The following is a 287500-nucleotide window of genomic DNA, read 5'->3' on the forward strand; positions in this document are numbered from 1 at the left end:
TTCCTAACATGTAAGATGAGAGTGATCAGCCTCACTCATCCCAGAGTGGCATGACGTGAGCAGTAATCCCAAAATCATTTCGTTTCGTTTCGTTTTTAAAGGCTCCAACATGCTTGCATGTGTCGGCCTTGGTCACCTGATGGCGGCTCTCCATGCTGCACGATCCATTGCAGCCTCCCTGTTCAGTCCCTTAACCCTAAGGTCACACTTAATGACCTCGTCCCATGTCTTTCTCGGTCTACCCCTCATAACCTCACCCCCAATTTTAACACTTCTCACCTTCCTCACCCAGTTATCATCCCCCATCCTCTCCACATGTACAAACCACCTCAATCTACCTCTCCTTATCACAACACCAGTACACTCCAGTCCCATCCTACCTCTCAACCCTTCCATTGTAAACCCAGCCCCTCCAGGCCTTGGACGCAGGGATGCACTGCACATCCACCTAATCATTGTCATTTCTGTATGTCTGAGCCGGCGAATATCTTCCTCCTTCACTGCCCAGGTCTCACTGCCATACAGCATTACACTGAAGATACCCAAAATGCACTTTGGATATAAACCTGCTTGGGCTCAATCCAATTAGAGGACCTTGATTACCCACTAAACCACCAGGTGCCATAATTTGGTTTTGTGGTTACCACCCAGCATAGTAAATGGTATGTTAAAAAAAAAAAAAAAAAAAAAAAAAAATCAGGACTGCATGGAAGTACTCCTCTTGAAATATAGTATTGTATAGTTTAGATAGTATGGTTATGCCATAGTAAGGAGACCATAATTGTTTTTCCAGGATTGCATGGGAGACACCAGGTCAGGTTGTGTTGGATTAGATGTTGTGAGGTTATGAATGAATAAAGATAAAACATAAAGGTGGATTAGGCTAGCCCCTGCATGTTCTTTCCAAATGAAATTGATCATTTAGTAGATAATGTTTAAGTTTTTTAGGATAAGGTAAGATTAGTATTATGAAGAATTATTGAATATGAAACAGGTAGCTACAGGAAGGTTACATTAGCCCTGTCCATCTGAGTGCTCTCCTGGCTTGAGTGAAATCATATAGCAATTAACAGATAAATACAGTATTGTACAAAAGATGTCCTGATACATATGTTCATTGCATTGATATTCAATATTTTTATTGTGCTTCTCCTTCAGGATTCAATTTGGGGACTTAATTTTCAGAGTAGTTAAAAGGAAAAAATTTCAGTGGCATGTGTAATGAAACTACTCAGCAGTATATAATCACTGAAAAGGCAGAAAAAGTCAACCATCTTGGCAAAGCTAAGCTTCAATAAGCTGAGTATGTAACAGTCATGATAGTGGGCTGATATGTGTCACAGTATTCATGTTGCTGTTGTTGTGGCCGTAGGCTTGTCTGAACGTGAATCCGGAGGACTGCAGGCCGAAATATCCCTACGCCTACACTCTGCCATCCTCTGTATCAGGGATAGAGATGTGAGGGGGGGGGGTGTAACTGGGTAGCAGAGCTGTTGGTGAAGAAATATCCATACTTAATGGCATTTGTGGATGTTGTTAGGTAGTACTTGATGCTTTGTTAAGGTAGGTGGGGACACTTACCATCCACTCGCTTCATGTAGTGCTGCTCACGGGTGCCTGTCTTTTCCTTTCTTCCTTCCTTCTTTCCTTCCCTCTTCTGACTTTCTTTCCATCATTCTTTCCTCTTCCTTCTGTCTATGGGTGACTCTACACTGAGTGACAAGCCAAATGGTTTCCTTTAGGCCAGGAAACCATTTACTACGCTGGGTGATAACCATAAAAGCAAATTACGGCACCTGGTGGGTAATTAAGGCACTCCAATTGGATTGAGCCAATGCAGGTTTATATCTAAGGGGTGGTTGGGGTTTATTGCTGACATAATGCTACCCAGGGATGGGTGAAGCTGGTCACTCTCATCTTAAATGTCAAGGCCAACTTGCCTAGCCCCGAGCTCCTATGCTCCTCATTGGGCAACACTGTATTAGATGGTGAATGAACGAACTTGATGCTCTGCACCAGTCCTCAGGAGCACACTTTCTTTGTGATGGCTGAGGCCACATTATTGTTTTGTAGTATTCCATATGCAGGACTAGAGTGTCCATGAAATCTACAAATGCAGGAAACTTGATTCAAGCATTGGTTTACTTGATTGTTGAGGTTATTTTTCCTTTGTGCCATTGGTTTCTCATTGCTTGAGTACAGCAGCCCTTTAGAGATTAATAGAGATTGTGTCAAGCACTCTTCTGTATGACAGATTTTTATTAATTGAATAAAATCATAGGATGAAAGTCAGAAAATATTAATCATGGATGTTTTCCTCAGGGAGTTAAATACGGTATGATATGACATTAACCCGTGGATTGCGAGCCACAGCTCAGGCTGGGTAGTGTCGCATTGCGAGCCACAGCTCAGGCTGTGCTGGCTGTGCATCACCGTAAACAACTTGACCCCTGCGCAAAGACAGAGAGAGAGAGAGAGATTTTTTTTTCTTTTCACCAGATGATGTCCTGGATGTTTATCTTCAAGTTTATAATAAAAAAAAAAAAAATTTTTTTTTTTTTTTTTTTTTTTTTTTTTTTCATTCTTTCACTCCTCCCGTATGTAAACTTACGCATGGCCCTACGCAAAGACGGAGAGAGAGAGATTTTTTTTCTTTTCACCAGATGATGCCCTGGATGTTTATCTTCAAGTTTATAATTAACAAAACCTAAAAAAAAAATTCCTGTGTTTTTTGCACACCGTGGGGGGGATAAAAAAAGGTAATTGCACAATCCTCGGGTTAAGGAAGGTTGTGGTGTAATATTGTCTCAGATGTACTGGTATTTGAAAAGTTGATGTAAATGACTTGCGTTGGATAGAGTCTTATTCAGTTTACATAAAATGCTGTACGGGTCCAACAACACTTACAACTTCATTCGTTTTCCATACTAGGTATAATATTGTATAGGTCCAGCAACACTTACAGTTTAATTCGTTTTCTTCATTAGGTACGAAAGGGCGGAGGGTCATGGGTAGATGTCGACCCTATTCCTGACACTATTGTGGTCAATGTTGGCGACCTCCTACAGGTTTGGACAGCAGGAAAATTGGTTGCCACAGTAAGTTTTTGTGTTGAGAGCTCTTGATACAAAGTTTCTCTGTGTAGTCTAGAGTCTAGAATGATGACCAGTGGAAGTTGCAGTTGAATCTGATGGCTGTTTTTCCATAAAACTAGGGCATTACTTACCTGAGTTTCCATGCTTATATCTGTACTTTGCTGTTTTAAGGTATATTTCCATACTTTAAAAAAAATTCTTGTAATTGTGAATGTTGAATATGGTTCACCTTCATGCCAGAAATGCTTACCTTCAGGAGCACCGGGTGATCATCCCAGAGGAGGAGATTCAGCGACGGACTCCCCGCCAGTCCATTGTCTTTTTCATCCACCCTGATACCAACACGATCATCACACCTCTTGATGGCTCCACTTCCCACAAGCCTATCACAGCCCATGAATACCTTATCAGTAGACTCAACAACACCTACCACTGATGAGAACAAATTTAAGTACACTATATTATGCTACTGTATGTGACATGTGGCATGTAGGTATGTGACATGTAGGTTAACCTCTTCTACTGCTCACAACTCTTCCATATATATGGTGTCATGGCTAGCTATCCGCAATGCCCTGATTTGTTCCATAAATATATTTAGTAGTAGAGCATACTGATCAGCCCTGTGGAATGCTCACAGCAATTTTGTAAAGGCATTCTTTAATGTGGTACATAGGCTAATCACAAGGAAAGTTCATAGCTATTCCATAAGTGACAGGCAGAAATTGATGGTTTGCTTACACCAGTACCCTCTCTTTTAATATTTTCAGTACAGTAATGTTTTTTATCGTATATTACATTTATTATTGCTGCAGTCACGTGATGTATTCAGCTCCAAACAGCCTATCTATAGTGAAGGGATTAATGAAGGTTGTATACTGATCACTCCACTTCAAAAATTGTATCCCAAGCTGAATAAAATCATCCTCATGGATGTGCAGTGCATCCTTGAGTGTGAGGCATGGTGGGGGGGGGGGCTAGGTTTACAATGGAAGAGTTCAGAGGAAGGATGATGGGACTGGAGTGGATTATGTTGTGATGAGAAGAGGTAGATTGAGACAGTTTGGGCATGTGGAGAGGATTGGGGATGACAACTGGGTGCAGAAAGTGAACATTGGAGGTAGGGTCACAATAGGCATACCAAAAAAGACCTGGGACGAGGTCATAGAATGTGACCTCAGGGATAAGGGACTAAATATGGAGGGTGCCAGAGATCAAGCATCATTGAGAGCCACCATTAGGTAACTAAGGCTGATGCGTGCAAGCATGTTGGAGCCTTCATAAGCGAAATAAAATGATCTAATCCCAGTTTACCGCATATAACCAGGAGTGTAGGGGCCCAGGGCTAGGCTGCTTAGTCCTGACATTTAAGGCAAGGGTGACCAGCCTCACTTGCCGCTTGACATCCTTGGGCTGAACAGGTTTAAAATAATCCATGTGAGATTCAGATACAGGAACTTTTTTATTTATTTATTTATTTTTTTTCATGCAGGGAAGGATGAACCAAAGGCTAGAAGCCTGCAAGATTCTTTCTTCCAAGAGAAGATAAAAAAAAAAAAATCTTGTGGCATATTTTCAAATTCATTCTTGTCAGTATCAGAATGATATGGAGAGCGCTTTTGTAGTGAAAGGTGTTAATGAAGGCCAAAGCTAAGGCTACGGCCACACTGGGAGTGAGATGGCTAGAGCAAGACGTTTTGTAGCATAGTAACTGGTTGACGTGGCCACACTGCCGACAAGCTAATGCTGGCAACAGTGCGAGCCAGACCAATGGAAGGCAGGAACTGTTGACAGTTGACTATTCTCGCGTGAGTCGGTTGTCAGAAATGGATATAGAAACGTTAATATCTGAGGTTTCTCTGACCCCCTGCCTTTGGAATGCCTCCAGTAAGAGGCACAGTGACAGAACACACATTGCACTGCAGTGGAAAAGGATTGCAGAAAAACTAGGAGTTTCTGGTGATTTTGTATTGGTAAATAAGCTATTTTCCATTTCCGTTACGATGACACACACACACACACACACACACACACACACACACACACACACACACACACACACACACACACACACACACACACACACACACACACACACACACACACACACACACACACACACACACACACACACACACACACACACACACACACACACACACACACACACACACACACACACACACACACACACACACACACACACACACACACACACACACACACACACACACACACACACACACACACACACACACACACAGCATCAGAAGTTTGTTATTTATGGAAGGGACAGTGAGGTATGTACTACAGTTATGTATGTATGTAGGACGTAATGCTCCTAAAATTTGCCAGCGATATCATGGAGGACAGTACCACTGAGAGAGAGAGAGAGAGAGAATGATAAAAAAAATTCTACATACGTACAGCACTGGGATGATTAGGCTAATGTTACATAATTTTGCTAGGGTACTGACTCTTCATCAGACCAGAAGTACTCTGTGAAGGCCTCTCTCACAGTGCTAGCTACTGTATTCTTTTGTAGCTTTTTTCTGTTGAACTTGATAATTGAACAATGTTAGGGTTTTCTTCCCTAGTCTGGTGTGCTGATGCATTGATGCCCTCTTGTGTAGAATGCATATAGCTTTCTTTTCTCTAACACAAAGTCGGTATTTCAGCATACTATTTTCTAGTAGTGCAGACTTTTGTAAGTATGCCATGTCTTCAGACTTTGTTGCCAGAGATGCATCATGCAGAGAATCGGTGAGTCTTTTAACCCATGGCCTGACAAGAGGTTGCTATGGCAACTCCCGCTCATCGCGACAGCTAACTCGTGGCAACTTGCTCGCAATGCAGTCACACGACCACTCCATCTCGCCCTCTCCTGTCCTCACAAGCCCCATCTCACTCCCAGTGTGGCTATAGCCTAACTCCTTCAGTTTGAGTAGTCTCCCTTAAGCTGAGGAAAACCTTGTGAGTAAAAATTTTAAAAAATTAAGTAATCAAATTGAAGGTGTTGAGTCCCTTGACCAGAGAAGTAATATAAGTCAGAATACAGTATTGGAACATTATTTTACTGACAACATTTTTAGCTTAGCCATTTCATTTACCCTTTGTATTACATGTACTGTATGTAATTTTATCAGTATCTCAGTGCTGTACAGTAATGCTATATAATGCATGGCAGGGAGTAGGCTGTAGCCCCAGCTGATCAGGGTGGTATTCCCAAGGGGAATGGGAATGCTGGTGATAGAGAGAGCTTGTGTTCCCATTTCACTAGTTACTGGACCGTCCCGCTTTGCTGACCTTTTCAATGTGGCACTTAATGGAAAGTAGACCTGCATACTCTTCCAAACACTTTCCCCCATATACCTTATGCACTACTTTACATATCACACAACGTATCCCACTACGTACAAGAGTTGATGCCACCAAGGGCATGCGGCCAGAAAACTTTGCCCTGGTTACCTACTGGCGGATATACTGTACATGTATTGTGGGGAGGCATGACGAGGGCTATGCCAGCATAGATTTTGGTGCTGGGACGGGATGGGATGGAGTTCAACCTGTGCTAGAGAGTACAGGGCATTGCATTTCCCAGGCTGCTGGCTTCTGCCCAATAGAGAGGGGCCTGAACTTGGGAGTAGTGCCCCAGGAGGCTACCCTGTCAATGGATGAATAATGATGGGACAGTTACAGTGCCAAGGCACGCCTGAAGGGTGTCCATATAGTTGTCTTGGCAGGGTGCCTCAGCCACTGCTTTCAGCACCTTGGCAAGACCACATTTGTTGTTTTTGCACATTGTACCCCTACCAAATAGTGCTGGTGGTTGTTTGCTAGACTCATGTTTAAGGTGATTCTCCATATCTGATCGGTTCTTTGTCACACATAGCATTCACCATCATTAGAGTACTTTCTTATCAATGACTCTAGTTCTGAGATGGATAACTGATGTTCATTACTCTTATCTGTGTGCTCACAGAGTGTCAGGAACGCATGTAGTTTTCTGGTGTCGACTGACCCTGAAGGCCTCCCCCCTTGGTTTCTTCTGAAGCCCTTGCTCATCATGAAAATGGATTTGACAATCATGGTGGTACTTGACCTCAGCTGTCACAAGATCACCAACATTTTAAATGCGTATATATACAGACTTCCCAGCTATCAGCTCGCTCCATCGCCATTGCTGCAACAGATGATAATAGTTCAGTTGTTCCTGCTTCATGAGTCGCGTCATGTTGGTCCTTTAGTTGTTTGGCGATCTTACTATAGTCCACATATTTCCTACAGTACAGTCTTGTTTTATATTAAAGATACTGGCCTGCGAACGGCAAATGATTTTCTTATGCACTTATCTCTCCAATTCTGATTCTCTTTTTCTCTTTTTTTTTTATGTATGATGGCATAATGTAATGTTCTTTGTACCATTTATGAGCTGGAACTGGCAACACTAGATAATAGCTTTTCATCAAGAGTATCCCTCTCATCAACACCATTGCTCACCATGGTCGGTAGGCATCTTTCTGTGACAGTATTTCGGTCAGTGGTGATTGGCTTGTCACAAAAATCACTATCACACTGTTCTTGTGCTGCCTTCTCGTTCCATTCACACTCTTCCATCGAACCTACAAAATAAAAACATCTGATGAAGTATATGATGTCATAACAAAATTATCAATACAGATTTCCGATTTTTTGCGTTTCTCGCACGTTTTCAGCGTATACCAGTGACGTAGAATTCATAGAATAATAATAGAAATGGATTTATCACTCCTTAAAACCCATAACAGGTGGTATTACATGACCAAGTGTGAATTTTAGTCACTAAACCACATACACGACCCGTGCTGATAGTGGCCATCTTGAATTTTTCGTCCCACACAGTTAACTTACGTGGAATGTTTAGAATGTTTGTTGATTTTAACTTAGGAGGCTTTTATGTAACTTTCCTGAAAAAATCTGCTTTCTCGATTTTTTTTCATTTCCAGGTGTAGGCTATCCTTAATGCTCCTTGGCTATGAGGCCATATTCATAAAGAAGCTCGCCCACTGCCCAAGATAAACAAGTCTTTACGGAAGTTGTTATCGGGAATTATTTTGACATTTCCATTTTAATATTTACTGTAGTTTGGTGATGAAGTATTTGGTAGCTGTACAAGTGAGAATAAAAATATAAGCAAGCAATCTCTCACACAGTCGGAAACAAAAAAGTTTATGCGAACTGCCTCAACACCCCACATACCAGCATTTAAGCAAGTGTTACTAGGTCATTGCATACAAAATCACACACAAACACAGAATTATCGACACTTGAGGTCGGTGTCTATCACGCTATCTCTGTCTATCTGTATCTATCAGCTTGTCTGCAACCAGATACCTTAATAACAGAAAGGGTGGCCTCAAACCCTCTCTCCAGTTCACATTACCCTGACTGATATGCTTCTCCACCCCATCCCTCCATCTCATCCTTGGCTTCCCTTCCGTATTTTTCTTTCACCTCACTCAGATACATTTCCTAGTCAGTCTTATCTCTGCCCTTACTGTGCCAACAGTTTTCCATCTCAGCTTTATTCATGCTTGTATTTCATCCTCAGAGCCTCCAACAATGCTCATCACACTACCTAAATATTTGAAGGCACTCATAATCTCCTTTTTCTGACCATTCTATGCATTCCGTGACTTCGCTCCTCTCACAGGCCACAACGTTTCACTTTGTTTTCACCTTTCACGCTTTGCCTCAGAGAGAGAGAGAGAGAGCGGTATATCGGTCCTGTCTATCTATATGACACTCAACACTCACATGTTCTCTCTTTCTCTCTCTCTCTCTCTCTCTCTCAGGAAGGAGGTTAATATCCACGTGACTTTATAATTATGGCCTCTAATTTTGTGTTATTACATATCTGCCTCCTTATTCACTCACACATTACACACGTAAGTAAAGCTAAGTTACTGGATCAGTCTTTATTTTCTGTGCACGCATTTAATGAATGCATTGAACTCTCCACGAAGAAAGACTAAACGCGCGCGCGCACACACACACACACACACACACACACATTGTGTGTGTGTATATATATTAGTAAACGTTGAAATGCATTTAAGAAATATTTAGTGCCAAGGTAATATCGTCAAGCATTGTTATACTAGGCGACTGAGGTCATTTTATAGCCCCTTCAGCCTGATGACATCTTTTAAGCTTCATTCGTACTAACTGCAGTCTATTTCATTCAGTGACATTGGGAAGACTTTTCGAACTGGAGAGATTAGGTATAGTCTTGGTTTACTCTTCCATCTCTACAATGCTGAACGTAATTGTCAGTAATGAAGCAAAAATTGAGGTCACCGAACTGAAAGGGTTAAAACAGGGGCTCCGAAGTGGGGGAGTATTCTCCCCTCGCTGGGGAGAGTGGGTCATTCCAGGGGGGGGGGAGAAAATAAACAGGTAAGGCAAAAATAGCCCTCTTAATGTGTTCTTGGTTGTAGATTTTATGTCTTATGGACAATTCGTTTTGATCTTTTAATAGTAAGGTCGGAGTTTGGGTCCTCAGATTATCATGCTACATAAAAGTACAGAATCTCAAAAAATATCAGCACTTTGTAAGTCTCCAAAATACTGTTGGCTTTCTTGCCGTTACACGTTAAAAAGTATGCTGCCGGTAAATGGAGACGAATAGCTCTAGAATCTAGAGGTATTTAAAATAATTTTCCAGGGTAGGAGTGGAGAATTCCTTCCTATAAGAAAGGGGAACGGGAGAGAATTATTAAAGATTTTGTGGCAAAAAATGGGAATGAACTGGAAAAATTTGGGAACGTCTGGGTCAAGACTATGACGTTATTTATTTGCTGGTTCGCTTTGCTGCCAGATGATGCAGCTGAGAGAACTTGGTAGGTATTACAGTGGAAGAGTGTGACTTGGTTGACGTGCATTCGATAGACATTAATCTTATGTGTTTTTCCTCTTGTTAAGTGGTTAGAAAGCCCCCGTAACTTTCCAGTGCCATGGGGGGGGTGTGTGTGTGTGTATATATATATATATATATATATATATATATATATATATATATATATATATATATATATATATATATTGCTATCGTCAAACTATTTTATTTCATGCGGGAGAGACCTCTTAACGAGCGGGTCAGAAATGTACATAAACCCTTAGGACAATGACATCTTTTGTACAGTGATGTCGCTGTCGTCAAGCTATACTATTCACTTTGGTGATGGGAGGTGGGGGGGGTCTCAGCGAAGTCAGCGTATGAGCAAATACTGAGTTTATTCGTGTGGCAATGTAATTGTCGTTTGTTTGTTTGGATTCTGCCACCATAATTACGTGGGACTCCTGACATGTAATATCGAGATCATTATTAAAGGTTTAATGTAATCCATGGTTTCAAAACACACACACACACACACACACTCCAACGGTAGCTGCTCCTCCGTCAGACACTGAGACTTTATTAGAATTATTCTGACGCAATTGACCGACCATGTAAGTTAGGACAAAAATCAGAAGACCTCTCCATATCACTGGGTCATGTTCAGGACAAGTCGTTTCTGATGAGGGTCGTATTCTTGAGGAGGAGGAGGAGGGAGACGTATGAGTAATTGAATATGCCTTTATGACCCCTCGTGCAGTGGACAGGTGCAATAACATTGTTCTTGCTCCAACAGACGTGTTAAACTGGAAGAGGTCCGCCAAGTCTACGTCACCATCTAAGTGTACGTACTGCATCACTTGCATCTTTTTTTTTTTTTTTTTTTTTTTTTTTTTTTAGTCTGTCAGTATATTGTATGTTCATCTATCATTCTATCTGTCTATCTATAATTCTGTCTGTTTCTATATCAACCGGTGCTCGTTTGTCATCCTCAGTACCAGGAAGTTCCTTACATGTTATTCTTGCTTCCCTCTGGCAATGCAAGTCTTGGTTGGTGAGATTTGTGTTAGTGAAGGGGTCAGTACCATGCATTCATCATGGGCAGTGACATGCAACACGGTGATGAATCTAGAAGAAGGCTTAGGAATAATACCTATCGACTGCACCAGCCTCATTAGCACAGAAGACCAGCTTTTACAAAGTCACAGTCATCCCGTGGAATACGATACACAACAAGCGAATGGAAATCCAGGTCCCCAACTGTACCAATATTCGTCAGCTGACAGCCACCATTAGGTAGGGGAGGGGTAATCAGAATAATTTTAACAGCGTCAGGGGTAGCTACGATCAAATACAGGTATGTGACAAAGATGATAGAATTCACATGGCCAAGGTACTGTCAGAGGAGGAGGAGAGGAGTCAGTTCCATGAAGGGATCATGGGACTTGACTGTACGGAGGAAAGGAGTAAGGTACGATATTTATTGTTAATGAGGGCTTCAGTAACAGAGTGATTCGAGAGTGAAATTAGGGGCCAGTGTTTGTTATAAAATACCTCCTTGGCGACCTTCCACTGTGCGATGTCTCCTTTGCCCCTCCTCCTGCCCCTTTGTGTCCACCCCCGATTTGTTTGAACTGTTTCCTTCACACCATTTGATAGACTGTGGTCCATAGAAGTCTCTTAATAATGCAACTCCTACCAATCATAGTCATAATTTGGCATTCCTGAATCAGGCACAGAAGCAGCTCTACAGCAAATATGTACAATAGACACGAGGGTCGAAACAAAGCATACTTTTATTAAACTTGGTCAGGATATTATTATGTATGGTAATTGTACAAGAAAATTTCATTCCCTAGGAAGTTACTAGTGTATCACAACAATGTCTTTCAACGATGTATAAATAAAACTTCAGCCATTGTGTGATAACTTTCCATGGCAGGAACAGCATTGTTAGTCTGGCGTAGTGATAGATATTCCAATGTACTTTATAGCATCTATTAATGATATAAATGTTACACCTACAGTATTATAACGGTGATGATGGATAGGGAGCCCTGCACCTTAAATTTTATATCGTCAGAAGAATAATAAGATCGCATGTCCGTACAGTTACGTCGGGCCCGAGGACTGAGTGGGAGAAATCATGCACAATACCGTGATTGTCACATGACCACTGATTCCAACTTCATTAGTGAGTCCGATTGTTGAGGCAGTCACGGAGTACTTCAGCACACCAGACTCACTGGCGTGCCACTTACAAATTTAGCTTCTATTTAATATTCAAACTAAGTAGGTACGCTTAGGCGTCCACAGATATGCCCCAGTGTTCATTTAATGTTGCATTAATGGATGCAAGCCGGCAATAATGAGACAAAATTAGACCAACATTTGTTTTTTTCGATCTTCACTTTTGGATCTGATTTTGAGTCATTACCCTTTGATCACTTCTCTGACCTCACTTGACACCTCACGGCAGCCCACTATCAGCTTCAGTGTCGTTATAGAATAATGATGCTGATGGCTGTGTATCATCAGTTTGTTGCACAATTTATTTTATAGTAGAATAGTTGACTTCTGGAGGGCGCGGTTTAAGTTTCTCCAGAATAGGCAATTTTTCTCTTTTCCTCTGCAATTCTGGTTTCGGTTTAACCTGACCCCGTTGTTGCAACTGTTTTTGTTCGTCATGCGCCTCCTTCAGCGATTCTTGTACATCCTGATGCTTTTGTTGCTCTTGCTGTTCCATCTGCTGGTGCCTGTTCATGCGGCGGTCGAACACCCTAGCAGCAGGCAGGAAAAGCCACATAATCTCACTGAGGAAGAGAGAAGCCGCCAGGAAACCCAGACTGGCCACATAGCTACCACTCAGGTCGTGTGTCTCACCTGCATCGGAGGAGGGAAGAGAAGAAGAGCATAAGTGTGATTATCAATGCTAAGAAAATCAGGCAGCACTTCAGAATGTTCACAGTATTTTCCCAGTATGTTTCTGACTCTGGATGTTGGCTATACTTCATTATTATTATTATTATTTTTTTTTTTTTGTTCATGCCCAGTAAGCCACCTGTGCAATTAACAAATGATGCCACACTCCTTCACCTACTATCACTTGAACACTACTGCCAGCCTTCAGTGTTGTGATAATTTAGGGATGTGTCATTCATGACTGGCATAATAGTATTAGCAGGGACACTTTTGCCGTGTTGTTGAGCCTTATGCCGACCATGGATGTTATAATTTAGGGATGTGTCATTCAGGACTGGTGTAACAGTATTGGTAGGAGCAATTTTATTCCATGTTGTTGAGTCTTACGAAAGAGCTTTGAAAATTCTTGTAACAAAATTAAAGATTCAATTAAGCTGTTCCTTACAAAACCCAGGATCAGTGCAGTATTCCATTTACTATTCTGCCACCACTACCCTCACTTGTACGTTGTTAAAATGGTAAATAAAAATGGTTAAAGGGTAAACGGAAATTAAAAGACGATTATTGATCTAATCATTCAGAGATGGTTACCCAATGCCTGTATGGGACTCTTGAAAAGAGTCTACACTCAGATCATAGGCAGCAAAGTATACCTGCATCTCCACCAAACTCAGCTTACAGTTCCTCTGCTGCCTGTGTTATCCAAGGCCCCTTGTTTTAAGTGGACACCCAACATATCTTCATTCCTACCACATCTCAAGAAACTGAACCAACAATTTTGACCTGCACTGTTGATTAACCTGATTAAACCTGTGTCTTTGGGAGAAAATAATACTATATCACCTGGGCGTCAGCATCGAGTGGGAAGAAGGAAGAGGGGAAATTAGACACACGGTTGTGATTGGTAAATGATCGTTCATTTACTGAATTTAAGTTCATTTACTGAACTTAATATGTGCGTATGATTAGTGGGCTGTCACTTGGAGCCTGAGTTTGCCAGATCCACAGATGAGCAATTTATAAACTAAACACGCAAAAGTCCAGCTACTTGGTAGTTAATTGATGCAATAGTTTCTGCGTGCCGGTGTTCCATACAAATGCAGCCATGATACAAACTGACCATAATCGGTTACACTTATATTTCTATCTATCTATCTATCAATCTATAGCCCGACGCCCTAATCCCGCAAAGGGTGGCCGCAGACAAAACGCCTCCAAGTCACTCTGTCACCCACCATTTGACTACCCTCCCCCCAACTCACCCCCCCTCCCTCATATACCTCTCAACTCCATCCCTCCACCTCATCCTCGGTCTACCCCTCCCTCTCCCTCCCTCCACCTCACCTACATACACCCTCTTAGCCAGTCTTTCATTCTCCATTCTCTTCACATGTCCAAACCACCTCAGTGTACTGTATTTCTCCTAATCTTCTCAACCACATCCACATCTACCCCACAACGTTCCTTCACTTCTTCATTCGTCAACCTGTCCCTCCACGTCACTCCACATGCTCCTCTCAAGTAACTCATCTCGATTTGGTTATATATTGGTGGACTATATTCTTTGTTCAGAAGTGACCCGGACATCGTAAAATTGAATCACGGTACGGATGGTGCTTCTGGAGCTATAAAAACATTGAAAACTTAGTGTTGGTGATCAGGCTTCTGCTTTCAATACAAACCCACATTCATGTTACACAGGTTCGCATAGGCATGACTTTAGTAAACTGTATCAAGGGAACTTATTATTTTGAGGGAGGTAATGAATATAACAAATAGGAACCAGTACCATAAAAATGATAATAAAGATGATGTGCAGTTTGTTGTGTATTAAGAGAAAACATGGACACAGCATATTCAGTCCTGCGATAGGTATGCCGATTTCGTTGAAAACCATGTGCTCGTTCGGCCCTACTTCTGGTAATTTTTATTTTGGGAAGGGAGGGGGCTGACCTCCGAAGAATCACTTGGGGGAAGGGTCACACTCTCCAAATCCCGCATTACGGATGATACTCCAATGTACGAGCACAACATGTACGTTAAAATATCACTGCCTGAGAAGTTTCATGCAGACCATCAAATAGCCTACGAGTTAAAGAGCGCGCACACACACACACACACACACACACACACACACACACACACACACACACACACACACACACACACACACACACGCTGGTGCAGTGGTAACGTTCTCGCTTGCCATCCGGTAGAGGGGAGTTCGCGCCTCGCTCAGGTTGCGAAAAGTTTCACTGACGAAGTGGGTGGTTACTGTCCCTCTTGAGCAAGGGGACGGGTGTGTGGGTGTGTGAAGGTCACAGCCTTGCCCTTAGATCGGACTATATGAGCTCTCAGCTCCCTTCCGTGAGGGTAAAAGCTGACGATCACGACCATCAAGTGATCCTGACCGACCCGGTGAATTACACACACACACACACACACACACACACACACACATACACTGAATCTCGCGCAAATATAGAGGGCTAGGTGCCGAAAAAATTACCATCCAGCTTCACGAGATTGGTAGATAAAATAAATAAATGTTCTTCACCTAATAAATAACCAAAGACAAGCATGACGGCAGCATTAAGAAGCATTGTGACGCTGGTGACGGGCAGAAGCATGTGTAGTCCCAGCTGCTCCACCACCAGCAGGGCGGTGAAACTGATGACTGCTGATGCTCCAGCGCCATACACTCCCAAGGTGACTGCCCGCCATACCTGTGTCCCCACCAAACTGAAAGCTGCTCCCACCACCGTCACACAAAAAAGGAAAAGTAATAACTTCATACAGGTTAATTATAACATGAATTAACATTACTTTTTTAACGGCTCATGAAGATTCAGATAAGTAGCTTTTGGTTGAGAATTACCAGGGTATACCACACAACACCGTGCACATTTTACATTCTACAACAAAATACTCAAGTGCTAGAAAATCTTAAATTCTTAATTGTTAGAAGGAATGTGATGGGAGAATTTTCGTTCAAGGCTGTTTGACATGATCTGTGATTTGGAATTTCGTCAGTGTATGTGTACTTGGAACAAAATTTGATATGCTGACACATCAGTTGATGTGTACTGATGTTCAATGAGACCCATGATTGGATAGTAAACATTTAATGAATTACACTGAACTTCTCTTCTATTATCCATACAGTATTCTATTAGTCAAATCACTGGGCTGCTTCATCGAAATATGGCCATTTCGTTAAAAAAGCAATATGCACAATATGACGCAAATTTCAGTTTCCATTGGAGGAGATGGATCATGGACCATGTAAATTTGCCCCGACAATCAGTAGTTGAAAAATGATTAAATGGTCCATCGTATATCTGCAAAACGCTTAGAAGTAATACGCTTATCTACAGTTCAGTATATTGCAGTATGTTACGAAAGAAGACTATCATAGTGGAGGAACAAAGATTGTGCTAAATATGAATGCCTTTGTTTCGTGTTCAGTGATCTAAACAAAAGATGGGTCGTCTTTAAATTACTTGATAAGTTTTCCTTAAACAAGACACATATCTTACCAATGACAGCGATGGCAGAGATAGTGGAACCGATGATGTACATATAGAGGACTTGGAATGTGGTGTAGTAGTTGAGGAGAGCCACTCCCAGCTTTGCCACCAGGTTACACACCCCCGACACTGTCAGACACACGGCTGCTTCCTCCTCTGTGAACCCCTTGGCCATCATTGCAAAAGGAACCAAAGGAGCGACGTTATCAAGGACAAAGTAGTTGATAGAGATCGCCAGAGTGATGATGGCGACGACGGGTGACCTGAAGAGCAGTAGGTTGTTTGACGCTGCCTTTGCTAACCTGCGCAGAGTTCTAAATCTTTGTGTGACTTCCCCGTTTTCTAGTTTTCCCTTAACATTTGTTTTATCGTTACATGCATTAGCTGTAGCTCTTTCAGTTTTTGGATGGAGGTTCTTACTGTGCCACTCTGCCGGATGGAAAACCGTGGCTGCAGCACATATGTTGAGCATGAGGCCGCCCAGGATGAGTGTGGAACCTCTGAAGCCAAACTCCTTGTGCAGTGACGAGATGACCATTGGCATTACAAACTGACCCACACAATATCCTGAAGTCACCACCGCGTTAGCAAATGTCCTCTTGGTGGTAAAGTAATACTGGGTGATGGTGTACACTATGCATGTGATGAACATTATGTTTATTCCTGAAAACCAAATGACACTTTAGTCTGTAATCATACTGTAGGCTACATCTATTCCAAAACTTAGCCAGAATTAGAAATGGATGTCAGAGATTAACTACAGTAAAATGTGTATAACAGCTATTGTCATTTGACAAGGTTAATCCTGTGGACTGGTGACCAACTCATTATAAGGCTTTCTGTCTAAAATGTTGCGTGATACCAGAAGCATAACAGACATGAACATGTTACTTTTTGACTGATTAAAAAATTAATGTAATGCCTTAAAAATGATGCTTGTGATGTTATATAACTGACTGTTGAAGGGAAGTGAGATATGCTCGTAGAATGTGCAATATGAAATGTTTGACGTCAAATAAGTTGGTGACCCCAGGCTGTCCAAGGCTTGTACTTGGCCAGAATACGGTCAGCTTCCCCCTCCCCCACCCCCCACCCCCACCCCCCAAAAAAGGTTCCCTAAAGAATATGAAACTGGTGGCAATAAGAGACATGATTCCAGGTGGTGACTTAAAAAATATATATACATATATTTCTTCTGATGCTTTGAGCCAACCAAGAACTGTCTCCCTCCTTTGCAGCCCCAACCTTGTCAAGAACTGCATCCTTGTCTACTCCTGGGTAGGCATTCCTCTTTCAGTGAACTAGACCTTTTCAAGAAGCTAGCTTCTCCCTTCCTTACCTAGTCCTGTGAACTAGGCTTGCCCGTCACCCACCACACGACAACCCGTGCAAAGTACTCTTGATGAGTCATGATTACGAGGAAAATGTTGTATTTGTTGGGCGCTGGACGAGTCCTGACAGAAACCCCTAAACATACATTTGGTAATGCTGTGTACTGTACATGGCTGATAAATAGCCCCCAGATATGCTTGAAAACACTGAGTGGTGAAAGCCTGCCTTCAAGTTTTTTTTTTTTTTTTCTTCAATGTGTCCGACTCTGGGCAAAAGTTTCAGGCCCTATCCCAAGGCCCATTAGTCCTCCTACACACCTCCACATGTCAAAACTTCGGCACTAACACCCACCGTCCATACTGAATACATGCTTAGGGTGTCTCATACAGGACTGGTGTACTGGTATAAGCGGGGGTATTTTTACATGTCGGCGGATCTTCTGGTAGATCAATAAACTCTGCTTTTATGAAATTCAGATCCTTAAACTGTTCCCTGCCCCAGCCGGAATTCGATCCTGGGTCCTGTAAGAAAATGATGAGCATGCCTTTCAGCAGTGCGGTACAACCAAGTGCAAAGCATTACTGGCTGCAAGTTGGAAAGTTCGAGATTCTAATTTATCCAGGGTACAGTATAACTTTCCCTTAGAAATACAGTCATGACAGCACACTAATACATGCCTTTACCATTTAATCATCTGGAAAATCATGAGATATCTCAGTGTGCTCTATTGTTGAGTGGCAAAATTGGCCAGTGAAATACTTCACATGGCAGTGATTGGCACTTGACTTCATTATTTTGTGTGTGTGGGGGGGGGGGGTCATGGGGCGGCGTCACGCAGTGCCTAGATCCTTCCGATCAACTGGAGCCTCTCATAAACAAGCTTGGGTAAAATTCAGACAAATTAGTGAGTACAGTGACTTACAGTTGATAATTCACTGATGTTCATTAAGATTAACTTAGTGAACGGAAGCCGAGGACAATATACACTGACAGAGGACACTCTGATTTAAGACTGGAACTTTTGGGAACAAATATTCTTCACAGGTCGGACTACATAAGGCTGAGGATGTTGCCTACACACTGTATTTTCCTCACAAAGGATTCTGTACGGTACAATAACTTCCAAATATGAGGGTACATTGAAATGGAAGTTTGTGTCGAGAATGATTGAAACAAGGGATCTGAATCTGTCACAGAGAAAGTTTGGACTCAGTATTAGAAGCCTAATGGCGCTACTTGTTTATCCTTAAGTTTTCCACAGTAAAGAGGATGTGGATCACCTACACCACAGTAGAAATCGCTTCTTCAGTGCTGTGATGCTGTTATTGACTAAGTAATCAAGCCGAGATTATTTTCACATTACACTAAAAATTTCAGTGAACAGAGTTTGTGGGTCTACATACTTCATTTTTTAACCGTGATATATAATTTGACATGTAGTGTAACACTGTAAAAGCTTTTACTATCGAGTCTTAGAGTTGTGCTGAGTTGAAATTTCTGACTAAGGGAGATTATAAGAGAATGTTAAAGTGTAAAACATGGAGGATACCTGAGACGACTGAAAAGGACAAGGTTATATGGAGGGCTGAGGTTGCAAATGCCGACATGATGATACCAAGGGCGTAGAGGAACCCCGAGGTCATGGTTGTGCCCCTCCAGCCGAACTCCTGAATGACGGGGCCCACGAGGAAGGTCATGGTGCAGGAGAACACGTAAGCGAGGTTGTAGATGACGGACACTGTGGTGGCGGAGGTACCTAGCTCCTCAAAGAATTGCGAGTACATCACGCCAAACGAGTGCTTCACTGTGCCCACGAGAATCTGGAATGGATAAAAAGCAAAGATGTATGCATGTAGTATCGTGGTCGAGTGGGTAGGCTGTTCATTTCAAACTATTTCAAACTCGTGGAGCGTCATGTCCGTGCACCACCCAGGTCACAATGTGGAGGAGATGGAAGGTCATAAACTAAGTAGTTTTTGTGATTTGTAAACCCTTTTCTTTGGTGATTATTCAGCCATAACACCTCAGAATCCTTTTGTATGTTATTGACGCAGTGTCGATGATAAAACGGCATAAAGAGCACACAAGAGACTGTTAAGGTGTGATATTGATACGAAGCTTCCTATGCCATCCAGATTACGACTCTGTCGTTCATGCAACGTATTTGTCTTCTACCAACTTTCACCAGTTGTCATTGCATGGCATAAATAAGTGATTCCTAGTGGACAAATTAATCCCTTCGCTAGGATGACACAGTCGCTGAAGGGACGCTTACACGTGGTGGCGCTGTATAAACGTGTGTGAAGAATTGCGACGTCTACCCGAGTGCCAGACTTCGAGTATTTCCCTTCACCTTCCTTTGGGAAGGACCCTGGTCCGATCCTGGTGAGGCGCTTCTACCATAATGGGGTGTCAGATCCTGACACGGTGTCTGTTTTGCACTGTACCTGTAGAACGGCCCCGCAGAAACGGTTGTTTGCCTGTTGTCAATGGGTTTGCTTGACCAGAAAGATCTTGGTTAAGCAACAACAACTACCATGATGTATTAGGTCAGTTTGTTCTTACTGGAATCAAATAATTTTAGTCTAGAAGTGACCCCTGCTAGTGAAGGGTTTATGAGGGGTACATCTAACCTCTCCAGTTTGCAGCGTTTTCCTAAGTTGAATATAATCATCTGGAGGCAGCAAGACTCTACTTATCTGTCTACCTATCAATCAATCTGTCTGTCTGTCTGTCTGTTTATAGCCATCCGCCTTGATCTAGCATAAGCTATGTCACTATATTAAAAGATTAATCCTGTAGCCACAGTACAATGGACTGGAAACTGGGGGAAACAGTTTCAAAACTGAACGTAGTTATTGATATTCCAACGGTCATAATATTTATATATAGTATATGAATATTTTGGAAAGTGTGACCTTGGCGTGTGGCCTTCGTTCTTAACACTTTTCACACAAATTTTCTGTAGATCCCTTTAATGTAACTTTGCATCTCCAAGCAAAATACCGTTTGGTTATTCTCTCCTAGAAGGAGAGAATGTTTTCACCTCTGTTTGTTAGTTTGTTTGTCTGTCAGCAGGATTGCTTAAAAAGTGAAAGAGAGAATTGGGCCAAATTTGGAGGGGTAGATAGCCCATGTCCCAGGGAACAATCGATTAAGTTTTAGGACCGATCCGGATCGTATTACAGATTCTGGATCCGGAATTACGTTGCCCTTGTCGGAGAGATGCGCTCCACTGAGTGCCCCTCTAGTTTTGAAGTGAAAAAGTGTGTGTGTGTGTGTGTGTATTAATACTCTTCGGTAGGGGTCGTAAGACGAGTGTTTGACAAGAGGGTCAAGTCCAGTTTATTGCTGACTGTCGGATATTTCATGTCTGTTTGCCTGTCTAATTTCATTCCATGTTTAGGAGTTTGATGACAGGCACACAGTCACGTATGTATATGGGTCCTGCACAGTCAGACAGATGACAGACTTTTCGAATATCCTTTCAGGGTATGAAGGGGGCGGGGCAAACTTACAATATAATACCGCCCTTCACACTCCATTCGCTGGGTTGATAAAAAGGAGACAAGTGCCAAGGCTGCTATTATTGTTGTTGTTGTTGTTGCTGTTTTTTGTTGCTATCATCGTTGTTTTTGTTGTTTTGTTGTTGTTCGTTTTGTTTTTGTTGTTGTTTTTATCCCAGACTCATTTTGACGTGAACCCGGCAGACTGCAGGCCGACACTAAACTAAATTATCGGAAATAAATCTTGTATTACCCCAGTAACTAGGGGTACATTCACATCAGAGCGATACTTTTACTCTCCAACAGGCCAGAGTTATTTGACATTTTTTTTTTTTTACATCCATCCACATTCAATATATGGATCAAGCTCGGTGATCTATCATCTAAACTTGTTTTATATCCAATGATGAAATAAATGAACGATAATTTGACGTGCCAGCCGTAAGTTTTAATGCATGAGAATCTAGAAAAATATGAAAGATTTTCCTGTTGTTTTTTTTTTTTTTCGTACTTGAAACCTTTAGCCACAGTCAGATCTTAAAAAGGAATCAATGAGAGGTAAATGAACCAGTGACACCAGTTAAGCCTAATTTGTCTCAATGTTCAGTGTTACACCGCACCGCGCATACCTCACTGAGGCCACGTTGGGCTACAAAGCATGGTCAGGATACGCACTGGAGATACTTGGCTACCTACTCCATACGGCCTGGCGACTCAGCCTTGGGGGAGGGATCGACCCAGGAGTTAAGAACCACAACGCTAGGCCAAAGTCAGATCCAGAAATTGTACTCACATCCACCATGAAGGCCGCAAAGGTGACCAGCCAGCCCCAGCCGCCATCCGGTACGTGTGCCTCCATGCTCTCCATCTCACTGCCCTCTCTCTTGCTCTGGACGTCATTCCTGCCTGGCGTTGCGATGTTGTCCTGGTTCTCAGTCGTGGCCTGGGTGTCTGTCCTGCGATGGTTGTCACTCCCTTCCACGTCCTCCCTCCTTCCAGCACCAGCCTCCTCGACCTCTGTCTCGCTCTTCGCTCCCCCTCGTGTCTTTGACTTCATGGTCTTTTAGCCCTGACGTAAGTAACAATAAAGTTAACAGCACTTCATTGGTTTCTAGTACTCTGCTTACAGTGACAAGCCGAACTTCAGTTTACTACAGGCATAAAAGTTTTAATACATTTAATTCAGTAGAGTCCTTATCCTCGTGGAAACCGAGCAATACAATACCGCTGATTATTAGAACCGATAGGGACATTTTGTAGTGGGGAATTTAGTGTTGCATATGTCAGAGAACCTCAGCAGTTTTAGCTGCAATAAAGAAGTATATTACAGTGAAGCGAGTTAAGGGATGAGATGGGGAGGGGCGGAGGACTCAGAATGAAGTGGATAGACAAACTAGAATGTGAGGGGGAGGGGGCAGAATTCTCGAAAAACATGCCATCGATTCCCTGTCGTAAATTAGTATTTTTTTTTTCTTCAGAACAGGAGGCATGGGAAGATTTTGCATTCCTCTTGTTCCTCCTGCGAAAATAAATGACAGTGGCAACACAAAGTTGATCGAAAGTCTGAAAACATCTGCAAACTGTCTGAGGTGAAAAGTTGTTCCAGTGATTTTTCCTTAATTAGTATACCGCATTTCTGGGTTATTAATTCCAAATTTCACATCGGTTATCCTCCATCACGTTAGGTTTTCTCACAGAATGATGAATGATAAAGAATATTACACAATAGTATGCATGAACTGGCATGTAGGCAAATAAAAATCAAGATTGTACAATTGTAAATGTTGAATAAAAGTGAACGGAATGCACACCGCTACTAGGTAATAGAATCCTTCATTTCAAACCGCTGCTTTTTTTGCTTCAGAACTGCGCCTGGAATTTCTTTGTTTATGGGTTTTGGTGGATTCTCTCGGTGCAGCATTCAGCAGGAGTCGGCCATCATGTTGACTTTCCATATTCCTTGATATCTTCTTTCCATTTCCTTTTTAATCTCATGAAACTTTTCACCTTGTTCTTCACTCGGAGCTTCTAAATTTTCTGGAAAGTGGTCCAAATGAACATGAACATTCAAGAAATGTTCTTTGTGACTCTTGTTACATCCTAGGGCCTTGAACTTTTTCAGCATCCTTCTCATAGTGTCTTTGTTTTATTCTATGAAGAAACTGTACGTGATAATAAATTTTAGCATATTTTTAAAATTCAGCGTGTGTTAATTGATTAGAAACATGCAATGAATCATGACTTTTTTTCCTTGCAGACCTGTGTAGTGAATTCGGACCCTGGGATTGGGTGAAAAATTGTGTGTGTGTGTGTGTGTGTGTGTGTGTGTGTGTGTGTGTGTGTGTGTGTGTGTGTGTGTGTGTGTGTGTGTGTGTGTGTGTGTGTTTTACGAAGGAACTAACACCACTTAATCTCACTTTATCACCGTAATTATGTTTATATTCCCTCTCATTTTTTCAGACCATAGCTCCATCCCCCCCAGTAATACATTTAACACCACCACCACCACCACTACTGCCAGTTGCTCCACCACTGCCAGATTGCCCGCGTATGTGTTGATTATCCGATAGGAGCAGCTTCCAGATTGAGATCGTCAGTGATAAGTATAGTTTAACATCCTCTCATTTACCAGCACTTAGTTCATGATGTGTTACGTGACTTCGCTAACTGCAGAAAAATCTGTTATTTTTACGTAACGTATATGTAGAAGTGAAAGCGGAAATGTAGAAGTGAAAAGAAATGGGATGGTGTGAAGGATGCAGGTGGTAGATTATTAACCCATGAAGATGAAGTAAGGACCAGATGGAAAGAATATTTTGAAAGCCTGATGAATGGGGATAGAGAGAGCAGAGCAGCTGTAAACATGATTGGTTTGTGGGGTGTGCAGAGAAGGAATGCAGTGCCAGGAGACGTGACACTCGCACAGGTGAAGAGTGCTGTGAAGCGGCTGAAAAATGGGAAAGCAGCTGGGGTTGATGAGGTGTATGCAGAGATGCTTAAATGTAGTGGAGAGAATGGAATGAAGTGCTTGTTGGGGATATGTAAGAGGGCATGGATGAGTGAAACTGTGTCTGCAGAGTGGAAAAAGGCTGTGATTGTACCCTTGTACAAAAATAAAGGTGAACGAAGTGAGTGCAAGAATTATCGTGGCGTAAACTTACTAAGTGTGATAGGGAAGGTATATGGAAGAATTATTATAGAGAAAGTAAGAGAGATATCAGAAGTCCTAGTGAGTGATGAACAGGGTGGCTTTAGGAGTGGCAGAGGATGTGTCGACCAAATATTTGCAGTGAGACAGATAGTAGAGAAGGCTTGTGAGAAGGACCATAAGGTGTTTATGGCATTCATGGATCTGGAAAAAGCATATGACAAAGTGGACAGAGAAGTATTGTGGAAAGTTTTGCGCATGTACGGTGTAGAGGGTAAGCTGCTAGGTGCCGTCAAGATTTTTTATGATAGTAGTGAAGCATGTGTAGGGTTAATGGGCATCTAAGTGAATGGTTCACGATAAGTGTGGGCGTGCGACAAGGTTGTGTGATGTCCCCATGGTTGTTCAGTGTATATATGGATGGGGTGATGAGAAAAGTGAAAACACGAGTAATGGAGAGAGGAATGGCATTGGTCATGAATGGTGATGGATGGAATATCTCAAATTTGTTGTATGCTGATGACGCAGTACTGCTTGCAAGTACCGGACAGGAACTTGGTAGGCTAGTGCAGAGTTTTGCCGATGTCTGTAAGCGTCGTTCCTTGAGAGTAAATGTAGAAAGTGATGGTTACTGAGAGAGAAGGTGACTCCCAGTGCAATGTAACAGTGAATGGAGAGAGTTTGGAATTGGTGAGAGAGTTCAAATACCTGGGTACAGTGATAGAAAAGAGAGGAAAATGTGCAAAAGAAGTTGAAAGTAGAGTGACACAAGGAAGAAAAGTAGCTGGTGCAATGAAGGCCTTGATAAGAAACAGAGGCTTGAGTGTTGCAGCTGCACGAGGCTTACATGAAGGAGTGTTAGTGCCAACGTTAGCATATGGATGTGAGACTATGGTGTGGCATGAAAATGAAAAGCCAAGAGTAAGAGCAGTGGAGATGGGACTGCTGAGGAATGTATGTGAAGTACAGAGGATGGATAGGATACGAAATAATGTGATTCATGAAAGACGCGGAGTGAGGAAGTCGGTGGACACCAGAATTGAAGAGAGTGTACTGAGATGGTATGGTCATGTGGAGAGAATGAATAACAATAGAGTGGTGAAGAAGGTATATCTGAGCGAATTCGAAGGAGGGATGAGGCGAGGTAGGCCAAGGAGAAGGTGGAGAGATATGGTGGATGAATGTGTGAGGAAGAGAGGTTTGGAAGTCGGTGAGGCTAGGGAACTGACAAGAGATCGAGCTGGCTGGATGAATTTTGTGAGGAGATGTGCATGATCAGGGATTTTTGGCACCCCTTTTTAACGTGGGAACGTCTGGATTGACTCTGTCGGATACGATTATGTGAAGCTACAGAACGTGGTGAATGTTTTTGGCGTATCCGATAGAGCCAGGATTCCGGGGGCTTGAATGATGAGTGAATGAAAGCGTGGCCCATTGGACTGGGCAATTTTGGGCTGTCTGGACATTGCTACTCCTCACCCTGCCCTTGGGTGGGAAAGCAGGTCCGGATGATGATGATGATGATGATGATGATATTGCACCGGTGTGGTGCGGTGAGGATCTGTCCGTTCTCCCCTTTGGGGCTAAGATGCGAATGAATGTGTTTGAATGGATGAGTAAATGGGGAGTGTGTCGTCCTGTCTCGGCTACCTCCCTTTCCTTGGGGGAAGCAGCCTAGGTATATAGATAGATAGATAGATGTTTTTTTTTTTCGTGTGTGTGTGTGTGTGTGTGTGTGTGTGTGTGTGTGTGTGTGTGTGTGTGTGTCTATGTTTTACTACCACCTGACGATTTTACTAAACTCTGGAAGGGATTTGAAATAGTGACGTGGTTGGTAAAAAGCTACATCTTTTAGCTCCGGTTCGAGGTGAATATAAGCGTCTGGGGATAGCTAGATTAAGATTTTAAAACGTGCCATCAGATTAAAGGGGTTTAAGATAATACCCGTAACCCTTTCACGGCCACTCATTGTTACTCTAGTGACGATCCTGGAGAGGGACGCCTTCACGTGATGGCACCGTTATAAGTAGACGGCTTCTCTGCCTGGTTACACAAACGTCCCTCAGCTCCCTCCCAGTCCCTCGAAATAAGGGTGGGGACTGTAGCATTTAAAGCCTGCAGTCCATCGGGCTCACATCCCCTCAAAAATTATTACCATCTTAGGGGAGGCTTCGTATCCTTTACGTTTACAGATCGATGACGTGTTTTTTCGGATTATTCAGTTCGCCACAACTTTTTTTTTTTTTTTTTCTTCAGTGTAGGAAGGCTCTCCAGTAGTCCATGGGTTAAGGAAGCTTCTCTCTAACCCCTCCAGTTATAAAAATCTCTCTTGTACAGAGCAAAATAAAAATACTGTGGTGTTAACAAGACAACCAAAATTACTCACTGGATTGAAGAGGTTTAATCTCTTCTAAGCTGACTTAGAATCATCCAAAGTTAACAACAGGAATAACAAACACTCATCACTGTACTAAAGGGATTTATGCCACTACTCCACGACGGGTTTGCCTAGAGAGATTAGTGCTGTGTGATATTTATAGCCTGCAGATGTGCACACGCTAAAAACGGTTAAACGCAGGGTTGCTCCGATGCTTTTTGCAATGTTTTAAGCAATGGTAAGAACCCCAACTACGATACCCATAATATGATTACCATTTAGTGTAGCAAATTGTTTCTTGGATTACAGGGATCCATTTGTACTGTATCACATAGTATCTTGACATGAAGGGAACTCTGCTTCCATGCAGGAAGTGAATGGCTAACGCTTTCACTTACTACCGTACAATTGTAAGACGTTAGCCTTTATATATATATATATATATATATATATATATATATATATATATATATATATATATATATATATATATATATATATATATATATATATATATATATTTTGAGGTTCAGATTGATTCACAACCAGACTAAGCCAATGGGGCCTATGCAGGTGTTTACCGTCCACTGTGGCTACTTCAGGTCTGGTTGAGTTAGTGAAGAGCCACAGCATTCGGGTAAAACCACGGGATCACCGCGGTGCACAACCTACCTCCACACTGGCCGGCAAAGCTGTGTGTGTGTGTGTATGTGTGTGTGTGTGTGTGTGTGTGTGTGTGTGTGTGTGTGTGTGTGTGTGTGTGTGTGTGTGAGAGAGAGAGAGAGAGAGAGAGAGAGAGAGAGAGAGACCTTGTGCAGTAGGGCTGGAGGCTAGACTGTTGTTGCCCAGTTATTTACGCCTTCGCACAGATCACGTGAAGTGAGTGAAGATGGAATGAATGAGATGGATAGTGTGAGTGGGGTGAACAGTGTAAAGATGGAGTGAGTGGGATGGATAGTGTGAGTGGGGTGAACAGTGTAAAGATGGAGTGAGTGGGATGGATAGTGTGAGTGGGGTGAACAGTGTAAAGATGGAGTGTGTGGGATGGATAGTGTGAGTGGGGTGAACAGTGTAAAGATGGAGTGTGTGGGATGGATAGTGTGAGTGGAATGGACAGTGTGAGTGGGGTGAACAGTGTAAAGATGGAGTGTGTGGGATGGACAGCGTGAGTGGAATGGACAGTGTGAGTGGGGTGAACAGTGTAAAGATTGAGTGAGTGGGATGGACAGTGTGAGTGGGGTGAACAGTGTAAAGATGGAATGAGTGGGATGGACAGTGTGAGTGGGGTGAACAGTGTAAAGATGGAATGAGTGGGATGGACAGTGTGAGTGGGTTGAGCAGTGTAAAGATGCAGTGAGTTGGATGGACAGTGTGAGTGGGTTGAACAGTGTAAAAATGAAATGAATGAGATGGACAGTGTGAGTGGGTTGAATAGTGAGTGGGATGAACAGTGTAAACATAGAATGAGTGGGTTGAACAGTGTGAGTGAGTTGAACGGTGAGTGGGATGAACAGTGTAAAGATGAAATTAGTGGGATGAACAGTGTAAAGATGGAGTGAGTCAGATGGACAGTGTGGGTGGGATGAACAGTGGGTGGGATGAACAGTGAGTAGGATGAGTAGTGTAAATACAGAATGCGTGGGATGAACAGTGAGTAGGATGAGTAGTGTAAATACAGAATGCGTGGGATGAACAGTGAGTAGGATGAGTAGTGTAAATACAGAATGCGTGGGATGAACAGTGAGTAGGATGAGTAGTGTAAATACAGAATGCGTGGGATGAACAGTGGAAAGATGTCATGCGTGTGTGAACAGAATGATGACTAACTGGCAACCCCGCGATGAGAAGAAGGAAGAGAGAACATACAGGCCGGTCAATCAGTCTTCAGGTCCATTTCACGCTAAGGACTGGCATGTCGGCACCCTGGTGAGAGTGTGTGGCTGCATTCCCCTCGACAAGTAAATGGTGCATTATGGCAACTTAATAATATCCTCCTTATTAGGCACGTAGAGTGGCATGGCAACTTGTATCCTCACCTCTGGGACTAATTAATTATTGTGCACATGCATTTTATTGAAGGAGAGAATGCGAGCAAGTTTCCAAACACATTTCGAAATTTCTGACTGCAGAAAAGTTTTGGAGTAGAAAAGTCAGCATCACCATCATCATCATCATCACGTTCTCCCGGTTTCCCAGTTATTGGCATGGGATAGTATGGAAGTACTATGGAGATCGCTAGTTTCTTTACCACCGTGGCTCGAGGGAAGTCGAAACTTGGACTTAGAAAAGCCAGGCGAACGGGCACGGTTGGTCTAGCAGTGTGGTAATGGGCTCACACACATCAAGCCTGACATTATCATTGACGCCTACCACATTATAGCACAATCATGGAATACGACTGAAAAATTTGGAGGTGTGTGGTATGTCGGGGGACTACTGGGCTTTGGAAGCAGATTGTGAAACCTATGCCCCAAGTCGGACACATATACTTTTACAGTATCATTATATTTCTCCGTGAGCAATGTATATGCATACTGTTTATGCTCTTCATGCCTTTGCATATATATTTATAAACAATAATTCGGTGTTATACCTGCTTGAGGATGCACATTGCCTTTCACTCTTATATATACCGGTATACATATATTTTTCTTTTTTTCTGGGGGTTGAGCAAGCCATTTTGATCTGACTACCGATCGCTATATCAGCGCACCCGTCTTATTCTTGCAGATGTGTAAGTTAGATTATCAAAATGTAAGTCATATTAACAGTGTGCAAACTAGATTATCAAAGGAGATTGGTGCACCGTAGGTTGATACTGAAAACTGAATATTATCTGGGATGTGGAGAAAACTTTTCAGTCTATTACTAAATGTGGTAAGTGAGAGAGGAATGTTGTGTTGTTATTCTTGGCCATTGTTAGACTAGAATTTAAAAAAAATGAGAGGAAGTGAAATGGGGAGAGAATCATAATCGGGAATAAAATAAATGAAGCCTTAAAACACAGAAGATGGATGCTGTGTTTGAGGCGGTGTTAAGGCAAGGTTAATAAGTAGTAGATTGGATGCAGAATCAGAGGTGCAGTCGAGTTGGGCATATTGTCATGAAGATATAATGCTGGGATAGGTGAGGTTAGGTTAGGTTAGGTTAGGTTAGGTTAGTGTTAGGTTAAGAAGCAGGTGGGATCCTCCTGGGAAAAGAAAATTTACCACATGATGTTGAAATGCCCTCCACCATAGAAATAAACAGGGCTTAACCTGGATTTTGTATAGATTAAATCGTGGACATAAGGAAGAGTACTTGGGGACTAGGTGCCAGAAGAAAAATGCAACAGTAATGAGGAAAAGGTGTGAGGAAAAACGTGCAGTCTCAAGAACTGCATGCTAGGTGAAGTAGTTTTTTTTCTTTTTTTTTTTAGATAGATGAGTGAAAAAGCAAAAACAGATTTAGTTATTGTCGTTGATCAATCCCAGTCTGTCTGGCCGAGCTGATCCATCAACGACAGGCGAGCAAACGCCCTTGCAGGGTTGTCCCGTACGCATATTTCCGCTCTGTATGTGTATTGGTCTCTCCACCGGGAACTCTCAGCCAGGAACGACGCTCGCCCCGTCGTTTCAAAATTAACCATAAGTTTTTCTCGAAAATATGCTCAATGTGTTTCCCGGGCAAAATGACGGTGTTGAGTCTGGTTAGCTTGCTTTACCCAAACCTTACTTATCCTAGAAGGGCTGCTTGGCTGAGGTGGCTGGTTGTGGTATTGAGACGAATACCTATACAGAACGGAGATATGCGTCCCGTTCAGCAAACCGATGTTCACTTGCGGCTGACAGCTACTCATCGCAGTAAGGCGCGAGGAATAATGTTGAGGTGTGGTTCGTGGATGGACGCCTCATTTGCGTTTCCACCCAATAAACAGGAACACCTTAGCAGGCTTCACTTCATTCCGTTTTTGGTTAAATGGTTACTACCAGCATTGTAAACAGTTTCCTATTGGTTTCCTGGGTACAGGAATATATTGGGCTTGTCACTCAGCGTAGAACCACCTGATGTGGAAAGAAGAGTCATAAAAGTGACAGTAAGAAAGGGAGAAGTAGGAATAGAGGACAGACACAGAGATAGACTGAGAAAGGGGAAGGAAGAAGTGGACAACACTACATAGTGAGTGAATGATGGTCGCCACCACCTACCAGCAAATAGATTTAGTGGAGTTTGCATGTGAACAGTAGCGTGTCACTTTCGATGTACTGGTGGGATGCTTTACGTAAAAGACCAGGTGCATACTGTCAGTCCATAACCTGAGACTCAGCAGTACTCCCACTGATCATCCATTAATTTTTGCTTACGGTGTGATGGATAGGGAAGGCAATGGAGGCGGATAACACACTGACTTAAATGTTTCTGAATTTGGAGAGGCCCATGTGCAGCGATAGGAGAGTGAGAAATTGACTATAATCTTTTTACTCTAACTTGACCTAAAATTATCATCTATCCACTGTGAGTGCCGAGTTGTAACAGTATATTAACACTGAATTACGGTGCTAGTCACGACGGGGTGCTAAAGCAAGGATGTAGAGCCATGACATTGTCTTTCTGCCACTGAGGCACAAGAATTAACCTGCAAAACGACAAAAATCTGGGCCAGGTTAAGGTGAAAAGAGTTTAGGAGAGGGTTTGAGAGTGAGGCGGATGGACAGAAAGGAGACGGAGATCGAGAGTGCGTGAAGGAAGGAGGATAACCAGTATGTCGTGGGAAGAGGGGTCGTTCCTGAGGAGAGATAGATAAGCGTTCAGGTTCTTACATCTAAGTCACCTCCCCACGAGAGTTGGCGTTAGAGAGTGGATAGGTAAATATATATGGTAGATAGACAGGAGTTTGGAAGGAATCATAAGTACATGGCATACAAGAAGAAATGGAATAATAATAATAATAATAATAATAATAATAATAATAATGATAATAATAATAATAATAATGAGGATGAGGAGGATGAAGAAAAGACAACAGACACGCTCCCTACTCACTTATGAATAGAAAAAGAAGCAAAAGAACACAGATACAGTCTTCTTTCATAAATATCAAATTTGATCCATGAAAAATGCAAACGCAGTTATAAAAAATGAAGGTGCGTGTGCGTGTGTGCCATGGGTGCAAAAAGTAAAGCAGATGTTGTCACATGTTCGCAAGGTAAAAAAAAAAAAGCTTACACACACACACACACACACACACACACACACACACACACACACACACATTTAATTTTAAGTTTTTGTGAATCCCGGGCCCATGTCATGAACTGTTCTTAGCTCCTTTAATACGCATATTTTTTCTTTAACTCTAGATATTCAGAGAATTTTGTGTTATGCTTTGGAGAGACTTTTTCGAGTTAGAGAGGTTAGACTAAACTAATGGTATTTGGCAGATGATTTGAGACAGATTTTTGGGATGAACTTATACTGTATTTTGCTTTTGATTTAGGGGAGAACTATTGAACTGGAGGGGTTGTAAATAGACATTATTAAAAATATTTTGCGTTTTACTTAGAGATGTTCTGAACGGGATGGATTAGACATTGACCTTATTGATGCTACGAATATATTGCGTTTGATTGTCCTGGATGATATAGTGTGCATGCATATTTTAAAAGTCCGTCATTATTCATCCTAAATTTCTTTCGTTTATTCTGATATGGACGACAGTGTAATATGGACTGATGACCTTACTTACGAGACAGAGGCATTAGGAACACCTTTTTTTGACGAGTATGAGACTGACTGATATGAGTGAAAATGTGACTGATGTGAGTGAAAATTTACCCGATCTAAGTGAAAGTGTCTGATCTGAATTAAAATGTGCCTGATCTGAGCGAAAATGTGCCTGATCTTAGTCAAAGTATGACTGATTAGTGTGAAAATATGCTTGATCTGAGTGAAAGTATGATTGATCTTGGTGAAAATGTAATTGATCTCAGTGAAAGTGTGCCTGATCTGAGTATGGTGAATAGAAAAAGTATTGTAATACCCACAGCGAATTTTCCAACCTTCCGTGAATGTTATCGACTTCACATCCTCATCCTTCACATCACCAGTGTTTGAGGATGAAGCAAGAATGACAAGAATACCTTTTGGGTCGATACGTACACACACACACACACACACACACACACACACACGGGACGGGTGTGTGCGTGTGTGAAGGTCACAGCTTTGCCCTTAGATCGGACTATATGAGCTCTCATGCAGCTCCCTTCCGGGAGCGTAAAAATCCGACGATCACGACCATCAAATGATCCTGACCGACCCGGTGAATTACACACACACACACACACATATATATATATATATATATATATATATATATATATATATATATATATATATATATATATATATATATATATATATATATATATATATATATGTATATCACATAAATCACAGCTACACAAAGGACAATAAAAATCACTAACAACTGAAAACCGTTTTGCAATGCACATACCAAGTGTGCGTGACTAGGAAAAAAAAAAAAAAAAAACAGGCTTGATAGGGAACTGCATTTTTTTTTTTTTTTTTTTAAGAGCACAGACATGATTTTGTTGGTGCGAACAGCAGTGTGAAATGACTGAATCATTGAATATATTTGGATTCACGAATATGATGTTATTGCAAGGTTGTATATCTGCATATTTGTTGGTGTATACAATAGTTGGAGTGAAGGGCTGCAATTATTATGGTTATATTATGGGACCGAGTATTTACTTTTGTGGGGTTGTATTGGTTATCGATTTACTGGTGTCAGTAATACTCGAGTGAAATACAAAATTTGGCACGCTGCTGTTAGTTCTCCGTCATTCTGTCTTTCCTTTTCCCTGCTTTTTGGACACCATCTCCCTTCATCCTTACGTAAGAAAAAAGGTCAGGAGGATTTAATTCATTGTGCAGTGTTTGGTGACTATAAAAGACACATGCATGTACGAGCAGAATGAAGAGGCAAACTTATATGCAGGCAGAATTATTTCATTGCGAAGTGTTTGGTGGCTGTATTCGAAAGGACGAACGTATGTACAAGAAGAATTATTTGCTTGTGATACGAGAAGAATTTTTTTAGTGCGATACGAGAAGAATTGTTTGATTCTGATACGAGAAGATTGATTTAACTGTGAAGTGTTTGGTGACTAAAAAAAAAAAAAAATCAATCGTATGTGCAATCAGCATCAAAAATTTTGCCGCCTGCCCTGTTTTACTCTCCTTGAACGTTGAAAATCAGTGTGGTGAATCCGCGGTAATCGACACATATTTCATTATTTGGCCACAGATCTAAATCATCAGTGTCGGTTGCAGCGGGTTTACCACATTAATATTCAAAATCCTTGAAAAGAAAAACATGAATGGCGACAGGACTTTTATTGTCGATTGTACAAGCAGTGATACCCATAACTTCAGCATAAGAAGGTACATAAACACTGCCCCCGATTATAAGCCCATACTATAAGATCAATATACTTAATCCCTTCCTTACCATTCATCATTTATTACTCTGTTCTTACTGCCAAGGGAGGCTTTATCTAGCTTACTGATGTCTTAGCGTATCTAGGGATTAACTCTTTCAGAATAATGACGACAGAGCTACTCAAAATAATCTGGAAAGACGACAGTCTGGGCCACGTGAAGGTGAAAGAACTTAGGTATTTTGTTCAAGCTTACGGCGAACTAGTTTATATAACTTCTGAAAACTCGCCACTGCCAGAGGGTTAAGGGGAGATGCTTGATGGTGAATGGGTTGGGCAAAAAAAAGAAAAGAAAAATAAAAGGAAACAATTTTAGAAAACAATTCAGTCCGAGGGCGTCGTCAGTATACAAGTAATTTTCTTGCTACCTCCTGACATTCAATTTTATTCCATTTTGAAGACGATTTCCGAACAGCGGGGGTTGGATAGAGTCTCCAGCAACCCCTTCAGTACAAGAGGCCTTTTCTGGGCTGAGCTGGCAGTAAGATGAAAGACGACGCTGGACCGAAGGAACTAGGGACTCCTTCATGATGGGAGGAACTCTTGTATTCTATTCCATCTCACTCCAGACGATCGTATTTTGCTATAATTGTGTTACAGGAGTCGAGGGCCTGTATTTTCGTCGGCTGAAGAAATTCCGTAACAACTTTTCCTAAGCGATTTAATTTGTTTATTACATCTTACTCTCCTCTTCTGTGTTACATAAATCCTTCCAATATCGTCTTACTCTGCATAAATGACGAACAAAAGGATATTAATCTGTCACGTCCAAAGTAAATCGCCAAGGAAAAGGTGTTACTGAGCTTCTTCAGCCGACGAGAATACGAGCGTAGGTAGTGTGCTCTTTCAGGTTATTCAGATTAAAGTAAATGAAGAGAACCTAAGAGTGTTAACACCTTTGGCAGGATGATGTGTAATTAATGATGTCTTAATTAACAGGTACTGAAGGCAGGTAAACATGTTGCTTCCAGTGATACTGATGTTGTTACAGCACACAGATCTAGTTCAAGGTATGCATGTATGTACGCCCTCCACACACACACACACACACACACACACACACACACACACACACACACACACACACACACACACACACACACACACACACACACACACACACACACACACACTTGCAGTCCTTATCCACAAGTAATTCCTATATCAATAATTCTGGTCAGTATCCTCTAGATAATATTAGTCAGTATCTCCAAGTAATTCTGGTCATTAAGTAATTCAAGTTAATATACACAAACAAATCTGACAGTAATTAATTCTAGTCACTTCCCATAGTAATATTAGTAATTAAATAACTCTAGGTAGTAGCCACAAATAATTTTGGTAACCAAATTATTTTAGGCAGTATCAGCAAGTAATTATAGTCAGTATTCATAAATAATTCAATATTCACAGGTAATTATAATAACTAAGTAATTCTAAGCAGTATCCACAAGTAATATCCATAAATAACTACTCAGTATATGCTAGTAAATCCAGTGCCAGTACGTAATACTATCTACCTGTTTGATTAGGTGCAGCGAAGTGCGACAACATTCCCACCTATTCACTGACAGGCACGAAGAGGGTAAGTCCAAAGCTCGTATCCGTAAAGTTACTTAAGTTCTGCCATCAGTTCCCTTAGATTTTTATTATATTCTTTCTCTCTCCAGACGATTCTATTCAGCACTAGGAATGCTTTACGAAATGGGGTATAAAACTTTGTCTTCATTTCCTAGGTTACATAATAACGTCTGACTGTAGCTAGGATAAGCTACATAAATCGCTACAAAGTATAGTAGAGCAACTTCCCCAGAACATAAGGCAATACCTGTTTTGCTCTAACTTGACAAAATTGCCATCTCTTGATCTTGAATATTTAGCTTTAGCAACAGATTAACGTTACAGTATGATTTAAGTCATATTGTACATGCATACATATATATATATATATATATATATATATATATATATATATATATATATATATATATATATATATATATATATATATATAATGGTCTACATGCCTATCTACCTACTTAATTACTTGCCTATCTATCTGACTAATCTATCACTCTTTTCTGTCTCTCCAGGCAGTGGGCAATTCAATCAGTGTGACCTGCCAAGACGTTACATATGTATTCAAATGTACCGTTGTTGATGCAGCAGTGGAATGGCAAAGAGACGATGGCCTGATACTTCCCCCAAATACCAAACCCTGCGACCTGAGTAAGTGTGATCCCTTGTAAAATCAATTGTCAGTGAGTTTTTGGTCATTCGGAAGCTTATTCCTCGTAGCTCGATGGCAGAATAATATAGTTAAGGCTTTACAATTTCCGTAGCACCTTTTCGCGAGAAGCGGCATACTCATATTTTGTGTTAGCCCAACCTCTAGTATATTACGAGATTTAACCCCTTCAGCCCGCAGGCACCGTATTCATTTTAACTACGCGTAAAATTGCCATCTCTTCATCATTATGACCATTGAGCTTTAGCAAGGGATTAACACTAGAATACGATGCTAGTCATGGAGAAATGCACCAGAAAGAATGCATGGCCTTAGTACTGTCTTACTCTGCTACTGAGCTACGGAAAATAAGATACAAAGAGGACGAAAATATCCTCCTAATTAATATAAAGGAACTATATCTACTGTATAACTTATTCTTGCTTTTTTCATCATCCTAATTAAGAGAGACTTTTTAAGAGGTTAGATACAACTTTAGTTAATGTTCACTACCAGAGCTGAATTAAATCTTTGGATAAAATCGTCCAGGGAAACTTGATGAAAGGAGAATGATGATTATCTGAGAGCAGTGGATAGCCTTTTGAATCCGGGTTTTTTTTCTTCCACCTGCCAGACGATTTTATTCATCCGAGGCGAGTCCCGTGGTAGTGGAGGGGTTAATGGAAGCTCTCTTTATTTTCTCCACCTCGAAAAATCTGTCATACAGTGAAGAAAATCGTCTGGATATGCCATGATGATTAATCCTTTCAATCCACTGATGTATTTTCATTAATCTCCAGGCGATTTTCTTTCGTTTTGGAGAGACTTTCAGCTGGAGTGGTTAAATAAAGGTGTCATTTACCCCTTCACTGCGGTAAGTTGCCTCAGAGCTGAATAAAATCATCTGAAGGTAGCAAGAATAAGTCAACAGAAAACGTCACCGGATCGAAAGAGTTAAAAACAATAGCAAGACGTCCTCTTGCTGAAGGAGTTGTAGACGTCTGGTGGTTTAGGGCGTTCAAAGTGTCGGTTGGAAAGCATCGATTCGAATCTCGACACGGTGGAGTTTCTAGGTCATGTATTACCACTAGGAACGTAAGCCGAATACCTATCCTTAAATGTTGTGGTCGATGGGAGCCTACCCTCATACCCCTACGCTTCACGGGGACTGTATGGGTGCATTAGAGACAGGCAAAACGAGGAGTGTGAGGACATTAAATACATCTTGTGAAATGCTACTTTTGGGAAGGTGGAACATTTTCATACGGGCTTGCAGGATCATCAGGAAAAATTCGCAGGATAATACTGTCATCAGGCTATTAGGCCTCTTCCTTACTATAGGTCGTTCACTTTAACTTGGCCTAGACTTTCATCCTTTTGGAGCTTATTTCACATAGGTCGGTGGCAGAAAATGACAGTGCTAAGACTGAACTTCCTTTCCATGAAACTTCGTCGTGACTAGCTTCATATTTTAATGTGTCTCTTGTTGCAGCTCAGCAATCAAGACGGAGCAATGGAAATTTTAGGCCAAGTTTAAGTGAACAGAATATAGTTGACAGGATGGTCCCTCAATAGCGCTTCACTAGATACTCCTGGTGGGTACCTTGTGTGTTGCGGGGACGGCTCAGTCTGCAGATGTCGACGTGTATATGGCAGTGGGAACAGGAAATAAATAAATGATGAGGGATAGATTTTGATGGCACGGACTGAGCCGTCACTGCAACAATAGAAATCGCCCGCCGGAGTGGAGGAGGAGCGTTATATATGAACCGTGCTGTATATCTACATTGGGTACGTTGATAAATTCTTGAACGGTAATTTTGCAGGCTGAATATATATAGGTGATGGAGCACACATGTGAATAAAAAGCTGTAATATGTAAAATAAATTGCTGAAGATGGTTAAAAAGGAAAATAGATGTGAACCGTTTCGCGTAAAACCACGTCCATACCAGATGCAACCTGATTCGGGCGGGAGCTTTGCATGGCGTCTCTGATTAAGTTCTCCACCACTGCTGGAAGTAATAATAATAATAATGATAATAATAATAATAATAATGATAATAAAATGCACAGTGAATGACATGATAGTGGATGGTCGACAGTGTTGTATAGTCCTGTCTTGCTTGTCTTGGGCATGTCTAGTAATCCCTTTTGTAATTTTTTATACTTTCGTCTCAACAACTGCAGGCATAACAGCAACAACTTCTACAACTGAAACCCCAACAACTACAGTTACAGCCCCACAAACAACTACAACCCCAGAGAGTACAACTACAACCCCAACAATAAGCTCAACAACAACAACTCCATCCACAACAACAACTTCACCAACAACGACAACCTCAACAACAATTACAAGCATAGAATCACTTACAACCCAACCAACAGTTACAACAACAACAGCTGCAACTTCGACAGCGATAGACCTATCTTCAACCATAACTACAGCACTCCAAGAAGCCACAACCAGTGATACTCCTCCACCAACAACTCCAGTAACGCCATCAACAACCTACAACTCAACACAATCCACAACCCTGGCACGTGGGCTTACAACATCAGGAGGTGAATCACCAACTTCAGAATCTTCATCCTCAACAACAACTACTTACGCAGGTATTTTTATCAACGACTGTAAATCAGAGAGTATATTTTGCACCATCTGCTGCAACATACCTACCTGTCTGTCTGTGTATCTTTCTTCATGTATGCTTAATTCTCTCAGGATCTAGCTTTCATTTCTTTATTTATTTGCATGACACTTTACTTCCTATCCCGTGAATTCATCCCGCTGTGCCAGGAAAAATAGTGTCCAAAACTACTCTCACTTGATGCCTGTAGTTCGTTCACCTTAACTTGACCCAGATTTTCGTCCTTGTATAGCTTGTTTCCCGTAGTTCACTGGCAGAGTGAGACGATACTACGACTCTACTCATCCCTTCCATAATAGTTCTTTGTATCTGGCACCATATTCCATTGTTAATCTGTTATTGCACCTCGGGATTCAAGATGGAGAGTTAGCAATATTAAACTAAGTTAAAATGAAATGAGTACGGTTTCCCTTCACTTCCCAGTCTGTGTACCTTGTGTCCGAGCTGAGCCTGGAGTTACGGGGTGTGGAGGTGGCAAAAACCCCACCTGGATACAACTCTTAATAAATTGGCAGAATTACCCGACACTATCGCACCCTAACATGGTTGCTGGTATAATGGCTGACTGGGATCTTACGCCGGACACATTGTTTGACAGCTTTCTTTTCCAGTCCAGTGCTACCAAAATGACAAAAAAAAAAAAAAAAAAAAAAAAAAAATCCTGGACTACCTAAATTTCTTCATTCTGCCCCAATCCATTTACTAGCGATTACTGTTTCATGCATTAAATGACGTAAGCGGAAAACTGAAATGAAATGGATATTTAGAAAGAACCGCAACGTCATGAAGAGTATATTCCCCTTTCATGTAATAGAATGGAAAAACCGGTATGTATTTCCTGTTTTAACTATTGGAACAGCAGCCTCAACCTTTACACAAAAATATTATAGTGAATCTGTGAGGTTTCAGAGATGACTGGAAACAATAATGTTCGGCACCACACAACACTGTAGAACACTTTTTGGATGAGAGATTAGGCGAGAAAGGAAAAAATAACTTCAGTTTTAAAAAGTCATAAACAGGTCACATCTTTCGTAGAACAAATTACAGATAGTCAGCTAAGTTAATACAATGGCAGCCTTGAGATGAAGGGAAAGCGGTAGACAGTAAAAAAATAAATGAATAAATAAATAAATATATTAATTAATAAGACGAACTGTACACAAAGATACAATTAATCTGGACTGTATAAAATGAACTGTTGACTACGACTGTACAAAGAGGGAACCTAGAACTTGGATTGTACGAAGACAAACTGTAGACTGTATAAAACGAAACCATCATCTTAAACTGTACAACTCTCCTCTCCCTCCTGTTGACTAAGACCTGTACAAAAAAGGAAGTGTTCATCTGGACTGCACAACTTCCATTTTCCTCCAGGCTCACCGTCTTCAAGCAGCCTCTCCCCAGCCTCCACCCAGCCTCACTCCAACAGTCAGGACCCAATCACGGCCACCCAATCAGACCTCACCACACAGATAACTACGGATCCATCACCTAACGCCAACTCTACCGATCAGACAGGTGAGGGCGAGTTTCTGAGCATATTTTCTATCTCTGCTACTTGATCCTCCATACATCCGTCTGTTACCTGATCTCCCAACCAGCTGCCTGTTACTTTGATCCTCCTGTCATCCATCTGTTACTTAGCCTTCCGTCTATACCTGCCCCTCCTCAGCAATGACCTAATTATGCACGTTAGATGACACTTTGAGTATAGTATCTGTCTAATTGTTACTTGATCCTCCAACCATCCGTCTGTTACTTGATCCCCCATCCGTTCATCTGCCACCTGATCCTACAGATATCCATCTGTTACTTGATCCTCCTGACATCCGTCTGTTACCTGATCCTCCAGTCATACATCTGTTACCTGATCAACTACCCATCAGTTACTTGATCCTTCAGCCATTTGAGTCCCTACTAAGTAACGACCCTTCCTCACAGGGCACAGAACATCAGCTACGATACCTTTTTTTTTTTTTTTTTTTTTTTTTTTACTCAGCCTTCGTGATAGTAAAGCCTGTTAAGCCCTTTAGTACGATTGCTTATTTTCATTTCATTCTTGCTACCTTCAGACGATTTCATTCGGCTGATAAAATACCCCTTCAGCACGATTACGCCTTCATTTTGTTCCTGCTACCGCCATGTGATTCCATTCAGCTTATAAGAGACCTCGTACTGAAGGGGTTAGAATTAATCGTCAATGGGTCCATCCGTACGGCGACGTCTCTTGTTTCTGCTGCCTTCAGACGATTTTCCTCAGCTTATGAAAGACCTCTTGTACTGAAGGGGTTAGACTTAATCTCCCCTAACCCTTTCGATACGCTGGCGTCTTTTTCGGTTTGGTTTAACTGCCCTCAGACGATTTTATTCAGCAGCTTATGAGGGGCCTGTCGTGTTGAAGGGGGGGCAGAATTGTCGCTTTCATTCTGGTATTATCACCGTCAGACGATTTTATCCAGCTTATAAAAGACCTCTCGCACTGAAAGGGTTAAAATCAATCCCCACTAACTTCTTCAGTGCCTTGACGCCTACTTTTTATTTATTTATTTACTCGATTCCTGCTACCGTTAGACGATTTTATTCAGCCTAGGGGGACTTCTCGTACTGAAGGGGTTAATTTCACCATTTGTCGTGTGTGTTTAATTTGAGGGGAAATTTAATCACATTTCTATATTACAGTGTTTGTCAAAATTTCTTTTTTTTTTTTTCTGTCATATTCTAATTTAAGATGTGCATAAATGATATATACTCTCAGTAGTGAATTATAAATATTATAAATATACACGCCCATATCTCAGTTATATCTTCTAATGTGAATATATATTAGCAGTATTAGTATAGCATTAACTCTTTATAGCCTGAGAGCGTCATTTTTTTTTTTTTAATTCCTGCTGTTACAAGACGATTTTTTTTTTTTTTTTGCTACTTATGGTAATCCCAATTCTTGGAGGGGTTAATGAAGGCTGTAGTTCGAAAAGCCTAACTAAATAAAATCTTTCATGAAATAGTAAGAATAAAAAAAAAGTAAAATGACACTCCCGGGCTGAAGGAGCTGAAGTTTGTCACAAAGATTTACTAACATTTTTTTTTTCTGAACAGGTGTCTTTTTTGTTTGATACTCTTTCTTTGACCTTCTGATGCTTTTTTTTTTTTTTTTTTGTCTCTTCCACATTTTGCCTCTTTGATACCTTTTGTTCAACTCTTTAATACTTTCCCCTTGGCTCTTTGCTACTTTCCCCCTGGCTCTTTAATACTTTCCCTTTGGCTCTTTAATACCTTCTCTTTGGTTCTTTAATACTTTCCTTTTCGCTCTTTAATACTCTGCCTCTTTAAAAATTTCCCTTTGGCTCTTTAATACTTTTTTTTTCTCTAATATTTATTTGGCTCTATAGTACTCTTTCTTTTTCTCTTTAATAATTTTTCTGTGACTAGTGCTGCCTCCTCATTGTTTCATCACTGCTTTAAAACTTTACCTTTGCCTCTTTAATAATAGCTTTCCTTTGCTTCCAATACTTTTCCATCATCTCTATTTAATCATTTTTTTTTCTCTCTTGCTTCCTTTTTTCTCATCCATTTACTCTCTTCTAATGCTTCCAGCTCTTCTACTGAGTCTCTTCCTTCCTTCCTTCCTTCCTTCCATCCTTCCTTCTGCGTATGAGTGATACTGAGATCAAAAGAGACGTGCTTGAAAGTGGAAAGAAAATTAAGTGTAGATGAGATGTACAGTATTTGGAAGTGGTGCAGAACTGCATGAATTTATAAAACTTTATTTATTAATTATATTTAGATAGATAGATAGATAGATGGACTGACGAACGGATAGATAGGTAGACAGATAGATAGGTAGATATAGATATAGATGATAGACTTGAATTTACTGCATATATATCAGATACTTTTGGGGATAACTACTTGACAGATGTGTATAGTGGATAATGTAGATAAATACTGTATATTGATGTAAATGTGGTACAGGTTGTGTAGTTAGTTTGTACCTTTCCTCATGTTCTGTATTTTCTCATGACATTGGTTTTGTATTGTACCATGACCTATCTGTTTTGTATGTAAATGTATGCATCTGTAATTGTATTAATGTACAGTTTATGAAAAAAAGAAAGTGCAGTACGCTTTACCCTGTTAATATTACCGAAGGCAAGAAATTACGTGAAATATTATAATCTTGTGTGTGTGTGTGTGTGTGTGTGTGTGTGTGTGTGTGTGTGTGTGTGTGTGTGTGTGTGTGTGTGTGTGTGTGTGTGTGTGTGTGTGGCGGGGCTGGGTCACTGTCACTGCTTCATTGTTATGTCGTGGTTGCATGGAGATCACTGACCCGTAGTGGTGAGGTGCAAATGGATCTCCTTGGTTACCAGTCAGATGAGACGCATATTTGACTACATCCCGCCACCAACTGAGCGGATCAGAGGCACACTCGGCACTGCAGCACTCTTCCTTTGTAACCTCTTCACTACCGGGACTCTCTCTCTCTCTCTCTCTCTCTTCCATACGCATCCTATTCTTAACCCCTTCCATCAAAGGACGTCATATTTATTTTACCTTTAACACGGCCAGACGAGCTTCCTTATTTAAGGGAGACATCAAAAAGGAGGAGCGCCAAAACAGTGTGACTAAGAAGGATGCTCTCTGCCGTGTGTGTTGGCCTGGGAAGTAGGGAAGGCAAGGCAAAATACAGGCAGGAGATTGTCAGCTAAGTTTTTGCTCTTGGCTTTACCTCCAACCAACTGTGCGTTTGTAGCTCGTGAATATAGAATTATGGTGAGGAGTGAAAAAAAATAAATCAATAGAAATAAAGACTTGCCAGGACATTTCAACGTGCTGGGAGAATTTATATTTTTATTTATGATGCCAGAGGAATTTGAATACTTTAAAGGAAAGTTCAGAAATACTGCACTGTGAGTAGAGTACGGAAAAATATAGAGTATGATATAAAAAATAATTAAAAAGCGCGAAATATTAACCTTACTATTACTCAGATAGTGTATGCTTAATCATATCTTTATCTGTTCTCCTCCTACAGTATCCTTCACGAGAACTTTCTTTTATGCGGATGCTTCTCACAATTTTCCTATGCGGTTTATAGTTTTAGGATCTGGCGGGAGAGGAAGAGGGACTTGTGTTGTACGAGTATTATCTATTTCTTATGCCTATGTGATTAGCGTTTAATTTATCTTGCTTTCATTAAGGCTGGATGATCTTGCAAGTATCGTAAGGTCAGTGTGGCCTCTCTCTCTCTCTCTCTCTCTCTCTCTCTCTCTCTCTCTAAGCGTTTAGTACTCTCGAAAACCGTTCCTTCCAACGCACTGTATATGACAGATGATCTTCGTGGACCCAGTTCTCTTAAAAATCCTACCGTATTTATGGAACAGAGAGAGAGAGAGAGAGAGAGAGAGTAATTCACCGGGTCGGTCAGGATCACTTGATGGTTGTGTGTGTGTGTGTGTGTGTGTGTGTGTGTGTGTGTGTGTGTGTGTGTGTGTGTAATTCACCGGGTCGGTCAGGATCACGTGATGGCTGTGTGTGTGTGTGTGTGTGTGTGTGTGTGTGTGTGTGTGTGTCCTTTCTGGGAGTGACCGTGGACAATAGCCTTTGTGTGAAAAATATTTTTTTTCAGCTGTTAGAGAGAGAGAGAGAGAGAGAGAGAGAGAGAGAGAGAGAGAGAAGAAGAAGAAGAAGATGATGTGATGATGATGATGAAAAGAAATTCCTGCGCTTTGACATTGACAGCTCTGAAAATAATAAAAAGGTCAACATTCATTTCAGTACCAGACTATCCAAATTTTCCACGAGGCACAGCTGACTCACAGCTTCCTAACTCTCACCCCCTCCTCTCAGACCGATCGACAAAGCGCTTAAAGTGGCATCAGTCGGTATTTATGTGACAGTTGTCTGGCGGGAGAGTGTTCCTTCAACCATTGTATGTTATTCCTCCGATGCTGTTAGGCAGTGTAATATTACCCTGTCTTTATGCTGGAAAAAGGGCCTGACGATGATGATGATGATGATGATGATGATAGTGATGATGATGTCTGTGGTCGTTGTGGTTTCAGACTCTGTCCCAACCTGAGAGAGGAGAAGCAGTGTGAAAAATTTATCTTCTATACCTTGCAAAAACCAACGACTCCATGATTCTCAAGTTAGGGTGGATTGTACAACATCATATTTTTTACTTCTTGCGTCCTGAAGTGCCTCAAGAAAGAAGAGTTCCATTAATTCTTCCAGCACTGGCAGGAATGTTGTCAATGCTGTGTGGGTGCAGGAGGGGGACAATCTGAAGGGGATAACTGAAGTATATGTCTCATGGCCAAGTGTTGTCAAGCTGTAGTGGAGTAGGCTCACTAGACTACCGAACGATCTCTCTCTCCACAACTATCTATCTATCTATCTATCTATCTATCTATATATATATATATATATATATATATATATATATATATATATATATATATATATATATATATAATCAGAACAACGTTACTCTCTCCTTTATTTTCAGTCGGCGAGACTTTAAGGATACAGTTTGGTCGGCGAGTAAGCCTATGTTCGGTGGTGATAAAGTAAGATAGTGCTGGACAATGGTCACAAGGCTGACTCTGGGTTCTTTAAAGACAAGATGAGAGACAATCTATAACACCCCTTTAAGAATGCTTTCTTTTGTATATTCTTTTTCTCTCTCTCCTAAGACGCACTTATGTACAAGCAATATACTTTTAATGGTAGTGAAGGATATTGAAGTTAGAAGCAATTGATACAAAGGTTAGGACTTTCATACTTGGGGTTTGTTGCCGTGGGGTTGGTTGGCATAATATCCATTGTTAGTGCGTGCTGACTGATTATTTTTTTGCTATTATCACTGACGACAAAACAGTGTATTTCTGATACCTTCAAAGCCCAGTTTATTGACCGTCTGGGTATATTTTGTAAAGCAGAAATGCTGCACTACGGGAAGCTCTCTCAGATTTTCACCACAATTTCTGCGGTCAGTTGCGGAATAACTGTGAGTGAGCAAAACAACACAGTTCACATTCAGTGAGGGTGGGGAGCCAGACATGATCTTCGTGTACATAACCAAACTGATTGAGGTTCACAAACAGACTTAAGATCAGTTACCTCTTGTAACTCAGATTTTATTTTGCAGGAAGAATAGAGGACATGAGGAGATTATGCACCTGCTTTTCCTCATTCTTCCTCAAAAAACAAATAGTTATGACAACGAATCTATCACTAGTGCCTGAACCTGATATTGTATGAATCACTTCACCACTTGGAACATGCTCTGAAGGTCAAAGATGAAGGCCCATCTACACGATCAGTAGGTGCGTGTGGTGTCAGCACACTACAGTAATTATTAGTCTCAAAGCAAGGTGGCGAAGCATACATTAAGCAGTGGTCAGCAGCAGCGATGGTGATTCAGTTCATCACGTCTACACGTTCATTTTCAAAGAATTCTTCACTGCTATTGTCTCCTACAACGCCATACAGTAGGTGCACACTAATAATGTGGACGGTCCTTAAATATTATCACCTATCCGGTACCCACTAGTTAGCTCTATCTGTCCATTACCAGACGCCTTAGTACCGTAAGGGGTGGCCACAAACAAATTTCCTACACGTACCCCTGTTCTCTGCCATTTGGCTGCCCTTCCTCCAGTCACACACCTCCTCTCTCATATATCTCATCACTCCACCCTTCCATCTCACCTGTGGTCTCCCTTTTCTCCTTTCCCCCTCCACATCACTCACACACCTCCAGTCAATCTCTCATTCTCCAGCCTCTCCACATGGCTGAACTATCAGAGTATTTCTCTTAACACTCAATCACATTCACATCAGCACCACAGCGCCCTTTTACTTCCTTGCTTACCTGTCTCTAAATGTAAATTCACATGCCCTTCGAGGATAACTGATTTCCACTGCAACCAGTAATTAAGTATTATATGTAAGGTTTTCTTTATTAACAAAAAGAGATAATTAGTTTTAATAATACATTCAGTTTGGTCCTTGTATAAGTAGAGCCTTAATGAGGGCTTGACAGACATAATACTTGGCGAGTTACTGTGTGGATATCATAGGTCTATCATTTTTTTTTTAAATGGCCTAGTTCATGACTGAATAGAAACTTAGGGAACACTTCATGCATACGCGAAACTTTATCGAGCGAATGAATTGCAATCTAGTGTTCATTACGTTATTATTATTATAATTTTTTTTTCAATACCCGATTTCAAAGTGGATAATTCTAATTAAAGGCACATACTTGTTGACCATATGATTTTAAAGCAATAAATTACTTCTCTGTACTTTTAAAATCCTTAATCTTAACAGTCCATGACACGGCAGAATAGAGCGACCAAAGCATTTTTCCAGAATGTTCGAGTCGCCTTCCACAGCCTTTCTGTTCGAGCAGCTACCACCACGGTGAGAGTTGCCTAATGTCGCTGTGGTGGGGTCAAGGACTGAGGCCACAGGTGGAGTACTGGTTGGGGTGAGTTGAGTGACCTGAAAGACGCTGGCATCTGTGTGGCCCGGAAGTTAAGCGGGAAAAATGGGAACGTTGTGGAAAGTGGTGGAATACCTGTCCTTCAGTAAGTCCAGCGAAGAAATGATAATGTCGGTCAGTACACTACGTTTTGCTAGCAATAATGATACGTTCAAGAAACACTTTGACCAACCTTTTCGTAAGCATCACATTACTGTTATTCATTAACGAAAATAAAGCAAAAACCAGACCTAGTAAAGTAGGTCACATGCGAAATAATTGTTAGCATCAGACTGGTATGTGGTTAGTCAGCATGCCACGTTAGAGACCTATAGTCAAACGTGCCTTCTTATTAAGGGTTACACAAATGACTCCCAAAGCTCACCGGTACTCGAAGTCATCTTACGGTTACGTCTTTTTACAGTTTTTTTTCTTGCTAGTCCTTGTTCTTGCTTATCCCAGATAATTTTATTAAGCGTAGGAAAGCCTTCTAGTAGAGAAAGTGTTAGTGAAGACTATCTAACCACTCCAGTTCTGAAAGTAGCCTATCCAAAGCTAAAATAAACCGTCTGACGGTAGCAAGAGCAAACCAATACACATCATCGCAATGAAGGGTAGATGTTAGCGATAAACTTTTCAGTAAGGTAGGTTCTGTCATTTCAAATAACGTGGCACAGCATTTACGGACTATTTCCACACTTTACTTCCTAATCCACCTTCTGCTACTTCTCAGGACTCAGTCAGAACAGGATTTTCACCTTTTCGTTAGGAATCCCTCATACTATCAACAAAAGGATGTGTGGGAGTTTTTTTTTTTTTTTTTTTTCCCTGCCGGGTTCTACCTACATCTCTTCCCTTCTCTCACCTTCCTTCTCTTGTCCTCCCCATTTGTCGTTTATTTCCTCGTTCTTCCCCTTCATCAGGCAGCACAATTGGGGATCTGGATATAACATGGACCGTTGTCTTAATGGTCCTCTTGTAGTCGATAGGCTTTATCCGCACATGGTAACATAGGTGAGGAGCAGGGTGAAGTTAGAAAGAATAAGGTATGTATACAGTAGATTCGATATTTACAGTAGGGATTTTAGCTGAGAATTAAGTTGCGAAGAATAAGAATCTGTTTGTTGCATTTATAGACATGGAGAAGGCTAATGACAGTGTAGACTGGGAGGGATTATGGAGTGTTAAGCATATTTGGTATAGAGAGTGAGTTTGGTGTGGGTAACATGATAGTTTTAAGAATATAAAATGTGTGAAAGTGGGGAAGAAGCTCAGTCATTCCTTCAGCATTAATGTAGGTGCTGGCTGTAGAAATTATCTTTCTTAAAGGCAGGCATAAGCAAGGTCGATGGTGTAAGTCACAGTGAAATTTGTGTAATGGAATAAAAGAATTATATGAATAAACTGTGGTCTTCGGAGTGGATAAAAAGAAAAACATAGATCTGGTAAGGACAAAAACAAAGACCGCACACAGTGCAAAAGAAAGCTTGTGAAATTAAGATTGAGTGTAATGCTGAGGCAAACTTGGTATGGAAGAAGCGAAGAAGAGATTGGAGCAATATCTCACTGAAAGAAGAATGAGGAAAGGTTTGTGAGGATAAAGTAGCCTGAAAGAGTTTGTCACGATCATCCCCTGTTCAGGCGTTCCCTGAAGGAAGCAAGGCATCGATGATGATGATAATAATGATGATGATGAAGACGACGACGACGACGATGATCATGATGATGATGATGATGATATCTGGCCTCGCTCACCTGACTCATCCAAGTATAAAATGACTTCACTCAAACGGTCACCAACTAGGTTATAAGATAACGTGCAGTGATATTATTCTTCACTTGATAGTCTTATCTTCCAAAGCGATAATGGTAGTGGCTTGGTTATGTATTATCATTATTATTCGCGTATGTATCATACCTTAGGCTTGAAAGGTAAGTAAATGAGTGTGTGGCCCATTTCCCAGGGCATAATTATGATACTGATATTCTCCACTTCTCGCGCTTTCTCATTTCTTGCTTTCTATTTCACCCTATTCTTCGGTGGGGAAACGTCAGGGTTATTATTACTATTATTATTATTATCATCATCATCATCATCATAGTTGTTTCTGCTGTGTAAGGATATACATTTCTTTTTTTCATTTATGGTAAGTATAAAAGCTTATGACATAGAAAACAAAAGTCATAAAATAGTTACCTCAGGCCACCTAATGTGAACCCGATGACCACAACCTAAAATTGTCCTTACTCCTGCAGTTCATCATCAGCATTTCCGGGGATGGGAAGAGTGATGAAGGACAATTGCATACAGTACTGTCCACTTAATATCCTTTAGAGGGATAGGGAGGGTGCTGAAGGACATTTGTACATTGATCATTTATTTTCGGCTCCACCGCGTGAAGACTGTTTACTACCCAGTTTCATTGGTGCGACCACGCGAAAGTACCTTCCTCCTGCAGCAAGCTAAGACTAATGGCCCCACAATACCGGCCTAATACTGACAACTGGACACTTTTGTTGGTAAAGCTCCCAGCGAGAACACGTGCCCTCCCTCCGGTAAGATAATGCTGGACGTATCTGAGTGACGTGGAGGGGGAGAGGGAGGAGGACGCCGAGGATAGAATGGAGGGATGGAACTTAGAGAAATGAGAGAGGGTGTGTGGGCTGGAGGAATGGAGTGAAGGGATAGATGAGTGGGGGTGTGAGATGAAGGGATTGAGAGATATATGAGAGAGAGGGTGTTAGATGAAGAGGTGGAGTGGAGAGAGATGTGAGAGATGGAGGGACGGAGTGGAGAGACGTGAAATGGGGGTGTGAGTTGGAGAGAGGGCTGCCAAATGGTAGAGGACAGGGCGACATGTAGGTAATAAGAGAATGTTAAAGATGTGATATGCTGATCAAATTGCGAAGGAGGAGGTCTTACGAAGCCTCCCACGCCACCTAGAATACGGCCCTGCAACACACTCGATGGATGATGACGATGATGGCAATTTTATTTAATCTGTAAGCCCATGGAGCATAAAATCTGGATTACAAAAAAAAAAAAAAAAAAAATCCTTGGAGAAAATCGCATCGGTATAAATAGAAAGGACATCTGACTAAGCCACCAAACATGTTCATAGGTCAAGGGCAAAGACAGCTGCAAGACAACTCTCTCTCTCTCTTAGGCCAGTCACAACTCAGGCAATTATGTAACAAAATGGTGGTTGGGGGAGTGGTGGGAGGGGCAGACAGACGGCCAATCATGTTCACGGGAAGGTAGGTGGGGCAGTGGGAGGGAGTGTCGGAGTGTAGTTGAATTTTAAACTTTTATTTGGAGATATGAAATGTACAATTTACATTACAACACCTCAGTATGGAATCCTTGTGTATCAGCAGACTTAATACTGGTCTAATCAGGGAAAGGTGGGAAGGCAAAGGGTGTTTCTTGCGGTGGAAGGTGGTGGTGATGCGTGGTGGTGGTGGTGGTGACACGTGAGCCTCCCACACACACCCGACGCCACCATCTCCACTCATTTACAGGTAATATCGTCTAGTATTTCTGTGATAACTCTTGTCTTACCAACTTCAGAATTTTGGAGATAATGTATTCTAAGATGAACATATTGTCTTACCTCCTACAGTATAAACCGTGTAGGGCTGTCTAATACAGTGCTATGAATATAGGACTGTTCCATTTAACACGATCGAAATATTGTGGGCAATGAGTCAACTGGTATCTTTTCCACAGTGACTTATTCTGCATATTACAGTAGTAGCCTAATATTCTCGTGTGCCGATGTTCCATGTGAAATGGAGGGGTCTGATTTCCTTATCTTGTCCTGCTGACCTGGGGAGAGACGCTGGGACGTCCTGTTACCTATTTGGGAAGCTTCAATATCTATTTTTTTTTTTTTTTTAAGTGATGTATCCAGGGCCAGTGTCCAAGTACAAATAACTTCGTAATTGACTAGACTAACTAAAATCTGTCTTATAACACAGAAAGATCAAAATGTATCATCAGGATTAACACAAGAAATGTTTGGTAGGAAGGAAAAGGGGGGAGGGGGCGTACTGTGCTATAATACTGCCAAAAGGTCAGGAGATTCCCTAGCATCAATGTCCCAAGGTATCTCGCCCTAGGCCTAAAACTGCAGCATCAGCAACACCTTTTCACCAGTTAATTACTAGTCTCGAAGGATAAGAATTGTTCTGGCAGACTTGGCGGATGAGTGCACAGGTGAGGCTAAAAGGGGCTAGAACCCTTATCCTGTCTGTTATGAAATGCCCTCGTAGATAACTCCACTTTTTTCCTGGTTTCAAGCAGCCATGTAATATCATTCTGACAGCCCTAAACTACTAAGCACTCACTCTAATTGCTATCACTTATCGGAGTGTGTCATATCGGTGTGTTCTTCAATAGAGAGGATCTTTGTTTCAGGAGGCTTATAGTGTTTGCACAGAAAAATGTCATCGTGGCATCGTCGCCAGGCAGTTTGGGCTCATTAAATGTACAACACAGACCATCTGAGAGAAAAAAATGGGTAATAATTTACCCTGTACATAAAAAGTGTTTGTAGTATGTAGTAAGAGGGTTACATTGTTTTCAGGCCTCAATGCACACACCGTGCCCTTTATTATCTCAATAAATGCCTCTCTAAAAGTTTGTGCACGTCCCTTCTCAACAGTAGTTAAAGTGCATACGATGAATTTATCTGACTTAAAGAATCCCACTTCTTTTGCCAGATTTCCCTGTCAGTTGACAATCCAGTGGTGGACTGCTTTTACAAAATAAAAGTGGAAACTATGGCTTTCACAAAACTACTTCTATTATAGGCTACTTTTTGTGCCGACAGACGAGGGAAATGCTTGTGGAAGGGAGAGAGAGCTAAATTTCCCTGTTCCATTTACATATACCTTAAGTCCCACTTCAGTATTATCAATCATTAGTTTGATGAGAGGTAGCCGAGACGCGACAGACATGCTAACCCCGTCCCTGCACGGAACAGTATTATTTCAAAGAACTTATAAAAAAGTCTGAAACAAAAGCAGTAAATAATGAACCTACATGAATTACGAAAGGCCGTTTCCACAACCACTTCATTCGTTGGTTAGCATTAGAAAATGCATTGACTGGCAGCTACGCGTTGCACGTGGTAAGACCGAGAGCACGTGGCGCCACACACGATCAGCCAATGTCAGTTCCCACATTAGCCTACCTGACCACCTCCAAAATGACTAAGAAGGGAGCGGTGGGCCTATCTTCAAGCCTTTCAAGGTCACAGTTTGTTGTGGTGGCTGGTGATGTCAGTTTTCATGGCATATATATTTTCTTAAGATGTACTACGAATTCACTGAACACTTTGTGATAAATTATACTGCAATTACTGGGTAATAATAGTTATGAACTGCAGAAGACTGTCGTACTGGCATATATAAAATATCCAGAAAAAAAAAGATGTTGGCATCGTTAATTTTGTACTCTATGCACTCCTAGAGTCGAGGAGTTTAGGCGCGAGTAAGCAACAGGTGAATCTGCCATTACTCTCAATGTAAAATCGTACAGCAAGCACCTCCTACAGATTTATATGGACTATTGCAAATTGAAACGAAAATGTATATATTGTAATTAATGAAGTCAGCTGTTCTGTGACGTCACGTGCCCTTGAGGCTCGGTTGGGCGAGAAGCAAGTCTTCTAAAAACCTATGTTTTCCTAGTAGTCTTATTATTCCTTGCATGTGCAAACTTTGATATAAATTCTGACCCATAAAAATATTATGCGTATTTCTTGGTAGCAACATGGTTGGAGCTTATTTTGCTATACAGTAGAAAAAGTACATTTTCATTGTTGGACATTATCTTGTTGTTATTGCCGCCATATTGTGTGACATAGTTTCAATGTAGAAGAGAAATCGAAGTGTTTAGTATTCAAATTGCCTAAGGGCTTTTTGTTTGTGACAGGCAAGGTCTGTAGAGGCTCCTGGATCACTCTCACAGCAGAAGGTAAGAGCGCTGGATCTGTGATCAGGTCAATTCGGGAAAAAATATCCTGCTTGTTATGTCGTCTCCGCCTCCTGTCGTATCACTCCGTAAAGCGAATTTCTCGCAAATTTGTTTAAACGTTGTCAGGGTTTGGGTAGCAAGTGAAACTTGCTGGGGATAATAATGCCCAGCATGTGTATTAATGTACATCTGCTGCCGCTGGTATGTTCCCAAGAAGTAAATATGTTTTCGGTGCTCGTCAGTGTTTGTAGACGTCAGCAACATGGAATATCCAAGGAAACCATGGTTGTTTTGTATATTTGTCCCGGATTCTTGGTTTTTGGTGGTGTAAGCATGTTCTATGACTGTTACGCAGGTGGCACACATTTGGTTGGCAGAGAGATTGTTGCTAAGGCAGGCAGTGACTTGCAGGTTTAAATGGAGCTCTTGTAGCTTAGGCCTATGAACACAGCCATAGTCCTAGCTCAGCAACTTTCCCTTGGGCAGTTTTGTAATGTAGTGGAGCTTCTGTAATGTAATAGCATTAGTGTGAAGAGTTTGTCACTGATCATTGTAATATGGGTTTGTAGATTGATGAACAATGACATGCAGCACCTTAAGCTATGAGTGTAAGACTATAGTGAAGGTAGATAATAGCAGAATGTGAAAGGTAAATGTATTATTTCAGTCTGAATTCATTATGGACATGAAACCAAGGTTCTGGTTTAATTTTCTTTAGTTGCACTCATGTCCATCAGTTATTTCAGTTTGCTGTATGACATGGTATCTCAAAATTTAGGGGGGTAACCTCTATGGCATATCCATTGCAGATGCATTATTTATGGAGGTTTTAGTATAGTCTTGTAAGTGGTTTCCCTGATCATGACGCATGACCTTCGCTCTGCAATAGCTCCTATTCCCAGTGGTGCTAGGGTGGCTGAAGAGGCCTAAACTACATTTTCCTGAGGTAAGCTGCTTTTCAAGGATTGAGTGGCTTTCAAGGTATGTGAGTTTGGGTTGGTTAATGATGTGGGAGGGGGGTTTCGAGGAGCAAAGCCCCTCCCCAGTTAGGTTTAGTTTGGTTATGATAGATTAGTTATGGCAGGTTAAGTTTTGTGTGGGTAGATCTCTAGCTTATTTCAATTAGTTTTTAAAAATTTTATTCAGTATCTGACCACACCCCTGTAGGGGTAGGAGTCATTTGTGACAAAAGTGTCTCAGTTGATCAAAATAATTGTACATTGAAAATCATCAGTTTTAGAAAATGAGTGCAACAAAGGAGAAAAAAATTCCATTCTTGTAATGGATGTTGGTTTAGCTTGATTAAATTTACGATCTTTGATTCCTTTTCCTTTTTTTTGTTTTTTTTATGAGTTTTCTACCAGTGCGATGATTAATTTCCACATAGCTGGGAGGACATGGGGTGGAATTATGGTTTTATATTAGGCTTTGGTTTGGATTACGATAGCTGTAATTATACACTCATAGACTACAATTACGGCAGCTGTAACCTACACTCAAGGACCACAATTACAGCAGCCGTAACCAAACCTAACCTAGCTGAACCACCAAACATAACCCAGATTCTAGTGGTTTAAGCTGAATTATAACACTATTAACCTAACCTAACATCTCTAGCATTCATTAGGTGTATGTAGGTGCCGTAATCATACTGGTAGTCTGTGAGTGTGTGTATGATTACAGCTGTCATAATCCTAACCACTTCCATTATATTAAGCAAACTCTCAGTTATCAGGTGTAATTCAGCCAAACCCTACTCCGAATAAAGTGAAACGCCGGATATTGCATAGTACCCCCCATTGGCTCAATATTTGGCATAGAACCAGATATTGCATTGCTTTCTGTCTCGACCCTCAATCCTAGAAACTTTCCTATGAGTAAAAGATGAAAATGAAGCATAAAGTACAGTATAGTAATATAGCACTAGTTGGCTGCTGCATACGAGCAGGTTAATATTCCTTGATGCCGGATATTGCATAGAACTGCCGGTTACGTCCTGTTTCGGCGCTGGATATTGCGTAATTTTTCAGGGTACTGTATTGCTTTTATAGAGCCGAGCCAGCAATGCTAGATATTGCAACAATGGATAATTGAGAGTTTATGGTACTGGACTGTACCTTGGAATTTTGATATTTCCATTGTCAGGAATATTTTTTACATTAACTCGTCAATTTTCTGTCTTTGTTTTTCTGGTGAGGTAACTGAAGTTTCATGTGTTTTTAATTCTATTAGTGGTGATTTTTATTGGAAATGCTTTATTTGCAGTTTTTTCTCTCCCCCCACTGTCTTCCTTGGCAGCATAAGACATTACCGATATCATAAAAAATTGAATAAAACACATGAAAAGCAATAAGAAAATATAATTAACTAAGTAAGAGGGGGCTATACCCTTCCCCACCCCATCCCTATGATATTAACTCTCCAGATGGCTACAAAACCTAACCTTGAAAACCATTTACAAAGCCACTACCACATAGGGACCTGTGGATGCCAAGTTTTGTTGCCATGGGAGTGTTGTGAACAGCCAAGAATGCTCTGCCATGAGACCTGTTCATGGCCATCCATGCTCACTGTCACTGCTCAAGCTCTGGAGTCTCATTCTCAGTATAGAGTTTATCCTTTATGACTGAGTAGCGTGCATCATCTGCTGTACAGTGCAGTGATCCCCTGGTTATTGTGCATGTGGTCATGGTGGTTTCAATATCACTGCAGTATGAAAATCTGCATTCCTGCCATTATTGTGCATTTTTCAAATAAAAGCATCATTATCACACGCCTGAGCTGGTGGTGTTTCTGAAGGCTTTGAGGGATTCAAACTTGAGGCCCTACTGGGGGAGTGAATGCCAGGTGGTGGAGGCCACTACAGTATTTCTCCATCCCCTTAGCCTGAGAACCCCTTATCTCAAACCCATCTCAGGTCTTAGTGGTACATGTTTCATTCATTCATTGCCAGACGCTATGTATCCCAAACGGGGTGGCCAAGGGCTTAGAGTTAATTGTTTTACAGGGAGGGGTACTAATCCTCCACCAACCCCACTTGACACGTAGGGATGCCAACAGCATCTGGTGTTCCCCGGAGGTCACCCATCCAAGTACTAACCAGACCCTACGTTGCTTAATCACTTTTTGTTAACCTAACCATGCCTGTATGTGTTTCTGATACTTGCCCTAGCAATATGTATGTATAGTATATAGTGGGTAGAATAGTGGTAGATGGTGGCGACCATCATCCACTCACTTGATGTAGTGCTGCCTACTTCTTCCTTAGCCTTTATCATTCTTTTTCTGTGTCTGCCCTCCTCTCTTCCTATTTCTCCCATCTTTCCTGTCACTTCTTATGCTTATCTTTCCTTTATAGGTGGCTTTACACTGAGTGACATGCCAAATGGTTTCCTGTAAGCCAAGAAACCATTTACAACGCTGGGTGGTAACCATATAACCAAACCATACGTGCTCCCTATGTGTCAACAACTGGGTTAGTGCCCCTCCCTGTAAAACAAATAACTCAGAGTCAAATGGCCACCCCTTAAGGGATTATGGCATCTGGCAATAGATAGATAGATAGAAGTTTTTGTAAAAGGGAAAATTTGTGTTTACGAGTGGGGTACCCAGTACCAGTTTGGATAAATCCTATTGGTTTTGTGCTTTCACCTTTGCGCAGTTTTGTCATCACACACTAAGCATGGTACCAGTAAAGTTTACCCTGGTTGTCACTGTCTGGCATATGTCATCTGCTTGGAAGTTGGGGCAAGTGGCCTTGCAGTGACCAGCTGAGTGGGCTGAACTCTATAAAGAAGGTGGCATCATCAAGTCACACTGTGTGATAGGCAACAGTATTTTTGGACAACCATTCTGTTCTGCTGCTGGAGCTTGTTTTGCATGTGTCCCCGTGTGACAGCTCTTAAGAAGGCCACCAACATTAGAGAAGGAAATGCCATATAGAATACACCCCCCCCCCTTCCAGATTTGATGAGAAAATGTCATGGAACACTCTGAAAAAAAGTGGGGTCATTATGAGCTAAACTGAAAAAGTAAGCTTTTTTTTTTTCCCACCAGCTCTGTTATGGGACAAAATATTGGCGAGCTCCCATTAATGAATGATGATTTGGTTAGAATAGGTTAGATTTGTTTAATTTTGGCAAGTTGAGGTTAGGTTAGAGTATTAGGGATGAAATTGGTGCTAGATTGATGTTGGAGCCAAATCAACATAGAAAGCCCACCATGACAGTTGGCCATTTGTTGTGGTTTGTTGCTTATCATAGTGATAACAAAGAGGCAAGGGAGCCAGACCTCATAAAGCTCAGTCTGAAGCCTATCATGCCTGTTCTTGAAAGTACAGTATTTACGTTAGGGCTGCTAACATTCTCCGGCAGACTATTCCATTTATTTTTCACGCTCGGATCAAAGAAGTTGTGCTATTCCTCTTTGTGGTCCTGTAAGTAGGCTTGACAGGTTTCCAGCTGTCCCTTTGTCTTCAAAATATTGTATACTATATTTCCTTTTAAAAATAATAATTATTATTAGGCTGCAATTTATTGAGGAAAAAAATACAGTTGTATATTGTATGCATCAGAATGCTTCAACATTTCCACCCTGTTTTGTCATATGTGAGTTGATTTACAGTATGTGGTCAGGACAGTGTGTTTTGAAATTAAAGTTCATCCCTGCTAACCCAACAGAAGACATTCATTTTGAAGGGAACAAGGTATTTTTGTTAGCTAGGTATGTTAGGTGCCATTGTTATTGTGTAATGTTGTCAGAATGTTTTAGCAAGGGATGCATGCTGCTTTTCACATGAACTTTTTGAGTTTTTGGTAAAGATGGAATTTTAGATTGCCACTTACCGGTACTCAGCGTTTCCTCTTAACTTGATAGATTTATTGGTAGTATTTTCATGTTGCCATAAGAAGATATCATTTCTATTTGAGTTTTGCAAGTGAATAATTGATGAGTTTGGGGAGGAGCATCTTGAATTAAAGAGCTGATGTAAACAACTCTTGCCATTGCAATAGGCGAAACTTTTAGCTATAGTATGAAAGCTATCCCAGTAGTCTATCCCTTTTGTTTTTATGTAGCAATGATTTTGGATATGAAATCTGTGAAAGTAAATGCATTTGTTGCATTTTTATTGGTAAGGGTAAGTTATCTTGATTAGATGAGATACTGCTATCACTCTTGAATCTCTTGAACAGCAGCAGTGTTTACAATGTGATAGATTGCTGTAAAATATACCATAGCAAAGCTTTTTTTTTTTTTTTTTTTTTTTTTTTTTTAATGCAAGAAAGAAAGAACCATAGGCCAGGAGCTCACAGACTTGTTCTCTCTAAGAAAAAACAAACCGAACAAGATAACAAAGACAAATTCAAGGTCTGTTCATTTACAGTTGCCTGGACACACTGCATTTGAAAGACTGGAGATCATAGGCAGTAGGAAGTACAGACAGAGGGTGACATTTCCAGAATTGACCTGTTGCATTCATGAAGGACCGAGAGTAACAGTTAACTCTTGCATTAGAGAGTTGGACAGAAAAGGGATGAGTGTTTGTTGCTAGGTGGGTGCTACGTGTCTGCCGTAGTGGGGGAGGGATGCAAGCAGACAGCTCAGAAGAGCAGCGACTATTGAAGTAGTGATAGAAAAGAGATGAAGGTGCAACAGTGTGGCAAAGAGACAGAGGTTGAAAGGAACCAGTAAGAGGAGGAGAGTTAATGAGAAAGCCTTTTTCTCCACCTTGCTGAGAAGAGCTGTATGTGGGGAACCTCCCAACACATGAGAGTTCTACTGTTCACAGGGGTGAATATAACTTGTGTACTATAAAGTCAACGACTGTGCAGGAGTAAAGAAGGCACGGAGTCAGCTTAGCACACCTAATCTCTTGGAAGCAGATTTTACAAGAGAGGTAATATGATCTCAAGATAAATCCCAAGAGAATAAAACCCCAAGTATGTTTAAAAAAGATGCAGGATTGAGTTGAAATTCATTAAAAATAAGAGGATTCTCCAGTGGAATGTTTAGTTCAGATAATGAAGGTAATGGAGAGAGTTTTAGAAGGTATGATTAGAGAAAGAGTGAATATTGATGAGATGCAGTTTGGGTTTATGCCAGGTAGGGGGACCACTGATGCCATATTCATTGTTCGACAGCTTCAGGAAAAATATATTGGTAGGAGAAGGGATCTTTATTTTGTTTTTGTTGATTTGGAAAAGGCCTTTGACAGAGTCCCTAGAGAGGTGGTGAAGTGGGCAATGAGAAAGCTTGGCTTGGAGGAGTGGCTGGTTAGGGTGGTTATAGCCATGTATGTGGGTGCTCACACCCAGGTGAGAGTGAATGGAGATTTGAATGATGAGTTTTCCGTGAATGTTGTTGTGCGTCAGGGGTCAGTCTTGAGTCCCATGTTGTTTATCATGGTACTTGAAGCCCTTTCACGTGACTTTAGAAACGGACTCCCATGGGAGTTGTTGTATTCTGATGATTTGGTGTTGATTGCAGAGAATGAAAGGGAGGCAGAGGAAAGGTTTAGGAAGTGCAGAGATGGTATGGGGCAAAAGGGTTTAAGGGTAAATGCAGATAAAACAAAAGTGATGATATCTAGGGTTGGTGGCGGTACTGTCAAAGACGAGGGAGAGTGGCCATGTGCAGTTTGCCACAAGGGCGTGGGAAGTAATTCCATCTTGTGCGGTGTGTGTAATAAATGGGTGCATAAGAGATGTAGTGGTATCAGAGGTAGACTGCGAGATAATGCCGATTTTATGTGTACGGCGTGCCGGGGTGAGCAGGTGGAGATTGTCAGACGTGAAAGGATTGAACTTGCAGGTGAATCTCTTGAGTGTGTGGAAGAGTTTTGTTATTTGGGAGACATGTTGTGTGCTGGAGGTGGGGCTGGAGCTAGCTCTGTGGCTAGGGTGAGAAGTGGTTGGAAGAAGTTCAGGGAGCTCTTGCCTCTCCTGACATTGAGAGGGCTCTCCCTACGTGCTAAAGGGTCTTTGAATGCAGCATGTGTTAGGAGTGTAATGCTGTATGGCAGTGAGACCTGGGCAGTGAGGGAGGAAGATATTCGCCGGCTCAGACGTACAGAAATGACAATGATTAGGTGGATGTGCAGTGCGTCCCTGCGTCCAAGGCCTGGAGGGGCTGGGTTTACAATGGAAGAGTTGAGAGGTAGGATGAGACTGGAGTGTATTGGTGTTGTGATGAGGAGAGGTAGATTGGGGTGGTTTGGACATGTGGAGAGGATGGGGGATGATAATTGGGTGAGGAAGGTGAGAAGTGTTAATATTGGGGGTGGGGTTATGAGGGGTAGACCAAGAAAGACATGAAACGAAACGAAAGATGTAAGAACTGAGTTTCTGAGGCATTAAAAACAAAAAGATTAATTTTATCCCAATCGTAGATATGACCCAAGTCAGACATTAGGTGTGCTATAGCCTAATCTCTAGTTTGTTGAAGTTACTGCTGTGATGGAGTGGCTGTTGACTATCTCCACCATTATTCCATATGGTGGAGATATAGGAATTGCCCCTTTTCTGTCTGTCTGTTCGTCTTTCCATCTAGGCCTGTATCTCGGAAACTATCAGGTGGATTGGCTTCATATCGCATAGAAAGATGGAGTATGTGTCATAGTTCATGCCTGTATGTGTAAAATTGCCATGTTGTCTGTACTATACGAGCTACGACCATACAGTATAAGGAAAAACCTGTCTTGTTATCCATCTGCCCGTCTTTCCACCTGGGCCTGTATCTTGGAAACTACTAGGTGGATTGGCTTCATATCACACAGAAAGATAGAACATGTGTTGTAGTTGATGCCTGTATAGCACTTTATATGTAAAATTGCCATATTTTCTGTACTCTACGAGCTATGACCATATAAGGAAAATCTGTCTTGTGTCAAGAGTGAGAGCACTGGAAATGAGTTACTTGAGAGGAGCATGTGGAGTGACGTGGAGGGACAGGTTGACGAATGAAGAAGTGAAGGAACGATGTGGGGTGGATGTGGATGTGGTTGAGAAGATTAGGAGAAATACACTGAGGTGGTTTGGACATGTGAAGAGAATGGAGAATGAAAGACTGACTAAGAGGGTGTATGTAGGTGAGGTGGAGGGAGGGAGAGGGAGAGGTAGACCGAGGATGAGGTGGAGGGATGGAGTTGAGAGGTATATGAGGGAGGGGGGGGTGAGTTGGGGGGAGGGTAGTCAAATGGTGGGTGACAGAGCGACTTGGAGGCGTTTTGTCTGTGGCCACCCTTTGCGGGATTAGGGCATCGGGCTATAGATAGATAGTTATCTGTCTGTTTGTCTTTCCGTCCAGGCCTGTATCTCAGAAACTGCCTGGTGGATTAGCTTCATATCACGTAAAGCTAGAGTATGTGTTGTAGTTGATGCCCGTATACGGTGTGTAAAATTGCCATGTTGTCTACGAGCTATGACCACATTAGGGAAACTCTAGTCTTGTTATACTGTACTGTATTTTGGAAACTTCGTGTTGGATTCTCTTCATATATCTTAAAGAAGGACTATGAATCCCAGTTTATGTCCATATATATGAAATTGCCACATTGTAAGTATTATACAAGCTGTTTTTATGTAAGGAAACATCTGTAAATAGTTGTTTATTGGAATCTTCCTGCTGGATCATCTTCACATCTTAAAGAAAGAAAGTGTGCAAGTCCTAGTTTATGCCCCTATATATGAAATTGCCACATTTATGAATGCATATCTATTTATTCTTTAGCTAATGGTGGGGATACATCTTTGCTAAAGGCTTGTTAGCTACTGTATTTTGTATAAGTGATTTCTCTGGATTTTGTGTAGGCTTCCACTAGCTGGATTTTGTAAAAGTGATCTCTCTGGATTTTGTGCTGGCTTGACTATTACTCCATGGAGGGAATTTCTTGGCTGCTAGCTCGCAAGGATGGTTTGCGTGACATAATTGATTGTTTACTACCCACATCAAAAAAACTTGTAAGTTATGAAAATTAATGGAAACAGTCGACCCTTCATATTATAGAGTTTGGTTATTCATAGGGTAGTAAACCATCTCATAATATGTTTTAAATAGATTTTATAGTTTGATGATATTTTGTTGCACTGCAAAGGGCTTATATCCTTTGCAGATGAGGAGGACCAACTGTTACGAAGAGGAATGAGATACAGTAGAAGGTCAGTGAATGCGACTAGGGTTCGGTCTCTCGAGAGATTGCCCTAAATCGTTTTCGTGCTAAATTGATGCATTTTTTTAATGGAATAAAACAGTTGGGGCCCTGAGAGAAACACTGAAGAGCAAAAATATTTTTATTAACTAATACTGTAATTATGAGATTTTTTTTTTTTTTTTTTAAATAAGAGAAAGGAGGAAGGAAAAACAAATGAATAAAAAAAAAAAAAATCCACAGGTACACCAGATTACTGGTGTCTTCTGTTCATAAAATATCTGCAACAGTTAGACTTGAACAGCTGTGGGTTGAAATTTGGAGGGAAACAACTCTGGGGAAGTGAGTTCCAGAGAGATGCAGTTCAGGGAATGAAAGAATTCTGATAGGCAGAAGTTCTGCAATATGGCTGAGTGACATTCCAGTCATGAGCACTACCAGATGCCCGTGTAGCATGAGGGAAGGCATGGAGATGTGGCACCATGGACGCAACTTCATCTGAGCATTTGCCATAAAAAATCTGGAAAATAATGCAAGGGAGGCAGCATTCCCTCTTACTTGCAGGGGAGGTAGTTTATTTGTAATGGCAGGGTTGTTATTACTGCTAACAGCTTTGTTCTGAATTTTGTCTAGTTGTTTTAATGCAACCTCTCCACATCCGTTCCACAAGGGTGAGCAATATTCAAGCTGAGAGCGCACATGATTCTTATAAATTATAGCTAACTGCTCATCAGTGAAGAAGTTACGGGCTCTGTACAATAATCCAAGTTTTTTTTAGACGGTTTTAGCAAGTGATCTAACATGAGAGGTCCAACTGAGGGCATTGTTAAGTGAGACGCTAAGAATTTCAATACTTTTGGAGATGGGAATATTAGTAGCACTGAAGGTGATGTACGATTCGGGCAATATCTGTCTATTAGTAAATTGTATACATTTAGTTTTACTAGCATTAAATGAGACAAGGTTGTTTTGTCCCCATTCGCTGATCGTAGATAGGTCTTGATTTATGGAGATGGCTGTACTGAGTTGAGTGGTAGAGATATTAGACTTTGTAAATGGGTGTCTGAGTGTGAATGAACTATGAAGTGTTGAGTCATCTGTGTATGAGTGGATGGGATTGTGGGTGACAGATAAGAGATCATTAATATGAACCAGGAATAGGGTTGGCACCAGAACTGACCCCTGCGGCACGCCGGCGTTAATTCATTGAAAATGGAATATACATCATCTACTTTTACTCTTATTAACACCAACCATTCCTTGCATTGAAGTCCGGAAGTGAATGGCATAATTACTGTGTGGTATGTACGAGTACACTGCTTGCTGCCTCTCGTCGCATGCGCCAAGAACCAGGACAAGTGAAACGAGAATGCTTTGAGTGGTGGGTGACAGGAAGAGTGGGCCAGGGTGTGGGATGATTGTCCAGAGAAGCATCTGATGGTAATCATTAGGCGCCAAACCTGTTTTCGTTGGATTTCCATGATGTGCCAAATTTAACTCTTGTAAAATTGGAAGGATATGCTTTCGATTGAAAATATACACAGTATTGTGTTGTTTTAAATTAATAATTTAAAATTGATTTGCACTGAATTGGCATTCTACTGTATCAGTACTGTAGGCTGCTGGTTATGTAAGAGATTTCCTTGCTGTTTTTAACAGAATTTTGTTCCATTCCTTAGAAGTGAGTGAGCTTTGAAAATGGATACATTGATATTTCTGAATGTATAGTTGTGTGTCTGATGTGTAACTATTTAACTCTGCATCAAACAGGCCAGGATTATGTATTGGCCTCTGGGAAGAAGGGCAGGTTGTAATGTAGGAATTAATTTTGCGATAATCATATTTTGTCCTCACTCCTATCTATCTATCTATTGCCAAACGCCTTAATCCCGTAAGGGGTGGCCACAAACATATCACCTCAATGTTGCCCTGTCCCCTGCCATTTCACTGCCCTGCTCCCAGCACACACACCCCTCTCTCATAAACCTCTCCACTCCATCCCTCCATCTCATTGTTTGCTTCCCCCTCCCTCTCCCTCCCTCCACCTCACTCACATAGAGTCAGTCTATCGCTTTCCATCCTCTCCATAAGCACTTGCACCATAATAATCACTCCTGTATAGCCTGTACGCTTTAGGTATAAGCGTAATCATTCTTGATGTGTTTAATATTTATCACACTGTGTAAGACAGCATGTAAGGGGTGTGGCTGATTCAGTTGCATCAAAATCCCAACCAGTATGGGCTTTGTAAAAACAGGTTAAATAAAGAACCTTTCCCTTCTGGTACATTTTCATGAACCACTTCAGTAGTTTTACCTTTTTTTTCTCAGATACTTCAGATTTTTCCTGCTCTGACTCAACTTTCGGTGACTCTGGTGTTGTTCCACTGTCTCCTGCCTCTCTGACCTCATCATGACTGACACATACGTGAAAGATTATTGTATTCTCTTTCCATACTGCTCACTTTAATATACTGTATCGATCTATCTGTTGCCAGACGCTTCAATCCAGTAAGGTGTGCCACAAATCGCCTCCATGTCACCCTATCCAGTTCCATTTCACTGCCCTGCTCCCAGCTCACACCCTCTTCTCTCTTATACCTCACCATTCCATCCCTTTTTCGCGTCCTTGGCCTCCCCCTTCCTCCTCATCCATATACAGATAGAACAACCATGGGGAACACATCTCTGTTTCAGTCCAACACTCAAGTAGAAAAATTTACTCGGTTCACTATCCACACACACTGCAGCCTTAGCCCCCTCATACATACTCTTCACGGCATTCAACTTCTTCCCTTTTACAGCATATGTTCTTAATATGTACTTTCCACATTCCTTGTCTGTCTGCCCTGTCATATGCTTTCTGCAAATCCATGAAGGCTGCATACAACTTCTTTCCCGTCTCTAAAAACTTTTCTACCAAAACCTAAGAATGAATATTTGATCTACACAACATCTACCCTTCCTAAAACCTCCCTGTTCTTCTCCAACTAATTCCTTTGTTATTTCTCTGATGCTATCAGTAAGTATCCTACCATATACATATCCAGTTACACTAAGAAGACAAATGTCCCTGTGATTACCACATACTTCTTTCTCCTCTTTTCCTTTGTACAGGGGAATAAGTATACCTGACTTCCAATCCTCTGGTACTCTACCTTCCTCCCAGGCCAATGTGCACATCTTCCGTATCTATTCTGCTACTATCTCTTCCCCATGCTTCAGCATTTCACCATACACTCCAACAATTCCTGGGGCTCTTTCATTGCTTCCACTACTTACATCCTACTGATTTTTTCCTCTTTTTCTCACCTCCCTCCTCCCAGCCATTCCCTAGCCACTTTTCTCCCTTCTCCACTGGCAGTCTACCATTTTATCTTTTACTCCCTGACTTACTTCTTGCTTTGTCTAACTCTCTTTACCTCTTTCTTGAACATTTTCTTACTTTCTCTGCACTTTAGGCAACACTCAAATTCCTTCCAAATTCCTCATCCACTCACATCTTTCTCTTACTAATCTTTTCCCCCTCCCTCTTCCTGTCTGCATGTAACTCTTTCTTCCGTCTCTCAACTTCCACGCCCCTGTTTCTCATCCACTCACGATGTGCTTTCCTCTCTTGTGCCACAGCCTGTCTCACCTCTTTATTCCACCATGCTGTTTCTTGCACCCCATTTCATCTTCTCTTCACTCCCACACACCACCACACTTTCTGCATAGATTTTTTCTGTGAATATGTTGCACACACCTTCCACGTCCCCCATCTGCTCCAGATCATATTTACTCAGTTGCTACTCCACTTCTCTCTTATATTCTGTCTTTTGACCATCCTGTTGCAACCTTTCTACTCTCATGGCATGAACTACTTCCTCCTGTCCTTCCCTTCTCCTACTCCTCCATTTCATTTGAAACTCGACTTTCACCACCACCATGTGGTGGTCAGAAAGTCCAGTCCCCCAACCTCTGTATGCTCTTGCATCCAATACACACCTTCTCATTTTATCATCCACACACACACAGCCAGTCTTTACCTTCCGTTCATTGAGCTCACCACCCACCCTTCTCATCACTCATCATGTATATTTGTTGATTATTTTGTGTCTAAAGAGGGTATTGACTATCACCAACCTCCTTCCTGCACAAATATTATCATGATGGGATTCAGCCTGCTGTTTTCAAGAACTTTGCCTCCATGTTGACACTGTGCCTAAGCAAATTCTCTTCTCTCATTTTATACCTTTCCCATTTCCTCTCACTTAGCCTTTCACAGAAGTGTGTTTCCAGTCATGCTGCCTCCCAGTTATTTTAATCCCATAGGTACACCACTTGACTAGATGCACTCCTCTCTACAATAAGAACAGAATTGTAATACTAGATTCCACTCTCCCACCCACTCCTTATATCCTAAAGGCACACAGTTGACGGATGAAAACACAGTACAGAACTTTACCGTATATCCAATCATCTCAAAATATAGTATGAATCCTGGTGTTTGCTTGTTCGACTCTTTGAAAGGGACAGTTGCTGCAGGCGTCCTGGCCTTAATATGCAGTGTTTACAGCATATAGCTACTAAGAACCTGTGGGGTGGCCCAAATTGAAACTTAGTTAAGCTGTTGACGAAAAGAAAAGAAAAATCTTATTCTGTAATTCTTTTGCAAGCGTCAGAGGAGGAAATTGCATATATATTTTTTTCTATGATTAATGTCCCTGTTTGGATGGCATGTACAGTACAGTAGTTAGATCCCTCCACTGAATGTTGATGGAGTTGTTAGAATGCTTTTGATATCTTTATGATGATAGATCTTTCATGAGTTTAGAACCTTTTGGTGGTGGCAGGATTAATTTACCAGTATTCATAGTGGCAGTTAAATCTCTTCATTCAAAGGGGTGCTGTATTGTACTTCTGAACCGTACTGTATAGCAGGTGGTTAATGAAAATGTGTTTACTCAAACAGGAAAGCAATTTGAGTGGGATGGACTCTGAAGACAGTGGTGGAGGGACAGGCGATACATCGACCTACCAGGTAAGCTTGATTCTGGATCTCTGCTGGACAGAATAGTCTTTTTGGGGGTGCAAAAGTAGTTAATGTTACATTTGAAAATTTCATTGATAGCAGTTGTAAATTGCTTTGAGTGATAGGAAGTGTATGAAAATTACTAACCACCTTTGTACAGGATAATCTGGATATTCAATACTGTATTGTAGTTAGAAGCAATCCTTGTAGTGAAAAGGTTCAGGGCAAAGATGCTTAACAAATCGGTCATAGCAATTGCCCATCAAATAGTTTGAAGGTAGGAACACGGGATGGTAGTTAATGAAAATGGAGTGCTTAGCTAATGTGTCTGTGGATAAATGATCCATGTAAATACAATGGATTCTCGTATTTCGACAGTTTAGAATTCAACGATTCGGATTTCAGTGCGTTTTGGAGTGGACCACCTACCTCGCTTTTCTATGCAAAATCGTGTTTTTCGTTGCTCTCAGGGCCCGACTCCAACCAAAGCAAGCAAAGATAATATTTTTTATGCGAATCAAAATGCTAGAAGTGAAGGAAATGTATAAGAAAAAGTATGAGCCTAACCTAATACTGTATGTGACATGTGTCAAGAAGAGAATGAAAATCAACATCATTTATTCATATGTGAAGCAGCGATGATATAATAAGAGAAATTAAAGGAAAAGAATCAATAATAGAAATACTAAAACAAAATGAATTACAGATGGTAACAAATACAGTAGGCAGAATACTGAAACAACGAAAAGTAAATATGAATATAAGGAGCAACGTAGAAATGAACAATAGAGACAGAGAAAAAAAAAGTCATCTTGTTTAAAGACAAGAACTCCCAGTTGGGAGTAGGCGCCAACAACAACAACAAGCCGTGTGCAAGACGATGTTCTATTGTTGGCGGCCATCTTGCGACTGTCCTGCAAGCTCTCTACAGCCAAGCGCCGCACTTTCAGCCTGAACCTTCTATGCGTGGACTTGCATTTCTCTGCAAGTTAGTTGTTTGCATTTTCTTTGTATTTTTGTCGCAGCTTACCTGTTTCAAGATGGCAAGCGAGAGTGGTACTTCAGGTAGCAATGGTAATGGACGAGAGCAGCCTGGCATCTCTGAATCTTTGCAGCCAAGGGAGAAATGGCAGTACAGGAAAGGGCAAAAATACACTAAGTATACACTTGCTGAAAAGGCGAAAATCCGTATTCTACACTGCAGTATGGAAGTGCAGTGCAGAACTACAGTTGCTTAACACAGTTATAGTTCATCAGGTTTCCAGGGAGTGTGGGCAAAAAATCATGATTTTACGTAGTTAGGTTCAGAGGCCCCAGACCCAAACTAATTTTTCCCATAAGAAGTTCTGTTTAAATTTCGATGATTTGAATTTCGCTGCGATTTTTAGGTACCCATACCCATCGAAATTCAAGAATCCACTGTATATTACAGGAAGTGATGTGTTTACCTAATTGTATGATACAGGGTTTGAGCTTAGCTCGTGTTGCCCCGTCACTTTACTATAAATATTTATTATCCAATCTAGATTTAAACACATGGATGCTCTCTACTTGCACTGGCTCTTCCTCTAAATTATTCCAAATGTCTATAGTTCTGTTTGGAAAACTAAATTTCTTTACATCACTGAGGCATCGACTCTTCCATCTTGAATTCATGTCCTCCTGTTCTTCCAATATCTTTCACAAAGAGGTCCTCTCTTTCCACATATTCTACTCTTACTCCCCTTAACATTGCATTCAAATCTCCCCTCTCTCTTTTCTCTGAGGTTTGGCGGTGTTAGCTTTTCTGATCTCTCGTTACAAGACAACTCCCTAAATCTTGTCAAGTTTGTGGCTATCTTTTGTTTTCTTTCTAGTTTACTGGTATGCTTTTTCATGTGTGGTGACCATATCAATGCTGCATATTCCAGGCCTTATCATGGTCGCTATTAACTCTCTCAGCGTCTCATCATCCATGTACTTAAATGCCACTCTTGTTGTTCAGTAGCCGATAAGTTCCTCCGGTAATCCTGTTTATATGCTTCTCTGGCAATAGGTTATCCTGTACAGTCACGCAAAGGTCCTTTTCTTCTTTTGCCTTGCTTATTATTTCATGTCCCATCTTGTACTCATACCATGGTCTCATATCACTGACTCCCATTTCCAATACATGACATTTATAAGTACTGTATTGAATTCCATTTTCCACCTTTGACTCCACTTGTAGAGTTTATCTAGATCTTTTTGCAGTTCCTTACAAAAATGTTCTCCTTCAGTATGTTTCTTAATTTTTGCATCATCAGCAGGTACTCAACCCTTCAGGCATGTCATTCATATATACAGTATCAGGAACATAATTGAGACCAACACTGATCCCTGGGGCACTCCACTAGTTAACTTTTTCCAGTGGGAAAACTTCTAACATGACAGTTCTCATTTGTCGTTCTGTCAGATAATTTTCCATCCGTTTCAACAGTTTCTCATGTACACCTCCATGGGCTTTCAGTTTCCATAATAATCTTCTGTGTGGCACTATCAAAAGCCTTCTTAAACCAGTCTGCCCATCCATCCCTTTCTTGAACGTTGTCTGTCACTCTACTGTAGAAGCTCGCCAAGTTTGTAACACAAGACGACCTTTCTCTGAATCCAAATTGCTTGTACGTTATTACTATGTGCCCTTCCAGGAATTTTATCCATCTTTTTCTGATGACTTTTTCACATAATTTGCAGACTATACTAGTGAGGGAGACCAGTCTATATGGTTGTTAAGCGAGTCCTCCCTGTCACCACCTTTATATATCGGAACTGTATGTGTTCTTTTCCATTCAGTAGGTAGCTCCCCACTTTCTATGGAAAATCTTATAATAACAGAGTTAGGCCTCACTAACTGGTCTGCAGATTCTTTCAAGATCCAACCAGCTACTTCATCCGGTCCCATTGTCTTTCTCACATCTGTATCCCTCATCAACTGAAGTACGGTATCTCATTTATCTCAACTGCTGCTGTTACCAGTTTCAGAGGTTGCATCTTTGTTACAGGTTCTGGAAATTTCGCTCGCTCATACAATTCGCATGTGATTGTATGAGTGAGCTTGTACCCCCATGATAGTCATTGACCTTGTGGTATTTGATGTACAAAGAATAAATGATTGTTCTTGGAGGCTGTGGTACATAATTAGCTATGTAGTGTGTGTGTGTGTGTGTGTGTGTGTGTGTGTGTTTTAAAACATTATTATTACAGTAAGACCTCACTATAACGGACTAACTGGGGCCCCAGCCATTCCAAAAAATGCGAAATTCCGATAAAAGCGACAGCCAGACTTCCCCCTGTTAACTTGGACTTTTTGCGATATATCAGACAATAGTCCGGATCGCATAAACGGTTTTTAAACTGTTTTTACTACCATTTCGGTACTGTACAGTGTTATAACTTCACTACATTAATCAAATGATGTACAGTATACTGTATAATAATACCATACTATACACTGATAAACATGTCTTTTATTTACCTTATTGTGGTGAACATAGCTGAAGTGGTCAGGCAATCCGGACTGCTTCTGGCTTTATCGGACTTTTTCCAATACATGGGAATTTAGTCCGGTAACCCCTCAGGTCCGATAAAAGCAAGTTTTGGTCTATTGAAGTCTGTTATATTGTGGTTTTACTGTATTATTATTATGATTATGATTACTACTGCTACTACTGTTATAACTGCTGCTACTACTACTACAGTACTACTACTACTATTACTACTACTACTATTACTACTACTACTACTACTATTACTATTACTACTGCTACTACTGCTACAGCTATTACTGCTGTTATTATTATTATTGTTATTATTATTATCCATTCATCCATCCATCCATCCATCCATCCATCCATCCATCCAACCCTACATTGCCCCATGAGTGTGGGAGCCCGGGGCTAGGCAGTTGGTCTCGACATTTAAGATGAGAGTCACCAGCCTCACTCATCCCTGAGTGGCATTACATGAGCAATCAACCCCAACCACCCCTTGGATACAAACCTTCACCGGCTCAATTCGACTGGAGCGCAATAATTACCCGCTAAACCACCAGGTGCCATAATTTGGTTATATGGTTACCGCCCAGCATAGTAAATGATTTCTTGGTGTACAGGAAACCATTTGGCTTGTCACTCAGTGTTGAGTCACCCACAGGCAGAAGGAATAGGAAAGAATGAAGGAAAGAAAGACAGAAGAGGGAGTTTAAAGTCACCTGTAGGCAGAAGGACAAGGAAAGAATGAAGGAAAGAAAGACAGAAGAGGATGGAAGGAAAGAAGGATGGAAGAGAGGAAAGGGCTTCATTATTATTATTATGGGGGGGGGGCACACATGTGGAAATGAGTGTAATGTGTATGCTAGGAGGGAGGGTTGAGGATGGCCAGGGATATGAATCACCTGGGACTGTTCGTGGGATGCTCAGGTGTGCTAGCTGTTAGAAAATGGTTGGTCTGCAGTTACCCTGCCCCCCCACCTTTTTTTTTTTTAATCCTGTAGAATTATGTACAGCAGGGAAGGAAGGTTGTTGGTACACTGAAAGCAGTGATGAGAAATAGGGAGGTGAGTATGGAAGTTAAGAAGTCACTGCATGATAGTATTGTGATCCCTACCCTGACGTATGGAAGCGAGGCATGTACCTTGCAAGAGGGGAACAAGTCAAGAGTGAGAGCAGTGGAAATGAGTTACTTAAGAGGAGCATGTGGAGTGACGTGGAGGGACAGGTTGATGAATGAAGAAGTGAAGGAATGCTGTGGGGTGGATGTGGATGTGGTTGAGAAGATTAGGAGAAATACACTGAGGTGGTTTGGACATGTGAAGAGAATGGAGAATGAAAGACCGACTAAGAGGGTGTATGTAGGTGAGGTGGAGGGAGGGAGAGGGAGAGGTAGACCGAGGATGAGGTGGAGGGATGGAGTTGAGAGGTATATGAGGGAGGGGGGGGTGAGTTGGGAGGAGGGTAGTCAAATGGTGGGTGACAGAGCGACTTGGAGGCGTTTTGTCTGCAGCCACCCTTTGCGGGATTAGGGCGTCGGGCTATAGATAGATAGATAGATAGAATTATGTATGCTGTACATTATTTATTAGGATTGTTGTCTTGATCCAATTTTTAAAAAGTAGGCTGTTGGTCATAATTGGGGTAGTTCAGTTGGTAAAGATATTGGAAAATTAAGAACATACTACGTATCAGTTTTAAGTAGCAAGAACTGATCTTTATTTTCGATTGTACTGTACAGGTATTTAAAGTTTTTAAATTAATTTAATCCATCCATCCATCATCCAGTCCAGTACTGCTCCATCAGGAGCATAGACTTTACATAATATAAGAAAGAACCCTCTTTATGCAGAAAGATTTGGTAGTTCACCTTCCAAATTTTTCTTTCGGAAGGAATATTATAACTATTTTTTTCAGGTGCTGGCAGCCCAAGATTCCTACCCCAAGCAGAAGTGTCACTTTGATGAACCATCACTGTCAGTCCCATTTGTGCCACTAAGCGGGGAGTATGCTCAGTACGTTGGCCGCACCTCGGATGGTCTCATCGCCTTCTCCAACTATCGCATATTCTTGCAGCAGCGTGAGGCGACCTACCATATTCCTCTTGGGGTCATAGAAACTGTTGAGTGCAGAGAAATTGTTCACCTGTTTCTCCTGTGCAAGGACACAAAATCTTACAAGTGAGTGTTCTGGTTCAGACAGTGAGTGACTTTATTAACCCTTTGAGATTGCGATGACAAGTTTTCGTGTCATTTCAAATCCAACCTCAGAGATTCTGATAATGTCTTTATGCGCCTTTTTAGGATACTTTCTTAAGTTATTCACCATAGATCATCTTTAAGTGTCAAAACAAAGAGACGAGCATCGCAGAATGCTTGCTCTATGCATGGCGGGTATTGCGTAGCTGGTACGACTAATGGCTTTGTCTCATTATTACTCTATTCTTGGTGAATATTTTTGTTTGGCAAGATATAAAATTTTTAGTTTTTGCCTAACTTCAACTTGTCACTGGCTTTTTATTTTCTTTGTTTTCCTTTTTTGTACATACTACAATAAAGTATAACTGTTCAGCTTTAGAGTGACACCAACACCAGCATACTAACATGAAAAATATATTTACACAGACTGATCAAAGAAAAAGATCGCTAAGCGAAGATGCAGCCGACAATCATACAAACTTGTGCATCTTTTTTCTTCCTTTTACCGCACAATAAAATGCGTAAATAGCCATAAACTACAGTATCATTGTAAAGGTACTTCATTGTAACTTTACATGGTTCAGACCAGAGTTCTATATTTTAATTACTTTATTCTTGGCAAATACAGCCTGTATTTTTCTACAGCAAGGTACAAAGTTTTAGGTTTTTGCCTAACTTCAACTTGTCATTTTGACTTTTCCCTTTTTTCCCGTTTTTGAACATACTGCAATAAAGTACAACTATTCAGCTTTAAAATGACACCAAAACCAGCATTCTATCATGAAAAATGCATTTACACAGACTGATCAAAGAAAAATATTGCAGTGCAAAGATGTGGGTCAAAGCGAGAGCGGCTGACCAGGACTGAAACCTGATAGGGTTTGTTGGCTCTTTATGACAGTTTTGTATCAATCCGTATGCTGGATGTATGAAATAGTACCAGTAGTTGGTGGATGACTGCCCCGGATGAAAAAATATAACATTGAAGGTTATAGCATTGTGTGGTCTCAAGCTTGGCTTCTAGCCACAGAAACATTCAGTCATTAGCAGAAATTTCAGCCACAAATACCCAGAATAAAAAATCCAAATTGAGATTCTGATATGTTGTTGTAGAGGAAGGTGTCAAGCATGTACACGTTTGCAGTAAGCCAATGGAGCACTGTTCAATGAGTGTGGGATTTATGTACATGTACTGTATATGTTTATGATGTGACTGGGGAGTGATTGGCATGAATGCATAATCTGTACACCGTAATGTGTGTTTTTGTGTGTGCCTGTAAATGTGTATGTTTGTAAATGTTTGTTTGTATGCCTGTGCTTGTTTACAAGTACATGTGTTTGTGTGCATATGTGTGGTTGTGTGCGTATGTGTGGTTGTGTGCGTATGTGTGCGTATGTGTGTGTGTGTGTGTGTGTGTGTGTGTGTGTGTGTGTGTGTGCATATGTGTGTGTGTGTTTATGCATGTATTTGTGTGCATGTATGACAAAAGTGGACAGAGAAGGATTGTGGAAAGTTTTGCGCATGTACGGTGTAGAGGGTAAGCTGCTAGGTGCTGTCGAGAGTTTTTATGATGGTAGTGAAGCATGTGTAAGGGTTAACCCTTTCGTTACCGCATCCCCCCCCTCCCCCGCTCAGCTACCCCCATGCCAAACCTAATTTCCCCCAGGCATGGCTCTTTCGCGGGGTAGTATTTATTTTATGATTACATCGTTTCTATTTGCTTTATATTATTTATTTTTTATTGGTAAGTAGATATTGACCACAAGATGTGTTTATGATACGTTAAAATAATGTACATGACAGTATTACATGTCTGACTAACTGATTTAGTAAACATACAATATACAGATAAATATAGTAGGTAGAGATATAAATCAATGAATAAAGAGGAGAATAATGATTGTATTATTTACCTCATAAGTATGAAGAAGATCCATGAAGAATGAGGTAGGAGGCAGGCAGGTCAAAAGTAGATGAGAGTTGGGTGATGTGCTTCAAGGCCAAACTGATACCAGAATCAGTATCACTTTCTCCACTATTGTCGCTCACTTCACCGCCATTCTCAGGCATGTACTCCTCGTCAGAGTCGCTCACAGTTATGTCAGATTGTGTTTCGTTATCGTCAGACACTTCTAAGTCACTATCCAAGTCAGATTCATTGCCGTAGGACGCCATGGCACAGAAGTAAATCCAAAAGCACTGACACGTGTGGCTGCTTGAAAAACACTACGGCGTGCTCTCACACACTTTCCCACGGTACCACCACTGTTGCTAAGCTAGCGACAATCCCCTTACCAAGAAGCATTATCTGGCTATATTATATCACGTGTTACAGAGCATTATATATATCAGATTCAAAATATATAGGGTACGATGACCAACACAACATATCTGAGTCATTTTCATAAAACTGTGCCCCATGGCAGGGGCATATGGCAGGGGAGTGCGGCACCAGTGACAAAAATTGCCATATGTCATCAAACATGGGGTCACAAAGCATCCAGACCGAGGAAGAGGAAGCCCAATAGGCTCCTACTGTATAATGATCGTGAGTACTAGGGTACTCACGATCGTATTCGGTTCTGCTGCCGACATTTCATTTTGAGTATGGGGGTACACATTTCGGAAATTCGGTAAAGAAGGGGTTAATGGGCATCTAAGTGAATGGTTCAGGATCGGTGTGGCTGGGCGACAAGGTTGTGTGATGTCCCCATGATTGTTCAATATATATATGGATAGGATGATGAGAGACGTAAAAACACGAGTAATGGAGAGAGGTATGGCGTTGGTAATGAATGGTGATGCATGGAATATCTCAAATTTGTTGTATGCTGATGATGCAGTACTGCTTGCAAGTACTGGACAGGAACTTGGTAGGCTAGTGCAGAGTTTTGTTGATGTCTGTAAGCATCATGCCTTGAGAGTAAATGTAGAAAAGACTAAAATGATGGTTATTGAGAGAGAAGGTGACTCCCAGTGTGATGTAACAGTGAATGAAGAGAGACTGGAATTGGTGAGAGTTCAAATACTGGATACAGTGATCGAAAAGAGAGGAAAATGTGCAAAAGAAGTTGAAAGTAGAGTGACGCAAGGAAGAAAAGTAGCTGGTGCAATGAAGGCCTTGATAAGAAACAGAGGCTTGAGTGTTGCAGCTGCACGAGGCTTACATGAAGGAGTGCTAATGAGACTATGATGTGGCCTGAAAATGAAAAGTCTAGCATAAGAGCAGTGGAGATGGGACTGCTGAGTAATGTATGTGGAGTACTGAGGGTGGATAGGATACGAAATAATGTGATTCGTGAAAGATGCGGAGTGAGGAAGTCGGTGAATACGAGAATTGAAGAGAGTGTACTGAGATGGTATGATCATGTGGAAAGAATGGATAACAATAGAGTGGTGAAAAAGGTATATCTGAGCGAATTTGAAGGAGGGAGGAGTTGAGGTAGGCCATGGAGTTGGTGGAGAGATATGGTAGATGAATGTGTGAGGAAGAGAGGTTTGGCAGTCGATGAGGCTAGGGAACTGACAGGACATCAAGCTGGCTGGATGAATTTTGTGAGGAGAAGTGAATGATCAGGGATTTTGACACCCCTTTTTAACATGGCAGCGTCTGGATTGACTCAATCGGATATGATTATGTGAAGCTGCAGAATGTGGTGAATGTTTTTGGCATATCTGATAGAGCCAGGGTCCCGGGGGCTTGATTGGTGAGTGAATGGAAGTGTGGCCCATTGGACTGGGCAAATTTGGGCTGTCTGGACATTATTATTCCTCACCCTGCCCTAAGGTGGGAAAGGAGGTCCGGATGATGATGATGATGTATAATTGTGTGCATGTGTATTTATGTGCACATGTGTTTGTTTGCATGTGCTTTTGCATGCACAATATGTGTGTGTGTGTGTGTGTGTGTGTGTGTGAATGTTTGGTCATTGGTGCTGCATTGGTTCTTACCTTCAAATTTACTGAGGATCGGAATAGGCAAGCTTAATCATAATATTCATGTTTGTTTTTTGCAGGTGTACCTTTAGTACGACTGAGCAGTGTGCAGAATGGCAGCGACGCCTGGCGAAGGTGCTGACCTTGCCTCAGCGCTTGGAAAATGTTTTTGCCTTTGCCTTCTACATCTGGAGCATGGAGGAGAACCGGGATCTTCACAATGCACTTATACAGGAGCCAGAGGGACAGCAGTCATATGCAGTCAAAGCTGATAAGATGTTTGATGATGAGGTAGGCTTCTTTTATATATATATATATATATATATATATATATATGCACACACACACACACACACACACACACACACACACACCGTACCGTGAGGGAATAGTGACACCATCGTTTAATAAAATTGAAGGTGCGTTATGCCAAGACATTGTTTTCAAACCCTTTATTGGTCCAAAATGAAGAGTAACAATCAGCCTTCATGGTGTATGCTATAAAATCAGTATCAATTAGATTTATTTTGCACAACCGAAGCAGATAAAGCTACTGCAGTTACCCCAGGCTTTGGGGTGTATGTGATATTTATAAAAAGTCTGTATATTCCTGCTGAAGAGACAGTTTCCCTGCATTGCTGCTCATATATCAGGCAGCAGTTTGAAACCCACGTGCCATAAGAACAGTAGTGGGAGCTATAAGAAGCAGTAGTGAGAGGTGTTTAATAATGTGTTGAATAGTATGCAATTCTCCTCTTCAACTGAGATGTCAGATAATCTCAGCATATGATACCAGATTATACTATCAGAAAATGAAATAGATTTTGCCAGGGCATGCATGTAGAAAGCTGACTGAAGTATGAGGAAATTTTAAGATTGCTCTTCATTCTTTGTGTTTTGTTTTCCACATTACCATATTATGTTCTTAGCAGCAAGTATTAATTTTTGTTCACCTTGGTCTTCTTGCACGCTTGTTCTTATTACTATATAAGAATTTGATTACTGAGCAGTTAGTGGAATACCTCCTCCTCAGTATCCCGGAGTTGAGTAATTAACTAACAGTGTATTGTTCTGCTTGATACAGGTGCGGCGCCTGTCATTTGACTTGTGTGGTGCATGGCGTATATCTGTGGCCAACCGAGATTACCAGCTGTGTGCCACATACCCTCGCAAGCTAGTGGTTCCTGCCAGCATTACTGACAATGTGCTGGAGTCAGTGGCACGCTTCAGGTCATCACGAAGGATACCAGCTGTCGTGTGGAGGTTGGTTTACATTCATAGTTACTGTTATCATCATATCACCTTATTGTATTTCTTCAGTAAATGGGCCGATGAATTGGTAAAGTAATGGAATTAATGTATTAAAGTATTGTAAGATTTTTTTTTTTCATTTTATGTGAGGAAGAAGGAACCAAAGGCCACAGGCCAGCAATTGTTGTTCCTTCCAAGAGAAAAACAAAATACAAGAGAGAGCCAAAGTCAAGATCCGATCATTTCGAGATGCCTGGACACACTGCATTTGAAAGACTGGAGATCATAGGAAGCAGGAAATACAGACAGAGGGAGACAGTTCCAGAGTTGACCTTTTGCATAAATGAAGGACTGGGAGTAACGGTTAACTCTTGCAGTAGAGAGTTGGACAGAAAAGGGATGAGAATTTGCTGCTAGACAGGTGCTGCGCGCCCGTCATAGAGGTGGAGGAATGCATGCAGACAGTTCAGAGGAGCAGTGACCATTGAAATAGCGATAGAAAAGAGACAGAGGTTGAAGGGAGTCAGTAAGAGGAGGAGAGTTAATGAGATTAAAAGCCTTTGACTCCACCCTATTGAGAAGAGCTTCATGTGGGGAACCTCCCCACACATGAGAGTTGTACTCCACACCAGGGTGGATAAAACCCCTTGTGTAGAGTCAGCAGTTGTGCAGGGGTAAAGAAGGAACGGAGTCGGTTTAGCACACCTAATCTCTTGGAAGCAGATTTTACAAGAGATGTAATATGATCTTTCCAAGATAAGTCCCGAGTAAATGAAACCATGTTCAAGGATGATGCAGGATTAAGCTTAATATTATTAAACATTAGTGGGTATACTTGTTGAAGATTTTGTCGGGTTGATAGTTGTAAAAACTGAGTCTTTGATGCATTAAAAACAACCAAATTATTTTTACCCCAGTCAGAGATACGAGCCAAGTCAGACATTAGGTATGCCATAGCCTCATCCCTTGTTCATTGAAGTAACTGCTGAGGTGGACGTTGCGGGAACTGAATGGAAAGGTGAAGGGTGGAGTCATCTGCATAAGAGTGGATAGGGTTAGATGTACTGTACAGCTTAGAAGGTCATTGATGTATAAAAGGAAGACAGTTGGTGATAGGACTGAGCCCTGAGGAACACCACTGTTGATAGATCGAGGAGAAGAACGATGGCCGTCTACAGCAGCGGCTATAGAATGACCAGAAAGGAAGCTACAGATGAAGGCACAGATAGAAGGATAGAAACCGTAAGAGGGCAGTTTGGAAATTTTAAAGATTTATGCCAGACTCGATTGAAAGCCTTAGAGATGTCAAGTGCAATGGCAAAGCTTTCGCCAAAATCCCGAGAGGAGGATGACCAGGAGTCTGAAAGGTAGGTGAGAAGATCGCTAGTGGAGCGTCCCTGATGGAACCCATACTGACGATCAGAAAGAAGGTTGTGACAGGAAAGATGCTTTAAAATTTTTCTCTTAAGAATTGACTCGAAAACTTTTGAGATACAGGATGTTAAAGCAATTGGACGATAGCTAGAGGGTTGGGAATGGTCACCCTTCTTTGGGACTGGCTGAATGAGAGCAAACTTCCAGCAAGAAGGAAAGGTACAAGTTGATAGACAAAGGTGAAAGAGCTTCCCTAGGCAGGGTGTAAGCACAGAAGCACAGTTCTTGAGAACAACAGGAGGGACTCCATCAGGCCCGTATGCCTTATTAGTATTGAGGCCTGTGATGGCAGAAAATACATCAGCTGAAGAAATTTTAATGTCAGCCATGAGGAAGTCAGAGGGAGGAAGTGATGGAGTGCTGGATGTTGGCGATTATTTTGATAATTATTTGACAAAAAACATGGGGATAATGAAAATGTTAATGTAGTGGCATGAAAATCATTCATCATTCATTCATCATCTAATCCTGTGTTGCCCTATGAGGAGCGTAGGAACCCGGGACAAAGGAAGTTGATCCTGACATTTAAGATGAGAGCGACCAGCCTCACTCATCCCTGATTGGCATTACACGAGCAATAAACCCCAACCATTCCTTGGATATAAACCTGCACTGCCTCAGTCTGTTTGGAGTTCCTTAATTACCCAGTACACCACCAGGTGCCATAATTTGGTTATATGGTTACTACACAGTGTAGTAAATGGTTTCCTGGTGTACAGGAATCCATTTGGCTTGTCACTTAGTGTAGGGTCACTCGTAAACAGAAAGATGAAGAAGGAAAGAGGAAGGAAGGAAGAGAGGAAAGGACAGTCACCTGAAAACAGGACTACAGTGAGTGAGTGCATGTGTGTACCCCCACCTACCACAAAAAAATGCAAACTATACAGTATTTTATGGAGAAGTTAAGGTTGCAGTATTAATAGGGTCATTATATGTCTGTACGGTATTTTCCCAGACACATCCTCCATTTAGGTCTCGAAATCTGGAAGGAATTTTTAAAATTATTCAGAAGTCTTGAATTTCAGCGTCCATCATATTCTCCACAGGGGAAAAACAAAACAAAACATGAACTGTAATGACAAGAGGGGAGGTGGAAACCATACAGATCTCATTCAGTTTTCATCAACTGATAAGTCATGTGTACACCTGTATGATGTTGTCAGCTTAGCAGTTTTAGGGTTAGCATGTAGTGCTATGTACTGCTTTTCCCTGTTCATCAGCCACGCACATTATTATAATTTTTTTCATGTTGTTACTACAGCCATATACAAAATATACAGTATACCATTTTTTTCCTATGGATTTTTTTTTGTTTAACTGTAGCATTTGTTTTTCTTGCCCTGCATTTAAGGCATTTTAGCAGTTTTAAGCCATAATCTGTCCATTGTTACTATAATACAGGTATATGTGTGTTGACAGCTATGGTGGTGACCAGTCTCTACTGTAGACATTTTCTGTGGTCATGGTGTATATACTGGTATATATTAATGTTATGCAAACATGCAAAATTAATTATCATGACTGCATCAAGGTGACATAGCGCCAAAGTAGGTGTCGGCTGGGGGCAGGATGTCTTCGGGAACGTCCTTCCCCCCCCCCCCCAGATACGGCAACCCTAGTGTGAACTCTTTGGCTGTGGCTGTGTGATTTTTAACCAGTGTTAAACGTCTCGGTTTAGTGAGCTGATATTTTGTTTAGTATTTAACTTCGTTTTGTTACTTGATAAGTACATGCCAAGAAATATCAGTCATTAATAGTAACTGATTGGTTGATTGAAGTGTGCGATATTTTAGAAACCTGTTGTCTTAATTCATTTATCTATTAATGTCTGTTGGTAGGAGAAGTGATCTGCCGTCTGATAGGAAACATGTTTGATCCCAGGTTGTGGTGAGAGAATAGTCTGATGATTTGCTTATTGATGAAACAGGCTACTGATCTTCCAAAAGACCTGCTGACATGCAGTAAAAATACCCCTGCTAATGAGATAACAGTAGTATATATTCAGCATGTATGGTGAGCATTAATGCTAATGTGGTGATATAAAGGTTAGTGTCATGTAAGTATACTACTGTGTCCAGAGTAGGATACATTAAACGCAAAACATAAAAATATAATTTTTGCTTATACTGTATGAATAATGCTAATGAGATAATCTCATGTTGTCTTCATGACTGCCTTATGGATAGCCACTGATTCAAGTGTTTAGGGCTCTCATTAATGTGTAATTCCTCTAAGAAATCACAAAGCAGTGCTTTTCACCTCCCTTCCTCATTTTTGTATGAATACCTAAATAAGAAAGATGATGATGGTTTAACTTGTATTTGTGTGTATCTGTAAGTCTGAGCCAGCATTCTTGTTTCAGGCACAGTAATGGTGCAGTTATAGCACGATGTAGCCAGCCAGAAGTCGGTTGGCTTGGTTGGAGGTCGAGTGAGGATGAGGATCTGGTCAAGGCCATTGCTGAGGCATGTGCATATGACTCACCTTCCTCTGCCCCAGCTGCCGCAACCACACCTGCCTCCTCTCAGCACCTCGCACCCGATACAACGTCAGATAATGCCATCACACCAGTATCTGATATACCCTCTATCTGTCATTTACCAGAGGCTAAGGCTCAGGCAGACATAAAGGTACAGTACTTGAATTCATCCATCATACTTATTCACTCGTGAATTAAATGTCCTTCAGTAGTAGTAGTAGTAGTAGTAGTAGTAATAATAATAGTAGTAGATTACTGCAATTTAACTGCTTTCAGTGTCTGGTGCGAAATCTCTAGATGCTTGGAATATTATTGGTTTAGATTTTATTTACTGTCATGTAGTAGTAGTAGTAGTAGTAAATTACTGCAGTTTAACTGCTTTCAGTGTCTGGTGTGAAAAATCTAGATATTTAAAATATTGTTTGTTTACATTTTATTTAATGTCATGTCAGATATGAATATTTTAGTTCAATTTAATGTAGAGTGAGGCCAGGGATTTATTAAGTATTTTCCAGGGATTATAAGCATCTCCTTAAAATCAGCCAATCGTGCGTTGTGTTTCAGTGCTATTGAATTGTTTTTCGCCACACACTGTTCAATAGAAAACAGTAGTGAGACTTGAGTCCATAATATACTGGGAGCAGAGCGTGTGATCTCTCAAAGCAGTCTAGAATTGATTGCCCCTGTCCACTCAGGAATGGTTCGTGATTGTATACACCTCCACCAGATTGAGCCTCTAAATGTGAGACAGATGCTAGCAAAGTGGTAACCAGACACTTGTCTGTTTGGTAACTGTGTGTGAAAGTGGCTGGGCTGTGGAAGGAAGAAGGTTTAGGAAGCTGGTGGTCCCTGTACGTCCTCCTTTCCTCGACCCTCGCACACAACGTTGCCAGGTGGCAAGTGCCTGGCTATTTAGTAACTAATCTCATTTTTAGTGGTTAGAAATGGTGGGTGAGTGTATAACATAGAACTTTACTTGATTGTCATTACTGGTCCAGTGGTAAAATCTGTACATACATACTTACATACATCATCTAATCCTGTGTTGCTCCATGAAGAGTGTAGGAGCCCAGGGCTAGGAAAGTTGGTCCTGACATTGAAGATCCGAGTAACCAGCCTCACTCATCCCTGAGTGGCATTACTTGTGTAGTAAACCCCAACCACCCTTTGGATGTAAACCAAGAGAGGCTCAGTCCAGTTGTAGCACCTTAATTACTCACTAAAACACCAGGTGCCATGGTTTAGTTATATGGTTACCACCCAGTGTAGTAAATGATTTCCTGGTGTACAGGAAACTGTTTGTCTTGTTACTCAGTGTAGAGTCACCTGTAGACAGAAAGATGAGGAAAGAAGAAGGAAAGGAGGACGTAAGAGGAAGGAAGGAAAGAAGGAAGGAAGAGAGGAAAGGGCAGCCACCCGAGAGCAGCATTACATCGAGTGAGTGAATTGTGAGCGCCCCCACGCAAATCTGTGAATGCTTCTTTGCTGGTCAAGGAGTAAAGTCTGTACATGCTGACATTGACCTCCTTTCAAATAAAAATGTTCATGCCCTTTTTAGTCACCTCATTATATTTTGTAGAGTGAATCAATCTCTGCGTATCTGTCCCATAACTAATAGTCTAAGATTCTTTTGGTAATAACTAATTGTCTTTTTGTAATGAATGACAAAACAGTGAGGGTTTTTTTAGTACTACTTGGTAACTTTACCCTATTCCTTGATAGAGAAATTCCTTTGACCCCTTTAGATTGATAGACTTATATATATTTTTTCAGTGTGCTGCTATCGTAGTTTATATCTCGGATATTCTTTTTTTCACTAGAGGCCAGAAATGGGAAGTGAGATTAAAATGATAAACCCACACTGTATTCCTTCAGATTAAAAAAATATATATATATGTAGACATTCTAAACCCACACTGTATTCCTTCAGATTAAAAAAATATATATATATGTGACATTCTTTGTAATTTTATGACCCATTTTTCAAGAGGAGTAGGTTGGTCATTAATACCTGAATGTGCCAGAGTATGGTAGTCAGGTCCTAACCCATACACCTTGAAGATGGTAATATTGGATTAGCTATTTATTTTGGCCATTGTTGCTTTATCATTTACAGAAGGTGCTGATTGTTGATGCACGGTCGTATACTACGGCAGTGGCCAACAGAGCCAGGGGTGGAGGCTGTGAATGTCCAGAGTACTATCCCCAGTGTGAGATCCAGTTCATGAATCTCGCTAATATACATGCCATCCGGAAGTCTCATCATGCACTGCGTCACATGGCTTCATCTGCACCAGATATGCTCAAGTAAGATTGCTTTCACTTGGTACTCAAATGTGAGGCATTCAGGGCCAGTGAGATGACCACTGCATGATAAACAAAACGAGATTTCAGTTACTGGCACCCCATTAATTCAGGCATTCTGTATTGCTCTAGTGATGTCAAGGGGGAAGTGACCTTCAGTCTGGTGTTGTGAAGGCTTCTTCTTGTGTTACTCCAAGTGGGTTGTGTTTTAGACCATTATTCATAACTATTTCATTATTCTATCTGTATCAGTAGCCAGACGCCATAATCCCGTAAGGGTTGATCGTTTGCTTTTGAGTTAGTTTTACTGGGAGGGGCACATACCCTTTGCCAACCCACTTGCTGACTTTTTTTTTTTTTTTTTTTTTTTTTTTTTTTTGTCCGACTCTGGGCATAGGCTTCACAGCCTGCTATCAAGGCCCAGCAGTCCTCCTACATACCATACACCTCTACATGTCACCACTTCGGCGTTAACACCCACCGTCCATATTGAATACATGCTAGGGCTGTCTCATACAGGACTGGCGTATTGGTATTAGCGGGGGTATTTTTACGACATGTCGGCGGGTCTTCTGGTAGATCAGTAAAGCCTGATTTAATGAAATTCAAATCCTTAAACTGTTCCCTGCCCCAGCCGGGATTCGAACCTGGCTCCGTAAGGACTGCAGGCCACCTCTCTACCGATTGAGCCACCGCCTCCCCCAGACATGTAGGGAATGCCTGTGGATTGGTTATATGGTTACTACCCAGCATTGTAAATGATTTTCTGGCCTACAGGAAACCATTTGGCTAGTCACTTAATGTAAGTCACCTGAAAAGGAAAGAAGAGTTATAAAACATGACAGGAGAGAGCGGAGTAATAGGAAGAGAGAGGGCAAACAGAAAAAATGATAAAGGCGAAGGAAGAAGTTGGCAGCACTACATTATTTTTACAATCCATCCATCCATCATCTACATTATTTTTACACCCACAAAAATGTTCAAAAGTCATTATTTTAACAATTACTTTGCCTTATGCAGACTGAGCTTATAAAACCATTTACCACAGCAATGCAGGTGGTATTGATTTTACATGACCGCAAAACAGAAGAATGGATAAGCTTCAAATTAAATACAGTTTCATTTAGTTAAGCCTACCTTCATGCTCTAAATTTTCCTCAAATGTAAATTACTTAAAACCATGATTTAGCACAATTGCACCTCTAGCCCGAGATGCCTCGTACCTTTACTAGTTTACTGTAAACCTATGCTCTGATTATCAGTAGAGGCATTTTAGAAGCTTATGTACCATATAGTCAAGGTGAGGCTGTTGATATACCGTGGGCTCGCACAGTACACAATTTCAGAGTACGCGAATTGCATAGTACGCGAGTGACCAAAAATCATAACCATGAAACTTTGAATGCACAAATTTAGCCCACCATATGTGAGGCAGAGAAAGGAGTGGCCCAAAACCGCTATTTTCGCAGACTACACGACCCCCCTCAGGGCTCTTGCTAACTGCTGACGGTTGCGAGCCATTTGGCTCCTAAGGTTTCAGATTTATGAGCCAAATAAATTTTTAGTAGCCAATCTGACTATGAGCTGAAATGTATTTCCAGCAATACGTATATTTATTTACCTACACATTGTGATGATTAGAATCATATAATGAGGTTTTAAACATTCACAGTGGCAACAAAGAAAGACTTAATCGATCACAACGTGCATTTTTGTTCATTTAAGTGAGATTAACTTATTCTGTAGTTTATAGGGTTTTGAAGTGGAGGTATTTTCTCTTCGCCAAAAGGCGACTTGAATGCAAAATTTGTTCACTGAAGGGGAAAAATACTCGCATTGGCGAGCTATGGCTCGCCAAACAAAAGCCCTGTCGCTCCCTGCAGGACGTGCCAATAGTACTTAGATGCTCGTGGGGAAGGTGCTCAAGAGGAGTCTACAGTAAGATCTTGCCGATAACAACTTTGACAGTAATGTTTTTGGCAATAATGGTAAGTTAGAATAGATACCCAGTTTCTATAATAATGTTTGGATTCACTTGAATGACGGTTATATCGTGAATGCCAAGTTGTTACATTGTACTGCCAATGTGTCCATAACAAGATGAGGAATGAAACAGACAAACAAGAAGAGATGAAGGAAATTGCTGAAAATATGAGCAGTAGCAAGGAGAAGAGGGAGGATCCTCCCCTCACCACCTCCCCTGACTCGCCTGCTTCCGTCCCCTCCACCTCCACTGTCCCACCTGACCCACCTGCTTCACCTGGCATACCTGCAGCCCCCACCATAATGATTGTTACTGCATTCTGGAAGAAGTATAACATTCAACAGTCCATAAATTTCTTTGTCAAAGCCTGGAATAATGCAAAACTGGCGACCATTAAACAAGCTTGGTGTGGCTATGGCGGTGGCGGGGGCACTCCAAGTGTGTTGCCGCGCCTTGGAACCCCTGTTATTAAAGTCCCTCAGGCCTGTTGTCTACTGTTGTTAAGGTGACGGACCATATTTTTGTTATTTTAGCTATATCTGTAGTTTATGTCTGAAAAATTTTCCCTTTATTATGTCTCTAAGGGTCAAACAATGTCAAGGTATGAGAGGGTACTGCCCATATGTAATTTTTCCCGTAAGATTAAGCATTCACTGTGTGCGATTTCACAGTGCGTGAGGACCAGGACCGCCCATCCACTCGCGTACTGTGTGAGCCCACTGTATTTCACTGTTGCCATTTTTGGTAAAATAAAGAATGTTTGCAAAGCTGTACCAAATAATCATAAAATAATAGAATCTCTTAAACCAAGGGCAGCTACCAAGAAGAGTAATGACTTTTTTATACATTATGTACAGTATTATTATGTGAATTTTTGTGAATTGTTATACTTTAATACAGCATTTTCTGGTTTACAGGACTGCCATTTACCTTCCAGTCATGTTAAGTGGGAACTGGTTTTATTCATAGAAATTACCTTTTTTTTTCTCTCTCTCTCTGTCTCTCGGTTGTGGATAAAGAGGTTAAGAGAGCAGTGGAGGAAAAGAAAAAGTGGCTCGAGTGGATACTGGACAGGGGTTCAGTTGAAATAAGAACTGAATATATAGAGAGCAAGAAGCACGTAAAGAGACTAGTGAAGGGGAAAAAGATGAAGGTGAACGATGATCTAGTACTCTGAAAATAGGAAGTTATTCTGGAAAGAACTGCCAAAATGTAGAAGTGACAGTGTAAAGAAATGTGAAAGTATGAAGGATATGAGTGGAAGATTATTAACTCATGGGGATGAAGTAAGGACCACATGGAAAGAATATTTTGAAAGTCTGATGAATGGGAATGGAGAGAGCAAAGCAGCTGTTAACATGATTGGTTTTGGGTGTGTACAGTGAAGGAATGCAGTGCCAGAAAACATGACACTTGCAGAGGTGAAGTATTCTGTGAAATGGCTGAAAAATGCGAAAGCAGCTGGTCTTTGAGAGAGGTGAAGTCAGTGAATGTACAGCGAGGTTGGATGGTGAGGAATTGGAAAATGTGAGTACGTTTAAGTACTTGGGTAGTGTGATGAGTAAGGATGGAGGTTTGGAGGGTGAAGTGCTTGAAAGGGTACAGCAGGGAAGAAAGGTTGCTGGTTCTTTGAAAGCAGTGATAAGAAACAGGGAAGTGAGCATGGAAGTGAAAAAGTTACTACATGACAGTATTGTGATACCAACTCTAACGTACGGAAGTGAAGCTTGGACGTTGTTGGAAGGGCACAAGTCAAGAGTGAGAGCAGTGGAAATGAGTTATTTAAGAGGAGCCTGTGGAGTCACATGGAGAGACAGGCTGACGAATGAGGATATAAAGGAGCGTTGTGGTGTTGATGTGGATGTGATGGGAAGCGTTATGAGGAACATACTGAGGTGGTTTGGCCATGTGGAGAGGATGGAGGGTGAAAGACTGACGAAGAGAGTGTATGTGAGTGAGGTGGAGGGGGAAAGAGGGAGGGGGAGGCCGAGGATGAGATGGAGGGATGGGGTGGAGAGGTATATGAGAGAGGGGGGTGTGAGTTGGGAGCAGGGGAGTGAAATGGCGGGGGACAGGGCGACTTGGAGGCGATTTGTTTGTGGCCACCCCAAACGGGACTGAGGCGTCTGGCAATAGATAGATAGATAGCTGGTATTGATGAGGTGTATGCAGAAATGATTAAGTGTAGTGGAGGGAGCGGAAGGAAGTGCTTGTTGGAGGTATGTAAGAAGGCATGGATGAGTGAAACAGTGCCCCTGTACAAAAATAAGGTGTGCAAAGTGAGTGCAAGAATTCTCGTGACTTAAGTCTGTTGTTTTAGGGAAGGTATATGTCAGAATTATTATAGAGAAAGTAAGAGAGATATCAGAAATCCTAATGAGTGATGAACATGGTGGCTTCAGGAGTGGCAGAGGATGTGTGGATAAAATATTTGCAGTGAGACAGATAGTGGAGATGGCTTGTGAGAAGGACCATAAGGTGTTTATAGCATTCATGGATCTGGAAAAAGCATGCGACAAAGTAGACAGAGAGGGATTGTGGAAGGCTTTGCGCATGTATGGTGTAGATGGTAAGTTGTTAGGTGCTGTCAAGAGTTTTTATGATGGTAGTAGGCATGTGTAAAGGTAAATGAGCATCTAAGTTCATTGTTCACGATCAGTGTGGGCGTGCAACAGGGTTGTATGATGTCCCCGTGGTTGTTCAATATATTTATGGATGGAGTGATGATAGAAGTAAAAACACGAATAATGGAGAGAGGGATGGCATTGGTAAAGAATGATAATGGATGGAGTATCTCAAATTTGTTGTCTGCTGATGATGCAATGCTACTTGCAAATTCCAGACAAGAGCTTGGTAGACTAGTGCAGAGTTTTGTAGATGTCTGGAGCATCGTGCCTTGAGAGTAAATGTAGAGAAGTGTAAAGTGATAGTTATTGAGAGAGGAGATGACTCAGTGTGATGTTATAGTGAATTGAGAGAGACTGGAATTGGTGAGAGAGTTCAAATACCTGGGTACAGTGATAGAAAACTGAGGAAAATGTGCAAAAGAATTTGAAAGTAGAGTGACACAAGGAAGGAAAGTAGCTGGTGCTATTGAGGCCTTGATAAGAAAGAGAGGCTTGAGTGTTGCAGCTGTAAGAGGCTTAGCTTATTGCTTCCATGGCTGGGAGCCATCTGAGTGTGCCATGCGCATTACAGAGGTTATTCTTTCGGGCATGGAAGCATACATTCCTTTCTCATTTCCTTTGACCAATGCAAGAAAGCCTTGGTTTAATCACGGTTGGTCTAATGCTGTCCGCAACAAGGAGAGGGCCTATAAAAGGTACCGGAGCCAACCCACCACTGAATCACATCTTTTTTTTACGTTTCTGCCTGGAATCGTGCTAAGTCTGTTCTTCGCTCTGCAAAAAATAATTTCATCCATACTAAATGCTCTCAACTCTCCAACTTGAATTCTTCCCGCTCCTTCTGGCACCTTGCCAAAAACCTGTCTAACAACTTTACCTCATCATCCTTCCCTCCTCTTTTCTACTCTGATGGCACTGTAACTATTTCTTCTACTGATAAAGCAGATCTCTTCGCTCAGACTTTCTCCTCCAATTCCACCTTAGACGATTCTGGTGCTGTTCCTCCATCAATTCCCTCCTCTGACTTCCTCGTGGCTGATAATAAAATTTCTTCAGTTGATGTGTTTTCTGCCATCACAGGCCTCAATACTAATAAGGCATATGGGCCTGATGGAGTCCTTCCTGTTGTTCTCAAGAACTGTGCTTCTGTGCTTACACCCTGCCTAGGCAAACTCTTACCTTTCCTTCTTGCTGGAAGTTTGCTCTCATTCAGCCAGTCCCAAAGAAGGATGACCATTCCCAACCCTCTAACTATCGTCCAATTGCTTTAACATCATGTATCTCAAAAGTTTTCGAGTCAGTTCTTAATAGAAAAATTTTAAAGCATCTTTCCTATTACAACCTTCTTTCTGATCGTCAGTATGGGTCCTGTCAGGGACGCTTCACTGGCGATCTTCTCACCTACCATTCAGACTCCTGGTAATCATCCTTTCGGGACTTGGTGATAGCCTTGCCATTGCACTTGACATCTCTAAGGCTTTCATTCAAGTCTGGCATAAATCTTTAATTTCCAAACTGCCCTCTTATAGTTTCTATCCTTCTATCTGTGCCTTCATCTGCAGCTTTCTTTCTGGTCGTTCTGTGCTGCTGTTGTAGACATCCATCATTCTTCTCCTCTATCTATCAATAGTTGTGTTCCTCAGGGGTCAGTCCTATCACCAACTCTCTTTTATTCATCAGTGACCTTCTAAGCTGCACATCTAACTCTATCCACTCTTATGCCGATGACTCCACCCTTCACCTTTCCATTCAGTTCCTGCAACGTCCATCTCAGCAGTTACTTCAGCAAACAAGGGATGAGGCTGTGGCACACCTAATATCTATTTACTTGTATCTCTGAAGGGGGTAAAAATAATCTTGTTGTTTTTAATGCATCAAAGACTCAGTTTTTACGCCTATCATCCCGACAAAATCTTCCCCAAGTATACGTATTAACGTTTAATAATATTAAGCTTAATCCTGCATCATCCTTGAACATGCTTTGGGTTTCATTTACTTGGGACTTATCTTGGAAAGATCATATTACATCTCTTGTAAAATCTGCTTCCAAGAGATTAGGTGTGCTAAGCTGACTCCGTTCCTTCTTTACCCCTGCACAATTATTGACTCTATACAAAGGTTTTATCTGCCCATGTGTGAAATACAACTCTCATGTGTGGGGAGGTTCCCCACATACAGCTCTTCTCAGTAGGGTGGAGTCACAGGCTTTTCGTCTCATTAACTCTCCTCCTCTTACTGACTCCCTTCAAACTCTGTCTCTTTGCTGCACTGTTGCATCTTTATCTCTTTTCTATCGCTACTTCAATGTTCACTGCTCCTCTGAACTGTCTGCATGCATTCCTCCACCTCTGCGACGTGCGCGTAGCACCCGTCTAGCAGCAAACTCTCATCCCTTTTCTGTCCAACTCTCTAATGCAAGACTTAACCATTACTCGCAGTCCATCAGTTATGCAACAGGTCAACTCTGGATTTGTCTCCCTCTCTCTGTATTTCCTGCTTCCTATGATCTCCAGTCTTTCAAATGCAGTGTGTCCAGGCATCTTGAAATGATCGGATTTTGAATTCGGCTCTCTCTTGTATTTTGTTTTTCTCTTGGAAGGAACAATAATTGCGGGCCCGCAGCCTTTGGTTCCTTATTCCTCGCATTAAAAAAGAAAAGAAAAAAAGCCTACATAAGTGTTAGTGCCAACTTCAACATACAGATGTAAGACTATGGTGTGGCATGAAAATGAAAAGGCAAGAGTAAGAGCAGTGGAGATGGGACTGCTGAGGAATGTATGTATGTGGAGTACGGAGAGTGGATAGGATATGTAATAATGTGATTCATGAAAGATGTGCAGTGGGGAAGTCTGTGGACACCAGAATCAAAGAGAGTGTACTGAAATGGGATGGTCATGTGAAGAGATTAGATGACAATTGGGTGGTGAAAAAGGTATATCTGAGTGAATTTGAAGGAGGGAGGAGACAAAGTATGCCAAGAAGAAGGTGGAGGGATATGGTGGGTGAGTGTGTGAGGAAGAGAGGTATGGAAGTTGGTAAGTCTGAGGGACTGATGAGATCAAGCTGGCTGGATGTTTGGTGTGGAGGAGCGTATGCCCGTGGATTTGGCACCCCTATTTAAGCTACAGAACGTGGTGAAATTTTTTTTGGACTATCAGATGGAGCCAGGATTTCGAGGGCTTGAATGATGAGTAGTGTGGCCCATTGCATTGGGCAAACTTTGGCTGTCTTGGCATTGCTATTCCTCACTCTGCCATAGTGTGGGAAAGGAGGTCCTGATGATGATGATGATAAGCACTTCAAATTGAAGAGTTTATAGGTAGATAGATACATAGACAGACATACTTTACAACTTATATGTTTTGTTTAGCTGGCTGTCTAATCTGGAGAACTCGCGATGGCTAAGTCACCTGTCGGGATTGCTGAAGGCTGCGGCTACAGTAGTACAGGCTGTGGAACGTGAAGCCCGACCTGTTTTGGTGCACTGCTCTGATGGCTGGGATCGCACTCCACAGATAACAGCACTCTCACAGCTCCTCCTGGATCCTTATTACCGTACCATGCATGTGAGTTTTAGGGTACTAGTTGCTGTAGTGTGTTGTTTTGTAATCTAATAAAAATTCTTGAATGCTTTCAAATAATTGATGGCCAAATTTTGTCAGGTTGGAGGGTTAATTTGACTAGTTATCAGGGAGAGTCATTCCTGCTCTTCAGTTGTACAAGTTTCATGCAACTACAGCCAAATATTCAGATTGGAGTGGCATAATTCATTTAATTGAGAACAAGTCATCTTATAGTACATGCAAAGATGTTAGTGGGTTTAAATTTATAGCAGAACATGATTGAATGAGATAGCATGTTACGAGACATAATGTGTGTACTGGTACCATTCATCACTTGTATCATACCCTGTATTAAGGTTTTTGCAGTTAGGATTGCTCCTGAATTTTCATTTGTGTACTGTTATGGTCCTCACCTTGCCCTTGGGTGGGAAAGGAGGTCCAGATGATGATGATGATGATGATGATGATATGGTCTTTGTCATTTTTAGATTGATTGGCTAGTTTTCATTTGAAGCTATACAGTACCTCAGTTACATTAACTGTGTTTAGAGTTTGTCCTTTAGTAGTAAATTTCCTGTAGCTCAGTAACAGTAAGGCAATACAGTAAGCACTTAAACATAGAATATTTTGTTGTTTTAATTTTTCGTGGTACTTCTAGGGAGGTTTTTTACTGCTGGTTAAATTTTAAATTTTGCCTCACCAAAGTTACCTTGCCATTCCACCAAGCACTGTCCAAAATGAACCATTCATGTGTCACCCTAACTCTGAGCACTGACAAGTGTAATTGTAAAGTTTTGTGTGTAATTGTGTATTTTTATCAACCCACTTTGGCTCTTATTGGCCCACTTTGTCTCTAGAGCATCCCTAACCTACTGGTACCTCAGTTGGTAGGGCTGCTGAAGTGCCTAAATGAGAAAGGAAAGATGACTGTATGTGGGAAGTTGGCTTCATCATATCAGCTTCATCATATTATCATCTCATTGTGACCTTATCCAACCATCTTCAAAAGCAATGTGGAGTTTAATTTCAGACACCTTTGTACACAATGTACTTCCATCAGTTTAAAGTGCCGTTGACACACTTTCTCCTTTGATTCATGATCTTGAAGTGATGAGGTGTGGAGTTGATTGCACCACCTTTCATGAACATGTTATAGTGTTGCTGATACTGAAAACATGGAACATACCTGCCTGGCTGATTCCACTTACAGTATATTGTAAAATCATGTATGGCACTCAAAATTCATTTTTATTGTCAGCTTAATATTTTTCAGGGATTCCAGGTGTTGGTGGAGCGAGAGTGGGTTGAGTTTGGGCATAAATTCAGTGATCGGTGTGGGATTGGACGGAGCTGTGAAGATGTCAATGAGCGGTGTCCAGTGTTCCTACAATGGCTTGATTGTGTCCATCACCTTCTCTACTGGTTCCCAACAGCTTTCCAATTCAACCAAGCGTTTCTGGTAAGTTTTTTATAATTTAGGTATTGATGGATATTCCTTGCTTTCTGGACCTTAACTCACCCTGCCTGTGGGTGGGAAAAATTGGTGGAGGTGATGAGTTTTCCTTTTCAGTATGGTAACCTAGAAAAGAGGATGTGTGTGTGTGTGTGTGTGTGTGTGTGTGTGTGTGTGCATGCGTGTGTATGTGTGCACATGCACTTGCGCACACTGTGCCTTTCCAACTGATATATTTATGATTGATTTTCAGATTTTTATATAAATCTCTCTATATCTATCTATGTAGTAGTATTTGAGGCGCTCCGAGCTAGAGGGGCAACCGTGCATATTGCTTATTTTCAGTCATTAGTTGTTAAATTTTGACATGGCTAATTATATAATGGTAAAATTATACTTATATGCATTTTATTGTTTAGCTTGAAAGTGCTAGCCAAGACGATTAAAGTGGTGGTATACATGAAATGTTTAAAGTGTATTACAGTTTGGTAATTAGATGTCAAAGCAAATTAGCAGAATATATGGTCACCTTTCTGGCTCGGAATGCCTCATATGATATACAGTATAAGGGTTTTGAGAGTCAGACCAAAAATAACCTGGGACAGGGTCATAGTGTTACCTCAGAGTGTAATCTCAGAGATAAGGGATTGAATAGGGAGGCTGCCAGAGATCGAGCTGCATGGAGAGCTGACAAGGGCAACACAGGCAAGCATGTTGGAGCCTTTATTAACCCCCTTGTGCACTGTAAGTTTTCAGTAATTTTCTGGGACATGAAGAAGCCCAAAACCCTGCTTATGCTGCCCTCTGCTTGTGTGGAATGAAAAAATATTTTGAGGCCAGATTTGCCCTTGGAAAGTGGTTATATTGTTATAAATAGTACAGCATCATCTTCACTGATGTTTACACTATAAGCTCAGAAAAAAAAAAAGAAAGAAAGAAAGAAAAAAAAGAAATCATATCCGGACCTCCTTTCCCACCCTAGGACAGGGTGAGGAGTAGCAACGTCCAGACAGCCCAAGTTTTCCCAATCCAATGGGCCACGCTTCCATTCATTCATTATTCAAGCCCCTGGAGTCCTGGCTGTATCTGATATGCCAAAAATATTCACCACATTCTGTAGCTTCATACATAAATGTATCCGATAGAGTCAGTCCGGACGCTGTCACTTTAAAAAGGGCTGCCAAATCCCTGATCATCCGCTTCATCTCATAACGTTCATCCAGCTAGCTCGATCTCTTGTCAGTTCCCTAGTCTCACCAATCTCTAAACATCTCTTCTTCGCACGCTTATGCACCATATCCCTCCACCTTCTCCTTGGCCTACCTCATCTCCTCCCTTCGTCAAATTTGCTCAGATATACCTTTTTCATCACTATTGCTATCCATTCTCTCCACTTGACAATAACATCTCAGTACACTCTCTTTGATTCAGGTGTCCACAGTCTTCCTCACTCCACATCTTTCATGAATCACATTATTTTGTATCCATTTTGTATCCTGTCCACTCTCGGTACTCCACATACAGTACATTCCTCAGCAGTCCCATCTCCACTGCTCTCGCTCTTGACTTTTCATTTTTATGCCACACCATAGTCTTGCATCCATATGTTAAAGTTGGCACTGACACTCTTTCATGTAAGCCTCGTGCAGCTGCAACACTCAAGCCTCTGTTTCTTATCAAGGCCTTCATAGTACCAGCTACTTTCCACTTCTTTTGCACATTTTCCTCAGTTTTCTATCACTTTACCCAGGTATTTGAACTCTCACGAATTCCAGTCTCTCCATTCACTGTAACATCACGCTGGGAGTCACCTTCCCTCTCAATAACCATTACTTTAGTCTTTTTTGTGTTTACTTTCAAGGCACGATGCTCACAGACATCAGCAAAACTCAGCACTAGTCTACCAAGTTCTTGTCCAGTGTTTGCAAGTAGTACAGCATCATTAGCATACAACAAAGTTGACGTATTCCATCCATCACCGTTCATTATCAGTGCCATCCCTCACTCCATTACTTGTGTTTTTACTTCTATCATCCATCCTCATATATATTGAACAACCCAGGGGACATCACACAACCTTGTCGCACGCCCACGTTAATCGTGAACCAGTCACTTAGATTCCCATTTATCCTTACACATGCTTCACTACCATCATCAAAACTCTTGATGGCACCTAGCAGCTTACCATCTGCACTGTACTTGTACAAAACCTTCCACAGTCCTTCACTGTCTACTTAGTAGTATGCTTTTTCCAGATCCATGAATGCTTTAAACACCTTGTGGTCCTTCTCACAAGCCTTCTCCACTAACTGTCTCACTGCAAATATTTGATCCACACATCTTCTGCCACTCCTAAAACCACCATGTTTATCACTCACTAGGACTTCTGATAGCTCTCTTACTTTCTCTATAATAATTCTTCCGTATACCATCCGTACCACACTCAGTAAATGTATGCCACGATAATTCTTGCACTCACTTTGTTCACCTTTATTTTTGTACAGGGCACAATCATAGCCTTTTTCCACTGTGCAGGCACAGTTTAACTCTTCCATGCATTACATATTATATCCAACAAGCTATTCATTCCGGTCTTTCCACTACACTTATTGTCACTGCTTAGACCTCAGCAACCCCGGCTGCTTTCCCTTTTTTCAGCTGCATCACAGCGTTCTTCGCCTCTGCGGGTGTCACATTTCCTGGCACTGCATTCCTTCTCTGCATGTTTATAGTGGCTGTACTTTCTCTATTCCCATTCATCAGGCTTTCAAAATATTCTTTCCATCTAGTCCTTCATCCCCATTGGTTAGTAATATACTATTTACATCCTTCACACTCTCATTTTTTAATGCTGTCACCTCTACATTTTGGCAGCTTTTTCCAGAATAACTTCCTAATTTTCGGATAATTTACATTAATTTTTTTTCATAGGTCATCATTTACCTCTTCCTTTTTCCTCTTCACTGTTCTCTACATGCTTCTTGCTCTCAGTATATACAGTTCTTTCACATGAACCCCTATCCTGTAGCCAGTCTGGTCACTTCTTCCTCTTTTCTACCACTGCTGTCTCAACCTCTTCATCACACCTTGCTGTAACTTTCTTCTCTGTTGTTACTCTTGCCACACCACAAACCGCTTTCGTTTTCGTTTTCGTTTTTAAAGGCTCCAACATGCTTGCTTGTGCCGGCCTTGGTCACCTAATGGCGGCTCTCCACGCTGCACGATCCATTGCAGCCTCCCTGTTCAGTCCATTAACCCTAAGGTCACACTTAATGACCTCGTCCCATGTCTTTCTCGGTCTACCCCTCATAACTCCACCCCCAATATTAACACTTCTCACCTTCTTCACCCAATTTTTTTTTTTTTTATGCGAGGAAGAAGGAACCAAAGGCCATGAGCCCGCAGTAACAGTTCCCTCCAAGAGAAAAACAAAATACAATAGAGAGCCAAATTCAAGATTCGATCATTTTGAGATGCCTGGACACACTACGTTTGAAAGACTGGAGATCATAGGCAGGAGGAAATACAGACAGAGGGAGACAGTTCCAGAGCTGACCTGTTGCATAAATGAAAGACTGGGAGTAACGGTTAACTCTTGCATTAGAGAGTTGGACAGAAAAGGGATGAGAGTTTGCTGCTAGACGGGTGCTACGCGCCCGTCGTAGAGGTGGAGGAATGCAAGCAGACAGTTCAGAGGAGCAGTGACCATTAAAGTAGCGATAGAAAAGAGATAAAGATGCAACAGTGCGGCGAAGAGACAGAGGTTGAAGGGAGTCAGTAAGAGGAGGAGAGTTAATGAGACGAAAAGCCTTTGACTCCACCCTATTGAGAAGAGCTGTATGTGGGGAGCCTCCCCACACATGAGAGTTGTACTCCACACAGGGGCAGATAAAACCCCTGTATAGAGTCAACAATTGTGCAGGGGTAAAGAAAGAGCGGAGTCGGCTTAGCACACCCAATCTCTTGGAAGCAGATTTTACAAGAGATGTAATATGATCTTTCCAAGATAAGTCCCGAGTAAATGAAACCCCAAGCATGTTCAAGGATGATGCAGGATTAATCTGAATATTATTAAACATTAGTGGGTATACCTGTGGAAGATTTTGTCGGGTTGATAGGTGTAAGAACTGAGTCTTAGATGCATTAAAGACAACCATATTATTTTTACCCCAGTCAGAGATATGAGCCAAGTCAGACATTAGGTGTGCCATAGCCTCATCCCTTGTTTCTTGAAGTAACTGTTGAGATGGGCGTTGCGGGAACTGAGTGGAAAGGTGAAGGGTGGAGTCATCAGCGTATGAGTGGATAGGGTTAGATGTACAGCTTAGAAGATCATTGATGAATAAAAGGAAGAGAGTTGGTGATAGGACAGAGCCCTGAGGAACACCACTGTTGATAGATCTAGGAGAAGAACGATGGCCGTCTACGACAGCGGCTATAGAACGACCAGAAAGGAAGCTAGCGATGAAGGCACAGATAGAAGGATAGAAACCGTAGGAGGGCAGTTTGGAAATTAAAGATTTATGCCAGACTCGATCAAAAGCCTTTGAGATGTCAAGTGCAATGGCAAAGCTTTCGCCAAAGTCCCGAAAGGAGGATGACCAGGAGTCTGAAAGGTAGGTGAGAAGATCGCCAGTGGAGCGTCCCTGACGGAACCCATACTGACGATCGGAAAGAAGGTTGTGATAGGAAAGATGCCTTAAAATTTTTTTATTAAGAATTGACTCGAAAACTTTTGAAATACAGGACGTTAAAGCAATTGGACGATAGTTGGAGGGTTGGGAGTGGTCACCCTTCTTTGGGACTGGCTGAATGAGAGCAAACTTCCAGCAAGAAGGAAAGGTACAAGTTGACAGACAAAGGCGAAATAGTTTGCCTAGGCAGGGTGTAAGCACAGAAGCACAGTTTTTGAGAACAACAGGAGGGACCCCATCAGGCCCATATGCCTTGTTAGTACTGAGGCCAGTAATGGCAGAAAATACATCAACTGAAGAAATTTTAATGTCAGCCATGAGGAAGTCAGAGGGGGGAAGTGATGGAGGAACAGCACCGGAATCGTCTAAGGTGGAATTGGAGGAGAAAGTCTGTGCGAAGAGATCTGCTTTATCAGTAGAAGAAATAGCTACAGAACCATCAGGGTAGAAAAGAGGAGGGAAGGATGATGAGGTAAAGTTGTTAGAAAGATTTTTGGCAAGATGCCAGAAGGAGTGAGAAGAATTCGAGTTGGAGAGTTGAGAGCATTTAGTATGGATGAAATTATTTTTAGTAGAGCGAAGAACAGACTTAGCACGATTCCGGGCAGAAACGTAAAGATTATGTGATTCAGGGGTGGGTTGGCTCCGGTACCTTTTGTAGGCCTTCTCCTTGTTGCGGACAGCATTAGAACAAGCGTGATTAAACCAAGGCTTTCTTGCGTTAGTCAAAGGATATGAGAAAGGAATGTATGCTTCCGTGCCCGAGAGAATAACCTCCGTAATGCGCAAGGCACACTCAGATGGCTCACGGCCATGGAAGCAATAATCATTCCAGGGAAAATCAAAGAAGTACTGCCTGAGGGCCTCCCAGTCCGCAGCTCCAAAATGCCAGAGACGACGTTTCCCTGGAGGGTCCGCAGGCCGTACTGGAGCGATAGGACAGGTTAAGGTAATAAGGTTGTGATCGGAGGAGCCCAACGGAGAGAAAAGATTAATAGAGTAAGCAGAAGGATTAGTTGTGAGGAAGAGGTCAAGTATTATGGAGCTCTCTCCAAGGCGGTCACACATGTCCAAACCACCTCAATCTACCTCTCCTCATCACAACACCAATACACTCCAGTCCCATCCTACCTCTCAACTCTTCCATTGTAAACCCAGCCCCTCCAGGCCTTGGACGCAGGGATGCACTGCACATCCACCTAATCATCGTCGTTTCTGTACGTCTGAGCCGGCGAATATCTTCCTCCTTCACTGCCCAGGTCTCACTGCCATACAGCATTACACTCCTAACACATGCTGCATACAAAGACCCCTTAGCATGTAGGGAGAGCCCTCTCAATGTCAGGAGAGGCAAGAGCTCCCTGAACTTCTTCCAGCCACTTCTCACCCTAGCCACAGAGCTGGCTCCAGCCCCACCTCCAGCACACAACATGTTTCCCAAATAACAAAACTTTTCCACACACTCAAGAGATTCACCAGCAGGTTCAATCCTTTCACGTCTGACAATCTCCACCTGCTCACCCCGGCACGCCGTACACATAAAATCAGCATTATCTCGCAGTCTACCTCTGATACCACTACATCTCTTATGCACCCATTTATCACACACACCGCACAAGATGGAATTACTTCCCACGCCCTTGTGGCAAACTGCACATGGCCACTCTCCCTCGTCTTTGACAGTACCGCCACCAACCCTAGCTATCATCACTTTTGTTTTATCTGCATTTACCCTTAAACCCTTTTGCCCCATACCATCTCTCCACTTCCTAAACCTTTCCTCCGCCTCCCTTCATTCTCTGCAATCAACACCAAATCATCAGCATACGACAACTCCCACGGGAGTCCGTTTCTAAAGTCACGTGAAAGGGCTTCAAGTACCATGATAAACAACATGGGACTCAAGACTGACCCCTGATGCACACCAACATTCACGGAAAACTCATCACTCAAATCTCCATTCACTCTCACCTGGGTGTGAGCACCCACATACATGGCCATAACCACCCTAACCAGCCACTCCTCCAAGCCAAGCTTTCTCATTGCCCACTTCACCACCTCTCTAGGGACTCTGTCAAAGGCCTTTTCCAAATCAACAAAAACAAAATAAAGATCCCTTCTCCTACCAATATATTTTTCCTGAAGCTGTCGAACAATGAATATGGCATCAGTGGTCCCCCTACCTGGCATAAATCCAAACTGCATCTCATCAATATTCACTCTTTCTCTAATCATACCTTCTAAAACTCTCTCCATTACCTTCATTATTTGATCTTTAGCAGATCTTTAGCAGTCCTAACTAAGCAATCCCTATATGCATTCCACAGGCTGTCCAGGTCCATTTCATTCCAATTCACTGATTCAAATTCCTCCCCTACTTGGGTCCTGTATTCATCTGCCATTTCCTTGATCCTCAGCTTCTCGACTTTGTCTTTCTCCCTGACTGCTTCTCTTTTCCTGATCCACCTCACTCTCAGCTTGATTTTGCATACCACAATCACATGATCTGACAGACCTCCTCATTGCCATATCACAAACCATTCCCAGCATTGATCTCTCTACGAGCACATAATCAGTCAGAATCCCATTCTGTCTATACCATGTATATTTATCTGCATCTTTGTGTTTGAAATACGGGTTAGAAATTCACAGCCTTTCTCCTGACACCTGTCCTTCAGTTGCTTCCCATTTTCATATTCTCCTGGCACTCCATTACAACCCATTATGTCATCCTCAGGACCAGTGCCTACTCTTACATTCATATTGCCCATTACGATCACTAGACAGCTCCTGAGCCTTTCTCTCTTTGCTATGTACATATATACTGTACAGTACCCTCGCATCCAAGACAAGTTTGTCCAAGATGTTTCATGCCCAAGACGGAGGTCATAAATAATAAACCACTATGTTGCTGTAATACGGTTGCATACGTCCAATCCGGAACCAATGGTTCAAAATAGTGTAAGTCCGAGGAGAAAACAGCTATGACTGTCTCACTTGGTCCAACGCAGTTCCCGCGCCTGGGAGAGTGATGTGGTTGTGATATTGTCCAACAATATACAGTACTAACATCTGGTCACGTGATGAGCAGGTGGGGCTTTCTTTTGTCTCCCTCACCAGAGTTTCGTGGACACACTTACCTCTTGTTTCACTCAGCGTTTGCTCCTGGGTTATTGCCTTTCCCTATGTAACCATGCCTAGGAAACCATCTACTAACTCTTTGAAGCACAGAAACACACACTTTCAAGGTGAGGAAATTTGTTTTGGTGCCAAAATAGGTATAAGTTGATGTTTTTAGGGGCACTTTTTGAAGATTTTGTGACAATATTAATTTTTTCCATAAAGTCTTGTGTTGGTCCAAGATGTTTCTCGTCCAAGACGGAACCCTCAGGCAAGAATATTACTGTCTTGGATGTGAGGGTACTATATATATATATATATATATATATATATATATATAGTGGTAGGTGGGGGCACTCACCATCCACTCAGTCAATGTATTGCTGCTCTTGGGTGTCTGCCCTTTCCTCTCTTCCATCCTTCTTTCCTTCCATCCTCCTCTGTCTTTCTATCCTTCATTCTTTCCTTGTCCCTCTGCCTACGGGTGACTTTACACTCCCTCTTCTGTCTTTCTTTCCTTCATTCTTTCTGTTTCCTTCTGCCTGTGGATGACTCTGCACTGAGTGACAAGCCAAATGGTTTCCTGTACACCAGGAAACCATTTACTACGCTGGGTGGTAACCATATAACCAAATTTGGCACCTGATGATTTAGTGGGTAATTATTGCACTCTAGTCGGATTGAGCCGGTGAAGGTTTATATCCAAGGGGTGGTTGGGGTTGATTGCTCATGTAATGCCACTCAGGGATGAGTGAGGCTGGTCACTCTCATCTTAAATGTCGAGACCAACTACCTAGCCCCGGGCTCCTACGCTCCTCATGGGGCAATGTAGGATTGGATGATGGATGGATGGATATTTATATATATATACAGGTATATATATATATAGATATATACATACAGTATATACTGTATATACACATACAATATATATATATATATATATATATATATATATATATATATATATATACGTAGTGTATATACATACATACATAGTGTATATACATACATACAGTATATAAATAATAGGCTGAAACTTTATCTATTTCATTTACCTCTTTTGAGGTCCAAAGAGCAACAGTTAAGCACTCATAAATATTGTGTATGTCCATCCATCCATCATCTAATCCAGTGTTGCCCCATTAGGAGCGTAGGAGTCCGGGGCTAGGCAAGTTGGTCCTGACATTTAGGATGAAACTTTTTTTTTTTTCTTTCTTTCTCTCCAGATAGCTTCCCCATTGTTGGGTATTAGACTGGTATATTCTCAATCAATCATTTCCTGTGGCACCCCACGGGATGCATGGGGTCTCAATGAACTCTCTCCACCAATATTTGTCTCTTGCCATCTCCTTCAGGTCCCACCAACACTCCTCTCCTGCTTCTTTTTTCATTGTCCTCAACCAGGTTTCCCTCGGCCTACCTCTACCTCTTCTTCCTCTAGCAATCCACTCTGACACATCCTGTATTAAACAACCTTCTTTTCTGTATATGTGCCCCAGCCACTTCCAGCGAGACAGTCTCACATATTTATTAACTGGTTCCACTCTCGTAATATCCCTTACTCTTTCATTTGTAACTCTGTCTTGCCACTTTACCCCAAGAATCCTTCTCAGTATTTTATTCTCAAATCCTAATACTTTCTGATCTGTTGCAATTGTACTGTACCATGACTCATGCCCGTAAATTAAAATGGGTCTCACCATGGACTTGTAAATTTTCACTTTAGTATGTACCGAAAGCATATTATCATTCCAAACAGATTTCAACATTCCAACAGCTCGCCAAGCCTGTCTAATCCTCTCCTCAGTTTCATTGTTTAATGATCCATTAGATGATACAATCGTTCCCAGATATTTAAAGTTTTCTACATTCTTCACCACATTATTCCCAATTACACAATCGATTTGGTTCTCCACATTCATATTAATAATTTCAGTCTTTCCACAATTTATTACCAATCCCACTTTTTCTCCTTCCTCCACCAGACAATTGAGCACCCTCTGCATCTCGTAAATACTTCCGCAAATCAGTACAATATCATCAGCATAGTCCAAATCCATCAGCTTCTTATTTTCTTTCCAGTTAATTCCTGCACCTGTTCTCCTTACAACCTTTTTCATAACATAATCCATAACCAAAACAGACAACAATGGTGAAAGAACTCCTCCTTGAATCACTCCTGACCTAACTTGAAATGGATCACTCAAAGAACCACCCACCATTACCTTACAAAAAGTACCTTCATGCAGGCTTCTAATAATATTTACAAACTTTTCTGGTATACCATAGAATCTCACAATTTTCAACATAGCTCTACGTGAAACACTATCAAACGCCTTTTCAAAATCCACAAAACACATGTTAAGTGGCATTTTCATCTCATTAGCTTGTTGCGTTAGATGCCTTACAATAAAAATCTGATCATTACAACCTCGACCCTTTCTAAATCCCGCTTGTTCTTCTCTTAAAATTTTATCAATTACTGGCTCTATTCTGTTCAACAAGATTTTGGAAGACTTTTGCAACTACAGATGTCAAAGTTATCCCCCTCCAATTGCCACACACACTGTGGTCAGGGATGATTGCTAACCACTGCAGTACCTCTGTAACACCAGTTCATTGCAGGTGTTGCTTAGAGTTTACTTTGCGAGTGTAACTTTTCTGTTTGTGATGTTTTTCACTTTGTTTTGGCTTGCTTTTAGCTAAATGATTTTGTTAACTAAATTATGGCCTATTCCCTCAGGTGAAGCTGGCACAGCATGTGTACTCCAATTTGTTTGGGACATTTCTGTGTAATTCTTCTCAAGAGCGAGCACAGGCAGAGATTGGGGAGCGAACTTATTCTGTTTGGTCACTTCTGCGCCTCAACCGACATCGCTATACCAACTACCTCTATTCTCACACTCATCAGGTAAGTACATTTTTACCTGTACCTTTAATTTATTTCCCATATCTCTGATGGTACAGGTGCTGACAAATTAAACTAAGACTCTGCCTTAGCCTTTATGTACAAGAACTAGGCCATTTCTAGTTGATTAATTGCTCTGGGGAGATTGGGGAATGGTGTCAGGTAGGGGTAAAAAGGGGAGATGGGTGAAGATGCTACCAAATTCACATTCATCCCACACTGTAACTCATCAACTAAAAATGATTTAGTCTTTTTGTGCATGGGCTAAGGCAGTGTCTGTTTCTTTTGTCTGCAAATTTATCCATACTTACCAGTTTCACCAATTTTTATTTTCAGAATTTATACAGAGAAATATCTCCAACTGTTAAGAAAGTTTTAATAGTAGTTACCGATAGTGTTATGGAGACCTATTTATTATATAAAGTGGTTTGGAGCCATAATCAATATGACCTGTGGTACTATGTCTTCATAATCAAGCTTTTGCTTTATTATAATCCTTTGACATTACCATATGAAAGTTATGGTGTATTCTTAACGCCTTTCAGCTGCGTTGATGGCTGACATAATTAGATTGGAGGATTCACTTGGCTAGTAACCAAAGAAACTGATTTCCACCTCACAAATAAGGCTTAGATTTTCAATTAACCAGGACTTTATATACAGACTATGAGAGTAGCTTAGTTCACTCAGGTCAAAGCATAACTTTCATTTCCCATGTCTGAGCGTTATTCAGACTGGGAGCAGCCCAGTTCTCCTAGAAAGAGCCACTTTGACTGTACAGTACCCTAGTTAGCCATATTGTTTCATCCCCTCAGGTGCTATACCCGAAGTCCCACACAAAGGACTTGAGAGTATGGGCATCTGTATACATGCCAGAGATGGGGGAGGTGACAGAAGACCCCACCACCTCCACACACACCAGTGTTGAGGAGGAAGAGGTGAGTTTCACTTTAACCCTTATCAGTCCGAGAATGCATTTTCTTATTTGTGCTACCTCCAGAGAGTTTTACCCAACTTGAGAATGATTCCATTTGTTAAAGGGCTTTAGTAGGTATATATATCTAGCCCTTAGGATTTGAGAAGCCTAAGTTGAAAAAATTGTTTGAAGTAGCAAGAATGTAATGTCATTGGATTCATGGGGTGAAGTCCTGTTTATTTTTCTATGTGTATCTCTCCAAAGCTGTCAGTTTGTCTCATTTCTGTTCATCTGTCTAATAATCTTCCTTCTTAGAATGCAGTTACGGTATATTCACTACAGTCCAGTCTTGTTATGTGATAGGGTTGCATCAAGTGAAGACCCATCGCATAATGATTTATTGCATATTGAAGTTGATATAACATGGTTTTAGTGAGGTTAGGGAGGATGACCTTGACCACAAAACCTAAAATGCCCCCAGAAAACCTCTGCCACCCACCAGAAGTTTGTCCTAAGCCTGTATCACTGCACATGATACTTCACAGTGCAGTGTTTGTTAAGCACTTGCACTGTTATTTGGCAATAGCATTTGTGTTTCAGTGACCTTTCATGTACAAAATTAAATGAAAGGCAGACAATGACAGCAATGTAAGCACTGAGCAGCCATCTTTGCCCTGACAGCTGACTGTCGGGATGCATGCGTCACTGCATCTGCACGAGATTCTTTTAGGTGGCCAATGCAAATATCATTCTAGCGTAATTGGGAGCAATTTTTTATTGTTTTGGAAAAGGATATAAATTGTTGAACTATTGTTCTAGTGAATTATCACATAATGAACAGTCCTGTAGTGAGACCAGACTGTACTTCTAATTGCCATTTTGTGTTCCTTAATGCTTTTCTCATCCATATGAGCCTTCCTAGTTTTCCAGAATCCTTTAAAGGTAAGAGCTGCAGTTTTTTCTTGCAAGAACATTTTGATAATATTTGTTTGAGAAGGGTATTAAGACTATAATTGGAATGTATTACTTTAAAGAGAAGATATTGAAATACTAGCCATTATTATTATTATTATTATTTTTTTCCCTGCAGTTGAAAAGTTTGTTGTTGTTTTAAAGTACAGTAGAGAGTTACTTTGGTGCCCTTTTGGGCTTTTGGGCTTCATCTCTGAATCTGAATTGTTTGTAGCATGGCATTGGCTGAACAGAGAAGATAAATTTGGGTTGATGTTTCCACAACACGGGTGCAGTTTCGGTCATCTTGCAATTGCAACAGAATGGCAGAATGAATGGGCACTCTATTTACGCAGCCAAGTGTACAGCATAGCACAGGTGCCACGGTGCCAGATTATATTCTCATATTGTATTTCAGTTTCAAGTGCTGTAATTGTGTGTTGAAGATGACCAGTATTCAGCAATTCATGTTTCCTGCTGCCTGCCAGGAGATGTTACACTTCCACACAATTGACTCTAAAACCATGCTTGTGCTTGCAGTATTTTTTGCACAGTTACGCTCAGTATTCTATATAGATGTCAACTACATAAATTTAGTTTACAAAAACATTTTTTTTTGCAATGCTTTGGCTGTTCAAATGAAGGTCATTTTTCAGCTTTGCCTTTTGTTACTTGAAACTGATGAATAGATGCTTTGAAGCCAGATAACCCCTGCCTGATGCAATCTGGTTGACATAAAGCCAATGGGGCCAGTTGCTGGGGCCAAAATTCTCATTTAGAAAATTTCAGTCAGCATCAAGTGGGTCCATCTTTGACCCAAGTGGAACCATACTGCCAAGTGTCATTGCAATCCTTTATTCAGTTCTGGCTACACTGCACACAGACGTACAGACACACGGCAAGAATTAGAGTACACCGTTCTCCCACTATTCGACAGGGATGCGTTCCATAAAAAGTAGTCGAATAATGAGTGGGTCGAATAATAAACTGATTTTTCCCATAAGATTGTTAAGAAATATGGGAGTTAGGTTCCTGACCACCCTCGTCAATCAAAAAATGTTTAATAAAAATGGAAAAAATGCAGGTAAATGTGAACGAAAGTGACATGGGTTTGAACTGTTTTCTTATAGACATACGTTCTGAAGGAAAATTATTTTAGTACTGCATACATCTCAGATGACTGACATTTGATTTTTGATCAAAAGAATATTGGAGAACAAATGAAATATACTTAGTGATATTAATGAAAGCCACCTGAATGCCTTTGATAGCATGTTTATTGCCAATCCCGCCGACTGGACATGACGTCACCACTCCAGACAAACTCAGATGTATTTAATTTAAAACCATAAATTGTAATGGAAGCCTTCCTAGAAGTGCTGAAACCTAACTGGGGGGAGCTTCACCCACCAGGACCCCCCAGTGATTATAAGCTGCCTAACCTAGTGCAAACTTAGATGTGCATTCTGTAAACCTGGTGCCAAAACACTATTGCATGTTAAGGACGTTCATTAATCGTTGGCGTAATTGTCTAAGGTTGCTATTTCGTATTTTTCATTACCAAATGTGGGGCAATTTGGTAATGAAAAATTCGTTTGGTAGTAAATCAGCATGATTCATTACCAAATGGATTTTTCACTCACCATCCACGCACTCGATGTAGTGCTGCACTCGGATGTCTGCCCTTTCCTCCATCCTTCTTTCCATCCATCCTTCTTTCCATCCATCCTCTTCTGTCTTTCTTTCCTTCATTCTTTCCTCATGCTTCTGCCTATGGGTGACTTTACACTGAGTGACAAGCCAGATGGTTTCCTGTACACCAGGAAGCCATTTACTATGCTGGATGGTAACCATATAACCAAATTTTGGCACCTGGTGGTTTAGTGAGTAATAACGGCGCTCCATTCAGCTTTAGCCGGTGAAGGTTTATATCCAAGGGGTGGTTGGGGTGTATTGCTTATGTAATGCCACTCAGGGATGAGTGAGGCTGGTCACTCTCATCTTATATGTTAGGACCAACTTGCCTAGCCCCAGGCTCCTACGCTGCTCATGGGGCAATGTAGGATTGGATGATGATGATGATGATGATGATGATGATATGATGATGACGATGACAACGACGATGACGATACAGAGCTTAGAGATGATGGAGTGTCTTCTCTATTAATCTGCAAGCCTATATAGCGACAAAATAATCAACATGCTATTTTTAAGGAGAGTGATTATTTCCATTTGTATATAATAAATTAGTGAAGAATAGATGTTTTTAGAATTTAGTAATGAAAATTGAGGAGTTTGGTAATGTGGCCGAGTTCAGAACTGGCAGCCCTGAACGTCACCCGACCATGTAATGGTGAAACATTCACTCAAGTTGGTGAACACATGACTGTGCATGACAGGGGTAATAGTAGGGGTCTTGGGTGGAGCCATGGTGGTGCTGTAGTATTCCACAAGACCAAAAAGAAATGCAGACAAATGAAGAGGCAACCGATCAGCAGAGCAGAGCGCAGGAGACAGGCAGCTCAGCTGGTCTATCTGGCGGCGTTCGGTTTGAATTGTTGAAATGGCGAGGATAACCATGTTGAACAGCGAAAAGGGTATAGATTTATGAATGTCAAAACAACGAATTGTTGAATAACAGTTGGTCGAAAAACGAGGGCTTGGTGTTTAATAGATTAAATTGTAGTGCTCTGTAAAGGAAGATCATTTTCCGCTTCACCCTTGCAAGGCGCATCTTGTCTTAGGCGTAATTTTATTGGGGGAAGAGGAGGGAGGATTATCCTATATAAGAGAAAATTTAGTAGTTTAACTGAGGTAACACCTCTGAAAATGCCCTAAAAATTGATGAGAAAGCTCAGCACTCATATTGAACAGTCCTAGTCAACTTTGTCATGTCTTAAGTAGCTGTATATAAATTTTAGAAATCTGTGATGATTTGTTGTAGTAATGATAGTTGAATGAGATCATTAAGTTTACTGGTGGATGTTATTATTTAGTGAAGAGAATAATTATTGTGATGTAGTTAGAAAAGGGTAAGTTTCTTTTAGCATAAGAGAAGTAGTTTTACTGATACAGAATATGTATGTAATAGGTAGTAAGTTACTGATAAGTTTAATTTATATGTAAGTTGTGAATGAAAGTAAGATGGAGGTAAATTGTTACAAGCATGGTAAGAAGTGGAATTCAGTTAACTGTTTGCTATTGGGACTGAAAATAATGTTTTACTATATTGTTTTGGAAACAGTGACTGTTCTTGGCAGTAAGGCCGTAAGTATTGTTAAGTTACGTCGAAATCAGAAGTTCATAGATTTACCTATGCTATCAGGATGAGGAGGGGGAACCAACAGCTGCTGGGGAACTGGTGAAAACGAAGTCATATGATGACCTTCTGGCAGGGGCATCTTCTCAGCCCCAGCATCGTGTTAGACGCTCCTCTGACCCCAACCTCAGGGACAGGTGAGACTCACTGCACAACTTAGTACCACTAATCTAACCTGTTACAATACTTTTTTTTTAATTAGCTTACCCGTTTTGTTTGCAATGTCCATTTTTCTCCAGAGCTAATATGCACCACATTTAACACTTTGGCGATATAACAAATAACTGTGTGCAGTGAATGGAACATCAGATCATTTTCATATTATCAGTGAACCATTCATGCAAAATTAATAGTAAGAATTGATAAAGTAGCCAGTAGGAATAGTAATATAAAAAAATGATAAGTAACAGTGGTTAACTTCATGTCTTGTATATAGTAAGCTTGGATTATAATGATCAGATATTCATTCATAGGTCTTTAGTGGAAAAATTTCTAGAGAAGGGAAAGGAGTTGTATGCGGCCTTTATGGATTTGGAGAAAGCGTATAACAGGGTGGAGAGACAACAAATGTTGAAAATATTAAGAATAAATGGAGTAAATGGGAAGTTGTTGAAAGCTGTGAAGAGTATGTATGAGGGGGCTAGAGCTGCAGTGCGTGTGGATAGTGAGAGTGAATTTTTCTGTTTGAATGTTGGATTGAAACAGGTATGTGTCATGTCTCCATGGTTGTTGAATTTGTATATGGATGGGGTTATAAAAGAGATAAAAGGTTGGGCAGTGGATGTTGGAGCGGCATTAATGAGAGAGGGCAACGTTTGGGATCTCCATGTACTGTTGTTTGCAGATGATAATGTATTGTTACATGAAGATGAAGGGGAATTACAAGGCCTGGTGAATGAGTTTGGAAGTGTGTATAAGAAGCTGAATCTAAAGATGAATGTAGGGAAGAGTAAAGTTATTGTCTTTGAGAGAAATGAAGTCACTGGGTGGACAGTGATGTTGGATGATGAGGAAATGGAAAATGTAAGTGCAATAAACCCCTAAAGACCTATGTCTGTCGAACGACAGTTTCTGAAAGTGTAGCATAAAGTCCTATGTCTGACAATGGTGCAAAGCCTGCCAAAAACTGGCAGTAGGTAACACCACTTCTTTTATTACGTATAGGGGACCAAGCCAATGGAAACTTCAGTATCTGGTGGGATATGGCTGGATTGGGCCTCCAGAGGAGGGGGATGACCCCTTTGCCCCAGCTGTGTGTCTGCCTACCTCTGCCTCACTGGACCCTCCTCTCACTGTGGCCTCCCAACCACTCATACCCCCATATACCCCCTGGATACTGTAGCTGGTGTGCGTAACTGGCATACTACTTCCCTTCCCTCACTCCGTCTCGCCCCCATCACCTCCCTTCCTCCCTCCATCCACCACCACACTCCCTCCACCTTCTTCCTTTCCCTTTGTTTCCAGGCACGTGGGGTTTTCCCTTGCTATGCACCACTATGAACTTTAGTTTCATTTCATGGTCATTATTTCACCTTGTTTTATGCCTAGGAATATATATTGTTTACAGTTATGTTTGTATGGTTATTAGCCATTTTCTGGCAGATTCAAGGGTAGACCTTTTTTTTTTTTTTTTTTTTTTTTTTTTTTATTTTGACAGTCGCTTGTATGGTAACCATTGGACATATGATAGTGAGATATACATTAACAGGTGTGTAAATTCAAGCTCTAGAGATCTGTAAGAAAAAAATTATAATCCGAGAAAGTTGAAAAATCAGACCCTAATTGCGGTTCTGGGGATAGGTTCTCTGAGAAATTTGAGGTCTTTAGGAGTGAAGTATTTGTGTAATGTGATGGGTAAAAATGGAGGTTTGGAGGGTGAAATGCTTGAAAAGGTTCAGCAAGGAAGAAAGGTTGCAGGTTCTTTGAAAGCAGTGATAAGAAACAGGGAAGTGAGCATGGAAGTAAAGTTACTGCATGACAGTTTTGTGATACTAACTGTAACGTATGGAAGTGAAGTTTGGACCTTGTTGGAAGGAAACAAGTTAAGAGTGAGCGCAATGAAAATGAGTTATTTGAGAGGAGCACATGGAGTTACATGGAGAGAGAGACTGACAAATAAGGAAGTGAAGGAGTGCTGTGGTATGGATGTGGATGTGATAGAAAGCATTAGGAGAAATACATTGAGGTGCTTTGAACATATGGAGAGGATGGAGAGCGAGAGACTAGCGAGGAAAGTGTATGTGAGTGAGGTGGAGGGAGGGGGAGGCCAAGAGTGAGCTGGAGGGATGGATCGGAGAGGTATATGAGAGAGTGGGGTGTGAGCTGAGAGCAGGGCACTGAAATGGTGGGGAACTGGGTGACATGGAGGCAATTTCTTTGTGGCCCCCCTTTACATGATTGAGTGATCTGGCAATACAGTAGGTAGATATATAGATATGATGATAATCTCTCCTTGATATTATACAGTACTGTACCGGCCGCTTTAGCCAGATTAGCTCGTGTTAGTAAATTAAGTAGCTGTTTTATAGTTGGAAGTCTTTAGTACAGATTGGTAAAAGGCTGATAATGTAGGAGTGGACTGGTGAACTCATGGTGGTGGGAGAGAGGGAGCAGGAAGCCGACAGAATGTACCATAATATAAACACTGTATTGAAGTATTTATTAAGTTTATGTTTCGCTTTATACAGGCTTGTATAGAGCAAAACATTGTCAGCTTAATAAAGTCTTGTCTTCAATAGTGTTTATATTGATGGTTGTACGGGACAGGTTTTGATCTGTATTTTTTGTTTCATTACTCCATAGTCTTTCTTAGTATGCCATTAACCCTGCCATTCTTGCCTTCTAAAATGTTTCCCATACTTGTGCTTGGGATATCCCAGATATACCGCATTGTAGACAAAATATGGTAGTACAGTGGCAGTTGCACATGGTGTGTACTGCACCCCCCCCCTCCTCCTTTTTTGGATGAACTACTGGATAATGAAGACTTTGCAGAAGTTTGATTCCACGGCCAAAAATCAATCAATAGAAATTATGAGTGTGTTTAGTACAGCAGTATTTTTTTCATTACTTCCACCAACGAATTTTGAGGTTGTGTATTCACTCGTTCGTATATTTTCAAGATATCTCAAAAAGTTATTGATGGATTTTCATGAAATTTTGTTGATACGTGGTTCATGGGACAAGGAAGGTTTAGTTAAATTTTGTTGGTAATCTGAATGTGAGGCCCAGTTCAAGACTGTTTCGGTTTGTTTGTCTGCAAGATGTTGATTTCAATGAATTTTGTATATATGGGTTAAGGAAGAGTTACTTAGATTGTGGTGGTGATCTGAGTTGTCTGGTATAGGTGTTGGCAGAGGCATACACCATACTTAACAGTTGTACCCTGTACTTGAATATGGGAAGGAGGGGCAAAGTCTTTATAAAGGCAGCTTGCTTGAGAGAGATTGCACATTCTGTTTTTCAGAGTTTTTCCAGTTCTCATGTACCTAAAAAGCTGTAGGTTTAGGCTGAATGTGGTACTAGTAGCCAGCTATATTGGGCTATTCAGTAAATTTAAGATTGTTAGTGGTATAGACATAATTATACAAAACTTTTTCCTCCTTCACAGTTGCCCAAACATGGCCATGCTCAATTCAGCACTAGGAACTGAATTGGCAAATGGTGATCCTAATGTTGTTGAAAATGGAGAAATTGGAAACGATGAACCAATTAGTGATGACTTGGACACTTATGAAGACTCCACAAGTGAACCAAATGGAGAGAGGCAGAATGATGAATCTGAATCACTAACATTGTGTGAACCATCAGTCTCAGAGTCTGAACTGCCTGAGAGTGTAAATATTGTGCAAAATGAACTCTGTGATATTGGCATTGAAAGAGGAGAAGAGGCTAGTGAATTGTTAGGACAGGAAAATGGAGTAGTGGAGGAAATGGGTGTGGAGGGGAGGGACTTAAGAGAACCGGATGATATGCACTCCAATAGAGAGGTGGTTAGTAGTGAACGCAGGTTCAAGAGTTTAGCTGAACAGTCAATAGAGGGATCTACAGATACACTTGTGGCCGAAATTGGAATAATAGCAAGTGAAGAAAAGTTCCCTCAGGAGAAAAATAGTGATATGGTGCAGTTGGTAAATGGGGATAGTGGACAGGAAAGCCCCAAATCGGTGCTTAATGGTAAATATTGCTCCTTAATGAATGGGATGCTTGGGGAGGAACCTGAAGTGTTTCAGGGCTCAGCCAATAACAATGGTTTAAATTCCAATGGGCGGCGACATCATAAGAACCCAGAGAACTCACTCGAAGACCGACTAGAAAAGCGGTTGGTTAATGGTGTAGGAGCATCTGGATGCAGCATCTGCAGTCAGAGCAAAAAACTGCTGGATGAGAGCTATTGTGGCGACTCTTGGCGCAGTCCTGGCCTGGTTGGGGGTGAGGCCGGAGGGTTGCGAGGGGTAACAACAGGTCCTAGCAGCAGAGTCTCACTCTACTCCACACCAATGCACTCACGCACTCCATCATCCTGTATACCTTCAACACCCTGTGAAGACAGGTGAGTCCTGCAGCTTAGTGTGTTTTTGTAAAGTTGAGAAGTTACAAATTTATTTATCAGGTTTTCTTTTTTAATAACTATTCAGAACATCATACATCAGAAATATTTTGTTTGCGCTTTTCCGTTTCTTTACATTTATGTTAGTTTGTCCTCCTCAGTTTGGTGGAAGTTTTTCTTTTTGAAGGTTACTTCCCCTATCTCAGTGGTAGAATAAGATAGTACAGTGGCTCAGCATCTTATCCACAATACTTCTTTGTGACAAGCACCATACTCTAATATATATCACTTGTTACAGCTTGACAGTGAAGATGAAGAGGTGGCAGTTTTAGGCTAAGTTACAGTGGAGTGAGCATAGTCTTATTTATTTTGTATTAATTAAATTTTCAGTACTGGTAGTTGCTTCTTTGTTCCAGTAGACTATAGCAGTCAAGATAATCTTAGTAGCCTGTACCTGTTTTCTGTTGCTGTTATAGTCTTGCATGTGATATGGTACTTTTTTGTTTTTGTTTTTTTGTTTATTTTTTTCTAAATCAGCAGGTTTTGGCTGGCAACATCTGCGTAGATATCAACATTCTTAATCCCATCCCATTCACTATGTCTTGTGCTTTTCCAAGATGAATATGATTGAGTTGTAAGGGCTGGGTTGCACACCTGATATTGGCAGGCAGCACTATGTTACATGTTTAAAGTATGTTTTACTGGCCGTTGATGGCAACTGATCCTTAGGGCAGGTGGACACCATTTTGTCATTGGAGTGTTGGGTCAGAGATCCATATAGCCTGGCTAGGTATTATTGTAGTGGCTGTGTTTATGAATGGGTATTAGTCATTGTGGGAACCTTGAAAGGGTGTGAATGTATCACATGATTTACAGAACTACTGCACTTCACGTGATATCACAAGAATCACAGTACTGCATTCCCTGTGTTATCTCTTTGAATTACAGAACTACTGCATTTAATTGTATATCCTTTCTGTGGTTGGACTGAATCCACATCATGAGAATGGGTAAATGTATGCTAACCACCCAACTGTCAGTGGCTGTGATGCCCCAGGTCATTATATGCAATGGTAGGATTTTATTCTGTAATACCATACCAAGTATTTTAAAAATACCTATAGTCTATCCAGTCTGGATGTCTTGGTAAGCCACGCCCCGTTTCCCCGGTGCCTAAGTTATCGTACGGCTGGTTAGGCTTTAGGCTATCGCCTACCATCTGACCACGGAGCTGCTAAGATCTCATAGTAACATTCATCGTGCGATATAAGAATATTTTAATACCTGTTGGTCTGAAGTTATTTGTGCTACATAATTTTCCCTTACACCACTTTTTATCGTGTATGTTTTGTCATCATCATCATCATCAGGACGTCCTTTCCCACCCTAGAGCAGGGTGAGGAGTAGCAGCGTCCAGACAGCCAAAATTTGCCCAGTTCAATGGGCCACGGTTCCATTCACTCACCATTCAACCGCCCGGAATCCTGACTCTATCTGATAAGCCAAAAACTTTCATTACGTACTGTAGCTTCACCTAAACATATCTGATAATCAACCCGGACGCTGTCACGTTAAAAATGGGTTCCAGATCCCTGATCATACACTTCTTCTCAAAATATTCATCCATCCAGCTTGATCTTTTGCCTGTCCCCTATCCTCACCAACTTCCAAACCTCTCTTCCTCCTGGCAAATGTTTGTCTGTGGAAATTAATTTCTAAAAGGTAAAGAGAGGCTACAGTAATACATTTAGAGCAAGAATAAGTAGAAGAATGATTGAAAATGTTAATACCACATTTTACTTATCATTGATTTTTACAGCAACTTTCAAATCATTTCAAGAATAAAGTAAGATTTCTCAGAGAGGAAGTATTCTTGATTACCATGGTCACTTCAGATTTTATGAAAAGTGTGGCAGAGCTGAGGTAGAAAATTTTTTATGCAAAGATTTGAGAGTGCTTGAACATGTTTGTTTAGTTGGTGTTTCCTACCACCTCTCAGTCCCAAACATTGTGTATCGCAGTCCCGCCCCCTCTCTCTCTCTCTCTCTCTCTCTCTTTCACAATGTACAGTGGTGTCCAGGCAGCTGAGGTCGAATTGTGCTGAGCGACGGTTGGCAACACGGGATGGTGCCAAAATCATGCCAGTGAGGCATACAAGTCAATGAGCTAACAAAACTTTGCATAAAAAATTCTCTACCTCAGCTCTGCCACACTTTTCATAAAATTTGAAGTGACCATGGTAATCAAGATAATTTTCTCCCTGAGAAATTGTACTTAATTCTTGGTGGTGGGTTAGTGCCCCACCCCGTAAAAAGAACTAACTAAAAAAGCAAATAAAGCGCCTCGGACCCGGACGGACCATACGTTGATGACTAAGGAACGGACAAAGGACATTATGAGGGTAGGAACATGGAATGTGAGAGGAGTGAATGATGAAGTGAAAGAGAGAGAGATTGTCCAGGTGCTTGAAGATGCAAAAGTGGATATATGTGGATTGACTGAAACTAAATGGAAAGGTGAAAGGATGAGAGAATGGGAATACGGTGTAGGTATATGTGCGGGAGTCAGTGAGAATGAGAGGGCAAGAGAGGGAGTATGTCTGATGATAAGCAAGAAGTGGAAGGAGAATATAAGAGAGTATGGAACAGTGGGTGCAAGGATTGTATGGGTGAGGATGAAAGTAGCTATACAAGCATGTGCGATTGTATGTGTTTATGCTCCAACAGAGGATCGAGTGGCAAGAGTGAAAGATGAGTTTTGGGCGAGAGTAGAAGCATGTATGGACAAGTTTGAGAGGAGCGAGAGAGTGCTGTTGATTGGAGACATGAATGGCAAAGTTGGGAATGTACGAGTGGATGGAGTGGTTGGTCAGTGGGGTGTGCCAGCTGAAGTAGATGGGAATGGTAGTGCTTTGGTGGACATCTGTGCTGGTAAGGGGTTGGCAATAGCCAACACCTACTTTCGTCATAAGATGATCCACCGGTATACATGGAGAGTAATGAGGAGGATGGATGGTGAACTTGTTGAACGAAAAGCAATGATAGACTACGTGTGTGTGGATGAGCGAATGAGAAGACAAGTGTTGGATGCAAGGGTGTGGAGAGGGTGGGGGAATGGAGTCTCGGACCATCACTTAGTGATGGCCAAGGTAGAGCTGCAAAGAAAGTGGTTGAGGAGACGAAGGGGAAGACAGGAGGAAGCAGCTCCTGTGAGAAGAGTGGAGAAATTGCAAGATAGTGAGAAAAGGACAGAGTATAAGAGCATAGTGGAAGAAAGATTGGGAAGGTATGAGCTAGAGCAGATGGAAGGGGTGGAAGACGTATGTAAGATATTCATGGAAGAGATAAGCGCAGCGTGTGAGGCGGTTTGTGGAGTGAGGAGGAGATGCAAGGGTGTGCAAGGGACAGCATGGTGGAATGATGAGGTGAAACGAGCTGTGGAACAAAAGAAGAAGGCATATGGTGAATGGTTGGCGAGTAGAGGTAGGGGAGAAGATGAGAGAGAGAAGAGAGAGGTATATGTGAGCAGGAGAAGGGAGGTTAAGAGACTGGTGAAGGAGAGTAAGAAGAAAGTGGATGAAGAGTTTGGGAGGAATCTGAGTGTGAAATGGAGGGAGAGTAAGAAATTGTTTTGGAAGGAGGTAAAGAAAGTAAGGCAGTGTGAAAGGGGAAATAGTAGGGGAGTGAAAGATAGGAATAATAGATTGTTGGTGGAGAAGAGAGAGAAATTGAGGAGATGGAAGGAGCACTTTGAGGATTTGTTGAATGTAGAGAGTGTGAGCATAAGTGGTTGGGGAATGGCTGGGAGAAGAAGAGATGAGAGGAGGGAGGAAGAGATCAGTAGGTTGGAAGTAGTGGAAGCGATGAAGAAGATTAAGCTGGGAAAGGCCCCAGGAATTGATGGAGTGTGTGGTGAAATGCTTAGGTATGGGGATGAGATTGTTGAGGAGTGGATATGGAAGTTGTGTAGATTGGCTTGGGAAGAGGGAAGGGTTCCAGAGGACTGGAAATCAGGTATAATTGTTCCTCTGTACAAAGGAAAAAGGGAGAGAGAAGTATGTGGTAACCATAGGGGTATTTGCCTTCTTAGTGTGACTGGTAAAATATATGGTAGAATACTCATTGATAGGGTTAGGCATATGACAGAGGAGCTAGTTGGAGAAGAACAAGGGGGATTTAGGAAGGGAAAAGGGTGTGTAGATCAGATATTTGTTCTAAGATGTTTAGTGGAGAAGTATCTAGAGAAGGGAAGGAAAGTGTATGCTGCCTTCATGGACTTGGAGAAAGCTTATGACAAAATAGATAGGCAAGGTATGTGGAAGGTATTAAGAATATATGGAGTGGAGGGGAAATTGTTGAGTGCTGTGAAGAGTATGTACGAGGGAGCTAGGGCTACGGTGCGAGTGGATGGTAAGCTGAGTGAGTTCTTTGATCTCAATGTGGGACTGAAACAGGGGTGTGTGATGTCTCCATGGCTGTTTAATATATATATGGATGGGGTTGTAAAGGAGGTGCAAGGTAGGGCAGTGGATGTGGGGGTGGCCCTAATGAATGAGGGTGAGATTTGGAAGCTTCCGGTGTTGCTGTTTGCTGATGATACAGTATTGTTGAGTGAAGATGAATGGGAGTTGCAAGGTTTGGTGAATGAATTTGGGACAGTGTGTAGGAGGAGGAAGCTGAAAGTTAATGTAAACAAAAGTAAAGTTATGGTGTTTGAGAGGAATGAAGTCACAGAGTGTGCAGTGAGGTTGGATGGTGAGGATATGGAGAATGTGAGTGCATTCAAGTACTTGGGTAGTGTGATGAGTAAGGATGGAACTTTGGGGGATGAAGTACGTGAAAGGGTACAGCAGGGAAGAAAGGTTGTTGGTACACTGAAAGCAGTGATGAGAAATAGGGAGGTGAGTATGGAAGTTAAGAAGTCACTGCATGATGGTATTGTGATCCCTACCCTGACGTATGGAAGCGAGGCGTGGACCTTGCAAGAGGGGAACAAGTCAAGAGTGAGAGCAGTGGAAATGAGTTACTTGAGAGGAGCATGTGGAGTGACGTGGAGGGACAGGTTGACGAATGAAGAAGTGAAGGAACGTTGTGGGGTAGATGTGGATGTGATTGAAAAGATTAGGAGAAATATACTGAGGTGGTTTGGACATGTGGAGAGAATGGAGAATGAAAGACTGACTAAGAGGGTGTATGTAGGTGAGGTGGAGGGAGGGAGAGGGAGGGGTAGACCGAGGATGAGGTGGAGGGATGGAGTTGAGAGGTATATGAGGGAGGGGGGGTGAGTTGGGGGGAGGGGAGTCAAATGGTGGGTGACAGAGTGACTTGGAGGCGTTTTGTCTGCGGCCACCCTTTGCGGGATTAGGGCGTCGGGCTATAGATAGATAGATAGATAGATTTGATCATTGTAAAAATCAGTGATAAGTAAGAAGTGGTATAAACATTTGTCAACCATTCTTCTACTTATTCTCACTCTATTTTACTACTTTAGCCTCTCTTTACCTTTTGGAAATTGATTATAGACAAAACATTCCCTAGTGCAGAGATAACCCAATTATCCAGGCTGTGTGGTGTGAAGGGGTGCCTAAATAGTCCGAAATCATGATTAATCTGGCAGAAACAAAACACAAGTACAGTAAGATGGATTTATTGACTGGTAATTGTAGCTTCACTTTAAGCAGCAGAAAGACCATACCAATTCAATTCATATTCCTTGAGCTTGCATCTTTATTTTTCTGATTACAGTAACCCCTCCAAGATCTGACGTAATAGAGCCAGAGCAACCCTGAGACTTGGCCAAAATGCCCCTGGACAGGTACTTATAGACCCCAACCGAACCTAACATTGAAAGCCACCTAAATAACTCCTACTGGACATGCATAGCATCTATTTAAGACCCTATTCACACAATTAAGAGACAGAAACCGTAAAATAAATGAAAACGAACCAGAGAATAAGAAATTAGAAGTGAGTAAGGAAATATTTAGCAGTGTATGGGGTACTTACAACACGTCCATGGCCGTCGCGAAGCTGTGACAGTGGTGAAGGTGCACTTGAAGCATGTACAGTAATCCAGAGTTGTGCTGCTCTTAATCCTTTACACTGTGAATTATGATTTTTTAACACTGCACATTCTGTTCTTACTTGTGCTGCACTTAATTCTTTGCATGCAGTCATGATGGTAGGTAGGTGGGAAGTGTGGAGGATGGAGGGGCACTCTAGCGGACGTTGCTGGAACTTCGCGCCAAAACACAGTTGTTTGTCACTACACGGCAAATTTAAAGAGTAGGGATGAACACTGCCTTTCCACATCGTTTCAGACGTTGTCCAGATGGCCTTTTGTCAAGATATCTTAAGGATTATCCGTGACTCGGACTAATGGACCTAAGCCCAAAATGTCTGGGACTTCGGGTGTCCAGGTCTTAGGTGTCTGAGTCTTAGAGGGGTTACTGTATTTTCAGTTTGGTAAACTACTTTTTCTTGCTGAAAAGTTTCCTTCCTGTTGTTATCATCACGTTCCTTAAGCTGTACGTATGATTGTTTCCAGTGCAATGGAAGAAACTCATCGTACTCAGAGGTGAATTTTTGTTTCCCAGTTTCCCAGCTGGAGGTTAGGTTAGGTTAATTTATTAGGTACAGTTAAGGTTGGTTAGGCCAGGTTTAGTTAAACACTTAGGTTGGAACAGTCTCTTCCACTGTTACGTTAGTGAACCAAACAAGAGTTGTCACAGCAGACCTGTTTAAAACAATGGGGAAACAGATTTAACAAGAAACTTTTATTTACCAGCCCAGAAATAATCAGAAAAATATAACAGACTATCACGAAGAACTGATTTGGTAAGGTGCTTTTACTACTTAAAGTAAAGTGTATGATTAGCCCCCTCAGTGGCTGTGAATTCAGAGATTTGTGAGCTCCTGTGGCCAGCCTCTGGACCATTTATTCCAAGTTCTAAAGCCAGTTTCTTTTTCTTACAGATGTGAAAAGACTTGTTTGGCACACCTGGCTTTCCTCCCCCCCCCTCCCAACCCATCTGGTGGTTTTGCTGTGATTTGTGAAAATTATTAAAATTAGGGTGCATGTTACATTAGCATGTAAACATATTGGCGAAAACATCTGAGATGAAGTGATCGCCTGACTGCTTGGGATGGTAGAGTAGAGTTGTGTAAACATACCAGTGACCTTTGTTCCTCTCCCAAAATTGTTCATTCATTGCCAGACGCCATGTATCCCAAACGGGGTGGCCAACGTCTTAGAGTTAATTGTTTTACAGGGAGGGGCACTAATCCTCCACCAACCCCACTTGACACGTTTGAAGTTTTATATAGCACGCCCTAACTCAACATCACTGACTCCGGCACAGTAAACCGTTGTTCAAGGCTGGCAGCTATGAAGGGGTTAATGGAATACATTATTGTTTGTATCAGTACTTTCTCTTTCACACATACACATAAGGACGGATGAAAGAATGAGCACGAATTGTACATTTAAAGGAGCAGAAATAACAATGTTCAGTTGGTCTGAAATGTGTTGGGAAGCATGATATTGAACAGAGAATGTGGAACTAAATGCTAACTTATGAGAACACATGGGATGAGAGTAATTTTTTTGATTTTCACAAATTTTTGTTCCATTTCGTCTCCTAAAATTGTGGAACCCATAAGTGTTTGTCTAAGCATACAGCCTATAAGACCTTACCAATTCAATTCACAGTTCTCTAGTGTGTTTTCTGTATTTTTCAGATTATTTTGAGGGAAGTAAATTACCTTCTCGCCGAAAGATCTCCTCCCTTATTATCATCACGTTCCTCAAGCTGTACATACAATTGTTTCCGGCATAACATAAGAAACTTACTCAGAATTAGGGCACATGTTACATTAACATGTAAACTTATTGGTGAAAACATCTGGGATGAAGTGACTGCCTGACTGCTTGGGATGGTAGAGTAGGGTTGTGTAAACATACTGTACCAGTGACCTTCAATCCCTTCCCATAATTGTTCACAGTTTTTTATAGCTCGCCCTAACTCAACGTCATTGACACCGGTACAGTAATGGTTTGTTCAAGGCCGACGGCTATGCAGGAGTTAATGGAATACATTATTGTTTTTATCAGTACTCTCTCACACATACACACAAGAACGAACAAAAGGTTGAGCAGTAAATGTACAGTTACTTTTAAGGAGCAGAAATAACTGTTTGCTTAGTCGGTCCAAAATGTATTGAGAAGTGCGATATCAAACGAAGAATGTGGAACTTAATGCTGACTTACGAGAACACTTGGGATGAAAGTAATTTTGTTCTGATTAGCTGACATTTTTGTTCCATTTCATCCCCTAAAATTGTGAAACCCATAAATTTTTGTCTAAGCATACAGCCTAAAGACTTTTCCAAGTCAATTCCTATTCCTCTAGTTTGTTTTCTGTATTTTTCTCTTTATTTTTAGGGTGGTAAAGTACCTTCTCTTGCTGAAAGATTTCTTACCTTATTATTATCATGTTCCTTAATCCGCACATATGATTGTTTCTGGCAAAATGGAAGAAACTTACTCAACATACCCAAAGGTGGATTATGTTTCCCAATTTCCCAACTGAAACCCAAGTTACATTAGGTTAGGCTAGGTTATATTATTAGATAGTTAAGCTAGGTTAGGTTAGGTTATCAGTCACCTCACTAAACTCTACCCCACCACCTTTGTGATGGAGTTGTGAGCAGGAGGTGTGGGTGGGGGTAGACTCATGATTGTGTCCTCGTGGCTTACTCGCTAGCGACTGGATGCTTGCTGTTTAAACTGAGCTGTTGTACAGATAATTTTATGTATTACCAAGCCACTTAACCATTCGGTTATGGCCCTGATATACCGAAACCTGGATAATCCGAACCTGGATAATCGAGCTTTCACTGTTTAGTGGTGTGAGGGAAAATTATGTAGCACTAATAACTGCAGATCTGCAGGTATTAACCTGTGGATTGTGAGCCACAGCTTTGGCTGGGTAGCGATGTGTTGTGAGCCACAGCTCTGGCTTGGTAGCGATGTGTTGTGAGCCACAGCTCTGGCTGGGTAGCGATGTGTTGTGAGCCACAGCTCAGGCTGTGCTGGCCGTGCATCACTGCTAACTACTCCACCCCAAAGCAAACTTACGCATGGCGTTATGCAAAGTTGGAGAGAAAGAGAGAGAGAGAGTTTTTTTTTTTTTTTTTTTTGTGACTAGATAATGTCCTTGATGTTTATCTTCAAGTTTATCCATCCATCATCCAATCCCACATTGCCCCATGAGGAGCGTAGGAGCCCGGGGCTAGGCAGTTTGTCCCGACATTTAAGATGAGAGTGACCAGCCTCACTCATCCCTGAGTGGCATTACATGAGCAGTCAACCCCAACCACCCCTTGGATGTAAACCTTCACTGGCTCAATCCGATTGGAGCGCAATAATTACCCACTAATCCACCAGGCGCCAAAATTTGGTTATATGGTTACCACCCAGCGTAATAAATGGTCTCCTGGTGTACAGGAAACCATTTGGCTTGTCACTCAGTGTAGAGTCACCCACAGGCAGAAGGAAAAGGAAAGAATGACAAAAGGGGAGTTTTTATAGTTACCCGTAGGCAGAAAGACAAGGAAAAAATGAAGGAAAGGAAGACAGAAGAGGATGGAAGGAGAGAAGGATGGAGGAGGCAGACACCCGACAACAACACTACATCGAGTGAGTGGATGTTGAGTGTCCCCACCTACCACAAATCTTCAAGTTTGTAATAAACTAAAACCATTTTTTTTTTTTTTCTCACTACTCCTCTGCGTAAACTTACGCATGGCCCAACGCAAAGATGGAGAGAGAGGGAGTATTTTTTTATTTTATTGCCAGATAATGCCTTGGATATATATCTTCAAGTTTATAATAAACAAAAATTAAAAAAAAAATTCATTTCTTGCACACCACGGTGTGGGATGAAAAATGGTAATTGTGCAGTCCACGGGTTAATGCATTCTTATATCGCGTGATATATGTTATTATGGGATCTTAGCAGCTCCATGGTCAGATGGTAAGTGATTACCTACAGCCCAGCCAGCTGCACAATAACTTAGGCTCTGAGGAAAGGGGGCATGGCTTATTGAGATACCCAGATTAAATATCCTATAGTGCTGTAAACTGGGGGAAATTGGTAGCAGTTACAACTCTAGGCTCATCTAGCTGTTAACCCTTGGATCATATGTCGAAGGAGGTAAGTTGATAAATCAACCTAAAAAATGGTGGTGAAACTCTAACAGGCATTGTTTAGTAGAGTAATTTAGTGAGGAATCTGTTGCAAAAAGGCAGCAATTAATGAGGACTTACTCTGCTGTATTGCCAGGATTGAAATAGGAAAATACCAAACACTTACCATCAGGTGAGGTTTAGCAAAGGTATTTACTATGTGAATGTTATTGTAACAGGTTTGGCACTAATGGTGGTGATAGCAGCCGAAGCAACAACTATGCCACCATTGACGGCCTCCACAACGTTAGTGACGAGGTGACCAAGAGGTTACACCAAATCCTTCTCCACCACCAGGTGAGACTGTGTTACACTTGTACTATATATATATATATATATATATATATATATATATATATATATATATATATATATATATATATATGTAAATAGCTCCCTTGCTATGGTCTAACGTCTTTTGTTCCTTTGATTTCCTCATATCTTAGTGACAGGAAAAAAAGAGTAAAAGTAGATGATGTATATTCCAATTTCCACTCAATTAATGCTGAATGATGGCCAAACCTTTGTATAACGATGGGTGTTGTTTTCTTTTAAATAATGCCTTTGATACTTTTTACTTAAGTTCTGTGTTTATGTTGATTTATAAGCTGTTTTTAGACTTAGATTAATGTGTTTTAGCCATAGATGGGGTGAACATTATCATTTTGGAGTATAGCTTACCGTTTGATTTTTTCTAGACATTTTTGGTGATTGTCAGATTTTATTTTTGTGTTTAGGTGAGTTATAAACTGCTTGTAGGCTTAGTTTAGTTTGTTTTAAAGCTATTTGGGAGTTTAGGGTAACTAGAAACTTGTTTTTAGAATCATTTGGGTGAGTTTAGGACTTGGATGGGGGAAAAGGCTTAAAAACGCATCTATATACTGTACATGTTAAATCTACCCCAAGATACGATACCCCACGTAGCGATGGGTTTTTACTTAACCAATAATAATAATAATAATATAATGATGATGATGATGATGATGATTGTTATTGTTTTTATTTTGAAAATGTTTGGTTGTAATAAGAACGTAATTTGAATTATTAGTGTTGTGAAGGGGTTTAGTAAATCTTGAGTAGCTTACTTGTGCAGTTAGAAGCTACAGATATAATTTGATCAGTTACTTCATGGGCTTTGCAAGGACAGGACTGGGTGACTGATCTGAGTTTTGTAAAAATCTCCAGGAGTATGATATAAGGCTGTATCTTGAGTTGCATAGGATTTGTAGTACTCATCTGTAGCAGTTTATATTGTATATTGCCCTTAGCATTCTCTTACCATAATAATCTTTTTCTAATGTTGACATATTTTGCATTGTTTACCTAGAAGAGAGTACTGAGTTGTACTGTACTGAACAGAATGCTGTGGATAGGTATTACAAAATCTCCCAAGTCACTTTGAATGCAAACATAGCCACATCAGTCAAACAACAGTATCATGCCTTTGGAAGGATTTGACACTGTTTAGGTAAATTTCCTTTCTCTTTATTTGGCAAATATTTATATGAAATAATGGACCAGACTGTACAGACCACTTCATCCTTGATTTTTTTTTAGTCTGAGGTGGAAAGTCTGCGTCGGGACCTGCATAACACGAGACAGGCGCTGTATAATCAGGTGCAGCACAATCGTTGCCACCACAATCATCACGACCCCACTGAGGACCAGGTCAGCACTTATAACACTGAACTGTTTTACATGTTTCATCTTTTTAGTCTTGTATGTGCATTCATTATTATTCAGACCTGTCCCACCTCAAGCTGGGATGAGATAGGCTCCAGAGAGCCAGAACAAGAAGAAGAGGAGAAAAGATAGATACTGACCAATGTGCGTGATAGATTGAGCCATTCCTTTTCATTCTCCATCCAAGCCCCTCGAATCCTGGGTATACCCAATTGGTCAAAAACATTCCACAGATAGCTTCAAACTTGTCTCTCCTACAGTCAGTCTAATTTCTGTCAGACTAAAAGGGGGTGGCAAACCCTAGTTGTGCACTACCCTGCAACATATTCATCTAGCCAGCTCAGTCACTTGTCAGTTTCCTTGCTTTGTTAGCTCCTATACCTCTCATTATCACACACTTATTTACCTTGTCTATCCACTTTATTCTAGGCATACCATGTTTTCCTCCCACTTTCAGGTTTGCTCATATATATCATTTTTACCACTCTGTTTACTCCCATTCTCTCCAGCAGTACACCAGTCCTGTATGAGACAGCCCTAGCATGTATTCAGTATGGACAGTGGGTGTTAGCGCTGAAGTGGTGACATGTGGAGGTGTAGGAGGACTACTGAGCCTTGGGATAGGTCACTGCCCCTGAGAAATAGGCCCTGAAGCCTTTGCCCAGAGTTGGACACATTTAAAAAAAAAAAAAAAAAAAAAAAAAAAAGCCATACCATCTAAGCACGCGCTTCAGCTTTGGTGTCAGCAGACTTCTTACTCTCATCTTTTACGAATCACATTGTACCTTATCGTGTCCATTTTCTGCACTCCACACACATTCCTCAACAGTCCCATCTCCACTGCTCATACTCTTGACATCCATTTTCATGCTACACCATAGTCTCACACCCTTATATTAGAGTAGGCACTAAAGCTCTTTCATGCAACCCTTTTGCAGCTGCCATGCTCAGACCTCTGCTTCTTTGGTCTGCATAGTACCACCCACTTTCATTCCCTGTGCCACTTTCCTTTCCATGTCTTGCACATTTATCTCTCATTTCCTTCACTGTATCCAGGTACTTCAAATCTCTTGCCAATTCCTGTCTCACTCCATTTACCATAACTTAACACTAGGAATCACAGTCTATCTCATCATCTATCACTTTACTACTTTCTACATTTGCCTTCAAGGCACAGCACTCACAAACATCTACAGAGCTCTGCACCAGTCTTTTGAGCCCATGTCCTCAATTTCCAAGCAACACTGCATCATCTCCATACATCAGATTTGAGGTTCCTCTCTCCATTACTTGTTTTTACCCCTCTCATAATGCTGTTTGTATGATTTTTGAACAACCATGGGAATGTCACACAACGCTTTCTCATACCAACACTCTTGAACCACTCGCTTAGATTCCTACCTACCCCTACTCACATTTCACAACCTTCGTAAAGGCTGCTAGTAGCACACAACAGCTTACCATCTACATCATATGTATGTGAAGCCTTCCACATTCCTTCTCTGTTTACCATGTATACTTTTTCTAGATCCATAAACATGTGCCATAAATATTTTATAGTCCTTCACACAAACCATCTCCACTGCAGTTTGTATGATTGCAAATATTTTAATCCCACACCTAGCACTCCTAAAACCACCTTGTTTGCCACCAGTCATTCTTTTATATCCCTTATTTTCCTTTAGACAGTTCTTCCATACCCCTCTCCTACAACACTCAAGAGTTTCATGCTACAATGATTTTTGCACACACTTCACCTGCTGTTATTTTTGTACAGGGATACAATCATTGCTTTTTTCCAGTCTCTTGGTACAGTTTGACTCATCAATGCCTTCCTACATATCTCAAATAATTGCTTCATTCCACTATTTCCACTATATTTAATAATTTTTTATTACACAGTAGGCAGATAAAGTGGTAAGGAAGAGGTACTTGGAAGCCACCATTGTCAGTGAGAATATGCCACAAGCCATTACCTCACATCAGTATCTGTTTACTCTATCAGAAGCTGTTGCAACTGTTAGCCCATATTGTTTGCTCACATGTATTTTTCTTTGTTTTTAAAGGTTGTTTGAGGTGTATGAGTATTTTGCTTTGTTTTTAATGGTTGTTTGAGGTGTATGAGTTTTTTGCTTTGTTTTTAATGGTTGTTTGAGGTGTATGAGTATTTTGCTTTGTTTCTGATGGTTGTTTGAGGTGTATAGACTGATTAGTTCTGGGACTGGACCATGCAGTGTTCTGAAGTCTGCTTGCTGTTGCTGCTTTTTTATACATTTTACATGGCAAAAATTCTGCATGTCGCATGTCTGTATATTGACTCCAGTATTATATGGAACATATCTTGGTATTTTATGCTTGTAAAGATGTGTATGTTTCCTATGCAGTTTTTGCTTGTAAGGATGTTTGTTTCCTCTGCAATAACTCAATTTCATGGCTGTAATGATGTGCCTGCTTCCTCTACCATGAATTTATTTATTTATTTATTTTTTTTTTATTATTATTATTTTTTTTTATGATAATTGTTTCCTCAGCAATAACTCAGTTTTATGGTTGTAATGATGTGCCTGTTTCTTCTGCAAAAAATTTAAATTCTTTTGCTTGCAATGTTATTTGTTTCCCCTGCAAAATATTATGGTTGTAATTATGTACCAGTTTCATTTGCAATAAATTATTATTTTTTTCATGTGGCATGGGAGGAAGGTAGAGTCCCGGAGGATTGGAAGTCAGGTATAATTATTCCCTTGTACAAAGGAAAAGGGGAAAAAGAAGTGTGTGGTAATCATAGGGGCATTTGTCTTCTTAGTATAATAGGAAAAGTGTATAGTAGGATACTCATAGACAGAGTTAGAGAAAGAACAGAGAAATTAGTTGGAGAAGAACAGGGAGGCTTTAGGAAGGGAAGAGGTTGTGTAGATCAGATATTCGTTCTTAGATCTTTAGTGGAAAAGTTTCTAGAGAAGGGAAAGAAGTTGTATGCGGCTTTCATGGATTTGGAGAAAGCATATGACGGTGGATAGACAAGGATTGTGGAAAGTGTTAAGAATATATGGAGTAGATGGGAAGTTGTTGAATGCTGTGAAGAGTATGTATGATGATGCGAAGGCTGCAGTGTGTGTGGATGGTGAACTAAGTGAATTTTTCTCTTTGAAAGTTGGTTTGAAACAGGGATGTGTCATGTCTCCATGGTTGTTCAATCTGTACATGGATGGGGTAATAAAAGAGGTACAAGGTAAGGTAGTGGATGTTGGAGTGGCCCTGGTGAGAGAGGACAGTGTTTGGAAACTCCCTGTACTGTTTGCAGATGATACTGTGTTGTTGAGTGAAGACGAAGGGGAGCTGCAGGGCTTGGTGGATGAGTTTGAGAGAGTGTGTAAGAAACGGAATCTAAAGGTGAATGTAGGGAAGAGTAAAGTGATGGTCCTTGAGAGAGGTGAAGTTAGTGAATGTACAGCGAGGTTGGATGGTGAGGAATTGGAAAATGTGAGTACGTTTAAGTACTTGGGTAGTGTGATGAGTAAGGATGGAGGTTTGGAGGGTGAAGTGCTTGAAAGGGTGCAACAGGGAAGAAAGATTGCTGGTTCTTTGAAAGCAGTGATAAGAAACAGGGAAGTGAGCATGGAAGTGAAAAAGTTACTATATGACAGTATTGTGATACCAACTCCAACGTAGGGAAGTGAAGCTTGGACATTGTTGGAAGGACACAAGTCAAGAGTGAGAGCAGTGGAGATGAGTTATTTAAGAGGAGCCTGTGGAGTCACGTGGAGAGACAGGCTGACGAATGAAGATATAAAGGAGCGTTGTGGTGTGGATGTGGATGTGATAGGAAGCGTTATGAGGAACACACTGAGGTGGTTTGGCCATGTGGAGAGGATGGAGGGTGAAAGACTGACGAAGAGAGTGTATGTGAGTGAGGTGGAGGGGGGAAGAGGGAGGGGGAGGCCGAGGATGAGATGGAGGGATGGGGTGGAGAGGTATATGAGAGAGGGGGGTGTGAGTTGGGAGCAGGGGAGTGAAATGGCGGGGGACAGGTCAACTTGGAGGCGATTTGTTTGTGGCCACCCCAAATGGGATTGAGGCGTCTGGCAATAGATATACTTGTTTCTTTTGCAGTAACTAAATTTCATGATTGTAATGATATGATGGTTTCTTTTGAATTAGGTCTGTATTTTATGCTCTAAATGACATATATGTTCCATTTGCAGCAGCTTTATTCTTATAATGATGTGCCTGTTTCCTCAGGTAATAACTCTGTTTGGTGGCTGCCTTCAGAATGCTGTGACATTACTTTCTATAAAATGTATCGTGTGAGTGGATTATGGTTGCCACCTCCAACCACCTCGTACTGTACTGTACAATGTTTTATTATTATACTGAGTATGTTAGATGGGGGCAACCGTCATCCACACATATGATGTAGTGCTGCCTACTTTGCTTTTATCATTCCATATCTGTCTGTGCCCTCCCCTCCTGCAACTTCTCCCTTTTCTTCCCGTCACTTTTTATTATTCCATTTTCCACTTAGGGTGGCTCTGTACTGAGTGGCAAGCCAAATGGTTTCCTGTAATGCAGGAAATCATTTATGATGTGTGTGGTAACCTTATAACTAGATAATGAGGTAATGTGGAGCCTGATATTGTGCCCCTTTCAACTGAGCAGAGACGCAAATGTGGCATTGATCCAGGAACCAAACCTCCACACTTTTCTCTGTGCCTCGCATTGCAAGGGAACGTTAGTCCACTGCATGGAACAGCCCTGTAGGTGTGGTTGCTTGCCATTGGTTATTGGGTTTGCTTGATATGACTGACGGGTTCATCAACTACAAATATTGTACAAGTCTTTGAACTGAATTCTATTGTATTGCAGTGAAGCCAGTTTACCAAAATGCCTTATTTACTGAAAGTCCAAATGAAATGGATTTGGCTACCAGTGATGTTAAAAATTGAATTTATTTTCATACTGTTTTAATGTAGTATGCTGAAGAGTCTGTTATAATTCATCATCATCATCATCATTATCATCTGGACCTCCTTTCCCACTCTAGGGCAGGGTGAGGAGTAGTAACTTCCAGACAGCCAAAGTTTGTCCAGTTCAATGGGCTTTGCCTCCATTCACTCATCATTCAAGGCTGCAAAATCCTGGCCTCATCAGATAGGCCAAAAAAATTTCATAATGTTTTGTAGCTTCACATATACCTATCTAATAGCCAGTCTAAACACAGTGACGTTAAAAGGGGGCCAAATCTCAGGTTATGTGCTTTTCCACACAAAATTTATCCATCCAGCCCGGTCTCTTGTCGGTCCATTAGCCTCACCACCTTCCATACCTCTCTTCCGTACACACTCATCTACCGTATTCCCCCACCTTCTTCCTGGCCCACCTCTCCTCCTCCCTCCTTCAAATTCTCTCTGATATACCTTTGTCACCACTCTGTTGTTATCCATTCTCTCCACATGACCATACCATCTCAGTACACTCTATTCGATTCTGTGTCCCCAGTGTTCCTCACTCTGCATCTTCCACAAATCACATTATTCTGTATCCTTTCCACTCTGTATACTTCACATACATTCCTCAGCAATCCCATCTCCACAGCTCTGACTCTTTAACTTTTCATATTCATGCCATGCCATAGTCTCACGTCCGTATGTTAAAGTTGGCACTAACACTCCTTCATGTAAGCCTTGTGCAGCTATAACACTCAACTCTGTTTCTTATCAGTGCCTTCATAGCATCAGCTACATTCCTTCTTTGTGTCACTCTCCTTTCCTCTTCTTTTGCACATTTTCCTCTCTTTTCTATCACAAGTATTTGAACTCTCACCAATTCCAGTCTTTCTCCATTCACTGTAACCACACTGGGAGTCACCTTCCCTCTTAGTAACCATTACTTTACTCTTTTCTGCATTTACTCTGAAGGCATGGCTCACAGACATCTACAACACTTTGCACTAGTCTGCTAAGCTCTGGTCAAGTATTTGCATGTAGCACTGCATCTTCAGAATACAACAGATTTGAGATACTCCATCCTTCCCCATTCGTTACCAATGCCATCCGTCTCTCCATTACATGTTTTTTTACATCTCATTTATAAAGAATACTAAATTGTTCATTTTTACTGGTGCTGTGATAGTACACCAGTGTTTTATGTAGTTTTTATAATTTCTTTTTTATTCTGTTTGATTTTGTTGTAATAATTCCTTTTGAATTTTATTTTTAATGCAGTTTATGAGGTTTGTAAATGTACACCTCTGTCCCAGAAATTTGCATGGAATAGGTAATGAGGTCACCAGCAAAGATGTAAAATCTATCTATCTATCTATCTATCTATTGCCAGACGCCTCAATCCTGTTTGGGGTGGCCACAAACAAATCGCCTCCAATTCGCCCTGTCCCCCGCCATTTCACTGCCCTGCTCCCAACTCACACCCCCCTCTCTCATATACCTCTCCACCCCATCCCTCCATCTCATCCTCGGCCTCTCCCTCCCTCTTCCCCCCTCCACCTCACTCACATACACTCTCTTCGTCAGTCTTTCACCCTCCATCCTCTCCACATGGCCAAACCACCTCAGTGTCTTCCTCATAACACTTCCTCTCACATCCACATCCACACCACAACGCTCCTTTATGTCCTCATTCGTCAGCCTGTCTCTTCATGTGACTCCACAGGCTCCTCTTAAATAACTTATTTCCACTGCTCTCACTCTTGACTTGTGTCCTTCCAACAACGTCCAAGCTTCACTTCCATACGTTAGAGTTGGTATCACAATACTGTCATGTAGTAACTTTTTACTTCCATGCTCACTTCCCTGTTTCTTATTACTGCTTTCAAAGAACCAGCAACCTTTCTTCCCTTCTGTACCCTTTCAAGCACTTCACCCTCCAAACCTCCATCCTTACTCGTCACACTACCCAAGTACAGTACTTAAACGTACTCACATTTTCCAATTCCTCACCATCCAACCTCGCTGTACATTCACTGACTTCACCTCTCTCAAAGACCATCACTTTACTCTTCCCTACATTCACCTTGAGATTCCGTTTCTTACACACTCCTCTTGTGAGGAGTAGACTGTAGCACCAGTCGAGCAGGGCAGTACTCCCGAGGTGGATGGAAAGCTGATGACAGGGAGTGCTGGAGCTCCCGTTTCATCAGCCCTCAGGACTAGTTCCTGACCATCCCCCTTTGCTGAACTTTTTCAGTGTCTCAGTTACACAGAGAGTAGGCCAGCATGCTCTCCAGTACAAATTTCTCTAACTATCTTCACCAAACTACATGCACAGTACACACTACACCTCCTTTTCAAAAATCAACAAAAATGGCGTCTATTAATCAAGCCTCGGAGTCCCCATGGGGGGGGACCATAAATGCCCCCGCCATCTGCCCCTCTCCCGGTGACGACTCGAGGTGCCTGGAACCACTGTCTGACTCTCTTCTTCTTCATTTCTGCAACATTCGCGGCCTTTCATCTAACTTTCGCTCTGTTGAGCACCACCTCTCCTCCTCTAAACCTCACCTTCTTTCTCTGACGGAGACTCAGCTGTCTGAGGCAACCGACAGCAAACCCTTTTCTGTATCCTCCTACTTTCTCTATACTCATTTCAAAGCCAAAGGTGGCTGTTGTGTATACATACGCAACGACTTATCTTGCTCTCGTGTTCCTGAACTTGATTCTTCTGAATTCTCCACACTCTGGCTTCGGCTTTCCTGTCATTCTCTGACTAAATATATCTGTGCTGTTTACTTATCCCCTAATTCTACTGACTATCAAAAATTCTTTGACTATCTTACTTCTACGATGGAACACATTCTGTCCATTTCTCCTTTCTCTGAAATCTCCATTCTTGGAGATTTCAATGTTCACCACCACCTTTGGCTCTCCTCTCCTTTCACGGATCCACCTGGTGAACAAGCCTACATCTTTTCTATCCTTAATGACCTAGAGCAGCTTGTACAGCACCCTACCCGTATCCCTGACCGCCTTGGAGAGAGCTCCAACATACTTGACCTCTTCCTCACAACTAATCCTTCTGCTTACTCTGTTAATCTTTTCTCTCCGTTGGGCTCCTCCGATCACAACCTTATTACCTTAACCTGTCCTATCACTCCGGTACGGCCTGTGGACCCTCCAGGGAAACGTCGTCTGTGGCACTTTGGAGCCGCGAACTGGGAGGCCCTCAGGCAGTACTTCTTTGATTTTCCCTGGAATGATTATTGCTTCCATGGCCGGGAGCCATCTGAGTGTGCCTCGCGCATTACGGAGGTTATTCTCTCGGGCATGGAAGCATACATTCCTTTCTCATATCCTTTGACTAACGCAAGAAAGCTTTGGTTTAATCACGCTTGTTCTAATGCTGTCCGCAACAAGGAGAGGGCCTACAAAAGGTACCGGAGCCAACCCACACCTGAATCACATCATCTTTACGTTTCTGCCCGGAATCGTGCTAAGTCTGTTCTTCGCTCTACTAAAAATAATTTCATCCATACTAAATGCTCTCAACTCTCCAACTCGAATTCTTCCCGCTCCTTCTGGCACCTTGCCAAAAATCTTTCTAACAACTTTACCTCATCATCCTTCCCTCGTCCTTTCTACTCTGATGGTTCTGTAGCTATTTCTTCTACTGATAAAGCAGATCTCTTCGCACAGACTTTCTCCTCCAATTCCACCTTAGACGATTCCGGTGCTGTTCCTCCATCACTTCTCCCCTCTGACTTCCTCATGGCTGACATTAAAATTTCTTCAGTTGATGTATTTTCTGCCATCACTGGCCTCAGTACTAACAAGGCATATGGGCCTGATGGGGTCCCTCCTGTTGTTCTCAAGAACTGTGCTTCTGTGCTTACACCCTGCCTAGGCAAACTCTTTCGCCTTTGTCTGTCAACTTGTACCTTTCCTTCTTGCTGGAAGTTTGCTCTCATTCAGCCAGTCCCAAAGAAGGGTGACCACTCCCAACCCTCCAACTATCATGCAATTGCTTTAACGTCCTGTATTTCAAAAGTTTTCGAGTCAATTCTTAATAGAAAAATTTTAAGGCATCTTTCCTATCACAACCTTCTTTCCGATCGTCAGTATGGGTTCCGTCAGGGACGCTCCACTGGCGATCTTCTCACCTACCTTTCAGACTCCTGGTCATCCTCCTTTTGGGACTTTGGCGAAAGCTTTGCCATTGCACTTGACATCTCAAAGGCTTTCGATCGAGTCTGGCATAAATCTTTAATTTCCAAACTGCCCTCCTACGGTTTCTATCCTTCTATCTGTGCCTTCATCGCTAGCTTCCTTTCTGGTCGTTCTATAGCCGCTGTTGTAGACGGCCATCGTTCTTCTCCTAGATCTATCAACAGTGGTGTTCCTCAGGGCTCTGTCCTATCACCAACTCTCTTCCTTTTATTCATCAATGATCTTCTAAGCTGTACATCTAACCCTATCCACTCATACGCTGATGACTCCACCCTTCACCTTTCCATTCGGTTCCCGCAACGCCCATCTCAACAGTTACTTCAAGAAACAAGGGATGAGGCTATGGCACACCTAATGTCTGACTTGGCTCGTATCGCTGACTGGGGTAAAAATAATATGGTTGTCTTTAATGCATCTAAGACTCAGTTCTTACACCTATCAACCCGACAAAATCTTCCACAGGTATACCCATTAATGTTTAATAATATTCAGCTTAATCCTGCATCATCCTTGAACATGCTTGGGGTTTCATTTACTCGGGACTTATCTTGGAAAGATCATATTACATCTCTTGTAAAATCTGCTTCCAAGAGATTGGGTGTGCTAAGCCGACTCCGCTCTTTCTTTACCCCTGCACAATTGTTGACTCTATACAGAGGTTTTATCCGCCCCTGTGTGGAGTACAACTCTCATGTGTGGGGAGGCTCCCCACATACAGCTCTTCTCAATAGGGTGGAGTCAAAGGCTTTTCGTCTCATTAACTCTCCTCCTCTTACTGACTCCCTTCAACCTCTGTCTCTTCGCCGCACTGTTGCATCTTTATCTCTTTTCTATCGCTACTTTAATGGTCACTGCTCCTCTGAACTGTCTGCTTGCATTCCTCCACCTCTACGACGGGCGCGTAGCACCCGTCTGGCAGCAAACTCTCATCCCTTTTCTGTCCAACTCTCTAATGCAAGAGTTAACCGTTACTCCCAGTCTTTCATTTATGCAACAGGTTAACTCTGGAACTGTCTCCCTCTGTCTGTATTTCCTGCTGCCTATGATCTCCAGTCTTTCAAACGCAGTGTGTCCAGGCATCTCAAAATGATCGAATCTTGAATTTGGCTCTCTATTGTATTTTGTTTTTCTCTTGGAGGGAACTGTTACTGCGGGCCATGGCCTTTGGTTCCTTCTTCCTCGCATTAAAAAAAAAAAAAAAAAAAAAAAAAAAAAAAAAAAACATCCACCAAGCCTTTCAACTCCCTTTCGTCTTCACTCAACAACACAGTATCATCAGCAAACAACAGTACAGGGAGTTTCCAAACACCACCCCCTCCCACCAGGGCCACTCCAACATCCACCACCCTACTCTGTACCTCTTTTATTACCCCATCCATGTACAGATTGAACAACCATGGAGACATGACATATCCCTGTTTCAACCCAACTTTCAAAGAGAAAAATTCACTTAGTTCACCATCTACACGCACTGCAGCCTTCGCACCATTGTACAAACTCTTCACGGAATTCAGCAACTTCCCATCTACTCCATATATTCTTAATACTTTCCACAATCTTTGTCTATCCACCCTGTCATATGCTTTCTCCAAATCCATGAAAGCCGCATACAATTTCTTTCCCTTCTCTAGAAACTTTTCCACCAAAGATCTAAGAATGAATATCTGATCTACACAACCTCTTCCCTTCCTAAAGCCTCCCTGTTCTTCTCTAACTAATTCCTCTCTTCATTCTCTACTCTGTCAATAAGTATCCTACCATACACTTCTCCTATTATACTAAGAAGACAAATGCCCCTATGATTACCACACACTTCTTTTTCCCCTTTTCCTCTGTACAAAGGAACAATTATACCTGACTTCCAATCCTCCGGGACTCTACCTTCCTCCCAGGCCAATCTGCACATCTTCCACATCCATTCTACTACTATCTCTCCCCCATGCTTCAGCATTTCACTACACACTCCATCAATTCCTGAGGCTTTCCCCAATTTAACTTTCTTCATTACTTCCATGACTTCTATCCTACTGATTTCTTCCTGTCTTCTCACCTCCCTCCTTCTCCCAGCCATTCCCCAGCCACTTATACTCGCATTACTTCCATCCTCTGTGTTCAACAATTCCTTAAAGTGTTCTCTCCGTCTGCTCACTTTTTCTCCCTTCTCCAATAGTAATCTACCATTTTTATCTCTCACTCCCCTGCTAACTTCACTTCCACCCTGTCTTACTCTTTTCACCTCTTTCCAGAACATTTTCTTACAGTCCCTCCACTTTACACTCAAATTCCTTCCAAATTCCTCATCCACTCTCTTCTTACTCTCTCTTACTAATCTTTTCACCTCTCTCTTTCTACATATAACTCTCTCTTCCACCTCTCAACTTCTTTCATGCCCCAATTTCTCATTCATTCATTGTATGCTTTCTTCTTTTGTGCCACAGCCTGTCTCACCTCGTCATTCCACCACGCTGTTCCTTGCACCCCCCTTCGTTTTCTCTTCACACCACATGTAAAATCCACTGTAATTATAAACCCAGACCTATGTATTGGGAGCTTAAAGCATGGTAATGTACCTGAAACTTTGTGATTGTTTTGCCTCTGTAAAGGCAGTATGGCAGACCTTTGCTATAATGGGCTAATTGAGGGGAGCCTTATCTGGTAAAACTAATAGTCCATTACATCTGATGGTCCCCCTCTGAGCTGAGATTTCAAGTACCTGTTTGAAAATAAATGAGTACAGTAGCATATTCTAGTACTAAAAATGAAAACTGTACCAATTTTACACTAACTTTGCCAGTTATTTAATTTCTTTACAGCTTATTTCATATCCTTGTCAGCACTTCTTGACTAAAATAGTACTGTACTGTATTACTAAAATATGTTGTTAGAACTCAGTAGTTGCGATGGAGAGAGGGCAATTTCAGGTCAGGTTGGAGTAAAAAGGGTAGGAAACACATGTATTGCGCCCCAATGCACCCCATGTAACAGACATTGCTCATTATAGCTGACAGCAGTCTGGTGAAAACAGGTGAAAGAAATGCATGCAGTGCATTTGTAGCAGTTGGATTAGATAGTCTTGGATCTGCTAAGGCTGAAAGCTGTCATCCCCTAGAAACTTTTACTCAGGAACATCGAGAAACTAGGGTGCAGTATGAATGCCAAAGTTTATTTCCTACACAGACATTTAGACATTTTTCCAGAAAGCTGTAAGTGAAGAATAGGGAGAGAGGTTCCATCAGGATGACAGTTTAAAAAACGCTATCAAGGGAGGTGGGACGCAAATATGTTTGCTGACTACTGCTATTGCTTGCAAGGACAGTGTGTTGACGTTACAGTATTTTCTTTATAAATCAAAGTAAAGGAAATTCATTCTATAGCAGTACTGCATTAAAAAATTTCTATTACATTTTTAAAATAGGGTTTTGTGATATAGATTGATGTTCTGTGCTAATTCTGACTTTATTTCTGAAATCAGCACTTTGGAAATATGTATGATCAATACTTTTTATCAGAGCAGAATTTTTTTTTAGGATGCAGAGCTGTGAGGTCCAATATATCCGAATATCCTCCTCTGAGGTGGGATTTAAGGCACATGTTTGAAAATAAATGAGTACAGTAATATATTCTATTGCTTAAAATGAAAACTATACTCATTTTACACTAACTTCACCTGTAATTTCACCTGTTTGCACCGTATTACAACTCAGCAGTCACGATGGAGGGAGGGCAGTCCCTGGCCAGGGTGGAGTAAATAGGGTAGGAAACGTGTATTGCGTCCTATTTAACAGACTTAGTTCATCATGGCTGACGGAAGTTTGGTGGCTTGTGTAATGTCTGTTAAATCTGATATCCGATCTGCCAGAGTCCATTAAATTGGTCTGAACGTAAGAATCAAACAGATTTCATTCTCTTGAAATCAGTTAAAGATGGAGTTTTTTTCCATGGTTGCCAATTTGTAAGGATTATTTAGATTTTCATATAAGGTTAGAGAAGTGATAATACCATTAATTGTTAGCCAACCTGAGTTGAAGATTATTTTAATTCATTCATCATCCAATCCTACATTTCCTCATTAGGAGTGTAGGAGCCCTGGGCTAGGCAAGTTGGTCCTGACAGTTAAGATGAGAGTGACCAGCCTCATTCATCCCTGAGTGGCATTACGTGAGCAATAAACCTCAACTACTCCTTGGATATAAACCTTCACCGGCTCAATCCGATTGGAGCGCAATAATTACCCACTAAACCACCAGGCATCAAAATTTGGTCAAATGGTTACCACCAATGGTTTCCTGGTGTACAAGAAACCATTTGGCTTGTCACTCAGTGTAGAGTCACCCACAAGCAGAAGGAAGAGGAAAGAATAAAGGATAGGAAGACAGAAGAACAAGTGTAAAGTCACCCGTAGGCAGAAGGATGAGGAAAGAATGAAGGAAAGAAAGACACAAGAGGATGGAAGGAAAGAAAGACAGAAGAGGATGGAAGGAAAGAAGGATGGAGGAGAGGAAAGGGCAGACACCCGAGAGCAGCACTACATCGAGTGAGTGGATGGTGAGCACCCCCACTTACCAGAGTTGAAGATCACCTTATTAAAAAAAAATACTAACTAAAATTCTCATCGTTTATGAGTTAATCTTTTACAGTATCATTAAGTAATTTTGAAATTTTAACCCTCGATATTTTAGACTTCAGTACGTACTCTGAACATTACAGTACAGTAGTGCACCAACTTTCGCTACAGCAGGATTCGCGGAATCCAATTTCGCGGCATGCACCAAATATTCCCTAACTTCCACTTTCGCTTGAAAAAAATCGATTTTCGCGCACAAATTTTGGGTTTGGGACAATATTTTGAACTTTGAATTTCCTGCACTGCCCGCCCGCAACCCACCGCCATCTTGAATGACGTCATGTCAACACTCTGTCCACCCATTCCTGCCATTGTGTACGAGTGTGCTAGCTCCATTGTGTTGGATTCTCACGGTTCAGTGGCCTCTACTATACCTGGTAGTGTGGGGAAAGGGCCTGGTGGTGTGGGGGGAGAGCCTGGTGGTGTGGGGGGAGGGCCAGGAGGCAGTGGTGGTGATAAAAAGTGGCCGGGACATTCAAAGTCGGGAGGAAAGGCCAAGGCTAAAAGAGAGTATTGTGTTGGAGTGAAGAAATGGCAGTATAATAATGAAATGAAAAGGAAGATAGTTGAGCACATGGACAAGGGCGCAAAAAACAGTGAAATCTGCCGTATATTTAACATCCCAGAATCGACGGTGCGTAGTATGAGGAGGCAGCAAGAGGTGGCGCCAATACGTCTGGCGTGGCTAAATAAGCCTGCCACGCGCCTCGGATACTTACCCCCAACATCCATTAAACACCTCAGCCTGGTCTCTGTGGTATGTTTCTCCTCATATAATGTGTACTGTACAGTTTTTATTGTTTGTATCTCACAATGCAATGTACAATAGTGATTTGATGTACTGTATTGCAAGTGAAAATGAAAATCTGATGTTACTTTAGGATAACCGGGAACCAATTAGCCTTTTTGCCATAAAGACAATGCCCCAACTTTCGCTAATTCCACTTTCGCGCATTATTTTTGGACCCAATTAGGCGCGAAAATTGGTGCCCCACTGTACTTATTCATCTCATGACCAAAAGACAGAAGTTGCATCTGCCTGCAGACAGGCATCCCCCTCCCTCCCCACCTATGTGCCAAAAATCTGTAATGAGTATTTGTGGCTTATATATATATTTTTTTCCCCTTCCTCTCTAATTTATTTTCCCCAAGCTCCTGAGTAGTTGTCCTTTCTTTTGGTGGTGTAAATAAGACTGGTTGAGGCAAAGTGAGTGCAGTAGTTACTTGATGAAGTCTTTTCTTCGCATTACTTTTGAAGATAGAAATCTACTGCACGTTTTGTGATACTGTGCTGAGGGAAAGTTGTAGATAATTTCCTTCCCAACAGATTTTTAGAGGGCGGTTGCTCTAGCTCAGTTAGAAACAATTTTAAGAAAGAAAATGTTTCCAGGCTGTGGGAGCTGCTTCTTGCAGTGATGGAAATAGTTATAAACTGTTTGTTCTGCCACCTATATTTTTGCATCTATCTTCGTACTTCTTTTTCTTTAATAATGTACTAATTCGTCATACTTCCAGTTGATGGTGAAAAGAAGACTAGCAAAAGCTGTTATAAAACAAACATTTCAATTTTATTTTGGATGAATCTGCGTCCTTTGGTAACGAGCAGTTGGAATTTGCAACAATGCCTTTGTCATGAGAAGGTTAAATGGATTAGACATGACAGTTCATGCTTTGTTAGATTTCATTGTTGTAAAGTTTTAGTTCCCTCCCCCACCCCCACCCCCAAAATTATGCAAAGCTACATAATGGGAGTGTGGGGTATCAGAACCGAATGCTATGTATGTGCCTGTAACTGTGTGCTCTGAAGCCATCATTCTCTTGCTGCCGTGAATGCTTACTTAGCTGCATGAAATACTTTATTAGAAGTTGATATTGCATTAATGAGAGAAATCTTGGTAATCAAAGGGTGCACATATAATAATTAATCCTTTCAGTATTATGGATGCATTTAGGCATCCTCTTCCGGTTTACAGCAGGTGATATTTTTAAAATAAGAGTAATCTAGTCAAAAAGGTATGTATACTTAAAAAAGGTAAATTTGAATACCTGTCAAGATGGATCTTTTATCAAGAAGAAAGGGGTAGCCAAAGATTCTCAGGAATGGGGGTTGTCCAACCCAACCCACAACATGACCTGTAAAAGACACTTCTTGTGCTTTTAACCGGTGTCAGGCTGATTCACTGTAAGGTAATTTACCCCTCTTGAGTCATTGTTTTATAACCAGTGTAGATTATATCTCATATGAGACTTGTAGCTTAGACCGTGCAGACCTTCATTGTACCTCGTTCAAGGTGTGCAGCTCGGCATGGGATAACAGTATTGTTATACTGGAGGGGACCTTTTGAGTCGGGCACTAATATCTTTGGATAGTAGAGCTGTCTGGATATACAGACACCTTTCAACTCTCCATTCCTGTAAAGGTAGATGGTGGGCTTCAGCAATGGTGCAAATTCATGCTATTGGAGACTGTCTTTGATTTTCCATGTCAGACAGTCTGTATATACTTCAGCTTGCCAGTCTCTCATACTCCTAGCCAGAGACATTGAAACCAGTCTTGACTCTCAAACATACACTTGCTCAATTCATACTTCACATTGCTTTACAGACAACAAGTAATAACTATACTTTAGTTGTACCAGTCTTCATACCCACACATTATGCCTCATAAATATGTCGTTGCAGCATCACTCACAGGAACAAAAACCACAAACCTACGATGTAAAGAAACTTGCACTGGCTATGTTAGGGTAAACTCACCAGGCTACTATTTAACTCCTTCCACTTGCAAGGTTCATCCAATCATTTCTTATGATGATGTGTTGTGACTTCTCCGGCCTAAGCATGATAAATCTGAGCTGATGGGAGAAGAGGAATGGTAATCATTTTTCACATTAAAAGGCACATGTTTATGCATTTTTTCATGCATTTTTTTTCTCCTCTTCCAAGATGAGCAAAAGAATGAAAATTTGAGTGAGTGTCTGCCAGGAGGAAATGAAGTTGATACTGTACTGATGATATTTCTGGTAATGATTTAAGTGAACTTGAAGAATATGCTTTAGAAGAGCGGGAAGTGGAGGGTGGTGTGTGCTTGTGCTTAGCATGCTTGAAGACCATTGCCCACAACTCTACCATAGTTTACTGACAGACTGTCTTGGACGTAATTCCTGCACCGGGCCCCACCCCTATTCTTAGTGTAAGTGAAGCATATATATATATATATATATATATATATATATATTTTTTTTTTTTTTTTTTTTTTTTTTTTTTTAATGATAATGTGATGACAACACTGTGTCCATGGCCAAATGAAAGAGCAGACTTGTTTTTCCAGAGAAAAATCAGAAAAGTAAATCCACTGACTCGATGTAGTTCTGCTGTCGGGTGTCTGCCCTTTCCTCTCTTCCATCCTTCTTTCCTTCCATCCTCTTCTGTCTTTCTTTTCTTTATTCTTTCCTTGTCCTTCTGCCTACAGGTGACTTTACCTTTTCTTTTCTGTCTTTCTTTCCTTCATTCTTTCCTCTTTCTTTTGCCTGTGGGTGACTACACTGAGTGACAAGCCAAATGGTTTCCTGTACACCAGGAAACTATTTACTATGCTGGGTGGTAATCATATAACCAAATTTTGGTGCCTTGTGGTTTAGTAGGTAATTATTGCGCTCCAGTTGGATTGAGCCGGTGAAGGTTTATATCCAAGGGATGGTTGGGGTTGATTGCTCATGTAATGCCACTCGGGGATGAGTGAGACTGGTCACTCTTATCTTAAATGTCGAGACCAACTGCCTAGCCCCAGGCTCCTATGCTCCTCGTGGAGCAGTGTAGGATTGGATGATGGATGGATGGATAGATGGATGGATGGATGGAATGAGGTGGCAAAAGATGGCATGTATACTGTACCTTTTTGTCTCATGATGAACATGGGTATGACGAAGCTGCATTGCACGAAAGTTTACTGAAATACTTAGTGATTTATACTTATGCTGTGAAAAGTGTATACTGAGGCTTTGTTTGTGCATTAATACAGTAGACCCTCAGTATATCAAACTAATTGAGGGAAAACCTGGTTTGGTAAATTCAAAAGTTTGATAAATCCAATGGTCACCATCCCAGGTGAAAATTCAAATGGATGATTGAAAATGAATGACCACAGTATTATATTGTAGTGCTATAATTGAAAATTATACCCATTTTACACAAGCTTGCCCCATAATATTGTCCTTTTGCAACTCCTTGTCATAACACTGCTAAACTAGTACAGCATTAGTATAAGCTGATATTACAAGTTGTTAGTCATGATTGGGAGAGGGCAATTTCTGACTTTCTTTTTTTCTCTCTCTCTCTAATGCAAAGAAGTAGGAACCAAGGGCCAGGTGCCTGCAAACTACTTCTCCAAGAAAAAATATCATCATTACAACAGAGAGCCAAGTTCAAGATCTGTTCAATTTGAGATGCCTGGACACACTGCGTTTCAAAGACAGGAGATCATAGGAAGCAGGAAGTACAGACAGAGACAGTTCCAGAGTTGACCTGCTGCATACACGAAGGTCTGGGAGTAACGGTTAACTCTTGCGTTAGAGATTTGGACAGAAAAGGGATGAGAGTTTTTTTGCTAGAAGGGTGCCATGCTCCCATCGTAGTGGTGGAGGGATGCAAGCAGACAGCTCAGAGGAGCAGTGACGAAGAGACAGAGGTTGAAGGGAGCCAGTAAGAGGAGGAGAGATAATGAGATGAAAAGCCTTTGACTCCACGTTGTTGAGATGAGCTGTATATGGTGAGCCTCCCCACACATGTGAGTCATACTCTACACCAGGGGTCGGCAACCCTAGGCACGCGTGCCAGACTTGGCACGTGAAGTGCTATACTATGGCACTCAATGTGATCCAGTGTAACAAAGAAAATATTGAAAATGCAAAGAGAGAGAGAGAGAGAGAGGTGGGCACATCCTTCCTTACTAAATCAATTAACACTGTCGCTACAGTGTTAAAAAATCTTACCTGACATGCAAAGTGGCGAAAAAATTGGCATTAATTATAAATTGGCACATCATGTTCAAAAGGTTGCCGACCCCTGCTCTACACAGGGAAATAAAACCTGTGTATAAAGTCAGCAACTGTGCAAGGGTAAAGAAGGTATGGGGTGGGCTTAGCACTTTTAATCACTAGGAAGCAGATTTTACAAGAGAGATAATATGATGTCATCATCATCATCATCATCATCTGGACCTCCTTTCCCACCCTAGGGCAGGGTGAGGAGTAGCAGTGTCCAGACTGCCTGAATTTGCCTAATCCAATGGGCTACGCTTCCATTCACTCATCATTGAAGTCCCCGGAATCCTGGCTCTGTCGGATAAATCCCAAGAGAATGAAACGCCAAGTATGATTCAGGATGGAGCTGGGTATTATCAAATATAAACGGGTACTCTTGTGGAAGAATTTAGTTGATAGGTGTAAGAACTGAGTTTCTGATGCATTAAAAACAATGAGTACTTTTACCCCAGTCAGAGATACGAGCCAAGTCAGACATTAGGTGTGTCGTAGCCTCATCTCTTGTTTGTTGAAGTAGCTGCTGGATGGACGCTGCGGGAAGGAAAGGTGAAGGGTGGAGTCAATAGCTTATGAGTGAATAGAGTTAGATGTACAGTACAGCCTAGAAGGTCATTGATGAATAAATGGAAGAGAGTTGGTGATATAACAGAGCCCTGAGGAGCACCACTGTTGATAGATCTAGGAGAATAACGGTGACCGTCTGCAGCAGCAGCTATAGAACGACCAGAGATGAAGTTATAAATGAAGGCGCAGATGGAAGGATAGAAACTGTAAGAGTGTAGTATGAAAATTTAAGATTTATGCCAGACTCGATCGAAAACTTTTGAGATGTCAAGTGCATTGGTCAAGCTTTTGCCAAAGTCCTGGAAGGAGGAGAACCAGGAGTTTGAAAGGTAGGGAAGAAGATCACCAGTGGAGCGTCCCTGACAGAACCTATACAAGCGATCGGAAAGAAGGTTGTGATTGGAAAGATGCTTTAAAATTTATTTTGTTAAGAAGAGACTCTAAAACTTTTGAGAAACAGGTTGTTAAAGCAGTTGAGTGATAGAGGGCTGGAAATGGTCACCCTTCTTTGGGACTGGTTGAATGAGAGCAAACTTCCAGCAAGAAGGAAAGGTACAGGTTGACAGACAAAGGTGAAAGAGTTTACCTAGGCAGGGTGTAAGTACAGAAGCACAGTTCTTGACGATTGGAGGGACCCCATCAGGTCCATATGCCCTGTTAGTATTGAGGCCAGTGATAGCAGAAAATGCATCAGTTGAAGAAATTTTAGTGTCATCCTTGAGGAAGTCAGAGGGGGAAGGTGATGGAGGAACGGCACTGGAATCGTCTAAGGTGGAATTGGAGGAGAGAGCCTGAGTGAAAAGTTCTGCTTTATCAGTTGAAGAGATAGCTACAGAGCATCAGAATGCAAAAGAGGAGGGAAGGATGATGAGGTCAAGTTATTAGAAGGGGTTTTGGGAAGGTGCTAGGAGAGTGGGAAGAATTTGAATTGGAAAGTTCAGAGTATTTAGTACAAATGAAATTGTTTTCAGCAGAGTGAAGAACAGACTTGGCACGATTCCAGGCAGAAACATAAGAGGTGAGATTCAGGAGTGGGTTTGCACCGGTATCTTTCATAGGCCTTCTCCGTATTGTGGACAGCATTAGAACAAACATGATTAAACCAAGCCTTTTGGGAGGGGGCGGGGGCATTAGTCAAAGGATACGAGAAAGGAATATATGCTTCTGTGCCTGAGAGAATAATCCCCTTAATGTGCAAGGTGCACTCAGATGGCTCCTGGCCATGGAAACAATAATCATTCCAGGGAAAATTAAAGAACTGCCTGAGGGCCTCCCAGTCAGCAGCTCCAAAGTGCCACAGCCACTGCTTCTTTAGAAGGTCCACAGGCCTCACTGGAGCAGGACAGGTTAAGGCAATAAGGTTGTGATCAGAGGAGCCCAGTGGATAGGAAAGATGTACAGTGTAAGCAAAGGGATTTGTTGTAAGGAAGAGGTCAAGTATGTTGGAAGTTTCCCCCAGGTGGTGTGGGATACGGATGAGGTGCTGCACAAGCTGCTCAGTAAATAAATGAATATAAAATTATTTTCCTTTACAACTTAGTGATCAGTGTTAAATATGATTATAACTACTGTATAAAGTGTTTCAAAACAAGTGGGCATTCAGAAGAGGAGGAAAGAGATGTTTGCAAGAAAAATCGTGGGTAGTAATAATGTATTGTACAGATGATTATGATTACTCTAAGTTAAAAGAGATAAATATAAGTGGTAATATAATTAAAACACGGGAAATAGGATGCCTGAAGCAAGTTAGTTAGTCCATACTACAAAGCTCGTGTCAAAAGCACGACTAAACAGTGTGAATAACGACAAGGATAGCCAGATCCTCTTTTGTCTTTCTCTCCTTCATTCTTTCCTCTTCCTTCTGTCAACAGGTGGCTCCACACTGATTACAAGCCAAATGGTTTCCTGTACACCAGGAAACCATTTACTATGCTGAGTGGTAACCATATAACCAAATTATGGGACTTGGTGGTTTAATGGGTAATTAATACGCTCTGACCGGCTTGATCTGGTGCTGGTTTATATCCAAGGGGTGGCTGGGTTTATTGCTTGTGTAATGCCACTCATGGATGATTGAAGCTAGCTGCTCTCATCTTAAATGTCAGGACCAACTTGCCTAGCCCTGGGCTGCTGTGCTTCATATGGGGCAACACTGGATTAGGTGATGAATGAATGAAAGGAAATTATTTTTGATATAGACTAATGCAGAGTAGTTGTTTAAGCTGTTGTATTAGTGTGCTTATTGTGGTCTCTCACTAAGAATCTACTGGTTCCACAGGTGTCTCTACCTGAGAGTGTGGGGTCTGGGTCTGGTGGTTCAGTAGGCCAAGAGTCTGGGGTGTCTGACACATCATGGGAGGCAGTGGAAGAGGGAGAAGGAGGCAAGCCCACCCTTTGGGTTCCAGACCATGCCGTTGACTACTGCACTGGCTGCAATACGCAATTCTGGATTGGCCGACGCAAACACCACTGCAGGTATGTTGGTGTTAAGTTGCAGTGGGAGGAGGGATTAGTTCTGGATGGGGATGGTATAGAAGAATATGTGTGAGTATGGTTATGTTTATTTGTAGGCTGATGCTAGGAAGATGTTTGTACTGTGGAGTGAAGAAGAAAGGGCATTGTTATGGGATAGGGAGAAGCCTCTGTTGGTTGGGATATTACTGTATTGGAAGGAACATTTGTGGGTTTGTATAGTGCAAAAAATATATGGTTGGGATACTATGAGAAGGGATAGTGATGAGTTGCAGTGGTCTGAGAAGGGGTAGTGGTGAATGCTGACTGGTTGTGGATGGTGCAGGCTGGGACATTCTTGGGTAGTGATAGGTGTAAAAGTGGTGTGGGATTTTTGACCAGACAATTTACACACTGTTGCTTCTCCTGTATTCAGAAAAATGGGTCTGGGAGTGATAGTTTGGTAAAGAGGTCAGTATAAGCGTACATCAAGAATATCTTGCTGCAGTTAATGTCAGATGGTAACTGAATCATTGGATGAATTGTTTTGAGTGAGGTACCAGAACTGTGAAGTCTTAACCTTGTCCATCCAAGAAGGCATTCTTATTGCTGGATGAATTGTATGGCAGTAGTTAGATTAAAATAGCAAACATTATCATCAGATTTAAAGGGTTAAAGGACATTGTTTAATCCTTTTTAGTTCAAGATATCTTTCTCATATTATACTTAACAGTCGAGAAAGTAAGTATTGTTGTGCACATAATACAAAACATTCTGATACCATGGATGGTAGCTATTGAAAAATACCTGATAATTATACATCTTGTTGGTAAACTTGCCTTCAAAAACTGCTCCATATTGCTAGCTTGTGACATTTTCCAGTTAATATTGCCATTATATGCATATTCAGATGGTAGCAGATTACTCTTTGTTAGGCTTCACAAGCTATGTTGCTCAATTAAGGTATCATATCACTTTGCATGTGTGATGCTTTTTTTGTCAGCTGTACATGTATATACAGTCGGCCTAGAACTTCCGTGGACTAAACATTCATGCCCCCAGCATATTTGTGAATTGGTCCTAGAACAACAAAAGAGAGAGAGAGAGAGAGTGCACATTTGGTTAGGTAAAAACCCATCATTAGGTGGGGTATCATATATCGGGGTAGATTTAACATGTAATGGGATGCATTTTTCAGCCTTGGGTTTACCTCCCAGCCAAGTTCAAAACCCATTCCAAATGAGCCCAAAAACAAGTTTAAAGCCAATCTAAATGGCCTAACAGCTGTAAAAGAAGCTAACCTAAGCCTAACATCTGTAAATAACTCACTAAAACCAACTAATAATAGTTGAAGGTTGTCAAATATGTCTGGAAAAAATCAAGCTTAGTCAACTGTATCCCAAAATGACAATGTTCATCCCACCTATGGCAAAAACACATTGATCTGAGTCTAAAAACAGTTTATAAGTCAACCTAAATACACAATTTTAGTCTAAAATATCATCAAAATCAGGGAAAAAATCAAAACCCATTGTTAAACCAGGGTTTAGCCATCATTAGGCAAGGTGTGGTGGTATTTCTACCCCCATCATTAAGCCAGGGTATCGCATCTAGTGGTATCATATATCGAGGTTTACCTGCATTAAAAAAAATGCGAGCTGTCACTGAACCTTGACCTTTTTGGCATTATCATAGATACACCATTTATAAACAGTAAACTAAGCATTCTGTGGGTAGAAATGCTTACACATAGAACATGGAGGGAATGCACTATACCAAGTGCATTGGTAGGTTCTAAACAAAGTCAGCTGATTGCCTGCTAGCACACAAGGCAGTGGCGAAAGATTTTTTTAGCCTTGTGTTTCCATTTTAAATAAATTTAATGAAAATTCAATTTACCTCACAACTTAGTGGTGGATGGAGAATATGAATATAGTTATTAGTAAATTACCGGTAAGTAATTTTTTCTTTGCCAGACTGTCTCCTTTGTAACATAACTTGCATAGCTGGTTGCCTGCTTTCGTCTCTACTCACTTCCAACTTCGCATCTCACTGTCACTTTTAATGAATAAAAGATACTGTAAACAAGCCTTAGTTGCATGGTTTCTTGTTAAATAGCTGGGTCACACATTCACAAACATCAGCCATTTGTGAGGGCTCTTATACTGTAATGAATTCCTTAAGAATGTTCAGGGCTAATTGTATACATAGAAATAACGACATGCTTTCTCTTAAAAACTCTTCATTTTGAGGTTGGCCATAGTATAGATGATGTTTTCCATGGACTCTAACTAAACAATGTGCCAAAGCCAGCAAATTATTTCCCTCCAGTTATGGAAGCTGTTGGGAACATAGAAGTCTGAGATGTATAAGAGTTTTAACCCCCTGACACAGGGGGGAGGTGATGGCTGAAATGGTAGAGCAGTGGCTGGCAGTCCTTGTGGACCCAGGTTCAAATCCCCACTGAGGCAGGAAACAGTTTAAGGATTTGAATTTTGTACAGGAGACTTTACTGATCTACCAGAAGATACGCCGACATGTCGTAAAAATTCCCCTGCTCCTGCCAATACACCAGTCCTGTATGAGAGCCCTAGCATGTATTCTATATGGATGATGAGTGTTAGCGCTGAAGTGGTAACATGTGGAGGTGTATGGTATGTAGGAGGACTGCTGGGCTTTGTGAGCAGGCTGTGAAGCCTATGCCCAGAGTTAGACACACACACACACACACACACACACACACACACACACACGCACACACACACATGCACGCGCACACACGCGCGCACACACGCACGCGCACGCACACGCATGCACGCACGCACGCACACACGCGCGCGCACACGCGCACACACACACACACACACACACACACACACACACACACACACACACTTTACAAGAAGAATTAAATAAACTTCATGAATTGAGTAGTACATGGCAAATGGAATTCAATGTGGACAAGTGTCATGTAATCAAGTTTGGTAAAAGTGGAAAAAGACCTGATTGGGATTATAAGTTAGGAAATAAAACCCTATACACATCAGAAAGAGAGAAAGACCTAGGTGTGATTATCAATAACAGACTATCTCCGGCTGACCACATCAGCGAGAAGGTACGGAACATGTATACACTGCTTGCAAATATGAGAATAGCATTCACATACATAAATGAAGACATGCTAAGAAGGATAATAACATCATTCATTAGACCAACCCTGGAATATGCATCAGTAGTCTGGAGTCCTCATCTCAAAAAGCACATAGACAAGATTGAAAAAGTTCAAAGGGCCGCTACAAGATGGATACCAAGCTTAAGGGACCTAAGCTACGAAGAAAGACTAAATAAACTGAATCTACCAACACTACAGGAGAGAAGGAAAAGAGGTGACATGATAATGCTATATAAATGCATATCAGGAAAGGAGAAAATAGACATAAATGATTACTTAACATATGGAGACGCATCAGCAAGAGGACACTGCAAAAAATTGCATAAGAAGAGAGGTGATAAAGACGTAAGGAAATTCAGTTTCCCAAATAGAGCAATTGATCATTGGAATGCACTACTGAATGAAATAGTGTGTGTCAAAACAATTCACAAATTTAAGGATATGTATGATAAATATGGTTTAAGACACGGGACAGTACGAACTTGACTCATTCCTGTAAAGATACAATTAGGTAAGAACAATTAGATAAGAACACACACACACACACACACACACACACACACACACACACACACACACACACACACACACACACACACACACACAGAGTGTGTGTGTGGTCGAGAGGTTCATGTCTGAGGATGTTTTCATATTTTATGGGCATGTTTCTGCTTGAAAATCTTAAGACACGGGACAGTACGAACTTGACTCATTCCTGTAAAGATACAATTAGGTAAGAACAATTAGATAAGAACACACACACACACACACACACACACACACACACACACACACACACACACAGAGTGTGTGTGTGGTTGAGAGGTTCATGTCTGAGGATGTTTTCATATTTTATGGGCATGTTTCTGCTTGAAAATGCGGCAGACTCACTGAGAGTGGTGTGGTGGGCTCTCTCGTATGCCTGAATGTGTGGGGAGAGGCTAGCTGGGACAGAAGTTGGGGGGGAGGGGAGATGCCTAGAGGGGCAGAGTACACATGTACTGACTGTGGTCAGCCACCCATGCACTAGTAGAGATGTACTCTAGCAGTGGGTAAGTACATGCTTTTTTTGTGTGTGTTTCTGTCATTTGTGATTGATTTGTAAGAAAAAAATAAAATCTGTCTGTCTGTCTATCAGTCTATCGCCAGATACCTCAGTCCCTTAAGGGGAGGTCGCAAACAGATTGCCTCCATGTCGCCCTGTCCAAAACCACTTCACTTCCTTGCTCCCATCTTACACCCCCTCTGTCATGTACCTCTCCACTCCATTCCTGCATCTCATCCTTGGCCTTCCCCTTCCTGTCCCCCCCGTCCACATCACTGTCATATACCCTTCTCTTAGTCTCTTGCTCTCCATCCTCTCCACATGGCCAAACCACCTCAGTATGTTTCTCATAATGCTTTCTATATCATCCACATCCACACCACAGCGCTCCTTCAAAAAAATAGAAGATCCAGATTACGAAAACAAACCTAGTTGTCGGAAGGGGATAGGGTGCAGGGAGCCTGGCATCAGGGGTTTAATGATGGCTAGAGTCTCAGTTTGAACTTTGACTCTTTTAGTTGAATATTTTCTGCCCAAGTGATGATTGTGTGGCCAGTTAGCAAACTTCCAGCCACATTTCACTTTTATGGGTGTACTGTACCTCCCTTGGTCAGTGATAGCCATCCATCAACGGTCTGACTGATTAGAATTATGTTACAGTGAATACAGTGAAATTAAAAAGTGTTTTTATACTAAAAGATTAATAATGGTGATATTTAGAATAAGTATGATGAGTGGTACAGGCTACAAGAGAAGGAGCTGGCATGATCTGTAGGCATACAGTTGTGAGAGAGGCAAAGCAGGAGGTAATATGACTCTTTAGAGGTGAAGAAAGTGGAGAAGTTAGGCTGGAAGTAGTTGTACCAATTGTCATGTGATTATGCCAAGCCCTGCTGATACTGCAATCAGTTTAAAGAAATGCTACTTTAATATAATTAGACCACAAATATCTGTATAGACCACTTACACCAAGCAATAAATATGCATCCTATGAATGCATTTCATTGCCTCAGTACAGGATCCATCCCATGACAGACAAACAGAAAGTGAATACTTCGTTATCTTCCCTTTTCTGCCTCCATACTACATTACACCTCATGAATTTGCACACAAACACACAGCCACCATGGGCCATGGCAATCTAAAACCTCTAACGGAGCAATATCTTTCATGAATCCTCACCTGAAATTCATATATCAGAAACTGCCCTTTACAGAGACATGAGTACACTTAACTACATTCTAGGTGCTGATGAGGAACCTTCACATGGTGGTGCTGTGCATCCTGGGTAGAGCAGCTGCACATCAACTCAGAAGCCAAACCTCCTTATATTTCCCTTCAACTTACCTTGGGAAGGACCTTGGTGTGACCCTGAAGTGGGGTTGTCTAACAAAAGATGCTGGTTCCCTACTTGGTTATGACCGCACAGAAACAGTTGCTTACATGTGGTCAACAGCTCTGCTAGGCCAGATACTGGGGTTAAGCAACATAAACAAAAATGGGAACTATTTTACTACATTGCAACCTTTAAAATTTGGAGTGCATGTGTTTACAAACTATTTGAAGCTTTGAAAAGTTTGAAATGTAAGCAAAGCATTTATCTGGCTGTCATCATCATAATCATCATCATCTAATCCTACGTTGCCCCATGAGAAGTGTAGGAGCCCGGGGATAGGCAAGTTGTTCCTGACATTTAAGATGAGTGACCAGCCTCACTCATCCCTGAGTGGCATTACGTAACCCCAACCATCCCTTGGATACAAAACCTTCACCGGCTCAATCCAGTTGGTGTGCCGTAATTACCCATTAAGCCACCAGGCACCAAAATTTGGTTATATGGTTACCACCCAGCATAGTAAATGGTTTCCTGGTATACAGGAAACTATTTGGCTTGTCACTCAGTGTAGAGTCACCCACAGGCAGAAGGAAGAGGAAAGAATGAAGGTAAGAAAGACAGAAGAGTATCTGGCTATCCTTATCGTTATTCACATTAGTCATGCTTTTGACACAAGCTTTATAGTATGGGGTAACTAACTTGCTTCAGGCATCCTATTTCCAGTGTTTTTATTATACTACCATTTATATCTCTTTTTAATTCAGAGTAATCATAATTATCAGTACAATACATTATTTGTTACTACCCGAGATTTATTTTTCTTGCATATATCTCTTTCCTCCTCTTCTGAGTGCCCACTTGTTCTGAAACACTTTGCAGTTATATTCATATTTATCATTGATCACAAAGTTGTAAAGGAAAATAATTTTGCATTCATTTATTTATGTACAACAAAACTACATAAATATATATATCTTTCACCACTGCCTTGCTTTGCATAGTTGGTGCAGCTGTGATGTTTGTTAAAATCTGACTGATGCGCATGTTGTGCAGTGCTCACTCACTGAATGCTTAGTTTTTTTTATTGACGATATACATTAATCCCTCCACTATCCGATGTAATAGAGCCAAAGGCATGTCCGGAAAGTGGTCCCGTCCGGATAGTGGGCCCCTGCCTCCTGGACTGGTACTTATGGACCCTAACCCAGCCTAACTTTGAAAGCCACATAAATAGCTCCCTACCAGACATGCATAGCACCTATTTAAACCTATTTAAGACCCTATTCACACCAATAATGGACATAAAGCATGATATAAATGAAAAGGAACCAAAGAATGAGGAATTAAAAGTGACTGTACCTCAGGCAGGGTACTTACAGCACGTTTGTGGCCGCCTTTTCTAAGGTTTTGTGCAGTGGTGAAAATGCTCTTGAAGCACGTACAGTAATCCAGTGTTGTGCTGCACTTACAGTAATTCTTTGCACTGTGAGTTATAACTGTTTAACACTGCACATTGTTAATTGCATCAGGCCAGTTTCAATCACCAGTCTCAACCGCTAGGTTTGCACTCCACAGTTAATCCTTTGCGCTCTAAATTCTGATTTCTTAACACTGCACAACACTGTAAATTCCTGCGTGGTCTAGTGGCGAGGTATTGCAGTTTATTCACTGTTTATTCACAAAAAAATGAGCACGTTTGGCTTCCGTTACGATAAGCTACCACTCGCGATCGATGTTGGGCAATAACTGTTTGGGTGTTGGTGATGGGGAAACAGAGTTGCCAGATCGCAACGGCCACATTACCAAACTCCTCAGTTTTCATTACCAAATTTAACTCTTCATTACCATATTCGTAAAGCTAACATTTATTCTTCACTAATTATATATACAAGTGGAAATACATGTAATCACTCTTATAATTAACAGCATGTTGATTATTTTCACACTGTGTTCGTCAGCAGATTAATCAGAGAGAGCAAACAATCCACCATCTCCATCCTGTGTATCCTCATACATGTGAAAAATCCGTTTGGTAATGCATTACTCTGATTCATTACCCAACGAATATTTCATGACCAAATTGGTCCAGATTTGGTAATGGAAAATACCAAATGGCAACCCTGACAGGGGAGGGGGGAGGAAGGAAGGGGTAAGGGTCCGTGGTGTAACGCTGTTCGGCGCTGCGCGGCAATTTCAAATTACGAGTGGGGAAAAATTCAGATTTTGGGGGGATTTTTTTCTTTTTTGGCCATTTTTGGGTTCCGAAGGTCCAGGCCCACAATAACTTGTAAGTGGGGATGTCCAGAAAGTGGGTGTCCGGAAAGTACAGGGATTACTGTATTTTTTAATAATGTACTGTTATACAAGTCTGCATTACTGTACTCTTGCAGAAATTTTGGAATCTCAAATAGTGCTGCAATACATGTGTGTACATGTGTGTGTGTGACCAAGTAGAAAAAGATGCAGGTTTATTTTTCTTGTGGAATTACATGGTCTGTCTATCTATCTGTCTATTGCCAGACGTCATAATCCCGTAAGGGGTGGCCGTTGGTCTTTGAGTTAGTTGATTTACGGGAAGGGGCACTAACCCTCTGCCAACCCACTTGCTGACACGTAGGGAACACATTTGGGTTGGTTATATGGTTACCACCCAGCGTTGTAAATGATTTCCTGGCTTACAGGAAACCATTAGGCTTGTCATTCAATGTAAAGCCACCTGAAATGGCAAGAGGAGTAATAAAATGTGACAGGAATGATGGAAGAAATTGGAAGAGAAGAGGGCAGACACAGAAAAAGAGTGATAATGGTGAAGGCAGAAGTAAGCAGCACAACATCAAGTGAGTGGATGATGGTGAGAAATAGGAAGAGAGGGGACAGACAAAAAAAGAGTGATAAAGGTGAAGGAAGAAGTAGGCAGCACTACAACAAGTGAGTGGATCATGGTTGTCACCACCTACCACCATGGTAATCTACTTAAATATAGAATGCACAGTGGTTTAACAGCGATACAAGTTGTCTAACAGAAATATATTAGGAGATTGCTGCATACCAACAATCATGCTTATGCTAAAACTGAGTAAAATTCGTAAGCTAATGACATCCGACAAGTGGTGTTGCATGGTTAAGGGATATTTACTGTGGTATCACTTAGCAAAGAAATTTAAAATGTTATCACTTTGCTTTGTAATGTCATTTACTGTCGTGTTTCTAATGCCATCACTGTCTTTGAAAACACATGCACAGATAGTTATTTACTCTAATTTCGGTCTTTACAGAACTTCTGAGTACAGTACTTTAATGTTTTCATGTCATACATGGTTGTGTTTTCATTACCACAACTGTCTCACAACACGTGCACACACTACGTGCTTGTGGCTGGATTGTTGTTACATACCTTTTTCACAGCACTGCACTAATTGGCAAAGCTGGGACACCTATTTGAAGCCACGGTTATGGTGAAATCTGAATATGTTTACTCTGAATCAGAGAATATGGAGCTTCTTAACCACAAGGAAAGAAAACTTATTTTGGGTGAGCAGATGCTTTATATTAAGGTCGTCATTACTAGATAAGTCAATTTTAGATGCTTGAGTCTGCAGAGGTCATCATTACCAGATAAGACAATTTTACATGCTTGAGTCTGCAGTCATTTGTGAGTTAATTTTGGAAAATAAAAGTGAAAGATTTCATAAATTATCGTATTCGAACTTTAGATGCTTTTGAACTATCGAATTTCAAAATTTTGAGATTGCATTGTGTCACCTTTACTAGATAAGTCAGTTTTGGTTGTGAGAGTCTGCAGTCTTTTGTGAGCTAATTTTGGAAAATAAAGATGAAAGATTTCATAAATTATTGTATTTGAACTTTAGATGTTTTTGAACTATAGAAATTCAAAATTTCGAGGTTGCATTGTGTCACCTTTACCATAATGACACAAAATGCAACTCTAAGTGTCCTTTGTGTCCCCTTTCACATCACAACATACTCACCTCATGCACTTTTTTATAGTAGCACTGACAGTCCTTCAACATAACAAAAGATCTCTGGGAGCACCAGGTTGAAGCGGCTAGTTTTGTACAATCCACAAGGTTCTCGTCCAGATGAGTCTGGGTCACAACAGCAACAACACGTTTAATAATAAAAATTGCATGCCAGGTACATCATTGCAGGAAAAGAATAATACCTCGGGAGTCAGTTTGAAGATTATTGAATACAGGTACCAGTATCAAATAGGTAGGCATGAATACCAATGTTTGCAGCATACGGTATTAATCAAGTCGAGCTATTCCTAGACTTGAATATAGGGAAAGAATGAAGAGTGTGGGTTGTGTGTGGGTTATGGTATCAAACCCTCACCTGTGGTGACTCAGTGACCAAGTTGCGATCTGAAGGAGAGACATTTTTTTTCTTCCTTGATCATTTAGATGGGAAAAAGACGAGAATGATGATTGGCAGTGATGATATGTTGAGAGAGTGAAAGAGCTAAGGCAAGACACAGGAAGGAGACTGGTGTCATGACCACCTTCTCTGTATTGGAGGGGTTCCCCAATGTTAGGAAGATATTAGTGAAGTGGGTAGATGAGTGGGATTTGGATAGTAGTGTGTTTTTAGCCCTTGCAGGACAGTGTCATCTGGTACTGTATTTTTTCATTCTTGCTACCACCCAATTATTTCGATAAACCAAGGGGAGATATCTTGCAATGAATGGGTTAGAAACAGTCCATTAAGTCCTTAAGTCCAGTAATGTGTTTTTTATTTATTTATGATGATGATAATTTTATTTCCATTTCTTATGCTAGCATATTATTTTATTCAGCTTTGTGGGCAGCATATTATAGTGAAGACATTAAGTAGTTAATGTTAACCCTGTCAGTATGATGACGTAGTAAATATTTTATTCATGCTTCCATCTGATGAGTTTATTCACATTGAGGAAGATCTGTATAACTAAATGGGTTATGAAGGCTTTATCTAACCATTCCTTTTAAAAATTTCTCTTGAAAAGAAAAAAGAAAAAAATAACAAACAAAAAAGAAAAAAAGTGTAAAGGTAGCAAGAGTGTAATGAATTTTACATCATTGTTATGAAGAGGTTAACTAAATAATTGGCTTGTCTTCCCCTTTGGTTCAGCGGGTCGTCTTGTTCTAGCATCCAGCCAGGCGACCAGTCTGAGGTATAGCTAACTTGTCCATCATATTTGATCCCTGCTTTTGGGTCATATTCTTAGTTGGCATGGGAGATTTCATTTCTTCTTCAGTGATTTATTTTGTATATCATACCTTAATTATCCTCTTGTGTATTACTAATGCAAGCACATGTTAATATTAAACAGGTATGAGTAACATACAAGAAAAAGAAAGGTGTAAGGTGGATAATAAATTTCTAAGGAGGAGGGACTGGGAAGTCTCCTGTGCTACCTGTAAAATGGCCCTTAGTCCATATTGCTAATAATTACTAATAACAGTGGATTGATAGTTTGTTTTTTGTATTTATACCCTCACCATTTGCATTCAGACTCCCTTTTCCCTGATTAACTTCGAGTAATATGGCCAGAGGCTAAGCCGATTGGAGGTCTCTCCTTATGTCTTGACTCTTTGATAAGTTTACCTTAAAGTTAGTGAAGTGTTGTAGTGGTATACTTAGGTAAAATGGGACCTCCATAATACTGTTTAAATTCCTTGGATGGTATAGTGTTTGTGTTTAGATGTTTACCTCCTTGGGTAGTATACTGAGGAGTATATACCAAGGAGGTATGGTCACTTTGAGACAGTACTTGTGATTTGGTTAATGGTAAAGTTATATGTAGGTGAGATTGAAGGCAGGAGCTGTACAGTAATGGATGACCATGGAGATTGCCTGATGTGGTAAAGAAATGTAGGTGAAAATGAAATATGGACACTGAGGAACTGCTTGAAGAGACTTGAGAGTCAGGCAGAGTAAATGAAGTACTGTATGTATTTTTTCACTTACGTGTGGAGCCACGATTTTGCAGGCTTAGAAGATGTGTGGATGATTATTTGGTTCATTACAGTAGGGATATTGATAGTTCTCTACTTTGCATTTGTGTGTGTGTGTGTGTGCATCCTACCTCCATATTAGGTGGGAAATAGGATTAGGAAGATGAAATTGGTAATGAATCTGGAACCTGACTGTCTTGTTGAAGTAGCAGGAAGTTGGAGTAGGATGACGGTGATGGTGATGATAGTAATTCAGATAGAGAAAAATTCTGTCCCATTCATATTTTTATTTTTTAAGAGTAGAAAGTTAGTATGTTAGGCTTTCACATACTGTTTTGTTTCTCTGTTGTACTTGATGCCATTAAAAGCAGGTGGAGATTTAGCAGTAACGTTGCCTTAAAACTCGTCAGTGTGTGTGTGTTACTTATGTCAGATGCTAGTGTAGTTAAATTATAATTTGATAATCTTTATAGATTTTACTAGAACCTATAAATAATATACAGTATGTGTGGTTGTCCCTCTTTTGTAACCCATGAAATTGGGAGGTAACCATATAGCCAACAGTTGGATGCTTTGTGTGGTCTAGTGAGTTACAGCATTGCAGCTGGATGTGGCCTGTAAGGTTTTGAATCTGAGGGATGGCTGTGGTGTATTGCTCTCAGAATGCCATTCAGAGGACAGCGGCTGGTCACGTACCTCAAATATCAGGACTGAATAGTGTAGCCCAGGACCTCTGCTCCCCTGATGGGGCAGTTAAGATTGAGTGATGGATGGATGGGTGGATACCATTTAATGAGTGTAGGTAACTGGAAGAAATGATGCAATAGAAGTTGCATTGTACTTAAAGTAATTAATATAGTTTACATCCATATTTATCATTGGATTATAAATGAAGCACAAAGTATTTCCACTAACATTAAAGACATATCCTTGTATCAGAAAGTACCTTTGCCTAGTTACATGGCCTTTAGTGATGCCTTGTGATAGCATGCCTGATTAGTCTGTCTTGAGAGTATATGTACGCAGGCGTACTACTTGCAGTAGACCAAATTTGTCTCTTCTCGCTACCTAGTTAATTTATTGCCGTTTTAACAATGCTGTTTGTGGTTACTGATTATATTACTTGGGGAGTTTGTTAAGCAGTAGAATTTCCAGTTATGTGCAGGATAAAGTTATGCACTTGTCACGTGTATGGTTTCACTGCACAGGATCCAATTATAATTACAGGATAAAGTTGTCTTTATTCCTACATGTCTTGTTCTTGTTTGGGTATATTAGGGTTTGGGCTTTGGTTTTGCAAGTCTTCTTTGTGCTGGTGTACCAAGAACTGTGAGTACAGTATATTGAGAGACTGATCTTTTGCTGATATTATTTTCTAGTGGTTTTAAGTGTTGCACTAATTAGTTTGACCTTGTTGATGTTTGACAACTTTGTATGCATTGACATTCATACCACAATGATTAATCAAGGAAGTTTGATCCAAAATTACTAACACATTAATCATTGCTGTACTGCTGAGCATGAAATGATGGGCATGGTGACATATTATTTTGTTTTACATTGTCTGGATACATTGATATATAACACTTATTAAGAAAAGACTAGCTTATTTACTGTACATCAAAACACTAAGCACTGCTGTGTAACTATTTTATGCACTCCTCCTGTGAGTATTATGTAAAGTAATTTCCTCCCCTGGGCTGCTTGATATCCTAGCTAAACCATTGTTTGTTGTTAATGATATTTTACTTTGAAGTGCTGTATTTCCCACCATTAAATGCGCACCATGATGTGGCAAGGGATATTTAGGGGGGAAAAAAAAAATGCTCTGTTTAATTTACTAATTATTTGTGTTCAGCATTCACCAGTAAGTTGTGAGGGAACAGAGTAGCTTGATTACATCTATCTATCTATTGCCAGACGCCTCAATCCCGTTTGGGGTGGCCACAAACAAAACGCTTCCTCGTCGCTGTCACGGGGTTTTTATGAATATCACTGGTTTTTTAAAAATAAATGTTAAGTATTATTTAATTTGATAATAATATTCAATAATATTAAAGAACAGAGACAATGATTGTCTTGCTACATCAAGCAACGATTACTTTACACTGGCTTGTGCACGATTCTCTAAGAACGAGAATTTATAAACTTTCTCAACAGTACACAGCAGAGACTAATTACTCACAATTGCTGAATTAGTACTGTTAGCCTCTGGAGAAAGTTACTTCACCCCTGACAATAAATAACTAATACTAACATCAGGTTCTTGCCGATGCTTTAACTCCTAGGTGGCACAACGGATTTTAAGTTAATACAGCAAGACTGGTCTAAGTACCAGTTATGAATAGCAAAACGTCTATGCAAGCTAGGAGCTATGTGGGAAATAAGCTTAATTTGGAGAAATGAAACAAGAGTTTACTTTACATTAAGCTCAAGAAAAAGAACTGTTAAATTTATTGATTACAAAAATAAATTTAACATTACAATTCAAATCAAATCAATGAGACCGCACTCACTCACTCATGCAATATCTAAATACTTACGCCTAAAAAAAACACCTTAATTAAACTCTTAAGACTACAAAATACAAGAAGGAAATACTATAGTCGATGAATGCTTTGTATCACCCGAAGCTGAACTAAGGATGGAAGTACTGGATAACTGTCTCAGTGGAGTCTGGGTGCTAGCGACCTCTTCTCTCACACTTCTGGAGCACAGGACCTCTCTCCGTCAAAGCCACAACTAGACTGAATTCAAATGATGTATAGGCAGGACGCACAAGCCACCGGAAGAAGGCGTGGCTAACGGTTGAGGCAAGCAGGGGCAAACGATAAAGAAACAATTGTATCGCTCAGTAGAGCACTTAGTGACGTGCATTAAATCGGTCACTTTTGAAAGTGACGAATGTTTTGAAAAGTATACTCCGAAATGGAGAGAGAAACAGTTAACTGAGCGGTACACAGTGAGTTTTCCACTAATAGTTCGTGGCTTCTCACAAAAGGGGAATGTCGCGAATTGATTCGTGACATTACGCCCCTACAAAATTAAATTTTTTCCTTATGGGAAAAAATTTGTGGATATATATATATATATGTACACATCCTAAGTCATTCACACAAGATTCACACTGTGGTGTGTGTGCTATCCTGCTACAGGAGAAAGTCGCAGTCGCCAGTGAGCAAAAAAACCTCGTATTTACGTTAATAGAAGCAAGCTTGAGGGAAAAACTCCGTGACGACGGTGAAAATCCTGTACTCAGGTCAAACTGAGCGAAAAGTCGCTACATTTACATTAACAACTAATTGTTATGTAGTGTAGTGTATGTAATACACGGTGTAGGTGTGACAGTTGTAGTGTATCTGTACCTACGTGTAAAATGACAAATACAAATTTATAGTAAAATAATGATGACGAGGCAGAAGAGAAGGGGCGGCAGCATGCAACAGGAACGACCAGCTGATCTGCACGGCAATGCTGCACCCACCAGCTACACCTGTGAAAGGAATTAAGGTGGAGCATCAAAACTGTTATTTCTCTCTCTCTCTCTGCCTAGCAATCAGTACTTATGTCATTATTAACCAGGAAACGTAATTCTTGAATTCACAAATTGCTTAGAACCCTTATAGCTTACTGGTTAACGCTTATTAACTAGGAAATGTGCCAATTCTTGAATTACTCAAATCTCTTAGAACGGGCAGTTTACTAGTTAACCTAACATTATTAACCAGGAAACATGCCAGTTCTTGAATTCACAAATTGCTTAGAACGGGCGGTTTACTGGTTAACCTAACTCTACACTTACGACTAATACAGGAAGCTGAAAATCGCTACGCAATCTCGGGCAGGTCACGTTTTAACACCCACCGTGGGTGTGAACACTCATGTGGGTAATGTGCATTCTCCGGGAATCCTCAGAGAGGCCCACAGTTCGAGACGTTCCACAAGGTAATTCATACACAGCCTCGGACTGTCTCTGCAGGGTTCTCAAACTTCCCTCTTAACTTATGGTATACATGTATGTACAAGCCCTGGATATACTGTGTCCTGTAGGGCCAACGAGTGAGATGTCTGGTCTACACTTTTAACTGGGAACCAGGCTGGTCCTTGGATTACTCAAATCTCTGAGGCCGCCTGTCTTACGGGACCCAGCATACAACAGTTGCTAGTTAGTATGCAGTTAGTAGGTGAGACATCAGGTCTACACCCACATTACCACTACCCTGTCTCTCAACTGACTCAGAGATTACAGGTGTGGTTAGAAACGGCACAGGAAGGGCATGCCCCTGATTAGTGGTGTTACTTTGAGACACACTGCAGGAACGGACAAAACTATCTATGTCTCGTCCCATCCCTGGCCAGAAAAAGTCAGCTCGGATACGGCCCTGGGTCTTCCTTTTGCCCATGTGACCTCCTGAGGCTGAACAATGACCCCATTGTAACACTGCTAGGCGGTACTTGGCGGGAACGACAAACTGCAATCGAACCTCGCCCTCGGGTGTTCGTGACTCACGGTAGAGCCGTCCTTGTTTGCGAAGGAACTTGGCTCGACCTCCCCGTGAATACTTAATCACTCGACCCTTTTGTTTGTTCCGCACGACAGCAAGTGTCGGGTCAGAATGTTGTTCTTGTACAACAAGTTGACTACACATCAGATCTTGCGGCGATTCAATGATCACTGGGGTGACACAGTCTGGAGCCTCAGCCATGGCTCGTGTTACCGCAGCAGCCGAAGTCTGAGTAGCGTCATCGGAGCAACTATCCTTGACTCCATTAATATTGCCAATGATGAGGTCAAATAAAGGTTCTGGCATGACAACTGCGAGTGTCATACCAGTATAAAATGGAGATGCCACCTGGATACATGCCTCAGGGAACAATCTCACTGATCCATCAATAAGGTTTGCATGGATCTGTCGACCTGTATACTGCTCAGGCCGAACTAGACTCTGCTTGACAGAGCAACCTGAGGAACCATAATCTCTCAGGACCTTCACAGGAATGCCTCCCACAAACCCTGGCTGAACAAGGAAGGTACTGTCACCTGTGGTGGGGCCTGTGGAGGAAGCAGCTAGCCACTCATGAGGCTGCTGAATTGATGCGGCAAACATTGTGCCTTGAGAATTATAAGGAGATGGAACATTGGCCATCTGTGGAGGGGGGTTCACTGTCACTGTGGGACTAGTGAACTGTGGGGAAGTACCCACACTGGTAGAGACGTGACCACCGTGCTGCTGCTGAGGAATGAAGGCTGCATTCGCTTCCTGCCTCTTTTGAGCTGGTGGTGAAAAAGTTTGTCCCGACGGTCGGTTGCGTGGCTGATACTGCTGCTGATTAGGGTACTTGTTGTACCTCTTCCACTCAGGTTTCTGAGTGTTTTGCCCCTGGTCCTTCCACTGCGGTTTTGGACCTTGGCCATTACTCTGAGAACGGCCTTGGTGCTGGGATTCAGTCTGAGACGGCTTCCCAGACTTGGCAGTATCTTTTCTGCTCCAGGTGTTTTGCTTACGAGCTTGATACCCGTATGCAGTAAAGAATGCATCAGCCTTTTCTGCCATTTGGCTGGCATCTTTCACCTGGCAGATCTTAAGCTGTGCTATGAGCTCAGCAGGCCATGACCTCTCTAGCTGTGTACGCAGCATAAGGTCAATTATCGCCTCACGCGTGGAAGGAGTTTCATCTTTCTCCATCCACTCATTTAAGTAAGCTGTGAGACGATCAAGGAACTGAACAGCTGTCTCCTTGTCTTGGAGACGAGCTCGCATGAACTGAACTTTGGCGTCGTCTACTGTGAGACCATACGCCTTAATGAGTGCAGCTTTCATCATCTCATATGTGAGATTGTCTCCACAAATTCTGTGGAGAATATCGAGGGCAGGGCCCTCAAATAGGCTAAGAAACTGAAGCCGCTTAGCTGCCTCATCCAGTTGATACATGTCTGCCATGTCCTCAAAACGAGCTATGTACGGCTCGATTCGCTCTCTTTCCTTGTATGAAGGAAGCTTGATGCGTGGGGTCGCCAGGACATGTGCAGGGAGAACGCTCGTGGAGCTTGGACCAACTGCACCAGACGTGTCTGAAGCCAAGGAATCTCGCTTGAGCTTCAGCACTTCAAGTTCATGTTTTTCTCGTGCCTCACGTTCGGCACGTTCATGTTCTCGTTCTTTGTCTCGTTGTTCACGCTCATATTTGCGCTGTTCTCGCTCGTACTCGCGCTCCTTTTCGCGTTCCTCACGCTGTTCTCGTTCGTGTTCGCGTTGGATTCTACGCTCTTCATGAGCATCTTTCTCACGTTCTTGCTCGTAATGAAACCGGGAGAGAACATAACTCTGTATTTTCTCTGGGTCTGTGAGACCCATAGCTTTGGCTTCCTGTACATAAACACTGGCTGCCATGGCGCTAGCTTATTAACCCCTACACCGCGGGCTTGTTTACCAATGACTTGCGTGTGCCATGGGGTTATTTGGGCTCCGACAGACTCTCAAAAAATATTTGCCAAAAATCAGTTATTAGTCCTAGAATAATAAAATTACATATGCTTATGGCACATACCTTCAGCTTTCTCCTGGAATGATTGTTGAGCCTTCGTCGGTTACCGTAGGACTTGTGGAGACCTCTGAAGTAGGGTAACGAAGTCTCCACTTTACACTTCCCGACAACCCGTAATATGATTACCACAGCCAGATACAAACACTATAAACACTATTCTACAATTTTCAAGTTGTTTGGGATCCATACTCAAAAAAAAAAAAAACACTGTGAAAGCAATGGAAATTACGAGCGCGTCTGATCGTCGCACTGGCACTAGTTCGCTCTTGGTAGTCTGTCATTTATTATTCATAAAACCCCTCACACTTTATATTTCTATTACTATATAACACTTATATATATCTACAGTCTTTATCCATAAGTTTCCTTCAGTAGTATTAGTTTATTGTCACTGTAGGGATTCAATTTCTTTCAGTAAAATACGCAGCATTCACTTTCTCGTCCTGTATACTGGCATTGAGAGTGAATGTCACTTTCATCTTCACTCTCATAACTCATAGCATTCAGACATGCTAGAGTGAAACTTTCACTTTCATTACTCCTAGGGTATATACTCTTATTCTTATAATACTACTCATTTACATTTCTATTTACGTTCTGTATTTTATTTACGTTATTTACATTTCTATTTTATTTACACTGTGTTGTGCACTGTCACTTGAAATAACTTATAAAACTATTTTCCATTGTTCACGTATATTTACATTCATTACTTTCACTTGCTGTTTACACATTATTTACACATTATTTACCATTCCACTTGCACTGTTTTACTCAATAGAAAGATTGTAGTCACTCTTTTATCAATTGTCAGCCCTTTACCTCTTTCCACACGAGGTTTAGTAGGGGGTAAAGGTCACAGGGCCATTTGCTTGGGGGTGAAAAAAGGCCTTGAAGTCAGCAAGAAGAAACATACGTACTTTCGCTTCGGATGATGAGAGTGAACTGATAATGGAGGACCAGCGTGGATGCCTGCTAGGGGTTATTCAGAGTTACCAATATTACTTCTTGAAACAGCTAAGTCTAGCACTGATATGATTGGCAGGAAATCTAGACAATACATTATAAATTTGGTAGTTCCAGGTGAATGTAAATATCACTTAGTCTTCTCCCTTCCCTCCTTACATGTATATTTATTACGAAAATAGATTAGAGGCCTACTTAGGAGATATATATTCAGAGGTACCAATGTTATATCTTGAAACAGCTTTGTCTAGCACTGATATGATTGGCAGGAAATCTAGACAATACCTTATAAATTAGGTAGTTCCAGGTGAATGTAAATATCACTTAGGCTTCTCGCTTCCCTCCTTACATGTATATTTATTACGAAAATAGATTATACCTCATATTTCAAGGGGAAAAAAACAGCGAAAATTAGCGAACGAGTGCACGTGAGGTGTTGTCAGGTGATAATTAGCCAATTCCAGGTGTATGGCACTCTCACTTACCTTATTTCTTTCTAGTATATATTACAGTATTTGGTATAAGAATAGGACATAGGGCTTATTTCAATGGATGAAATCAGTGAAAAATTCCAGGGAAGATTTACTTAGCGTAGCACGGCCGGGCAGGTGAGAGGATAGGGTAATGGAGGGGGGGTAGGGAGGGGAGTCAAGAACTGGGAGAAATGGCTAAATTGTCAACAATGGATGGGAGCACAGATGAGATTAGGAGTGCTGACTAGTGTTGGACATTGGCAGTACTGATAGATGATACAAGCCCCCACTTGGAAGCCCGGGTGAATTCAAAATAACACAGAATCACAAAAGCGACGCCCCGCGGTATGATCCCTTGCTCCCAAGCGTCACGAAAGTGACGCCCCGCGGTTAAGGGGTTAAGCAAAAGAAACTGAGTACTGACTGCTTCGCAAACAAATGCTAATAATACAAATAAAGAATACAGACACAAGCTAGTGGTGACCAGTCTTATCTAGTTAACTGGCAAAAACCAAATCAAAAATGTAAATGACTGGGAAGACTCAATAATAAACACAATGGGTACGGCGACTTCCCAGGAGCAAATAAAATTGTCTGGCGTTACCAAGAATAAACTAGAGTTAAGTACTCTAGGGATTAATAAAGCAAAAATTCACTTGCTAAATTAACGGTAAACACCAGTAAACTTGTGCCTATAAACTTTAATTTTAAATACCTAGATATGAATGAGTGAGCATTATCTCGTGAATAGCTTTAGAGCTAGGAGTTAATATCCTGGAATGAGGTCGCCAATTGTCACAGGGTTTTTATGAATATCACTGGGTTTTTAAAAGTAAATGTTAAGTATTATTTAATTTGATAATAATATTCAATAATATTAAAGAGCAGAGACAATGATTGTCTTGCTACATCAAGCAACGATTACTTTACGCTGGCTTGTGCACGATTCTCTAAGAACGAGAATTTATAAACTTTCTCAACAGTACACAGCAGAGACTAATTACTCACAATTGCTGAATTAGTACTGTTAGCCTCTGGAGAAAGTTACTTCACCCCTGACAATAAATAACTAATACTAACATCAGGTTCTTGCCGATGCTTTAACTCCTAAGTGGCACAACGGATTTTAAGTTAATACAGCAAGACTGGTCTAAGTACCAGTTATGAATAGCAAAACGTTTATGCAAGCTAGGAGCTATGTGGGAAATAAGCTTAATTTGGAGAAATGAAACAAGAGTTTACTTTACATTAAGCTCAAGAAAAAGAACTGTTAAATTTATTGATTACAAAAATAAATTTAACGTTACAATTCAAATCAAATCAATGAGACCGCACTCACTCACTCACGCAATAGCTAAATACTTACGCCTAAAAAAAAACACCTTAATTAAACTCTTAAGACTACAAAATACAAGAAGGAAATACTATAGTCGATGAATGCTTTGTATCACCCGAAGCTGAACTAAGGATGGAAGTACTGGATAACTGTCTCAGTGGAGTCTGGGTGCTAGCGACCTCTTCTCTCACACTTCTGGAGCACAGGACCTCTCTCCGTCAAAGCCACAACTAGACTGAATTCAAATGATGTATAGGCAGGACGCACAAGCCACCGGAAGAAGGCGTGGCTAACGGTTGAGGCAAGCAGGGGCGAACGATAAAGAAACAATTGTATCGCTCAGTAGAGCACTTAGTGACGTGCATTAAATCGGTCACTTTTCAAAGTGACGAATGTTTTGAAAAGTATACTCCGAAATGGAGAGAGAAACAGTTAACTGAGCGATACACAGTGAGTTTTCCACTAATAGTTCGTGGCTTCTCACAAAAGGGAAATGTCGCGAATTGATTCGTGACAGTCGCCCTGTCCCTTGCCATTTCACTGCCCTGCTCCCAACTCACACCCCCCTCTCTCATATACCTCTCCACCCCATCCCTCCATCTCATCCTCGGCCTCTCCCTCCCTCTTCCCCCCTATACCTCACTCACATACACTCTCTTCGTCAGTCTTTCACCCTCCATCCTCTCCACATGGCCAAACCACCTCAGTGTGTTCCTCATAACGCTTCCTATCACATCCACATCCACACCACAACGCTCCTTTATATCCTCATTCGTCAGCCTCTCTCTCCATGTGACTCCACAGGCTCCCCTTAAATAACTCATTTCCACTGCTCTCGCTCTTGACTTGTGTCCTTCCAAGAACATCCAAGCTTCACTTCCATACATTAGAGTTGTTATCACAATACTGTCATGTAGTAACTTTTTCACTTCCATGTTCACTTCCCTGTTTCTTATCACTGCTTTCAAAGAACCAGCAACCTTTCTTCCCTGCTGTACCCTTTCAAGCACTTCACCCTTCAAACCTCCATCTTTACTCATCAAACTACCCAAGTACTTAAACGTACTCACATTTTCCAATTCCTCACCATCCAACCTCGCTGTACATTCACTGACTTCAGCTCTCTCAAAGACCAGCCCTCCATGCTGCTTGATATCTGGCAGACTCCTTACTCAGTCCCTTATCCCTGAGGTCACAATATATGACCATGTCCCAGGTCTTTTTTGGTCTGCCCATCGCAACCCTACCTCCAGCATTTGCACTTCTCACATTTTGCACCCAATTGTCATCACCTATCCTCTCCACGTGCCCAGAGATCGAGGTGCTGGGAGAGCTGCTGTTAGTGACCAAGTCCGTTGCATGCAAGGACGTTGAAGCATTTATAAATGACACACACACACACACACACACACTCGCGCATGCACGCACACACACACGCGCATGCGCGCACACACACACGCACATGCTCATGCACACACACACACGCGCGCGCACACACACACACACACACACACACACACACACACACACACACACACACGAGTGAGAGTTGCCTTAATGCTAAAGTATTTAAAAAGCTAGAGCTAAAAGAAATCATTATTAGACAGATTGCATTCATTCAAGAAGATAGATAATAGAACATTCACTGGTACAGTGCACCCTCACACAATGCGAGTTTATGGGTGGCAGAAACCCTTGCCATGTGGAGAGGATGGAGGGTGAAAGACTGACGAAGAGAGTGTATGTGAGTGAGGTGGAGGGGGGAAGAGGGAGGGGGAGGCCGAGGATGAGATGGAGGGATGGGGTGGAGAGGTATATGAGAGAGGGGGGTGTGAGTTGGGAGCAAGGCAGTGAAATGGCGGGGGACAGGGCGACTTGGAGGCGATTTGTTTGTGGCCACCCCAAACGGGACTGAGGCATCTGGCAATAGATAGATAGAAACCCTTGCATTCTATGAGTTTGCATATGGGAAAAATGGTATGGGGTGAGCAGCCCACCCAGGGCTTGGTCTTTGGGTCCTCTTCCAGCCTACTCTACCCTGCTAATACCTTTTCTAATAGTACTTCTAGTTGGACCAACAAATAAAACAACAAATAGAACACTATGTGCCTTTATTTAAGTGACTTAGGGCTTGTTTAGAAGGGAGGGGGGTGGGTATCTGAGGCCATGATGAACAGGTGGGTACTGCTATGATGCTAAAACAGACCACAGGATGTGAGGTACGACAGGTTTTCTCATGACAATATGAAGGAGAAGTACCTGTTTACCCAGGAAAGTTGGTAGATGGCATGCAGATGGCTTGCCAGCTGCCTGCCATTTTGAATCTGGCTTGTTGCCAGCCACCTGCCTTTGTGTGACAGACTCACATTGTCTAGCCCAACACTCATAGTAATGGTGGGAAGTCCATTTTTGCCTTGGAATCATACAGTTGATTCGCATGTTGGGAAGTTTGATTTACAGATTTTGCATTTGATAAAAATAAGCATTTTCTGGGTTGACCTTGCATTGTAGGTGATTCACACTGTTTGAGTTCACATATTGTGGGGGTGCATTGTATGGCTTGTGGAACACTGAGTTCAAGGATTAAATGTAGACAGTGCCCAAGAAATATCTTGTGTAATTGTGAATAAATTGTAGTGAAGTGGAGCAAGTATATACTGTACTGTACTGATTTTCACTGGTCTGTTCTTTAATTACAAAGACCTTTTTCTTAGGCCTCAACATACTGAATCACTGTATTGTATTCTGGGTCTCTGATTTCCTTTTTCTAATTTTGTTTAATGTATTTTTCTTGATAAATTATTATCATTTTTACCATTGCATCTATTTATTCATATTCATCTATTTATTTATGTATTTTTATTAATTTATTAGTTGTTTCATCTCAAGATTCCACATGGTGTTCAAGACTTGCAGTTGCTTATGCTTTGAAAAATGCGAGTGGATGTGTGTAACTGTAGAGTTTTTGAAATTGCTCCTGATTATAATAGCAGTCATTGTAGTTGCAGATATTAACCATTAGTGTAAATTTTTTGACACCATCAGTAGTAACTCTCCTTTGTATTTATATTTCTGTTTTGCTGTTCATGAACCAGTTCAGCTCTGTCATTCATCATTTTGATAGTAGTGAGTTACATATAAACAGCTGTGAAGCTATGCAAGACCAAGTATACAGCCATGCTATCTTTACATGTGCTTAGGAGGAAAAAAGGCGTAAAAGATTTCTGTTGCTTATAGTGTTGTCTTTGAATACCATATTTGGCTTTAAAAATATATGGAGTATTGGTCCAGTTCTCCATGTAGTATACAGTTTTCTGTATATTGCATACTGTACAGTGGAAGTCTGGTTATCCAAATAGAGTACCGTACCTGTTTATTCAGAATTATAGAATAGGAAAATCTCATCTGGCAGCACATTGTTTCAGTATTATGCAAACAGTGTATATTTTCTTAAAGCTTATTGCACTTTCCACTTACTGTTTTAAGCTGTAATTTTTTTCTAATGTACCTTTACTAAAGTTGTACTGTACTTCAAAATCATGTTGAACTGAGAAAACACACAAGAATATTAGTTCGGTATCAATGTTGAACTGAGAAAACTCAAAAGAATATTCTGTTTTTGGGAATGTTTGATGATCTTAGAATTCAAACACAGTTCTGTATGGATAGCTAGGATTCTGCCTTGTATTTGATTTAATACCAACTGGCTAGTAATTTATGTGTATTTACCCTGTTTCAGTTCCCATTCCTTTACTTCTTGGATAAATAGGAAACTCAAGGTAATCAGTAGTTTTTCCTTCTAAGCTGTGAGGAGCCTGCTGTTAGAATGTCTTGAGTCACTCCACACATCTGTTTTGCTATGTAGCTCATTCACATTCCTGGTCAGCCTTACTCTCGGCTCTGATCTTTGACCTTGCACAGACTTGTACCGTATCTTGCTCAGCTGTAGCATATGTTCTCAGTTCAGCAGTGTTGTACTGGGCTTTGCATGGTATGAGGTTAGAGGTTAGTCATAGGCTGAACATACTGTCGATTACTTGTTTCCCTGTCTGTATTCTCATTTGGCTGATCTGCTTTTGGCTTCATACACATACACAAACACATGCATGTACAAATGCAGACATCAGGCTCCCTTTGCACACACCCACCCACACACACACACACACACACACACACACACACACACACACACACACACACACACACACACACACACACACACACACACACACACACACACACACACACTGTAGTTTTCCTTATCTTTTCAGTTAGCACAGTAGGACAGAGCTACTTTGATTGTGGAAATGAAAGTATCACTTAAAATAAGAAGTGGTGCCAAGGCACAGCAAACCCACCCCTGGCAGTCATTTTAGTGCTGACTCATAAACACAAGAGGATATCTAGTCAAAGATGTCACAAGTCATATTTGGAGTAAATTGGGTGAAAAATGATGATTTTATACCCATTTGAAATTTTAGGCCTGACCCACCTGATGGTGATCTCCCTACTGCTAACTGGGAGGCAACCCCTCTGATGTAATGATGCATGTTATAAGATGCAAATTTGGAAGATGCAAGAATTCTTTAGGTTTTGGTTTAATATTGATATGGCAAATTTGAAGGGAGTTATGGCGAAAAAACGATTTTTGCCCATCTTCATCTATTTTTCACAATTTTTGGGCCTACAGCCTGGGCCTGGGCCCATTTTGGCCCAGAATTTAATCAGGTGATCAGATGGTCATATCCCATCATTCCTGTAATTTTAGTTGAAATCGCACCTGTAGTTTTCGTGTAAAGTTGTTAACAGATAGACAGACAGACAGACAAACAAACAAGCAAGCAAACACAAACAAAGTGAAAACAATACCCATCCCCAGCCTCTCCGAGGCAGGGATGGGTAATAACATGTGTTTGTTTTCTAGCTTTATATTTGTGACTGGAATGTTACATCTGCTTAAACTTACACCTTGCAGGACATTAGCAAGTGTGAATGAGACGAACCCAGTGTTGGTAGATCCATCCATCCATCATCCAATCCTTCGTTGCCCCACAAGGAGCGTAGAAGCCCGGGGCTAGGCAGTTGGTCCTGACATTTAAGATGAGGGTGACCAACCTCACTCATCCCTGAGTGGCATTATGTGAGCAATAAACCCCAACCTCCCCTTGGATATAAACCTTCACCGGCTCAATCTGATTGGAGCACAATAATTACCCACTAAACCACCAGGCACTAGAATTTGTTTATATGGTTACCACCCAGTGGAGTAAATAGTTTCCTGGTGTACAGGAAACCATTTGGCTTGTCACTCAGTGTAGAGTCACCCATAGGCAGAAGGAAGAGGAAAGAATGAAGGAATGAAAGACAGAAGAGGGAGTGTAAAGTCACCCGTAGGCAGAAGGACGAGGAAAGAATGAAGGAAAGAAAGATAGAAGAAGATGGAAGGAAAGAAGGATGGAAGAGAGGACAGGGCAGACATCCGAGAGCAGCACTACATTGAAGGTGTTGGTAGAATGTTTGGTAATATCTTGATGTATTAGTGTGCATGACTCACAGCCTCCCGACACCACACAACACTTGCTTCATATGCCACTTGCATTGCTTGTTCCATCATCCAGCTCAGTACATATCAACTTCACAGTTCAAGGTCATATCTTGAATGCTGTGGCTCTTTCTATTTAAAAAAAAAAAAAAAAAAAAAAAAAAAAAAAGTTATGTTTTAATGCTAATGTGTTTACACCTGTGAGACTTTTACTGTTAATGTTTGTTTAATATTGCAGTGTAAATGGTTGACTGATGTTTGATGTGCACAAAATTCTTTTCCCATCTAGGTCATTCATTGCTTTTCAGACAAACAGACAGACAGACCATTTTGTAGTGTTTCTTAGCTGAGGTGGTAAGCTGTGATAGCTTCACCAGTGAGCCGTGAGCTGAATGTTTGTTATCAGTAACTTCTATTTTTTTTTTTTTTTTTTTTTTTTTTTTTTTTTAGAGTAAATTATTATTGACTTAAATAGTATATTCTCCTCCAGAGTATGACACAAATGAACTGTGAAGGATATTGTACCCGTTGCTGTTATCTCAGTAGCTGAAGGTAAGGAGCCAGAGTGAATGGTTTTGGTAGCTTTTGCTGGCCAGAGCCGTGCATACATGGAGTTTGGCCTCTGATGCCATGATAATGCTGTCACATTTTACTAAATGTAGAATTTCTTTCAGGCCACTTCAAAATGCATCACACTGTACACCTTACGGTGTTTAGCCACAGAATTTATTATTGGTTTCCTCAGGTAATGATAAGGTAGAGATAGTGTTCCTGGTGTTAGTGGACAAGAAGACCTGGTCAGAGTGATGCTAATGTAGCCCCTCCTTGGAAATGGCCAAACTCATATATTCATGGCTCTGTTGCTGTTGCTGGCCCTGACCTGGCTACAACACTTGTAGACCTCTGGTAGCCTGACACCAACTTGCTCAGCATTGAATGCTACTTCTAGACATCCTAGAAAGCATGATATAATGTCAAACAGCATGTTGCCAAACATAACATTAACAAGAAACATCAAGTTGTTGAAAGCTTGTGCTTTTTATATTTAAGTTTTTCCCAGGACTCATCTTTAGTTCATATGGGGCTGTTTGGTTCATCTAAGGGCTGCATCGTAAGGCCAAAATCTCATGTTTAGCTAATATTGTATAGCTTTTAAAAATAGCATTTCATTATATTTGTCAGTAGAGCATTCAGTAATTAATTGTCACAAAAGAGGAGGAATTGGAGTTCATGAACAAGCATTTATTGTTGTAGTTTAATAAGGAATTAAGCCTGATTTAGCATGGTGTAAATAATACAATATTTGTCTTTTAAGGCAGATTGAGATAGGAGAGGAAATGGTAACTAATATTGGATCCTGTATATGATGAAAATGAGTCCATGTGATTTTAAGAGCTTACAAATTTGATATGCACAGCTTAGAAAAACATTTACATATATGTTTGAAAGTTGACTTTTTGACATTACCTTATATGCAGTGTTGTATACCTTTAAGTGTAAATACATGTGTAGTAATAGAAGTAGGTTAGTCACATTTTTGGCAGTACAGTATTATATATACTGTACTGCACTTTGATTTCGTTGAAGTCTTAGCTTATTTGACACAGTAGCATTGATATGACAAGTGTTTTGTTTGGAAATTTAGCCCTGGGGTCGTGGTAGAATGAATTATTTCTGTCTTCTACCTCAGGTGATGAAACTTGCTTGTTTGGTCTTGTAACAGCAAATTTTTGTAACCTTTTAAAAAATTGATTATTGATTTATTTACCAAACATGTGAGAGTGATTGCCACTGATTCAAACTGCAGCAAATATTAGAATGTTAAAGTTGATATACCGTACTTTTCTACCAGTAAAGTTTACTTTGTGAGCGTGTGATGAGCAAGCAAGCGAGCGTTTGTACATATGCCTGTCATCATAATTTCATCTTGGTGTAAACTTTCAGCATTTCTGGTGAGGTAGTTGAACAGTAAAAGAAGAATAGATGAGCTAAAATATTTACTTTCTCATGGTCTCTCTCTCTCTCTCTCTCTCTCTCAACACACACACACACACACACACACACACACACACACACACACACACACACACACACACACACACACACACACATGCACAGTTGCTTGCAATCAGTACATGACAGTGAAAAACAACTCATACCTCATATCTGTCACTTTCATTGTGCTTCAAATCGATTTCATAGTAGAGCATGTCAATTGAAGCCCTCAGTACATTCCCTTGTAAAACTGGATTTTTTTTTTTTTTTTTTTTTTTTTTTTTTTTTTATAGTAAATATACTGTATTGCTAAAAACAAAATTTATTGAATGTATCTGCTACCTGCTGAAGAAATCTCTTCTCTGTCTCACATAATAGAAAAGTTGTGAGCCTCTGAAAAACATTGCCATTGGGCCATGTCGTGTTGGGCCGGGCCGGGTTGTGTAGGGCCGCTCATTTCTCAGTTGAATGTAGAGTAGACATCGCTTTGCTGTGTTCGATTGCATTGCTTGCTGCGCTCAGTCGCTCGTAATAACTGCCAAACATATACGGGTATATCAGTAGATTCATGATTCTCGTGTGTTGAGACGAAGTATTCCCTTCTATTATGTTAAAGAAATTGATGTTTTGTGGCTTAATATACATTTATCATCCTTATTCAGCTTTCCCTGCAGCACATCTGACTTAGCACCAATGAATACATTTGTAACTTAACCGCAAAACATACTGGTCCATAACTGTTTTAAACAGTAAACTCCCAATTATCGGTCTCAGCACTACCTGGTATATGACATTATCTGGTGTAGCCATTGGCTGAATTAAAATGGTACCTAGCAGTAAGCATAAAATCTTCGACACTATCCGGCTTGAAGAACCCTTTCTTCTGGCTAAAAGTACATTATTATCCTGCATGAGACAGTTATTGTCATGAAACATTCAGCCATAATCGCAAGAAAAGAAAAGAAATACTGTACTCATATAGTACACAAAAGGTATCGGGTTATACTTTACTGTAACGTGAAAGTGAGAGGGGGAGGGTAGATTGACAGTTCGTGGGCCTAGCAGCTCACAAGGTGTTGGTGGGGAGATACAGTGGTAAGGAGTAGAAGAGTTTTGATTGGCTAAGGTAGGGGAGGGAGAATTCTAATTCAGAGTTTTCATTGACTGGCAGCAGGAAGGTGGATGTTCTCTCATTCTCCATTGTATTCCTCTGCTGCCATGGTGCCGATATACAAACGAGCCTACAGTGCAATCTAAGTCTTTTCCAAAACATTATTACTGCTACATGGCAATGTTGCGATGGGTTTCCCTCGAAAACTTGGCTGGCCTTCTGGTGTTGCTGTGGCTCTCTAACACCCTCCCTCCCTCGCCATGGAATTCCTCACCATCTTTGCCGTTCCTCTCCTCGTGCATGGGTGTACAGCTTCCAGTGTTCTGAAGTGTACTTTACTGTACTGTACAAGTGACTGTTGGATTCTGCTGAGACACTGATGACAATGTATTGGAAAAAAAAATTGGGTAAATTGTGTTACTAAATGAGAAGAGTTGATGAAAATGTGTTTATTTTCCTTGGGGCGCACACCATCCACTCAGTGCAGTGCTGCCTTGGGTGTCTGCCCTTTCTTCTCTTCCTTCCTTCATCTTCTGTCTCTCTTTCCTTCATTCTTTCCTTTTCCTTCTGCTTGTGGGTGACTCTACACTGAGTGACAAGCCAAATGGTTTCCTGTACACCAGGAAACCATTTACTACTCTGAATGGTAACCATATAACTGATTTTCGGCGCCTGGTGGTTTAGTGAGTAATTACAGCGCTCCAGTTGGATTGAGCTGGTGAAGGTTTATATCCAAGGAGTGGTTGGGGTTTGTTGCTCATGTAATGCCACTCAGGGACCTGAGTGAGGCTGGTCACTTTCAATCTTTAATGTCAGGACCAACTTGCCTAGCCCGAGGAACCTATGCTTCTCATGGCTCAATGTAGGATTGGATGATGACTGACTGAATATATATATATATATATATATATATATGTATACTGTATATGTGTGTGTGTATGTGTGTGTGTGCTTGTGTGTGTGTGTGTGTGTGTGTGTGTGTGTGTGTGTGTGTGTGTGTATATATATGAGACTCTTGCTATAACAAACTGATTGGGGGGGAAGCCCAATCTGATAAAGCTGATAGTCCATTGTATCCAATGGTATCCCATCCCAAGGTGGGATTTCAAGTATGTGTGTGAAAATAAATAAGTACAGCAGCAAGAGATTAGATGTGCTAAGCTGACTCCATACCTTCTTTACCCCTGCACAGTTGTTGACTTTATACACAGGTTTTATTCGCCCCTGTGTAGAGCAGAGCTCTAATGTGTGGGGAGGCTCCCCATATACAGTTCTTCACAATAGGGTGGAGTCAGTGGCTTTTCATCTCATGAACTCTCCTCTCTCTCTCTCTCTCTCTCTCTCTTTTTTTTTTTTTTTTTTTTTTTTTGTGTGTGTGTGTGTGTTCGACTCTGGGCAAAGGCATCAGGGCCTATATCTCGGGGGCAGTAGCCTATCCCAAGGCCCAGTAGTCCTCCTACACCTCCATATGTCACCACTTTGGTGCTAACACCCACCGTCCATATTGAATACATGCTAGGGCTGTCTCATACAGGACTGGTGTATTGGTATTAGCGGAGGTATTTTTACGACATGTCGGCGGGTCATCTGGTAGATCAGGAAAGTTTGCTTTTTATGGAATTCAAATCCTTAAACTGTTCCCAGCCCCAGCCGGGATGCGAACCTGGGTCCATCAGGACTGCAGGCCGCCTCTCTACCAATTCAGTCTTACTGGTTCCCTTCAAACTCTGTCTCTTCACTGCACTGTTGCCTCTTTATCTCTTTTCTATTGCTACTTCCATGGTCACTGCTCTTCTGAACTGTCTGCTTGCATCCCTCCACCTTTGCTACGGGCACATAGTGCCCATCTAGCAACAAGCTCTCATCCCTTTTCTGTCCAGCTCTCTAATGCAAGAGTTAACCGTTACTCCCAGTCCTTCATTTATGCAAAAGGTCAGCTCTGGAACTGTCTCCCTTTGTCTGTATTTCCAGCTTCCTATGATCTCCAGTCTTTCAAACACGGTGTGCCCAGGCATCTCGAAATGAACAGATCTTGAATTTGGCTCACTTTTTTTTTTGGGGGGGAAGAAATTGTTTGCGGACTCCTAGCCTTTGGTTCCTTCTCTCGCATAAAAAAAAATAATATTCTAGTACTTAAAAGGCAAATTATACCCATTGCACACCAGCGTAGCCTGTGATATTGCTCTTTTGCAGCTTATTACACATCCTTGTCATAGCACCTCATGATTAGTACAGTACAATATTACAAGCGGGTCCCAAATTACGAGGTATTTGGGAGCAAGAATTTTGCTTGTTAGCCGAATTCATGTTAAAGGAAGTGAAGAACTTACGAGAAAAATAGAGTTTGGGAGCAAGGCCTGCTAGCATGGTGATACAGTAATCCTAGACACAGAAAAAAAACATGCTTGAAGGCCGACCGTGACTGGGCAAGATGGCTGGATGAATGTTTATGAAAATAAGGTGGGAAGAGGCTTGCAGGGCTAGCATGCGACTCATTTCTTAGCTAGCGGCGCTGCAGCTGTCTGCCGTGTTTAAATAGTGCGCTAGGTAAACACGGCAGACAGCTGCAGCGCGACCCTCGTATCAATTTTCGTAAGTTGGGATTTGAGGGGATTTTATGTGCTCGTTAAACAGACGGTGGTCGAATTTTCAAGACCTCGTATTTACAAATTTTCTTTAAGTGGTTGCCTGTTAACTGGGACTGCCTGTACTATAATCTGTTACTACAACTCAGCGGTCATAATGGGGAGAGGGCATTTTCAGGCTAGGTTGGAAAAAAAAGCTAGGAAGCACTGTATCTGTATAAATGGTTGTGTAGTACACTGCTTGCACTACCATTTTTCTTAATGGAAAACACTTGGCAAAGTTGTGAAACCTTAGACAGGAATGCGATAGTCTGAACACAAAGTTGCGGCTAAACTGAGGCCGATCACGTCATATAGTGTGTCCACAGACTCTTCTCCCACCCAGTCCTGCCAGAAGTAGTAGCCCCCAAATAGCCCAGCATGTCATTTACTCCAGCCAGCAGATCTCCAACCTAGCTCATTTGAGTGGGAAAACCGCACCCTTGGCAACTGTGTTGTGAGTTACCCCATTCGTTGCCATCAGTTTGGAAGAGTCGTGTGATGTGCCCCATTTATTGACTGTAGGTTAGGTATAGTAAAAAAGAGTTCGGTGGGCCCAGAGGCATTCAGTCCATTCAAAATCTGCTATATCAGGGTTTGATAAATTGAAGGTCTGATGTATATGCTGTGTATGTTAAGCAGTTATTTGCTCAGTAAGACTAAAATTAGGTATTATTTTTATTATTATTATTATTATTATTAATTATTCTCCTCCTCCTCCTCCTCCTCTTCTTCCTCTTCTTCCTCTTCCTCCTCCTCTTCTTCCTCCTCCTCCTGTTTCCTCCTCCTCCTCCTCCTGTTTCCTCCTCCTCCTCCTCCTGTTTCCTCCTCCTCCTCCTCCTGTTTCCTCCTCCTCCTCCTCCATTTCCTCCTCCTCCTCCTCTGTTTCCTCCTCCTCCTCCTCCTCCTCTTCCTCTTCCTTTTCCTCCTCCTCCTTTTCCTCCTTTTCCTCCTCCTCCTTTTCCTCCTCCTCCTTTTCCTCCTCCTCGTCCTTTTCCTCCTCGTCCTTTTCCTCCTCCTCCTCTTCCTCATTTTCCTCTTCCTCCTCCTCCTCCTCCTCCTTTTCCTCCTCCTCGTCCTCTTCCTCCTCCTTCTGAGGTGATGGCTGTGACACCTTGCTCTAGGATTGTGTGTCCAGATCTCGTTCTTTCTTTGTTTCCCAACTCTTCTCATTCATTCTTTGTTTTCACAACTCTTCCTTTTTCACCCTTTTTCCATTTTCACCTTTCCTCCACAACTCTGTTATGTAGATGTTGTATTACTAGCTTCTTGAGCACCACACATGAACTTCAACATCACCCTAAGGCATATTTTCACCAATTACCTTTGATACTTTTTGTGTGTCCATTCATTGTGTTCTTACTGTTTAAAAGAACATTGTAAAGGCATTCAGCAGTACAGCATTTTACAGGTATTTCTAAGACCCATTCTGCCAAATCCGAGTTCTTGTACAGTACTTTGTTTCTTATTCCATTTCCAGCTTTAGGGTGCAGTTGTTTTAAAGCACATTTGTGCAACTTACAGCTTGAAAACATCTACAGTGCCTTCTTCATCTAAAACTGTCCATTGTACTTTTGAGAATACTGCGTTGATGATAATATTTTTCTCTCGTAGTGAACTGTTTTTAATCTTACATTATGTTTTACCATGTTTACGTAACACAGCTTCCAAATGTTTTATACAGTTTTTGTTGTTAGCCAACATTATTTACTTCTCAGTTCATTTCATTTCAGTCACTTCTGTTGCTGTACAGTACTGTATCATGCTGATGACAGCACTAAGCTTATCAGCACACAGCTATCACATTCTGCCTTTTTTTTTTTTTTTTTTTTTTTTTTTCCATTGTAGGTACTCTGGTATGAGGTAGTACATGGAAATGATAGAAATATCTCAGTTTATTGTTATGGTTATAGGAAAGTCTTGAGTAATCCTTGAGATAATGGAATACATTAAAGACTAGATGAAGTTATTCTTTATACTGTATGTTAATTTGCCTTTCATGAATTGCTTAATGATTTTCATGTTTTGTAGTTGTATGCCTGTGTATTTCTTATGATTCCAGTAACTGTCTAAAATGGTTATGTAATGTGCTTAAAGCTATTGCTTTCCAAATTAATCAGGTTGATTATTTATATTCAATGTAATGTGGGTGGATGGGAAGAAGAAAGCAATTTGAAGAATGAGGTGCCAGGATATGGAGTAAATACTGTATGTGGAGGAACATGATTGTGATGCTTTGTCAGCATGAGGTTGCAAGATCTTACTTATTGGAACCATTTGGATGATGTTCTAGAATATGATGTCAGGCAGTATAATGCACATTCTACTGTACGCCCTCACAAAAAACTACCTGATCACCTGGGGACGACGGATGTGACTAGTAGTAGAATATAGCTCGTCATATCAAAGTCTTTGGGATGCCTGAATAAGAAATGATTCCATTTGAAAACATTACATTGTTGTGTGTGGTGTACTTGCATTCAGTGCAGTAACCATTACTGATAAAGATATGCATCTTGAGAGCAGTTGCAGATTTTTTGGTCATCTTTTTCAAAGTGCATGGTGCTTACAGCATACAGATATTTTTGTGAGTGTATATGCAGTTTTAAGTAGTTCAGTGTGGAACTGTAATTACTTGGTTGGGTTTCAGAGACAGAAATAGTCTGTACTTTAGTACATTAGCTGAACTGTGAAAAAAAAAAATTACAGCACTGTACTATGCAGTCTGTACTGGTCTGCATATCCAATTACTGTACTGAATCTACAGAGCATAGGTGATGGGATTTGTTTATATTAGTTGTTTACATCTGTCAAGAGCTTTTATTTCTGTCTTTTTCTGCAGTTTTTTTATGGTGCTGTATTTCAGTCATACTAGAAGCTTTGTGTTGGATTTGGCTGTTGTATAGGGTGATTGCTTAAGCCTTTGTGGTACAGTTACTAAAGTCTACATTTAGAGCCATGATGGTTGATATTGGCCATATTGTTTTACTGCATTTTATTTTTTTCATTTGTCAGGCATATATTTGCAATGAAGGCTTCGGTACAGAAAGTAAAGTTTAGAGCTAGGGTAAGAAAACACTCACATGAGAGTTTAGCGCACCTACAGTAATCCCTCTACTATCCGATGTAATACAGGTAACTCGCACGGAACACGATCTCACGGAACGCGCTCGCAATTATACACGGTAAGGGCTGGGATACATATAAGACAATGTAAGATTAAAAAACCATTATGAAAACTACAAATTAATGCAGGAGAGGCCTTTGAAAGATCAAATCCTCGAACGTCACCGCAGCGCGCGGTTTGTTTTGATTACGTGACGATCTAAGCGGGAAATTATTCAGTGAGTGAGACATTCCCGAGTACAGTAGCACAGTATTTGTAAGTTAAATATTTACAGTACTGTACTGTTCTGGTAAGTTTATGTGCAACTTAAAGTACTATTAAATAACGTTAAAGCAAGAAATAGTCTTATAACCAGTTTACCTGATAGGCGTCAGAATATTGCCTTTTTTATTTGTTCGTTTTTTCCACAGTGCTGTTCAGTATTTGTAAGTTAAATATTTACTGTTCTCATATGTACTGTACTTGTAAGCACTTAAATAAAGTTAAATCATTAAATAAAGCCTTGTAACCAGATAACCCGAATTATATGATTACCCATGATCGGCGTTGGAATATTGCCTTTTTTGTTTGTTCGTTAAACTCTTACTGTACTGCTTTTCTACAGTACTGTATTTGTAAGTTAAATATTTACTGTTCTGGTATGTACTTGTAAGCAATTAAAGCATTACATAAAGCCTTGTAACCAGTTAACCTGATTTAAATGATTACCCATGATCGGCGTCGGAATATTGCCTTTTTTTTGTTTGTTCGTTAAAGACTTATAATAAGAGAAAAATACATTTTTGTCTTGGTATCTTTACCTATTTGCTCAGGTTTGCTGTAATGGTTTGCAACTTGTAGAAAACTGTGAAAACTTTCGGGAAGTGAACGAAAATCTGGGACATGACCTTGACTTCACCCTCTCATGTATCATCTGTCAGTTCACCACCGGCTATCGTGATGAGTGGATGTACGATTTTTTCGCTCATGGCCATGCCTAACCACACATAGTTACACCCATTATCTCGACCCAGACAGAAAATACAACCTTTTTCCTCTCTTGCAAAACACAAACAACCACCCTGTTTACGAGACAGCATTATATATTGCGAAAATAACAAGGTAAAATGATAAAGATGAACGTAAAATGATAGAGAAAGATGAACATGTTATGACGGAAGAAATACGTTTTCCCTGTCTGTAAACGTATTTATTTCTGCTTTGTATCTGTATTCGTAATAATTAGACTTATTGTTAGTTCTGAAACTGCATTACGATTCTATTTTTAGCCATTCTCGTGGTGTGGGAGCTGGAAGTTGTGACACAACTTCCTTATTGCTAATCGGACTGACCCTCCACTTTATTCTCCCGTGGCAGAGTCTAGCCTTGGAGGACGTGCAGTTTTCTCATTTAGGACTGAAAATTCAACTCTTTTGCTCCCTTTTCCAAGCATGGGCACAACGATAACGTAAAAAATAACTCGAAACTATAAACATATATCAAAAAGGTGAAAATATATTCATAACATTTTTTTTTTTCAGCCATTCCTAACAGATTATGTACTGAAATCATTCGATATCACAGTACTGCATTTCTAAGTTAAATATGTACTGTTCTGGTATGTACTTGTAAGTTAAAGCACTGGTACCAGTTAACCTAATTTATATGATTACCTATGATCGGCGTCGGAATGTTTCCTTGTGTTTACGTACAGTATTTGTGTGTTGAAGTTTTGCTCAGGAGTACTGTATTTGTGAGTTATAACATTAAATAAACCTTCTAACCACTTAAAGTGCTTTCTAGTGACAGATAACAGCAAAACAACACATTTGGGGGGTCTAGGGAGCAAAATACGGAGTAGTTTAAATATACGCGATTTCGCACCTAACACGGCACGGTAGGAACGAAACCCTCGTGTTCCGTGCGAGTTACCTGTATAGCCAAAGGCATGTCTGGGAAGTGGTCCTGTCTGGAAAGTGGGCCTCTGGCTCCTGGACTGGTAATTAAGGACTTTAACCCAGCCTAACTTTGAAAGCCACCTAAATAACTCCCTACTGGACATGCATAGCACCTATTTTTTCATTCATTCATTGCCAGACGCCATGTATCCCAAACGGGGTGGCCAAGGGCTTAGAGTTAATTGTTTTACAGGGAGGGGCACTAATCCTCCACCAACCCCACTTGACACGTAGGGAGAACGTTATGCCAACAGCATCTGGTGTTCCCAGGCGGTCACCCATTCAAGTACTAACCAGACCCAGCACCTATTTAAACCTATTTAAAACCCTGTTCACACCAATAATGGACATAAAGCATGAAATAAATGAAAAGGAACCAAACAATGAGGAATTAGAAGTGACTGTACCTCAGCCCGGGTACTTAATGCACGTTTGTGGCTGCCTTTTCTAAGGTTTTGACAGTGATGAAAATGCTCTTGAAGCACGTACAGTAATCCAGTGTTGTGCTGCACATAGTTCTTTGCACTGTGAGTTATAATTGTTTAACACTGCACATTGTTCTTAACTGCTCCAAGCCAGTTTCAGTCGCCAGTTTCAACCACCAATTTTCACTCCACAGTTAATTCTTTGCACTCAAAATTCTGATTTCTTAACACTGCACAACACTGTAAATTCGCATGTGGTCTAGTGGCAAGGTATTGCAGTTTATTCAGTGTTTATTCACAAAAATGAGCACGTGTGGCTTCCATTGCGATAACCATCTACTCGCAATTGAAGTTAGGCAGTAACTGTTGGAGTGTTTGTGATGGGGAAACAGAGTTGCCAGATTGCAACGGCCACATTACCAAACTCCTCAACTTTCATTACCAAATTAACTTTTCATTACCAAATTCGTAAAGTCATTTATTCTTTACTAATTATACATACAAGTGGAAATACATGTAGTCACTCTTCTTATAATTAACAACATGTTGATTATTTTCATGCTATGTTGGCTAGCAGATTAATCAGAGAGAGCAAGCAATCCACCATGTCCATCCTGTGTATCCTCATACATGTGAAAAATCCGTTTAGTAATGCATTGTTCTGATTCATTACCAAATTGGCCCAGATTTGGTAATGAAAAATACCAAATGGCAACCCTGACATGGGATGGGGGAGGGGGGATGAAGGAAGGGGTGAAGGGTCCATGGTGTAACAGCTGTTTGGTGCTGCATGGCAATTTCAAATTACAGGTGGGAAAAAATTTGGATTTTGGGGGGATTTTTTTTTTTTTTTTTTTTTTTTTTGGCCATTTTTGGGTTCTGAAGGTCCATGCCCACAATGTCCGGTAAGTTGGGTGTCTGGAAAGTGGGATTACGGAAACCACGGGGATTACTGTAATGTCATATGAATTTGAGAATCGGTGTGGTATGAATATGATAAATTAGAGAGTGAAATGATTGGATTTGGGACTGTTGAGGAGTATAGGTTGGCTGTGTAAATTATCCCACATGATTTTAACCCTTTCAGTCCAGTGACCCTTTTAGGTTGTTGTTGGTGTTACCAGATATATATACTCTGTTTAGCTCTAGAGAGCCCTTTGGCAGTGAAAGTATGAATGAAGACTACATCTAACTCCACCAGTTCATAAACGCTTCCAATGCGCCATTAAGTCACCTGAAGCCAATAGAAAAGTGAAAATAAGTTCTAAGTGAACAAACGCTTGTACTTTGATTACCCTAAGTGAACAAACACTTGTACTTTGTTTACCTAAATAAATTTTAAAATTTTATCAAGCATTTTGAAGGTCTTGTTTATTTCTTTGTTCAAATTTCATCACACTGTATTTTCATAATTCACTGGTATTTGTGATCCTACATCTATATCTTGTTATTTCCCCTCTTTGCAGTTCATGACTGCTTGCTGGTTAAAGTTTTTAACTGGTTTGTACGCACCTGTTATTATTTTAGTAGAGATTGTAATTGTAGAACAGTATTTGTACACCATTTATTTCTTTTTGTCAATTTTTTAAGTTGGTTTTGTGTGTGTGTGTGTGTGTGTGTGTGTGTGTGTGTGTGTGTGTGTGTGTGTGTGTGTGTGTGTGTGTGTGTGCACACCAGACTCACATCAGACCTGCCAACCTATATATTATTTTTATAATCCCTACAAATCTTATGTTCTTACATTTACATGAGTAGACAAATAAATCTGATTTAAAAAATAATACATTGCATAGTTATTATTATTTTTTTTAACTATTTCACTGATAAAAAAGGCAAAAGTTGGTTGGAATAGTGGAAAGAGCATGATGTGGCACTACTGAACTGGATTTCGTTGTGAACGTTCAGCTCTGCCTGCTCGGTCTTGTATTTTTAGTTAGGTGTCTCACAAGTGGCTAAAATATTCTAATAGTTTGAAAACAGTATTTAACCTGCTCAGTCATAGAGTGTGAAACTTTAAGAGCTATTCCATTTGGTCTTATTTGCTAAGTTTGAAACCTGTATTTAACCTGCTCACTCGTAGAGTGTGAAACTTTAAGAGCTATTTCATTTTTTTTTTTTTCTTTTTTTTTTTAATGCGAGGAAGAAGGAACCAAAGGCCATGAGCCCGCAGTAACAGTTCCCTCCAAGAGAAAAACAAAATACAATATAGAGCCAAATTCAAGATCCAATCATTTTGAGATGCCTGGACACACTGCGTTTGAAAGACTGGAGATCATAGGCAGCAGGAAATACAGACAGAGGGAGACAGTTCCAGAGCTGACCTGTTGCATAAATGAAAGACTGGGAGTAACGGTTAACTCTTGCATTAGAGAGTTGGACAGAAAAAGGATGAGAGTTTGCTGCCAGATGGGTGCTACGCGCCCGTCGTGGAGGTGGAGGAATGCAAGCAGACAGTTCAGAGGAGCAGTGATCATTAAAGTAGCGATAGAAAAGAGATAAAGATGCAACAGTGCGGCGAAGAGACAGAGGTTGAAGGGAGTCAGTAAGAGGAGGAGAGTTAATGAGACGAAAAGCCTTTGACTCCACCCTATTGAGAAGAGCTGTATGTGGGGAGCCTCCCCACACATGAGAGTTGTACTCCACACAGGGGCGGATAAAACCCCTGTATAGAGTCAACAATTGTGCAGGGGTAAAGAAAGAGCAGAGTCGGCTTAGCACACTCAATCTCTTGGAAGCAGATTTTACAAGAGATGTAATATGATCTTTCCAAGATAAGTCCCGAGTAAATGAAACCCCAAGCATGTTCAAGGATGATGCAGGATTAAGCTGAATATTATTAAACATTAGTAGGTATACCTGTGGAAGATTTTGTCGGGTTGATAGGTGTAAGAACTGAGTCTTAGATGCATTAAAGACAACCATATTATTTTTACCCCAGTAAGAGATACGAGCCAAATCAGACATTAGGTGTGCCATAGCCTCATCCCTTGCTTGTTGAAGTAACTGTTGAGATGGGCGTTGCGGGAACCGAATGGAAAGGTGAAGGGTGGAGTCGTCAGCGTATGAGTGGATAGGGTTAGATGTACAGCTTAGAAGATCATTGATGAATAAAAGGAAGAGAGTTGGTGATAGGACAGAGCCCTGAGGAACACCACTGTTGATAGATCTAGGAGAAGAACGATGGCCGTCTACAACAGCGGCTATAGAACGACCAGAAAGGAAGCTAGCGGTGAAGGCACAGATAGAAGGATAGAAACCGTAGGAGGGCAGTTTGGAAATTAAAGATTTATGCCAGACTCGATCGAAAGCCTTTGAGATGTCAAGTGCAATGGCAAAGCTTTCGCCAAAGTCCCGAAAGGAGGATGACCAGGAGTCTGAAAGGTAGGTGAGAAGATCGCCAGTGGAGCGTCCCTGACGGAACCCATACTGACGATCGGAAAGAAGGTTGTGATAGGAAAGATGCCTTAAAATTTTTCTATTAAGAATTGACTCGAAAACTTTTGAAATACAGGACGTTAAAGGAATTGGACGATAGTTGGAGGGTTGGCCTGATTGCTAAGTAATAATAATTTTCATGTTAGATTAACTGCTGGAAAATGGATCATGAACATAATATGGATTGAATCATAAATAGCATTTGTATCATGCATAATAATGATGTATTTTTTGTCTCCAGATGCTGGATGTATAAATATTCTTACAATTTCTCTTCATTGAAAGATGGTAGGTATGGTGCAAGGCCTTACCTGTGTGCACACTCCCGAGAGCCCATTAGCAAAGAATTGATGTGGCAGAACTGCCTCTTGGTTGCATAGTCCTTTTACCCCCTCCCCCTCCATTTCCACTTCCCCCACTCCCCGCGCGCACACACACACACACACACACACACACACACACACACACACACACACAGAGCTCGCTGGTGCAGTGGTAACTTTCTCGCTTGCCATCTGGTAGACGGGAGTTCGCGCCTCACTCAAGTTGCGAAAAAGTTTAACTGATGAAGTGGGTGGTTACTGTCCCCCTTGAGCAAGGGGACGGGTGTGTTCATGTGTGAAGGTCACAGCCTTGCCCTTAGATCGGACTATATGAGCTCTCAGCTCCCTTCCGGGAGGGTAAAAGCTGACGATCACGACCATCAGGTGATCCTGACCGACCCGGTGAATTACAGACACACACACACACACACACACACACACACACACACACACACACACACACACACACACACACGAGAGAGAGAGGAGGGAAATTGTGTTTGTGGGAAGTTTTATTTTTGTGTTGGGACGGATGCCTGGAGTTGTTCTTGTCAGGTTGCAGTGTCAATTAGTAGCAAGTTAGTGCAATAATGGCACTAGAATATTTTCCCTGGTGTCACTTAACTTGATTCATCTTCATGACAGGAGCTGTGGTAAAATCTTCTGCTCAGATTGTTCCGAACACAGTGTCCCCATCCCCAGGGAGCAGCTCTACCAGCCGGTGCGTGTTTGTGGCACGTGTTACTATGCTCTTGGCTCTGAGTTCACCAAAACCACCAAGATGCTGACTGCTGCTTCCAACTAGCTTTTTCATCAAGTGATTATGAGAATCTTTCCGTTTATATGGGGTTGAGCCTGCAATTTTCTATTCCTTCACCTTGCTGACAAATTTGGTGAGTCAGGGATTGCATAGTTTGTGGCTCGTTGTTGCCCCATTGTGCTCTCAGCCCTTATATGTAAAAGCAGTGTGGATTAGCTAAAGTTTGAGGTACTGAGGGAACAGATAGTACTGTGAGCTCTGTAGAAGTACAGTAAATTGATAAGAATAGTCTGGAGAGCTGGTAGGTATGTATAGCCCAAATGTGATCATGTGGTATAGTTTGGAGATGTAATTGTTTGGTGTATCCCAAAGATGTGATAGTTGGTGTAAGTCAGAAACATGATAGTCTGGCATAGCATTGTAATGATATGATAGTGCGGTATAACCTGGAGGTGTAAGTGTATGATATAATCCAAAGACATGATATAGTGTGATATAGATGAGAGATGATAGCCCCCAGCTAGGGCTTCATGGTACATATGTAATCCCGTGATTTTGTAAGTTGATACATATATCTTGGAGACGTGATCATAAGTGTTGAGCAAGTATATAGCAGTGTGAAGCAAATCAGCAGTCATAACCTGTTTTCAAGTTCCTTCAGTCAGACAGGATGGCTCTTGCAATTCATACTCTTCTAAATTTTTTAATGCTTCATTATGTATTTATTAATTTTACCCAACCATTTTAAAATCCATGGAAGTAGTTGAGTAATATAACTACCAAAAGTATAGGGTAATCACACAGTGTAAGGATAATTTCTTCTTCATGTTTTACTTCTTTTTTTTTACTATGTCTTGACTTAAAATTGCCATCTCTCCGTCTTGAATGCTGAATTGTAAGACTATATTTGCACAAGAATTTGATACTAGTCACGAAGAAGTGATATGGAAAGGATGCAGAGCCACAATATTGTATTTTAATATCATTGACGTATGTGAAACAAGCTGCAAAAGGACGAAAATCTGGCCAGTATAAAGTGAAAAGAATGCAGTAGTCCCCCTTGCCCGATTTCAGAGATAATGAGAATCCATTTTATAGCAAAATACAATTTTAAGTAAAACTTCAGTGTATGCAATCTGGCTAGCACATCTTTTAACTAAGTTTGGGTAGTGTTATCTTTATGCAAGTTTGCTTTATATGATATCTATCTGTCAGTGGTCAGACTCCATGATCCCTTAAGGGGTGGCTGTTTGTCTCTGAGTTTACTGTTTTACAGGGAGGGGCACTAACCCTCTGCCAGCCTGCTTGTTAACACCTGGAATTTACCACTAAGATAAAGAGAGGACTTTCTGTATTATTGAACATAAAATGTTCCTGAACTAGTAAACTTTTGTACAGTGTTAATACTGTAAACATAAATGAAGCTCTACTGCTGTTTTGGCTTTTTTGCATTTCTCAGTACTGTATACTGGTAATATTGTATGTCAGGGTGATTTTTATTTTCAATTTTTTTTTTTAATACCAGTCATTTATGTGGAGTTGTTGATCTTGGATGTTTCTAAAGTCTGTATTGTAAAAGTACTATACATTGTACATTGTTTGTATTGTCTGCAAAAATGTATAGCAAGAGAGAAGTGTTAACCCTTTGGTGTTTATGGGTGTGGTGCAAATTTCATGCACTCATTTCCATTTGACGCAGGCTGCATCTGCGCGCATTTCATCCGCCCGTTACTGCTCGACGCCAGTTTTGTTGAACGAAGTGGCCCCTGTTTTTTTGGTTATGGAATGATTTTGCGTCCATTTCTGGATGAGAACAAAGCACTACTTGTGGCCCCGTGTATCCCTCCTCCGTGCTCAACCCACTCTGCACCCAGCGTCCCCCCAGTACCCCAGTCAGTGTGTTACAAGTCTTGCTCGAGCATATGATAATTTCCTTTCACATTCTGTAAAATCGGCCCTAATTGACTACAGTAATTCTTTGTACACTAAAATGTAGCCAAATAAATTCCCTACAACTTTTTTTCAGTAACATTTACCATAAAAATTATGTTTCAGTGAGGGAAAAAAAAAAAAAAAAAAATATTAAGGCGTAATTTACATTCGGCTGACCTATTTTACAACACTAAGCAAGTACATTTATTCAGGATTAAGTTGTAAATAAGGATGTGAGGATAAATTGTTTATGAACTATTGAGTGTGGGGGAATAGCACGGTGACAAAGGGGGTTTCTCAGTGTGTGGCCTTGGGTGCCCAGGCCCGTGTCCTAAGTACTCGCTTGAGGTTGGACACAGCCAGCGTCAATTGGTAACGAGAGGGTTAATATTAGAAAACAGATGGTGAGATGATTTACCAGAGTACAGTAGATGCATGAAAACATCAATGAACAAACAGAATAAAAAATTGCTTAAAATTTTGCAGTGCTTTTGAGCAGTGAGCAAAGTGATTTGCCAAATATTGTTCCTAAGTTTGGTGAAAAATATCATCTCAACAAAGCAGATATTACTGAATGGTTTGTACAATTTCGTAACTTAAGGAAGTTGCAATAATCCTTGATTTCTCGAGACTTCAGTCTAATAATATAACTGAAGCAGATTCTTAGAATATTAAAAAGCTCAGTCCAGTGTACAGATAAAGTATGTAATGATTAAAACTAGTTAATTCTAACTCGTGAGACGGTGTACAGTATATGGTAAGCAGGAAAACATACACCTTCAGAGTATTGCATGTAAAGGCTGACTGCTTTTTTATGAGCATCAGTGAATAGGTTCAGTTGGGTTGCAGTGGAAATGCTGTATGGGTGATTTGAATATGACAGGCTTTGTGATTTTGAGTTTTTATTTTTTGAAGTATACAGTAGAAATAATGAAGCATTTTAGGGAGCCATGTATTTGCAAACTTGATATGTTCTGACTTTTTATCATGGCTTGACTAGTTGCTGACTTAACTGAAAAAGTGAAAAATTTCCAACATTTTGATTTGCATTTCAGACTGTAATACAGTGCAGTGTGAGGGCAGAAGAGAAGCCATTAAGTGAATGTGGTTGAAGAACATATTTGGAGAAAATATCTTAGGGGGGAATAAAGATTATGTGGATCTTGACAGGATTGAAAGACTATGATTGAGCCAGGATGTGGTAGTGTGGTGTGTGTTACTGCTACTGTATATAAGCTACTTGGATATGATGTTATGCCGTAGGTAGGTAGTAGGTAACTCTTGTATATCACACTGTTGATGATTTTTTTACTGGAACTGGGCATTTGAATATACCTACAGAGTTGCAGGAAGGATGACATAACTCAGATCATGTGCAGGTGTGTCAAAGCCATCATATACTAAGAGGCAATACTCAGCTTTGGCACAAAATATCATGTTTTAGTGATGACTTGTTTATTTTGGTGTGTAGTTGATGCCAGATGTCTTCAGTGTTTTGAGCTGGGTTGGTCCTCTCTAGCTTCACCACACACCCAGGAGGTCCAACAGTATGATGTTAGGCACCTTTACATGTTTGGTTGTAGTTATTCAACTTCAGGGTGATGTGCTGAACATTTGAATGTTAGTAGGATTCAGTTTCACAGAGGCGACCATCACCTAAGAATCCTGTTGACAGATACACAGAACAAGTCTTGTGATTATGCTTACCCAGAATCAGAATAGAATTGTTTTCTTGTCACATAGACTATTCTGAAAGGTACTCAGCTTCTTGGAGGTACATACAGTACTTGTTCTTATCCTTTGCCATGCTATGCAGTGATTAAGAGTTGTCTGTTGGAAGCAGTTGTGTGTTAGGAAAGGTCAGTGTGGTGTACGTAAGTTGTACTGTGAAGCGTACCTGTAAATTGTTATTCAGTATGAAATGTAAATTGTTATGCAGTCTGAAATTTGATTCTTGTTTTACATTAAGTGGGTTCTGTTTATGTTCCATTAGGTGTATGAGTTTACAAATTGGGTCCCAGAGCTGAGTTATATTTTGTGAAACAAAGATCATTTTCATGCCATAAAAATTACTTATAGTGCTGTACAGTATTTGTGTATTTCTGAAGTACTCCTGAGAGTCTGCAAGGCCCTATTGTATGTTGTGTTGTGGTCTCCCAGCTTGTTTCAGTATCATTTGGTGCTGCAGCTTGCTGAAGAGTATAAAGAGATGTAAGGAAAGAAATTATTTTTTTGAGATTATGTGCTGATTGGGCTATTGTACATATTTGTTGGAACAGTGATAGTTAACTGTAAATAAGCTATTTTTCAATATCATGGATCTGTTATTGATTATTTTTCCTTTACAGATTTTGTAAAAGCGTTTGATGTCAGGTAGTGTTAGGAGTGACAAAAATGTTAATTTTCCTCCTGTAGGTATGCTAGTTACCTATTTACTCTTGAATCCAGTGACAGTGGTGTGTGTGTGTGTGTGTGTGTGTGTGTGTGTGTGTGTGTGTGTGTGTGTGTGTGTGTGTGTGTGTGTGTGTGTGTGCATGTTTGTGTGTGTGCATGTTTGTATGTGTGCGTGTTTGTGTGTGTGTGTGTGTGTGTGTGTGTGTGTGTGTGTGTGTGTGTGTGTGTGTGTGTGTGTGAGAGAGAGAGAGAGAGACTGAAAAAAATATTTGACTAATGTGATTATGAGTAAAATTGTGTGCAACTGATGCAAGAAATTTTGAGAGTGTTAAGCTACATTGCCTGAAATGTGAAGAAGAAACTTTAGTGGAGATTGATAAACGATTTATGGCTTTGATGTAAGCAAATGTTGAGCAACTGGTGTGAGTACATGGAGCTCTAGTGTGATAACGAGTGACTGATCAAAGTACAAGTGGCCCTAATGCGAGTGAATATGCGAAAGAAGTTGTTAAAATTACATGCGGCAACATAATAGGAAGCATCTGTGTCTTAGTTGCTGTAGTGATGTCTTATACCCTCCAGATGGCTATACTGTACACTTCCTGCCCCACTGAGAGTCCTTTGTAGCAGATTTTTGTCAGTGCAGTTGATCAGTACTGTGCTAATGTTGACCAAGATTTGCAGTACTCAGGCTGTTGATGTACCAATATTTATTCTTGTAGTACTTGTAAGTGGTTTACTTGGGGGCTCAAAACCCAGACCATGTGATATGACAAGGTAGTTAACTTCATGTTACAGTGGGAGTTGCTCACATCCTTGGTTTTAAGAAACTTGCAATCGTGTTGCATTGAGAGAAAGTGGGATGTTCTTTTAACTCCTGGTATGCTAGTCATATTGCTTTGCTCAACAAGCCTTATGAAATCCTCACACCCCCAGTTAGTTGTTTAGTTAATACACACACTTTTAACAGATATAGGCACAGTTTCCCAAATGAGATATGTATTTACACATACAGTACAGTATAATATGTATATATATCATATGCATGTATAATGAGATTTAATTTTACTGAAGATAATATATATATATGAACAAGAGTAAAGTTTGAGAGTGTGAATGTAATAGACCAAAGCTACAGTTAAGGAACATTTACACATTAACAGAGAACACTTGATCCTCTTGGTGTTAGAAGTCATAGCAGAAGCTTCTCATAAGGTTTGATTGAGATGAGCAAGTAGACCCAGTTTAAATACATATAGATTTGCATATTTAGTGATGTGAAGCCTGCAGTATGAATAATAATACTTAGTCCTGTATGAGCATGAAGGGTGTGAGGGATTTGGTGGTTGGGGTTTACCTGTATTCGGTTTGGCTTGAATTACTCCTAAAATATTGGGGTTCATTGACAACACAGCCTCAAGTCTGATGATAAATGACTAGTTGTTGACCTTTTTTGAGAGAAGAGGACCATATTTAATTAGTTATGCTAAGTTATGCAGCAGTATATTCTCTATTTGGATTTTGTTTGTAATAAGAAATTATACTGGTATATGTTGCTTCCAGATTGCAAATTTTAGGTTTCTTTATGGACAGTTCGTGTATCAGTGTAGAACAGGAATGGAAAGTTAGTCTCATCCCCTTTCTTTTACAGTATTGATTGATTGAAGAAAACCAGGTGTACATTATTTGGACTGTTGTATTTAATGATGTTGCCTTTCATAAAGCACATGCTACAAGAAAATTAATGGAAGTCTGTCACTCTGCTGGTGTTACTTCTTTCTCTTGCTGTGATCTAACAAGATTAACAGTAATGGATTTTTTTTTTTTTTTTTTTTTATAGAACTCCCAAATACTAGAGATGTAATTTTTTAAAACTTTTGTTTACCCATTATTTTTATTACTCCCCTGCTGGCATGTTTTTGAGTATGAGAAAAAAAGCAAAGAGTTAAGCAGGTGTAGACAGCAGCCTCAGCCCAGTGTGGACATAGACAATACTTAGGCTGTGAAATTGGTGTGAATCGGTCTCGGTTAAAGTAGGGTGATGAGATGTCAACCTTATGTTAGATTAAAATGTGTGATAGATGAACTGGGTACAGTGCATTGTATCTTACAGCTTACATTTAGTGTCAGATTTTGAGCTGTGTTGAAATATTGAAATTTTTTGTGTAGAGTTCAGATGAATTAATATTTTTCTCCATGTAATGTTTTGTACAGTAATATATATCTTATGTGATCCTGCAGATTGTCTTTATAAGGATATTTCCAGTAATTATACATGTTTAGATATATATATATGAACATCGTATTCTCAGGTGGATTTTTCTTTCCTTATTTTTTGCCTGTGATGATTAAAACTCATACAGTATAACTATCTTATGTGACAAATTTGTGATGGTTACTCAGTAAATGCAGTAGTTTCAATAAAAGTTTATTTGTTCTGTTAATGGAGATCAGAAAATGCAAGTAGAGATATTTAATTAATTTCCATATTTTCTGTATTGTAAATTGATATGTGACATTTCCTCAGTGACCGATGCTTGCTGCATATAAATCAGATGCTTTGATGTCCCAGTCATATATCTCTTGCCATCATTGCCAAGTCTTGTGAATTGAAACTATTAAATTTTTTTTGCTTAAGTGCAGGTAAAGCACTTTATATGGCTCATGTGATGCTATTTAGAACTTTCACAAAATTTAAATTGCAAGTAACAGCAGGTTCTTACTATGTGATGGTGTAATACTTATCTTGCAGTATGTTGTGCCCCTTTGTGACCGTTCTGCACTTCTGTACTGGCTGATGCCATTTCTCATATTATTTTGGCTTTGGTGTATTGCTTAATTAGGATAGTAATGAAATATGATAAATAATTGATGAGTTATTGAGCTGCAGAGTTGAATGAGTTATGTGGAGTAGTCTGCCATGACTTTGGACTTAACCAGTTTCAGGAATCACCTATCTCTCCAAAGTTATGTTTAAGAAAATCGTAGTTGAGAGAGAGGAGTCCCATTCAGACTTTGTGCATATCTGTAGTGGTAGTGTCAGCAGGGATACATCTGGGCATAACTTAAATGATGATGCTGACAAATTGAGCTGCTAATACTAAGCACCTACTATTTTGCTGCTGTGACCGTGTTGTAGTAGTGTATGCTTTTGATAAAATCTTCTCCGGGTTGGATTAGGAATACCGTATTAACATTAAGCAGTGTGTAGCCCCCATTTTCAAGGTGATGCAAATCAGTAGTGCTTATTGACTGTGAACAAGCATATGCCAAAGCCAAAAACAGTGAAGAAAGTGTTGGCTATAGTTACCTTGTGATGAATTGGTGGCACTTTTACTGAACATGCCAGAGTCGGTCATATAATTGATTCTTACTTGGTCTCTATTATTTTCTGGTCAAAGGACTATATGTGCCACCTCACAATCACAAGTACATTTTGGTTGCCAAGCATTCCATTTTCGTAGGAATTATATTTTAATGAGAGGTAGATTTGTAGTTGAAATTAGTTTTTATTTTCTTTTTTGAAAGTAGTCTGAGAGGGATTATTATTTTTTTTGTTTTAATTCATGCAGTACCCACACCTTATATTTTCCCTCAAAATCAAACAAGCCAATATTATGATGATGTCTTCCTGTTAACTTAGTATTCAGTATGAGTTGAATAAAAGTGCTGTGTCAAAAATATTGGTATGGCAGCCGTGATATTATCCACTTATAACAGTAGTTATGTTGACTTGTAAACATTTGGGGTACACATACTTGCCAGTCCTTGTGCACTAGCCTCTTATATTAGTTATGTATGTGTATAATATGTTAAATATCTGTAAATAAATGGACTAAGTTTAACAAGGCATTATCATGTTTCCATTCCATGTAATTTATTATATGAATGCACTGGAAACTTGTGACTGGAAATGTCAAAACTCATTTAGGAAAATTATTATTTGATTTCATACAGAATCAAAGTGTAGAAGATCTTTTCATAGTTCATTATTTATATATGTTCTTTAAGTATGTATCTAGGAGTCACAATAGTACAGGGCACATGATTACACCCTGTTGAGGTACCATTGGTGACATGCACAGATTCCTCCTCGCAGTCTCTTCCAACATTTTCCTCACCCTCTCCTTTTCCAATACACCAAAAACCACCCTCATAATACAGTGCACTTATGCGTCAGGCAAGAATGAATTACTTCCCCAATGATGAGTTGTCATGTAGCTCTTTCAAACAGCTACCTTTCAAGATATGCAAAAAATGGCTAACTTTGCATGTGTTGAGTTGCCTTTGTATTAAAGAGACCAGCCACACCATAAGTACAGTTAATCCTCATTTAAAGCCGTTTCACTGTGAAGTGGTTTCAGTGTAAAGGAGCAGATGAATCTGCACCTTCTGCTCATCCACTCATCCATCCGTTCTCATTCATAAACCAGAAGCATGTCACCAAAAACTTTCACCTAAAGTAACATTTTACCAGCACAGATTCTAGACTTTTAAATAAGGAGTGACCAGCTACTTGTAATAGGTGTCCAGTCAGGTGGAGGTATATTAAGTACCTTCTCTGATTCACTCAGACATGATCATTCATCCTACTGTAACTCGTTTGAACACAATGTCCCACTTTCATATGTAGTGAAGAGATCCAGAACAAGGCACTTTGTCCTCAGTACACGCCAACAAGAAGAGAGAAAGCCATTACACAAATAAAAGTGTGATAGGATGGTTTCCTGTCTTTCCTCGTCGCATTTTCTAACTCAGGAGCTATGCGAACAATATTCTGTTTCCCCAGTCAGACTAGCTACTGGCAGGGATAAATAACGGGAATGAATTTAGTGTGATAGTTTTGTAAGCAGGATAATGTTCTTGATAATTATGGTTTCATTAATGTGGAAGTAATGATACAAGCAAGATTTTTGTTTTTGTCCATCAGTCTTGTGGTCCCACACAGCAATACCAAACAGTTAGGATGAAAACCTAGTCCCTTCAATCCTCATGTTATTTGTAGTTTAGTCTTGCAGCTACAGAACTAGACAACTGCATTCATCTTCGGAAAAGCTTCTGGTGCTGAAGGGGTATATTAAAAATATTTAACTCTTCCAGGTTGATTATATAGTCTGTCCCAAGCTGAATAAAATTATCGGGGGATATCAAGAATAAAATGGAAAAAGGTGCCCATGAAGGTCAGTGAATTAACAGATAAAAAATTCTGCAGTTTTACATTGTCTGATGTGACCTGTGTGAATAAACCCTCCTTTCCGTTGCTTGAGGAGAGAAGAAGGCTTCAGTCAGAAATATCATAAGTCTCCATTGCCTGAGGAGAGAAGATTTCTGTCAGAAATATAACAAGACTCTATTTTTGACAGTCCAGACAGCAAAGCTTTAACCATTGTGTTACATGACTTAATACTTGAGGAGGATTAGGGGAGAGCCTGGACAAGATCGAAGTTGCAAGAAGAAAATGGGAATGAGAAATGTGAAAACGAGGAGGAAAAGGTGGAGAAAGTGAAGAAAAATGCGAGAGATGAAGAGAGAGGAGAAAAGGGGTACAAAGAAGGTAAGGAAAGGAATAAAGGAGTGGTAGGTTGATATGTAAAAGAGCCGCACATGATTAATGAGTGCCAGGGAGAGTGAATGGGAATTGAAATAAAAAATGATGTGAGATGGTGGAAAGAGTATTATTGAACAAAGGTAAAGATCAGTATAATTTAATATACGAATGAATGCCCCCCCCAAAAAAAAAAAAAAAAAAAAAAAATCATACTTGGATAGAATGTCGTATAGGTTTCCTTGTTTAAAAAGTTCTACTTTAAGAAGAAGCACTCAAAGAGAGCAGCAATCGCACTTGAAGTCCCATTCACACAGTCGGTGGCCATCTGTGGTTTTGGAATAAGATATCGAAAAGATGTTGGAAACCAAACATGCAGAAGTGATGAAATGGAATACCTTCCTGCTTCTGCTCGACTGTTAATAACGTAATTTGTCTCCATGTTCGAAACTGATGAGCAGCACATTCAGACACGAAAGGTACCCACGTAGTACACTGTGGACAAGCCTTAAGACCAAATCTGTGACCCTTCTCTGTGCTCTTGACTATTGACCGATTCCTCTCAAAACTGAAATATTTCAGCGGGCCATACACGCACAGGCGAGCCCGTCCGGTGGCCTGAAGAGGCCGGCCTCAACGAACAATGCTGTGTGCCCACACATGATTCAGTCGGCCTCACGTTTCAGCTCAGTTGCAAGCGAAACGCCGTGCCGTGAGGGTGGTCATGGATGCTCCATTGCCCACAGATGACCTGGAGCTGTATGCTATTGGGGCTTTTCCGTGGCCTATATTGCAAATAATAGAAAAAGGAGGAAAAAACGGACCAAATGGGAAAAAGACTGGTTGATGAGAAGGAGTAAATTGTCCCATCTAACTCTGTTGAAAGAACTGAGGTGCGAGAAAAAAGACTCGTGTAATTACTTGAGGATGGACGAGGATTCCTACATGTAGCTGTTGTCACCTGTTTCCCCAATAATAAAGAAGAACGATACCTGTATGAGGAGTGCTATTTCGCCGCATGAAAGACTGACAGCCACACTGAGGTGTACTGCCACATGCTGTTCGTACGAGGATTCAAAATTCTCCCGCACAACTGACGCAAGACTGACGCCTGACGGCCTGCGGTACCCCATACACGCTCAGTTTGCCTGAACCTGACCGGAGCCTGACCACGAAAATCTGTCCGCGACAGATAGGCTACCAGGACGACCGTTGAGGCCGCCTGCGCAGGCGCCTGTTCCTACCCACACACTCCCAGGTTTGCCTGAACGGGCCGGCCTCTTCAAGCCATCGGACGGGCTCGCCTGTGCGTGTATGGCCCGCTGGTGACTCTCAGTCCATCCAACAGGTTTGGTTCGTACTGCATGAAAATTGATCAAGTTGACCTTACTCTGTGGTTGTGATCTATGATTTAAACAATGATTTCATCCTCATCAAACCATAGACCCACACCCTTCTACCAAGTTTGACTCAGATCAAATTAGACGTGAGTTGGAGTGTCCTGTGACCTTTGACTGATTGTTCTCGAAATTGAGTCACTTCACCCTTTCTTGTCCAACCCTTCCAACAGGTCTGGTCAGAATTAGATCATAATCGAGCTGACCATGTCAGTGGCATGAACCATGCTGTTTTTCAGGAATAGAAGCTGACCAGTAAAGCGCCCTTGTCGGTGAAGTACAATACGAGCAAGGCCATTTAGATCCGAAAGTATTGAAATGTTGCCTTACACCCCGAGGATGCCTAGAGTGTGTTAGCTATCTACGTACCAAGTTTTATGCCTCTACGACAAACTGTCTGGCCTGTGGCCCTCTTTTGAAGATTTTCGACATGCTGCACGTGCCACGTGCACCGCCAGGGTATGATGAAACCTGTCACAAACAAGTCTTGAAGAATAGGGCTAACATATGGTGCAAATCAAGCAGTGATCGGCCCCGTGGTTGCTGAGATATAAGCTTCTCAAAAGCGTTACGGTCGAGCTGAGCCGGTTTGGGCTGCTTATGTGCGAGAAAATGCCACTACTTGAGAGACTCGCGAAGGCTTCGCCCCCGCTCATATTTAGCTATTCATCTGATGGTCCTCAGTTAATCTAGCAAATGTGATCCTATTCCATCCAATAGTTTTCCATAATGTTGTTAAACATACAGACAAACATGCAAACTGAACCAAACATACCACTTTGTCGTGTTTTTGTGCATGCAAGTGCAATAATTCCAAGAGGTGTTTGGATATGATCGTCTGGGAGTATTTAAAAAAAAAAAAAAAAAAAAAGCTTGCCATTAAAAGACCATTGGAGAGCTCTAATCTCTTTACTGTGAAAGGCCTTCCGTAAAATAATATCGTGTGGAAGTAGAAAAACCATAATTAAAGTATCACATAGAATGGGTCATTGGGTAAAAACATAGCCTGGGTAAGATTATCAGCAAAATCTATACTTTAACCGCGATGAATGGAACATTAATATCACAGATATTACTATGTACTGGCACTAATTCAAACCACCTTTCCACACAATATTATTCCTACCGTACTCGGTCGAACGTTTGAATTACTTTCATTCATAGACAAGGACAAAGAGACGCAAATAGGATGTCATGTTTATTGCTGAATTAGCCTACTGGATCAGTATTTTCCAGACTTTGTCGTATCGCTTATCAGGTGGCATTAGATAGTTCTGTACCTGGAGTGTTCTAAGAAAGTTTAGCAGTACATTTAACTTCCTATTATAACTGCAGGAGAAAACAAGGATAAAAAAAAAGATAGGCAGAAAACAAGACCACAGAATTAGTACATGAAGCAAGAGAAGGAAAACAGCATGACAGAAAGCAGGAAAACCAAGATGAAATAGGCTAAAACAAAAAGAAAACTGCGGTAAACAGAGGACCGCAAAAGAAAACTGCAAACAAAAGTAGACCCAAGAAGTAAATTGATGGTTCAAGAAGACCCCATAAGGACTCCTAAAGAAAACTGTACATAATATAGGACCCAGAGAGCTAGCAATCGTCTGGAAAGTCGCTCGGTCCTGGCTGCCAGAACCCGGGTCCTTCCACAAGAATGCATTCCCGGACACTGTCTCGAAGACCTCACAGTCATTCTTCAGGTTGCCCCAGATGCCACGGTAGTCCAGGTAATGCTGCCCACCTGTGTACCTTGGAGAGGGAGGGGGTGGGATTAGGGATGTCGGAAGTAAGCTGGGAACTTGAGAAGTGGTTTGGGAAAGTGGGAGGGGAGTTGGGGACGTGGGAAGTGGGTGGGAATGTGGGAAAGGAATTATACATGTTGGAGGTAAGCTGGCAACGTGGGAAATGGGCTGGGAGTGCAGAAGGTGGATTAACCCTAGAAGTGTGTGTGTGTGTGTGTGTGTGTGTGTGTGTGTGTGTGTGTGTGTGTGTGTGTGTGTGTGTGTGTGTGTGTTTGTGTGTTTGTGTGTGTGTGTGTGTGTGTGTGTGTCACAACTTTGCCTCAAACTTGTTAGCTGTGTGTTGGTGCATGGAGTAAAAGAGACATGCTGTGCTCTTCATCCCCATACACTGCGGACAACGGTAGCTGACTCGTTTTTTCGTTTTCAAGGCTCCAACATGCTTGCATGCATCGAGCTTGGTCACCTAATGGTGGCTCTCCATGCTGTTCTATCTCTGGCAGCTTCCTTATTCAGTCCCTTAGCCTAACCCTGAGGTCACACTCAGTAACCTCGTCGCAGGTTTTTTTTCGATCTGCCTCCCACTACCCACTCCGAACATTAACACTTCTCACTTTCTGCACCCGATTATCATCCCCCATCCTCCTTACACGCCCAAACCATGTCAGTCTACCCCTCCTTATCACAACACCAATACACTCCTCCATCTTAAACCTAGCCCTCCCAGGCCTCACACTCAGTGACGCACTGCACATCCACCTAATCTTTGCCACTTCTGTACGTTTGAGCCTACGAATGTCCCCTTCCTTTACTGCCCAGGTCACACTACAGTACAGCATTACACTAACACATGCCGCTCCACAAATCACATACTGTGAAGTGTACATAATGGTGATGATGGTAACAGACGCACCTTAGTGGCTCTGAGTTGTGTCATCTGTATTGTCTCGAGGGGTCTCCACGACACACAGACCGCACACACACACTACTACACGCCGCCTCCCACTAGACCTCTTAGCTGGTTGGAACCGCTGGAGGGATTTTGGATGCAACTGTGAGGAGTAGACTGTAGCACCAGTCGAGCAGGGCAGTACTCCCGAGGTGGATGGATAGCTGATGACAGGGAGTGCTGGAGCTCCCGTTTCATCAGCCCTCAGGACTAGTTCCTGACCATCCCCCTTTGCTGAACTTTTTCAGTGTCTCAGTTACACAGGGAGTAGGCCAGCATGCTCTCCAGTACAAATTTCTCTGACTATCTTCACCAAACTACATGCACAGTACACACTACACTTCCTATTCAAAATTTACCAAAAATGGCGTCAATTCACCCAGCCTCGGAGTCCCCAGGGAGGGGGGGACCATAAATGCCCCCGCCATCTGCCACTCTCCCGGTGACGACTCGAGGTGCCTGGAACCACTGTCTGACTCTTTTCTTCTTCATTTCTGCAACATTCGCGGCCTTTCATCTAACTTTCGCTCTGTTGAGCACCACCTCTCCTCCTCTAAACCTCACCTTCTTTTTCTAACAGAGACTCAGCTGTCTGAGGCAACTGACAGCAAACCCTTTTCTGTATCCTCCTACTTTCTCTATACTCATTTCAAAGCCAAAGGTGGCTGTTGTGTATACATACGCAACGACTTATCTTGCTCTCGTGTTCCTGAACTTGATTCTTCTGAATTCTCCACACTCTGGCTTCGGCTTTCCTGTCATTCTCTTATATCTGTGCTGTTTACTTATCCCCTAATTCTACTGACCATCAAAAATTCTTCGACTATCTTACTTCTACGATGGAACACATTCTGTCCATTTCTCATTTCTCTGAATTCTCCATTCTTGGAGATTTCAATGTTCACCACCACTTTTGGCTCTCCTCTCCTTTCACGGATCCACCTGGTGAACAAGCCTACATCTTTTCTATCCTTAATGACCTAGAGCAGCTTGTACAGCACCCTACCCGTATCACTGACCGCCTTGGAGAGAGCTCCAACATACTTGACCTCTTCCTCACAACTAATCCTTCTGCTTACTCTGTTAATCTTTTCTCTCCGTTGGGCTCCTCCGATCACAACCTTATTACCTTAACCTGTCCTATCACTCCGGTACGGCCTGTGGACCCTCCAGGGAAACGTCGTCTGTGGCATTTTGGAGCCTCGGACTGGAAGGCCCTCAGGCAGTACTTCTTTGATTTTCCCTGGAATGATTATTGCTTCCATGGCCGTGAGCCATCTGAGTGTGCCTTGCGCATTACGGAGGTTATTCTCTCGGGCATGGAAGCATACATTCCTTTCTCATATCCTTTGACTAACGCAAGAAAGCCTTGGTTTAATCACGCTTGTTCTAATGCTGTCCGCAACAAGGAGAGGGCCTACAAAAGGTACCGGAGCCAACCCACCCCTGAATCACATCATCTTTACGTTTCTGCCCGGAATCGTGCTAAGTCTGTTCTTCGCTCTACTAAAAATAATTTCATCCATACTAAATGCTCTCAACTCTCCAACTCGAATTCTTCCCGCTCATTCAGGCACCTTGCCAAAAATCTTTCTAACAACTTTACCTCATCATCCTTCCCTCCTCTTTTCTACTCTGATGGTTCTGTAGCTATTTCTTCTACTGATAAAGCAGATCTCTTCGCACAGACTTTCTCCTCCAATTCCACCTTAGACGATTCCGGTGCTGTTCCTCCATCACTTCCCCTCTGACTTCCTCATGGCTGACATTAAAATTTCTTCAGTTGATGTATTTTCTGCCATCACTGGCCTCAGTACTAACAAGGCATATGGGCCTGATGGGGTCTCTCCTGTTGTTCTCAAGAACTGTGCTTCTGTGCTTACACCCTGCCTAGGCAAACTATTTCGCCTTTGTCTGTCAACTTGTACCTTTCCTTCTTGCTGGAAGTTTGCTCTCATTCAGCCAGTCCCAAAGAAGGGTGACCACTCCCAACCCTCCAACTATCGTCCAATTGCTTTAACGTCCTGTATTTCAAAAGTTTTCGAGTCAATTCTTAATAGAAAAATTTTAAGACATCTTTCCTATCACAACCTTCTTTCCGATCGTCAGTATGGGTTCCGTCAGGGACGCTCCACTGGCGATCTTCTCACCTACCTTTCAGACTCCTGGTCATCCTCCTTTCGGGACTTTGGCGAAAGCTTTTCCATTGCACTTGACATCTCAAAGGCTTTCGATCGAGTCTGGCATAAATCTTTAATTTCCAAACTGCCCTCCTACGGTTTCTATCCTTCTATCTGTGCCTTCATTGCTAGCTTCCTTTCTGGTCGTTCTATAGCCGCTGTTGTAGACGGCCATCGTTCTTCTAGATCTATCAACAGTGGTGTTCCTCAGGGCTCTGTCCTATCACCAACTCTCTTCCTTTTATTCATCAATGATCTTCTAAGCTGTACATCTAACCCTATCCACTCATACGCTGATGACTCCACCCTTCACCTTTCCACTCGGTTCCCGCAACGCCCATCTCAACAGTTACTTCAAGAAACAAGGGATGAGGCTATGGCACATCTAATGTCTGACTTGGCTCATATCTCTGACTGGGCTAAAAATAATATGGTTGTCTTTAATGCATCTAAGACTCAGTTCTTACACCTATCAACCCGACAAAATCTTCCACAGGTATACCCACTAATGTTTAATAATATTCAGCTTAATCCTGCATCATCCTTGAACATGCTTGGGGTTTCATTTACTCAGGACTTATCTTGGAAAGATCATATTACATCTCTTGTAAAATCTGCTTCCAAGAGATTGGGTGTGCTAAGCCGACTCCGCTCTTTCTTTACCCCTGCACAATTGTTGACTCTATACAGGGGTTTTATCCGCCCCTGTGTGGAGTACAACTCTCATGTGTGGGGAGGCTCCCCACATACAGCTCTTCTCAATAGGGTGGAGTCAAAGGCTTTTCGTCTCATTAACTCCCCTCCTCTTACTGACTCCCTTCAACCTCTGTCTCTTCGCCGCACTGTTGCATCTTTATCTCTTTTCTATCGCTACTTTAATGGTTACTGCTCCTCTGAACTGTCTGCTTGCATTCCTCCACTTCTACGACGGGCGCGTAGCACCCGTCTGGCAGCAAACTCTCATCCCTTTTCTGTCCAGCTATCTAATGCAAGAGTTAACCGTTACTCCCAGTCTTTCATTTATGCAACAGGTCAGCTCTGGAACTGTCTCCCTCTGTCTGTATTTCCTGCTGCCTATGATCTCCAGTCTTTCAAACGCAGTGTGTCCAGGCATCTCAAAATGAACAGATCTTGAATTTGGCTCTCTATTGTATTTTGTTTTTCTCTTGGAGGGAACTGTTACTGCGGGCTCATGGCCTTTGGTTCCTTCTTCCTCGCATTAAAAAAAAAAAAAAAAAAAAAAAGCTTTAGAACGTGATCTGTGAAGCATGGCCATGGTGTTACCTAAAGGGTGTGGTGTTAGATATGGGGAGGTTAGGTGAGATTGTGAGGTTATATATAGTTAGATTGGACTAGGTGACACACACACACACACACACACACACACACACACACACACACACACACACACTGCAACCACACGAAACCATACACCCCCATCTCCCCCCCCCACACACACAATACATCCACCCACTCACCCAAACACACACCCACATACCCCCCCACTCACCCCCCCACTCACCCCCCCCCACACACACACCAGCCCTCCCACCCACCCACCCACACACACACCCACCCACACACACACACACACCCACACACACACACACACACACACACACACACACACACACACTCTCACACACACACACACACACACACACACACACACACACACACACACACACACACACACACACACACACACACTCACAAAACCACGTATAAACAGAACAGGAGAAACTTGGAGTGTGACTTTCACAGACATGTAAATCTTAAGGAATGAATAGCCAATATCAACCTAGGTTAGGTCACTTTGGGCAGGGTTTGGTTGGACTAGGTCATTTTTGGCTACGATGTATTCAGGTGGATTAGGTATAGACAGATTAGGTTAGAATGAGTTAGAATAGGTTTGTTTAGATATGTTTTGGTTGGGTTGTACTAGGTTAGGTTAGGCTGGGTTAGGTTGGATTGGATTAGGTCATTTTAGGCTTGGTTGGGTTGGGCTAGGTTAGGTATGGTCAGGTTAAGTGAGAGTGGGTGATATTAGGTCGCTTTAGATAGGGTTAGGATGCGTTTGATTAGGTTTGGTGGTCAGGTTGGGTTGAAATAACTTAGATTAGGTATTTGGAGGTTAGGTGAGATTATATGAGGTTATATATAGTTAGACTGGGCTAGGTGACACACACACACACACACACACACACACACACACACACACACACACACACACACACACACACACACACACACACACACACAAAACCACTTATAATCAGAACAGGCGAATCTTTGAGTGTGACTTTCACAGGCATGGAAATCTTAAAGAATGAATAGCCAATATCAACCTTGGCTAGGTCACTTTGGGCAGGATTTGGTTGGACTAGGTCATTATTGGTTGTGTTGTGTTCAGATGGATTAGGTATAGACAGATTAGGTTAGACTGGGTTAGAATAGGTTTGTTTAGATGTGTTTTTGTTTGGTTGTACTAGATTAGGTTAGGCTGGGTTTGGTAGGCTTGGATTAGGTTATTTTAGACTTGACTGGGTTGGGTTAGGATAGGTATGGTCAGGTTATGTGAAACTGGGTGAAATTAGGTCGCTTTAGGTAGAGTTAGGCTGCGTTTTATTAGGTTTGGTGGTCAGGTTGGGATGGAATAATTTTGGTTAGGTATTGGGAGGTTAAGTGAGATTATGTGAGGTTATAATTATATAGTTTGACTGGGCTAGGTCACACACACACACACACACACACACACACACACACACACACACACACACACACACACACACACACACACACACACACACACACACACACACACACACACAGAGGCAGAGAGAAGACACACAGACAGAAGACACACAGACGCAAGGCAAGGAGACAGGAAAGGGGAGAAGAAGCGTGGCATTCTTTTGAGTGAAGTTGACTTCATAGCAAATTACATTATATTTGTGCTGCAACTTTAATAGCATGTCGTCTTATGTATAACCAAGGTCCTTTGACGAGTAGTGAGCTAACACACACACACACACACACACACACACACACACACACACACACACACACACACACACACACACACACACACACACACACACACACAATACTCTCTAACGGAAGTTGGTGGTGGGGAAATATGTGAATGTAACTTGTGGTGGTGTGGGGAGGTTGCCATGGTAACACACTGGCCCCGCACACACACACATTGCAACCACACCAAACCATACACCCCCCCATCTCCCCCCTCACACACAACACATCCACCCACACACCCACCCACACCCACACCCACACCCACACCCACCCACCCACACACCCACACACCCACTCGTACACACACACACACACACACACACACACACACACACACACACACACACACACACACACACACACACACACACACACACACACACACACACACACACACACACACACAATACGGTACTCTCTAACGGAAGTTGGTGGTGGGGAAATGTGTGTATGTAATTGTGGTGGTGTGGGGATGTTGCCATGGTAACACACACACACACACACACACACACACACACACACACACACACACACACACACACACACACACACACACACACACACACAGCAACCACACCAAACCATACACCCCCCATATCCCCCCTACACACAACACATCCACCCACCCACCCACACACACACACACACACACACACACACACACACACACACACACACACACACACACACACACACACACACAGCATTCAAGATGGAGCCATGGCAATTTTAGGGCAAGTTAAAGTGTAATTCTGCATCCATTCCCTGTCACCTTTTCGTGGCTATAACGGTCTTCCTCTAACACGGGCCGGATTTCCATCCCTGTGTAGGTCATTTTATTCATTTCACGTAGCCCAGTGCCAGGAAATGACAATGATATGTCACTACATCATTTATATAGCACTTCTTCGTGACAAGCATCATGTTTTTGGTGTTAATCTATTGCTAAAACTCATCATTCAAGATGGAGAGATGGTAATTGTGGGTTCATTTAAGGAAAAGAGAGTATTGTTCTATATTCTGGTGTTAATGTATCCTTACAGCTCAGCATTTAAGGTGAGGAGATGGCAATATTAGGCAAAGTGAAAGTGAATAGAGTATGGTAAACATCTAAGTATAATTTCTGACTTTGTTTGCTACGGTCCCTGATGCTTCCTTTACGACGGTTTTCTCTTATGCACTCTGGCTCCTAAGACCCTTTCCCAGCTGAATAAAATCGTCTGGAGTCTAAAAAAAAAAAAGGACTAGAGTTGTCACGATCATTGGAGGGTTAATATTTACAGCATTAACGCTCTCAGACACTTATAAATAGCTCACAGGTGCATAATAGCCTCTTGTATTAGCTAGAATAAAATACTAGCGTTACCCTGAAGATGAGAGGGGCCTCCATGCCCTCTAGGGGTTGTAAAAGTAGTTGGGTAAAGTTTCACACGAGTTTCTGGGCTGGACAAGCATGACATTCCATTGGTCAGTCAGTGGTACTCGGACGATAAGAGGGTGAGGCTGTGTCGGCTCCGTCTCCTGATGTAAGTGTTAAATTTTACTGTTTTGGGGTTAAATTTCGTTGTTTTTGCCATTAATATGATTCAGATAGGACACAGAGGTATCTTGCTACCAACCAGGAAGTGTCATAGGTCAGACAGATTTAACAGATGAGGGCAACAGACGTCGTTTTGCTGGTTTGGGAATGGTGTGTAGTCTTCTCCTCTAGCTGCAAGTGTTGGGTTTTGCTGTTTTTGCCATTAAGATGACTAAATTAGGACACGGGGATATCTTACGGTCAGCCAGGAAGCGTTGTAGGCCAAAGAAATTATAGAAAATAAGGGAAATGGATATAATTTTATTAGTCGTGTATTGTCACCTATAGCGATAACCCTAATTGTCTATTTATCTATAGCCAGACGCTTTAAACCCGTAAGGAGTGGCCAGAGACAAATCGTCTCCATGTCGCCCTGTACACTGCCATTTCGCTGCCCTCCCCTCATCGTACACCCTCTCTCTCGTATACCTCTCTACTCCATCCCTCCATCCCAGCCCCTTCACTTGGCCTAAAATTGCAATCTCTTTATCTCGAATGCTGAGTTGTAACAATAGAATATTATGTTAGTCACGAAAAAGTGCTGTTTCAAAGACGCAACTTAGACGTGAAAAGCTGCAAATGGACGAAAATTTGGGCCAAGTTAAGGTGATAGGAGTAGGGTACAGAATCCTCCTTGATAACATAAAAGTTTCCGGATTAAAAAGAACTAGAAAAAAAATCATCATCATCATCATCATCGTCATCATTGTCATCGTCATCGTCATTAAATTTTTTCATACCTTCACTCTTACAAACATGCAGACAGTTTAAGTTACACACTGGTATACGCACACTGTAAATACACACACAGCACGCACACAAATACGCACACAATAAACACGCACACATTGAATACGCACGCACTGAACACGCACGCACTAAACACGTACGCACTAAACACGCACGCACTAAACACGCACGCACTGAACACGCACACACCGTACACGCACTCAATAAACACGCACACGCTGAACACGTACACACTGAACACGCACACACTGAACACGCACAGTTTGACTAAGTACACACTGAACACACACAATTTGACTATGTGCACACTTAGCACGTACACACTGATGCACGCACACACCGATGTACGCACACGCTGCGGCATGTACACACTAGACACGCGCACACAGAGCAGGTACGCACTAATGCACGCGCATATTCATTCGCGCAGACACTGATACAAGCACTGATTAGCACACGCACACACACTGATACACACAGGAACTGATACACACAGGCATTGATACACGCACACTTAGATAAGAGCACATAGATACACGCACACAATGATGCACACGCACACAGGTTCACGCACATACTGATACACAAACCCCCCCCTCCACACACACACACATGTGGTGGATCATTTTTAGCTGACGTGTTGGGGTCGGGAACAGAGACAGACAGATAGGAAAGAGAGAGAGAGAGAGAGAGAGAGAGAGAGAGAGAGGGAGAGAGGGGAGGGAGGGAGAGAGAGGGGGGGAGGGGCATGAGGTAAGTCAGGCAGGGAGGAGGAGGGTAGATTGTTGTTGTTCTTGTTCCTCCTCCAAATTCCCCTATTCGTCAACGCGATAGGATGGCCAGGGATATTATAGAGATGGAAGGCAAAAGTGGCAGGAGATAAATTGTATAAAATGGTGATCCCTGAACCTTTCCTGTATCGAATCGTTCGTATCGTATCTTTTATAAAAAATCTTACATGCTTGCATGCGTCGTCGGCCTTGGTCACATAATGGCGGCTCTCCACACTGCACAATCTTTTGCAGCCTCCCTATTCACTCCCTTATCCCTGAAGTCACACACTATGACCTAGGCCCAGGCCTTTTCCGGTCTGCCTCTCGCAACCCTACCTCCGACGTTCACACCTCTCTCCTCACCCAATTGTCATCCTCCATCCTCTACACACGTCCTAACCATCTCAATCTATCTCTCCTCATCACAACAATACACTTTTGTCCCATCCTTCCTCTTAACTCGTCAATAGTAAAACTAGCCCCACAGACTCCTAGGCCTCGCATTCGAGGAGGCACTTCACATTCATCTAATCATTGTTATTTCTGTACGAAATGTGTTGACTACGTAAACCCTGGCTAGGTAAAGATTCGTTTATTCCCCTAAATCAGAGTGACATCATTCTCATTTTATTCTTATCAAACCAATTTATTCAGCTTACGAGCAGCCTCTCGTACTAAAGACTTTATTAGTACTGTATCTGACTCCTTCAGTTTGAAAAGTCTACCCTAAGCTGAATAAAATCATCAGGCTGTTGCAATAATAAAATGAACGACGTTTCCTGACTGAATGGGTTAGCACTAACATGATCATTTGCCTCACCATTATCCGATTTATTCACCTTCTCGATAACTGACTGAAATTTTGGTAGTCATGGTCGGTGACAGGATGGGACTTTGACCATAATGGCTTTCAGGTTGGCTCTCATGACTGTACCGTTCACATATTTGCATAAAGATTGTGATTTACACCATTCCTTGATCAGGGCATGCGTTCTGACGTCGTGCTTTGTGTGAACTACGGGGGGAGGGGGGTGAAGATTATCTGTACTCCCTCCCCCCACAAAGTTAAAAGAAATAATGCGTGTACTCTATTGGATGACGTGGATGTGGACGTATTATAACTACATATTTACACGGTACAGCAATTCCACTATGACACGAGCTGTTGACAATGCTGGTGCTCTTGGGTCTAAAGAAGCTATTTTTTCGGTGACAATCCCTACTTAGAAATGAGTTCATTATTCACACACCCGTCCGGCAAGGGAGATACAATAATCCTGGTTAACATCTGTTTATTTCGAAGGTGCCCTGAAATTTATGAAAAGTCCCACACACCTTGCTAATTAAACAGACGATGGACAAGATGTTAAATACCGTTGTTAAATTTACCAACATTTACAAACAACCACACTGATATATTTCGAGAGGTATTTTTTTGTGTTTTGGCGTCGTAGCAGTGGCTAATTGTACACACCATCTCTACACTCCCACCTTTCCTATGCCCGCTACTCCAGTCCCCCTTCCTTACCCCCTCATCTCTTCCCTACCCCCTCACCTCTTCCCTACCCCCTCACCTCTTCCCTACCCCCTAACCTCTTCCCTTTACCCCCTCATCTCTTCCCTTTACCCCCTCACCTCTTCCCTTTACCCCCTCACCTCTTCCCTCTACCCCTCCCCTCTTCCCTACTCCCTCACCTCTTCCCTACACCCTCATTTCTTCCCGACCCCCGCACCACTTCCCTCTAACCCACTCTCCTCTTCCCTCTACCCCCTCCCCTCTTCCCTTTACCCCCCTCCCCACTTCCCTACCCCCTCACCTCTTCCCTCTACCCCCTCACCTCTTCCCTCTACCTCCTCTTCTCTTCCCTACCCCCTCTCCTCTTCCCTCTACCCCCCTCCCCTCTTCCCTCTACCCTCTCCCCTCTTCCCTACACCCTCCCCTCTTCCCTACACCTTCATTTCTTCCCTACCCCCTCACCTCTTCCCTCTACCCCCTCCCCTCTTCCCTCTACCCCCTCCCCTCTTCCCTACCCCCTCCCCTCTTCCCTACACCCTCATTTCTTCCCTACATCTTCATTTCTTCCCTACATCTTCATTTCTTCCCTACCCCCTCCCCTCTTCCCTACACCCTCATTTCTTCCCTACATCTTCATTTCTTCCCTACCCCCTCCCCTCTTCCCTCTACCCCCCTCCCCCTTCCCTCTTCCCCCCTCCCCCCTTCCCTCTTCCCCCCTCCCATCTTCCCTCTACCCCCTCCCCTCTTCCCTCTACCCCCTCCCCTCTTCCCTCTATCCCCCTCCCCTCTTCCCTCTACCCCCTCCCCTCTTTCCTATCCCCTCACCTCTTCCCTACCCCCTCATCTTTTCCCTCTACCCCCTCACCTCATCCCTCTACACCCCTCCTCTCTTCTCTACCCCCCTCCTCTCTTCTCTACCCCCTCCCCTCTTCCCTCTACCCCCTCCCCTCTTCCCTCTACCCCCTCACCTCTTCCCTACCCCCTCACCTCTTCCCTATCCCCTCACCTCTTCCCTACCTCCTCATCTCTTCCCTACCCCTCACCTCTTCACTCTACCTCCCTCACCTCTTCACTCTACCTCCCTCACCTCTTCCCTACCCCCTCACCTCTTCCCTCTACCCCCTCACCTCTTCCCTCTACCCCCCTCACCTCTTCCCTCTACCGCTCTCACCTCTTCCCTCTACCCCCTCACCTCTTCCCTCTACCCCTCACCTCTTCCCTCTACCCCCTCACCTCTTCCCTCTACCCCCCTCCCCTCTTGCCTACCCCCTCCCCTCTTGCCTACCCCCTCCCCTCTTGCCTACCCCCTCCCCTTTTGCTTACCCCCTCCCCTTTTGCTTACCCCCTCTCCTCTTGCCTACCCACCTCACCTCTTCCCCACCCCTCACCTCTTCCCTCTACCCCTCACCTCTTCCCTCTACCCCTCACCTCTTCCCTACCCCCTCACCTCTTCCCTTCGCCCTCATCTCTTCCCTACCGCCTCACCTCTTCCCTACCCCCTCATCTTTTCCCTACCCTCTCATCTCTTCCCTACCCCCTCACCTCTTCCTTCTACTCCCTCTCCCATCTCCCTGCTACCAGTTAAACCTCCCCTACCCTCACACCTCTGCTCTCAGCCTCTCAGGTTGAATTTTTCCATTGACACGAAGAACGAAGAGGATTTTTGCACGACCAAGCAGGCAGATGATATTTACACGGCCAGGCAAGCAAAGGATGTTCACACCGACACGACAGACGACAGGAGTGGGAAGTAATAGCTTTCTTCACTAGTAAAAGGTATCTGAACCATTTTTAAACTTTTTTGAAATCTGAAATATTTTTTTTCTGAGCTTTTCTCACATCGTACACTTAGTCAAGCATTTTCTTTACTGTTAAAAGATGTTCGAGTGATTTACACACACACACACACACACACACACACACACACACACACACACACACACACACACACACACACACACACACACACACACACACACACACACACACACACACACACACACACACACACACACACACACACACACACACACACACACACACACACACACACACACACACACACACACACACACACACACACACACACACACACACACACACACACACACACACACACACACACACACACACACACACACACACACACACACACACACACACACACACACACACACACACACACACACACACACACACACACACACACACACACACACACACACACACACACACACACACACACACACACACACACACACACACACACACACACACACACACACACACACACACACACACACACACACACACACACACACACACACACACACACACACACACACACAAACTCACTCTCTCTCGCAGATAAATTTTGCACGAGAGCACTGATAGCTGTGTGGTGGTTGTGACGGTGGTGATGCCAGCGGTGTTGGTGATGGTGGTGTGTGGTTGTGATGGCGGTGGTAGTACGTGGTTGTGGTAGTGGTGATAGTGTTATGGTGGTGGTTATATGATGATGAAGTCTGGTTGTGATGGAGTGTTGTGGTGGTGGTAGTGTGGGTGTGGTGATGGTACAGTATGGCTGTGAAGAACCTAAAGGAAGGAAGGATGTGTGGAATGGGAAGGAATGAAGTGACAAGTTGGGGATAGAAGACATTGACGTGAGTTTGCAATATAATGTTGGTGTCATGGAGAATAAATCTCTCGGAAAAGCGCTACGAAGCCTCCTATGCCATCCAGAATACGGAACATAGGCTCAACAGTAGCATATAGTGCTTACTTAGGCCTAATTGATATTTGCTCCACAGAAAATGATGGAAACGCCGGAGGACGAGACGTCAACCCTGGCCAGAGAGATGGCAACTGCAGGCGAGGGGGAAGGAGAAGCTGCAGCCCCAGAAGACGAGATGGCAACCTCAGAAGACGAGATGGCAACCTCAGAAGACTTGGCAACCTCAGAAGACGACATGGCAACCTCAGAAGACATGGCAACCTCAGAAGACGAGATAGCAACCTCAGAAGAAGGGGTGGCAACTACGGAAGAAACGGCAGCTGTAGACGACGAGATGGCCGCTCGAGAACATGGCAAGCCCTGCAGAGGAACTGGTGCGGCGTGTGTTGTAGCTTGTACTGATAGGTGATGTGGTAGGGAGGGTAGCAGCAGCTGTGGCGGCACCTGTATAGCGTCACTCTGGTAGGCATTGCATTCCTTAGGCACCTTCGATGTTCCTGTATTTCCCCAGGCGATGCAGAGACTGCTGCGAGGGAGAGGCGAGACGGCCGAGAGACCAGGGGAGACGGGAGAGCCTGCGGGGAGATCGGAGCGCCGGACAGGACAGGTGACAGGTTGTATTTTTCTTTGTATTTTCCTTTAGGGTGTGATTGTGTGCGTTTTTTTTTTTTTTTTTTTTTTGGCGTGTGTGTGTGATTAGTTCCCAGCATACTAGGCTGGGTGTGGCAGGTAGGTGGGTCTGGGGAGGGAGGTGGGGTGGGGGCAGGCGGGAAAGGGGGGACTTCTTCCACTTCCATCTTCCTCTCCGTCTGTCCTGTCTGCCTGTCCTCAGCGCAGCCGAACGTGCTGGGATGGTGTGTGTCTGTCTGTTAGTGTCTGTTTGCTTTAGTGCTTCTTTCTCTTCCCCACCTTTACTTTTTTATGCGCTTTTTCTTTTTCTGTCGTTCTAGAGTGAGCGTGATGGAGAGAGGGTAGAGGGGCGAATAGGAGCGAGGGAGCGAGTTGGAGATAGACATAGGACCTACTACATAATATTAATTGCTAAAGGTATCTTGCCCTTATTTAACTGATATACTTTGATAATACTTGAAACATTTGCTGTAGTCCAGTACTTTTGTGATATACTTTGAGATACTTTGATATATAAAATCTTCTGCCAGAGTAACCTAACAGCTCCTGCCATTGCTACTTGTATACTCTGTAAATGCATTGTAATTGTAAACTCTTGTAAAACACTAAAGATAATAAAAGAATCAGCTGTACATCAACTTTACTTTGCCCTTTATGGTATTACAAATGACTAAAATACAATATCACAGAAAAAGTAAAGTATGCAAAGAAAGCATACAATGATATACTCTAGTTCCCAAAGACATGGAACAGAGTACACAGTAGACTCCAGCACAAAACTTGCTGGTATAAACTCTTGGGTATAAAAACCCACAATTCAACTTTGACTTTATACCAGTTCCACCATCTCGAAAAATCCTAAGTCCAAAAAGCACTCCAATTTGGACTTAGGATTTTTTCGAGTGACTGGATCTGGTATAAGTCTTAAGGGCACCAAAACCCTTACTTCGGACTTATTATACCCACCAGGGAAGTGGGTGTAAAGTCTAGGGATCTAAAACCCCTACTTCAACTTAACTGTGACCAAGGGGGGGGGTACAACACCTACTTTACATTTAAAAACTCTACGGATGTAAAAAACCCATGTTTCAACCAAAAACTCTACGGATGTAAAACCCATATTTCAACTTACAAGATTTTATCGAGTTTGGTACAAAATCTACGGATGAAAAAACCCTATTTCAACTTAGAATATTTTAGGGTTGTGTAAAATCTACGGATGCAAAACCCTTATTTCGGACTTTGTGCAGACCCCCTGCCCCAGGTACAGGAAAACCAGTACTTTGGTCAGCTATGGTTTATTGATGGGTAACTACAGTATTTGTAAAAGACTGACTAGCTTCATTAGTGCAATTAACACTGCCTTGACTAGCAGTAATAGCTTTATTTCGGCTGTTTATAATCCTGCAGAGTTATTTCCTCTGGTGCCTGCAGTTTATTCATGTTACTGCCAGACTGTTTTACATATACTCTGGTGCTGAAGCTCCTGTAAAGTACACTGGCCCTCCAGGTCATCTCGCTGGTTGGTAGTTTTCATAGTACTTCTTACCTTAGTGTTCTCCATTCAGGTTTTTTCCCCATGTGTACTTAAGGTATCTTGATAAGGAGACCTGCACTGACTGTATTGCAGACACACTGCATGTAAGTCTGACCAGCTATTGTATCCAGTGTAGGTAATGGTGTTCTTTACCCATGTCCTATTTCAGAGTAGATCCAGATACTCCTATGTATCCCTTCACTAGTGCAGTTATCAAAGCCTTCTTGCCATCCTGTCAGTTCCAAGTCTATTGTGCGGTCATGTTTACCCCTTCGTCAAAGTCCAAATGATGTACTGAAGTGGGTATACTGCACCTTTATCAGAGTTCATCAAGCCAGATCTAAAGACTATCAGTTCCCAAAGCAGCTAAGTTAAAGTATTAAGGCTTGAATGCCAGAGGTAATGCTAAGTTAAATATATGAAGGCTTCAATGCCAGAGGTAATGCTAAGTTAATATGAAGGCTTGAATGCCATAGGTAGTGCTAAGTTAATATGAAGGCTTGAATGTCATAGGTAGTGCTAAGTCAATATGAAGGCTTGAATGCCATAGGTAATGCTAAGTTAATATGAATGCTTGAATGCCATAGGTAGTGCTAGGTCAATATGAATGCTTGAATGCCATAGGTACTGCTAGGTCAATATGAATGCTTGAATGCCATAGGTACTGCTAGGTCAATATGAATGCTTGAATGCCATAGGTACTGCTAGGTCAATATGAATGCTTGAATGCCATAGGTACTGCTAGGTCAATATGAATGCTTGAATGCCATAGGCAGTGCTAAGTTAAATATACGAAAGCTTGAATGCCATAGGTAGTGCTAAGTTAAAAGCATGAAGGCTTGAATGCCATAGGTAGTGCTAAGTTAAAAATATGAAGACTTCAATGCCAGAGGTAATGGTAAGTTAATATGAATGCTTGAACGCCATAGGTAATGAAGGGAGGTGTGACTCACTGGGTACTGATTCACTATACTTTGGTCCTACCCACCCCTATTTAGTAACCATGTGGTAGGTAAGGTCCAGGGATAATAGGTAAAGTATCTGGATCTCCTCTAATGGCTTGAATAAAATTACTATTATTTACTGCATGTGTATAGGTAAGCTGGTCAGTTACAGTATTTGTACCTGGTTAAGTGTCCTATTTAGATTAAATTTTCAAAGTAAAACATCAGTGGGAATTAAGCTTTGTCTCTGGATCCTAACTCTGCAGTTCATATCACATTGCTGTTTGTTGTCAGCCAGTAGATATTTAACAACACCAGTCCAGTCCTTTATTCCGGCAATCTTTGCAAGGTGTTTTCCTCTATAGGATAAAAAGCGTCAGCAACCGTAGTTCTAACTAGTTGGTTCATTATTTCCAGGTGTCATTTATCTGATGCAAATTCTTGTGTTTCCTCCAAAACCAAGGATCTTTCTTGCCAGGACAGGTTTCTCATCAGGTGAAAGGCGAAGAGAGGCAGTGTGTGGAGGTACAGTTTTATTGTACCCATGTCATATATAATCTGGCCAAAGTTCTTCGAAGTCTTATAGTCCAGGTCTTAAATGGGCATCTCTCTGGGCAGGGTGGCGAATTCTGATCGGCTGAATGGCGAAGAGGCGAGTAGTGGTGGTGTCATCGATGGAGTGGCTAAGACAGGCGAGAAGTGGAGATGTGGATGGAGTGGCGAGAATGTCGGTCTGTCTGCTGTCTTCCCACGTGACCACACCTGCGGGAGAAAGGCTGAGGAGATCACACTGCACAGGTACAGAGTTTGTTTTTAGCTATAATGTTTTCATCAGTGTCTGCTTCCTCCGCCTGCACTGAAGCCAACTGGGGTTTAATATTCAGAGAGAAAGTGTTTTACTGTGGGAAATTTTCAGAGTAAAAGGAAAGAATCAGTTATAATAGTCCTAGAGAGGGCTCTGGAATGTGGTGAGGCAGGGGATGGGGTGGAAGTGGGGGGTGGGGGAGGGGATGGGGTGGAAGTGGGGGGTGGGGGAGGGCATGGGGTGGGGGTGGGGGTGAGGGAGGGCATGGGGTGGGGGGTGGGGTGAGGGAGGGGTGGGGTGAGGGGGGAGTGGGGTGAGGGGGAGGGTGGGGTGTGGGGGGTGTGGGGTGAGGGGGATGGTGGGGTGAGGGGGATGGTGGGGTGAGGGGGATGGTGGGGTGAGGGGGGCGGTGGGGTGAGGGGGATGGTGGGGTGAGGGGGGTGGATGGTTGAGAGGGATGTTGGGGTGAGGAGGGCGGTGGGGTGAGGGGGCGGTGGGGTGAGGGGGGCGGTGGGGTGAGGGGGGCGGTGGGGTGAGGAGGGCGGTGGGGTGAGGAGGGCGGTGGGGTGAGGGGGGCGGTGGGGTGAGGGGGGCGGTGGGGTGAGGGGGCGGTGGGGTGAGGGGGTGGTGGGGTGAGGGGGTGGTGGGGTGAGGGGGTGGTGGGGTGAGGGGGTGGTGGGGTGAGGGGGTGGTGGGGTGAGGGGGTGGTGGGGTGAGGGGGTGGTGGGGTGAGGGGGTGGTGGGGTGAGGGGAGTGGGTAAGGGGGGGAGTGGGTGAGGGGAGAGGTGGGGAGTGGGTGAGGGGAGAGGTGGGGTGGGGTGAGGGGAGGGAGGATGGGGAAAAGGGGAGGGAGGATGGGGAAAAGGGGAGGGAGGATGGGGAAAAGGGGAAGGAGGTTCAAGGGGTGAGGGAGTAGGAAGGAGCCAGCAGCTAGACGAAAGGGGAATAGGAAAGAGAGCATATCCATTCCAGTACTCAGTAATACACAGTCCGTCCCATCCTCACGATATTCAACCCATCCCAACCCCACGATATTCAACCCATCCCAACCCCACGATATTCAACCCATCCCAACCCCACGACATCCATTCCAGCCCAACCCAACCCCACGACATCCAATCCGGCCCAACCCAACCCCACGACATCCAACCCAGCCCAACCCAGCCCCACGACATCCAACCCAGCCCAACCCAACCCCACGACATCCAACCCAGCCCAACCCAGCCCAACCCAGCCCAACCCAGCCCAACCCAGCCCAACCCAACCCCACGACATCCAACCCAGCCCAACCCAACCCCACGACATCCAACCCAATCCAACCCCACTACATCCAACCCAACCCTCCCTCCAATATAAAGCCCTTTCAACCAACCCCACCTTATATAACCATCCCAACCCCACAATATCCAGGCCAACCCCACATCAAATAGTTTTCAGGTATAGAGACAGAGGTAATTGAAGTATGGTAATAGATTTCTAAATTATATTAAACAAAAGTAAGTTTTATTTTGAGCTGGCTTCATCAGCAGAGTTGTCAGCAAACAGGAAGGCTCTGGTGGGTAGGCGGGTGGTAAGTGGGTGGCAGGTGGGTGGTAAGTGGGTGGCAGGTGGGTGGTAAGTGGGTGGCAGGTGGGTGGTAAGTGGGTGGCAGGTGGGTGGTAAGTGGGTGGCAGGTGGGTGGTAAGTGGGTGGCAGGTGGGTGGCAGGTGGGTGGTAAGTGGCAGGTGGGTGGTAAGTGGCAGGTGGCAGGTGGGTGGTAAGTGGCAGGTGGCAGGTGGGTGGTAGGTGGCAGGTGGGTGGCAGGTGGCAGGTGGCAGGTGGGTGGCAGGTGGCAGGTGGGTGGTAGGTGGCAGGTGGGTGGCAGGTGGCAGGTGGGTGGTAGGTGGCTGGTGGGTGGTAGGTGGCAGGTGGGTGGTAGGTGGCAGGTGGGTGGTAGGTGGCAGGTGGCAGGTGGGTGGTGGGTGGGTGGCAGGTGGTGGGTGGCAGGTGGCAGGTGGCAGGTGGTAGGTGGGGGGTGGGTGGTGGGTGGGGGGTGGGTGGTGGGTGGCAGGTGGGTGGTGGGTGGCAGGTGGCAGGTGGCAGGTGGGTGGCAGGTGGGTGGTGGGTGGCAGGTGGGTGGGTGGCAGGTGGGTGGGTGGTGGGTGGCAGGTGGCAGTGGCAGGTGGGTGGTAGGTGGCAGGTGGGTGGCGGGTGGCAGGTGGCAGGTGGCAGGTGGGTGGCGGGTGGCAGGTGGCGGGTGGCAGGTGGCAGGTGGCAGGTGGCAGGTGGGTGGCAGGTGGCGGGTGGCAGGTGGCAGGTGGGTGGTGGGTGGCAGGTGGCAGGTGGGTGGTGGGTGGCATGTGGCAGGTGGGTGGTAGGTGGCAGGTGGCAGGTGGGTGGTAGGTGGCATGTGGCAGGTGGGTGGTAGGTGGCATGTGGCAGGTGGGTGGTAGGTGGCATGTGGCAGGTGGGTGGTAGGTGGCATGTGGCAGGTGGGTGGTAGGTGGCATGTGGCAGGTGGGTGGCATGTGGCAGGTGGGTGGTAGGTGGCATGTGGCAGGTGGGTGGTAGGTGGCAGGTGGGTGGTAGGTGGCATGTGGCAGGTGGGTGGTAGGTGGCATGTGGCAGGTGGGTGGTAGGTGGCATGTGGCAGGTGGGTGGTAGGTGGCATGTGGCAGGTGGGTGGTAGGTGGCATGTGGCAGGTGGGTGGTAGGTGGCATGTGGCAGGTGGGTGGTAGGTGGCATGTGGCAGGTGGGTGGTAAATTGGCATGTGGCAGGTGGGTGGTAGGTGGCATGTGGCAGGTGGGTGGGCAGTGGCATGGCAGGTGAGTGGTTGTTGGCATGTGGCAGGTGGGTGGTAGGTGGCATGTGGCAGGTGGGTGGTAGGTGGCATGTGGCAGGTGGGTGGTAGGTGGCATGTGGCAGGTGGGTGGCATGTGGCATGTGGCAGGTGGGTGGCATGTGGCAGGTGGGTGGTAGGTGGCATGTGGCAGGTGGGTGGCATGTGGCAGGTGGGTGGCATGTGGCAGGTGGGTGGTAGGTGGCATGTGGCAGGTGGGTGGTAGGTGGCATGTGGCAGGTGGGTGGTAGGTGGCATGTGGCAGGTGGGTGGTAGGTGGCATGTGGCAGGTGGGTGGTAGGTGGCATGTGGCAGGTGGGTGGTAGGTGGCATGTGGCAGGTGGGTGGTAGGTGGCATGTGGCAGGTGGGTGGTAGGTGGCATGTGGCAGGTGGGTGGTAGGTGGCATGTGGCAGGTGGGTGGCAGGTGGCATGTGGCAGGTGGGTGGCAGGTGGCATGTGGCAGGTGGGTGGTAGGTGGCATGTGGCAGGTGGCATGTGGCAGGTGGGTGGTAGGTGGCATGTGGCAGGTGGGTGGTAGGTGGCATGTGGCAGGTGGGTGGTAGGTGGCATGTGGCAGGTGGGTGGTAGGTGGCATGTGGCAGGTGGCATGTGGCAGGTGGGTGGTAGGTGGCATGTGGCAGGTGGGTGGTACGTGGCATGTGGCAGGTGGGTGGTACGTGGCATGTGGCAGGTGGGTGGTACGTGGCATGTGGCAGGTGGGTGGTACGTGGCATGTGGCAGGTGGGTGGTACGTGGCATGTGGCAGGTGGGTGGTACGTGGCATGTGGCAGGTGGGTGGTACGTGGCATGTGGCAGGTGGGTGGTACGTGGCATGTGGCAGGTGGGTGGTACGTGGCATGTGGCAGGTGGGTGGTACGTGGCATGTGGCAGGTGGGTGGTACGTGGCATGTGGCAGGTGGGTGGTACGTGGCATGTGGCAGGTGGGTGGTACTTGTCATGTGGCAGGTGGTTAAGTTACATGTTGGTGATGGGTGATGGGTGGTGGCAGGTGGGTGATGGGTGGTGGCAGGTGGGTGATGGGTGGTGGCAGGTGGGTGATGGGTGGTGGCAGGTGGGTGATGGGTGGTGGCAGGTGGGTGATGGGTGGTGGCAGGTGGGTGATGGGTGGTGGCAGGTGGGTGATGGGTGGTGGCAGGTGGGTGATGGGTGGTGGCAGGTGGGTGATGGGTGGTGGCAGGTGGGTGATGGGTGGTGGCAGGTGGGTGATGGGTGGTGGCAGGTGGGTGATGGGTGGTGGCAGGTGGGTGGCATGTGGCAGGTGGGTGGCATGTGGCAGGTGGGTGGCATGTGGCAGGTGTTTAAGTTACATGTGGATGGTGGCAGGTGGGTGGGTGGGTGGTGGCAGGTAGTGGGTGGTGGGTGGGTGGTGGCAGGTAGTGGGTGGTGGGTGGGTGGTGGCAGGTAGTGGGTGGTGGGTGGTGGCAGGTAGTGGGTGGTGGGTGGGTGGTGGCAGGTAGTGGGTGGGTGGTGGGTGGTGGCAGGTAGTGGGTGGGTGGTGGGTGGTGGCAGGTAGTGGGTGGGTGGTGGGTGGGGTGGGGCAGGTAGTGGGTGGGTGGTGGCGGGTAGTGGGTGGGTGGTGGCAGGGTAGTGGGTGGGTGGTGGGTGGGTAGTGGGTGGGTGGTGGGTGGGTGGGTAGTGGGCGGTGGGTGGGTGGTTAGTGGGTGGTTAGTGGGTGGTTAGTGGGTGGGTAGTGGGTGGTGGGTGGGTAGTGGGTGGGTAGTGGGTGGGTAGTGGGTGGGTAGTGGGTGGGTAGTGGGTGGGTAGTGGGTGGTGGGTGGGTGGGTAGTGGGTGGTGGGTGGGTGGTGGGTGGGTGGTGGCAGGTAGTGGGTGGGTGGGTGGTGGCAGGTAGTGGGTGGTGGCAGGTAGTGGGTGGTGGCAGGTAGTGGGTGGTGGCAGGTAGTGGGTGGTGGCAGGTAGTGGGTGGTGGCAGGTAGTGGGTGGTGGCAGGTAGTGGGTGGTGGCAGGTAGTGGGTGGGTGGCAGGTAGTGGGTGGTGGCAGGTAGTGGGTGGTGGCAGGTAGTGGGTGGTGGCAGGTAGTGGGTGGTGGCAGGTAGTGGGTGGTGGCAGGTAGTGGGTGGGTGGCAGGTAGTGGGTGGGTGGCAGGTAGTGGGTGGTGGCAGGTAGTGGGTGGTGGCAGGTAGTGGGTGGGTGGCAGGTAGTGGGTGGGTGGTGGGTGGGTGGTGGCTAGTAGTGGGTGGGTGGTGGCTAGTAGTGGGTGGGTGGTGGGTGGTGGGGGGTGGTGGGTGGGTGGTGGCAGGTAGTGGGTGGTGGCAGGTGGGTGGGTGGGTGGTGGGTGGGTGGGTGGTGGGTGGGTGGGGGGTGGGTGGGTGGTGGCAGGTAGTGGGTGGGTGGTAGGTGGGCAGGCAGGTAGGTGGTGGGTGGTGGCAGGTAGTGGGTGGTGGGTGGGTGGGTGGTGGGTGGCAGGTGGGTGGGTGGGTGGTGGGTACAGGTGGGTGGTGGGCAGGCAGGTGGTGGGGGGTGGGTGGTGGCAGGTGGTGGGTGGGTGGTGGCAGGTAGTGGGTGGGTGGTGGCAGGTAGTGGGTGGTGGGTGGCAGGTGGCAGGTAGTGGGTGGTGGGTGGTGGCAGGTAGGGTGGTGGGTGGTGGCAGGTAGTGGGTGGGTGGTGGCAGGTAGTGGGTGGGTGGTGGCAGGTAGTGGGTGGGTGGTGGGTGGTGGCTGGTTGTGGGTGGTGGGTGGCAGGTGGCAGGTAGTGGGTGGTGGTGATGGGTAGTGGGTGGTGGCAGGGTGGTAGGTGGGTGGGTGGTGGCAGGTAGTGGGTGGTGGTGGTGTGGGTGGTGGCAGGTAGTGGGTGGTGGTGGGTGGGTGGTGGGTGGGTGGTGGCAGGTAGTGGGTGGGTGGGTGTGGTGGGTGGTGGCAGGTGGGTGGGGGGTGGGTGGCTGGTTGTGGGTGGGTGGTGGCAGGTAGTGGGTGGGTGGTGGTGGGTGGGGGGTGGCAGGTAGTGGGTGGGTGGTGGGGTGGGTGGGTGGGTGGGTGGCAGGTGGTGGGTAGTGGGTGGTGGCAGGTAGTGGGTGGGTGGTGGCAGGTGGTGGTGGGTGGGTGGTGGCAGGTAGTGGGTGGGTGGTGGCAGGTAGTGGGTGGGTGGTGGCAGGTAGTGGGTGGGTGGTGGCAGGTAGTGGGTGGGTGGTGGCAGGTAGTGGGTGGTGGGTGGGTGGTGGCAGGTAGTGGGTGGGTGGTGGGTGGTAGGTGGATGGGTGGTGGGTGGGTGGTGGGTGGTGGTGGCAGGTAGTGGGTGGGTGGTGGGTGGGTGGTGGCAGGTAGTGGGTGGGTGGTGGGTGGGAGGTGGGTGGGTGGTGGTGGGTGGGTGGTGGCAGGTAGTGGGTGGGTGGTGGGTAGTGGGTAGGTGGTGGCAGGTAGTGGGTGGGTGGTGGCAGGTAGTGGGTGGGTGGTGGCAGGTAGTGGGTAGGTAGTGGGTGGGTGGTGGGTGGGTGGTGGGTGGGTGGTGTCAGGTAGTGGGTAGGTAGTGGGTGGTGGCAGGGTGGGTGGGTGGTGGGTGGGTGGTGGCAGGTAGTGGGTGGGTGGTGGGTGGGCGGTGGCAGGTAGTGGGTGGGTGGTGGGTGGGCGGTGGCAGGTAGTGGGTGGGTGGTGGGAGGGCGGTGGCAGGTAGTGGGTGGGTGGTGGGTGGGCAGGTAGTGGGTGGGTGGTGGCAGGTGGTGGGTGGGTGGTGGCAGGTAGTGGGTGGGTGGTGGGTGGGTGGTGGCAGGTAGTGGGTGGGTGGTGGCAGGTAGTGGGTGGGTGGTGGCAGGTAGTGGGTGGGTGGTGGCAGGTAGTGGGTGGGTGGTGGCTAGTAGTGGGTGGGTGGTGGCTAGTAGTGGGTGGGTGGTGGGTGGGTGGTGGGTGGGTGGTGGCAGGTAGTGGGTGGGTGGTGGGTGGGTGGTGGCAGGTAGTGGGTGGGTGGTGGGTGGGTGGTGGCAGGTAGTGGGTGGTGGGTGGGTGGTGGCAGGTAGTGGGTGGTGGTGGGTGGGTGGTGGTGGGTGGGTGGTAGTGGGTGGTGGCAGGTAGTGGGTGGTGGGTGGGTGGTGGCAGGTAGTGGGTGGTGGGTGGGTGGTGGCAGGTAGTGGGTGGTGGGTGGGCGGTGGCAGGTAGTGGGTAGGTAGTGGGTGGGTGGTGGCAGGTAGTGGGTGGGTGGTGGCAGGTAGTGGGTGGTGGGTGGGTGGTGGCAGGTAGTGGGTGGGTGGTGGCAGGTAGTGGGTGGGTGGTGGCAGGTAGTGGGTGGGTGGTGGCAGGTAGTGGGGGGGTGGTGGCAGGTAGTGGGTGGGTGGTGGCAGGTAGTGGGTGGGTGGTGGCAGGTAGTGGGTGGGTGGTTGCAGGTAGTGGGTGGAGTGGTGGCAGGTAGTGGTGGTGGTGGCAGGTGGTGGGGTGGGTGGTGGCAGGTAGTGGGTGGGTGGTGGCAGGTGGTGGGTGGTAGTGGTGGTGGGTGGGGTGGGTGGCAGGTAGTGGGTGGGGTGGTGGGTGGGTGGTGGCAGGTAGTGGGTGGTGGGTGGGTGGTGGCAGGTAGTGGGTGGTGGGTGGGTGGTGGCAGGTAGTGGGTGGGTGGTGGGTGGGTGGTGGCAGGTAGTGGGTGGTGGGTGGGTGGTGGCAGGTAGTGGGTGGTGGGTGGGTGGTGGCAGGTAGTGGGTGGTGGCAGGTTGTGGGTGGTGGCAGGTAGTTGGTGGTGGCAGGTAGTGGGTGGTGGGTGGTGGCAGGTAGTGGGGGGGGGTGGCAGGTAGTGGGGGGGGTGGCAGGTAGTGGGTGGGTGGTGGCAGGTAGTGGGTGGGTGGTGGCAGGTAGTGGGTGGTGGGTGGGTGGTGGCAGGTAGTGGGTGGTGGGTGGGTGGTGGCAGGTAGTGGGTGGTGGGTGGGTGGTGGCAGGTAGTGGGTGGTGGGTGGGTGGTGGCAGGTAGTGGGTGGTGGGTGGGTGGTGGCAGGTAGTGGGTGGTGGGTGGGTGGTGGCAGGTAGTGGGTGGGTGGAGGGTGGGTGGTAGGTAGGTGGCAGGTAGTGGGTGGGGGGTGGGTGGTGGCAGGTAGTGGGTGGGTGGTGGCAGGTAAGGTAGTGGGTGGGTGGGTGGTGGCAGGTAGTGGGTGGGTGGTGGCAGGTAGTGGGTGGGTGGTGGCAGGTAGTGGGTGGGTGGTGGCAGGTAGTGGGTGGGTGGTGGCAGGTAGTGGGTGGGTGGTGGCAGGTAGTGGGTGGGTGGTGGCAGGTAGTGGGTGGGTGGTGGCAGGTAGTGGGTGGGTGGTGGCAGGTAGTGGGTGGGTGGTGGCAGGTAGTGGGTGGGTGGTGGCAGGTAGTGGGTGGGTGGTGGCAGGTAGTGGGTGGTGGGTGGGTGGTGGCAGGTAGTGGGTGGTGGGTGGGTGGTGGCAGGTAGTGGGTGGTGGGTGGGTGGTGGCAGGTAGTGGGTGGTGGGTGGGTGGTGGCAGGTAGTGGGTGGTGGGTGGGTGGTGGCAGGTAGTGGGTGGTGGGTGGGTGGTGGCAGGTAGTGGGTGGTGGGTGGGTGGTGGCAGGTAGTGGGTGGTGGGTGGGTGGTGGCAGGTAGTGGGTGGTGGGTGGGTGGTGGCAGGTAGTGGGTGGTGGGTGGGTGGTGGCAGGTAGTGGGTGGTGGGTGGGTGGTGGCAGGTAGTGGGTGGTGGGTGGGTGGTGGCAGGTAGTGGGTGGTGGGTGGGTGGTGGCAGGTAGTGGGTGGTGGGTGGGTGGTGGCAGGTAGTGGGTGGTGGCAGGTAGTGGGTGGTGGGTGGGTGGTGGCAGGTAGTGGGTGGTGGCGGGTAGTGGGTGGTGGCAGGTAGTGGGTGGTGGGTGGGTGGTGGCGGGTAGTGGGTAGTGGGTAGGTGGTGGGTAGTGGGTAGTGGGTAGGTGGTGGCAGGTAGTGGGTGGTAGGTGGCTGGTGGCAGGTAGTGGGTGGTGGGTGGGTGGGTGGTGTGGTGGTGGGTGGTGGGTGGCAGGTAGTGGGTGGTGGGTGGGTGGGTGGTGGCAGGTAGTGGGTGGTGGGTGGGTGGTGGCAGGTAGTGGGTGGTGGCAGGTAGTGGGTGGTGGCAGGTAGTGGGTGGTGGGGGGGTGGTGGCAGGTAGTGGGTGGTGGCAGGTAGTGGGTGGTGGCAGGTGGGTGGGTGGTGGGTGGTGGCGTGGTAAACAGGTGGGTGGTGGCAGGTAGTGGGTGGTGGGTGGGTGGTGGCAGGTGATGTGGGTGGTGGGTGGGTGGTGGCAGGTAGTGGGTGGTTGGGTGGGTGGGTGGCTTAGGTAGTGGGTGGGTGGTGGCAGGTAGTGGGTGGTGGGTGGGTGGGTGGTGGCAGGTAGTGGGTGGTGGCAGGTAGTGGGTGGTGGCAGGTAGTGGGTGGTGGCAGGTAGTGGGTGGTGGCAGGTAGTGGGTGGTGGCAGGTAGTGGGTGGTGGCAGGTAGTGGGTGGTGGCAGGTAGTGGGGAGGTAGTGGGTGGTGGCAGGTAGTGGGTGGTGGCAGGTAGTGGGTGGTGGCAGGTAGTGGGTGGTGGCAGGTAGTGGGTGGTGGCAGGTAGTGGGTGGTGGGTGGGTGGTGGCAGGTAGTGGGTGGTGGGTGGGTGGTGGCGGGTAGTGGGTGGTGGGTGGGTGGTGGCAGGTAGTGGGTGGTGGGTGGGTGGTGGCAGGTAGTGGGTGGTGGGTGGGTGGTGGCAGGTAGTGGGTGGTGGGTGGGTGGTGGCAGGTGGTGGGTAGGTGGCGGGTGGCTGGTAGGTGGCGGGTGGCTGGTAGGTGGCGGGTGGCTGGTAGGTGGCGGGTGGCTGGTAGGTGGCGGGTGGCGGGTAGGTGGCGGGTGGCGGGTAGGTGGCGGGTGGCGGGTAGGTGGCGGGTGGCGGGTAGGTGGAGGGTGGCGGGTGGGTGGCAGGTGGGTGGTGGGTGGCGGGTGGGTGGTGGGTGGCGGGTGGGTGGTGGGTGGCGGGTGGGTGGTGGGTGGGTGGTGGGTGGGGGGTGGGTGGCGGGTAGGTGGTGGGTGGCGTGTAGGTGGTGGGTGGCAGGTGGCGGGTAGGTGGTGGGTGGCAGGTGGCGGGTGGCAGGTGGCGGGTGGCAGGTGGCGGGTGGCAGGTGGCGGGTGGCAGGTGGCGGGTGGCAGGTGGCGGGTGGCAGGTGGCGGGTGGCAGGTGGCGGGTGGCAGGTGGCGGGTGGCGGGTGGCGGGTGGCAGGTGGCGGGTGGCAGGTGGCAGGTGGTGGGTGGCAGGTGGCAGGTGGTGGGTGGCAGGTGGTGGGTGGCAGGTGGTGGGTGGCGGGTGGCAGGTGGCGGGTGGCAGGTGGTGGGTGGCAGGTGGCAGGTGGCGGGTGGTGGGTGGCAGGTGGTGGGTGGCAGGTGGCGGGTGGTGGGTGGCAGGTGGTGGGTGGCAGGTGGCGGGTGGCAGGTGGCGGGTAGGTGGCAGGTGGCGGGTAGGTGGCAGGTGGTGGGTGGCAGATGGCGGGTGGGTGGCAGGTGGCGGGTGGCAGGTGGTGGGTAGGTGGCGGGTGGCAGGTGGCGGGTAGGTGGCAGGTCGTGGGTGGCAGGTGGTGGGTGGCAAGTGGTGGGTGGCAGGTGGTGGGTGGCAGGTGGTGGGTGGCAGGTGGCGGGTGGCAGGTGGCGGGTAGGTGGCAGGTGGTGGGTGGCAGGTGGTGGGTGGCAGGTGGTGGGTGGCTGGTGGCGGGTGGGTGGCAGGTGGTGGGTGGCAGGTGGCGGGTAGGTGGCAGGTGGCGGGTGGGTGGCAGGTGGCGGGTAGGTGGCAGGTGGCGGGTAGGTGGCAGGTGGCGGGTCGGTGGCAGGTGGCGGGTGGGTGGCAGGTGGCGGGTGGGTGGCAGGTGGCGGGTGGGTGGCAGGTGGCGGGTGGGTGGCAGGTGGCGGGTGGGTGGCTGGGGGCGGGTGGGTGGCAGGTGGTGGGTGGCAGGTGGCGGGTAGGTGGCAGGTGGCGGGTAGGTGGCAGGTGGCAGGGGGGTGGCAGGTGGCGGGTGGGTGGCAGGTGGCAGGTGGGTGGCAGGTGGCGGGGGGGTGGCAGGTGGCAGGGGGGTGGCAGGTGGCAGGGGGGTGGCAGGTGGCGGGTGGCAGGTAGGTGGTGGGTGGCGGGTAGGTGGTGGGTGGCGGGTAGGTGGTGGGTGGCGGGTAGGTGGTGGGTGGCGGGTGGGTGGTGGGTGGCGGGTAGGTGGTGGGTGGCGGGTAGGTGGTGGGTGGCGGGTGGCGGGTGGCGGGTGGTGGGTGGCGGGTGGTGGGTGGCAGGTGGTGGGTGGCAGGTGGTGGGTGGGAGGTTGCGGGTGGTGGGTGGGAGGTTGCGGGTGGTGGGTGGGAGGTGGCGGGTGGTGGGTGGGAGGTTGCGGGTGGCAGGTGGCTGGTGGGTGGCGGCTGGGTGGCGGGTGGCGGGTGGCGGGTGGGTGGCGGGTGGGTGGCAGGTGGGTGGCGGGTGGGTGGCAGGTGGGTGGCGGGTGGCGGGTGGCAGGTGGGTGGCGGGTGGCGGGTGGCAGGTGGGTAGTAGTTGGGAGGTGGGTAGTAGTTGGGAGGTGGGTAGTAGTTGGGAGGTGGGTAGTAGTTGGGAGGTGGGTAGTAGTTGGGAGGTGGGTAGTAGTTGGGAGGTGGGTAGTAGTTGGGAGGTGGGTAGTAGTTGGGAGGTGGGTGGAAGGTGGGTTGCAAGTGGGTGGGTGGCGGGTGGCAGGTGGGTGGCGGGTGGCAGGTGGGTGGCGGGTGGCAGGTGGGTGGCGGGTGGCAGGTGGGTGGCAGGTGGGTAGTAGTTGGGAGGTGGGTAGTAGTTGGGAGGTGGGTAGTAGTTGGGAGGTGGGTAGTAGTTGGGAGGTGGGTAGTAGTTGGGTTGCAAGTGGGTAGCTGGTGGGTAGCTGGTGGGTAGCTTGTAGGTGGCAGGTAGGTGGTGGGAGGTGGCAGGTAGGTGGTGGGAGGTGGCAGGTAGGTGGTGGGAGGTGGCAGGTAGGTGGTGGGAGGTGGCAGGTAGGTGGTGGGAGGTGGGTGGTGAGAGGTGGGTGGTGAGAGGTGGGTGGTGAGAGGTGGGTGGTGAGAGGTGGGTGGTGAGAGGTGGGTGGTGAGAGGTGGGTGGTGAGAGGTGGGAGGTGAGAGGTGGGAGGTGAGAGGTGGGAGGTGAGAGGTGGGAGGTGGGTAGTGAGAGGTGAGAGGTGGGTAGTGAGAGGTGAGAGGTGGGAGGTGGGTGGTGGGAGATGGCAGGTGGGTGGTGGGAGATGGCAGGTGGGTGGTGGGAGATGGCAGGTGGGAGGTGGGATGTGGCAGGTGGGAGGTGGGATGTGGCAGGTGGGAGGTGGCATGTGGCAGGTGGGAGGTGGCAGGTGGGAGGTGGCAGGTGGGAGGTGGCATGTGGGTGGCAGGTGGATGACAGGTGGGAGGTGGCATGTGGGTGGCAGGTGGATGGCAGGTGGATGGCAGGTGGTAAGTGGCAGGTGGTAAGTGGCAGGTGAAGGGTAGGAAGCTGAAAATAACAATTCAATACATGGTTTAAATAATCCAACATTTCACAGCGTTGTCTCTCCATGGGCGTAAAGCTTAACTGGACCAACTGAATCAGTAAATATGATGACAGTCAGTTAACGTATACAAGTACTAGGCCTGTACTGACAAAGATACTGACTGACTAACTAGTAAAACGAATACTGACAGTAAGTGAAGATTGAGGATGTGGACTATGTGAATCAGCTAAATGTGTGGACTGACTGACTTTCGGTGTGGACTTATTGTGTAGAATTAGGGTGTGGATTAACTGATTAACCCAACGACTGGACTGTGGGTCTGGATAAACTGATCTGGACAGAAGTGGACTGAGAATGTGGACTGAACTGGACTGAATCATGGGTGTGGATTACGCAGACTGAACTGGAGTGGACTGTGGATGTGAACTGACTGACTGGACTGGACTGGGGTATGGACTGACTGAGCTGGACTGGACTGAGTGTGGGTGTGGACTGGAGTGGACTGTGGGTGTGAGCTGGACTGGAGTGGACTGTGGGTGTGAGCTGGACTGGACTGGACTGTGGGTGTGAGCTGGACTGGACTGGACTGTGGGTGTGAGCTGGACTGGACTGGACTGTGGGTGTGAGCTGGACTGGACTGGACTGTGGGTGTGAGCTGGACTGGACTGGACTGTGGGTGTGAGCTGGACTGGACTGGACTGTGGGTGTGAGCTGGACTGGACTGGACTGTGGGTGCGAGCTGGACTGGACTGGACTGTGGGTGTGAGCTGGACTGGACTGGACTGTGGGTGTGGACTGGACTGAACTGGGGGTGTAGACTGACTAACTGGACTGGACTGGACTGTGGGTGTGGACTGGACTGAACTGGGGGTGTAGACTGACTGACTGGACTGGACTGGACTGGACTGGGGGTGTGGGCTGACTGGACTGGACTGGACTGGGGTATGAACTGACTGACTGGACTGGACTGGGGTATGAACTGACTGACTGGACTGGACTGGGGTATGAACTGACTGACTGGACTGGACTGGGGTATGAACTGACTGACTGGACTGGACTGGGGTATGAACTGACTGACTGGACTGGACTGGGGTATGAACTGACTGACTGGACTGGACTGGGGGTGTGAACTGACTGGCTGGACTGGACTGGGGGTGTGAACTGACTGGCTGGACTGGACTGGGGGTGTGAACTGACTGGCTGGACTGGACTGGGGGTGTGAACTGACTGGCTGGACTGGACTGGGGGTGTGAACTGACTGGCTGGACTGGACTGGGGGTGTGAACTGACTGGCTGGACTGGACTGGGGGTGTGAACTGACTGGCTGGACTGGACTGGGGGTGTGGACTGACTGGACTGGACGGGATGTGTGAACTGACTGACTGGACTGGACTGGAAGGGGTGTGTGAACTGACTGACTGACGACTGGACTGAGGGTGTGGACTGGACTGAGGGTGTGGACTGGAAGGGACTGTGGGTGTGGACTGAATGGCCTAAACTGTGAACTGACTGGCTAGCTGGACTAACTGTGGAATGGACTAGACTGGCTGTGGACTGAACTGGACTGTGGCTGTGGACTGACTCGATTGGACTAGACTGAGTAGACTGGACTGTGGACTAAGACTGGACTGTGGACTAACTGCATTGGCTGACTATTGACAAATGACTGAAGGATTAAAATGACTGATGCTGACTGACTGATGCTGACTGACTGATGCTGACTGACTGATGCTGACTGACTGATGCTGACTGACTGATGCTGACTGACTGATGCTGCTAGGGTGTTCACTGACTGGGTATGAACTGAGTGACGGTGTGGACTGAGTGACGGTGTGGACTGAGTGACAGGATGTGGTCTGAGTGACAGGGTGTGGTCTGAGTGACAGGGTGTGGTCTGAGTGACACTGGGCATAGACTGACGATCTGACAGTGAAATTTAATTGGGGAGTCTGATTGGCTAAGGGGTTGGACTGATGGATCATAAAACTGGACTGACAGGGGTTTACAAGGCTGTGGACTGACAGGGGTTTACAAGGCTGTGGACTGACAGGGGTTTACAAGGCTGTGGACCGACAGGGGTTTACAAGGCTGTGGACCGACAGGGGTTTACAAGGCTGTGGTCCGACAGGGGTTTACAAGGCTGTGGACCGACAGGGGTTTACAAGGCTGTGGACCGACAGGGGTTTACAAGGCTGTGGACCGACAGGGGTTTACAAGGCTGTGGACCGACAGGGGTTTACAAGGCTGTGGACCGACAGGGGTTTACAAGGCTGTGGACCGACAGGGGTTTACAAGGCTGTGGACTGACAGGGGTTTACAAGGCTGTGGACTGACAGGGGTTTACAAGGCTGTGGACTGACAGGGGTTTACAAGGCTGTGGACTGACAGGGGTTTACAAGGCTGTGGACTGACAGGGGTTTACAAGGCTGTGGACTGACAGGGGTTTACAAGGCTGTGGACTGATGGGTTTATTAGGCTGTGAACTGACAGGGTTTACAAGGTTGTGGACTGAATCAGTAAAGGTATGTAGTGATGGAGGCTGTGGACTGAATCAGTATAGGTATGTAGTGATGGAGGCTGTGGACTGAATCATCAAAGGCATGTAGTGATGGAGGCTGTGGACTTAATCAGTAAAGGCATGTAGTGATGGGGGCTGTGGACTGAATCAGTAAAGGTTTGTGGTGATAGTGGGTGTGGACTACCTGAGTTTTTGAAGGTGGGGACTGTCCATGGGTGTACGACGACTGATTGGTTGTGGGTGTGAGTCAGTGACGTGTTTACTGATTGAACTGACCTACTACCAATGACTAACTGATGATGACTAACATAGGGTGTGGACACAAGGGTCAGTGAGGCTGTGGGCTGACCGGGTCAGTAGGGCTGTGGGCTGACCGGGTCAGTAGGGCTGTGGGCTGACCGGGTCAGTAGGGCTGTGGGCTGACCGGGTCAGTAGGGCTGTGGGCTGACCGGGTCAGTAGGGCTGTGGGCTGACCGGGTCAGTAGGGCTGTGGGCTGACCGGGTCAGTAGGGCTGTGGGCTGACCGGGTCAGTAGGGCTGTGGGCTGACTGGGTCAGTAGGGCTGTGGGCTGACTGGGTCAGTAGGGCTGTGGACTGATTAAAGCTGTAGACTGACAGACAGTAAGGGTTTGGAGTACTGGAGAATGTGGGGTGAATCATGAAGGGCTTGGAGTGATGGATGTGCACTGAATCAGTAAGGGTTTGAAATGAAAGTGTGGAATGACTAGAGTGCATGTGATCGACTCGAATGTAGACTGACTCGAATGTAGACTGACTCGAATGTAGACTGACTCGAATGTAGACTGACTCGAATGTAGACTGACTCGAATGTAGACTGACTCGAATGTAGACTGACTCGAATGTAGACTGACTCGAATGTAGACTGACTCGAATGTAGACTGACTCGAATGTAGACTGACTCGAATGTAGACTGACTCGAATGTAGACTGACTCGAATGTAGACTGACTCGAATGTAGACTGACTCGAATGTAGACTGACTCGAATGTAGACTGACTAGCTGTGACGACTGCTGATCAGTGAGTTAATTGGTTAAAGGTACTGAGAGGCGGAATCAGTGACTGTGGAGTGACTGGGCCTGTGACTGTCTGACTGACTGGGGGTGTAACAAAGCGGGAAGATGGTTAATTATTCAGGACGGGGCGTGATATGAATTTATAAAGGGCCCGTGATAAGGTAAAACTAAACTGAGCAACTGACAGGAGAGGCAAACGACTTGAGTTATTAAAAAAAGCACAAAGGTGTAAGCGAGTCCATAATGACGTACACTTATTTATGAAACACCTTTAATTTATGTGATAAGCCTGCATTCCACAATATAGTGTAGTCAGCAACGATACAGAAAAGCCAGGCATTCATTACATTTCAAGAAGTAAATACTATGGGTCATGTCTACACCTTGGCGTTCTTTTAGAATGAGTCGACCCTATGAGAGAACTGACGACGACGAAGGGGTGACCAAAGCCTAGATATGATTAACTGAAGGCCGAGTGTTTGGAGGTAAACAGAGTCGTGAACTAAATTTACTATATCCTGAATAATGACTGATTGGTGTTAAGTCAACAAATATTGTGAGGTTGAAAGTCCTCGTACATTACCGGATAAGAAAGATGAGGATACTTCTGGGTAGGCAGCGCATCCTCGGAGGGGTAAATTCAAGACGTGGTATCAATGGCACCGAGCAGTATGTTGAGGTAGTACAAGCTGGATGATTTCCCTCCTGTACATGCCATATAAGATTAGCAGGACTTTAACAGTGTATTCGTTATTTCTGACTGTCTCTTTGTTGAAAATATCCACACTTATTTTATCGTCAAATACGTTTACATTATTTTGACTTTGTCAGTTACTGTACTATATATTTTGCCCTTGTTATATTGTCTCACTGTACATAGTGTTTTGTGAAGTACTTACCTAATCTTCTCTTAAGATGAGGTTCTTTGTTGAGGTCCCTCCCACGGTCACGTCAGCATCACCAGTGTCCCTCTACCATCGGCTTCTCTTCAGCATCCCAGCCTTCACTCCACCTGCCAAGTAGGTATCTTATTTACTTCTACAGTTCATTCGTCAATTTGGGAGATTTTTTTTTTTTTTTTGCGGCCATATTACGTAGCTCAGACAGACTACGACAATACTACGGTGATACACATCCATAGCACTTTTTCGTAACTGGCACAAGGTTCTGTGTTAATTATGATACAACTTATCAGTCAAGACGGGGATTCAATTTTGAGCCAAACTAAAATTAATGTATCCTCTCCATAAAATAAGCATGTCAGATGCAGCCATTCATTATGTCAGCTTGATTCCAACATTTTTCTAATACATTGAAAACTACAAATTCAAGAAGCTAGCAGTTTAGTTTAAAGAAAGCAGGGGAAACTTTACTGACGCAAAATCTTCCTAATTAACTGCAATTTAACGACAAAGAACGTTGAAAATGCTTTTTATGGCAAGGACTTCCAGTTCTTTAATGACTGTACTGAAACTGTATCTTATTTAACTCGGAATAAGTTCAATGCCGAGACATGTAAGCACTTTGGAGACGAAACTAAATTGCTGATCAACGTATGCAACGGTATAATCGTTGTATTGAATGGTATGAACAACCATATGCCATACCTGGATCAAAAGCCAAAACTAAACTGTACCTGGCTTGATGAAAAGCCAACACTGCTCTGGCATCCTGGTTCAGTTATCCACTGATTTTATCTCTGACGTCTTGTGTCATAGGCATAATTTCTTATATTCTTTGCTCATTTCGTCCTTTGGCTTCCTCTCGTAGTACCTTCTTTGCTGTTCTGGCCACAGCACATTCTGCTCACACGTCCCTCCCTGTAATACCAGTGTCGGTGAGTAGAGAGATCTCTAGTCCTATAAGCTGTTTCAGAGTTATTTCATCCGCTACATAATTATTTTATTTTTTTTTCATAATTTGCCATGTGTAACTGGACACGGAATCTGAGCCTTAATCTTGTTGGTCTTTCATTAACACCTCTTCCTTGTGGCTAATGATACTTTAGTGTTTTTGTTGCAAAGTATTTAATGACACCAACAATTTCAGTTATGATGTAAGTATATCTACAATGCACATAAAAGAATGTGACAGGTAAATCACTTAGGAAGAGGCACCAAGGCCATTATGCCAACAAGATTACCTCTGTCAACAAAACTGTTCACCATTGCAGCTGCCAGCAATACCACAGCTTCCACAGGCTGTGGACTGACAGGCCCCGACGACGCTCCCACAGGCAGTCCCGATGACCCTTCCATAGACTCCAGCACTTCCACCACCAGTGCACCTGCCGCAAGCGTCTCAGGTCTGTACTCCGGCACCGATCCTCAGCATCCACCTGAAAGATGATAGTATTTGTAACAGACATCCAAGTTATTTTTCCACATGGTTGTTTATTTTCACTGTCGTGCAGATATTTAACTGACCAAGATATGTAATTAGAGTCAGATAACACAAATACATCTTACCATTTACAGCTTCCACAGTTCCCCACGCTGACGCTTCATCTCCCTCCCTCATCTAATCCTGGCGACATCACAGCTCTGTCTCGGCAGCTCCTCGCCCTCTGCAGGATGAACGTAGTCTCAGCAGCAGTTCTCTTAAGGTGTTTGTATGCACATGGATGTTTTAGTTACACATGCGGATATTTTAAGATAGTCCTAGATCAGAAGTTAATTTAGTAAAGAACATCAAATCATACCATTGCAGCATACGAAGCTTACGCACACACCGTAGCTCACACCCACGCCATAGACGACGTTCACGCCCACCACAGCTCACGCCTCACCCCTCCTACGTCGTAGGTGCGCCGCCTCCGTCCCTGTGGAACATTAACATTGCCACATCATTTCCTCCCGTAAGTTACTTTATTTCAGTGAAATAAGTCATTACTTCAGGGGAGTGCCTTTACGTTTTTATCCAATGCCCTTAGTTTTATGCAAAGATTGTACATGTGGTCTTTAGCTTACGGATTTGCAAACATAACTTTTGGAAACTTGTCTCCATGAAAGTGAATTTATGCTAATTTATGGTGATTGCTCGTATTTTTTCTTCACTAATTTTCGCCCTGGCTTGCCTAGTGTTTGGTACCTCAAGTTGAAAGTATAAACAAGCAGTCCTATTAAACTGAAGCTCAAGACTGAATACAGTGTGATTTCTTACCACTGCAGCTGCTGTCGACGTATTTGCCGAAGTTCCACGGCTCTAAGTCCCTCGCCGACCTCGACACTACGACCTGACGAAAAGGCCACGTCTCACTCGGAAACAACGACCCCACCACGCCGATACAAGCCACCACGCCGACACAAGCCACCACGCCGATACAAGCCACCACGCCGACACAATCCACCACGCCGACACAATCCACCACGCCGACAATCCACCACGCCGACACAATCCACCACGCCGACACAAAAACCCTACGACGTCGCCTCGGTCCCCGATGTCGTAGGTGCGTCGTCAGCATCACTGTGGAAGATTAACATGGTGACAGCAACAGTTCTCACTTATAATTCTCCATCAATTATATTATTTCAATACATTTCAGTGACAGCATACAGGGACGTTCTCGTGAGCTTAGAGTTTTTTATGCCTCTTAACGATTTTGCATGATCATTGCACCTCAACAGTTCCCTGTACTTTGTCTTATATATATACATAGCATGCCTAGGTAATTTATCAATATAATTTTCCGTATCTAAAAGCAACATGATAAGTAGAGTTATTATAGTCTGTTTTCACCCGACATAACTGGGCCACTCCCGCAACTTGACCTTTATGTCTTGGTTGCATCAAATTTTGTCACAAAACAGGAATGAGTATCGATTATAAAACAATCTCCAGTTGGGCACACTTAGCCATCAACCGACCATGTAGAGTCTGAATGTAAAGTTAGGCCAAACTCTTAAAAACTGCTGAGCTGACGAGAATAGGGCCAAAAATGAGAGGGTTGCCAACAGCTTACCAGCATCCTGTTGAAGTAATGCCTAGGCTTGGTTTCGTCCTTGCTTCCCCACTTCGTCCTCGCACCCTCTTGCGTCCTTGTCGGTCCTCGCCCATCCTCTTGCGTCCTTGTCGGTCCTCGCCCATCCTCTTGCGTCCTTGTCGGTCCTCGCCCATCCTCTTGCGTCCTTGTCGGTCCTCGCCCATCCTCTTGCGTCCTTGTCGGTCCTCGCCCATCCTCTTGCGTCCTTGTCGGTCCTCGCCCATCCTCTTGCGTCCTTGTCGGTCCTCGCCCATCCTCTTGCGTCCTTGTCGGTCCTCGCCCATCCTCTTGCGTCCTTGTCGGTCCTCGCCCATCCTCTTGCGTCCTTGTCGGTCCTCGCTCATCCTCTTGCGTCCTTGTCGGTCCTCGCCCATCCTCTTGCGTCCTTGTCGGTCCTCGCCCATCCTCTTGCGTCCTTGTCGGTCCTCGCCCATCCTCTTGCGTCCTTGTCGGTCCTCGCCCATCCTCTTGCGTCCTTGTCGGTCCTCGCTCATCCTCTTGCGTCCTTGTCGGTCCTCGCCCATCCTCTTGCGTCCTTGTCGGTCCTCGCCCATCCTCTTGCGTCCTTGTCGGTCCTCGCCCATCCTCTTGCGTCCTTGTCGGTCCTCGCCCCCTCATCCGTCCTTAATCGCTCTCAGCACATCAGGTCCAGGGAAGCTGGGTAGTCCACGCTGTGTCTCCGCTCCTTTGTGCTCGCCTGTCATAACAGAACCACTTAATTATCAAAACCTAATCAGCTTTAAGTGCTGTCTTATAATTAGCCCAGTAAAGCCACACTTGAGGAATGCACCATATCTGACATGTATATTAGGTGTTCAGGTCTTTACTCTTCAAATATTCAGTCATTACTGAAAATCTTTTGGTTTGAGTTACATTTGGTTAATTTCAATTATATTTCAGGAATACCCAGCTACCTGTCTAGTCGCTGAAGTTGCTGCTGCTGCTGCTGCTGACGAAAACGACGACGACGACGACGACGATGCTGCTGCAGATGCTGTCGCTCCTTCGGTGTTATGTATCGCCGCTCCGACAACCTGTCGTGTCTCAACAACATAGACAACCACAGACCTGACCGGCCGGACAACCATACAACCAACCAACCAAGTAAGTAAGCTAAGCAGATGATCTAAGACCTCACACCTAACTTCACCTAGCCTAGAAAGCCAACCTAGATGACCAGAACTCCACTATCTAACCCACCTAAGCTTGCCCAATGACCCTCCCTGCTCCTGGCTACCCCCCACCCCCACCCCAGCCTACCCTCCACCCTACCATCACCACACACCAGCGAGCCACCCTGTGAGGGAAAATAGGCCATATAAGTATAAAGGATTAGGACATATGATTATAGAGTTTTAAAATTAGTGTATATAAAGATTTAATTGGTATATTATGGAGTTACAGAAGGTACTAACATATATCAGTTTATTACTTATGATTATAGACGATTATAAATCGGTGCATATGATAAAGGAGTAATTAGCAAGTATAAGGGAACTTAAAAATATTAGTATATAATTACTGCAATATTAATGCAAACAGTGCAAAATTATATGCAGAGATTATCGAATGTAATTATAAAATATCCATGTATATACCTGTTGCTGAAGCTGCTTGTGTTGACCCTTCAGTACGATGACGCCTTTATAACTATTCTGGCTTCCTCTGACGGATTCATTCAGAAGGGTGTCCAACAGAAGGCATTAAAAGCAGCCTCCATCCATCCATTTTGGTGCAGGAGAGGGACACCATGTGGTGGCACTGATAGTACCAAAAGGATGGTGGGCTGCAGGACGTGGGTAGCTTCTGCACTCATACCAATGGTTCACATACAGTGCTCGTACTGAAGGTGTTAATTCTTGCTTGATATTCACTCCTCACTGCTACTGAATATCGTGCCAGCGAGCAAAGTAGAGCCTGAAAAAAATCCAGTTTAGCAAATTTATGGAGATGAATATTGAGACGAAATACTAATAATTTCGTTTATGTTACAGACTTATTTAGCCATAGCATTTTCTATTTCTGCCACTGAGCTTGGTGACAGAGAAAGTAAAAAAACGATATTGTGGACCAGATTAATGAGATTACAGATATAAAAACGACCCAGAAATCAGAGTATTATTACCAATAATTACGGTCAAGCCCGTCGGGTATTCCAGCCTTTCCTATGACAAACTCCTCAAATTAGAAGGGGGCGGGGTCTTCTCTATGACATTTCCTTCGCAAATGTGCCTTAGGTTAGGGGTTAAGTTTGATTACGTTAGGTCAGGTTTGGTTACGTTAGGTTAATTTAATAAAGAAAAAAAAAAAAGGCAAGCATTAGCCTCAAAAACATTCGAAATATGGGTAAATTCTGCCCCTAGTGAAAAAAAATGAAAAAAACTTATCTCGGTCGATTTCAAGGATTTTATTTCGTATTTGACTTCAACCTCAACTAGGGGTTAGGCATCATTTGTGGTGGAAATTAATCTAAATAATTCGAAAAATTTTAAAATACCCCGACTGTAATAAACGACAAAAAATCCGATATCAGTTTTAACCTCTTCAGTTCTATGACAATCTTTTTTGTTTGGAGCATGCTGCCTTCAGACGATTTTATTGAACATAGGACTTGTAACAGTGAAGGGGTTAAGTCTATATCAGACCCCTATAGATCAAATTCTCTGATTTAAAGAGTTTGGAAATAGCGGGAATAATAGGAGGCAAAATACACTGTCTTAAAGGGAAGCATATCAGTGGCAGAAATTGATCCTTTAATATATTCTTCCAGTCCAAAAACCTATCAGGCAACTACAAGACGATTTTATTCAGCTTAAGGGATCTCTCTTAGTTAAAGGATTACTGAAGGCTGTGTCTAACCTCTCCAGTTCGAAAAATTATCTCTACATTTTGAAAATATATCCCAAGTTTGAAAAATACCCATAATTCTTTTAATTCTTAAAAATAAGCTAAATGTGGTTGTCATCAGATGCGAGGAATAAAATCGGATAATTCGTCATCGGTTCACTGGGGTTAACGGGAGGATTTAGTCACGATCAGGCACCAACATACGTGGCCTATTGCCAGTCTTACTGTAAAAATATGTATATTAAAAATGAATTAGGCAGACAGCAGGCAGCAATGAAGACAAGAGACTTGGTGTTAGCAGCACCGATATTTCACTTAGTTGAAAATAGTCTGCCGGCTTCCTTCACCTCACTGGCAGACATACTGCAAAGACCGGTAAAATTCCTTAGAATATCTGGCTATTTCATTAGAAAAAATAATATAAATTAAATTCGAGCTTCTTTTCCGCCGAAAGCCACCAAAAACTTGGAGAATAAGTCACGCTTGAAAGAATACACTTTTAAATTCCTATAACAGACCGGATATGGAGAGGAAAAATCGCCAAAGTCATCAGCTGGACAGGTGGAGCCGGGAGGTCCGTCCTGAAGGGCGTCTAGGATTCAAATGAGAGGAAGTGGTCGCCGCCATAACGTCATCAACTTGGTTAGTTCACCGCACCGCCACCAGAACCACACCCGTCTACCCAGCCCCACCTCCGCTTGTTTTAGGCCATTTTAAGGTCAGTTTAAACTATTATTACTACTTCTAGTGCTATATTCTTATATTTTTTTCGTAGAATTAATACAGCTGACTTAGATCTCGTGCAGATCATATCCTAGGTTAAATAATGGGATCATGTATTGCCTTGAAACCAGTGTTACGAGTCGAACTCCATCCTGTACACATTTCCATACGTATGTTAATTCCCAGGCTCATGATTCTTCTTTCTATATTATTTGCTGTTGAATAATACCAAATTACTGATACTAAGTTAAATATAGTTAAAAAACTTCGTTTCGCCTTATTCTTCGAAGCCTCATATTTGGATCGTTATCTCAGTACTGTTTTACTCTCTTGATCTCCATTCCTAACTCAGTATAAAACTAGGTCATAAGAGCATATTTCTAGGGCATACTTCTAGAGCATAATTCTTCCCGTACTGTCATAAGGTGTGATTTTAATATATAGATTATTTTGAAACATTTTTAGGGAGACAGTACTGTCTTAGATATTTCATACAAGTATTCCTATTGTGCTGGACCTTCTTTCCTTTATTCTAGCTAATTCAGACTATTTTCTGGAGCTTAGATAGAGTCCTAGGAGCCAGATTGTGTTAGTACTGGTACCATTAACCCCATCATGGTCGGGACAGCTCCTATTCTAGTCAACATCAGGTTATTTTGAAAGTGGTCTAACAGTGAGGGTGTTTGTGGGTGCTTGGTGTGTGTGGGGGGTTGGGTTTGCGTGTGTGTGTGTGTGTGTGTGTGTGTGTGTGTGTGTGTGTGTGTGTGTGCGATACGTGTGTGTGTGTGTGTGAAGTCATGGTATAGATGTGGTATGTTTATACTGTGTCGATGGAATTTCACATAATCTCTATCCCCAACAGCGCCAGGGCCTGAACCACAACACAACCAGCAACACCACCACTCTCATCACCCAGGAAGGTATGCTCTCTAGGAACACATCCAGTGGGGGAGAAGTAGCCTGTTTGGAGGGCCTTGTTCTCGTCACGCATACCCTCTCAACCAACGGATGGAGGTATAGTGTATGTTGTTTTTGTGCATGTGTGTGTGTGTGTGTGTGTGTGTGTGTGTGTGTGAGAGAGAGAGAGAGAGAGAGAGAGAGAGAGAGAGAGAGAGAGAGTGAGTGAGTTTGGGGAGGTGCCTATGTTAAAGAATGATACAGTAAATTATGTCAATGGTGTAAATGACGATGGTATGGTGTAAAACTGTGTTTGTGTGCGTGTATGAGAGACAGACAAAGAGATAGAAATGGAGATAGACGCGATAGAGATAAAGACAGAGAGACACCGAAACAGATAGAGCCAGTGAATTTGGCAGAGTAGAGCTGTACACCAGACCTCACACCACGGAAGTCTGGCTGCAACTGATGTCTTTCTCTCGGCCACACTCGCCCCGACTCCACCCTGACCTCAACTCGGAGGATTTTCTAGTCGATTCTCCTCAATTTGCTTGTAATTCCACCTGATTTTCCACTTTAAGGTAATACACTAGCGATAAATTAATGTTTTTAGAGGGATTTTGATAACTTGGTAAAGTTATTGCGTTATGTATGCTGTACGATCAAGTGCCTGAAAGATTGGTTTGCCAGACGTACAACGGAATGTTGGATCAATAATTGACGTATTTTTTACTATTTATATTTATTTAATGGGTAGTTTTTGTTCCAGCACAGCACACTATATCATTACACACACAATACATGCACCACAACACACCCTAGCACACCACAACAGGCGGTGCAGGTGCCAGGTCACTTAACCATCCCTAAACGCCCCCTGTCTCCCTACAGGAGGACGGTGGACTTCAGGAAAGGGAAAATTCAGCCTGCAGTCCACTGGAATCACGTACAGACCAACCTACGACCACAAGAACAGTACGAGCAACAGCAACAAGGGGTGATTAAAACGAAGTCTACGAGTGTGTAATTGATTTTATTGCAATCTAGTAAATGGAATACACCACAGAGTAACATTCATTGCACTCTCAGGAGCGTAGGAACCCTAGGATAGGCTTTAAAACCAATAAATTTAACCTAGTTACCCCTTTATTAATCATAGAAAACGGTTGAATCAGAAATTTTAGGGGGAACTAAAATATTTTGGTCTCCCTTCATAATATCATACGACACATGATATCCGAAGCAGTGTCGACCATAGCTAAAAATGCAGCTGTGTGTGTGTGTGTGTGTGTGTGTGTGTGTGTGTGTGTGTGTGTGTGTGTGTGTGTGTAAGGGTGGCGATGACTTGTCGGTTCAGAGGTTGACAGTGAAACAGCTGGCCTGGCAGTTTAGTTCTTTGACGTAGACCAGATTACTTTTCCTGTCACCGTGGTCTGGCTCCTCTCTATGGAGGCAAGTAGTGTTCTTCTGGTATTATGCAGTGTCCCAGGATTTATTTTGGGGTGTTTTATTTTTCTGAGACCCATCAGTGTTGCCCCGTATATTCTATCAATCCAACTTTGTCTTGACTTGAGTACAGTTAAACTTAGTAAAATCTAGCCAATCTCACCTTTTTGCGATAAATCCAGAAAGTCAGGTATTCAAAGACACCATTTTGTCGTACATGGGGGTCAGTAACGTACTCAGAACTCGTAACATAATTTTTATTGCTTACAGTTTCTCGTACATCTGAATCTAATGACAATAATTACCTGTTAAATTATGGCTCACGTTTTCGCTAAGTAATTAATAGACTCCGATCTATACCTAACAACTGAGGCTCACATGGGCTTCAGAGACTTGAACTAAGTGAACACTAGTATAATTTACCTCTTTGCTGATATAAAATACATCACTATAACTAAGCTCTCCTAGCCTTGCGTCCCTAAATGTTAGACTTGTTTCATTGGTTTAGTGTGGATATAAGGTACATATTCCCGTTGCATGAGACTCCCTAGCAATTCTTTCTTGCCTATTTTGCATATTACACAGTAAGATACACTAATAACATAAGTAGAAATAATCTTAAGAGAAAGGTGATACAACGAATAGTGCCAAGATGAAGTTTCTGCAATGTAAGATTAAATAACTAAAGCTAACACTGATTTGAACTAATACACATCTGGTCCACAGGTCGTGCTGGAGTCTGCTGCCTTGACGCTGCTTCCTTGCCACACTGGTCATAACCTGCTGAAGTTTGGTCTGCCCTGTCGTGAGAAGCCTGGTGGTGATGGCGTGATCTGCCTTACAAGTCGGGTCGCTCCCCTCCAGGATGTTCTGTGCTCAAATGCTACTTTTGAATGCATATTTTATATTGCTGTCTCTATTAATGTATTCTATACTGAAGTATTAATAATGAAAACTTAAATTCTCTGTCTTGCTTCCTTATCTTTTTAACTTTGGCTATGACTTAATATAGGTGATAAGTATATTGCGCTCTGCAGTCTTGTGTGTTGTGGGGACGGCTTTTGTGATGAGCTAAGACATTCTGATTGCTTCACCAAACTGCTACTCAGCCGTGTGATCAGTGGACATAAAAGATTATACAATACAATGATACACAGCTAAGTATTAAAAAGGTTATGGGAATTCTCCACCTTGCAATCAGTGGACCTAAATTAAAGCCTATATTATAAAACTAAGCATGAAGAGGGTTGTGGAAAGCAGATAATGATGCAGGATAGACACTGTTAATGTTCACTGAGCCGTGCCCGCAACACACAAGAACTGGGTGGCGTAATATATGGACCACCTCGTATAATGAGAGGCCCTAAGTGTGTGCTGACTCACAAACTTGCCATCAATGTCCCATCATAACTATTATTGTGTCTTGTAGGAAGCATAAAGAAAACAGGCCACAGAATACCTCTTTGTCTCTTGTTCCTCCTACACAAACATACACGCCTTTCACTTTAACTTGGTCCAGAGTTTCATTTAATGCATACGAGAATGTCACGCTGATCAGTACCAGAAACAGCCAATACTACAATTCTACATCTTTTCCACAGCACTCATTCCTGACTAGCATTATATTCTAGTGATAACTATCGCTACTACTCGGTAAACCGTACGGAAATTATTTATAAGCTATCTGTCTATCCATCTATCTATAGCCAGACGCCTTAATCCCGTAAGAGGTGGCCACAAACAAGTCGCCTCTGTGCCACCCTGTCCCCTGTCATTATGCATCACTCCCTATAATTCACACCCACCCTCTCTCATATACATCCCAACTCCATCCTCCACTTATAAGTAATTCATTAAAACAACCGTGAATTACTGTCGCACAAGCTGAGCCCTAATCTTACCCAACACAAACACGAAGCTTTAAAGAACAGAAAACAATACCTTGATAGCAGAAGACACTAAGACCACAAATACTGACAGCCTACACCAAGAAACATAACTAATTTCAATCAGAGACCAAGTGAATATGAGAGGCACACAGTTCATCACTTCAGCTCAAGATCTGTCCCACCCTTGTAACCTTATGTTGCATCATCCTCTCCACAAAGAAACAAAATCGAACAACCGCCCAACACTACACAGATCATCTTTGCAACATATCCCCTCCTCCACCCAACTCTACACTTCCCAGATACATACATAAACTCACGAACACCCCAGCCAGCCACAACTTTCTATACCAAACACATACATAAACACACAGACACCCCAGCCAGCCAATACTTTCTATACCAAACACATACATAGACACACAGACACCCCAGCCATCCAACTTTCTACCAAACACATACATAAACACATGGACACCCTAGTCATCCAAAACTTTCTGCCAAACAGATTCCTTCATGTGCCACCACCAGACATACACCCTTCAGACACTACCGAACCCAGAGACACGAGTACACCAACCTTCCCTGCTACAATGCCAACACAAAATTTAAAACACATACAATCCCCTGTGCTCATACTGGAAAGTAGCACCCCCACACCACAGCACACACACTCACTTCCTGCACCACACTACCACAACACAAACAATCCTTCAACATAGCAATGGGTTCACATTCAGAGGAGCCTAAGATGTAACAAGATCATCAACAACAAATCAGGCCAAGTTAAAGTGAAATGAGTGTAGTCACGAAAGGAAAATTATTGCAAGTTTTGTAAGCGCTTCGGGTACACAGAGTTATAAGGCCGCAGGGAACGGACTGCATACCGAGGGTTATAATGCTGTGGCGGCTTAGGAGGCTTTATACCACCTTTTCTTTAGTGATTTATTGTTCAAGCGTGAGAGCAAACAAAGCAAGTGAGCGAGAACACTTTATGACATGGTATAATAGGGTGGCAGAGAACAGCGCCAAGACTGTGTTGTCTAGGAAACTATTAAAGCCACAACGGATCTATGGACATCATTAGAAACTTAGTAAAAATAATAGGAGTTACTTGAGGGACTTTTCTCAAAATCTTCCACGCCAGTTCTGATAAAAGGAAAATAAAAGTACCAAACTGAGCACCAGACCCGAGTTATTTTAGAAGCTTTTAAAGCTACTGCTGATCTGTTCAGACAATTGGAAAGCTTATGAAGAAGCAACTGGTACTACTTAAGTTAAATAGACCTAGCTTTTAACATCAAGCGAGATGGATGGATGGATGGATGGGTGGATGTGGAATCGTGGATGCTTGGACCGATGGTAGAGTTCTTGCTGTTTCATCCTTCCACCTGCCGACAAAAATCGTCATCAGCATTATCATCATCATCATTATCATCATTATTTACACAATCATTCTCATTACCATTACCATTCTCATCATCATCATCATCATCATCTTCATCATATTATCATCATAACCTGCCTATTTATTTATCTATAGCCAGACGCCTTAATCCCGTAAGGGGTGGCCACAAGCAAATCGCCTGCATGATGTACTGTCCTCTACCATTTAGCTCAAGAATCCCACTCATATGTTTCTAATCTTTCCCTCCATCTCATCATCGGTCCCCCCATCCCCCTCTATCCTTCCAGCTAACTCATATGCACTCTTTCATTCTCTTATTCTCCACCCTTTCCACATGGCCAAACCATCTCGAAGTATTTCTCTTAACGCTTTCAATCTCATCCACATTAGCATCACAACGCTCCTTCACCTGCCCATTTGTCTGTCTGTCTCTCTATAAAACACCACATGCTCCTCTCAAGTAGCTCATATCCACTGCTGTCACTCATGACTTGTGTCCTTTCAACAAGATCCAAGCTTCAGGGAATCACAGAATGCAGTGCCCCTTTTTTTTTTTTTTTTTTTTTTATCATATTTTCATTCTATTCCTAATCACTGCTTTTTAGAGAACAAGCAACCCTCCTTCCCTGATGAAAGTATCATTTCAGTCACCTCATTCTCTAATCATCCATCCTTATTCATCACATTACATAAATACTTAAATGCACTCATATTCTTCCATTTCCTAGCTATCCAGCCCCACTGTGCATTCTGTAACCTCATACGTTGAGATGTTAAAGCATCACCACTATCAGCATCAGCATCATTATCACCATCAATATCATCACCATCAGCCTGTGACACACCACTGCATGGTAAGGACCCTCTCACCTTTCTCCATTCTGATCCATTGATTGTTAGCTTGTTCTGTCCTTGCTCGGTAGATCTGCATCATATGATCTCCCCATCTTGTTCTCTGTGCACCTTTCCTTCTCACTCCATCATGCCATTCAGTTACGCTCGCTGTCCTGTTATCTCTTCTGTGAAAGACGTGACATGAGGTATGTGTGTGGAGTTACCTGGAAATAATCTCAGAATTACTAGATGCGGGAGCTTCAGGCCCCTTCGGTTAATCCCCTTGGTGTGGTGTGGTGTAGGAGGGTGATTTGGTGTGATGTGTGAGAGACTGGTTGGTGTGGTAAGGTGTGGGGTGGTGTGGGGTTGTGTAGTGTGGTGTGGGGTTGTGTAGTGTGGTGTGGGGTTGTGTAGTGTGGTGTGGGGTTGTGTGGTGTGGGGTTGTGTGGTGTGGGGTTGTGTGGTGTGGGGTTGTGTGGTGTGGGGTTGTGTGGTGTGGGGTTTTGTGGTGCGGTATGGTATGGTATGGTATGGCGTGTTGTGGTGCTGTGTGGCTTCACTGTCCTTAAAATCTAGAGGAATGTAGCACATCGTTCGAAAATCATTAATGAGAAGCAGATGGACATGGCCGCTATTTGATGTGCCCTGATAAAATGTACACAAAATGTGTTACATCCTCACAACTAAACCATTATAAATTATTCCATTTAAATAATTCACGGTCCAGAGAAAGACCAAAACTGAGCTACTGTTTCGGACACATATCCATCCCTTTCCTTGCGATAAATAGAGACAGTGAACAATGATTTTTGAAACCCTGAGTGGCCTTCGGAATCCAGTATGTTTTATCAGAATATTGTGTAAGTGTTTAGTATTTGCATGACCAAGAAGAGCGGCGATATTACAGGCCTCCTTGGCACTCTTGAAATGTAACGAGTTCGAGTGTGGGGGAAATACTGTGTACACGCACGCACGCACGCACGCACGCACACACACACACACACACACACACACACACACACACACACACACACACACACACACACACACACACACACACATTCTCTCTCTCTCTCTCTCTCTCTCTCTCTCTCTTTCCTACACACGATCACCAACTACATTTGAAGAGGAAAGAATCGGTGACTCAGCCATAGACATGAAGATCATCATCATCATCATCATCATCATCATCATCGTTGTCGTGGTCGTCATAATCGCCAGGAGTAACAGCGTCAAGCGCAGCAATCATCACAACTCTGTCAAAAGTTACTACATAAGTTCCATCACCGTCATCATCATCATCATTATTATTCCAACTGCTTCATCATCATTACAATCACCATAATCTCGGTCCAGTTAGTTGGTTCAGGAGTTTCAACATCACTATCATCAGCAGCATCACTATCGTCATTATCAACATCATCTCCGACAACACTATCATCATCATTCATCATCATCAGCCTGTGACACACCACTGGCGTAAAATTACACTCTTTCTTAAACTGTGTGTTGTGACAAGGGGTTTACACTAGAATGATGCTGGTCAAGAAGAAGTGGTATGGAAATGATGAAGAGCTGTAAGTTTGTCTAGTTCTTTCACTGAACTACGGGAAATCAGCTGCAAAAAGACGACTATCTCGGCCTAGGCAAATGAAGGAACACCACAATATACTTGTGTGTGTGTGTGTGTGTGTGTGTGTGTGTGTGTGTGTGTGTGTGTGTGTGTGCGCTTCAGGACAAAATAGTTTAAATAAAATTTTTTTTTTTTTTTTTTTTTTTTTTTTTTTTTTTTTACATCTAACACAAATTAACAGAGCCTCATAGGTATTATTTCTTTGGGCCATGGTACTTCCTGGCTGTCAGTGCGATATCCGTGTGTCCTAATGTAGTCACCTTCATGAAAAAAAACAGCAAATATCCAACACTTACCCCAGGGGAAAGAGGCAACAGCAACACACACACACACACACCCTTGTCCTTCCACTGTCCGGCGACCATTAGCAAAAGCAGCCAAGTAGCGACGCCTACCAAGACATGAAACTTGTCCAGTTACTTTTACAACCACTAGATGGTCTCAGGGCCCTTTCATGGTAGGGGCAACTCTGGCATTCTATTCCAGGTATTGCTTGGCGATAACATTCAGCTGAGAGTGAGTCATACTACTCTGAGAGTGTTAATGCTGTCTCTATTAACCCTCATGATCATACAGCTCTCTTAACCAGCCCTTATCCAAAAATAAATTACAAAGGAAGTCTTTACCTGATTGATGGGAGATGCTTGTATGTTACCACGGCAACCTCCCGACACCACCATAGTTACATACACATATTTCCCTACAAGCAAGTTCCATTAGAGAGTATTGTGTGTGTGTGTGTGTGTGTGTGTGTGTGTGTGTGTGTGTGTGTGTGTGTGTGTGTGTGTGTGTGTGTGGTTGGGTGGGTGTGTTCTATGTCGGGGTGGGTGGGGAGATGAGGGGTGTATGGTTTGGTGTGGCTGCAGTGTGTGTGTGTGTGTGTGTGTGTGTGTGTGTGTGTGTGTGTGTGTGTGTGTGTGTGTGTGTGTGTGGTTGTTGGTGGGTGGATTAATGTGTTGTGTGTGGAAGGTGGGGGTGGGGGCGTATGGTTTGATGTGATCGCAGTGTGTGTGTGTGTGTGTGTGTGTGTGTGTGTGTGTGTGTGTGTGTGTGTGTGTGTGTGTGTGTGTGTGTGTGTGTGTGTGTGTGTGTGTGTGTGTGTGTGTTGGGTGGTGGGGAGATGGGGGGTGCATGGTTTGATGTGATCGCAGTGTGTGTGTGTGTGTGTGTGTGTGTGTGTGTGTGTGTGTGTGTGTGTGTGTGTGTGTGTGTGTGTGTGTGTGTGTGTGTGTGTGTGTGGTTGGGTGGATGTGTTGTATGTGGGGGTGGGTGGGGAGATGAGGAGTGTATGGTTTGGTGTGGTTGCAGTGTGTGTGTGTTAGCTCACTACTAGTCAAAGGACCTTGGTTATACATAAGATGACATGCTATTAAAGTTGCGGCACAAATGGAATGTGCTATGAAGTCAACTACACTAAAAAATAACGCCTCGCTTCTTCTTCCCTTTCCTGTCTCCTTGCCTTGCGTCTGTCTATCTCCTGTCTGTGTGCCTTTTTTTCTGCCTGTCCCTCTATTGCAAACCACAGACAACTCTCAACTGTTCACAACTTCTTAGAATATCATAGTATCATGCATTGTACGTTTTTTTTTTTTTTTTTTTTCAGGGTAACTTGACCCAGATTTTCATCCTTTTGCTGCTAACTTCACATGGGTCATTTGCAGAAAAGGGCATCGCTACGGCTCCTCTTCAAAAGCACTTTTTTGTGACTTACATATTCTAGTATTAATCTATTGCTACAACTTAGCATTCACGTTGGATAGATGGAAATTTTAGGCCAAGTTAGAGTAAAATGGGTACAGCATTAATAAAGTCAAACAGCATACCTTTTGTGAGTGCAGTGGGAACAAGGCGACAGATCGCAGGCAGGAGGACAATGGCGGGAAAATACAGCAAAATCTAACCACCAGCTTATTAAGTGACACCAGCAACACTCGCGCCTCATAATCGGTTCAAATGCCCGTCCACTTTATCACTAAACACCTGTGGTTCTGAAGTATGATAACAGAAAATATAATAATAATGTAGACGTTATGTAAGCCTACTGATGCACTCTTCCCACGGAGTCTACCTCTGACCTACTGTTTATTGCTTGTTCGTCAAAGTGTTTCGAAAATGATGAGCCTCTCGCTTGGACATGACGGCTGACTGAACCTTTATCCTTGTCTTGTACCCCTGACCCTTTATTGATTGATATAAAAAAAAAGAATTACTTCATCCTAACCTAATTCAGTGACCAATGACAGAGATGATCTGCTAGCTTGACTTCCCTGCGCACCTTTTCTGACACCACAGATTAAGTCGGGGTGGGCTTCCTATTCAGAGAAAGCAGTAAAATGGATGGGTACTGCGAAAAATTAGTCAGTCACCGTCCGCTGACTCTTCCTGCTTGGATTCCAGCGATAACGTTCCCAAGTTCGTAAGAGTTTGCACGAAATGGTAAATTCAAAATCTAAATAAAGAAATAAGATAATGTGCTGACTTTTCCTATAATCTTGCTAACAGACAGGCAGGCAGTCAAGCAGGCAGACAAACTGATAGACAGATATATAAACTGGGCCAAACACATAGCTTCATCGCGCTTTCTCGGATGGTTGTAATATCACCTCCTTGTGGCAGAAAAAACTTTTTTTTTTTTTTTTGGTCACTTTTCTCATTATCCATTTCGTTTTCAGCCATTCTAGTAGGGTCACGTTCGTTAACAATGGTGTGCTTATTTGGGGAATAATAAAACTTTAGTGTCCTCTTGTATATGAGGGAAAAATGTAGTGAAAATATCGATAGTACCCCTCAAATCTAGTACCACAGTCTTCTCTCGTTCGCCTCTGTCTACATTTTTTTTTCCTTTAGCCATTCTTTTCCCGAAATATTTGGCAGACTCCTGTATTCCATAAATTAGCATGTTATTCGCTCTACGTACAGATTATTAGCGAAAATCTTGCGCGTCATTGGCCACGAGATTTTAGGTAAAGAGATTTTGAAGTGATGTATGGTCTGGGAACTCTCTATCTTAACTGCTTTTGGGATGAGAGTTTACTGTTAGTAGTAGTAGTAGTAGTAGCAGTAGCAGTAGTTTGAGAGATCAGCATTCCAGATTTCATTGACGAATAGTATGGAACCTTCAGACTGGAAATGTCCGATAGAGTTACGACATGTGAGCAGTGTCTGACTTGATCGGTTCCTTTAAATTCAAGAGACGACATTTTGAGCTTTATTTCAGCTCTAGTCATCTCTGGACTTCAAAGTTTTCAAACCAGATTTTCAAATAGTAGTTTGTCTTAAGGGTACTACTGAGTTTACAGCCTTCATGACTAACACAGATAGTGGAGTACTAACATATCCAGTACTTCAATGCTAGGGAAGCCATGTGGGGTGCTTTTGGTCATGCCTAAGTTTACGGGTTTTTCTTTAGTTTGTCCAGAAATTCTGGTGTCCTTAGTTAACCCATTATGTCCTCAGAGCATTTTCACAGGATGCGTACCTAATTATACTTGTTATTTATGGCAAATATTTAATCCTGTTAATATTAAAAAAGGTAATTACACAAGACATCAGTTATTTATTTGATGATATGCTCGGGTTAGGAGGGAAACTCAGACATAATTGTATTTCACGTTTATTTGTATCAACATCTGCACTTCGTGGATTTGGAAAGATGATGTTAGGTCGTTTCGAAGACTGATGAGTAGAGGGGGACTGGGGAGGATGTGTTGTGGTGTGGGGCGGGATATGGTGACACACTGCAGTAAAGAGATGCCACATAGCTCTCTGTTGGCTGCTTCTGTTACTGGCCGTTCGTCACTCCTGGGATGGGAATGATATCTTAGTTAACTTTCACTGCTACAGATCTTTGATATGTTAAATAAATCCTCTTTAGTAAGAATGAAATGAAAATGTGACCAATGATTCGTTGGGTTAATAATCAAATCAACCAGTCATCTGTGTCATATTCTACTGCATGTGACTTTGGAGACTTTGTGGAGATATTCCTGTATGGAAGTGTAGTTATGTGCAGGTGTGTGTGTGTGTGTGTGTGTGTGTGTGAGAGAGAGAGAGAGAGAGAGAGAGAGAGAGAGAGAGAGAGAGAGAGAGAGAGAGAGAGAGAGAGAGAGAGAGAGAGAGAGAGAGAGAGAGAGAGAGAGAGAGAGAAACTTATATGTACACACACGCAAATGCGTTCGTGCATTTATATTTCCGAGCATCACTGAGTCCATTCATTTGTGTGTGTGTGTGTGTGTGTGTGTGTGTGTGTGTGTGTGTGTGTGTGTGTGTATTAACGAAAAACGGATGTAGTTTTCAAGCTGTTGTTTGTCAGTCCTCTTCTACCTATCCCACCCCCAGGATGCGCGTAGTAAATGAGAGTCGGATCTATTGGACGTTTCGCCCTGGGGCATAAATCTTAACCCTGCTGGAGTGGTGGGCTCAGGTGCCGCGTGACGTCACTAGACCTTGGAGTAGGGCAGGGTGGAGTACTGTAGGGTAGTGTAGGGTAAGGCAGGGTGGAGTACTGTAGGGTAGTGTAGGGTAGGGTAGTGTAGGGTAGAGTAGTGTAGGGTAGGGTAGTGTAGGGTAGGGTAGGATAGGGCAGGACAGTGTAGGGTAGGGTAGGGTAGGGTAGGGTACAGGGTAGGGTAGGGTAGTGTAGGGTAGGATAGGGTATGTTAGGGTAGTGTAAGGTAGGGTATGGTAGGGTAAAAAAGGGTATAGTAGGGTAGGGTTGGGTAGGTGGAGTCAGTAAAAGTAGACTAGTTTTGGTCTGGTAGTTTTAGGTATATAAGTTAACAGATAGATAAATAGGTAGATAGAGATTTGTGATATTTTAATACTGAACTCTGATACACACAGATCTTTTGGCTTCTCTCTCTCTCTCTCTCTCACTCTCTCTCGCCAGACTCCTTAATCCCGTAAGAGGAGACCACAGACAAATTACCTCCATGTCGCCCTGTTCCCTGCCATTTCGCTGCCCTCCCCCCAGCTTACACCCCTCTCTCTCATATGTCTCTCCACTCCACCCCTCCATCTCTTCCTCGGTCTCCCTCTCCCCTCCTCGACCTCACACACATCACTCTCCTTGTTAATCTCACATTCATTAGGTAAGATTCATTGGTGTGTGTGTGTGTGTGTGTGTGTGTGTGTGTGTGTGTGTGTGTGTGTGTGTGTGTGTGTGTGTGTGTGTATGTATGTGTGTGTGTGTGTGTGTGTGTGTGTGTGTGTGTGTGTGTGTGTGTGTGTGTGTGTGTGTGTGTGTATGTGTGTGTGTGTGTGTGTGTGTGTGTGTGTGTGTGTGTGTGTGTGAGAGAGAGAGAGAGAGAGAGAGAGAGAGAGAGAGAGAGAGAGAGAGAGAGAGAGAGAGAGAGAGAGAGAGAGAAATTATGTGTACGAGAGTGTAGGGAAGGAGACTCTGTGTGTGTGTGTGTGTGTGTGTGTGTGTGTGTGTGTGTGTGTGTGTGTGTGTGTGTGTGTGTGTGTGTGTGTGTGTGTGTGTGTGTGTGTGTGTGTGTGTGTGTGTGTGTGTGTGAAGTGTAGTATGTGTGTTAGAGTGAAGTGTTACGGTGTGAAGTTTCCTATCTTTCTATCTATCCATCCATCCATCTGTCTATCTATCTGTCTGTCCATCTATCTATCCACCCATCCCTCCATCCCTTCATCCATCTATCTATGTATCCATCTACCTATCAATCTGTCATCCATCTATCCATCCGCCACCCATCTATCTATCTGTCTATCTATCTATCTATCTAATCTAACAGGCGAAATATTACTTAGCTTTTAACGCAGGCAAGTGATGGCTGACTGGCTTACTGACTAGCTTACTGACTGGCTGGCTGACTGGCTTTCCCCTGGCTTTCCTCATTGCTTGCTGTGGATTTCCTGCAGTTCCGTACGTCTATCTGTCAAACAAATCATCATCATCATCATCATCATCATCACCATCATCATCATCATCATCATCATCATCATCATCATCATCATCACCATCATCATCATCATCATCATCATCATCATCATTATCATCATCATCATCATCATCATCATCAATATCATCATCATCGTATTTATTATTATTATTATTATATTATCGTTATTATTATTATTATGGTAGTGAGGCATGTGTAAGGGTAAATGGGCATCTAAGTTAATGGTTCACGATCGGTGTGGGCGTAAGACAAGGTTGTGTGATGTCCCCATGGTTGTTCAGTGTATATATGGATGGGGTGATGAGATAAGTAAAAACAAGAGTAATAGAGAGGGGGATGGCGTTGGTAATGACTGGTGATCGATGGAATATCTAAAATTTGTTGTATGCTGATAATGCGGTACTATTTGCAAATACCGTACAAGAAGTTTGTAGGCTAGTGCAGAGTTTTCCTGATGTCTGTGAGCATCGTGCCTTGAGAGTAAATGTAGAAAAAAGTAAAGTGATGGTTAATGAGAGAGAAGGTGACTCCCAGTGTGATGTTGCAGTGACTGGAGAGAGACTGGAATTGGTGAGAGAGTACAAATACCTGGGTACAGCGATAGAAAAGATGGTGCAAAAGAAGTGGAAAGTAGAGTGACACAAGGAAGGAAAGTATGTGGTGCTATGAAGGCCGTGTTAAGAAACAGAGGCTTGAGTGTTGCAGCTGCACGAGGCATGCATGAAGGAGTGTTTATGCCAACTTTAGCATATGGGTGTGAAACTACTGTGTGGCATGCAATTGAAAAGTCAAGAGTGAGAGCAGTGAAGATGGGACTGCTGAGGAACGTATGTGGAGTGCAGAGAGTGGATAGGAAATGAAATAATTTTGTTCGTGAAAGATGTGAGGTGAGGAAGTCTGTGGACACCAGAATCGAAGAGAGTGTACTGAGATGGTATGGTCATGTGGAGAACATGGATAACAAAAGAATGGTGAAAAGGGTATATCTGAGCGAATTTGAAGAAGGAAGGAGGCGAGGTAGGCCAAGAAGAAGGTGGAGGGATATGGTGGATGGGGGTGTGAGGAAGAGAAGTCTGGAAGTCAGTGAGGCTAAGGGACTGACAAGAGATCGAGCTGGCTGGATGAATGTTGTAAGACGTGCATGATCAGGGATTTGGCACCCCTTTTTAACGTGACAGCATTCGGACTGACTATCAGATAGGTATATGTGAAGCTACAGAACGTAGTGAAAGTTGTTTTGGCCTATCAGATAGAGCCACGATTCCGTGGACTTGAACGAGGAGTGAATGGAAGTGTGGTACATTGAACTGGGCAAACTTAGGTTGTCTGGACGTTGCTACTTCTCACTCTGCCCTTGGGTGGGAAAGGAGGCCCAGATGATGATGATGATGATGATGATGATTATCGCCATTATGTGGATATTGTCAGCCGTGAAAGGATTGAACTTTCTGGTGCTTCTCTTGAGTGTGTGGAAGAGTTTCGTTATTTGGGAGACATGTTATGTGCTGGGGGTGGGGCTGGACCAGCTCTGTGGCTAAAGTGAGGATTTGTTGGAAGAAGTTCAGGGAGCTGTTGCCTCTCCTGACACTGAGAGGACTCTCCCTCCGTGCTAAGGGATCTTTGTATGCAGCTTGTGTTAGGAGTGTAATGCTGTACGGTAGAGAGACCTGTGCAGTAAAGGAAGAGGATGTTTGGAGGCTCAAACGTGCAGAAATGATAATGATTAGGTGGATGTGCAGTGCGTCCCTGAGTGTGAGGCCTGGTGGGGGCTAGGTTATGATGGATGAGTTGAGAGGAAAAATGTGACTGGAGTGTATTGGTGTTGTGATAAGAAGGGTTAGATTGAGATGGTTTGGGAGGAAGGATGGGACTGAAGTGTACTGGTGTTGTGATGAGGAGGGGTAGATTGAGATAGTTTGGGAGGATGGATGGGACTGGAGTGTGTTGGTGTTGTGATGAGGAGATGTAGATTGAGATGGTTTGGGAGGAAGACTGTGACTGGAGTCTACTGGTGTTGTGATGAGGAGCGGTAGACTGAGATGGTTTGGGTATTTGGGGAGGATGTGGGATGACAGTTGGGTGCAGAAAGTGAGACGTGTGAACATTAGTTAGGGATGCCAGAAGCAGACCGAAAAAAACCTGGGGCGAGGTCATTGGGTGTGACCTCATGAATAAGGGACTGAATAGGGAGGCTGCCTGAGATCGAACAGCATGGAGAGCCGCCATTAGGTGACCAAGGCCGATACATGCAAGCAGGTTGGAGTCTTCATAAACGAGACGAAACGAAAAGAAAAAACGAAGCGAAATGATTAGTGCCCTTTCTCCATCATCATTACTGAGACATAACAATAGATTAACGCTGGAATACGATGCTAGTCACGAAGAAGTGCTTTGTCAATGGAGCCCCGCATTGTCTTATTTCGCCACTGAGCTACGTGAAACAAACTCTCATATTATGCTAGTCACGAAGAAGTGCTTTGCCACGAACAGCTTCCATGTCATCTTGTCCTCCAGCATCTGTCTGTTTTACCTCCTGCTCACACTTTCCTTATTCTTCTCTCCACTACATCCCTCCACCTCATCCTCGGCCTCTCTCTCCCTCTCTCACGCTGCACCTCACTCACATACACTCTTCTAGTCAGTCTCTTATTCTCCATCATCTCCATATGGCCAAAGCATCTCATGGTACGCCTCTCAACACTTTCAGTCACATCCAAATCCATACCACAACACTCTTTCACTTCCTTATTTGTCTGTCTGTCTCTCCACATAACTCCAGATCCACATCAAACACAGCGCTCCTTTACTTCCTCATTGTCGATCTCTATTAACTCCCCATCCACATCAACACAACGCTTTTTCACTTCCTCATTTGCCTGTCCGTCTCTCCACGTAGGCTAACTCCAAATCCACATCACCACAGCGCTCCTTCACTTCCTCATTTGTCTGTCTGTCTCTCCACGTAAGTTCACGGCGCATCCACATTCAACACCACAATGCTCCTTTACTTCCTCATTTGTCTGTCTATCTCTCAACCCAACTTCACATCCACATGAACACCACAACGTTCTTTCACTTCCTCCTTTGTCTGTCTGTCTCTCCACGTACCTCCACATCCACATGAACATCATAACACTCATTTACTTCATTTATCTCAGCGTTTCCGTAAAATACACTAGTTTCCCGTCTCTTCTATACGTTCTCTTTGGTGACGGAATGATAGAAAATTTAATTTTAGTACAAAAATTATGGTATACTCCTGTATTATGAGTATAGCAGACGTACACCCGCGAACCAAAGTTTCGGTACCCCCCTCGATGGAAGGAAGTGGAAGTCAGGGTTAGAGAGAGGGCAGGTGAACGGACAACCGTGAGTGGTACTTTGGAACTGAGCTACGAGGCGAATAGTGAGAAACCTAATGACACTGGATTCGAAACATTTCCATGCTATTCACCTGCAAAACATTATGCGTTCGTAACATACATACTGTAACATATAACATAGACTACTGTGTTATCATGGTGTCCTGTGATACTGACCCATCTGTTTCGGATCCTCATCACACAAATAAAGCACCGAGCCAGTTGTATATACTGTAAGTTGCAACTTGTCATTATAACTGCAGTCATAATTTTTGTGAATGTTATCCTGGATTGTCTATAGCTATAATATAGAATGATTGTGAATTTAATGTTGATTCTCACAGTATTTGTGCGGATGGTTATATATGTGGCAATTATTTTATGTGGACGACTAAACCACATTGTGATGGACAGCGGAGAGCATTCGCCAATAATTTACTATAACCAGATGAAATTGCAAACAACACAATATATTATGAGACAACGAAGACACAGCTGTGGTATCCTGCTCCGCCTTGTTATCAAGGCCTTAACTGGGGCTTCACCTCATACGTGCATTATTTTCCTTCAGTCTCTGCCTCTTTTATTACTCTTACTTCCCGGTATCCTCTTACTGCGAGTCGTCATATTCCTTGGAGGGTTTCTTGTCGTCCGGTCCTATAACCCGTACTGTATTACATTATTCCTCGCATCATCACTCCCAGACAAACAACGTTAGCACAAGATTGCTGAATCTGTTAATACCATTATTGGCACTGCCACTACTATTCCCCCTTTCCCCATTGTGTCTACTGCAATTCCCCTCACAGTACTACTACTGCTACTCCTATTACTGCTCCACTATAAATCTGTATAATAATAAATATGATTGTCCTTATATCTGTGTATCTGTTAATCATAATTATTGTCCCTGTCCCACCGTCGACAACTCGTCACTGATCCGGCACCGCTACTCCAGTTCCCACCCACCATGGATTCTACTCCTCCCCCACTCCGACACCACATTACCCTTCACCTCATCCTTGGGCCAGAAGGCCTGTTGTTCACCCTTTATCGGAGAATATACGTGGCATACATTAATAACAAAAAAGAAGGCACCTGAGAGCTAAGCGGTAATCGCCCTCTAAAATATTCTGTTTGCCAAGTCCAAACTTTAGGCCATATTTTGATACCATGAAGGTTTTATATTGATAGCTCAAGCAATTCTTGAGATTTAATGGTGCTAAAGGCAGGCAATAAAACCTAGTTGACCTTTAGCAGTTAGTTTGGTGACCTTGACTCTGACCCCGAGTTGCCATTTTCGAACTCCTCTAAGATTTTGGCTATATCTTGATACGCTGAAGGCTTCATGTTGATAGCTCAAGCCGTTCATGAGATATAATAGGAACACACACACACACACACACACACACACACACACACACACACACACACACACACACACACACACACACACACACACACACAGATGCAGTTAAAAACATGATCGCTCCGCCTTCTAAAGGTAGGCGATAATAATATAATAATAACAACAACATCGTAGATGTGTACTGTAGTGTTCCTAACATTACACTTAATAACTGCAGACCCAAACGTGCTTATATTACGGAGCACTGATATATTAACCACAGACCGTTCTTATCATTACCACTGCATCTTCCCTATAGCGCTTCACCATGGTAATACAACCCACTGTAGTCCTCTGTGAGATCGCTACACGTGTTTGGGAAAAATAACAGTGCACAACATGCCTACAAACCACTAAAATAAGCATATGATGTTTCACTGACATCCATCAAATAGCCTAGGAGAAGATAGTGGACAAACAAACAAACGACTGGACACAGACAGACAGAAGCAGAATGTCTCGCATCGGTATGTAACGACCTGACAAAACTCTTGTGATCCTGCATTGCAGGTGTCATCACAGTAATAATAATAATAATAACACCAATAATAATAATAATAATAATAATAATTAATCACATGTTATTAGGCACGATACTGAGAAGGACACACACTGGAATAGCATGTGTCGACGCAATGCGGAATCTGCCATGACAGAAGGTTGGGTTGCGGTCAAACATTAATTTAGTATTACTATAACCCTACCATTACAGCATATTATGGCACTGGTTGGTTTTATATGTCACAGCTGTTTTCACTTGTTTTATCAGGGAGATTATGGTGTTTGACCTCCTCTGTATCATGGATATTAACATGTGATTACTACTACTACTACTATTACTACTACTACTACTACTGCTACTACTACTACTACGATTATTATTATTATTATTATTATAACTATGATGACACCTACAAAGCAGGATCGTAATAGTTTTGTCAGGTTGTCATATACCGATGCGAGACATTCGGCCTTAGTCTATGTCCAGCCGTGTGTTTGTTTGTCCGCTAACTTCTAGGCAATTTAATGGATGTCAGTGAAACGTCACAGGTGTATTTTAATGGGTTGTAGGCATGTTGTGCGCTGTTATTTTTCCCAAACATGTGTAGTGATCCCACAAAGGACTTCAGTGGGTTGTATTACTATGGTGAAGTGCTACAGGTAAGGTCCAGTGGCAATGATAGGAACGGTCTGTGGTCGGTTCTGTGGTTAATATATCAGAGCTCCGTAATATAGGCACGTTTGGGTCTGCGACTTTTATAATTATGTAATGTTCGGAATACTGCAGATGTATGTTGTTGCTGTCAGTTTTATAATTATTCTTATTAATGCATGCCACGTATATTCACCGGTAAAAGGTGAACAACAGGCCTGGTGGCCCAAGAAGGAGGTGAGGGGTAAAATGGTTCGGAGTGGGGGAGGAATAGAGCTCATGGCGGGTGGGAGAGAGGGGGGTGGGGTGCAACTGGGGTAGCGGTGCGGGGTAAGTGACGAGTTGTTGACGGTGGGACAGGGACAATATGATTAACAGATACACAGACATAAGGACAATCATATGTATTATTATACACGTTTATAGTGGAGTAGTAATAGGAGTAGCAGTAGTTGTACTGTGAGGGGAATTGCAGTAGACACAATGGGGAAAGGGGGAATAGTAGTAGCAGTGGCAATAATGGTATTAACAGATTCAGCAGTCTTGGGCTAACGTTGTTTGTTTGGGAGTGATGATGCGAGAAATAATGTAATGCAGTACGGGTTATAGGACCGGACGACAAGAAACCCTCCAAGGAATATGACGACTCGCAGTAAGAGGATACCGGGAAGTAAGAGTAATAAAAGAGGCAGAGACTGAAGGAAAATAATGCATGTATGAGTTGATGCCCCAGTTAAGGCCTTGATAACAAGGCGGAGCAGGATACCACAGCTGTGTCTTCGTTGTCTCATAATATTTTGTGTTGTCTGCATCTAATTTCATCTGGTTATAGTAAATTATTGGCGAATGCTCTCCGCTGTCCATCACAATGTGGTTTAGTCGTCCACATAAAATAATTGCCACATATATAACCATCCGCACAAATACTGTGAGAATCAACATTAAATTCACAATCATTCTATATTATAGCTATATACAATCCAGGGATAACATTCACAAAAATTATGACTGCAGTTATAATGACAAGTTGCAACTTATATACAACTGGCTCGGTGCTTTATTTGTGTGATGAGGATCCGAAACAGATGGGTCAGTATCACAGGACACCATGATAACACAGTAGTCTATGTTATATGTTACAGTATGTATGTTACGAACGCATAATGTTTTGCAGGTGAATAGCATGGAAATGTTTCGAATCCAGTGTCATTAGGTTTCTCACCATTCGCCTCGTAGCTCAGTTCCAAAGTACCACTCATGGTTGTCCGTTCACCTGCCCTCTCTCTAACCCTGACTTCCACTTCCTTCCATCGAGGGGGGTACCGAAACTTTGGTTCGCGGGTGTACGTATGATACATGAATTAGAATATATCGGATTGATGTGTATTGAAGTTGAATTATTAAAATACCAAAATAAATCTTCAGTAAATCCTGGAATGTAACGAAATAAGTGAAATAAAAGCATAAGTTTATCCACACACAACAAATAATCAAGAGACTAACCATGTAGCTAATACATTCGATAGTCTATCCCTGAACGATTAAAGAGTGTATGTGGGTGAGAAAGAGGAGGGAAGCGGAGGGGGAGATCGAGGATGAGATGGAGGGATGGAGTAGAGAGGTGAAGGAGGGAGGGAGGTATATGCTTGGGGGATAGGGAGTAAGAAACTAAACACGAATATATTACATCCGTTTATAATTTCTAATCGTGAAGTCATGCTGGCCATCATACTAAGCCAAAATCATTCGCTGTTCACCTACACACGATTTGCGGCGAGAATTGCTTTTGACATTCCTGAACACTTTTAATATGTCTGTAAGTCTTTACCATTTGCATTGTCAATAATTTCCAAGTAATAAAGCAGCAACGATAGTGTAAAGCAGCTGTGTTGGTAGATATAACTCTGGTGCTATGCCTGGTTTATGCAAAAGTGATGAGTAGTGAATGTTGAAAACCAGCCTTCATTCACGGTCAGCAATGGCCTGTTTGAGATGGTTTGGGAGGAAGAATGGGACTGGAGTGTATTGGTGTTGTGATGAGAAGGGGTAGATTGAAATGGTTTGGGAGGAAGGATGGGACTGGATGTATTGGTGTTGTGATGAGAAGGGGTAGATTGAGACGGTTCGGGAGGAAGGATGGGACTGGAATGTATTGGTGTTGTGATGAGGAGGGGTAGATTGAGATGGTTCGGGAGGAAGGTTGGGACTGGAATGTATTGGTGTTGTGATGAGGAGGGGTAGACTGAGATGGTTTGGGTATTTGGGGATGATGTGGGATGACAGTTGGGTGCAGAAAGTGAGACGTGTGAACATTAGTTAGGGATGCCAGAAGCAGACCGAAAAAAATACTGGGGCGAGGTCATTGGGTGTGACCTCATGAATAAGGGACTGAATAGGGAGGCTGCCTGAGCTCAAGCAGCTTGGAAAGCCGTCATTAGGTGACCAAGGCCGATACATGGAAGCAGGATGGAGCCTTCATAAACGAAACGAAAAGAAAAGAAAAAACGAAACGAAATGATTATTGCCCTTTCTCAATAATCATTCTGAGATGTAACAATAGATTAATCCTGGAATACGATGCTAGTCACAAAAATGTGATATGTAAGTGGGGCCGCAGTATTGTCTTATTCTGCTACTGAGCTACGTGAAATAAACTATAATATGATGATACTCACCAAGAAGTGCTTTGCCACAAACGGCTTCCGTTCACGTAGTTCAGGATCTGTCTGTCCTCCCTATGCTCACACTCTCATCATGCATATACTTCACCGCCATATCCCTCCACCTCTTCCTTGGCCTCCCTCTCCCTCTCTCAAGCTGCACCTCACTGACCAACACTCTCCTAGTCAGTCTCTCATTCTTCATTATCTCCACATTGCCAAATCATCTCAGGATACTTCTCTCAACACTTTCAGTCACATCCACATCGACACCACAACGCTCCTTTACTTCCTCATTATTTTGTCTGTCTCCACGTAACTCCACATCCACAGTACAACGCTTTCTCACTTCCTCATTTGTCTGTCTGTCTCTCCAAGTAACTGCACTTCCACATCAACAACACAACACACCTTTACTTCCTCAGTTGTCAGCGTTGTAGAGAAATACACTAGTTTCCCATATATTTTCTACGTTCTCTTTGGTGACAAAATTATAGAAAACGTAATTTTGGTACAAATTTTATGGTAAACTATTGTATTATGAGTATAGCAGGCGAACGTATAAAACAGGAATTACAATGTATACTGACTGAAGTGTACTGAAGTTAAAGGGTTAATATACCAAAATAAATCTTCAGTAAATCCTGAAATGTAAAGAAGAGACATAAAGACATAAATTTATCCGCACACAACAAATAATCAAGAGACTAACCATGTAGCTAATATATTCGACAGTCTATCCCTGCACGATAAAAGAGTGCATGTGAATGAGGTGGAGGAGGGGAGAGGAGGGGGAGATCGAGGATAAGTTGGAGGGATGGAGTACAGAGGTGTAGAAGAGAGGGAGGTGGAAGCTGGAGGGTTGGGGAGTGAGAGACTAAGCATGAATTAATTACATCCTTTTAAAATCTCTAATCGTGAAGTCCTGCTGGCCATCATACTACGCAAAACTCATTCGCTGTTCACCTACACACGATTTGCAGCTAGAATTGTTTTTGTCGTTCCTGAACACTTTTAATATGACTGGAATTGTTTAGCATTTGCCTTGTCAATAATTTGCCGAGTAGATAAAGCAGCAACGACAGCATGAAGCAGCTGTCTATCTATCTATCTATCTATTGCCAGACGCCTTAATACCGTAAGGGGTGGCCACAAACAAATCGCCTCCATGTCGTCCTGTCCCCCGCCATTTCACTGCCCTGCTCCCAGCTCACACCTCTCTCTCTCATATTCCTCTGCACTCCATCCCTCCATCTCATCCTTGGCCTCCCCCTCCCTCTCCCCCCCTCTATCTCACGCACATACACTCTCCTGGTCAGTCTGTCACTCTCCATCCTCTCCACATGGCTAATACACCTGAATGTGTTTCTCCCAACGATTGCTATCACATCCACATCCAGCTATGTAAGTAGATATTAACACTGTTCTGTGCAAAGCCTGTGAGGTTTGTGCAAAAGTGATGAGCAGTGAATATTGAATACCAGCCATCATTCACGGTCAGCAATGGCCTGTTCATGAAAATCACTGGGTGACAAAATGTTCGATATTCAAGAATGTATGTGGTGAGTCTGGGGTTGGAGACAGGCCAAACACTGCAGAGTTTTCGAAGGCGGTAGGGGATGGTGGTTATAGTGTAGAACTCATTTGTAATACTGATGAGTTGAACTGGTTTGTAAGTCTGCCCTCTACCATTCTCCCGATACAGAATGAGACCACCGTGCCAGATATGAAGAGATACAACTCCAACAACAACAACAATACCTGCAGGGCTAGCTTTGACAGCAAAGTTCAGCTGTTAGTTATCCATAAGTTTTGCAAATAACTGTGTGTTAACTGGATGCTCATCACGAAGGGGTAGACAGCTGCATCAGTTGTGACGATGCGGTTCAGTAAATGTCTCAGTAAAAGCTACAGAAAACATTTGTCTCCAAGGAAGGTTGGGAATGGAGTATATTGGTGTTGTGATGAGGAGGGGTAGATTGGGATAGTTTGGGAGGAAGGACAGGACTGGAGTGTACTTGTGTTGTGATGAGAAGGGGTACATTGGGATGGTTTGGGAGGAAGGATGGGACTGGAGTGTACTGGTGTTGTGATGAGAAGGGGTAGATTGAGATGGTTTGGGAGATAGGATGGGACTGGAATGTATATATTGGTGCTGTGATGAAGAGGGATAGACTGAGATGGTTATGGTAACTGGGGGGGATGTTGGGATGACAGTTGGGTTCAGAAAGTGAGACGTGTGAACATTAGTTAGGGATGCGAGAAGCAGACCGAAAAAAACCTGGGGCGAGGTCATTGGGTGTGACCTCATGAATAAGGGACTGAGTAGGGAGGCTGCCAGAGATCAAGCAGCATGGAGAGCCGCCAGTAGGTGACCAAGACCGATGCATGCAAGTAGGTTGGAGCCTTCATAAACGATATGAAACGAAAAGAAAAAAAAGGAACTAAATGATTATTGCCCTCTCTAAATAATCATTGCTGAGATGTAACAATAGATTTACCCTGGAATACGATGCTAGTCACGAAAAAGTGATATGTAAGTGGAGCCGCAGCATTGTCTTATTCTGCCACTGAGCTACGTGAAATAAACTCTAATATGATGACAGTCACCAAGAAGTGCTTTGCCACAGACAGCTTCTGTTCACCTTGTTCAGCATCTGTCTGTCCTCCCTATGCTCACTCTCATATACTTCACTGCAATATCCCTCCACCTCTTCCTTGGCCTCCCTCTCCCTCTCTCAAGCTGCACCTCACTGACCCACACTCTCCTAGTCAGTCTCTCATTCTTCATTATCTCCACATTGCCAAATCATCTGAGGATACTTCTCTCAACACTTTCAGTCACATCCACATCAACACCACAACGCTCCTTTACTTCCTCATTATCTTGTCTGTCTCTCCAAGTAACTCCACATCCACATCAACACAACGCTTTCTGACTTCCCAAATAGTCTATCTGTCTCTCCAGGTAACTCCACTTCCACAACAACAACACTATCTATCTATCTATCTATCTATAGCCCGACGCCCTAATCCCGCAAAGAGTGGCCGCAGACAAAACGCCTCCAAGTCACTCTGTCACCCACCATTCGACTACCCTCCCCCCAACTCACCCCCCCTCCCTCATATACCTCTCAACTCCATCCCTCCACCTCATCCTCGGTCTACCCCTCCCTCTCCCTCCCTCCACCTCACCTACATACACCCTCTTAGTCAGTCTTTCATTCTCCATTCTCTCCACATGTCCAAACCACCTCAGTGTATTTCTCCTAATCTTTTCAACCACATCCACATCTACCCCACAACGTTCCTTCACTTCTTCATTCGTCAACCTGTCACTCCACGTCACTCCACATGCTCCTCTCAAGTAACTCATTTCCACTGCTCTCACTCTTGACTTGTTCCCCTCTTGCAAGGTCCACGCCTCGCTTCCATACGTCAGGGTAGGGATCACAATACCATCATGCAGTGACTTCTTAACTTCCATACTCACCTTTATTTTGTCATTTATCGAAGCGTTGTTGTAAAATACACTAGTTTCCCACTTTCCCACATATTTTCTCCGTTCTCTGTTGTGACGAAATGATAGAAAACGTAATTTAGGTAAAAATTTTATGGTAAACCTGTGTATTATAAGTATAGCAGGCGAACGTCTGAAACATGAAATAAAACGTATACTGACTGAAGTGTACAGAAGTTAAAGGGTTAATATACCAAAATAAATCTTCAGTAAATCCTGAAATGTAAAGAAGTGAGAGACATAAAGACGTAAATTTATCCACACACAACAAATAATCAAGAGACTAACCATGTAGCTAATATATTCGACAGTCTATCCCTGCACGATAAAAGAGTGCATGTGAATGAGGTGGAGGAGGGGAGAGGAGGGGGAGATCGAGGATGAGATGGAGGGATGGAGTAGAGAGGTGTAGAAGAGAGGGAGGTGGAAGCTGGGGGGATGGGGAGTGAGAGACAAAGCATGAATTGATTACATCCTTTTAAAATCTCTAATCGTGAAGTCCTGCAGGCCATCATACTACGCAAAACTCATTCTCTGTTCACTTACACACGATTTGCAGCTAGAATTGTTTTTGTCGTTCCTGAACACTTTTACTATGACCGCAAGTGTTTAGCATTTGCCTTGTCAATAATTTGCCAAGTAGTAAAGCAGCAACGACAGCATGAAGCAGCTTTCTATCCATCTATCTATCTATCTATTGTCAGACGCCTATATCCCATTAGGGATGGTCACAAACAAATCGCCTCCATGTCGTCCTGTCCCCCGCCATTTCACTGCCCTACTCCCAGCTCACACCCCTCTCTCTCATATTCCTCTGCACTCCATCCCTCCATCTCATCCTTGGCCTCCCCCTCCCCCCCCTCTATCTCACGCACATACACTCTCCTGGTCAGTCTCTCACTCTCCATCCTCTCCACATGGCTAATACACCTGAATGTGTTTCTCCCAACGATTGCTATCACATCCACATCCAGCTATGTAAGTAGATATTAACACTGTTCTGTGCAAAGCCTGTGAGGTTTGTGCAAAAGTGATGAGCAGTGAATATTGAATACCAGCCATCATTCACGGTCAGCAATGGCCTGTTCATGAAAATCACTGGGTGACAAAATGTTCGTTATTCAAGAATGTATGTGGTGAGTCTGGGGTTGGAGACAGGCCAAACACTGCAGAGTTTTCGAAGGCGGTAGGGGATGGTGGTTACAGTGTAGAACTCATTTGTAATACTGATGAGTTGAACTGGTTTGTAAGTTTGCCCTCTACCATTCTCCCGATACAGGATGAGACCACCGTGCCAGATATGAAGAGATACAACTCCAACAACAACAACAATACCTGCAGGGCTAGCTTTGACAGCAAAGTTCAGCTGTTAGTTATCCATAAGTTTTGCAAATAACTGTGTGTTAACTGGATGCTCATCACGAAGGGGTAGACAGCTGCATCAGCTGTGACGATGCGGTTCAGTAAATGTCTCAGTAAAAGCTACAGAAAACATTTGTCTCCAAGGAAAAAGTGAGAGGAAGGTTGGGAATGGAGTATATTGGTGTTGTGATGAGGAGGGGTAGATTGGGATAGTTTGGGAAGAAGGATAGGACTGGAGTGTACTTGTGTTGTGATGAGAAGGGGTACATTGAGATGGTTTGGGAGGAAGGATGGGACTGGAGTGTACTGGTGTTGTGATGAGAAGGGGTAGACTGAGATGGTTTGGGAGGAATGATGGGACTGGAGTGTACTTGTGTTGTGATGAGAAGGGGTACATTGAGATGGTTTGGGAGGAAGGATGGGACTGGAGTGTACTGGTGTTGTGATGAGAAGGGGTAGATTGAGAGGGTTTTGGAGGAAGGAGGGGACTGGAATGTATTGGTGTAGTGATGAGGAGGGGTAGATTGAGATGTTTTAGGAGGAAGGATGGGACTGGAATGTATTGGTGTTGTGATGAGAAGGGGTAGATTGAGATGGTTTGGAAGGAAGGATGGGACTGAAGTGTATTGGTGTTGTGATGAGGAGGGGTAGATTGAGATGGTTTAGGTATTTGGGGAGGATGGGGGATGACAGTTTGGTAAAGAGAGTGAGACGTGTGAACATTAGTAAGGGATGCGAGGAGCAGACCGAAAAAAAACTTGGGCGAGGTTATTGGGTGTGACCTCATGAATAAGGGACTGAATAGGGAGGGTGCCTGAGATCGAGCAGCATGGAGAGCCGCCATTAGGTGACCAAGGCCAATGCATGCAGGCAGGTTGGAGCCTTTATAAATGAAACGAGAAGTAAAACGATGCGACGGTAGAACCGTACAGCTGGCCTGGACATGGCACTTATACTGTAGGCTGCCACACAACAATAAGAGTGATTTTGTTCTCACGAAACACTACCACTCTGATGAAGCCATTCAATCAGATCATTCCAACACTCAGGGGTGTTTACTGTGCACGGTCTCACAAGGCAATACACACACGGGGCTGGAGGTGGCCGGGCTGAACACAGAGGACTGGGGTGACCTAGAAGTTCATGTACCACCACAGCAGGGGGTCAGTGGTCCTGGTACGACACTCTAGCCATTTTGGAAGTGTTACATCTGTGAGGATGTGACGATAAACATAGTGTCAGTGAGTGAGACTGTCTGTGGCAGCCACCCAACGCTGGTGATGCTAAGTACCCGTGCACACATCAGTCCTGGTATCACCCTTCACTGGTGCACTTTGGGTACCAGTGCGTGGGACCGAAAGAACACCGGGGGAAGGTTTGACTGATGGCATGATAAGTGATATTATTTGTCTCCTCTACAGCACCAAGAAATGTCACTCAACAAAACTATACAGGTGATGGAGCACGAGAAACCTACCGCACTCAGTGTAAATATGAGAAAGACAAAGAAACACCACAGACTCTAATGAAGGGACCAACACAGCGGCAACAGAGCAAAATATTCGACTTGGCCGACTACCTCAAGAAAGGAATAATGGATGAGATTCAAAGGTGGCGACCGTCATCCACTCACTTCATGTAGTGCTGCCTACTTCTTCCGTCACCTTTATTACTCTATTCCCATGTCTGCCCTCCTAGTTTCCTATTTCTCATCATCATCCACTCACTCAGTGTAGTGCTGTCTATTTCTTCCTTTACCTTCATCATTCTTTTTCTGTGTCTGTCCTCCTCTCTTCTTATTTCTCCCATCTTTCCTGTCACTTTTTATTATTATTCTTTACTTTTCAGGTGGCTTTACATTGAGTGACAAGCCTAATGGTTTCCTGTAAGCCAGGAAACCATTTACAACGCTGGCTGGTAATCATATAACCAACCCATACTTGTTCCCTACGTGTCAACAAGTGGGTTGGCGGAGGGTTAGTGCCCCTGCCCGTAAAACAACTAACTCAGTGACAAACGGCCACCTCTTACGGGATTATGGCGTCTGGCGATGGATAGATAGATACTGGATTACGGCGTCTGGTGACAGAGAGGTAGATAGAAACTGGATTATGGCATCTGGCGATAGATAGATAGATACTGGATTATGGCGTCTGGCGATAGATAGATAGATACTGGATTATGGTGTCTGGCGATAGATATAGATACTGGATTATGGCGTCTGGTGATAGACAGATACTGGATTATGGCGTCTGGCGATGGATAGATAGAAAGAGATATAGATAGATAGATAGATAGATACTGGATTATGGCGTCTGGCGATAGATAGATAGATACTGGATTATGGCGTCTGGCGATAGATAGATAGATACTGGATTATGGCGTCTGGCGATAGGTAGATAGATAGAAATATAGATACGGGATAATGGCGTCTGGCGATAGGTAGATAGATCGATAGATACGGGACTATGGCGCCTGGCGGTAGGTAGATAAATGCATAGATACGGGATTATGGCGTCTGGCGATAGAGAGATAGATAGATAGATAGGTACGGGATAATGGCGTCTGGCGATAGATAGATAGAACGATACTGTCAGCTGGGTACTTGTAAACAATGGTCCACGACATAATCTTCCTTGTTCTAACTTAGTGTATTATGCACAAACCATACATTTTCAACGATTTAACTATGGCAGATATAATTATCTATCTATCTGTCTATCTATTGCCGGACACCTCAATCCCGCAAGGGGTGGCCACAAACAAATCTCCTCCATGTCGTCCTTTCCCCCGTCATTTCATCGCCCTTCTCCCAGCTCACATCCCTCTCTCTCTCATATACCTCACCACTCCATCCCTCCAACTCATCCTTGGCCTTCCCCTCCCTCTCCCGCCCTTTACCTCACTCACATCCATTCTCCCAATTAGTCTCTCACTCTCCATCCTCTCCACATATCCCAACCACCCAATGTGTTTCTCCTAACGCTTCCTATCACATCCACATCAAAACGCTGCTTCACTTCCTCATTTATCAGTCTGTCTCTCCATGTAACTCCACATACACCTCACTCACATACACTTTCCTCGTCAGTCTCTCGCTCTCCATACTCTCCACATGGCCAAACCACCTCAGTGTGTTTCTCCTAACGCTTCCTTTCACATCGACATCCACACCACAACGCCCTTTTAATTCCTCATTTGTCAATTTGTCTCTCCTGTAACTCCACGTGCTCCGCTCATTTTTTTTCTTGTGCAAGGAAGAAGGAACCAAAGGCTAGAAGCCCGCAAACCGTTCCTTCCAAGAAAAACAAAACAAAAAAAACAAAACAAAGGAGAGCCAAATTCAAGATCCGTTCATTTCGAGATGCCTGGACACACTGCGTTGGAAAGACTGGAGATCATAAGAAGTAGGAAATACAGACAGAGGGAGAGTTCCAGAGTTGACCTGTTGCATAAAAGAAGGACTGCTCAAAGGATCCTAGTGAGATATAGCACTTTCCTCTCCCGCTATAAAACAACGATAATAACTACCAGGAAATTAAAGTTATGTAAAAACAATGAGGAAAACTATTTAGTATGTATTTGTTTACGTATATGCATTTCTGATGGATTGATTAAGTCTATGGGAAGTTGTTACATCCCTATCTATCTATCTGTCTATCTATTGCCAGTCGTCTTAATCCCGCAAAGGGTGGCCGCAGACAAAACGCCTCCTAGTCGCTTGTCCACCCACCATTTGACTGCCCTCCCCCCAACTCACTCCCCCCTCCCTCATATACCTCTCACCTCCATCCCTCCATCTAATCCTCTGTCTCGCCCTCCCACTCCATCTCTCCACTTAATTTACATACACCCTCTTAGTCAGTCATTCATTCTCCATTCTCTCCACATGTCCAATATAGCTTAAAGATACAGTAATACACAACTCTGTACGGCAAGTTTTATGCACAGCTTTGTTTTACTGTGTTTGCACATAACTATTCCTACTTGTTTTTATATATTTTCTTTAGAACCCAATGTGTTATCATACAGTGAACTACGCTATGTTGTATTTTCCTCCCTCTTAACACTATATTGGAGGGCGCTATGCAGCAGTTTCCTCCATCTTAACACTATCTTGGAGGGCTCGGTCTATGTGTTTATCCCCAGCTGACCCATCCACCTTCTCCCCTCGGCTGTCTAAATGGGTAGCGTGTAATTTTTCCCACGTCTAGGTCCGTCGTCTATTTGTTTTTCCACATTAGCAGACGAATTCCACGGAATGGCAACCCTGTCAGCCCGACTGTCTCTCCACGTAGCTCCACATTCCTCTAAAATAACTTACTTCAAACCACTTTTCACACCAATAAAGTTGATTTGGCTCAACTGAAAGAACAGGCAGTATCAAAGAACTGATGAACAATATCCTCGCTTACCTTTGTTTATCTTGGCAAGATGGGGAAGCTGTTTAAATACTATCAACACTGAGAACAGATACACAGCTCAGGCATCCTCCCCCTCTCACGGTTAGAGGGTGACTGATGGGATTCGAAGCTTCTATGGTTCACCCAAGGTGCGTATGAAGACGGGGATGGTAGGACAAAATTACAGATTAAAATGGTAGGACGCGTAAATGCGTACATCGTCACTTGGAAATTGTTCGCATTTTATCAATGTTTTCGCATATCTTCAACAAACAAACAAGTGAACCATAAACAAATGAATGGAATACAGAATTCTATCCCACTTTAGTCCCTAAATTTGTATCATGAGGTAGTGAAGAGCATTTTGCTGTTTGTTTTTGGATTATTATAAACTAATTAAAAATAAAACTATATGAGCAACGCAACTTCCATAATCCTTGGCGTCAACACACGCCCTCATCAACCTGGTTAGTTATTTCGAAAGTCTCACAACATGGACTGGAGATTCGTGGAATTTTAATATCAGTAATATTTCAGGCTTAAAAGGGAAAAAAAATCCTCTTACGTTTGGAGTCGTAAACACTGAAATATGTAGATTTTACATCAGAGTAGGTTTGTTCTTTTTTCAACTTGTTTATATCTTTCTGTTGTAAACCTGCACAAAACAAGCAAGCAAACACTGTTAATGAGAAAAAAACATCAGCAATCAGTAACAAGCTGTCGGTCTCAACAGATTAGTTAAAGTTATGGTGAAACAGGCTGAAGTGTATCGTTCTATTTTCGAGTACACCAGACCATTCAGTTGATAAAGTCTGAATATTCACTCAGTTGCTCTGTGTCTAACCTCCGTTCCCATGTTCTCCGTAAGATTACGTAACACTTCTTCCTTACCAGCTTGTTTTGCATATTCCGTCTTCTCTTGTATGTTAATTAAATATTTCTAATATCGATATGGTTTGCGCAAATAGCATACGAGAAGCTATCCAGGTGTACTGAACTAAAATGAATCGCATTAGAAGAGGTGTTTTGAGATCTCCGAAGCCAAGAGGAAGCAGAGTGAAGATTGTCGCGAGTCGAGGTGGAGGCTGTCAACCCATCCGCTTCAGAATTGGGTGAATTATGCGTCACTTAGTCGTTTACTCCTACTTCTCTGTTTAGCTAATGAAACTGTTGGTGTATTTTCATTCTGATTTTATATGACTAATGGTGTGTTTGTGTCATAATGACTATCAGGCAGGAAACTCCAGCTATTGACCACACAAATAACGCACATCGCACCCCCCCCCTCTTTACGAATGACCTCTGGCTGCAACAAATATTGCACAGTTATAATGCAATACTTGGTCGTAATGTGCTCCAGGGCTGGAACCAGCACATGGGGAAAAAAGGGGGAGGGGCCGTAATTCTAGATGAATTACCACAAGATTGAATTCACGCCGACTCCTTATTAAATTTCTCATAGTTTATTACAGAATCTCTCTTTTCACTTAAATAACTCGACTATAACAAACGTTTAAGTTAATATATTGCATATATTTTAGTCAGCTGCATTGTACTTTTATTATAAGTGATCATTGGTCTGCCGAAAATCCGGGGAGCCTACAGTTGCCTTCAGTTAAACTACACCGACTGGAGTGTTGTAGGTACATATAGCACCAGTGTAGGCTACCGATTTTCCTTGCAGTTTTATGACGTGAATGCGTTGGAGCAGCCCCTCAGTGTTGTTCAAACAACGAAATAAAGTAGAATGATGGTCATTGCTACTTTTTTCTTGCGTGGTTGGTCCTCTTTATTATTACAGTGGTGTCTCTCGTAAGATGTTTGCCTCCCTGGTGGATGGTATGTCGAAAGAATGTGTTTCTGCGAGGAGACATGATGTGATAGTCTTCGATAATCGCTTACATTAGCTATAAAAGATCGGCCCCGACGACCGTCCCAGAACTCCCACCCCTCACCTCCACCCAGGGATATTCTGACACGCTAAGTAAATCTTGTTGCCATCGACCGTATTTCTCTTGTCAAAAGATTACTCAGCCTTCATTATGAGATTTTAGAGTACTTAGTAGTCCCCCGTTAAATTACATGAGAGAACTATAGTAGCCTATATACAGTATACTGTGTCATAGTGTACGTTTTCTTTTGACGTCTATAATTTCTCTTCATGTTTAATATTACCAATATTATCAAACAGGCAAGGTTAGTAATTTGTTTTTAAAGTCTATCCATTATGCGTAGGCTAGTAATGTCCTTTGTACACAATGCGCAATAGCAAGGAATGTAAAAAAAAAAAAAAAAAAAAAAAGCTTTTCATTTATTGCTTGCCAAGTAGCTTACATAACTTATTATTATTATTTTTTTTAAAGTGCCCGACTCTGGGCAAAGGCTTCAAGGCCTATCCCAAGGCCCAGCAGTTCTCGTACACACCTCCGCATGTCACCACTTCGGTACTAACACTCACCGTCCATATTGAATACATGCTTGGGCTGTCTCATAGAGGACTGGTGTACTGGTATTAGCGGGGGTATTTTTACATGTCGGCAGGTCTTTTGGTAGATCAGCAAAGTCTGCCTTTGATGAAATTCAGTTCCTTAAACTATTCCCTGCCCCACCCGGGATTCAATCCTGGGTCCATTAAGACTGCAGGCCGCCTCTCAACCGATTCAGCCATCTCTCTACCTATTCAGCCGTCTCATAACTTCATGTTATTTGCTATAAGAGGCTCAAGAAAGTCGTGGTTGTCAGTCGTCGTTAGGTAACTCAAGATTTGGGGATGTGGTGTGTTTCGCTTATTAGCCATTTTTTTTTTTTTTCCCACTGTACTGTTCTTTATTATTCTCATCAGGATCTAACTAGGCTACTGTACAGAAAGGAAAATACAACAACAAGGAGAATCCCTTGACCAGTGCCCGGAAAATCGAAACACTTGGATACCCGCTGGATCACTGGAGCTCTCAGTGGACGTTGGGAGGTCGGACAAACGCAATGCCTACGAGATGATTTCCGACCCATAATCGAAACACAGGGAGGGAAGCCAGAGCCACATCATAGCGCGTTTATTTATATCGTATCTCCTGGGCGAGAGAATCTTGATAAACCTCGATAAGTCCCCCCTATATCAGCTGTTTTTACCTTAGTCAATCACAGGGCTTCATTCAAACTGCTTTGGGAAAGATGTAGCCATTCAAAAAGCGGTAGATATCAGCTGAGTCTTTTTGACGGCATGTCTTCCAGTAGTTGCTCGTAAACATAAGAAAAAATACTATATACACCATACACTCTTACATATGCTTTGTATACACACTGTGGACATGCTAAACGCGATATATACATGCTAGATACGTGTCATACACTGTATATGCATGCCATACACTATATGCACGCTATATCCACGGTATATAATTATGTGCTATGTACCCATATACACGCCGTACACGCCATGTACACGTCATGCATACCACTGTATATCCATCCAGCCATCCATCATCCAATCACGCGTTGCCCCACGAGGAGCGCAGCAGCCCGGGGCTAGGCAAGTTGGTCCTGACATTTAAGACGAAAATGACCAGCCTCACTCATCCCTGAGTGGCATTACGTGAACAATAAACCCCAACATCTTAAATGTTATACACACGCCATGCACACCATACCATGCATTCCGTGTACACCTTTTGCACCATACACCATACTTACCATACATACAGTACGATACACATCTTGCACCATACACCCTGTGCACTGTACATCACACACGTAATATACCACAAACACGATGCATGCCATATATCAAACACAATACACCACTTACACCAGCGGTTCCCAACCTGGGAGCCATAGCCCCCAAGGGGGCCATGGGACATTGACTGGGGGGCCATGGGTCTTATTGGTAATATAAGATATTATAAGGTATTTGGTCTGGGTAAAACCTGACAGAAATCAAGTATGAAATATACCTTACTGTGCTAGTTTAGCCTTAAGTATATTGGGGTAATTACCGTTTTCTGCACAATATCAAATATCAAAAATATATAAATATACGATCCGAGTTATATAGGGGCCATGGAGCTTATCATAATTTTCTCGGGGGGCCACAGGACCAAAAAGGTTGGGAACCACTGACCTACACCATGCACACCGTATGCCATATGGACCATCCATCATACACAACGCACACCACACATTATACCCATCACATACGTCAAACACCATACACCATATGCATCATACAGTGTACACACCATATGCACCATGCACCAAGCATACCATATACCATGCACAATATGTAGGCTACCATACACCATTCACACCATAGACCATACGTACCATACGCTACATGCAATACACTCAGTGCATCATACACCTTGCACACCGTAATCCATATGTACCATACACCATACATACCATACACCGTACACACCTTACACCTAATACACCATACACAGCATACCATACACCATCTTTATGAGCCATATGACATACAGTATACACTATACACGTTACACTCTACACCATATACTATTTACCTAACACTACACACCAAACATGTGTCCCATGCCCAATACACCATGCACTGTTCACAATACACTGCACACTATACACCCTTCACTGTATAACATGCTCTCTAAACTGTCATACACAATGCACTTTATACACACTATATGCACTATATGCGATGCACTATTAAGCATACATCATACACTACATTGCACATTCTACATTACATCACACTATAAACATTCAATACTATATACTGTATGTTTTATGCACTCTAAACACTATGCGTGCTATAAAATTATACGTTATATACAAGAGAAAAGATATTCCTTAGAAAAATTCATATATTGCAGACAAACATGAGAGTTGTTTTCCGAGTGACAAGGAGACTCGACTCTCCCAACTTACGAGGTCCAGTTGAAAGCAAATATGGCGGCATCCGTGTTTTGATAACTATCGATCGCAATAGACATTACCATCTCCGTGCTAGACTTAGGAAATCCGTTGGGAGAAAAAAGCTCGCATTTTTTTTTTTTTTCGACAGATACAAGTCAATAAACTGGTGGATGTGGAACACTTCTTTTTGACAGAAAGCTTTGTTAGATGTGATCTATTAATATATGATGAGTATGCTGAACTAGAATAATTAATTTAAAGCATCTCGGTAAGAAAACAGAGCGTATAGTATTATTAGGCTGTTCAGTGTTATTAATTTTTCTAGATTTTGTACCAATAGACTATCTATAGTTGCTGAAGCTCCTCTTCTTTTCCTCTGAACAACTGGACATCTACATTGCAGTCATACAGAAAGATTTTCTGCTAACTTAGAAGTGCTATGGGTAAGAAGTCGGGATTGCATCACCACTGCAGGATCAGTTGATGTTAGGAGTAAGCTATAAGGAATTTCACCGTATGAAGGTAGCTTGCAATTTTCTGTGTTGTAAAACTTTTGGGAGGAGTAACATTTACGACAGAACTACCTGCAGACAATACTAAACGTGATAGTTTGCCATTCTGAATGAAGTTCGCCGTATTGCACCAATGATAACAGCACTGAAAAAACTGTTTAGGATAAAATACAAACCAACTTTTCATTATCTTACAGAATGGAGAATAAAAAGTGAGATAATGCAAATAGATAAACAACACGTATGTACTTGAAAACTGACTTATCTTTCTTTTTTCTTGCAGGCCTGTTAGTACAGACTGAAAGAACACATAAGGAAGCCGCTGGAAGTTAAGTGATCTTGTGTTATTATTTCGTTGAAAGAAAGCCATGGAAGAAAGTACCATGGTCAATGTATTCGATTTGTGTGAGAAGTGAACTGATGTGAAGGTAGACAATCACCCCATAATTGTGAGTGAGATAATGCATAATGAACTCGTTGAAAATTAAGTGTCAATAATGCTTCTAAAAGAAAATTATCAATTAAATACCGTAACTGATTTGGTGCTTGAGAGCTGATGTTCTGTGAAGATGGAAAATCACGTCGTACACTTATATGAAACAGAGAACGCATAAGTCGCTGGAAATAAAGTGCTCTAGTGGCAATATTGCGTCGTAAAATAAGCAAGTAAATAATAATAAATATAAAAATAAAAATATAAGAAAAAACTAAACTGTACCATAGTGTTGCGTGAAAAATGAAGTGCTGTGGAGGTAGAAAACCACCCCATTTTTTTGACTGTGAGAAAGAGCGAATGTGGCCCGATTTTTCGTCAACCAGGAGACTCTAGCACCCCCTCCTTACCACATTATTTCTGTATATGACATTAATATTCATACGTACTGCGCTCCTCCTCCATCTCTATGTACTGCACTCTCTCCCTTTGATCAGTGGACACGTGCGTAAAACATTCGGTTTGGTAGTGTGGTGTTGCATCCCCTGACGAGAAGCTAAATGGAACTTGGTGAGCGAGAGACAACAACAGGAGTGAAAAGGCGAGTACGCCATTGTTTTGGATGGTGGTGGAGAAACGTAGCGCCTTTTCATTTTTATTTCTTTTTCTTTTCCATTTTTTGTACCTATGCACAACATATCCCCAATAATATATAACAAACAAGTATTGGTCCATTTTTTAATAAGCAACAAAACATACTTAACAGACTTAATTATAATCAGTGACTTCATGGAAACAGACCTAACGACCAAGCCTGTACAGAGATGCTTATCACGCTGACATATTTCATATATTATTTCTGCTAGATCCAAACAAATGTTATTCAGTTTAGGAAGGATCTTAGTGACGGAGTTTGGTGATGGCTGTATTTGTCTTATCCGGGTCGAAAAATCTCTCCTCAGCTAAATATGCTTGTCTGGAGGTAGCAGGAATAAAACACAGAACACGTCATCAGACTTAAGGGGTTACTGCCGAAAGAGAATGGTGACGGTTGTAAAATAGACAAAAAAGGTCGAGGAAACGTACTTAGGAAATTACAGTCCTCCCTTGTATGATTCATGTCAAATTTTCCCACAATGTCCATATCACCCTTTGGTATATGGCCCTAGATTTCTCCACTATTATTGACACCTTTAGTGCTTTTCTAAGACCTGGCATAGGCTTTTTTTTTTTTTTTTTTTTTTTTTAATTTCATGACACTATATGCTTGTTAGAAATTTATGAGAATTTATGTGGATCATCTTTGATTTACTCTGGGATAAATTTAAGTTCTGTCGTAGGTAAGGAGTGTGTGTGTGTGTGTGTGCGTGTGTGTGTGTGTGTGTGTGTGTGTGTTTTATGCACAGGAATTTCATATTTATTCTGCACTTTGAAACTTTAATTACTCTGATGCATGGACAAGTGAGATAAAAACAATGCTATAAAGTGCATTTAAAAGATTATTATTATTCTAGTGTTAGCGCATTAATTTTTTTTATTTTACTGACAGGGTGACATTCAGCACATCGGACATCATTATCAGTACAAAGCGTAATGTGATCCTTGAGTTCCATTAGTACATTCCCACACAAATGGATCAGTAAAAGCGGGGCAGTTGGTTCAGTGGTGGATCATTTTTTTAATGTGGGGACGGGGTTAGGGGTGGGGGTGGAGGGCGCGAAACAAAGAATATATGATTTCATTGTTTGCCACGTTGCTTTGTTTTATTGCTGAAGATAGACAAACTTCTACTTACTGCTAGTCAAGTAATTATTATGTATTAAGGTATTGTTATTATTTTTATTGCTGTTGATTTTGTTGTTATTATTATTATTATTATTATTATGAGGTATATGAGGGAGGGGGGGGTGAGTTGGGGAGAGGGTAGTCAAATGGTGGGTGACAGAGCGACTTGGAGGCGTTTTGTCTGCGGCCACCCTTTGCGGGATTAGGGCGTCGGGCTATAGATAGATAGATAGATAGATAGATAGATTATTATGAGGTGGTACGAACTCAGGTGCTCCTCCTCTCAAAATCCACCGCTGAGATGGTTGGCCAGCTCGCTCACTGGATTTGCTCCGTTTTTATTTTCTTTGTTAACGAGAGCATGTTAAAATCTTAGTTTCCTGTTAAAAACGCCTCGCTCTTGGACAATTCTTGTACTAGGACAATACTCGTATATACGGTAAAGTAACGGGTAGTACCATTAATGAATCAACTTGGAGAATATGTTCGTGAAATTCCAGTATATATTACACTTTGTACCCGCGATAATGGTGGCTGTTGTTGAATGTTAACGACCATAAGATTACATGGGTTAAATCTGGAATACATCACCGGTGCCTCTTTGATGCTTATTAAAGATTATTTTGATACGTATGAAACATAAATAATATATATTGCTATATATGACATGGACAGGATTCTTCTAACGCAAGAGTTGATTACTCGCAGTCTTTCTTGTGTGCTCACGTGTGCAGCTTGTCAGCTGTGGAGCTGACCTCCTCATTCTCACTTTCTCATTGCCTATGATTTATAGTCTTCTCACGAAATGTGTCAAGACTCACCAGAATGGCATTATCTTGAATATAGCTTTCTTTTTGCACGGTTTGCTTAGAAAAGGGGGGAAAAAAATGTAGGCAGTGAGCCTTGTTTTCTTTCTTTTTGAAGAAAATACGTGTGAATAAAAAGGTGATTGGATAAGTAGCCAGACAGATAACGATGAGGGGACTGAGAACCGAATGGCTTGGTAGATGGCCAGATAAAGAGAGAAGGGTAACACTGAGAAATAGTGATGATGTGAGATTGCTGTAGGAAAGAGGGTGAATAGCTAGCGAGATGTGAGACGTAATGAAGGAGGCTGTTTGTTACTCACTAGAGTGTGAGACGCAGGCCTAATAGGAAGCTGTTGACTAGTGAGGATATAGATCTGGGGGAAATAATTGGTACCGCAGAGAGAGAGAGAGAGAGAGAGAGAGAGAGAGAGAGAGAGAGAGAGAGAGAGAGAGAGAGAGAGAGAGAGAGAGGTGGGGGGAGGAACAGTGAGAGAGATAGAGATTGCTCAACTTGGCGAAGGTCATCAAGAACTAACTGTACATGTCTAGACTGTGTACCACCTCATCTGGATCAAGTCAAGTTTGTTTACCCAGTCGTGTCTTGTCTACCATTGCCTAATCGTCATCATCATCGTCGTTGTCGTCGTCGAGAATCTCATCATCATTGTCATCTTTATCTTTTAAATTTATCATTGCCATGTCAATCATCTTCGTCATCATCATCTTCATTATTATTATTATCATCATCATCATCATCAGTATCATTATCATCACATTGTCCGATTATCTCGTTCATTAGTTTTATCTATTTTACTTACGGTATGTATGATTACGGTATGTGTGTATGTATGTACTCGTATGTATGTATTAATACGGTATACTGTTTATCCGACTCTGGGAATAGAGTAAACCATCCATTCACTGAATCCCAGGCTATCTCATTAGGAACTGGTGTGATGATACTGGTGGGGTGTTTGTATGGCATGTCAGTGTGTCTTCTGGAGGGTGATCAATGAAGGCTTATGACAGAATTCTGTCTTCACATCCTCCAGCAGACGGCATGGAACTGGCGATATGAGGGATTCATTTCTCTTCTAATTAAATTCTCCTCGTCCTCGTCCTCGTCCTCGTCGTCGTCGTCCTCCTCCTCATAGTCGTCATCATCATTCTACTTCTCATCATTATTCTCCTCCTCTTCTTCCTCCTCCTCTTCTTCCTCCTCCTCCTCCTCCTTCTCCTCTTCCTTCTCCTCCTCCTCCTCCTCCTCCTCCTCCTCATCATCATCATCAAACTGTTATTTCACTGCAGGATTAAGGTCTCTCCCAGCTTTCTCCACTCTGACCCAATAATTATAATTCAGTTAGACTACGCTTATTTACCAGGCCAAGACTCTGACTAATTTCATTCATCCATTCGGTTGTTCGCTGGCCTCTTCCTCTCACTCCTCTCATCTCTGGTTTGGTTATCTGAACCGTAATACATAATTGGTCTCTCTCTCTCTCTCTCTCTCTCTCTCTCTCTCTCTCTCTCTCTCTCTCTCTCTCAGTTTGCATTAAGCTGCGTTAGAATGAGTTGCATAACAGTGATACTACTAGTATTACTACTGAAACAGACATTGTCATTCTCTTACCTTCAACAAACTGGAAATTGTTGGTGGTGTAGTTCCATTTGTAATACGCACCAAAACTGTGCGCTGATACGTAGCAGTCCGTCACCGTATCGTTCTGCGGGGAGAAAGGTAGAGGACAGGGTATGGGGTTAACAGGTACACTGGGAGGTTGGACTATGGATCGTGTTCTCGTCGATTGAGGAGGCTAACACCCCCAAAGTAATAAATCTTATGGGTTGGGCGGAGGTATGCGCTCTCCGAGAATGTGTAACACAGCATACAAAGACCGAACAGTATCTGACTGTGAGACTGAAAGTATTCTTTTGGTAGCTAAGATTTTGAGGTTGATTCGCATCCGGATCCGGATACAGGAATAAATGAATAAATAAATTTTATTGGCGTTGGGGAGGTATGCGCTTGCTGAGTGGTTTCTAGTTTTTTTTTTTTTTTAGCTAATTTTACTTTGCTTAGGACCTCTCGTAGTAAACGGTAATTTTCTCGGGGCCCTACTCTCCAGATGGCGCAGGAAAGGATTGGATGATGGATGAACTGAATATAATAGTCTAGTGGTAGGAAGAATGAGCTTAAAAAAAAAAAAGGTGCAGGTGGTGCAGTGAGTTATGTGGGGTTGCGGTGGATGCTGAGACTGGGCTGGTTAATCAGGCTAACGGGATCACCAAGGGGGATTATCATTAGGATGGGGAATAGGAAGCTTGTCAGCTATGTTTTGGACCTTCGACTTCATCTCTGTCGTCGTCGCCGTTATGTCATCCTCATATCTTCATTAGCTTACGTTTATCATCATCATTCTCATCGTCGTCGTTGTCGTTATTATTATTTTCAATTAACATCCACCCATTATCCAGTCCTTAACTCCCCGATCAGGAGC

General features: G+C 42.9%; 2 protein-coding genes across 3 annotated transcripts in view; both read left to right on the forward strand.

Annotated features, from left to right (window-relative positions):
* The window catches only part of LOC145391396 (uncharacterized), a 15092-nt gene extending 11287 nt beyond the window's left edge, over window positions 1-3805 (forward strand). Inside the window, exons 8-9 of the mRNA XM_080266003.1 lie at window positions 2988-3098; window positions 3352-3805. Of these exons, the coding sequence (XP_080122129.1) occupies window positions 2988-3098; window positions 3352-3531 (291 nt within the window). The 3' untranslated portion in view covers window positions 3532-3805. The remainder of the gene's footprint in view (window positions 1-2987; window positions 3099-3351) is intronic.
* Window positions 3806-53571: 49766 nt separating this feature from the next.
* LOC145391397 (phosphatidylinositol-3,5-bisphosphate 3-phosphatase MTMR3) lies at window positions 53572-191365 on the forward strand. Of its 2 annotated transcripts, none has more exons than XM_080266004.1 (17): window positions 53572-53655; window positions 67754-67822; window positions 73234-73496; window positions 77532-77742; window positions 78536-78714; window positions 82499-82766; window positions 84732-84922; window positions 92901-93096; window positions 94367-94552; window positions 105107-105274; window positions 106087-106209; window positions 110464-110594; window positions 114068-115009; window positions 125434-125551; window positions 126812-126922; window positions 148622-148818; window positions 190790-191365. In XM_080266004.1, the coding sequence occupies exons 2-17, from the start codon at window positions 67772-67774 to the stop codon at window positions 190947-190949; spliced, it is 3495 nt and encodes a 1164-aa protein (XP_080122130.1). In that variant the 5' UTR covers window positions 53572-53655; window positions 67754-67771; the 3' UTR covers window positions 190950-191365. The 2 variants fall into 2 exon arrangements, with proteins under 2 accessions (XP_080122130.1, XP_080122131.1); XM_080266005.1 differs by lacking the exon at window positions 190790-191365 and adding an exon at window positions 175658-175720.
* The last annotated feature ends 96135 nt before the right edge of the window (window positions 191366-287500 follow it).

The sequence above is a fragment of the Coenobita brevimanus genome, chromosome 18 (genome assembly GCF_032717465.1).
Source record: "Coenobita brevimanus isolate Jiangsu-jjx chromosome 18, ASM3271746v2, whole genome shotgun sequence".
Taxonomy (NCBI): domain Eukaryota; kingdom Metazoa; phylum Arthropoda; class Malacostraca; order Decapoda; family Coenobitidae; genus Coenobita; species Coenobita brevimanus.

Excerpts from the sequence above, each read along its gene's own strand:
- LOC145391397 (XM_080266004.1), top strand. The coding sequence starts at position 67,772 with ATGGACTCTGAAGACAGTGGTGGAGGGACAGGCGATACATCGACCTAC. Across the intron at positions 94,553-105,106 it reads AATTCAACCAAGCGTTTCTG|GTGAAGCTGGCACAGCATGT; the intron begins GTAAGTTTTTTA and ends CTATTCCCTCAG. Across the intron at positions 110,595-114,067 it reads GACCCCAACCTCAGGGACAG|TTGCCCAAACATGGCCATGC; the intron begins GTGAGACTCACT and ends CCTCCTTCACAG.